The 287,300-nt window shown below is 45.6% G+C and overlaps 5 protein-coding genes, 2 long non-coding RNA genes and 2 pseudogenes across 8 annotated transcripts; 5 read left to right on the forward strand and 4 right to left on the reverse strand.

The window, feature by feature from the left end:
- Positions 1–29,216: 29,216 nt before the first annotated feature.
- LOC146202797 (short transient receptor potential channel 4-associated protein-like) lies at positions 29,217–206,432 on the reverse strand. Its single transcript, XM_084588342.1, has 23 exons — positions 206,229–206,432; positions 203,008–203,157; positions 195,236–195,358; positions 178,937–178,997; positions 178,765–178,832; positions 168,566–168,719; positions 166,116–166,226; positions 163,034–163,096; positions 154,438–154,500; positions 153,739–153,846; positions 153,422–153,555; positions 145,964–146,043; positions 145,460–145,520; positions 144,411–144,469; positions 141,004–141,056; positions 135,078–135,105; positions 132,503–132,595; positions 103,388–103,478; positions 100,160–100,300; positions 75,431–75,545; positions 63,366–63,475; positions 61,974–62,258; positions 29,217–33,546 (listed from the first exon to the last, which is right to left on the reverse strand). The coding sequence occupies exons 1-23, from the start codon at positions 206,340–206,342 to the stop codon at positions 33,424–33,426; spliced, it is 2,388 nt and encodes a 795-aa protein (XP_084444468.1). The 5' UTR covers positions 206,343–206,432; the 3' UTR covers positions 29,217–33,423.
- On the reverse strand, positions 35,253–37,714 carry LOC146202798 (uncharacterized; annotated as a pseudogene).
- LOC146202799 (uncharacterized) lies at positions 125,137–126,510 on the reverse strand. The gene has a single exon (XM_084588341.1). The coding sequence runs from the start codon at positions 126,486–126,488 to the stop codon at positions 125,193–125,195; it is 1,296 nt and encodes a 431-aa protein (XP_084444467.1). The 5' UTR covers positions 126,489–126,510; the 3' UTR covers positions 125,137–125,192.
- Positions 127,122–130,229, forward strand: LOC146202800 (uncharacterized; annotated as a pseudogene).
- Positions 206,433–211,582: 5,150 nt separating the features above from the next.
- LOC146202801 (uncharacterized) lies at positions 211,583–213,229 on the forward strand. The gene has a single exon (XM_084602099.1). The coding sequence runs from the start codon at positions 211,583–211,585 to the stop codon at positions 213,227–213,229; it is 1,647 nt and encodes a 548-aa protein (XP_084458225.1).
- Positions 213,230–213,748: 519 nt separating this feature from the next.
- On the forward strand, positions 213,749–215,632 carry LOC146202802 (uncharacterized). The gene is made up of 3 exons (XR_014703754.1): positions 213,749–214,404; positions 214,488–214,627; positions 215,443–215,632. It is a non-coding gene; the product is annotated as an uncharacterized LOC146202802 (long non-coding RNA).
- A 14,364-nt stretch (positions 215,633–229,996) lies between these two features.
- Positions 229,997–239,680, forward strand: LOC146202803 (uncharacterized). The gene is made up of 3 exons (XR_014703755.1): positions 229,997–230,157; positions 231,802–231,927; positions 238,814–239,680. It is a non-coding gene; the product is annotated as an uncharacterized LOC146202803 (long non-coding RNA).
- Positions 239,681–247,147: 7,467 nt separating this feature from the next.
- Positions 247,148–267,550, forward strand: LOC146202804 (uncharacterized). 2 transcript variants are annotated; one of them, XM_084588343.1, is made up of 4 exons: positions 247,148–247,574; positions 248,382–248,576; positions 255,693–255,827; positions 264,064–267,550. In XM_084588343.1, the coding sequence occupies exons 1-4, from the start codon at positions 247,266–247,268 to the stop codon at positions 264,199–264,201; spliced, it is 777 nt and encodes a 258-aa protein (XP_084444469.1). In that variant the 5' UTR covers positions 247,148–247,265; the 3' UTR covers positions 264,202–267,550. The 2 variants fall into 2 exon arrangements, with proteins under 2 accessions (XP_084444469.1, XP_084444470.1); XM_084588344.1 differs by having other exon boundaries at positions 248,448–248,576.
- Positions 266,900–267,610, reverse strand: LOC146202805 (uncharacterized). Its single transcript, XM_084588345.1, has one exon. It carries the CDS (start codon positions 267,608–267,610, stop codon positions 266,900–266,902), a length of 711 nt encoding a protein of 236 aa, XP_084444471.1.
- Between the last annotated feature and the right edge of the window lie 19,690 nt (positions 267,611–287,300).

Here is a 287,300-nt window from a genome sequence, read left to right on the forward strand (position 1 = left end):
ATGACTAGCAGCTTACCGGTATCGCTCAAGAGGAAAGTATACAACAGTTGCATCTTGCCTGTACTCACCTATGGGGCTGAAACGTGGAGGCTAACCAAGAGAGTTTTACTTAAGTTGAGGACAACCCAGAGGGCTATGGAACGAAAAATGGTAGGGGTAACATTAAGAGATAGAAAGCGTACAGAGTGGGTCAGAGAAATAACTCAAGTTACCGACATTCTAGTGGAAATTAAGAAGAAATGGACATGGGCAGGACATGTAGTGCGAAGAGAGGATAACCGATGGTCACTGATGGAAACAAACTGGATTCCAAGGGAAGGAAAGCGTAGCAGGGGGCGGCAGAAAGTAAGGTGGGCGGATGAGATTAAGAAGTTCGCAAGGGTGAAGTGGATGCAGCTAGCACAGAACCGGGTTAAGTGGAGAAATATGGGAGAGGCCTTCGCCCTGCAGTGGGTATAATCAGGCTGATGATGATGATGATATGCAATAGCTCTCAGCTCTCTCCACTCAGAGCAGTTCCTCCCACAATATCAATGGTGGCTCCTCCATCTGAAGATGCCTCAGCTCCCCTCATTGCCAGCTCGCAGGGACACGTAGCGCATTTGAAACCCTCCGCCCCTGTTGTCACCGGTTGGGTTCAGGTAACCCGCAAGGCACATCGCCTCCCACCTTCACCAGCTGCTACTAGAGCAGCCACTGTCCTCTCGCCCCGCGTCCCCTAAGCTCTCCTTCAAGAGCGCGGTGAAGGAGGACTACTCTGGCTTCCTATATTCCCAGCCCGGAGTCGTGGAAGTGAGGGTAAACAGGCAAAATATAATATCGGCCGACGTCACATCCAGGGCATCTATCTACGTAAGAAGAACTCTCCTTCACTGCGCAGTTCCTCTCGGTCATCACACCACAGCCCCTCTAGAGTGCTGTGCAGTGACGGTGCGTCTAGGCGGCCTGGACACCACGGTTGCTAGCATCTATGTTCGCCCTAGGAGGCCCTGGAATGCCTCCTCATTAGCTCCGCTTCGCAGTAGTCTCGGAAGGGATGCAGTCATATGTGGGGATTTTAATGCTCACCATAGGGACTGGGGCAGCCGCTGCTGCCCGAGCAGAGGCCGGCACCTGCTGGACACAATCCATACCTCTGCCCTGAAGATTCTGAACAGCGGTGCACCAACTTTCCTTCGCCCCAATACTATCCCCACAAGCATTGACCTCTCCCTGGCATCTGAGAGGTGCTCCTACAGTTGGGCGACCTCCCCGGACACCTGGGGCTCCGATCACCTCCCCATCTTCCTCACACCGGAATGCGGCCAAAAAGCAGCCAAAAAGATCCTACAAAATTACCATTTGGGCTAACTATCGAACCGCCATAAAGGGCATACCCACTGACCAGGACATCCTCCAAGTCGTTGTCTCCTGCGCGGAGAATTCTTCTAGAATATGCACCACCAGAATCACAGCCCCAGTACCTGACTTGAAGATACTCAACCTACGCGCTAAACGGCGACGGGCTGAGCGTCGCGTCATACGCACTTCGCGTTCCGAACACAAGATAGAACATAACAGCTGTGACGCGCAGTGCCGTCGGCACGCCAGCCGCCGATGCTCAGAGAGCTGGGGCAATTTATGCAGCAGCCTGGAGAGCTCCAGAAGTTCATCGCGCATCTGGCGCCTGCTTGACGCACTTCTCCATCCCATCCGCCTTCTTCGTCCCGTCTTTGCCGTAGCCATCACTCTCCAAATCGACAATGCAGCACTGGCGTAACTCTTTGCAGATCTCTTCGCTCCCACCAAGCCCCCTCAACTCGCTTCACTCACAGCCTCCTCCCCTCAAGCTCCACTCCTTCCATCGTTCCCTACACTCGCGGATCGCATCCTTGCAATCTGCGATAAAGACATCTCCCTCCATGAGCTCAATCTAGCCATCACCCCCAACCGCCGCAGAAGCGCCCCAGGGGAGGACGGTTCAGTTCAGTCGTTCAGTCGTGTCCGACTCTTCGTGACCCTATGGACCATGTCACACCACGCTTTCCGGTCTCGCACTATCTTCCTAATATCACATAACTTCATCTGCAGTGCCTCGAGGATGCCATCTAACCATCGCGTTCGCTGCCTACCCCTTCTCCGGTGACTCTCAACCTTTCCCAACATCAAATCTTTCTCCAGCGACTCCTCTCTTCTCATCAGATGACCAAAGTAGCTGAGCTTTAACTTTAGAATTTGACCCTCCAATGAGCAGTCAGGGTTTATGGTAGACAATATCGACTGATTTGATCTTCTGGCAGTCCAAGGAACTCTCAAGAGTCTTCGCCAGCACCACAATTCAAACGCGTCAATTCTTCGGCGGTCAGCCTTTTTCACAGTCCAACTCTCGCATCCATACATCACAACTGGAAAGACCATAGCACGAGTTATACGGATCTTGGTTGGCAGACTAATGTCTCTGCTCTTTACTAGGCGGTCAAGGCTAACCATTGCTCTCTTTAACAGAAGCAGGTGTCTCCTAATTTCATGGCTGCAGTCTCCTTCCGAGATAATCTTGGAGCCCAAGAACAGAAAATCTGTCACAGCTTCCACTTCTTGTCCCTTGATTCTCCAGGACTTGATAGGGCAAGACGCCATGATCTTTGTCTTTTTAATGTTCAGTTTAAGCCCAAACTTCACACTCTCTTCTTGTACGCGCATCAGAAGTCTCTTGAGTTCCACTTCACTCTCTGCCATTAAAGTGGTATCATCCGCATATCTAAGGTTGTTGATACGTTTTCCAGCAATCTTTACTCCAGCTGAAGACTCGTCCAGACCGGCCTTCCTCATGATGCACTGTGCATATAGGTTAAATAGGCAGGGCGACAGTATGCAGCCTTGCCTCACTCCTTTCTCGATCGGAAACCAATCAGTAAGACCATGCCCAGTTCTGGCTGTGGCCTCTTGTCCTTCATACAGGTTCCTGAGGAGACAGATGAGGTGAATTGGAACTCCCATCTCTTGGAGAGCTTGCCACAATCTGCTGTGATCTACGCAGTCAAACGCTTTCGCATAATCAATAAAGCAGAAGTACATGGGTTTCTGGAACTCTCTTGCTTTTTCCATGATCTAGCGAAGGTTGGCAATTTGGTCTCTAGTTCCTCTGCCCTTGCGAAACCCAGCTTGCACGTCCGGAAGCTCCCGATCCACATATTGCTGCAGCCTACTTTGGAGGATTTTCAACATCACCTTGCTAGCATGCGAAATAAGCGCGATCGTGTGGTAGTTGGAACAATCTTTGGCACTGCCTTTCTTTGGAATGGGGATGTAAACTGACCTCCTCCAATCCTGTGGCCACTGCAGGGTTGTCCAAATCTTCTGACATAATATATGCACAATGTTAACAGCGTCATGATTGAGGTTTTGAAGCAACTCAGCTGGAATGCCATCAATTCCGCTAGCTTTGTTCTTAGCAAGGCTGGCTAAGGCCCATTCAACTTCACTCTTCAGGATGCCCGACTAAAGATCAGTAATCACAACCGTCTTATGTTGGGTTTGCACATTCGAGTCCTTCTTGTACAGTTCTTCTGTGTATTCCTGCCACCTCTTCTTTATCTCTGAGGCTTCAGCGAGGTCCCTGCCTCGTTTGTCCTTTATCACGCCCAGCTTAGCATAGAAGTTTCCTTTGATATCTTTGATTGTCTTATACAAAGCTCTTGTGTTCCCTAATTGGCTGTTGTCACCAACTGCTTGGCACTGTATGTTCAGGAAGGCATTCTTATCTCTTCTTGCTATTTTCTGAAAATCCGCATTGAGAACCTTGTATCTTTCTCTTTCCCCCATAACTTTTGCCATCCTCCTTTCCTCAGCTATTTGCAAAGCGTCTTCAGATAACCAGTTTGCTTTCTTGCATTTCTTTTGCTTTGGAACTACCTTAGTAGCAACTTCTTGTATTATATCACGAACATCAGTCCACATCTCTTCGGGCTCTCTGTCTTCTAGATCTAATTCTTGAAATCGATTCCTCACTTCCACAGCATATTCTAATGGAATTTGATCCAGATCATATCTGAAAGGCCTTCTAGTTTTCTGCGTTTTCCTCAATCGAAGATTAATTTTGGCAACAAGAAGCTGATGATCGGTGCCACAATCGGCCCCAGGCCTTGTTTTTACTGCTATTATCGCGCTTCTCCATCTCTGCCGGCAAAGAATATAATTGATCTGATTCCTGTACAGACCGTCCGGCGAAGTCCATGTGTAGAGGCGCCTCTTGTGCAGTTGAAAATGAGTATTCGCTATGTTCAGGTTGTTTTCTTGACAAAACTCTACGAGCCTCTGCCCAGCTTTATTTGGCTCGCCAAGACCGAACTTGCCTATAATACCGGATATTTCTTCACTCCCGACCTTAGCATTCCAGTCTCCTATGAGAAAAACGACGTCTGATGATGGGGTGCGGTTTAAAAGGCATTGTAGGTCCGCATAAAATCTCTCAACGTCAGCTTCTTCAGCAGTAGTGGTCGGTGCATGGACTTGGATAACTGTTATGTTGAAAGGGTGACCTTGGATCCGAAGTGAAATCATTCGGTCGTTTTTGGGGTTGTACCCTAGCACTGTTTTGCCCATTCTTCTGTTTACTATGAGAGCGACCCCATTCCTTCTCTTGGATTCGTGCCCTCAATAAAAGACATAATGGTCGCCGGAGTTAAATTCTCCCATTCCGGTCCACATGAGCTCGCTGATACCCAAGATATCAATGTTCAATCTGTCCATTTCTCGCTTGACGACATCCAGGTTACCTTGCGTCATAGATCTTACATTCCATGTTGCTATGTGATATATCTCCTTGCAACATCGGACTTTCCGGTTGCTTCCCGACACATCCACAACTGAGCGTCCTTTTGGCTTTAGCCCAGCCGCTTCATTCGTCGTGGAGCTACTAGGAATCGCCCTTTGTTCATCCCCAGTTACATGTGGGACGCCTTCCAACCTGGGGGGCTCATCTTCCGGCGCCATATCATTTATGGGATTGTGACTGGCCATAGGTTTTTCTTGGCTGGAAATACTGGAGTGGGTTGCCATTACCTTCTCCAGTGAATCACATTTTGTCAGAACTCTCTGCCGTGACCTGTCTATCTTGGGTGGCCCTACACAGCAAAGCTCACGACTTCATCGAGTTTCGCAAGCCCCTCCGCCACGACAAGGCAGTGATCCATGAAGGGGCATAACCACCCAAATGCTCCGGAACCTTGATGCACCGAAGAAAGAACGCCTCCTTGATTCGTTCAACCGCATATGGCGCTCAGGCATCTTACCAGAGTCGCGGAAAAACGCACTCATTGTTCTTATACTGAAACCGCAGAAAACTGCAACTGCTCTCACCTCGTACCGGCCCATTTCCCTCACCTCAGCTGCGTGCAAGGCGATGGAATTCATTGCACTTAAGCACCTGAAGTGGATCCCTTCCATCCTAAAACTTCTCAAACCCACATAATCAGGCTTCCGCAGACACCGGGCCACAGCGGACTCCATATCGGATGTCGTCAGTTCACTCGAAGAGGCCCGCACCAAACGCCAAGCAGTCCTCCTACTTCTCGATGTGCAGAGCGCATTTGATCACATCCAGCATTAAGCCATATACGGAGTCCTCGATCACATCTCTATCACTGGAAAGCTTCGCCTCTTCATCACTTCCTTTCTACAAAACCGCACCTTCCAAGTCCGTATTGGCACATCCCTGAGCTCTCCCAGATCTCTCCCCACCGGTGTCCCTCAGGGATCTGTCCTTAGTCCTTTCCTCTTTAACCTATGCATGGCCGCAGCATATCCCACGCCTCATCATTATCCCTTCCTTTCCCCGTCTCTCTTGCCATCTATGCGGACGAATTTGCATTGTGGGTTACCGGTCCCACACGTAGAATGTCTGCTCTGCGCCACTCACTCCAGCTGACCCTGAATACCATCATCGCGGACTTAGCTTCCATGGGCCTCACTGCCTCGGCATCTAAAACTGTTGCACTTCTCTACCATCCCAGAGAAGCCGCCAGATGAACCACCATACCTCTTACCCTCAACGGCACTCCTCTGCCATGGCAATGGCAGGTTACCTACCTTGGTCTCACAATCGATCACCGCCTGACTTGGAGACCAGAGGTCATGTCCCGACTGACTCAGACAGCACAAATCGCGCGAACCATTCGCCTCCTCCTTGCACGCGGCAACGGATGCTTTCCAGCCTGGGCGGTGAGGCTCTTCGAGGCCGCAGCCATATCCCGACTCACATATGCTCTCCCGCTCCTAAAGCTTTCCATCGCAGCTCGCCAAAAACTTGACATTTCACATGGCAGGGCCATACGCACCTTTCTTGCCCTTCCTCGCTGTTCACCCATCGGACCCACCCTCGCAGAAGCCAAGCTTTGGCCCCTCTCCCTTCGCTTCCTTAGGACAGCTCTGTTCCACATCGTCCGGCTGCTCAAAGCCCCTGATGGTCACCCGCTCGTCGACAACCTTCGCTCTCGCCCCTCCTCCCGCATGGGATTCATAGCCCACCTGTATGAGGACACCATTGGAGTTCCGCCCTCCTATCAACTCCCTCCCCCTCCTTCTGACAGTCCTCCCCTGAACATCGCAGTTGGCCTAGACCGCATCTCAAAAAGAGCCTCACCTCATTGTGCCATCCCATCCATGCTCTCGTGAGCTCATATTTGAACGTCTGGGAACTCACCTGCTCCTCTACACTGACGGATCTGTTCTCCCTGATTCCGGTTCTTCCGCTGCGTCATGCGTCATCCCCTCCTTCGGCATCATGAAACAATGCCGCCTCCCATTCCCCGCCTCCTCAACCCTCGCAGAAATCTCAGGGCTACACCTAGCTGCCGACCTTATCCAGGACCTCCAACCCTCCCGTCCAATCTTTATCCTCACCGACTCCAAGGCAGCTCTCCTCCTTCTTAAGACCACAAAAGTTTCCACTGAGGGCATCACCTCCCTTGTATTTAGGTTCTATTCGCTTGTTGACATGGGGCACGGCATTCATTTCCAATGGATCCCATCTCATTGCGAAATCGAGGGCAATGAAGCTGCTTACTCCGTAGCTAAGGCAGCTCACTTCAATGCCCCTTCACTGCCTCTCTCACAAAATTTGATGCCTCCCGTCACATACTATCCAATAACATTCTCTCTCTCCATCCGGACTCCCGGGTTGCCTCTGGCAGACCCCCCAGACCTCTTCCCAACAAACTTAGTAGGGAAAACAGATCGACCCTTCTTTGCCTTCGGGTGGGAGCCTGCTGGCCTGCGGCCAGGAAGTACCGTCATGGCAGAATTTCCTCTCCATCTTGTATCCGACGCGGTCAACCAGAAACATTGGAGCATCTTCTCTGCACCTGCTCTTCTTTTTCCACGCAAAGAGCCTCTTTACATAGTACCTTCAGCGAGTTAGGCTTGCCTTGCTCCACGCAGCAACATCTCTTCCCCACGTCCCACCACCTCGCCGCCCTCCAGGGCCTCCTCACTTTCATCGAGGAAACCAGCCTAATGACCCTAGTCTAGATCCACGTCCTCTCCTCTCCACCTTGTCTTTCTGCTCTATCATACAAACTTTAATTCCCCCTATAATCCCCTCCCAGTACTTTCGGGCGCAGAGCAGTGCACTTCGTCAGGACTGCAAAAGAATGCGCTCTGCTTCCTCCTTCCTCCAGCAACAGAAGAAGAAAAAAACACTGATTGGTGCACACGCAGCGGCCTGGTGTGACGTTTTCCGCGTCGCGCTCGATGCTTAACCGGACGTGACGTAGTTCAAAACTGGGTTTGCTTGTTTTTTTTTTTTTTTGTCGTCCATAGACACTCCATGGACGCTCTAGAGAATCGCTAGCCCCCCCCCCCCCCCCCCCCCCCCCGCTCTGGCAGCGCGCGCAATTCCGCCATTGCGTTCATGGATTTTGCTGCGGCATGGCTGCAGCGCGTTCGGTCACCGAGGTGCTCGACGATGGCAAGACTGCGCGTTTACGTGGATGCGATTTCGGCACGCCGATCAGTGCTGTACGCGTTGAGCGGAATGACGTCGATAATGGTGACGAACTGTGGGAAATCGCTAGCACAAGGTAAGTATAAATTGCGCAGAAATGTCTCGCATTTTGCTTTATAAGGGCTGTGCCGCTTGTCTCGCCCCACGTGCTTCCAAGACCTCAATGGCTTCACCAGGGTATGTGACACCCAGTGCAGTGACGTGGGGCACCCCCCCCCCCCCACCTCAGACACACACCTGAGCGCAATACCACCACCTACTTCGTCATTAAGGCTTTCTTCAATGGGGAAAGTTCGTTTTTCGTATCGCACAACACGGTGCAAGCCGAGGCATTTTTTCCTTCATTTCTTTTTAGGACTTCACATAACAAGCATACCCCACAACCGATAATATTTACATATTTAAACAAGCTATATTACGAAGGGCATGTCATACTTTTTTTTCTTTACTAAATGTGCATTTGTGAAGAACAGATGTTTTTGACATGAATTTCTAGATTGGGACCACAAAAATAGAAGGGCACATAAAAACCATGAGAATTGCAAACTTTGAGCGTGTAGAAATACTTGATCTGATGCACGCACAGGAACTAAAAAGTGGCGGGTGCCACCATGATTACAACATGGCGCCATTGTGGACTATTTCATTTACATTAGGCATAGCAGTGCCAGCAAAAACCTCGAGAACTGGAAGATGTGCTGTATTGCAGTTCACGTTTTTTATGCTTCCACAAACTCTTCATAAGGACTTTTGAAAGCTTTGAACACGCACAAGACAACTGCAATCATATCGGCCACAGTCACAAAGAAAACTAATAGCGAACCAGCTAGAATATGTTAGACTTAGTGCTCACATGCAAAGATAGGCATAGAAATGCCATTTGAGGAGTAAGCATGCTAATAGCAAAAGGACAACCCAAACACACAGAAAAGAACTGAAGCTGCAAAAACAAACAAGCAGTCATACTTGAAGCTTTCAACGACTACGCTGTAAAAGAGAGTTTGCAAAGGGAGAAGTGCATAATTAAGTCTGCCGCCCATACAAAGTAAGCATACCCCTCGATCGATCCATTAAACAGTAAAGAAATGGCTTGTGTACAAAAAGTGGGAAACACTGAAGCCATCTTGCTTTGAGCACCTAATTCCAGATATTATAAGCCTTGTTTTGAAAGTGGGTATCAATCCAAAGAGCATAAAGCAAAAAAGAAACAACCCCAAATGCCAAAATTTTCATTTTCCGGTCTTAAAGGGACACTAAAGAGAGAAAGGAAGTGGGTTTGCATCGATAGAATGCCAGTTCCTGATTACAAAAAGACCACTCTTACTGAAAACATACCTGTTATAAGGTAGTAAAGAAGAATAACAGAAATACAGGTATCGCCACCACAGCCAAACGGCCGAGGCTCGCAACTACAAATCACGTGACGCGCTAGGGATCCCGGAGGCTGACAAATGCGAATTACGTTGCATGTTTGAATGCGGTAGTACGTTTTTTCTCAAAGATGATAACACGCTTTTATCATACGTAAACGACGGCGAAAAGACAACGTAAACGTTGCAAGGCAAATACAAAAATATACTTGGAGGCGCCACAGGCGCCCACTTCAGTTTTGGTTATGTTTCGGCTCAGGCATTTCGCGCGCACTCGGATAGTTTGTTCGAACCTGCAGCGCCTGAATTACGAGCTTGGAGCTGCAGATGCGCCTTGATGGTTCCCATTTGAGCATTCGGAGGCACGAGCGAGCGAAATCCGCTACCGCCGACACACTCCTTCGTTCACACTTCTGCGCCAACATATCGCCGCCGTTGCCGCTTCGACTGTGACCTGACCGCTTGACTGCAGCTACGTACGCCACGAAAAGCATACATATGCTAAGTACCGAAGGAAAAACGCATTATCATTCAATTGTTCACTAAATCATGGCACATCTGACCAACATATACTGCGTGAACAAGACCTTCAACGTGCAATTTGCAGGCGTCGTAAACAAAAGGGGCATACTTGCCGCTCATACCAAGGAGAGCGTCGATATATTGCGCTCGTCGCCCGGCGAAAAAAAGGGCCTCGGGTAAAAAGTAAAAACTAAAAATAACGAAGCACCAGAAATACATTACAAAAGGTGGTTAAAAAAATCGATTTCTAAAAAAAAAAAGAAAAAAAAAACCGCCAGAAGCGGTAAGACTCGAACTCGTAACCGCTCGGCTACGCCGCGCCACAAGAACCTTGGAAATATTTCTAGTTTTTATGTTATGACCCCATTTACAATAAAGTGTTTCTGCTGCCGGTCTAAAAATTACAACTTCTTGATCATCGGCGCATGCTGCCTGCTCTCACGTCTTGCAATGTTCTGGATGCCTATGCGCACTATATTGTGCACTGGATCCATTTTAACATGTGGAATTTCACAGCGCTGGCAAATGTAGTGGCGCCGGCACTTCGGTCATGTTCTGCTACCGTGGACGTAATTTTCGCTGAACACGGAGCTGTAGCACAAACCTTGAAGGAAAAAAGTGCGACGAAGCTTCAAAACTGACAAGCTCAGCAGCGAGGACACTATTTTGCTGGTAACTAAATCTTATTTGTATGTAAACATGTCAGGAAGCGTTGCAATGACCGAGGGCTCGGTTTGTTTATACACAGTGCAAGAAGGAGCGCTAAAGCTTGAGAAACATGTAAAGTATTGTGCATTACAAGCGCTCTATGTTTTTTTTTTTCGTCCTTTATGGGCCCATCGCTCGGTAAATTACTCTCTTCATCGTTTTATTTATTTCGAGTTGGCCCTTGAGGGATGCGACGCCGCGGGCCGCGCCGGCTCGCTAGCTATCACGGAGTCTCCGCTTACGTCATAGTGTGCGTCACTCAAGTCCAACTACGTAGTTGGAGGCTACAGTTTGAATTCGACCGGCGGGAACAGGAAAAAACCTCAACTTCTTATCGCAATATCTCAGCAATTATTCGATTTTTTGCTGTCGGATGTGCGGCGACAGTGTCACCAAATGTAGTTTATTAGATTTTCATACCATCTTTGGCTGTCTTTAGTGTCCCTTTAAGGCTTCAAATTAAAGTGATTTTCGGTGATTTTTACCAGCTCACCTTCAATAGATGATAACGCAAGATCTGAAAGCTTGCACAGACCCATCATAGGTCTAAAGCATTTTTTGATAAGCTTCAGTTTGGAAAACCTCCACTCACAGGATATAACAGACACTCTTATATTAGGAATCGCTGCAGGCAAGGGAGAGACTCTAAAAAATCACATCCCGGGGAAGTCCAATGCTGCCCAACTGTTGGCCTCGGGTCCAATGCCTGCCGCTTTGAGGTGTTTCCTCAGCCAGGGAATTTCAATGAAATAGGCTCGATCAGACAGCTTGTAGAATGGTGTGAGTTCGGAATATATACTTTGAGGCATGAGCAGTTCCTCAGTAGAATAAAAAAAATATTTCACTTCAAGAGGACCAGATATGTTCTGCGGTTTCTAAAATCGCTTTTGATTTAATGCAGAGCTCGGCATAAAATCTAACAGTGCAGTCAAGTATCACCCCTTTTATTTTCTGCCTGCAATGAAAACCCTGAACCTCAGACACATTCCCTTACCATAGGTACTCTTGTTTAACTTCTGGGGCCTGTCTACTGATATTTCGAGCTTATTTGATTTTACGAGTATCTGCTCAATAGCATTCCACACTGTAGCCACACTCATCTTTGAGAAAGAGCTTTAAAGCCTCCAACTTTGCCACCACTTTGTCAAGGTATAGCACTACACCTGGTGCGGTCCACATTTCCCTATAGGAACAACAGTGTTTCTAACCCCTACTTTATGCTGAAAAAGGCCTTTCTATATCCTGAAAAGCAATCCCACAACATCTGGACAGCCCGAAATTCAGCAAATACTCATTTACTCATCTCCACATCTTAGTTTAGTGTAAGAAAGTGTTTTTTTTCAGCTGTTGACATATTAGTCGCATAAAAGATGACATATGTGCCGAAAATTGATGTTAAAAGTTGGCTATAGTGCATGCTTTTTTTCTCTTTATTAAGTCTTTTGCAAACTGAAGTGGTGGACCACATTAAATTATTCTTCATTGCACTTTGCCATCATATGTGCAATTAAAAGGTGTCCACTTGGATATAGTATTCACAAGTGCTGTTGGATACATAATTAATTGTCTTTAAACTCTGAGGTTGTATGAAAGGGGTACCAAATGGAAGGAAAAATAGTGTAGCACATTTACTATATATATATGTTTGCAAGTGTAAGGTAGCCAAATAAGAATGTGAGGAATTTCTGGACTGCAAGCAATTAATACAACGAATGACAAACATTTACTCAAGGCAATGAAATTTATTAAAGCATTTCAAAGTTTTTATGACAAAAAATAAATGCACTTTGTTGAATATATAATAAACAAATTTGCAATGGCATTCAGCAGTCTGTTTCAGGCTGCAGGTCCAGTTAACAATCACTTGACACATATGGAGGCAAATCATGTTGACGTGAAAGAAATGCAGAAGACGTTAGGTGCTAGCTGTTTATTACATATTAGACATGCGACGGCATGACAAGCTGAAATGGACCATATGTTGCATTAGAACAAACACTAAGTCATTAAAAGATGCCTGCATCACATATAGATCTTAATTTGACAGCAAACATATGCTAACACTTACAAAGCATACAATTCCATTACTCTTCATGTGATTTACACTACAATATTTTTATGTTTTCTAAAGTACTCTCAGTTCTGTACTACTTAGAAAGTATGCATCTTATAATGCCCCTATATTTATTTATTTATTTATTTATTTATTTATTTATTTATTTATTTATTTATTTATTTATTTATTTATTTATTTATTTATTTATTTATTTATTTATTTATTTATTTATTTATTTATTTATTTATTTATTTATTTATTTATTTATTTATATACCCTAAAGGCCCTTTCAGGCATTACATAGGGGTATATAGTGACCTAAACATAACATGACAGCCTTGTAACAATCTACAGCATTTCATTTTGAAAAATTTGCAGTTGAATGACTTAGTATTCCATTCTCTTTGTCCTCAAGACTTTTTTAACCCCCTACAGACATCGACTATAGCTAGCTATTGCAGCTAGGATGCGCTTATAATCACCACGAAGCGCCGGCGCCGCGGTGTTGCCGGCTGGCATCATATGCATTCGCCGGCGCGCGTTACTTTGGAGTGAGAAAATTAGGCCGTTTTATCAATTAGGATGGTCACCAAGCGTATTTATGGTTAAAACAATTTATAATGAATTATTTCGCTTATTAGAAGACCGAATTATATCGGGACGCGTGTCAAAGGGGCGGGCGACCGGTGCCGAGAGCCCACGCGCCTGAAAGACGTCACACCGAGAAAGTTATTTCGCAATGGAAACATTTCGCAAATAGTGCGATTGCAAATACGAAATGTACAAAAGAGCGGAATCACCGCAAACATGGTATACAATTGTCACTGGAAAATTCTCCCAGCCGGCTTACTAAGGTCAAACCGCGTTGGCGAACCTCGATTGTTTTTGTCTCCGAAAGGTGTCACACAGATCTAGACAAAGAAAGAACAATTAAACTGTGATTTCCCGGCAATTCGTGCGGTGTGACAAGCTAGTTCGGAAACTTCTTCGCGGCTCGGGGCGTACATGTGTTATTTGACGCCGCTGCCGTTTCCGCAGTGTCCGCACCGCACGCAAGCTAGGCCTCGCGGCTCGCCGCCGGCAGCCATCGGCTGGTCAACTGCCGTCTGCTTGTGGTAGTTCATTACAAATTGTTTTAACCAGAAATATGCCCGGTGACCGCCGTAATTGACTAAACGGCCCAATTTCCTCACTCCAAAGTAACGCGCCGCCGAATGCATATGATGCCGGCCAGCAACACCGCTGCGCTGGCGATTCTTGGTGAGAGTCGATGACTGTGGGGGGCTAAAAAAAAGCCTTGAGGACAAAGGGAATAGAGATACGATACAAGGTTATTCAACGCTTCAAATTTTTCAGGTCAGAATTGTGATGCTAGAGTGATGTTGATTTGGAGAAAAAAAACTAAATAAGTGTTAAAGGCTGACCTCTCCCTGTTTTGGTTACCCTATTGCCAAAACCAATTAGGTGTCTGATGGATATCCTATTCTCATTTGGCCTATGATTATTATAATGTTATATGTAAGCCATTTCACAATGATCAGGGCTTGTTTTAGATTAAGCTTAATAAAGCAAATCCCCATCTTGCACTTACAGCATAATGCCTTCATACCTCAAATAAAGTTGGTGGAGCATATCATGAAGTCACAATACAACCAGATTTCGAGACATTCAGCCTCAGGATTTCAGTCCAACAAGAAGAAATGTAGTACCATGTTACTATAAGGCTGTCATGTTATATTTGGGTTAGGGACATTATAAGATATTGGATGCGCTGCGGTCTATCGGCGGCTTGCAGCGACGTGACGGCGTGGTGAACAGAACGCCCACACTCGTCAGTGACCCTTTGCCGTGGTCAACAGTGACGCACTACATCGTACACAGCGTCTGGTTCTGCTGCCTGGATGCTGTAGCGATGTTTCCACTGTAGACATGCATTTACAAGGGTTGCGACGATGATCTCGTAGAGCTGATCGATGCCGCGATCCCTCACCACATGGGCTGCTGCGTACAAAGAAAATCCTCGACCTCTTCGCAGGATACAGGAAACAGTGCTGTAAAAGAGTGTAGAAAAAAGTTGCATTCTGAACATAGTGATTTTATGAATGCGCAACATATGACAAAACTTTCGACAAAAAAACCTGCGTTCTTACCTCGATAAGGGTTGAGAATGCGCACGACATGCGCCTCAGCATGCGCTGTGTCCTGTCTTGTTTTCATTGTTCATGTTGTCCTGTCTTTCCGCACTTAGCATCCAGCAAAATCCATGCACCAACTAGCCTGCAAAAATGTTCTGGCCTCAGCATAGCAGTAAGGCGGCGGTTCACATGCCGACAACGGATGTTTTCGTGGAGGTCTTTCATAGCCATGGCCGTATTTCTTTTCTTTCGGTTTTCTTTCGGTTTTCTTTCGGTTTTTTTTTTTTGTTTTTTTGTTTTTTTGAGCACGAGGAACGTCCATGCCATGAGCTGCTGCTGCACGAGGTCCTGGAAGCACGTGGGGCGAGACAAACGGCACAATGCGAGACAATTTCGCGCAATTTATACTTACCTTGTACTAGCGATTTCCCACAGGTCGTCACTATTATCGACGTCATTCCGCCCAACGTACAGCACGGCTCGGCATGCCGAAAGCGCATCCACGTAAACGCACAGGCCCGCCAGCGTCGAGCACCTCCCCACACAACCAGCAATATCCATAGGATCTTCACAAAAAATGTCTCAATATCAAACATCATTTTTGTACACCCATGAGATGTCTATGCGTCCATTATTAAAAGATCATCTTTTAGTGGATATCCTCATGACCTTACCTTTGTTTGGTCGTGAAGATATCACACAGTGTACACAACTTCGATGTCATAATGTGACTTTCAGTGAACATGCATAGTTCAGCAGATTTTTACTTTAAATTTTGATTCGGACTAATGAAACATCTGTTTTGCTGGCACATCTAGATTGTGTTTCTAGAGGTTCGCCGCAATTTTAGGCAGCGCGCACTAGCCAAACGTGAATGTTACCGCGCCGGCCTACTAAACTTTTTTTTTTCTTTAGCTACCGAATTCCGCTGGTAAATACAATGTAGATTTGATTGGCATATTCAAACTGTCGAATACATGAATATATGCTATTGCAAAAATGTCACAAGGTGCTAAATTTAAATTGCCGTAAGAAATTAAATAGGTAATTGAAATATCCAGTAATTTAATTGCATTTTAATGCAGTTTATTTTTCGCGGCGTGGTGTTGGATCGTGTTTGCGTAGCGTACTGCGCGTGAGCACGTGCCCGTGAGTCGAGCTTCCTAAAAATTTGACCGATTTGACGTGGTTCATTGTCTCCGGGCTAGGGGAGAAAAACGTGGGGGTAGCTCGTTGTGTGGGCTGGATAGAGGTAAGTGGAAAGGCAGACAGTGTCTTCAAGTAAAGCCCCTCAATTTCATCTTCAAGACCCTGTTGTCCCTTCTCTGCCTCCTCTGCATAGCCCCCCCCCCTTCCCCTCCCCCTCCCCCCGCGAGCGAGAAGACGCAGTCCGCAGATGACTCATGCCGCATTGCATGATAAAAACGTGGGCAGCTCGTTGCTCGTGCCGGAGAGGTTGAGGAGGACGTTGGAGAGACTCGCTGCCTACATTCGCAATCAAGAAATAGTGCATTCTTTGTGGCGAGCGAAAAATATTAAATGTTTTGCCTGCAGGCTTGTTGTATGACACATTTGTTATGAACATGAATAATGCGTTTATTGGGCGACGCGCTGTCACTTTCATGAGATCTTCGCAACTCTACCACAAAATTAGCGCGGAGTAACACGCCTTTTTTTTTTCTTTCATGGCGTCCGCGGCGTTCGTCTCGTTCCCTTCCCTGCCTCCGCTGCGCAGCCACCAAATAACACAATGCACGCGTTGTCCCTGCGAGCGAGAAGACGCGGTCAATTTAAGTGCAACGCGGACGTGTGTCCACAGATAACTCATGCCGTAGTACATGCCTATTTCAATTCACTCAGCGGTCGAGTGGCGTCGTTGTATTTTGGGAACGTCTGCTAATCTTGGCGCTTCCGAGTATTGCAGCTCGCGCTTGGTGTAATAGTTCTTCACCCTACCAGTACATTCCTGTTTCCTGTACAACCGGAAGCGATCCCCGGAAGCCGGAAGTGTCATTGTGCCTGGCATGCATATGTTGCATAGCTGACACAAGCTCACATCGCCTCAACCGCTCCCCGAGTTGCTGGCAGCCGCATATCGTCGCACGCGCGTCACATGGCTACATCTTCGCTGACAAGTTGACAGCAGCAATCATTTCGAGTTGTTAATCGCCCTGTGCATTGCCTTGTTTGTGAAGTATGTTTCTTCAAAGGTACGTACGTTTCAGCATCACCTAAGAGCACGACTTTTTCTGCTATGCCTAAAGCAAGAGCGAAGACATGATGGGCAACACGCGCAGCATGCTGCTTATGTCTTCGGGCAGCAGCTTCGGACATGGGCAGCACGCTACTGCAGTGAAGCAATTGGTTATTTGAAGCTACATAATTTTTTTTAACAGCACTTTTTGCATGCCTTCATCGCAAAATGGGTTGCTTCTTTGCTATTTTTTGTTCAAGTTTTTTTGAGGAAAGCTAGGCTGGCTCTTATTAGCTCACTTCAGAGAATAAGATTGTTGTCTTGGCATGCGTGCGGTGCTAGCTTGTTCGCACTGTATATTTTTCTGGATATTATGAAGAGTGTATGAAACTCTCTTTTCCTTTCTTGCTGTCATTACGCTCTACTTGTCCTTGTTTTCCTCTCCCTGTTCCTTTATTTCCACTGGCTGCAGCTCAGTACTCAAGTGCTTAAGTTATTAAATAGCAATTGCAGCGGCTGGCAACAATTGTTTCTTCTTTTTGGTATTTTAATAATGAGCCACAGCTACTATACTGCTGTATTTGTTTCAGTGGCTGCAAGGTCAAACATGCGGTATGTTGCAACAGTGGATGATGTGCAAGCAGTTATAAGGAAATGGCTCCAACATGCTCCATGCCGTCATAAACAACCACAGGAAAGGCTTGCAAAACAAGGTATGAAAATTTAGCCACTATTTTGTACACAACTGTGTGTGTACATACCAGTTAGATGCCTGTTTAAGCATGGCTTGAACAAATTTTAATGAGCGAAAGCTCAAGCATGATTTTGCATAGTTTACCAAGGCTGTACAAGGTTTGAATTAGGGGGGTGCTCAAGCTTCTCATTAAAAGTAGATGCGAGAGTGCCTTAACACCACCTTTTCATTCCGCTATTTTTTAAATTTTTTTTAGTTGGTTTTTGGGGAAAGGAAGGCACAGTATGTCTCACTTTTTAGTGGACGCCTATGCTTAGTTAGGTTGAAGTCATTCAGTCTTAGCGAGGTGAAATCTGAAGTTGCAGCCTAATAGCGCAGCCTACACTTTAAAACAACTTCCAACCTTAACTGAAAAAGAAGAGAACACAAATTGTTAACTATCCTTGTTACAGAGACAACAGGTTGTGAAATTTTTACATTCTTTCAACTACAGGCATGTTATAGGCTTATTTTCTTCGCACGTAAAGGTTTTACATCCGTTTTTTTTTTTTTCAGTGTTATATAGCTGTAAGTTCTGTTGCCAACTTTCAGACAAGTTTGTTTTGTGCATGCGGCCTTTTTGTGACTATTTATTTTCTGTTACCTGTCAATTTCTTAATGCCTCACTTTATTGTTCACTTCATCTTTCATATTTTCCAGGAGGCACAAGCACGGACGCAAACTAAAACCCATGAAGAGGGGAAGGTGTTTGAAAGCTTGCAGTCTTTTTGTGAATAAAACTATAATTCACGCTATGTGTTTTGCTCTACAGCTATCCCGAGCTCTGCTAAAAGTGCATGCTTGTACATCTTGGCAATGTCCATGCAATGTCCAGAGACTGATTTGGCAATGTCCTCTAGACATCATAATGAATGTCCATGTGGACATCCACTGTGAGGCAATAGAGACATCTCTGGAATATCCACTGGACCAATTGTGGGTATTTATGAAGATCCTCTGAATATTAAATATTTTGAGGGGTGCATTTTATGGAAATCTCCTGGATCTGATATGGTTGTCTGGGTCGTTGACCGAACGCGCCGCGCCGCAGCCGCGCCGCAGCGAGATCCACGAATCGCACGCGCTGCCAGAGCGGGGGGAATGGGGGGGGGGGGGGCGCCAGCGATTTCCTAGAGCATGTAGGGACGAAAGAAATGAATGAATGAATGAAAACTTTATTTCCACCGAAAAGGAGCCCTTCATCTCCCGCCCCCGGCACGCAGGCCGGGGAGCGGGTCAGGAGGGCCCCGCAGGCTGAGGTCAGGTAAGGTTACAAGCACTCTTCACGGCCTCAGCCGCCAGGCGGGTCGCGTGCCGCTGAACGGTGGGATCTCCGCTCCGCAGCCAAACCTCACAGGCTTCTCTACTATCAATGTTAATGCGGGCGCCTGGGGAATCGGCGCATTGCCATATTATATGATCTAGCGTGCCTTTTTGTCCGCAATTTTTACATTTAGAACCTTCTTCCTCCCCGGTCTGTGTTAAGAAAACCCAGACAGGGCAGATGTAGTTATCGGCTCTTAATCGCCTCCAGATGCGTGCTTCATTGTTAGTGAGAGACCGATCTGGGGGAGGGTATACTTTTCGATCTAATTTGTAAGATTCTGTGATCTCATTGTATGTGATAGCGCAATCTTTAATTCCCTTGCATTCGGGCTGTTCTACCGCTGCCCGGTGGTGTAGAGATCTCGAGCCAGCAGGTGCGCAGCTTCGTTGCCAGGGACAGACTCGTGTGCTGATATGATGGATATGGTTCTAGTAATGGGATTTGTGAGAAGAATTTTTTTGGCCTCCTCTGAGATCCGTCCTTTTGCAAAATTCCAGACAGCCGTTTTGCTGTCGCTGATTATAGTTTTGGCCTGTGTACCAGTGCAAGAGAGGATAACCGATGGTCGCTGAGGGTAACAAACTGGATTCCAAGGGAAGGAAAGCGTAGCAGGGGGCGGCAGAAAGTTAGGTGGGCGGATGAGATTAAGAAGTTCGCAGGGGTCAAGTGGATGCAGCTAGCACAGAACCGGGTTAAAGGGCAACTCCGGTGGTTTTTTCATCATTTTGTGTTTTTAATTGAATTACATTCCTCGGCACGTCCTGACTCCAACACAAAAAACCGTTTTCCAAAATTCCAATTAGAAGTATTTTTAAAAAAGAGAAACAGCAAATCGAAACCGAAACTGATTTCACGGCCAGAAACGACGTCACATTTGACGAAATGGTGACGTCACACTCAGTATTAGAAAAACACTCGTACGTGCGTTGGATGGTGAAAATAAAGTATGGAAATCATGACGCACTGCATAAAATGTCTGAGGTAGTTAAATATAAACCTCACAATTTCATAATCACGCGGGAAGTAGACATTAACGCCTGTATACTGTTTGTGACGTCAGAAACTCAGTGTTGCCCGCAGAAATACTCTCAACTTAAGCCATGAAAACGGCATATTTTAAAGCCGTATTGCGCGTGAACGGATTATCGTACGGCACTCAAATTTTGTAGAATGCGTCAGGACGGAGAGAAGAACCTGTGGTAAAAGTTTCACTACAATATTCGAATGTCAAAAAACCCCCGGAGTTGCCCTTTAAGTGGAGAAATATGGGAGAGGCCTTCGCCCTGCAGTGGGTATAATCAGGCTGATGATGATGATGATGATGATGATGATGATGATGATGATGACCAGTGCATGCGAGCGCGACCTCTTCAGCTGTACTAATGTCACGGGTGCGTGTTGAGGCCGCAATTTTAGGTGCACCTTCTCCATTTACTACTGCCGAGACAGCTGCTCCGTGTCGTCCGCATGATGCGTCCACATAAGCAACTTCATCGACTGCTTTGCGTTTCATTCTTTTAGCGATGGCTTTGGCTCTGTGTTCTCTGCGTTCTTTGTTGTAGTCTGGGTGCATGTTTCGAGGTAAAGGTGGTACCAGTATGTGTTCCCTTCTGTTGGGTGGGATAGATGTTTTCGTCTGTGGGCCTCTGTCTGATTGGAGTCCGACCCAGTCTAGGATGGCTCTGCCTGTCTCCGTCTGACTTAGTTGGCTCTGCCTGTCTCCGTCTGACTTAGTCTTTCCAGTTGAGAGATTCTGACAGCTTCGGTGAGCTCTTGCCATGTATTATGAATCCCCATTTTCTCCAGCTTCTCTGTTGATGTGGAGACAGGGAGGCCTAGTGCGCGTTTGACGCATTTTCGAATTATGACGCCGATTTTTTCACGTTCTGTCTTTTTGAGATTGAGAAAAGGTGTGGCATAACATATGCGACTGATGATGTAGGTCTGCGTCATTTTGAGTAGACTACGTTCCTTGAGACCGTGTCCTCTAAGCGCTACTCTTCTGAATATGCCCGTAACTTGGGCTGCGTTATGGTGGCTATAAAGGTTAGGTGACGCGAGCTGGCCGCGAGCGCCGCTCCTACATTTCATGCCTCTCGTAGGTGGCGCTGCTCTCAGCACTTCGATGCATGCTCGGCTCGCGCTGGGGCACGGCCGGCGCGCGCTCCCCCTCGAGACGGGCCGTGGCTGGGGTAAACTTTGGTGCGATTGCAGCGCAGTCATACCAACAAAATGTTAAAATTATTGTTACCACTTGAAATATTTTAACCAGGTAAGCAAAATAGGCAAGTCAGGAGTGACGTCGACTGCTAATATGCTCTTTGGCACCGTGAAAGCGGGCGATGCGGCTGTGCCGGTTGTTTTGCTTGTCGTGCTACTAAATGCTGCTTAAATGGAGAAGTTTTGGTCTGAAGATGCATTACATCATTTCCCGATGGGCACGGTGGTCGAAGTTATAAAGCTAAATATTTTGGTTTGGTGTCGTGAGTTTTAAAAAAGCCAAAGCGACTCGGGCTGAAGGGCGTTGCAGTCGAAGATTACAGAGAATGCAGATGACAAGCGATTATTTAACGTGCGGTTACGTCGCACAGTACGCAGGCATCAGGCTAATTTCTATTCTTTGTTGTCTGCGAATTTCCGGTGCGGCTAAAGTGGGAAAGTGCAATTTTTAGCCAGATGATAGCCAGAACGTGCAACATGCGATGTGAAACGGTATTATAAGTACAGAAGGAACAAACTGCAGTTTTATTCACAAAAACCTCTCATGGATAAGCAAAGTTTTGTTTATTGCACTTAAGGGCAAGAATGCTAGAAAGAAAAGTGAAATATCACAATGTTGAGGTTGCTGTTGATGGCCTCAAATATAGATGTAATACAGGTAGAATAAACACAATTTCCAGACACAACTGCTCACAACCAAATAGCAAATTAAACAACCCACCTCAGTTTCAACAGTTTCATTCTCCCTTGCCTTTCTTTTGAAAATGAATTCTGCGTCTTCAGGTGTAGTCTGCTAAGAACATAGAACTTGATCACTTTGTCACAAATTTAATATGTCCGTGACAACCAACCAGCTGCAGTTTGGTCATTTGGAGAATGGATACCAAGTCAATAAGGCTGTCTCTTCGGATTTCACGCGCACTAAAACAGCGAGTAAAGGTGTTTTCATGGGATGTCACAGGGGCGTTTAGATTGGTTGATGGAAACATAAGACCGCCTATGTCAACTGCACTGGTAATTAACTAGAATAGCAGCTTGGGCATATGTTGGTTACGCATCTTGAGGTAACAGCGCGGAACGTGGACGGGAGCACAAGATTAGAAGACGACACAACGAGCGCTGACTTTCAACTGGTAATTAAGACACGCTCAGTTCCGTTCTTGAGACTGAGGAGTTGTCTGCATCAGTCTTCACATTTGGTGCCAGCGATGCATTTCTTCGCCACATATCCAGCGATATAAAATATCAGCCTTGAATAACTGGCCTGAGTGATGACAGATGTGTGTTCGATGCCACAGTCTTTGAGAACTTCATTTGCCTCACTCAGGTCTCGCACATATAAGAAGCTGGTCATGGATGATGCTGTCACTAATCTTTTTTTTTAGCAATTGACTGGCCTTTTGCCTGACATTAATGCTTCATTATTTTTTTTAGTTATTGATTGGCATTTTGCGTGACAACCGTGCTTTCATTATTATGTTTTAGCAATTGACTGGCCTTCTGCCTGACAACAATGCTTTCATTAATTTTTTTAGCAATTGACTGGCCTTTGCCTGACAACGATGCTTTCATTAATTTTTTTTTAACAATTGACTGGCCTTTTGCCTGACAACAATGCTTTCATTAATTTTTTTTTAGCAATTCACTGGCCTTTTGCCTGACAACGATGCTCTCATTATTTTTTTTAACAATTGACTGGCCTTTTGCCTGACAACAATGCTTTCATTAATTTTTTTAGCAATTCTCTGGCCTTTTGCCTGACAACGATGCTCTCATAAATTTTTTTTAACAATTGACTGGCCTTTTGCCTGACAACAATGCTCTCACTAATTTTTTTTTTAGCAATTGACTGGCCTTTAGCCTGACAACGATGCTTTCATTAATTTTTTTTAGCAATTGACTGGCCTTTTGCCTGACAACGATGCTTTCATTAATTTTTTTGTTTAGCAATTGAAGGTAATTTTGCCTGACAACGATTCTTTCATTTTTTTTTTAGCGGGGGGTTTCTAAACGCAAGAGAAACAGAAAAGTATGCACATGTACTACATACTCCCACTAGCACCTCGGCAAGAAAAACTACATAGGCACCAAACAAAACAGGATAACCTGAGCTAGGGCAAAGCCGATTGAAAAATAGCACCACAGCTCAAGCAGCATCTACAGGCAAACAAGAACGAACGAACCGGCGTGCGCCGGAGAGAATGCATCGAAGAGCTGACAGCAGCGCCACAGCGGCGACCAGTGACGGCGGCATGAACCGAAGGCGCGTTTTCTCCAAGCGGCGGAATGCGCGGTCGCGCCACCTCTCCCTTCTAGCCACCATAGCTGCGTAGTTCTCCAATTTTTTGAGGGACGAAAGAAAACAAGCAAACCCTGTTTTGAATACGTCACGTCCGGTTAAGCATCGAGGTCGACGCGAAAAACGTCATGCCAGGCCGCTGCGTGTGCACCAATCAGCGTTTCCAGCCGAGTTACACCGAAACACACTGTACCGAAACTATACCGAAACGCTTCTCCTCTCCAGGCCGCATCACACACGCGCTGTTATAATTGCGTACAGAAACTATTCTCGCTTCTTCATTGTTGTTTTGCCTCATGCTAAAACAGAATAATTTTATTAACCACTGTTAAGTAGCTAAAATGAACGAACCTCTGTGTCCTTTTTTCATGCATTACATTTTGTACCAACGAAATCGCTGGCGACAAGGCTACGTACTCTACCGGCAATTGCGTTCCCGAGAACCACGCTGAAAACGTACATACATCAATCAAATGGCGCATTCGGTTGGGGGGACGAGAGCAGAGGCGCCGAGTAGTACAGGAGCACGCCGAGCTAGGATGTAGCTGTCTTCCCACGGGGAGTGCTCTCTGAGTCTCGAGAGCAGCGCGCCACGACCATCTGACCGCACTTATCTCCCCAGCATTCTCCGCCTGCCGGCAGTGGCGGCAGTTGCAACCCGAGGAGAGGCCAACGCTCCGTGTATAACCGCTTATTTTGTATGCCTTTTGTTCTCACTGCACGGCGATCTGCCTCATTTGGCCCTTTCGACGTCAGCAGCGACTCTCAAACGTGCATACAGCACCCGAGCAATGCTTTCCGCTCGCCAAGCACGAACGCTTTGCAGCCACCATTTTACGCATCGCCGACTCAAGAAAAAAAAAAAAAAGATGGCATGGATATGACGCTTTATGCCATGTGACTTCGTCTTACACAATTAAGGAAGCAGCCGGGAGTGCACTCGGGTGTAGTAGGATACACAACTTAAATAAACAGTAGTTGCTAACTATGGGCAGTAGTACGCTGCGTGTGTATTACTCCGCTGAACACTAAACAGAACAGGTATATTTTTATATTTGACTGAAGCAAACAACCAAGAAGCATCGAAATTCTTGAGCTTATAATTTGGTCTGACGGTTAGTTTTTATTCAGGCAACCAAGAAATAGCCCTAACAACGACCTATTTTCAGTCGCGGAGAAATCGTGTGTTGCGGTTACTGCAGACTTATTATATCCGACTATAGTTGGTCCACGCGTTGTGCATTTGCAGATGCATTTACTTTAAATGCTGCGACCAAGCTGAAGTGTGCGATGACCGCGATTCTGTTCTGGACTGTCTTCGACATATTGTTGTAGTTAAGTTGTAGTGTTTCACAATCTTTTTCCGCTCCTGGCACTGTATTAAACTCTACCTTTTTCGCGCATGCGCATCTCAGCGGAGAAAAAGCCCTCCTCCACTACTAGTGGAATCCAGTGATTCTACTCCTGCTCTCCCACTGGAGTACAGTGGCTAGAATCTGGAGGGCGCCCGCTCGTCCGAGAGCACTTTCGAAATGCTCTCGATCGAGTGCGCCTGCTCTCCCACTCGGTGCACTTTCTAAAGGTGCGCTAAAGGTGCACTTTCCTGCGAGTGCATTCCACTTGAAGTGTTTAGATTGGGCAAAGTGCACTTATAGCGAGTGACACTCCCCGTAAGTGCACTTAACTTGCACGCTTGACAGATGTGTAACACCGCAAATGGGACGAAGATTGCAAAAGAAGGCTTACCTTCTATAGCGTGTTGCACAATTAGAGGCGCGCTGTAGCATGCTTCTCCCAACTAAACTGTGGAATACTCGCAGTTAACATTTTGCGCAGAAATGGCATTTTGTAGTTAGTATTCTTTAATACCAAATTTGTTTGGGGTACTTTCCTGTTTCAATCAAAAGAAGTCGAGTGTTCTTACCGTATGCGGCGGCGAAGCAAAAGAAACCATTGCAATCATAAAAATGCTACAGAATTTTTAATCGGAAACATCATTCATAATATAATAGCCGCAGAAACACAGGGGCATACAATTAAACTCTGTTGGGTACCAAGCCACGTTGGAATCAGCGGCAATGAGAGCTGATGCATGTGCTGCAGCAGCCCGTCATACTAAAATACAGCCAGTCAAAATGCCACATAAAGATGTTCTAAGACTTGTAAAGAGAAAACTGAAAATAAAATGACAGAGTTCATGTAACAACGAAATAAATAATAAATTGCACCTTGTCAAGTCGATCATTGAAGAATGGAAATTGTGCAGTCACCATAATCGCGTCATCGAAGTCCTTTATGTCGTCTTCGCATCGGACACACTCATCTGACACCTGGCTTCATTCTAAAGAAAGACGACAGACCTCTCTGTGAACGATGCGGAAGTGAACACTAAACCACGTCCTACTTTCGTGCACTGAACTAGAGAAGTTAAGAAAAAAAATTTTGCACCTTTTTATAAAGAACAGATCCCTCTCTATCCCAGCCTGCTGTTGGGAGAAGACCCACTTGTCGAAGTTGAAAATGTTATCCATTTTCTGAAGGATGCAAAACTCCTGAACAATATGTATATATATATATATATATATATATATATATATATATATATATATATATATATATATATATATATATATATATATATATATATCTTATGCACAAAATAAAAACAAACCTTGTTCCTGGCGCATGATAGCCTGAGTTGCTTATGCGCTAAAAAATCCAATACAATACAATACAATGCAGTATTGACGCAATTGATAAACACAGTGTTTGGTGCTTGCACTATTTTTTACAAGCCTCAAAGCAGCTGAACACTTCGCAGCTATCGCCGGAAGGACAAAGCAAAGCACAGGGGCATACAATTAAACTCTGTTGGGTACCAAGCCACGTTGGAATCAGCGGCAATGAGAGCTGATGCATGTGCTGCAGCAGCCCGTCATACTAAAATACAGCCAGTCAAAATGCCACATAAAGATGTTCTAAGACTTGTAAAGAGAAAACTGAAAATAAAATGACAGAGTTCATGTAACAACGAAATAAATAATAAATTGCACCTTGTCAAGTCGATCATTGAAGAATGGAAATTGTGCAGTCACCATAATCGCGTCATCGAAGTCATTTATGTCGTCTTCGCATCGGACACACTCATCTGACACCTGGCTTCATTCTAAAGAAAGACGACAGACCTCTCTGTGAACGATGCGGAAGTGAACACTAAACCACGTCCTACTTTCGTGCACTGAACTAGAGAAGTTAAGAAAAAAAATTTTGCACCTTTTTATAAAGAACAGATCCCTCTCTATCCCAGCCTGCTGTTGGGAGAAGACCCACTTGTCGAAGTTGAAAATGTTATCCATTTTCTGAAGGATGCAAAACTCCTGAACAATATGTATATATATATATATATATATATATATATATATATATATATATATATATATATATATATATATCTTATGCACAAAATAAAAACAAACCTTGTTCCTGGCGCATGATAGCCTGAGTTGCTTATGCGCTAAAAAATCCAATACAATACAATACAATGCAGTACTGACGCAATTGATAAACACAGTGTTTGGTGCTTGCACTATTTTTTACAAGCCTCAAAGCAGCTGAACACTTCGCAGCTATCGCCGGAAGGACAAAGCAAAGCTGGCACTTACCAGTTGGCGCAATGCTGTATTCCTGCAGTACCCGAAGGCAGATAAAAATATAACCATGACCTTGCATACTGCAAAACAGTGCACGAAACAGCGAGAAAGCGGCAGCGCGTGGCTATCTGGACCGCTTTGCAACACGGCGCACCCGGCACTCGCCTGGCGAGGGTTACTCTACGTCGCTGTCGCCATTTCTCGGCAGCCAGCGTCGTAACTTGTCAAGGAGGAGGAGCGGCGGCGGCGGCGGCCGCGGAGTTGACAGGCACCACAGAGTGTATAAAGGAGGCTATGGCTAGACGCCCCCCCCCCCCCCTTTCATCCTCCTCCAGCTCAAAGCCGCGCTTCGATGGCCAAGCGCCTGCTGTCATCTTTCCCGCGCATGGGACGTGAGACACACCTTGCAACATGTCTTGCAGCCACCATCTCACTTCCTCCAGTAAAATGAGAATAGAAAAAAAAAAAAAAAAAAACATTGACAGAATACGCAGGTAGAGCTGTCCTTCGAGCCCTTTAATGGAAAGAAGCTGAGCTCAGCCCCCCCCAGCTAAAACAGTATATGAGATCGGCAGTTTTAAATGAGAGAATATAGGAAGTTGTAGACAGCCAGACCAGAGCGAGAGACTGGACTAAGACTGAGATAGCATACCGCAGCAACCACTAAGAATGTCCAGCCAATATTTTAATGCCTCCAAACAAAGACTCCTACATCTTTGAGTGCAGCGTCGGTATGCGGTACTATATTGGTTTTCTTATAGTGAATCGCCTTTTCATAGTGTGTGGAGACACCTCTATTTCCCATTCCTCTGTACCACTAAACGATTCCAGTCTAGGACAACTTTCTGCACCTATGCAGCGTAGTTGACAAGCACCACCTCACTGCACAGCAAAATATAGTCCCTCCAGAAATTTTGCCGATGAGGCTCTGGAATACCATAACATATATGAGATGTAACACAAAAGAAACGAGACTAGTGTGTAGTCTAGTGGAATTTTAATGATTGAATGGGTTCTCAGTGGTCAGACTGTTAAATAACACTACTACAATGAAGCACTATAAGAAAACTGAAAAAATATTAGGAAAAAAAAGGTCACAGTTGTGGAGCAATGGATGGCTGTTGCACCAGGACCATGGCCCCGCTCACATGGCCCTGTCTGTCAGCAAAAACTTTACTGTGATGGAGCATCCTCCTTATTCACCTGATTTGGCTCCATGCAACTTTTATTTCCTAAAGTTAAATCTTGCTCAAACGGAACCCATTTTGCCTCGGTTGAAGAGGTTCAGACAAAAACTGACAATCTCCTGAAAGGCCTTCCAAAAACCTCGTTCCTGAACTGTTACCAGTGGTGGCAGCACCGAATGTAGAAGTGCGTGAATGCTGAAGGCAACTACTTTAAAGGTGATAATGTCACAAAACTGATTCTGTAACTACAATAGTTTATTGAATCAGTCTCATTTTTTTTGTCACACCTCGTATATATCACAAAGATTATACAATACTATCCAGTACAGCGATAGTATACAGCACTTTAATGACATGTGCAACATAACAACATGCATTGAGACAGGGCTGCATTGCCTGCAAGGAATCCTGCAAAGCACATGAAGGCCATGCCTGCAGTCCCCCCACTGGTTTCTGCACACTTTTGTAGTAAGCTTGTTTTGATGACATACGTCGCATATTCATTAACTGCTAATTTACATTCACAAAGGCAGTCAGCGGTGCAATGCAACACATTTCTGTGCAGTTGGCAGGTCAAAAACAAGCAATTCAATGCAAAGGCAGAACTGAAACCAAAGCCACAAGTATAGCAAACATGAGGAAAGCTCCAGCCCCGTAGCCTTGGCTGCATAGCCATAGAAAGCTGTCCAGAAGTTGTTTCTGTCCAGTATTACTGCAATTATATACATTATGCAAATTGGTTATTTGGTTATTTATATATATTTGGTTTTGGTTATATGTATATATATAAAATGCAGGTAATTACACAATGGTAATGACTCAAGCCACAAGACGTGTTCAAAAAGAAAATGTTTTATTAAACTGAAACGAAGCCAGCTCCACTGCACTGACAAAAAAACAGCAGTGTTCACATGAAACAATGCTACTTGTAGTAAACTGCTTCCTTTCATGTATTCTATTTGTATATACAGAAAAAAATATACAGCCAAACAGCACACACTGCGAAACCACACTCCAAAAAGAAAACATTCTCTGTACTGCTATGGTACTAAGAAACATCCACTGTACCATACTAACTCTTAAAAAATGTGTCTCACAACTTCAAAACTTGTCTCATGAACACAATATTGATGTAACCAATGCACAGTGTTAAAAAAAAAACTTCAACAAACCCGTTGAAAATGTCACAGTTGATCCCTAAATTCTTTACGATATAAAAGTACATTTCAGCACATGAAAGAGCAGGTCGCTGCTGCAGTGACACTCAAATTCAGCCAAGCAATGCCTTTGGCATAAAGAAAAAAAAGAAAAAAAAAAAAAAAACGCCCTCACTGCACATAATCCAGAAACATTCAAACACTATTCAAAATGCGACAGACAAAATAGATGTGTTCTACAATTATGCCTCTGAAGTGCACACCAACTGGGCACAGTATAACAGTGGCACATGGTATTACAGTATTACAGAATACTGCACACATACAATACTGTGACGTGCCCCAATACACCTGCCAGGGAGATATGTGCAAACTTAAATGTAGGCACTAAGAAAATTTAGTTAAGCTTGCCAATAACATTTCCTGATAAAACAGCACCACAAACTCTGACTGAAGAGTAAGAAAATAGTAGTGCAAGACTTAATAAATGGCAACCTGGCAACAAAAAAAACTGCTGCACATGAAAGGTGCAGAACCAACAAAAGGAAGGTCTCTCTAAATTTAGCTTCAAATTCACGTAAAAGGTGTGAGAAATGATGACATGTAGGTGTTTCAAAACCTTCATGTCCTCGGTACTCTTTTTTTTCCTCAGCAAACAGCTTATTTTGTTTGCCAGCAATAAAAAACTATGAGAAAAAAGTTATAACTGCTTGTTACTTTTCAAGCTCACCACACATTGCACGTCACTCCTGTCAAACCTTTCACAGCAAGAAAATATACAGTAGATGCCAAGCACTGACACATATCTTTACAACAATGTTGTACGATGAAGAAACTCTGTCGATATGTGGAACTGAAGTCTAGGCCAATGTACACGTCCAACATTTTTTGCTACTACTGTTCTCTTACGCATAGAGAGATTCGAACAAGGAAGGCACAAAGCCAGGTCACACTTCTGCCTTGTGCACTACTGCAAATGCTTCATTTGTAGCTCCACACACCTTACACAAAAGCAGAAAGAAGTCTCAACTATGTGGTTTCACTATTTTGGTAGTAACGATGAAAACAGTACTGTTTTCACAACCTTATGACTGAGTAAGGAGATTTTAGAGGACCACTATACAAGGCTCGTTCATCCTAAACACCCTTTTGGGTGATAGCCTTTGACCGTCAGTGTTGGGTGGCCAATAGGGTTTCTAAATGTGATAGCTTATCTTTTGAAATGTTCCCAAGTAAACCATAAGCCTCAAAAGCAGACACAGATAAGCAGTCTGTAGCAGGCCAGACTTGCACGGCAGAGAAAATGATCCAATCAAGCATCACAAATATGCAAAAGCAAAAATTGGCAACTGCACAAGACGCCAGCATTGTTTCACACAGAAGGCCTTGTAATACAGGCACGCCCAAACTCCTCGGAGTTCTGAAATTACATAGCAACAGACCAGCTTGATCTGGCCACTAAAAGAGAATAAAATGTACACTAAAAGGCAAGCCACAAACTTGTTAAACTTATGAAATTATGCAGATAGACCAGCTTTATCTAGCTTAAGACACATAAATAAAATACGTAGCAACAGACCAGCTTGATCTGGCAAATAAAACAAACTAAAAGGCAAGCCCCAAACTCCTTCAAGTTCTGAAATTATGCAGAGATAGACCAGCTTTATCTAGCTTAAGCCACAAAATAAAATGCGTAGCAACAGACCAGCTTGATCTGGCAAATAAAAGAAAACACAAACTAAAAGGCAAGCCCCAAGCTACTTCAACTTCTGAAATTATGCAGAGATAGACCAGCTTTATCTAGCTTAAGCCACAAAATAAAATGCGTAGCAACACCCCAGCTTGATCTGGCAAATAAAAGAAAACACAAACTAAAAGGCAAGCCCCAAACTCCTTCAAGTTCTGAAATTATGCAGAGATTTAAGCCACAAAATAAAATGCGTAGCAACAGACCAGCTTGATCTGGCAAATAAAGGAAAATAACATACTAAAAGGCAGCCCCAAAACTCCTTAAACTGAAATTATGCAGAGATAGACCAGCTTATCTAGCTTAAGCCACAAAAATAAAATATTTAAGACTAAAAGGCAGCTGCCAAATAAAAGCGTCACTGGTTAAAATGCGCCGCACCACAACTGAAAAACACTTTGGAATCAACAGCTGACCTCATTAAAGAAGCCACTAGATATCAGTCTCAATTGATCCTAAGTAGGCTGAAGAATGCAGGACAGGTAGATTTAAACCGCAGCGCAAACACAACAAACACATTTTAAAAGAACGCCATGGCACTAGGATGAAGGTAGGAGACTACTTCTGCAGGTTGAAATTGCTGAATGTTGAAAACAACTCATCCTGCCCCTTTTTGGAACCACTAGCTTGTCCCCTTGGCAGGGTGAAAACATGGTGAAATGTTCAGCTGATCTGCTCTGCCATCCAGAACCAAGAATATAGCTGACCTTACACGAGCACAGAAAACCTCACATCAACGCATTCAGAGCATAAGATCACATTTCTTTCAAGCTAAATTAAAACAATTACCTGTCAACGTCTCGAAAGTTGCACAGCAAACATCACAAATTGCCCATGTCAGCCAAAAACCTCTCACGGGCATCTACCATAAGCTACCTACATTATGTTAGCACACGTTCACGACATCTATGATCACAAAATGAGGAATTCAACTCTGCACAACGTACAGATTGGCAGTTTGATGTCCCCTAGCGGCTTACCATAAAAAGAAACTAGCTTTCTTGGCTGCTCTATTGCTTAATATAGGGCCCCTGACAGCAGAGATTCAGTGACAACTGCGGAAATCTCAACACCTATGGCCAGCTTACCATACAAGGTTTTAGAGCCAACTAGAGGTTCATCATTCATCTCAATGACACTAGCCAAGGTGAGTGCTCACCATGACATGTGATACTGAGAATGTGTGGACATTGGTCTTAAAAAAAAGATAACTGTAGACACAATTATGAAATCTTCGGGGGATACATATTTTTGTGTGCTGCTATAAATGGGCCTGCAGCAGATACCTATGGTGGACGTCAAATGGTGACGCACAAGTGACGGTGCTGCGCTGAATCCCGGGAGCACTGCAACAAATGCGTGCCAAGGACATGCAAATCATATCAACCCACGAGCACGCCGCCTCCCTATGTTGGCAACAGTGTAAATGTGCACGAGTAGACTTTTCCGGACTCTGTATGCACAGTCCCTGGCTTCGATCATCTAGGAACGACATGGGTTCCTTGAAGATAAAAGAGACATCAAGTGGTGTACAGTGCGCTCACTTTGCTCTTGCTCTGTTGTAAAGACGCATCGCTCTGCATCCACTCTTCCTGTATATATGTAAATTAAAGCCTCTTTTTGCTTTTACCCTGAGAAGTGTCCCTTTCACGCTGGAGCCTGGAACCTGCTAGACTCCTCGAGGTACAGCGCAACATAGCAGTGCCAATTCTAAATATGCCACCAATCGATTCCTTGATGTCCAGACAAACTAACAGCGCACATTTTAGCAAGTTCCCTTTGGCAAAAATTCTCAAAAGCCCTTCCCAATTAACTTACATAACACAAGTGCTCAACAAGAAATTACCTTAGATGGAATTAGATGGCATATTTAGAATCTGAGACGAAAATATATGTTCCTAGGAAGATTCCATAATTGCAACTATAAATATTTGACGACCAGTGCCCTCCTTTTTAAAGATGTTTGCAACAGAACACAGGTGAATGAATGACTGAACTGCCTCAATGAGCATCATTAATCTCAAGAAGATTGCAGCAACTGGTTTTCAACCAGCTATTCACTCAGTCGGCAGACGCAGTCTATGCCCTTCCACTTTCGGCCAGGGCTAGACTATGCAGGCATGCGACAGCCATCCCATCAGCTGTCTCGGGTGCTAGGCCCAGGGTGAACATGGTACACAAGAGAGACTGGATTGGTTATGTCCTCGGAGACCAGTGTGTTGACCATAGCCTTCCAGCGGTGGAAACCAATCCGGGAGCTCTGGAACAATACCAAAACAAATTTTGCCTGTCAAACCAATACAGCAACATAAACAAGCTCTACACAGTAGGCTTAGTCAATAAGAAATCACTAATGCTGAGGATAACTGCATCCAATTTTCAATCTGAGTAAAAGCAAATTGTCTGGCTCTTTTTGAACGAGGGAAGCTCATCAACAGAGCAAGCGAATGTGTCAAAATCCTGCCTACTGCAGAGTGTGTTGCAGCGCCAGAGTGCTGTGCAAATAAATAGAAAAGCTAGCCAAGCAGTTTCAGCTTCAGAGCTCATTTTAGAAGCAGTTTTACTGTTCCGACACCACGTGGGCAGAATATCTTATTTATTTTTCGGTGCCCGTCTCAACCTATGCTCCAACACCAATACGCATCTCTTTGCTGGTAGCTGTTTATGCGATGCAGTCCCCTCACAAGGCAAAGCGTTTTTGCATTTTCCGCAGATCTTTTTTTCTTTTCAGCGAGCATTTGACAACTTCAACCTTTGATAGCATGATTATTCCTGCAGGTGCTTTGAAGCATGAAGTAATAAGGTTTTACTATCAATCATTATTTCTGGTTGCCATCTATGCACAAATTAGTGAAATTCATTGTGTGCGCACTGGCATGGCCACATTACAGGTTTCATACAGCTGTGCAATCGAATCAAGCAATGTACATTTAAGGCAGTTCCATGAGAGAATTTACTCTTGCGCTGAGCAATTACAAAGCGTCGTCGGATGTGCCTTCGATGCGAAACAATTTAGGCCTAGCGACGACTAGGGAGTAGCGCTCGGCGAGAGTGCCGTATAGGATCCGCTGCGCCAGCGGGCGGCACCGCTTTCGTAAGCGCTGCTGTATGTGCTGCGAATTTGTCGTTTTCTTTCATGGTGCCGCTGAGAGCGCACGTTTTTCAACGTTTTGCTCAACACTACGTCGTGCAAACGATGCTGCTACGACGTACGGGACGGGGGTATATACGATGTTGTCTCGCCACAGGACAAACACCAAGGCTTTATAAAAACGCCGACGGATGGTACTTCAGACCCTAGTCTTGAACCGTAGTTTAACTTGAAAGTATACATTGTTGAAGCAGGAATGCTCGATCGTATATCGAAATGAGTAGCACTTCATGTTAAATCAATGCGGCGATAACTTGAAAGCATATCTTTCGCAGTATCTGCATTCAGAGTTCGGTAGCTGCCCATACGGTTCATTCGCTGGGTGTTTGTGTGTGCAGTTACCATCGCGATTATAAAATATAATTGAAAATACACGTATTGTGAAAGATATAAGATACATCCTCACTGCGGAAGTAGAGCGCAGTTCTTCGCAGCCACCCCGGCCGCTGTGCTGTTTCTAACAGCAGCTGCTATGTCAAACGGATGGTATACGGTTTCCTGGCGCGCTCAAACAAAGCACAAATAGCACCAAGGTGTCGGATAGCTTTCACGAGCACCGCGAAACAGCACTTTTACACTGCCGCACCGCAGCATCAACACGCACAGCACAGCCCAAGATGGCATCAAGAGGTGCCGGAGCGGACGCAGGGTTCGTACAGGTGGCAAAGAAAAAAATTCAAGGATATTCAAGGAATTTCAAGCCCCCATAGGAGGATTTTCAAGGCCCCCTTCAAGGGCTTAATTTTTTTTTTTTCCATGTCAAAGATCTTCAAACAGTGCTCTCAAAACATCTGAAATATTTATTCCACAAAGAAAAAAAACATCACTACGCAGATTTGCTTCTATTGCACAGAAAAAAATTAAATATAGCTTCATAAAATATCACAGTGAAAGTTTGGTCATATCCCGCAGAAAAGTAAAAAATTAGTTTTATAAAATTGGTTATTTCCTATACCCTCACAAAATATTGTCCACTGCTACAACTGCACAAAACAAAAAGATCCTTAGGAAGCAGCTCCTCAGGGCTACTTCAGGGGAGCTCCAGCAGCTTTTGTTGAATTTGGAGCTTGATGGAGTGTAGCTCCTCACTCTTGTCTTTGGCCGTCTTTCTGAGGCTATTGGACTTTACAATGTGTGTCACATTGTTTTCTGCCTCTGCTTTATCAGCACAGGCATTTGCAGATGCCATGAGATCATCAATTGTCAATTCCAGCTTCTTTTTCTTTCTTTTCATTGCATCAAACTCTTCCTCAATGCAGCGCTTTTTTCACTGCTTTGAAGCTTCAAGGTCCTGCTTTTTCTGGGCTTCCAAGTATGCTCCATACTTTTGCCTTGCAGCTGACACAGCGATCCTCAATTCCTTGGTGATTGGAATGTTTAGAACACCACCTGCTTTCTCAACCGCATCGCACACGATCCGTTGTGAAACATATGAAAGGTCCTTCAGATTCTCAACGCACGCCTGTCGGTTTACACCGAATCCACGCTCGACAGTTGCCTGCCCATGACTGAGGACAAGCAGAAGTTTCACAATGCTCCACAACTTCGAGTAGGTTGAACTGAACTTCAAGAGATCAGGGTAAAATTCAGTCTGTCAGCACACTTGTCAAATTGTCTAAGCTGATGTTTCTGCTCGTGCAGGAGCTCCGTGTACTCGGCCAGCACCGTGTCTCGAAGGTGATCAGCCATTCTACCTGCAGTGATGAGGGTGTCCAACACTTTTCTGAAACCTGCAAGGCATTCCTCTGGCTTCGAGCATATCTGTCGTGGGTCTAGTGAAGAAAGGCCCCTAACAAATGCAAACTTCAAGGGGCTTCTGTCTTTGTGGCACTGATCAAAAACTGTTTACATTCCATCCGGAATTGAAGCACGTCCTTTGAGCTCACTTTAGAATTCTTGAGAACTTGCTCTGCTTTGTAGCCTATATCCACCTTTTCAAGTGGAACATGGTTCTCGGCATTATCAATGTCGATCTTCAGCAGACCCACTATCCCTTTGGCAGACAGGATCGAACATTTCAAAAACTTCGTCAGCAGCTTTCCGAGAACAGTTTCTAAATCCCTTGCAAGGAAAAAAACCATTGATTTGTCTGTCTGGTACTCTACCAGAAAAGGGTTCAGTGCCATCGCCACACATAAGGCAAAATTCAACTTTGCTGGCAGCAAAGCATCACAGCAGAACTCCAACAAGTTATTGAACGATGCATATTTTGGCAGGTTGACTTCTTTTTTCTAGCAGCCTCAATGTACAAACGCTCTCTCAATTACAGGAACATTCTCCACCCACCGGTGGGCGACAAACTTAAGAGGAAAGGTATCTTGGCCTGTAACTACCGAAAAGTCCTGTCTCCGTGCTGGAGACTCAGACTAGACAACAAGCAGTCAAGTCCCCATTTAGTTGCTGAAACTCCAGCCCTATAAGCATTGTGCACTGTGTGTAGCCCACAAGTGCCTAAGTCCACACACAGAACTTGGTGGTTTTGTTGCAAGTGCTCTTGAAGACCTTTGAAGAACTTCAGATTGACACTGGGCCCATCCATCGATATCTGAAGAATCTTGGCAAGAGGCAAAGGCTCGAGGGCGCTTAGCAACTTTTCCTGAATGTCATCGGCTCTGGAATGCCCCATAAAAACGGAGGTGTAATACCTGGTCGTCACTTGGTGAGCAGAGTCCCAACACCTCACGTGCACATCCATTTGCTTACTTTGCAGAAAGTCATTTGCCGACTCGTCAAACAGTATGACATAGAATTCACACTGTTCTATTTCTCGCTGCAATGCTGAAAGAAAGAAAGGCCTGAGACCGTGACACGTCATATAGGCGCATTTCTTCTCACCACAAGAAAACGCCTTTGCCACTTCACTGTCCGGAAACATGCGCTGAAATAGCTCCCCTGCTTGGGATGACGACCGGTACGAAAAGTGGGATGTCACAACTTTCAGAGTCCAAAGAATTTCTGCGTCAGTGACAAGCTCGTGCGCTTTGCAAGCATCGTTTAGGCTTGGCGACTGCGAGGAACACGCGCTAGTAGACTGCTCTACCGCGACCGGCGTCAGGTACCTTTTCAACGCGCTCCCTTGCGCTACCTTCATTGCGTCAATATGCTTGCCGCTTTTCATGCGACTTTTTAAAGCGGATTCACCCATGGCAGTCACATCCACAGTTTTACCGCAAAGCTTGCACTTAGCCCGATGCGGACTCGTTGTATCAGGCGCAATCCACTGCTTTTATTCGTCATGGTGGAGCCACGTAGCCTGAAACTAGCTCTTTCCGGGCATTGTGTCACATATGAAAATATCACGTGCGCTGACAGGCAGAAGCCACGCTCATTCCAAAAATGCAAGCACTAGGGCAACGCCAGTGTAGACACGGCCGCACGGCTCGGTAAACCTATCTAAAAACGTTGGGCTCGGTGAGTGATGGCGATGCGATAGCGATGGGACGACGCAGGTATGGTGGCTAGAAGGGGTAGGTGGCGTCAACGCCGGCGCGCCGTCAATTCATGCCGCCACCGTGGCGCTGCGGTCAGCACTTCGATGCCTCCCGCGCTCCCCGCTCCCTGCTCATGCGTGCGCACGTGCGGTTGTCGTCTGCTCATCTCGACGGTGCTCCCACGTGTTTTTCGCTGTGTTTCTTTTGTGAAGGGGTACTTGCTGGCATGCATGCTTCAGGTCCGTGTCCTGGATCAGCAAATGAATCATCGTGCAAAGAAAGCGAGACAAACGCACTGCTTTGCGCCTAACTGTACGTGTGGCTACGTATCGTCAAGGAAGTCGGGTGAGCGTGTCTCTGTTTTCTGTGCCAAAGGACCCCGAACGCTTTGAAGCATGGCGACGAGCCGTGCCTCGGGCTGACAAAGCTCTCGACGAGAACTCAGCCCTCTGTGAACTTCACTTTGATGGACAGTATATCGTCCGGCACTTCACACACGTGATCAACGGAGCAACAGTGAAGATTCCCCGTGATCAACCCGTGCTTACAAGCGACGCGGCTCCAACGATTTATCCAAATGCTCCGTCGTACCTTTCCAAGAAAGCCCCTCAGAAGAGGCAATCAAAAACGTCGACATGTGGCCTCCCCTCGAAGCTCCAACGTTGTGAAATGGGTGCCTGTTCCCAAGGCGCAGAGACCGCAAATGATGAAGGGAGTGTTTCAGATCAGCAGGTTCTTGCATCTGAATTTTGCGTTCAAAGATGCGAGCTACCAAGCGTGTATTGGTCCAGACACCAGATCGCTGGTTCTGATAACGTCACGGCTTTCACTGTGTGTGCGTTAGAAGACCACAGTCTCTACTTTGAAAAGGTAGTCCTCGTGATGTCTGACAGCAGCGCGATTCAAGCAACGGTGTTCGTGCAAGCAACCCAAGTCAGAAGCGTCGAGATTACCGATGCTAAAATGATTGAAGATCTTCTTCTAGAGGTAGACTCCCTTATTCCATGCAAAGGCTTTGGAAAAAAGGGAGAGTTCGAAGCCAACTCCAAGCACCGAGAGAAGACCTGTGGGATGAAAAGTTTCAGTGCTTCCTGTCCCGGAATAGCCCAGGCGCCCGGAGCAGCGTGCCCACAGTGCAGGTATCTAAGGAAACTTCTAATTAATCAGGCATCATACAAAAGAAGGGCAGCAAAGCCCAGGGCTGGAACACTCTCATACAGACTCAAGCTACGGACAGAACAGCTGAAGCGAAGCAGGCTAGCCATGCTTCAGGTGAAGTCTAAGTTTGAGAATTTGAAAAAAGAAAATTCTAAAATTGAAGCGTCAGTGCTTGAAAGCGCAATCAAGGTCCTACCGGTAAAGCAGCAACAGCAAGTGAGGGCATGTTTCGCTGCTTCAAGACGTAAAAGCACACATGGAATGAAGTACGAAAGCGAATGGGCTCTAGAATGCTTGATTATGTGCATGAAAAGTCCTCGGCTTTATCAGCATATCAGGAAAAATAAAATTATGATATTGCCATCACGTACATCTCTGCGTCGATATGTGAAGAATTACAAGAGTGGGTTCCGCCTGAATGACAAAGTTTTTGCTGCTGTGGCTCAGAAGACCAAAACCATGGATCGCTTCCAGTGCCACGGAGGACTCCTCGTTGACGAGATGAAACTTGCCGAGAACCTTCACTTTTCGTCGAGCGGAAAAATTGAAGGATTTGTTGATCTGGGGAAATTCACTGCAGAAAGCCAACGCTCGCAAACCTGTGATCATGGCCTCGTTCTTTTGTTCCAACCATTCACAGGGAAGTGGCACCAGATAATTGGTGTATTTGCCTCGCACAGCAATGTGAAGGCGGATATCCTAGCCAAGATTGCCACGGAAGCCGTGATAATGTGCGAGAATGCAGGGCTGCATGTGGCACTTTTTTGGCATCTATGGAAGAAAAGGTTGCTTGCAGGACGCAGCACCCTACTGAATCGGGTCGCTTCCTCTATTTGTATCAGATTTTCCACATTTGATAAAATGCGCGAGGAACACGTTTGTTCAGACAGGCGTGAAAATCCCTGAAGGACATGCTACTATCGATCACATCGATATTGCTCGAAAGTGCGATGAAATGCATGACACCACTCTCAAGGCAATGCCCCACATAAATAAGTGAGTTGTTCGTCCTTCTGGCTTCGAAAAACAAAGAGTGAACTATGCATTTTGGCTCCTTAGTGAGGAGACGCTGAGAGGTCTTTTCCTCTACCGAGATAAAATCGAGACTCAGCTGGGCAGCGTTGCGGCGACCGTCAGTTTTATCGAAACGATGAGAAGCTTGATTAAAGCGATGACATCACGGTGCATCTCAGATGCCCTGAGACCTGGAGATCACCACGAAGAAGTCATTCGAAGTTTCTTGTCCTACATGAACTCCTGGGAAGATACAGCTGGATCGAAAGGCTTCCTTAGCAGTAGCACAGCTGAAGGTCTTCGCGTGACTCTGACCAGCACACTACATCTTCTCAAGTATTTGACAACTGAGGTGGGGTTCCGTTATCTCATGACAAGTCGTTTGTGCCAGGACCCCATCGAAAGACTTTTTGGCATCGTTCGACAAATGTCTGGTTGTAACGATCACCCGACTGCCAGCCAATTTTTGATATCTGTGAACACGCCAAGCTTTCAAAACTTAGCAAGATCACCAACAAAAAGCAATGTCTCTTCGGGACTTATAAGGAGCCTTCTTGATGCTTCTAGCGCAAAAGAGACGAGTTCTCAGAGGAGAATTGACAAACTTCTGGATATCGGGAACCTTACAGAAGCATATGAAGTCCTCAGTGCTTGTGACCTTGATCACCGGGCGATGTGTGTTTAAGCAAGTGATTCCAGGCTGATTTTTTACATGGCCGGTTTTGTCGCGCGGAAAAGCATTGCGACCACAAAGTGTGCTGAGTGCTGCCAGGAGCTTCTGCAGAATAAGGGTGGTAGTCCGCCAGCTGAAGCAGCCCTCACGGCAGCTGTTGACAGAGGAGGACTTTTATATCCATCTGACCAGCTGAATGCACTAGTGACGTCACTAGAAAACACATTCACCCACTGCTTCAGTGTGAAGCAAGTAAGAAGCGACAGCCTAATGGACTTGGCATCTTTTCTCCAGCTTACAAAGTTGAATCTTGTAGGCTGCCCAGAACACAAAACAGCACTCACAAACAGAATCATCAAGTTTTATGTGCTCACAAGGCTTCACTTCTACGTGAAATCTCAGAACGCAAAACGGGACGAAACGCGGGAGCGAATGAAGATGTTAAAACTTCGACGAGTGCTCTGAAGTGTGCCTTCTAAGCTTTCCACTTTTTATTTAACGACTTTTATAGTTTCAGTCATAATGTACATGTGCAGTATGTTTCTGTGATGCATGATGTTCCTGACGATGGTCTAAGCTATTTTTCAACGAGTCACTTTATTTTTTCTGTTACGTGCAGTAAGTCTATGTGATACATGATATCCTTACCCTCTAAGGTTTCTATTTTTTAACGATCGAGTCACTTTTATAGTTTCCCATTTGTGCAGGATGCCTCCGTGATAAGTTCCTGAACGTAGTGTGTAATAAAGTCATATTCACATGCTGGTTTGCTTGCGCAGGACTGCTTATTTCTGTGGCGCTCCTTTATTGAGAGTTGCGAGATCGTGTGAGACTCGCAAGATTACTCTCTATAGTGAGCGCTTTCACGAGCTAAGAGCGTACGCAGACTGATGATCACTGTAGGCTGTAAAGTCTTCACCTCAGTTTCAGACCAATCTGCGCGGGTGCATCCAGCGTGAACGCGAAAAAAAAAAACAGCTTTCTGCACGCGCGACGAACCCGGCGCAGCCAGCCTTTCCTGCGCGCAGCGCGCTCGCCGCATCGCATTACGGACAGCAGCGCCACCTACGCATGGCATGAAATGGAAGCGCGGCGCTCGCCTCCCGGTTGCGTCACCTACCCCTTCTAGCATCGCATTACGGACAGCAGCGCCACCTACGCATGGCATGAAATGGAAGCGCGGCGCTCGCTTCCCGGTCGCGTCACCTACCCCTTCTAGCCACCATAACGCAACCGCGCGCCCACTGCAGTGTTGCCAGCCGCCTAACGAGAATGAGCTAAATAGGCTAAAAATCTATACGTTTCCTTCCCCGCAGTTCATTCAGAACTCAGTCAAGAATAAAAGTTTAGCAACAAAAACGTTTTCATGACGAAAAACACCAGTTCAAATTTAGTATTCAAGGAATTCAAGAATCTTCAAGGACCGGTCATAAATTCAAGGTTTTTAAGGGCCTTGAAAACAGACTTCCGTAATTCAATGGTATTCAAGGTTTTCAAGCATCTGTGCGCACCCTGGGACGTTCCGCAGTTTGGCTCATACGGGGCGGCACCATCAAACTAAGATGGCTGCACACAGGCATCGAAACTAAAAAGGTCTATATTAGAGTTCTCTGCTTAACCAGGTGCAGGAACATCAAACATACACAATGTTGCCAAACTGTCACCTCTGCGCATACACTCAACTCATTTTGAAGCATTCATTTTCCTTGGCTCATTCCCAGTTTCGCGCACTCATCAGTGCACTCATCAGTGCCCACAGCACGGACCTTGCCAGCAGGTCAAGTTGTTGCATTCTGATAACACCATGGTGTGTAGCTCTCAATAGGAGCTCCGGAAATGGTGGTTTGCTCGGCCGAACAAAGCACCATGACAAAATGCATTGTGTGTCCTGGACAAGAGCATCAGCTCACCACAGGATCAGCAGTGCTGTCCGGCTCTGCCGCAGTGTGCTTAGAAAGCGTCCGCACACAAGATTGCCTTAATTCCAAACTAGCATCGTACTAAACTCAGAGTGTCTTCATAACGAACACTTTCATGTTTGCTGAAGTCAAGGTTGGCGCCTAGCTAACAAGATGTTTCAGACCCCTACGAGACCAATCAATATTGGCTCCAATTGATATCAATAATGTTATCGTATCAGTCCCCCGAATCTGCCGACGCCAGCCTCAATGGCTTTGCGCTTCGCTGCTTGTGGTTCCTGTGAGGCAGATAATACGAACAGTTACCATCACTTCCACAGCCTGCCATCATCCCGCTGCCAGCTGACGCATCCCCACACCGCCACAATACTCCCCCTCCCCCCCTTCATGCTTGGCAGCATGCAAGCGATGGGACCTACTAACGGCACTCATCTTTTCACCATGCAGTTCTTCTACCTGGCCGTTCTTTAATCTGTGGACATGTGCAGCAGGTTCACAAATCTTCGTTTTCCTGCCTCAAGCCATAGGCCTCCGGACGCAGCAATCTGCCCCCTCAACGAGCCTACTTTCATATGCCTTTCAGCACCTGACAGTCGTGCATATTGTTCCGCGCAGCCGTGTTATCATCCGCTGTATGAGCGTGTGTGTGACCTGTCCGGACTGCTCAGAGATCTAGCACCGCTCGTGGTCTATCTGCATTGCCATCCTGGGACGTAAGGCCACTACAACATCAGCGGCGTTTCAGTGGGCTTGGCAGCATGCAAGCGATGGGACCTACTAACGGCGCACATCTTTTCGCCATGCAGGTAACAAATTACCGTTGTCTTTACGCTAAACTATCTTGTTATCGTGCCCTTCTTGTGCTGTCGAGCCCTTGACGCACTTGGTGCATTGCTTGTGAGTGTGTTTGTATCTTGCACAAGTTACTGCTACAGTCGAACCCGGATATATCGAACTCGAAGGGGATCGCGAAATAGTTCGATATATCCATAATTCGATATGCAGAAATCGGCTTGGGACGGCACTTACGATGCGAAAAACTATACAGTATTTATCGCATAATCAACTCACTCGCATAATGAACCCACCCTCCACTTTTGCACTCGAGAATTTTGAAAAAAAATAAAAGCGTTAAGGGCAGCTCGCTCACATGCAAGCGATTAAGCGATCTCAGCGACGAGCGGCAGCGACAAAGCAAAAAATTTCTGAACTGCGTCTGTACGAGCCACCGCGGCAGCTCACAACAAGGTTTCTGTGTCGCCGCAGCAGAAATCGCTTGCTTGCATGTCGCACTCCGTTTCGATCGTCGCATCCGCAGCTCATTTCTTGGCAGCGTGCCAAGATGCTGCGCCAAGATGCTGCGCAGCGATAACAGCGATAACGTCGCTGAGTGTTTATCTTTTTATAGCTCCGGTGGCGGGGAGCGAACTTGGCAGAGTGCCCGTGATGGCTTGATTGCACAAGCCTGGTTCGATTTATCACGCCGCGCTTGGGGCGGGCGTAGTCTACTGTCACAAATTCATTGGGAAGCGTGATAAAGTGGCTGCAAATGCTGTTTGAAGCGAAAAACGCTAAAAGCCGGTGTCATGATCGCAGCTGACCACGTGGTTTCGTTGATTCATACATGCAAGAATAAACGGCTCCCGCAAAAAAAAAAAAAAAAAACACTTCGTAACGTTATAGTAAGCGCTACGCTGTGCGTACAGCACAACCAGCAAAACGATAAAAGCAAACGACTCTCGCAAAAAAAAAAAAGATAGAACTGCCGCTTCTTAACTTCCGCAGGCGCCATAGCCACATCAGCCGCGCCGCCGCGTGCAGAGGGTTCGCAACACACGCTGGAGAAAGTGTCCGACGTTCTGTCTGAAAACGGGCTGAGCTGGATTGGCGCATGCTTAACGCGTGCTACTGCGAACAAAGGCCGGGAAAGAGGAGAGAGAGAGATAGCTCGGCAAATGAATGGGCACACCCTTGCGCTTCGCTCTGTCGCGCTTTTCCCCTCTCGTTCCCACCGGTTCTCTCTGGTTCATTCACGCACATGGCTTGCAAATGTCACGTGCTGGCGCGCGGGAAACGATAACCGCAGATGTGCGCCTTTGGGGAATGGACGCGGCGCTGCCCTAGCCGAACTGTCCCCTCTCATTCCTTCCGCGCGTGGCTTGAAAACGTCACGCGGCAAACGGCCGAAGGTGATGCGATCGTCTTTGGGGAAGGCACACTTTCCAGTGCGTGGTGCGGAGTTCGATGTATCGAACGACCAGTGAAATTGAGTTCGATATATGACGCGGCTTTCCTATACTTTTACAACCAAAATTCGATATATCCAGGTTCGACTGTATTGGCCGGTGACATTGAAAGTAATCCTGGTCCTCCTATCGAGTGCGATGAACTGGTTACGCTCTGAAACAGCTGCAAAGCGGACAGTCGGAGATTCTTGGCCAATTGAAATCTATTCAGTCCACTCTGGCCAACCATGAAAAAAATTTCGTTGACTTAAAAACAAGGCTAGACAAGATTGAACAGGTATGTGCTTCTCTGGCTGAAATGGAACAGACATACAGCCGCGAGATATTGACCGTGAACATAGGCTGGGTACCTTTGCGGTAAACAAGACGGGTCCAATTATAGCCAGATTCACCTACTTTAAAGACAAAGACCAGATACTATCTGAGGCCAGGAAGCTTAAAGACACTGGCTATGCTATTGATGAGGACTCTTCGCCTGATGTTCGAGCAGTTCGCAAGCATTTAATTGAATTTGGAAAGGCTCACGGTCTAAAGTTCGAACTCCATTCATGATTAAACTGCGCTAAAAAAACACGGACAGAGACAGAAAACACGTACACACACAGAGCCCACACGTACGTGCAGTTTAATCATGAACGACAAGCACCAACTAGCCCGCCAGAGAACCCTTCTTCAAACTCCACTTTGACGAACTGGTCTCTGGCAAGAAAACTATGTATATGATGCCCATTCTGGCACAGTCGTTGAACGCACATCCTAGCAATCATTACTGCCTCCTGCAAAAATTACTTCATTGATAAGTATTTCTCTATCTTTTCTTTATATTATTATACACAGCGTTATTCCAAAAAAAAGACTGTAGTCTTGTTTCTTTGAGTTCATGCAATATCATCCTCTTAACTGAAACATGGCTCAATTCAACCTTCGTCGATTCCAAGATTCTTCCAGAGTTAACAAAGTTCGACATTTTTCGTAAAGACAGGAAGGATTACTCACGCGAAGGCGGTGTATTAATTGCCACGAATCGTCTTCTACACTGTACACTAGTGAACTTATCATCCCCATTAGAAATGATTTGGTTATCCTGTAACAAATCGCAACCGCACACCCTCATTGGAGTCTGTTATCGCCCACCGAATGCTGACGCATCCTTTGTATCTAACTTTCATGATGCTTTAAACACCCTTGCGAAGACATATCCAAATAATCCAGTCCTACATTTTGGTGGTTTCAATTTCCCTCCATCGACTGGACTGACATTGCTTCCACGTTATCGAAAAATAACTGCTTCCCAATTTGCCAACACGCGCCTCACCTTTGGATTAACACAACTTGTTAGTCAGCCAACGTGCACCACTGATCACTCTTCTAACATCCTTGATCTTATCTTAACGTCTGTGGGGATTCACAATCCCCTTCCTCCATTATAATGCCCGTGCGTAATTGACACGCGTGATTACGCGCGCTGGCAGAGAGGTTGGAGGAGAGGGCATGCTGGCCACCCCCCGCCGCCTCCCGGGTCTGCGGCGATGCTGCCGCGGGCTTCCCTCTTTCCTGCCGGCGTAACCGGGAAACCTCCTCTCCCGTTCCGCGTCGAGGAGCGCGACTGTAGCAACTCGCTCGGGGTTCTTCGGCGGTTGGGCGCGCACACGCGCGGTTCGTGATTTCCGCTGAGGAGACCACCGCCGTCACCGAGAATCGCCCATTGACCGTAGGCACTTACCGCAACGGGATGTGAGCGAGAAGCCGTGTCAGGAGAGAAGACTCTTCCTCTCACCTCCCTGACGCGCTTCCCCATTAGGTGGCTGTTATTTCAACCCCGTACGTGGTGTTCGCTCGCTACACGGTGGTTGTGCTTGATTGCTATTCCTTTGCCGTGTACTCGAGCACAATAAACTCTGTTCGAGTACGTAACTCGGTGTTTGTCCCCTCTGGCCCGAACCCGCCGCAGTGGCGATTTCTCGCACCACGGGTTGGGGGTCACAGCTCTGTCTGCTAGGGCTGGCACGTCGGGGCTAGAAGGCGACTGTAGCATCTAGCCCCCCCGTGGCGCATTCTTGCGAGAATGAACCCCCATATTATGGCGCCCAACGTGGGGCCAGAGGTGTGACAAATCGAGTGTCTGTGTGTGTACGACGCCGACACAGACTAGCCATGGCAGTGAGCAGGACTGACCTTTCAGTCTCTTCTAATACTGCAGTGGTGATTGCATAACCGCAAGCAAGCAAAACCACCTTAACTGTTATTGCGAGAGATCAGGAGCTGACGCTAGCCACTGTGATCTTGTAATTTTCTGCGAGAGCAGGATGTCACACGACTCCACCGCTCCGCAGCAGGGTGACGCGCAGGCTGGTGTGATGGGCATTCTCTCGTAGTGTTTTGACTTACCATGCTCTAGGAAGAACGGAAAACGTTGTAGCGTATGCATTTTTGCACGCGCACGTTGATGGCATGAGAAATGTTATTACTATCCTTTCTGCCGCGCCCGTCAGCCAGTTCGTCGCGATAGCTCGCAGCCTCAGAGAAGGGGCGGCCTACCCGATTCTCTGAGTGGTGACCATTTTAATTGCATCAGTGCAGTGGGGAGCCTAGTCAGCCTTAAGGGAGCTTTAGGAAAGCGGTAGGATCCTGTTTTTTTTTTCATTTTATTTTGTCGACCAGTGTTCGACGGGCTCTGGGAGCCGAGCGGCGTGGCCGCGGCGCACATAAGGGCCCGCTGGTAGTGACGTCTGTGCGGGCGCTACACAGCTTGTATTGCTGTGAGCACGTTGGATCCCTGCAGTCTGTACTCCTATAGCACCTTGCGCAATCCTTTCCCCACGCGAAGGATACACGTGAGTCCTTCGCGGTTGGTCACGCCACGCTGAGACGAGTTATATCGCACATGTGCATCGCTGAGCATGCGAGCGGCCCTAAGACTTTTCTTCAAGTTGTGTCATTTCGCTGGACAGTGATGTGCATGGTGGTGACGTCGAACCGGTAAACTTGCTCTATAAGCTCCCAACAACGCCACGGTTGCTGCGTTGGGCACACGCCGACGCGCGACAGAGCTGCAAGCAAAGATGGCGGAGCTAGACTTTACACAAAGCGCACCGCAATCCGAGCCCCGCTGCGTGGCCCGAAGAGGACGCACTCCCCCACCAGCAGGCAGCTGCAGCGAGAGGCAAGGCTTGGGAATTCGAGCATCGCGCCTCGTTATGACTTGCGCCCACGGCAGACGTAACTCTGACCAACGCGCAGGGAGTATTTTCTTGTGCTGAATATTGATGGAACGCTCTGTTAATATTCAGCGCATTTTACTTCCAGAGCAAGCACGCGCTTTCTCTTGGAAAAGATCGAGTGGGGGTAGATTTGAAAAAAAATAAATAAAATGTAACTAGGGAAAAGACAGCATTGCAGCCAGCAAGGAGGGGAGCCGGCGGAGGCCACGACGACCGTTACGGCACAGAGGGGCAAGCGTTCCAAGGAGTAGCCGCGTTCCTGCACCCAGGGCATGCTGTCACCGTCAACCAGGCCAAGACAAACGGTTTCCGGTCGGCTACGGAGCGAGCCAGCCGGAGTTCGGGGAACGGGCCCATGTGTCTAGCCCGACAAAAGCTGCAGCAAAGGGACCGCCTCGGCGCTGTTCGGTGCTCGCGGCCGTGACCTCACCAGCGGGAGCAGGTTGGCGCCCCGCTGCCCTCGCCATCGGCGGCGTCAACAACGGAGGGAAAAGAGGCCGGCCGGGAGCGAGCGGACGACCCACTGAGGGGGGCCTGCAGCACGCTACACAACGCGAAGACAGTTTCTAACCGTTCTCCGGCAGGCTGCCCTGGCTGACCAACGATGAATGCAGTAGCGGGCCTGCAGCCATCGACACTTCCAAGCCTGGGCGAGTGACGGTGAAGAAGCGGGACCTGCGGCCGCCACACGTGTGCCCCCAGCTCCAAGGTCGTCTCCTGTGGTCGTCGGCCTTGCCTCCCCCTCCGACACCCGTGGCTGTGAGCTGTCTGCAACTTTTTGTATATTGGCACTTTTCTTTGGGTTTAAACGGTTTTATCTTGGTTTAAAAGTTAAACGGCGTTTAGCCGGCCCCCTCGGTATATCCCTCGGTGAACGCAACTACTTTTAGCCGCATGGCGGTTTTAAGGAGGGGGGGGATGTGGGGATTCACAATCCCCTTCCTCCATTATAACGCCCGCGCGTAATTAACACGCGTGTTAATTACGCGCGCTGGCAGAGAGGTTGGCGGAGGAGAGGGCATGCTGGCCACCCCCCACCGCCTCCCGGGCCTGCAGCGACGCTGCCGCGGGCTTCCCTCTTTCCTGCCGGCGTAACCGGGAAACCTCCTCTCCCGTTCCGTGTCGAGGAGCGCGACTGTAGCAACTTACCCGGGGTTCTTCGGCGGTTGGGCGCGCACACGCGCGGTTCGTGATTTCCGCCGAGGAGACCACCGCCGTCACCGAGAATCGCCCATTGACCGTAGGCACTTACCGCAACGGGATGTGAGCGAGAAGCCATGTCAGGTGAGAAGACTCTTCCTCTCACCTCCCTGGCACGCTTCCCCATTAGGTGGTTATTTCACCCCCGTACGCGGCGTTTGCTCGCTACACGGTGGTTGTTCTTGATTGCTATTCCTTTGCCGTGTACTCGAGCACAATAAACTCTGTTCGAGTACGTAACTCTGTGTTTGTCCCCTCTGGCCTGAACCCGCCGCAGTGGCGATTTCTCGCACCACGGGTTAGGGGCCACAGCTTGTCTGCTAGGGCTGGCACGTCGGGGCTAGAAGGTGACTGTAGCATCTAGCCCCCCCGTGGCACATTCTTGCGAGAATGAACCCCCATACGTCTCACCCTGAAAGCTTTGCCGCAGTTACATACCTGCAAGGCCTAAGTGATCACACAGTAATCCTCACTTCATTCACCTGTAATCTGCTCGAAAGTAAAAAAAAGTCACAAAGAAACTTACACTTTACGATCATGGTGATTACTCCGGCATAACTAACGAATTATCCAACTTTTATGAGAGCTTCGCTTCCATTTATCAGTCTCGCTCAACCGAATCTAACTGGCTCCTTTTTAGATCAAAGATGCAAGGACTAATTAGGCTATAAATTCCAACTATTACAGTAACCAAACGAGTGCAGTCCCCCTGGTTTAGCACTAATCTAAAGCGTCTAAATAATAAGAAAAAACGTCTCTTTCGCCGTGCTAGAATCAATAACTCACAACTCGCATGGGACAAATATTACTCTGCTGCTAAGAACTACGATTCAGTACTCTTCTACCCCAAAAGCTTTTGGAAATGTATTTGTCCCAACGAGTCTAATACCATTTCCCTTTATGACCTCGATGGCTCACCTATTCCAGACTCTGAAGTAGCTAATGTATTAAACAACGCATTTCGCTCCATATTCACCCATGAACCTCATAAAAATCCTCCTGATGCACCTTCTTACAATTATCCTCAAAGGGCGGAAATAATCTTCAATCCTAGCGGTATCACTAAAATTATTGACTCGTTAAAAAATACATCTTCTGTTGGGGTTGATGGCATCAATACTAAGGTATTAAAGAACACTAAACACATTTGCAGTTTGTCTCTCCTGTCTTGTGTCTCCTGTTTTAGCAATCACTAACCACCGGTTATGTTCCAGAGGACTGGCGGATTGGTAATATAATTCCTGTATGAAAGGCCGCAGATCATCTCCAAATAATTATCGACACATTTCCATCACTTGAGTCTGCTACAAAATCATGGAACATGTTATTTATGTCATTTGTTAGTTTCCTCCATATTAAGGGGGGACACGGCTCTTTGAGACGAAAACAATCGCGAAAAAAATTTTTTGAAAGTGACATTTTCAGAATCTGTGGCTATTATTCCTTTATTTCGCCATGTTTTATATCTCGCAGTAATACGAAAAGTTGAGCTAATTGGTACATGATTGCAAATTACGAGCGCTGCGACGGAGAACAACAACGAGAGAGTAATGGTAAGGACAGGCGCTACTATCAACTGAAAGTTTATTCGAAGAACACAGATTAAATACTCACAGAAGACAACCAAAGGCACATGCGCTTCACAGATTTTTCCTAGGTATCCAGATATAAAATCTCACAATCTTGGATGCTTACAGATGGTGAGCTCACGCACGTGTCACTGTTCTTATAGATGTGATATGACTCTGACAGTTCTCTAGTCATTTGATCTTTGTGTCTGAACTTAATCTTGGTTTTGTTAAAAAGCGGTAGGCATTTTCCAATCCCTACATCCAATTTGGCCCTTCATTATAGAGACTGTCATTTGAATAAACCTAGTGGGTCAAATGTGCCCAGTAGAAAAAAATGCCTACCGCTTTTTAACAAAACCAAGATTAAGTTCAGACACAAAGATCAAATGACTAGAGAACTGTCAGAGTCATATCACATCCATAAGAACAGTGACACGTGCGCGAGCTCACCATCTGTAAGCATCCAAGACTGAGATTTTATACCTGAATACCTAGGAAAAATCTGTGAAGCGCATGTGCCTTTGGTTGTCTTCTGCGAGTATTTAATCTGTGTTCTTCGAATAAACTTTCAGTTGATAGTAGCGCCTGTCCTTGTCATTACTCTCTCGTTGTTCTCTGTCGCAGCGCTCGCAATTTGCAATGCAAGTTTTATATCTCGTGATGCAGTATTTGGGCCACAGAATCAATTTATAGCATCACTGTCAGCTGAAATCCGCGAAAAAACGTTTTTTTCCGAGGCGCGTAGGTTGTTTTCTACACGCGTGATCGCAGCCATCTTGGTCCCGTTGGAAAGAGCGGCTTATTTTCCCATTTCCTGCCACAAGTGCCTCCGCCAGCTTACTGGTGACGTTGAAATCCGAGCATAAAATAAAGTCCAAACGCGCGGTTCTACAGTAAAAGCTTGTTAATTCGACTCCCGTTAATTTGGAAAATTGGATAATTCGACCTTCGCGCCTGGTCCCCAGAATTATGTATAGGAGTCTATGGGACGAAACTCTCGTTAATTCGGACGGATTTGACCGCACAACGGATAATTCAGACAACTTCGAGCAGCTACCGAGGCTCGAAAACGAAAATAAGACGAACGCGGCGCAATAGCGATACCCAAAAGCAGCATCGCAGCATGGACATCAATTAATCAACCTGGCGCGAGTTGTGGCTGGATGAGCGCTTTTTCTTGTTTTTTCACGAGTCGATGTTGCTGGCGGTGCCATTTTGTCGTTTTGCTGCTGTCGGTGCGCTACGCTGTTGTATTGAAGGCTGCTTGCTTTAGTGCGGCTCATTGCTTCTCTGTTGTGCGCTGGTATCACCACACTCGCCCCCGATGGCAACACCGGCGAAACGGCCGAAGAGCTACAAGACCAAGGACTTGGCTACCAAAGTGGGAATTTTGCGGGCCCTCAAGAACGGGTTCTCCCGACAAGAAGCAATGAAAAAATATGACGTTAAAAGGAGTACTTTAGGCACATATGTAAAAAATGAAGAACAGATTCTTCAGGCGTTCGAAAGCGAGAAGTTCCAAGCGTCAAGAAAGCGTCTGTGAACAGCAGCTCATCCGGAGTTGGAAGAAGCCTTGCTTCGGTGGGTGGTCAACTCACGTGATGCAAACCTCCCATTGAGTGGACCCCTCATCATGGCGCAGGTCGAGAGGTTTGCACTGATGATGCATATCGATGAATTCAAAGCGTCAAAAGGGTGGTGTGCGCGCTTTAGAGACAGACATGGTCTCGTTTTCAAGACTGTGCGGCAAAAGAGGAGCCGTCAACGAAGATGTTGCCAACAACTGGAAGAACGCTCAGCTGCTGGAACGTATCACAGCATATGATCCAAATAACATTTTTAATGCTGATGAAACAGCACTTCTTTAAGGCATTGCCTCACAAGACTGTGACAATGAAAGGAGATCCCTGCATCGGAGGAAAAAGGAGTAAAGAACGAGTCACCGTTCTTTTAGCCGCAAACATGACAGGGACAGAGCGCTTGCCACTAGTCATCATTGGAAAGGCACAAAAGCCACGGTGCTTTAAGAACGTGCCTGCTCTTCCAGTGGAGTACCGGGTTAATAAAAAGGCCTGGATGACATCGGAAATTTTTCGCGGCTGGATACAAAAGTTAGACCGACAGTTTTCCGCGAAGAACCGCAAGGTGTTAATTGTCCTTGACAACTGTAGTGCACATAACAGTGCCACCGGACTGAACAACATTGAAGATTTTTTTGCCGCCCAATGCTACATCGGCCCTCCAACCGATCGACCACGGTATAATTCAGTATGTGAAGACTACATACCGCAGGCGCGTGCTGGAATGCATGCTATTGTGCAATGAAGTCGGTAAGCAGTACGACGTGGATCTTCTGAGCGCGGTCAACATTCTTGTCTACATTTGGAAGAACACGCCTGCGCACGTCATCGCTAACTGTTTTCGACACAGTGCCTTCGTTTTGCCTGAGCCCTGCAATGACACAGTGGCAGAAGTGTCGCCAGACGACAATGCAGATAACTTCCCGGATTTCGGAGGTGTGCTGCCGGATGCGGTGACACTCGCCGATTACATCAGCATTGAAGACGGCGTTGCTACAGCCGGCTCTGTGAGGAAGAAATTGTCCGGGACATACTGCACGGCAAAAATTCGGAGGAGGAAGAGGGGCTACGAGAGGAACAGCCTCGGCCCCCTCGCACTGTGAAGGAAGCAGCAGAGGCCCTCGTTGTGTTAGAGGAATTTTGTTGGGGCACTGCAGATGGCATGCGCACTGCTGAGCACCTGGAAGGACTGAGGAAAATAGTATCCACACGGGTTTCTGCGGGAAAGCAGACAAGCATAAAGGTACGTTGAGATAAAATCGTGCATGTTTTTTTTTTTGTTCTCTCGATAATTCGGACATTCGGTTAATTCGGACATATCTTACGGTCCCTAGAAGTCCGAATTAAGGGGGGATGCGGGCTTTGAAAGTCGAAAAATCGCGAAAAAGTCGGCTTTTCAAAAAGTACACATCTCGGCTGTATATGTTATAAACTACCTTTCCTATAATTATAAACGCCTAATTCATCGTGGAACTGCTTTAAATTAAATATACAACTGGGCGCGGCAGCCCCAGAGTCGCGAGCGAACGACAAAAGTAACCAAACTTCGCGCGCGCGCCATTTCTCTGCCGCTAAACCGAGCGCCACCATCTTGGTCTTGTTTTGTTTGTGAATGCTTGCCCTTTTCCTTATTGCCTTCGCCGGCGGCGTCCGCGGCGTAGCAGAAGCATGGCTCGCTTGTGATTGGGGGCCTCACAGGGATTGTTGAGCTTCCCGCGTCTCGAATTCGGGCTGGACAAAGCGGATTTGGATTGGACAAAGCGCGCGCTCCGTGAGAACGCGGGGGATCGCTCGACTGCTATTGGCTGCTGCGCGCGCTGACACGGTGGCCCCTCCCCGGCATGTCGTCTGCTCCGGCTGCCTACTGAGCTGGCGTTCTTTGTGCGCTCGCTGAATCGCTTCACGTTTCACCATTTTGAGATCGCCGTGATCATCGCTCGTTACGAATTCTGGTGGCGTGTTTTGAATGGTTATGTGCACTTTGTGGATTATTGCACGGTCGGCCACGATGCGCGCTAAGAAGTTCAAAACACTGCATACGTCGTCGTTCTGTGAATGCCGTCCGAATCGCGAAGTTAGCGAAAAGCGTTGTCAACGGGCGCAGAGACGCTTCTATTAGTGCTGCTTCTGCTACGCCACTACTAGACAGACTGCGCCGCCACTTCCAACTGCGTATCTTTCGCGTCAACGTAAGGAGCCGGCGTTTGAAGCGTGCCTGCTGTACCGACCATATCAACCTTGGCGATCTCGACCTCCCGTATTGCGTCTGTCATCGCAAGCGATAACGCGTCGTCAGCGTCGTCCGTTGTTCGCATGAAAATGCACTTTCCGAGGGAATCGGGGAGGTGGAGGCACAACGTGCTGCAGTGAAAAACAAACTTTAGACTTGAAAATGCCGTTTTAAACTTCAAGGGCCATTTTCTCAGAATGAATTTTTTTCATGGTATGGTTGCTTATTTCAGCAGTATTTGTGGAACCGCTAATCGGATTCCCACCTGTTTTTTTTTTTATTGTGTGCCTGAATAAATTTCCGAGGGCAAGACAAGCTCATTTTTTCAAATTGTTGGGTCTGGAATTTATAATAAACAATCAAAATTAGGCTAATGCGTCCAATTAGTGGCACTAACCTCAATGCACTGCTAAAGTTTTTCGGCAGGGAAATTAAAGGGCTTTGTCTTGCCCTGTGGTACCTATTCAGGAACCTTCATAATGAATTTCATAGTGCCAACACATTTTGCAAGTTCACCAGGCATGGACCAAGGAACCCATGTGAACCATTCTGATATACTTCTCTAAGCTGAGTACCAATGTGCGCAGCTCCATGAAACTTTGCAGTTATTCAAGTGGCTGTGCCATGAGTCTACCCTGAAAATTTCATTCAATTATCTCAAGAAACAACAAAGTTGGTATTCAAAGGTAGCCTCCCCCCTTACAAGCTTTTACTCTATTCATCGAGCTAGCATACATGATTGAAAAGCGCGCTGTGACTGGCCGCGCAAAGTTTCCGTCGTCTGCTCCTCCGCAGGCGACGCATCTCTCCTTGTTCAGTCGTAGGGTTGTGACGAGTGCGGCACGATGTTGGAAGCAACGCCTAAGTTTGCAACGAGTCACAAGTTTGGCAAAAAGAAGAAACGATCGGCCTACAACTTCAAGAAGCGCTCAGTTCCTTTGGCCGGCGTCGAGAATAGTCCGCTGCCAACAGCAAGTGACGCCGAAGCCGCGGACAGTACCGAAGTGGACTTAGGCCTAACCAGATCGCCGACGAGTGAATGCATTCCGGACATCAGCCACATTTGGCGCGACACCGAAATATTGCAGCGTACGGAGTTGTTGCAGAGAGAAATAGAAGCCCAAGAAAAGCTACAAGTTCTTTCTTCAACACAGGCCACCAAGCGAAAAATGGATTTTTTCACTCGCACTGACGATGTTGCGGCCGAGCCATTGGACATCGAGACGGGCTTCGTTGTCGTCTGTTTGGACTCAATGAACGCGTTTATGTCGTTAGTGAAGTGCTAGGTGTGCGGCAGCAGCGTCACGGTAGGGAAAAGTGAACGTCAATATGGCCTCACCATAAAGATTATTATCGAGTGCGCGTGCTGCGGCGATGTTGCGTCAGTGTGGAGCTTGCCCCGTGTGAACGTCCTCGCTGCGCACGCGATGCAAGCCACCAGGAATCGACAAACGACACTGTTGTGAGATTTAATGCTGGTTGCCAAAACTCCTCTGCAGCAATATTGAAAGAGCTGCACCTCAACCCTGGGACACCAAGCATGAAGCGCATGGCAGAGAAAGACCACCGCCGAGCAGTGGCATCTGCAAACAAGTGCAAGACCACTGCGGACATGCAGCACGCTTTCAAAAAATGCCATTTGGGTGGCCATAGTCTGACTACATCCCTGGTGCTTTCTAGTCACTTACATTGCAAAATATTGCAATACTTTCTCGGCATATTTGATTAAAAGAGAGCCATCTCTTTTTTCTCGTTTTCTCAAAACACCGATTCTTGACTTCTTGCTTATTTGCAGAAGCGATATCTCTGCCTCCAATGGAGGTAGAACCATATTTTTTGTTGTGGCATGTAGCTAAAAGTGCAAAGCACACAATGTTAGGTGCAGATTTTGCAATTTACGTTTTAAAAATTTTTAAATTTTGCTCTAGATCAGACAATAGATCACCCACATTTTAATGGTGGACTTTGAAATGCTATAACATCGCTAATATTTGTTTTATCAAAAAAGTGCTCCTAACATTGTATACATTATGCTTTCTAGTACCTAGCAAAGTATCAATATGAATTTTTTTTAGTGTGGCTACTTTTTCATTGTTTCTGCAAATTGTGAACAATTAATTTCGTCTATCATTTGAACTATTTGGCAAATTGTAAAAATAGTTACATATTTGAAATCAGCGCGAGGAACTTAATCAGACTACCTAGTTTTATCAAGTTTGGTCGAAAATTAAGAAAAATAGCTTTAAGAGCCATGTCCCCCATTAATCAACATGGTTTTCTCAAAGGACACTCATGTGACACTCAGCTTGCTCTTTTCGTTCATGACCTGCATTATTCCATTGACTAGAACATCCCTGTTGACACCTTGTTACTGGATTTTGAAAAGGCATTTGATAAGGTTCCCCATAAGCGCCTAATACGAAAACTTTCTAATCTTAAAGTCTATCCGCCCGTGGTGGAATGGATCAGAGGGTTCCTGGCTAATCGACAACAATTTGTGTACGCAAAGTTTCATTCTCCGATGTCTCCCGTCCTCTCTGGAGTACCCCAAGGATCTGTCATTGGGCCTCTTCTCTTTCTAATGTATATCAATGACCTAGCTTATAACATCTCGTCCGAAATTCGCCTATTCGCTGATGACTGTCATATACCGACCAATAAATAATCACGCAGATACCTCAGGCCTACAAGAAGATATTAACAAAGTGCTAGCATGGCGTGACCATTGGCTCATGACACTTAATGTAAGTAAGACTTTCCAGCTATCATTCCACCGCCGTCGTAACTATGCCGCTCCTACTTATTACATTAAAAACAACCCTGTTGCCCTTTCTGACTCCTGCAAATACTTAGGTGTCAATATCTCTAATGATTTAAAATGGGCATGTCATGCTAACAGCATCACTAACTCGGCTAACCAGTTGCTAAGCTATTTACGTCGCAATCTGGCCCTTGCACCTTCTTTTATTAAATTACTTGCTTACAAGACCCTAATTTGTCTGAAACTAGAATATGCTAGCGCTATTTTCGACCCTAATCACATGTAATCTAATAACAATCCTCAAATTCATTCAGAACCACGCCGCTAGATTTATTTTATCAGATTATTCTTACAGCAGCAGTATTGCAGCATAAAAGCACAGCTTAGCCTTACCCCCCTGTCATCTCATCTGATCTGCCCGTCCCATTGTTTTTCATAGGATGTATCACTCATTGTCTCCTATCAACGATGTAATCAGATCACCCTACTGCTATTCCCACAATACCCACCCCAACTCTGTGCATCTCCCGCGTACACGCACTGTCACATACCAAAACTCACTTTTCGTTCGCACTGCCAATGATTGGAATCACCTGCCTGACCATATTGCAACAATCAGTGACCTGCCACGCTTCAAGTCTTCAATCGAAGCCCATCTTTCAAGCCTTCCCTCATAAATCACCTTTGCCATGTTCGCCCACCCCTCATGTAATGTCCTGGCAAGGGACCTTTGAGATAAATAAATAAATAAATAAATAAATAAATAAATAAATAAATAAATAACATTATTGTACAGGAAAACTAAGCCACCATTTTGCCCTAACATAGACACTTCTCTGTAATAAAATTACAGGCTAATTATTGAAATCACTGTATAAAACTATAAAAGTACTAGACCAACACACTGCGCTCTTTAGGGCTCGCTTTTCATTTCCCAGTATACTCTCACCATTAGAACTAGCACAGTTTGCAGGAAACAGCTGAATGACAATTTCTTGGTCGACCAGTTTGGGAGCCCTCGTAAACGAAATTCAAACGACCCTATTGATGTGCAGAAACGCACAATTTTTAAATTCAAAGCTTGGTTTGAGCATGCCAAATCTCGCCCTTCATTCAGTGTTGGAAAGGGAAAATGATCACTCAAAAAAGGATGCTGGCCCCACGCACAGACTTCAGGGGGGACATGGCTCTTAAAGCTATTTTTCTTAATTTTCGACCAAACTTGATAAATCTGATTCAGTTTCTTGCGCCCATTTCAAATATGTAACTATTTTTCCAATTGGCCAATTAGCTCAAATGATAGATAGATGAATAATCGGTGTTTTGAGAAAACGAGAAAAAAAGAGATGGCTCTCTTTTAATCAAAAATGCCGAGAAAGTATTGCAATATTTTGCAATGTAAGTGACTAGAAAGCACCAGGGATGTAGTCAGACTGACTATGGCCCCCCAAATGGCCTTTTTTGAAAGCGTGCTGCATGTTCGCAGTGGTCTTGCACTTGTTTGCAGATGCCACTGCTCGGCGGTGGTCTTTCTCTGCCATGCGCTTCATGCTTTGTGTCCCAGGGTTGAGGTGCAGCTCTTTCAATATTGCTGCAGAGGAGTTTAGGCAACCAGCATTAAATCTCATAACAGCCTCAGCCACAGCAGCTTGCACCATGAACAGTGAGGCATGCTGTTCTTTTCGTGCCAGTGACCATATCAGGGAGTGGAGAGGTGTTTTGAATGCTGGCCCGTTGTCACCGCTCAAGAAGCCTTTCATCAGACAGGCACTCATAAACGGGCAACAAGGCCTCATATATGTGCTGAGGCAGGTTGTAGCGGCCTTTAGGGGCTGTCTCACCCTTAGCTCTTGCTGCATTTTGCCGGCACCATGAGCTCGGTCGGACCTGGTGGGCAATAGCTGTGGTCAGACACCAAATCATTTGATGTTATGTGGCGATAAGTGGCCATCACTGCCCTCTTCATTCCTTGCACATCAACCTTGTGAGTCTTCAGGGCCCAGCCATAGTAGCTTGTCAACTTTGCCATTAGGTCTGCGGTCAGTTTGCCTTTACCACCAAGGCTCTCCAAACCAGGGCCCTTATGTTTTGTGATGAGGTTTCGCAAGCTCGTGCCCATCCGTTTCTGTACATGGTTGATACAGTCTTTCTCAACTGAAATGTACCCATACACCCGGGCATCCTGCAGTGCAAGAAAAGCGCAGCTGTCACCATCTGAGAGTAGGGTGGTGTATCTCAGGTTGTGCCATTGCAGTGATCTCTGGAAGAGGGTGAGAGCAGCCTCAACTTCCATTTCACCAGCCTTCTTGGTGGTGTTTTTCTGGCATGCATGGGTCTCCTTCCAAGCCTTGTATGCCGGGTCATCTTCACTTGGGGCACGCTCACAACCAGCGTAAAAATGACTTAGGACCACATAATCGAGAACCAGTCCTGTAAACAGCTCGATGACCGTGCCGACGCCAATATGGGACGAGTGGCCGCGCGTCATTCAGGAACCGTCGTATGACACAGCAATTTTTCAGAGATTCGCAACCTGCAACTCATCATATAGATCCCGGACCGATTGCGCGCACAGAGACATTTGCTTCTCGGCAGCAAGAGCTGCCGCGGGCGCCAGCTTCTTCACATACCTTTGCAGAGTTTTGTTGTGGAGGCCACGGTGCGAAATGTTCATGGTCGCAAAAACGTCATTGAGTGCTGTTGGTCGATTCCCAGTGGCTTGCATCACGCGCGCAGCAAGAACGTTCACATCGAACGGGTTGCACTTCTCTGTTCCGTTCACACGGGAAGAGCTCCACGCCGACGCAACATAACCGCAGCACGCGCACTCGATAATAATCTTTATGGCGAGGCCATATTCACGTTCACCTTTCCCTACCGTGACGCTACCGCCGCACACCTTGCACTTCACTAACGAAATAAACGCGTTCATTGAGTCCAAACCGATGACAACGAAGCCCGTCTCGATGTCCGATGGCGCGGCCGCAAAATCGTCAGCGCGAGTGAAAAAATTCATCTTTCAATGGTGGCCGGCGTTGACGAAAGAACTTGTAGCTTTTCTTGGGCTTCCATTTCTCTCTGCAACAACTCCGTACGCTGCAATATTTCGGTGTCGCGCCGAATGCGGCTGCTGTCCGGAATGCATTCACTCGTCGGCGATCCGGTTAGGCCTAAGTCCACTTCGGTACTGTCTGCGGCAGACTATTCCCGACACCGGCCGAAGGAACTGAGCGCTTCTTGAAGTTGTAGGCCGATTGTTTCTTCTTTTTGCCAAACGTGTGACTCGTGGCAAACTTTGGCGTTGCTTCCGACATCGTGCCGCACTCGTCACAACCCTATGACTGAACAAGGGGAGACGTGTCGCCTGCGGAGGAGCAGACGACGGGAACTTTGCACAGCCAATCACAGCGCGCTTTTCAATCACGTGTGCTAGCTCGACGAATAGAACTGGGCATTTACACTTTTTTTTATGCTCGGATTTCAACGTGACCAGTAAGCCGGCGGAGGCACTTGTGGCGGGAAATGGGCAAAGAAAAGCCGCTCTTTCCAACGAGACCAAGATGGCTGCGATCGCGCGTGTAGAAAACGACCTACGCGCCTCGGAAAATCCGCACGTTTTTGTGCGGATTTCAGCTGACAGTGATGCTATAAATTGATTCTGTGGCCCAAATACTGCACCACAAGATATAAAACCAGGCGAATTAAAGGAATAATAGCTACAGATTCTGAATATGTCAGTTTCAAAAAATCGATTTTTTTCGTCTCAAAGAGCCGTGTCCCCCCTTAACAACAATTGCTTGGTCAGCCAGTAGGGGTGCCAGAGCCAGGTCATCATCAGCAAAGAATATGTACACAAACATAACATTCGGATGCACCAGTTTCTGTGGTCACAAGACTCACTTGCTTCCGATTGTGTCTTGTGTTCAAGATTGCCGATTGGAGTACTAGTCAACACTGAAATGAATGGCAGCATTCTTTTTCCATGCCGGCTGCCGACCACCCTAAAAACCTTAACTTTTGTCTCGGGCGAAACCACCTTGTGCTCCTACGTAGCTACTTTGTGCGATGGAGTTGACAGGATCAACAGAGTGACAGAATGCAGCGAGTGCATACGGGTTAGCAGAGAGGCGGCACCTCTTTGAGCGGTGACGAGGTGATGGTTCGATCATGTGCCTACAAGCTATATTTTGTCACTGCCATTAAATAGTGCAGCTTGTAACCAGAAAGCCGCATGAATACGGAAAAACTGATTTGTTCCGACTGAGTGCCAAATTTTGAAATTTTCGCCGCGTTATGAAGATGAAACTTCCATAAAAATTAAGCGTGGACCAGGTAACTTTGCTTTTACTTCGCTTTATCCAATAATTTGCTACATCAGTGTTAGTTAAAACGAGATTCAACTGTACTTTTGAGAATCTATGGTAATCCCAGCAAGACAACTCTCTGGCTGTTCAGTTCATAGGTGTCACCTTGCAACTACTCAGAAGCTCTATTGGTGGTGGTGCGAGCACAATTGGGTACAGGGTGCTGACCTTTTCAAGTGCAGAGCAATCCTTGTCCTTGTGAAGGTAGTGTTCTTGCCAGAAATGCAGCAGCTCGAGCAGATTCTGCAGCAAGCTGCCCGATGAAGCCGTGGCTGCAGCTGCTGCAGCTGCAGCCCCAGCTGTGGCGCCAGCAGCAGCGCCCACACTGCAGGCTGCCTTGGCGGCTCCTGATGGAGGTGGACCCCGCAGTGCATGAAGGTAGGTCACCAGCTGGCCCCGCTGCTGGGCAAAGATGAGTAGCACCAGGGCTGTGTTGACACAGCTCACGTTCTCCTGCACCATGAGGGTAAAATTGAAGAGCAAACATCCATGGTGTAGCAGAACCTCAAATGCACTAAGCTCACTCCGCAAGTTGGTTAACAGCACCAAGCCGATACCATTTTACTGTTTCAGGCTCAGGAGTAAAGCGGCAAACGTTTGTGGTCTATGCCACCAGCTGCTGGTTCTTGTTCATGCAGCCACTGCAGAGCTTTTTAACCGCACAAATAGCAAAAAGTTCTCCTGTTCAAAGAAGCAGCACATAAACTGAGCCAAAGTTATCCTTTGAGCAGTAAAACATTTGCCACAGTCTTCAAAAGATTAGTACCGACAATGTATAAAGTCACCAAGACATCAAGGCTGAGGACAACTCTCTCCAATTGCTGCGCACAACAAAATTTGATTCTTTGGCTCTTTATGGTCACATTCGTAACGTTTGTCCCGCAGTAAAAGATACATCTATTATAGAAAAAGTTGGATTTAAAAATTTTCCTTCCTGTGATTTGAATGTGCGGCATCTTAGCTGAAATTGGCTGGTTTATGGGGCGTAACTCAAATTAACAAGTTGCCACTGTTTTGAAGTAAGTGGTTGTGTACAACAGTTTTACTTGTGAAATCGACCATCAATGACAACACCAGTATCTCATATTTTGGTTTTCTTAGTGTGTTCTCTCTGTAATTGCAATGCAGTACCTTATCGACTCAGGCCAATCCAAGTTTGTCCTGGATATTCCTTCGACTGAACGCAATGACGGCATTTATTCTCAGTCATGCTCCTTGGAACAGGGAACCTTAGCACATACGTGCACCATCTCAAATGATGGGTTTCTCATAGCACTCCTGTAGCTCCAATACGAGGTAACACCACACACATGTTGGTAGCTCAAAGCCTTCATTTGCCTAGAGAAGGGGTTCTGAAGCCCTATGCCTGGTTCATTAAAACCCAGGAGGGTGTGGGTAGTTTTCAGGGAGCTTGCAGAACCCATAAAAGCAGCCTGCAGAAACCAGTCTGAGAACCCCTGACCTAGAGCACACATATGCCTAGCCATGCAGCCCTTAGAAGCAGAATTAAAAAATGGATATTTTCAGGAATATAGCAAAGTAGTAGCCCGGTAAACCCACCTGTGTGAGGTTGGAGATGGAAACAAGAGAAACAAGCTTCTTCAGGTAGCGAATGCGGTTCCGTTGATCACCAATATGACTCAGCACATAGCTACTTCTTTCGGCGTACTCTGGTAAAGAAGGGAGAAGAGCACAGCATTCAGCACATGCTACCAAAAGGACGAAACGACAAGCAGGTAAAGCCTACATTGTTCTACACTTCGTAATGCAGGCTGATAGAGTACACTGAAGAAAGAGTGCAATTCTAACCCTGTTAAGGAAAGATGGCGTTTGTTTTTTTTCCATGCCCCGAAAAACTATTCAGCCAATAACAGGCAAATCCAATAATGGACGTTAAACCTGCATACGGTGACTAGAAGTTGGGAGGTTCGCGGCTAGCTGCAGGCACAGCACAGGCAGCAGTGGTTCATGACAGCGCCAGCCGCCCAAGTTCAGTCAGATGCATGCTCTCTCGCGGCGTGAGCAGCGAAGGTGACGAAAGCGTGTAGCCCCATTGGTGAAAGCTGTCGTTCTGCGGCTTCTCATCTCATTCGTTAGACTGCAAATTGTGTTTGTTTCACCCACTTGGCTTGTGAATCGGCCACTACTGCTGTAATGACTGCAGATAACTGCAAATTCAAAGCACCAGACTCACTGCTTTGCTCCTGTGTGCACAACAGAGTATGTTTTGTCAAGAAAGAAAGGAAACAAAGCCTTCGTTCTTTCGGTGCCAGATGGCGAGGAGAAGTTTCGAGCGTGACAGTGAGTGGAGGTGTACACAGGCTCAGGCCGGGCACACCGATCCCGAGTATATGTAAACTTCTGCAAAAGCGCGAATATAGCAGCGGTGTGCTAGGCATGTCGAATGCACAGAATTAAGTGTTTTCCTGCATCCTTCCAATGCAAAAGCGTCTGACTGCAAGTCCTCTCGCGACGTCGACCTGCCTGCCCATGCACCCTTGCCATCAATGGGGACATTTTATTATCCATTTCGAGATTTCCACCATGCTGTCGCCTCTCACGAGTCTGCTGTAGCTTGCCCATGGCCTCGACATAACCTCGGCAGAAGTGGGGCATAACACCTATAAAGCATCTACACTGCGTCACTGCTCTGCCTAGATTAAGCAGAAGCGGCGCCACGCCTTACAGGCATCCTGAAAGCCACACACTAAGTGAGACGAGTTCATCGAATACTTAACCAAAGAATCTGACACTTGCTCAGAGCTTGACCCAGCACGCATTTGAAGAAGCAAGGGAGCCGTGTACACAAAAATTGCTCTTCTTGCCAAGAACATATTAGTCATCCCAGCCCCAAATTAGAGCAGTGAAAGCAACTTCAGCGTTGCCGGATTTGTGATTTAGGAACGCCACGGAGCCCTCAAATCTTCATCAATGCGCATATACGAGTGATAATTCCATGTACGTACTATGCCTCTACATGTTCTAAAAATTTGTCATTAAACATGACAGCCTAGCATTTCAAGGTCTTAAATATAAATTCATTGTCCTGAAAATTACTACTTGCTACATCGTCTCTTTAGCTGCAATTACAGTAGGTCCGGCCGGGCCAAGACCTTTTCAGTGTTACTCTGGGCTGAGCCCGGGCTCAGAATTTTGGCTCATGTGCACAAGCGATTCCTAGTGCGGACAAGCCCTTGGTGAAAACGTCGGAGATCTGCAAATTGCATTTTCATGAAAGGTTCATCGTACGGGCTCCATGTTGTGAATGGAAAGGTGCTAGATGATTCTCGGTGGCTGCCTTGCCTCAGCGATGATGCTGTAACCCCGTTGTTTACGAATACGCCAGCTCATTGGCGCAACAACGGTTCATGACATATGTTATCTACGGCCACTGGTGCACCTTAATTAGCGGTGACAAGCAACCAACCAAGTACTGGTCAAAGAACCTTACCAGTGGAGTGCTGGAAAAAGTCGCATTTAGAGTTCGCGTGCCAGAAACAACAGCTTCTGCTTGAGGAATCTTAAAATATACTAAGAAATCTTCAAATATAATGTTATTTTTCTGACTGTTTCTTGCACTACTGCAGTCTCCCAGGCATTATGCATCTATTTCAATTAACTACAAGCATCTTAATGAGTAGAAGACTCCATTATTTCATGACCAGCAACAGAAAAATGATAAGAAACAAACAAAAAGGATGCACGCAAGCTTTTAAGTTCACAATTAAGTGACTGTCATCAAGTTGTTCCCATTGCGTGAGCTCTGCGCTTATGCACCCGCGTAATATAAGCAATTTTTTTCTCACAGTACAGTTTGCACAGCAAACTAATGCCTCCAAAAAAGCTTATACTGCACGTAAAAATGATTACTGAGGTGGGGCCTATTTGTGCATATAAAACTCCGTGATGCAAAGTACAGCAGAATCCCGCTATAGTAAACTCGGATATAGCAAAGTAAATCTTAAGTCCCAGTTCATCCTCTGTAGAAGACTGTACATCTCCCCCTCTTTATAGTAAAGTAATTTCTGATAAAAATCGGTCATAGTAAAGTGTGTCGACCTCAAGCAACACACTACCCAGATCACGACCTACTGTATAATGGGCGACCTGCGCATCGCGCCACTCTCTACGGGAGCGCGCGGCCGAAGAAATACCACGTGACCGCTGAGTAGGGACCGAAACAGCCGGTAGATGCCGCCAAAGCTCACCCCCAGAGCAGCGTTTCACGCGCTCCGGCTGTGCCTGCAAGCGAGCGGCGCAGAGTTCCGCGGGAGGATTTGTGGAACCATTATTTCTCATGAGCGATAGCTGCGGTAAGATAAAGGCGTGGGCCAGTGAAATGAGAGTGGCAATATTGGGAGTAAGAGCCGCGGAAACATCTTCAAAGCAGCCGTCGTCGTCCTTTCGACGGACGCGGTTGCGTTGCTTCAGGTGGTGTGCGTAGTAGCCCAGTTGAAGCAGACTGCCAGTCTCCCTCCCGTGCACGTTCGTTCCTCCGTATTTGATATCTGCGCAGGCAGGCTGTGTCCAGTGCAATTAAATATTTGCCGAATATGCGTGCTCGGCGTTTCCCCCTTCCGTTTCTTGTCATGCGCATAATAAGCTTGTGAACATTAACTGTAGTGAAAATGAACGGCGGCGCGACACACTGGACAAGAAAGGGACACCATCCGCACACTACCAATAATTTATTGAACGGAAAAGTGGCATATACGTACAGCTCAAGCACGAGACTCGTCGCCTAATATAATCGCTGCAAACCCAACACGTGAAAGCCAGGCGGCAACGTCAGGATACCAAACAAGATATCTCTAACCCCAGCAGATAAACTAACAGAAAAGGCAAAAAATTCGAAACGGAAGGCAGGCCGACTCTTAGCAAAAGCAGTGTGGACCACTCGTAGCAACAGCAGAGTAAGACATGAGAAGCAAAGCAGTCCGGACCCTAAAAAACGAAAAAAAAAAAAAAAAAAACAACGAGAAAACAATCGTAGCAAAAGCAGAGTCAAAAAGGTGAAGCAAAAGCAGTCAGAAGCCTAAAAAACCCTAAACCGACAACAAAAGACGAACACAACAAAAGCAGAGTCAAACAAAGAGGCAAAAGCAGTCAGAAACCTAAACCCCCACCAACAATTAGAAGACGATTGTAGCAAAAGCAGAGTCAAACAAAAAAGACGCAAAAGCATGCAGACAAAAACTTAAACCAACAACAACGAAAAAAAAAAAGACGATCTATCGTAGCAAGTCAAACAAAAAGAAAGCAAAAGCAGTCAGAAACCTAAACCAACAAGAACACTCGAAGCCCAAGCACAGTCAAACAAATGAAGCAATGCAGTCAGAAAACCTTAAAAAAATAAACAATCGTAGCAAAAGCAACATAGTCAAAAAGGGAAGCAAAAGCAGTCAGAAACCTAAACACAACAACAAAAAGCAAAACCAGAGTCAAACAAAAGGAGCAAAATCAATCAAACCTAAACAATAACAAGACGCTCGTAGCAAAGGCAGAGTCAAACGAACGAAGAAATTAATTAACAGCACACCTAACCACATAACGTCACGTTATATACCGACCGACTTTTAAGCCCTGAATTTTTTAGCGACCTAGCTTCTGTTGTTTGGTTAGGTGTCGTTTGACTTTGCCTTTGCTACGAGCGTCTTTTGCTGTTGTTGTTTTAGGTTTGACCGATTTTGCGTCTTTTGTTTGATTCTGCTTTTGCTAAGATCATGTTTTGTTGTTGGTTTAGATTTCTGACTGCTTTTGCCTCTTTTGTTTGACTTTGCTTTTGCTACGTTCGTCTTTTGTTGTTGGTTAAGTTTTTTCTAGGTTTCTGACTGCTTTTGCTTCACCTTTTTTACTCTGCTTTTGCTAACTGTTTTCTCAGGGTGGATACAACAAGCAGACATCTCTGAAGACGTCCAAAAACCGCCAAATAATATAGGGCTAAATAAAGTTTTTCCTCCTCCTCCTGCTCGGGGGTTTCTTTTTTTTTTTTTTTTTTTCGTTTTTTAGGGTCTGGACTGGTTTGCTTCTCATGTCTTGCTTAGCTGTTGCTACGAATGGTCCACACTAATTTTGCTAAGAATTGGCCTGCCTTCTGTTTCGATTTTTTTTTTCCGTTTCTATTAGTTTATCTGCTTGGGTTAGAAATATCTTGTCTGGTATCCTGATGTTGCCGCCTGGCTTCCTCGTGTTGGGTTCTCAGCGGTTATTTGGCGATAAGTGTCATGCTTGAGCTGCACGTATAAATATGCCACTTTTCCGTTCGCAAAATTGTTGGTCCTCCTACTTAAAATGCAGGCTACACACCGTGCTCCTGTCGCTTGGAATCCAGGGCTGTTTCCCTGACACTGAAAAGCAAGTAGTGCCATAACAGAAATGTACTTTGCGGACATCACTGAATGCAACGGAAACTCTACTTTTACAGCATTAGCTGATGATCGCAACCCTTTCCTTCTAAAATGATCTCGCTATTACAACGGACGCCGTCGCCCGGAATATGCTCGAGTAAGGCGATCTTATAAGCATGTTTAAAAGCTGATGCAGCTTCATAGCTTAAGTTTGGCTTGCCGCGAGATGTTCTTGAGCCACTGATTTCGTACCTCTGCAAGGTTCCTGTCGATGTTCGCCCGCTCGACTTGCAGAGCGGCACGCAACAGTAGACCATAGTGCGCGTAATGATGCCGCAAACGCGTAAGCATCCGCCGCCACCCACAGGCACAGGGCACGTCAAAACTTCCTCCGGTTGAGTTATTTAGTGCCTATTTAAAATAAACTCGCCGGCATCGAGCTTTGCGACCGCTCCAGCCCGTATATCGACGGCCCACTAGTGTTCAATCTTCGCGCTCCGTAGCCGGTCGACGCGTCTCGTCGTGGGGGTGAGTTACAGCGCCACTCTCAACAGTGACGTTTTAGAGAACTAAAAAAAAGCAGCACAAGCAAAAACAAACCTCCGGCGCTGGGGAGGCGGCGCACGCGCAGGTCGCCCATTATACAGTAGGTCGTGACCCAGATAATGACACCATCGCAAGCACGTTACCATCGCGAGCGAATTTTTCCTTTCTAAAATTTTTTTTTCACCAAGAAGAAACTGATAAACGTGTTCAGTGTGTAGAACGAATCCTTTTGAGCATTAACCCAAAGTATAATTCCTTGAAACAAAGCCAGCAATTTATTATTAATTTTTAAAAACAGTGTTTTTTTTAAATTCGCGGGCAGAGAGGTTGTCGCTTGGCGGTGTCGCATGGAACTATTTCCTTAAACCGTGACGTCACGGGTGAGTTGACTGGCAAGGCTTGCTAGAAGCTGCCATTCGCTGTGGCCACTGCAGCCATGAAGTCACGGACACACTTCCGGTAGCTGCGAAAATCGTCTGCTCGCGTGCTCCGCAAGTTCCTCAGGCGCCTCCTCAGGCGGTCAAGCACTGCACGATGGCAGCTCCTTCTCGACCGCCGTAAACACCGCCGCTGTGGCCCCTCCTCCCGCATACCGTACGCGAACGCCACGGCGGATTGTTAGCGCCGATGTCCGAAATAAGGAGTGCTAAAAATTGTTGGCGTCTGGAATACTAAGCCGAATATTAAGTATGAAGCCCTCGTGAGGATCGCTGACCAGCAGCAAATTGCTGGTAAGAGCGATAGCCGTGATACAAGCAAGTTTTTGCTCAAGCCAGCTGCCGCTGGTGCATTTCGGCTCATCCGATCTGCTCCTACTAGCTCTGCGATTAATGCTTAACCAGAGTTAATCCTACGATTCTTTTACTACGGCAGGATAGGATTCACAATAAGGCAGTTTCATAACTAGACAATTTACGACAGCGTTGATCAGTTCTAAAGCGCCGACCGCCACGGCTTCGAAGCGAAACAATTTAGGCCTAGCGACGACTAAGGACGGTCATGCACGGCGCCGTCGTTAAACGCGCTCGCGCACCCCACCCCCACCTTCTTGCGGCATCCCGTGCTGCAAGCGTTGCAAACTCGTGTATTTTCATTACAGCTAAGGCCGCCCATTTGTTGACGTTCTGCTCAACAACAACAAGCCGTTCAAACAATACTGCAAGCAGGACAAGGCTTCAGTACGCAGTCGCTGCGCTGCCGGCTGTAATCGTAGACACCACATATTCTATACATCGATCTTTGAACGTGATACAGTGGGCAAATTAATAACTTTTTGAAGCAGACCCGCTCGTACGTTTCGAGCACTCGGGTGCTGACAAGTAGCCTCCGTCAACAGACGCCGCCATAACCTCGGCTAACGACGCAAACAGAGGTCACCAAGCTCGATTTGCGATAACCGAGGTTAGTGGTGTAACCATGGTTTGGTCCGCTGTGTAACATGGGCTAACCACGGTTTCAAGTAACCGCGAACTGGCAAACTCCTCAGTGTGCGAGCGAGGACGGGTTGACCCGAGTACGCCAGCGAGCGCGCGGCAACTGGAAGTTCGTCGAAGTGACGTATTTCTGGGCGGAGCTTTGAACTTGCTTGTATTCTTTATTTTTTTTTATGACTCCCTTCGTCGTACGAGTTGAGAGGGAAACTTGGAAGGGTCATTTTTAATCGCCGATATCTCTGGTGCTGCGGTATGAAAATTTTTGCGGGAGAATGATGGGTGGTTCAATATCAATCAATGTTATGGCGTTGTTTACCTTTCTTGGTGACCGTTTCTGTGGGCCTTTAAGGGGAGACGCAGGTCTTACAATGGTTGAAAATGGTCAAAAAATCGATTTCGAGAAACATCCATTTTTTGGAACACTGAAATAAAATCTGCACTTGAAGATTCCTCCCAAAATTTTCTGCAGAGTCGAAACTTCAACTGCGATTTTCTCAACTTCATATTTTTTGCCAACATGACCAGCCTTATGGAACTTTTCATTACGTTCTTGTGGTACAATTTTAACAAGTCTTACACCGTTGCATTCAGGAAGAACTGAACTGTGGAGCTATGCTATTTCTATATTGATAGGTTGAACATATCAAATTTGGGGGAGAGTAATGTCAGCTAATTATATTTGCAAATTATGGGGCATCGGCATAATTGGACATTTTTATACGGTAACGCACCTCAGTGATAATACAGTTGAACCTGGTAATATCGAGCCCGGATATATCGAATTTTGGTTATATCGAACTCACGAAATATCCCCTTGAAAATCCCATGTAAAAGTATAGGAAAGCCGCGTCATATATCGAACTCAATTTCACCGGTTGTTCGATATATCGAACTCCGCACCACGCACTGGAAAGTGTGCCTTCCCCAAAGCCGATCGCATCACCCTTGGCCGTTTGCCGCGAGACGTTTTCAAGCCACGCGCGGAAGGAATGAGAGGGGACAGTTCGGCAATGGCTGGTCTGGGCAGCGCCGCGCCCATTCCCCAAAGGCGCGCGCATCTGCAGTTCGTTTCCCGCGCGCCAACACATGACGTTTGCAAGCCATGTGCGTGGGTGTACCCATTCTTTTGCCGAGATATCTCTCTCCTTCAGCACGCATAACGCATGCGCCAAGCCAGCTCAGCCCGTTTTCAGACAGACGTCGGACGCTTTCTCCAGCGTGTGCTGCGAACCATCTGCGTGCGGCGGCGCGACGGCTGACGTGGCTATGGCGCCTGCGGATGTTAGAAGCGGCAGCTCTCTCTAGTTTTCTTTTTTTTTTCTGCGAGTCATCCTTTATCATAGTGCTGTACGCGTGGCGTAGGGTAAGATATGACGGCTGAGGACGTTAAAAAGCCGCAGGTTTTTTTTTTTTTTTTTTTTTTTTTTTTGCGGGGATGTTTATTTTTATTTTATCATTTGTCCTTGCATGTATGAATCAGCGAATGCACACGGTCAGCTGCTGCGATCATGACGCCCGCCCCAAGCGCGGCGTGATACATCGACCCAGGGTTGTGCAATCAAGCCATCACGGGCACTCTGCCAAGTTCGCTCCCCACCACCGCAGGAGCTATCAAAAGATAAACGTGCCCTGATGTTATCGCTGCGCAGCATCTTGGCACGCTGCCAATGAGCTGTGGATGAGACGACCGAAACGGACTGACGCGCCATCGACATGCAAGCGAAAATGCTGGCAATTTCTGCCGCCGCGGCGACACAGAAACCTTGTTTTGAGCTGCCGCGGTGGCTCGAGCAGCGAGAGGGACGCAGTTCCAACAAGTTTGAAAATTTTCGCTCTGTCGCTGCCGCTCGTCGCTGAGATCGCTCAGTTGCTTGCATGTGAGCGAGCTGGCCTTAACGCGTTTTTTTTTAATTCTCGGGTGCAAAAGTGGAGGGTGGGTTCATTATGCGAGTGGGTTGATTACGCGACAAATACGGTATCGTTCTTTCGCATCGTAAGTGCCGTCACAAGCCGATTTCTGTATATCGAATTATCGATATATCGAACTATTTCGCAATCCCCTACGAGTTCGATATATCCGGGTTTGACTGTATAAATAGCATAGCTCCACGTGGCAGGTCTTTGGCTACAGCTACATTTTAATCAGAGCCAAATACTATTGAGGGAAAGTGTCTTAATTACCCATAAGAAATGACCTAATTAGGCATCAGTTATGTTTCCACAGTACGAGAACTAATTGAGATATAGTAAAACAAATTATATTTTTGAAAACAGCAGGAACAAATACATATACACACACCAAATTTGTTTGTGATATCTCTAATAATCAAAAAATGTTTTAAGACCACACGGCTCTTTGAGACGAAAAAAACTGCGAAAAAAATCGATTTTTGAAAGTGACATTTTCAGAATCTGTAGCTATTATTCCTTTAATTCGCCAGGTTTTATATCTCGTGGTGCAGTATTTGGGCCACAGAACATATTTATAGCATCATTGTCAGCTGAAATCCGCGAAAAAACAACATTTTGGATTGGTCTCGTTGGAAAGAGCGGCTTTTCTTTTCCCATTTTCCGCCACAAGCGCCTCCGCCGGCTTACTGGTGACGTTGAAATCCGAGCATAAAAAAAGTCCAAACGCGCGGTTCTATTCGTCGAGCTAGCACATGTGATTGGCCAAGCGCGCTGTGATTGGCCACGCAAAGTTCCCGTCGTCTGCTTCTCCGCAGGCGACGCGTCTCTCCTTGTTCAGTCGTAGGGTTGTGACGAGTGCGGCACGATGTCGGAAGCAACGCCGAAGTTTGCCACGAGTCACAAGTTTGGCAAAAAGAAAAAACGATCGGCCTTCAACTTCAAGAAGCCCTCAGTTCCTTCGGCCGCCGTCGAGAATAGTCCGCCGCCAACAGCAAGTGATGCCGAAGCCGCGGACAGTACCGAAGTGGACTTAGGCCTAACCGGATAGCCGACGAGTGAATGCATGCCGGACAGCAGCCACATTCGGCGCGACACCAAAATATTGCAGCGTACGGAGTTGTTGCAGAGAGAAATGGAATCCCAAGAAAAGCTACAAGTTCTTTCTTCAACACCAGCCACCAAGCGAAAGATGGATTTTTTCACTCGCGCTGACGATGTTGCGGCCGCGCCATCAGACATCGAGACGGGCTTCGTTGTCGTCAGTTTGGACTCAATGAACGCGTTGATGTCGTTTGTGAAGTGCAAGGTGTGCGGCGGTAGCGTCACGGTAGGGAAAGGTGAACGTGTATATGGCGCTGTGTTCGTCCCTATAGTCTTCCTTCTTTCCTTTGGCCGCGTGCCTTTGCGCTGAAAACAATGTCCTTAAATCTAGAATACCAACTAGCCCAACAACTAACTCTAATGAATATGGCCTCGCCATAAAGATTATCGAGTACGTGTGCTGCGCTGATGTTGCGTCGGCGTGGAGCTCGCCCTGTGTGAACGGAAAAGAGAAGTGCAACCCGTTCGTTGTGAACGTCCTTGCTGCGCGCGATACAAGCCACCAGGAACCGACAAACGGCACTCAATGACGTTTTTGTGACCATGAACATTTTGCAACGTGGCCTCCACAACAAAATTTGGCAAAGGTATGTGAAGAAGCTGGCGCCCTAAGCACCGCTACAACCTGCCTCAGCACATATGTGACACCTTGTTGCCCATTTATGAGCGCCTGTCTGATGAGAGGCTTCTTGAGCGGTGCCAATGGGGCAGCACTCAAAACACCAATGAATGTCTCCATTCCCTGATATGGTCACTGGCACGAAAAGAACAGCATGCCTCACTGATCACGGTGCAAGCTGCTGTGGCTGAGGCTGTTATGAGATTTAATGCTGGTTGCCAAAACTCCTCTGCAGCAATATTGAAAGAGCTGCACCTCAACCCTGGGACACCAAGCATGAAGCACATGGGAGAGAAAGACCACCACCGAGCAGTGGCATCTGCAAACAAGTGCAAGACCACTGCGGACATGCAGCACGCTTTCAAAAAATGCCATTTGGGTGGCCATAGTCTGACTACATCCCTGGTGCTTTCTAGTCACTTGCATTGCAAAATATTGCAATATTTTCTCGGCATTTTTGATTAAAAGAAAGCCAATCTCTTTTTTCTCGTTTTCTCAAAACACCGATTCTTTATTTCTTGTGCAAAGCACACAATGTTAGAAGCAGATTTTGCAATTTACGTTTTAAAAATTTTTAAATTTTGCTCTAGATCAGACAGTAGGGCACCCACATTTGAATGGTGGACTTTGAAATGCTATAACATCACTAATATTTGTTTTATCAAAAAGTGCTCCTAACATCGCATACATTATGCTTTCTAGTACCTAGCAAAGTGTCAATATGAATTTTTTTTAGTGTGGTTACTTTTTCATTGTTTCTGCAAATTGTGAACAATTTTCTATCTTTTGAACTAATTGGCCAATTTCACCAGCAGCGACTGTTGCCAGATGCAAAAACATTTTTGGCCATTTTTCACAGCGGTCCTTTTCATCCAGCTCACAAAACAAGTTACACTATGCTGCTAACGTCGAAGTCTCTTGCGAAAGTTGTTTAGAAGACTTGACATGAAAAACTGAGCATGTTACATAGTTCAGCACGCAGTTTTCGGGCCAAAAGTTGATCTTAATCTCGTCCCAATATGCCACTTGCGCTGCTCCGAGTGGAGGAGGTATTCTCGAGGAGAACTTGCCGGAGGAAACGCCGAGGGGCGTTCATGAATACTAATCTGCCCTGGAGTGGAGTAGCGGCTGTATTCTCCGCTCCAAGGAGTGGAGGTGGAGCGTCGAGTCGAGGCGCGTTTGTGAATACGGGCGTGAGTGTGAGTGTGTACGGCGAGTTCCATGATGGGACCTAAATAAAATATAAAACCACTCATTTTGCTAATGTCAGTTCATAATACATAATAGGCAAGACCCACCACAAAGGCTAGAGAAAGAGAGAAAAAAAAGAAAGCTTTAACCCGAGGTACTCACTGTTGAGGCGCAACACACAGCTCCCAGCCACAGCAAGCTAGGCAAGGCAGCCCAATTTTAGTTGCATGATGAGACGAGATGTAATGCTAGCAAGACCCTTCAGAGGTGTGTCAAGAAGAGCAGATGCTTATCTCAGCAAACATAACATTTCTATAACCTCTTCGATGGGACTTAGGTTTCGAACCTCTTGCAATGTCTGGCTGCAACATACTACAAACTTGTCACTTTGCCATTGTGTTCTCTTGCCACAAACTGCATTCATAAATCCAACCTGCCAACCAAAAAACTGCAATGTTCAAGAAGTGAGAAGTTTACCTCTGGCTTCATAGTCATCTGACCTAGACAGGTGCTCCTGGGAGAGAACCAGGCTTCGGACAAACATGTTGGAGTCCACCAAGTAGCCATTGACCAGTTGCAGAAGCTTTCGTTTCTAGATACGAAAAAAAAAAAAAAAGCGAAAAAGAAACAGATTTAATTGACATCATATAACAAATAACGCTTTAAAAAAATACTTCGCACCCATTTTTCAGGAGGGGAGAGACTTTTGAAGCAACAAGGGTAAATATTCTGCAGCAATAGTATATGATTTAGCAGTAGATACATGACTGCCCAAAGGTCTACAGAACCATTTCTAGCAGATTTTCATTAATATTTTTTTTTTTTTTTTTTTTCACATTTGTATCACTTTCATCCAATAGGGCTGGAAGCAGGCTGGAGCATTTTGGAGCAGCTCAGAGAGCAGTAATAATGCCTCTTTAGAGCAACGAATTTGGAGAAATCTGGAAACCGAGTTAGATATCAGTTTTATTCCTGACACACAAAATCGCCTATTTTTTCATTCCTTTTGATACAACACTAATGGCTTTTTTAACCATGCATACGAACAAAGCAAGACAAATGGGCAAAACAGGTAAAGGTGTTTAAAATAACAAATGCTGACCTGAAGAACAATTAGAAATAAACTAGCACAAAACAGAATACTTGGTTGTGCTCTTCGTAGCTGAACATAATTTTGGCCTAAAGGTTTTGCCTGATTGATTCAAACGTGTAGTCTACCGCTTTTATATCCTTTTTGATCTTACGCCTCTGTTGATAAATTCCAAAGCGCTGGCCAGTAGTGCTTTCAGGAACGACAGACTGGTCTCAAGGGCAGTATTTTCATCCTTAAGCTATTTTACTTCGCTTCTCTAGTGATTGGCACCTTCAAATATCGTTACTACGAACACCACATTAACCAATTGAACACATTAACGAACTTTTTAAATATCGAAAAAAAATACAAATTTAAATATAGTGTATATTTCAGAATAATAAATTTTATTTTTTCTTCTATATCTAGGAACATCAGTATTACGAATATGGCTAAAATTAACAGCGCCGCAGCTCGCAACTCTCGAGTGAAACAGAAACCAACATTTCCGTGTGTATGTTGCATGGGCTGTAGCTATTATAATCAACATAGTACCTAGCGCCACCACAAAGCTGTTGTTTTATATGCAGTAGCCAGCAGGCCTAGCCGCTTGCCCTTTCTCTATTCATCAATCGTACCGTGCCTTTCATGCGTGCGGGAAGGTATTTTTTTGTCGCGGATTATCTTACTGCAAAGTTTGTGCAAGATCTACAATGGCTGCAGCCAGAGAAGGTGCCAAGAATATGAGAAACCGACGCAGGGAAAAAGCGAATCAACGTCTGCAGACCGCTAGCATTGCCCCATCGACAGCTACGATCATTTTGAAAGACAGAAAAGATTTTCAAACTTCAGGGAACACTGAAGATATATCGAACTGCCATGTTTTTTCTCTCTCTCTCTCTCTTTTTTTTTTTTTTTGCGCATGGACAAAGCCTGTACTTTTATCGCTCGGTGCAGTTGCGTACCCGATGAGGTGTCGCGTAAAGTGGAAGGTGAATGTGCTGTAGTGGTGTAATGTGTGTGGTCATGTGCGCTGCATGTGGGAGAAGAAAATAACAGATTTCTTCAAATAAATCAGCTTTGAAGTTTAGTGCGAATTTAATTTGAGATTTCACTTGTCTACACATGTGCCTACTGCCAAGGTACGTCATTTTTATACCTAGGTTTCACCACTGGCTTATAACGAGATTTTTCATTCCTACAGTAAAATTTCGGTGATACGAATCAGGTTGATATGAATATCGAGATGATACGAATTCGAGAAATTCCCCCGCCAGAGTGCATTAAGTACAATGTGCAAAATTTCGAATGGTCCGAACACTCTCCCGCGCCACTATGGACGATACGAACGCGTGAACTGCGACCACAACCTTGGGCACTACACACTGCCCGCACATCGTTGACTCCGCGATCGCCAGCAGTGCTGTATGTATGCATCACGGGCAGTTTGCGGTGATGCGTGGCTCGCACCTCGCAGACGTTGCAACTGTGTCGGGCTCACGCCGATAAAGGCTTTCAGCGGCACGTGGCCCATAAGCTGCAGACATCGCAACCGCAGCAGCTGGCGGCAGCGGGCACGCATGGATCGCATGTCGCTGGCTCTGCGATCGTGATCCGCAAGCAGTTTGCGGCGCCATGCGGCCTGCATGTCTCCATCTCCTGTTATGCTGTACAAACCGCGAGAAGTGGTGCGGACAACACATCGCTGGCATCACGATCATTATCCACGTTGCGAAAAGTTTGTAGAGGTGCGCGGCCGTGAGTAGTAGTCGGCGACGCAAGCAGCGGGCGCGCACAGGCTGCACATCGTAGACTTCGTGACCGCTAGTTGCGCTGTACGCATCGTGAGTAATGTGCAGCGCCGCACGGCCGGCATGTCGCCATCTCCTGTTGTGCTGTACGCGCCACGAAAAGTCAGCGGAGGCTCGCAGTACGCACGTCGCAGACGTCGTGAACGCCTGACGCGCTGCATGCACCGCGAGTGGCAAGCTGTGACCGCACTAAGGTAATAAAACTGATGTAAACAGACGCGCAAATGTCCTTCCCATAATTCCGCATACTTTTCTTTTGTTTTGATGATACAAATGTTTGGATGATACAAATTTTTTTGCGGCCCTATGAGATTCGTATCACCGAGGTTCTACTGTACAACAGTATTTCAAAAAAAAACAATTTCTTGCGGTCCCGCATGATTCATTACATCGTGATTTAACTGTACATGTATGCTTTTGTCTGACATCGTGTCATTGAAAAACTAGCTCAATAGGTACCAGCTTGTATTCACATCAAAAGCATCATTTTGCAGTAGTTTTCGCGTCTCTCCTCTGGCGATTCAATAGGCTGGAAGGAGGTGCTATGTCACATGCACAACATTTTTTCGCAATTCCCTCCAATCGCTTAAAGCCCATATTAAGTTTACTTCCGACCACATATTTATGCTCCATGCTCCCCATAGGCTTCAAAAATTTTATTTGTATTAAGCCCGGCACAAGATGTGTTACACCCCTGCCACCGATGCGCAGCGATCCCTTCAGTGTTCAGCTAAATTTGATAGAAAACAACACGGCAGCCGTTTGGAGCAGTTTTGGAGCAACACTATCTTGGAGCAGGGAAAGCTGCCTGGAGCAAAATAGAGTAGCGCTTCCACCCCCGATTCAAATAGCTCCGAACACAGTAAATTTTTTTCTTTTTCTTTTTACACTCTTGTACCACTTTTATTAAAATAGCTAACAAAGTGCTGTAGTTCACAATATAGAAATATTTCCCAGAAGATGAGCTAAAAGTCATCAAAAAGGAATGCTTTTTTTTTTTTTTTTTTTTTTTCAGTCAAACCGAAGACTTCAGATGTAAACAAGCTCAGTTCAGTTCAGTCGTGTTCGACTCTTCGTGACCCTATGGACCATATCACGCCACGCTTTCCGGTCTCTCACTATCTTCCTAACATCACATAACTTCATCTGCAGCGCCTCGAGGATGCCATCTACACGGCTGCATTTATTGGTGTGCCTCTGAGTTTTTCTCAACGTATTTTGCGACAACCAAGACGAGTTGTGCCCCACAAATGTTGAAGCAATAGCTGTGAACATTACCAGTGGAAAGTGATTGTGAAAAATACAGTTGGAATATATAGTTGGAAATATATACAAATCGAATATGGATATGGGAGGAAAAAAAATGCCTTCAAGTAGAAAAAAAAAAGGAAATTACAAAATGGCAAACATTTGCCTTCTTTACAGTCGACGACTGATTTCTTGGACACCCCAATTTTCGAACATGATTATTCGGACTTTTCCCGGACCAATGACATACCTTATAAAGTCAATGTATTATGCAGCTCAAAATTTCGGACACTTTAGGGAAGGCTATTTGATTTTTTTGGACATTCCGAGCGTCAGCCGGGCCAACTGCCACACATTTTGAGCGGTGTCGCCACTATCTTGTTTGTTTACTTTTTTCCTTTGCTAGCTTTGAAACCGGTGCCAGCCTTGCGTGCCGAACTGACTCTGGATCTAGGCTACATACTTTGCCTCGCAGCTTCCGCTTCTGCAACGTCACTGCTCGCTGCCGGAGTGCTTTTTTTCTTTCAGCTTGATCGTTTTGACTGCCTGTTTCTCTTTATGTTGGCCGTGCGTTTCACGTGCGTTGCAGAGCATAGCGAGTAGGCCTAGCTGTGGTCGTGCTGATGCAAGAACTACGTTCTGTTGCTACTGTGGCTCACATTCTGTCCACGGGAAAAAGGGTGGTGCCATTAATATTTGTTTTTCGTTAACAAACCTTGCTTAATACAGGAGTGTTCAGTATCAAATTGTAGAGGAGGAATTTCTCTTCCCAATGGTATTACTGAAAATCAGGATATTTATTGAATAAATAAAGAAAAAAGCTACCAGCAAAAAACTGTGGTAAAAAAACAAACACACAAATGCGTCAAAGTTTCTTGATACAAATAAAACAAAAAGATTTCAAAATATAAGTTTTTACAACAGAGACCAATGCAACAATACAGCAAATTCTAGCTTTCTATGTACAGTATTCGCTGAGTTAGGACAGAAAACAGTAGCCGAGGTCTATTACGTCGAGGTCACCCTGGCTGTCGTCTAGAAGAAAACATGACTCCCTGCGCTGCCGGCGGCTATTAATACTACCCAAAGCTGTAGCCTTGCAAATAAAAGTTGTAACCTTCAAAACCGTGATTTCTTTCGATCAGCGTGCAGAAAAAGCGGAAATTTTGGGGGGCGAACGCGAAACTTATCGAGGCATGTCTGTCGACGTTCTGGGTCGGTTATACATAGTTTCACTGTTAGTCCCATAGTCTGGAGAGCTCATATCGTCTTCCGAGTCATCACTGCTGCTTATCACATCTAAAAACGAGCTCTTTGATGCGTCAACTTCGCGGTACCGCATTGTTTCCGAGCAGCAGGAGGGTGCACGAAGTTGACGTCATGATGTAAATAAGGAGCATCGGTCACCTGACTCCGGAGACCATCTGGACGGGCACGGCACGGCAGAAAAAAAAAACAAAAAACAAAATAATAACCGAGAGATCTGTTTCCCACTGAATGACGCCACTTGCCAGTCAAGAAGCGCTTCAAAAGCGAAAAAAATTACACCATCGATAGTGGGCGACACTTATCGGGGCATGGATGTGGACGCTCCGGGTCGGTTCGACGTAGTTTCGCTGTCAGTCCTATAGTCTGAAGAGCTGAATTCGTCTTCCGAGTCATCACTGCTGCTGTTCGCATCCAAAAACGAGCTTCCCAATGAGTCAACTTCTGCGGAAACGTCAATTTCTGCGCAGCAGAAACGCGCGACGTCGACGCCATGATGTAAACAAGAGCGCCGATCCCCTGACTCCGGAGACCATCTAGACGGGCGCGCATGGTGTAAAAAAATTAACCAAAAGCAAGACTGAAAGAAGGGTTCTTCTATTTCCCACTAAATGACGCCACTTGCTAAGAAGTGCTTCGAAAGCGGGAAAATTCAACCATCGATAGCGGGCGACACTTATCGTGGCATGGCTGTCGATGTTCCGGGTCGGTTTGACGTAGTTTCGTGGCCAGTGCTAAAGTCTGAAGAGCTGAATTCGTCTTCCGAGTCATCACTGCTGCTGTTCGCATTCAATAACGAGCTCTCCAATGCGTCAATTTACACTAAAACACCCGCCTGAAGGGCTCTCCGATGCGTCAATTTACACTAAAACACCCGCCTGACGAGCTCTCCGATGTGTCAATTTACACTGAAATGCCCGCCGCCACGCAGCAGGAGCGCACGACGTCGACGCCATGTTGTAAACAATGAGCTCCGATCACCTCACTCCGGAGACCATCCGGACGGGCTCGGCCAGGAGGAAAAATTAAATCAAAAGCGAAACTGAAAAAAAAAAAAGTGTTCCTCTATTTCCCATTGGAGGACGCCACTTGTCAAGGAGCGCTTCGAAAGTGGGAAAATTCAAATCGTGAAACCATTGATAGAGGGCTATCGATGGAAGTAGTTAATTGAATCTGCTTCAGTTCTTCAAGAAGCTGTTTCCGAATTTTATATGGAAGGTTATTTTTTTATTATTACTTTTTTTTTGCATGCAAAGCGGCAGCGAGAAGGCACTCAATGAAGTCAGTGTTGCGATCCAGTGGTTGGTGGTGATGGTGGTGTGCCTCGACAGAGGAAAAACCTACTCTGTTGATCTGCTTGGAGCACTTGGTATGCTCACCGATGCGTGGAGCAACCACAACGCTGCGCAACTGCTTTTGCCACGTGGGATTTGTGCTGAATGACGAGTCGGCTGCCTTGGATGAGGACAGCGTCGTCAAGCAACTGTTAAGCAGTGAGCAGCTCATTGACGACCTTCGTAATGCAGGTGTCGAAATTCCATCGACCACCTCGTTTTCAGAGCTCACAGATACGAACCACGAGTTAGAACTGTGTGCTGGGCTCACAAATGCAGAAATTATTCGCCAAGCGCTTGCGGAGTCCGAGAGCGACGACGACTCATCTGCAGCAGCGCAGTCGACGCAAGCGGTTACGGCGACACGACTCTCGCCGAAATTCAGACGGACCTGATAGCACGGAAGCAGAGCGTGGTGCAGAAAAGCCTGCATTCATGACTTTTGTCGGCCTCAAAGTCAATGATAGGCAATAAATTGAGCTTTTTTGATTGCCCGATTTTTCAGACATTTTCACGCCCGAAAAATTGGTCATCAACTGTATATCAGAATTCGCAGTCGAACCCGGATATATCGAACTCGAAGGGGATCGCGAAGTAGTACGATATATCGATAATTCGATATGCAGAAATTGGCTTGGGACAGCACTTACGATGCGAAAAAACGATACTGCATTTGTCGCGTAATTAACTCACTCGCATAATGAACCCACTCTTCACTTTTGCACTCGAGAATTTTGAAAAAAAAAAAAAAAAGCGTTAAGGCCAGCTCGCTCACATGCAAGCGATTAAGCAATCTTAGCGACGAGCCGCAGCGACAGAGCAAAAAATTTCTACTTGTTGGAACTGCGTCCCTCTGCCGTTCAAGCCACCGAGCCAACGCGGCAGCTCGAAACAAGGTTTCTGTGTCGCCGCGGTAGAAATCGCCAGCGTTTTCACTTGCATGTCACACTCCGTTTCGGTCGTCTAATCCACAGCTCATTTCTTGGCAGCGTGCCAAGATGCTGCGGGAGCGAACTTGGCAGACTGCCCGTGATGGCTTGATTGCACAAACCTGGTTCGATTTATCACGCCGCGCTTGCGGCGAGCGTAGTCCACTGCCACAAAATATTGGAAAGCGTGATACAGTAGCTGCAAATGCTGTTTGAAGCGAAAAATGCTAAAAGCTGGTGTCATGATCGCAGCTGACCGCTTGCTTTCGTTAATTCATACATGCAAGAATAAACAGCTCCCGCAAAAAAAAAAAAAGAAAAGAAAAAAAAAACGCTTTGTAACGCCGTATCTTACGCTACGCCGCGCGTACAGCACAACGATAAAAATAGAAGACTCTCGGGGAAAAAAAAAATCTGCCACTTGTTAACTTCCGCAGGCGCCATAGCCACGTCAGCCGCTGCGCGCAGAGGGTTCGCAACACACGCTGGGGAAAGCGTTCGACGTTCTGTCTGAAAACGGGCTGAGCTGGCTTGGAGCATGCGTAGCGCGTGCTACTGCGAACGAAGGCCGGGAAAGAGAAAGGAGAGAGAGCTCGGCAGAAGAATGGGCACACCCTTGCGCTTCGCTCTGTCGCGCTTTTCCCCTCTCGTTCCCACCGGTTCTCTCTGGTTCATTCACGCACATGGCTTGTAAACGTCACGTGCTGGCGCACGGGAAACGATAACCGCAGATGTGCGCCTTTGGGGAATGGATGCGGCGCTGCCGTAGGCGAACTGTCCCCTCTCATTCCTTCCGCACGCGGCTTGAAAACGTCACGCGGCAAACGACCGAGGGTAATGCGATCGTCTTTGGGAAAGGCACACTTTCCAGTGCGTGGTGCGGAGTTCGATATATGACGCGGCTTTCCTATACTTTTACACAAGATTTTCAAGGGGATATTCTGAGAGTTCGATATAACCGAAATTCGATATATCCAGGTTCGACTGTATTTGCAAATAAATTTAAACTAGAATTGAACAGTAGTGTATACTTTACTGCAAAATCCAGCATAAATTTTATACAGAGTTCTGTAAATTGGTTTTCAGCATAGGAAGGACCTGCATGAAACTGGGTGAAGCTGCCATGTCACTGCTGAATACAATAAACTCGTTAATTCAGCCTTCAAGGAATCAGAAGAAAGGTCCATCAAATGAGCATAAAAAAAGGTGCTGAAAAGCAATTGCTGAAAAGGGCCTTTTCAGGGTGTTTAGCAAACCACAATTTTCAAAATCCCTAAAGGGGGGATGAGGGTCTTAAAAACATTTTTTTTATTTCTTAACCTATCTTGCTGAAAATTGCCATGGTGATATATCTTTGAATGGTGATTCCAAATATGTATTTAGATTTGAAATACCTCATTTAGACATGAAAATATGGCAAGATAATGTACCACACATAGTGTCTTTTCTTACGGGCCATTACGGCAATTTCTTAATTAAAAAAAAACTGGTTTTAAAAATATGCTGTCATTTCCAAGAGCCTACTGCACATCCTAAAGCTAAGGAAGTTTTTAAGGTCATTATATAGGTAATGCATGAATAACAAAGTTGGGAGAAAAAAAACAATGTGGGAGTAATTTACATCTGATCTAATTGCTAGTCTATCAGACTTTATCGAAAACGGAAAGCTTTAGGATGTAGCTGAGATTTTACTGAAAAAAATGATACCAAGTTCAATAAAATCCGTGCATGCAAACATTATGAAAAGTTCCGTAAGACAAGGCTTTTTACCAAATAAACAAAGCTGAGAAAACTGCATTCAAAGTTTTACTCACTGTGCCACTTTTGTTTTCCAATCACATGGAAAGATTTAATGCTTTAGCATGCAGCCTAGTTATTGGTGAACAAAATGAGACCAAATTTACATAAATCTGTTCATGTAATGGCTGTGAAAATCTATGTATGGCATTGGCACTTGACAAAAAAAAGATGCTCAGAAAGTCACTTGCTACAGTCTCTGAATCTTAAACCATTCACAAAGTCCTGGGCAGTAGTCTTGGGTTTTGTCAGGCCTGTGCCTCTTGGCCATCTTCTTCTTCACCTTTTCACTATCGGTTTGACCCTTATCGGACCTGCACAGCCTCTGTTTATCTTTTTCAAGGCTCCTACGAATGAGGCACCTGCCAGGGCTATAACCAAGCTACTCTGCAACAGCTCTGCTGGTTGCTGCCATCCCTTGATTGAAGCGAGAAACTGCTTCTGCAACAGCCCTTTGAACAGCCAGCAAAGAGTCATGCGTGTTTTTAGAGCATTGGCTCCAGATAACAGAGTGCAGGCACTCGATAGCATTCTGTGTCATGCCATCTTTGCAGCACTTCAAAAGGGCCTCGTCGCCCAGCCTGGCAAAAACTGGCTCAAGCGCAGTGCGAACATGCCCTGGCAGAAGGTTTTTGTGTGGTGGAGGCTCCACCTGGTTTGCCAAAGCACGATTGAAGGCACACCATGAATCAACTCCTTGAGGACAGCAACTGTGATCTGGGGCTTCATCTGCCGAGGTCAGGTGCAACAGCGTAGCTTGCACTGCCTTTTTCATGCCTGCGACGTCGTGGCTATGGCTCCGCAAGGCATACCCATAGTAATTGGTGATCTTTTTTATCTTTTCTTGGGTAAGGTTGCCCTTTCCACCAAGAGATTGCCCTTGTGCCTTCTTTTTCTCAACCAAGTTGCGAAGAGCCGTCCCCATCCGCTTGTGGACATGGTTGAGGCAGTCCTTCTTTTCGATGGATATATATCCATACACGCCTTCCTGGGTCAATGCATGAAATGTGCGGCTATCACCATCCGAAAGTATGGTTGAGTACCACAACCCATTTTTTTCCAAGGACCTATTGAATAAAATCATAGCTGCTTTGGTTTCCATTCGTCCGGCATTGCAGTCAATGTTCTTCATACACTTGTGGTTCACAGCCCAGTCACCGTAACCATCATCACTGGGATCAGGTGCCCCTTGGCACCCACGACAGTACCTCGAAAGCACAACATGGTCCAGTACAAGGCCAGTGTACAGTTCTATAATGCAGCCAACTGCAATATTTGAATTGTGGCCACGCGTTTTCCATGTGCCATCAAATATCACGTCTACATTTCCTGTTGGATTCAGGAAGTCTTTGTATAAGTCCTTCACCACTTTGACACTTGCTGCTTCTGTAGCAGTAGCAACTGCCTGGCAAGCTTTCACCATGGTGTTCATGTGCCCCCTGAAAGTTTTGTGGTGAAGTCCTCGGTGGGAGAGGTTCATTGTTGCACAAAAATCCACTAGAGCAGTCATTCCCTTCCCTATACTTTGTATGCCTTTCATCGCCCGCAGATTTACTTCAAAGGGTGTGATGCTAGATTTCCCGGGCACTCGTGGCGACGAAAAGTGCCGCTCGGCGAAATCGCAATTCGAACATGTGAACACTAACTTCACAGCTAAGCCATACTCTCTTCCGCTGCATTTCGCGAATTGAACACTGGCCATCCCACACTTGCTGCAGCTTGTGGATGCAAACAGCTTCTTCAGTATGCTCATATCAACAATTATATACTCAGTGCCGCGATCGTCGTCTACACTTACTGTGCTGACGTTCATCAGCTCGAACTTGCGGGAAGTCGCGGACTTCTTCGCCAATGACGTCTTGGCGTTATCTGCACATTTTTCGCGTCCCGCGCACTCCGCCTCCGTAAAAAACACTGTGTCCAAACGTTGAACACGCGAGCTCGGTTTAGCCGCGTCCGTCGGGGCTGAAGCGACGTGCGGAAACGCCGAAGTCGTCGTTAGGCTTAGCTCAGCCGGCTGGGCCGCTTCTGACGACACAGAATTTGAAGCGACTCGCAGAGCATCAAAAGTCGATATTTTCGACGGGCTAAGTCCAGGCGCATCCACTGGAACCGCAGACACTTGCGGTAACACCGAAGTTGACGCCGATCGGCACGGTCCAGCCGCGGCGTCCACCAACGAAGCTGACATCGACGATGTCGGTCCAGCCGCGTCCATCGGAAAAACTGTGGTCGACGAGTTCAATCCAGCCGCATCCGCCGACGGCCCTGCAGCTTGCGGCAACACCGAAGCTGTAGTTCTCGATGTGGCACTCTTCTTATTCCACGCGCGTCTCCTTTTGCCGACTGCTTTTCGCGTGCTTGTTTTCAAGCGCGCGTCCCGCGCCATCGAGACACGCGGAACAGACACCAGGCAGGCAAATACACACGAAAACAATAACTTTAAAGCTAAGAAGAGCGAGTTAATAGTCAAAATATTTACAGGAACGATGAGAAAAAATGCAGAACGAGAAATGCTAGGAAACAAAGAGGAGCGCAAAAAATCACGTGCCAGCGGGCAAAAGCAGACGACGAAGAGTCAGCAACGCGGTCGCGGGAGATGGGGCATGCGTCAGGGCCAATCAGAGGGCTGCGCCTCGGAGAGCGTGCGCTTTACCCAATCAGCGGCTGTCTCGCGACGATTCACCCCTTGCGGACGGATGGCGAAAGCTCCGCTGTGCGAAAACCTACAGCGTGTTGAGAGACGCCAGGAGAGAGAGCGGGAAATGAGCTTTCAAACGAGACCAAGATGGCGCCTATCGGTTCGCGCCGCGCGGAGCTACGGCAGCTTGAAAATGGTGCAAATTTTCGCGTTTGGCGTTCAATTTCGGCTCACCGACGTTTCTAAATTGCCGTTTTTTAAATACTTTGAGTAGGAATTGAGCTATAATATTTTGTAGAGGCATAGTCGGGACATTAAAGACTTCAAAACAGCAATTTTTGAAAATTGCCATTTTTGACCATTTTTCGCGATTTTAAGACCCGCGTCCCCCCTTAACTGTCCAGGTTTTCCCTGATTATTTCAGGTCAAATTACCGAACAAGTTAAGGGGCTAGAAAATGTAGCTGCTGATGATAATGAGCATAGACGAATAATTTCAACAAAAAGCTATTTATTAATCGTACTCTGCAGTTTGCAATGGTGAAAGGCTATCATTAGTGTTAATAGCGAGTAAAAACGTCGCTAGTTTACTGCAAATTAAAGTGCACTAATGCTAGCATCAGCAGAGCTCCTTGATACTACCAGTTGCGAAATTTCCTATAGGCCCATTTATAAAAAAACGGCGGTTTTGATTGTTCAAAATTCGGGTGGATATAAGGTGCCTCGCGTCGAGGACCCCTATACTCGGGGACAACTTTCTGTGGCAATGGAGCCAAAGCTACGGGGTCGGGGCTTTCCTAACTGTGTTACTACGCCCTGTAGTTTCGAGTACCTGGAGCAAATTAGTGTTCAGCTTTAACAGTTTCCTCGGCTCCCACTAAGCAGCAACATGTTCCTTTACGTCACTGATGGCTTATGAAGATAAAGTCGCGACTAATCAACACCGCACACGACACACACTGTCAAAAACAGACACGAGATACGAGCGCGTTACGAATGCGCGTCTGTCAAAAACAGACGCGCGTTACGGATGTGCGCAGAAATGGACAGAGAAAAGCGGCAGACGCATTCCACCTGACCCCGCGTACGCTGCTTGAGCTTTACGAGATTGTCGACAGGTCGCACAGCCATTGACATGAACGCTTCATATTAAACTCCCATTGTAAATAATAAGGTGAATAGTTCCGCAATGGTATAACATTCCAGAGCATCTCCTGCGAAATTTCTGGAGGTACTATATTCTTGTGCGGAGTGAGCTGGTGCATTTTGACTCCGTAGCTTCCACCACATTGCCACAGAAAGTTGTCCCCGAGTATAGACCTTTTCACGACCCTGGGAGAAACCGGTTTGACTGGGCTACAGTGAACTAGAATATTGGGTAGTGTGCTCACAGGCACCGCTCGAGGTGTCCCAACCGGTGTCGACGGGGAGCGGCGGCGCGCGGGCGCGCTGCGCGCATCTCCATGGTAGGTGCCTTGAAGCGCGCGTGCTCCACGGGCGGGTACAAGCCAGCGCCGCGCTCGGCCGGCGTCGCAGTAACCACGCCAACAAATTGAAATATTACCACGACACTTGCGTGGGTTTTGCTGAAATGGCATGGCTAAGCGGACTTTGACTTGAACTTTACATTTGCGCTGTGCATATGTTCAAACAACGTTAATCAATGCACTTGGCTTGTTGGGACGTTCACATAGTGTATATCACTCGTGCCTGCATTGTTTCCCTGGTAAGAAATTATAATGCTCTGCATATCAGGGGGTAATACATCTCTTTCCATTAATGCTTAACGTTAATAGTAATAGCATGGGATTTATGCCGGGGACAAACGAGGAGTAAAGAAGTGTCAGCCGCAACAACTATTCATTCACAAGCACCCAAGCTGCAGCACACAAAAACAAGAGGGGCATGGAGATGACAGGTAGAATGAATGCATGTAATTCTGACAAAGTAAAAGGGAAGATGCATTATTTACAATTCGCGTTTTTCGCAGAACAGGAGGCGCACCACAAGGTTTTCAAACAGCATTAACAGCTACTGCACACTTATTTGGAGAGACATATAAGTCACTGCTTTATGAAACATATGAACAGATTTGTCACCGCTGCATATATTTATGTTCACGCATTCTGCCGCTTATTTCCTTCATTTACTCCAGCACTTTACAGCAGCGTTATCAACGGCTTAGTTTGAGGTGTTTCGCCCGTTCCCGTTTTTCTGCCTTTTTTGAATTAACCCCTTTCACATAGAAGCGACTGCATAAAACCTTATTACTTCTTCAGATCGGCCTTCTGCGTGAACGGGGCAACCAACTTCTTTATGCAGTCTATTTCGCAACCATTTCCAAAATATTAAGAATACTTTCCGAATCTGTTCGTCTGGGGCCGATTTCTACTCTTCTGTTGTTACGGGTATATCAGGCAGACTTTAAAATTTTGTTTTCAAGGGCCCATGAGTTTCAACACCAATGGGTTTCCTTTTTCTTTGTCGTCTTTCTTTCGGTATCGTTTTTGAAAGACAGGCCGGCAGATTCGGCAATAGCGTCGGTACGGCATCGGAGGATAATGCTGGCTTCCCATGAGGGATGCAGACTTCTTCCCCGTTCACAATATGAACATAGTCCCGTAGAACGAAACGAGATTCGAAATGAAGCTCGTAAACAGCACAGCTGTCATCCAGTTGCTTGTCCGAATGATGGAGGTTGATCTCCCACTGCTTCCTTAGAGCGTCATCTTTGGGAACGCCGAACAGGGCTATTTTTGGGCCCCCTTTAGTATGCACATAGCCAGTCTTGCATCCAGGCTCATAGCAATGGTTTTGACGACGGGCCAGCATATTTTGGTTTGGGCCTATCTGCAGTGACGCGGCAAGTCTGTTGTGCGGTGTCCCTCAAGGGTCTATTTTATCTCCTTTCTTGTTCAACTTATATGTGAATGATATATGTGACCACGTGAAAGAATCCATCATATTCCTTTACGCCAATGACACTTTACTAGTATCAATTAAGGGGGGACACCGCTCTTTGCAGCCGAAAATCGGTCTAAAAATCGAGTTTTTTATTTCTTAATTTTCCCGGGCCCCGAGACGTTTCCTCAACTATCTGCAAAGTTAGGTTGAAAAATACCGCCTATTTCGCACGTTACAGCGCTTCAAAGTTGGGAATCTGAACGTTTGCCCCTTTAAATTGAGGTCAAATCGCGCCGAGTTTTGATCGGCGCGATTTTGGTCTCGTTAATAAGATCGCGATTCAGGCTATTCTCATGCCACGGTCGGCGTTTGCGAGCGAACACCCGAAGCAGAAAACAAAGGGACGAATTTGCGTGAAACGCGCGCTGCTATTGGGCTCCGAAAGCCCGTGACCCAAATGACCACTTTTGGTTGGCTGCCGGCGTCGGCTGCTTGCGGCTTGGCGCCATTTTGAAAAGGTCGCGTAGTTAGGCCTAGCTAAGTTAGCGACGTTTCGTCGTCACGACCACGGCGTAAACGGGGAAAATTTAGGTTTGAGCGTCATACTAGCCTAAAAACCGAAGGTAAAAAAAAGAGGCGCGGTGACGCGGCATCCTGTTAACAGCAATCAGCGACGAAGCACAGACTCTCCGCGATGGGCCGATAAGGGCGAAGCCAATGGAGCTCGGCCCGACAGATAGGACAGCAAACGATTTCCTCGAGGAGATGCCTGCAGCGTGCGAACATCGTAATCACGACGCAGATGAAAAAGTGATACCTAAGCAGTTTTCATGGGCGTGAAAGATAGAGCACTCGGAAAAGTTAGTGGCGCGGCAGCAGCGGCAATCGTGAAATGGCATCACGCGTCTGAGTTGCAGGGGCAATTATCTCGATAGAAAATAGTGCATTCACACCAAAAACCAGTCATAACTCATTTTATTGAGTTGCTGTTAGTCTTAGTAATTCAAAAATATGCCCAAAACGTTTTTCGCAGATTTCTCAAAATTGAATTTTGGACACAGTCAGCAGATCATTATTTCTGGTCCTGCTCTTGCTACAGTTTTCTTTTGCTAGAAAGCTAACCTCATGTATCTTTTGACACCAAGATAAATGTAATAACCGTAGGGGAAAATTTACTGAAAAGATTGTCTTGGCACCAAAATGGACAGCCTTTATGTTGAGTTTTTTTTTTATGGTGAACTTTGACTCAAATTGGGATAGAACATAAATTTTAGTTTTAATTTACTTTCCAACCATTTCTGATCATACACTGATATGTCAGACCTTGCCATAATTTAAATCTACATGTTCTGAAATGGTTTTCCTAGTGTTCTCAAAAACAGCATTTTTGAGGGTGCTGAAATTTTGGAGGAGATCAATATCTCTGGTCCTGTTCTTGCTATTGCTATAATCTTTTTTTAGAAAGAGAATCCTGCCACTCTCATGAAACCAAGGTAAATGCAGTGACCAGAAAGGAAAATTTACTGAGTAGGTTATCTTGTCTAGGGCACCCAAATGGACCTTTCCTTTCAAATTTTTCCTATTGCACAACTTTGGCTGAAATTGGCATAGGCCATTAATTTTTGCTTTAGATCACTTTCCACTTGTTTCTGATCTTGTTGTCATATCAATCATTGACATAATTTACACCTACATACTGTGAAATGTTTTTCCTCATTTTCTCAAAACTGCAATTTTGAGTGTGCTGCAATTTTGGAGGAAAGATATCTCTTGAACTATTTGTGCTGCAGCTCTCATTCTTGTCTTGTTAGAAAGAAAAACTCTTGGACAGTGCAATAGGACTAAAACATGAACAGTTATTATGCGGCAACATTTACAGAATTATCAATTTTAGGTGCCAACTTGGGCTTTTAGTCATAAAAGTTTGACCTTGTGTAACATTGGTTCAAATTCTTCTAGCACGTTAATTCATGGCTAGCGGCACTCTATGACCCTTCTAGATCACTCTGGCAGGTCTATTCTCATTATGCCATAAAGTGTTTAGTAATTAACTCACCTCCAAATGAAGAACATGAATTAGGTAATATTTTGAAAACTATTTCGTCTACAAGAAAACTAATCAGATATTTGAAATCCGCATGCAAAAATATATTAACCGTGCAAGTTTGAATTAGATACATCCATAAATAAGGAAAAACGTTTTAAGAGGGGTGTCCCCCCTTAAGCAACCCCGAGTTTTCATGTGCCCTGGTTAACCTTCAAGAGGATGCTATTAAAGTTAGTGATTGGTTTGTCTCAAACTTAATACAAATAAATAGCACCAAATTCCGACTTGTCTGTTTTCATAACCCACACAAAGATGTACCAAATGTAGGTTCCATATATTTACACCCCTCATATTGCTCTGTGTTCTTGTCAACCTATAGCTAGCGTCCCGTCGGTTAAGTATCTTGGTGTGCACATAGACAGTGATCTGACATGGAAAACTCAGTTGCCCCACATTTGTAAGAAACTTAGAAGTGTTGCATGTTTGTTGTTTAATTTGAAAATCATGATGCCTTTTTTATCAGAAAACTAATCGCCCATGGTCTAGGGTATAATATTTTTAAGATACGGTATGTGTTGTTTTATTTAACTGTTCTTTCACATGGAATTGTCTAGTTATTAGGAATTTGAAAAACATCGCTACAAACGCCCTCTACATGCCACAGGAGAATTTGCTCAGCAGTGTCTTTAGAACAGCCAGTTTGCCTTCTTTTAACAATCTTTTAAACAAATTGTAGTACTAAAATATTTTTGGAGCAGTGCATACAGGCACATAAACACGAAACCGGTACAGTTTTCGTTATCTTGTACCGAGAGTGCGCACTCATTACGGTAAAGTAAAGCAAGAAGACGCTATTATGTTCCAGCCACCTTAAACGAATTACCGGACGATGTATTTTCTATAGTGTTGTGCCAAATGTTTCTTTTTTTGCCTGTAATGGAGTTCTGATGAGGCGCAAAGATTGCCGCGGCTGCCGGTAGTCGCCGCACAATCCCACTGTGACTTCGTCAGATTATTATTATTATTATTACAGTCAAACCTCGATATAACGAATACGCATATAACGAATTATTGAATATAGCGAACTCTTCCGAAATATTTTTGTCAAACACATTTATTTTTAACTTCCCATAGCGAATGCGGTTCGGCATAAAACGGATATTACGAACTTCGCGACGCCAAGGACTACCTCACTTTAATAGCAGGAGGCAGGCTTCATTGCACTACAAGTGTGTTGCGCGGAGCAGCAGACGTTCAGGACCACCTCGCAGGCGCTGACAGCGCCACAGATGCCACAACGGCATTCAGAGTTGACAGCCAACAAAATCCATGGCCTCCGAGATCACCTCCACGCGCGTCTAAGAAATCGTTCGCATCTCACAATCGCTGACAGTGCCGCTTCAGCAGCGGCGCGATCGAATGTTGCTTTTGCATTTTTGGTTTTTGAGTCTTTCGCATTTTAGTGTTAGCAGCGGCGTCGTGCCGTGGCTGTCGTAGCGTTTGGTGGAGGCTGCTTCAGTCGTCGTGTGGAGTGTGGTGCGCGGGTGTGCATAGGGCTGTGATGGCGGTGAACGTGAAAAAAAGAGCAGCACTGATGTTAAAGACCAAGCTCTAGATAAAATCAGGGCCTTCAAGGCAGTTTACAAGAGGAGACTGATTGACACTCTTCTCGTGAAGCTTCGTATGAAGCAGAATTTGGAAGATCGACTTGCTGGGAGCAGCACAGGACATCGTCAAAGGCGAAATGATTGCAAACTGCTTTCGGCACGCAGGTTTTGTTCCAGCAGAGGCCCGTGCATCAAGTGACGATGGGGACGATCCCGATGAAGCAGAAGCAGAGCTCCACGAGCTCGATGAGGCCTGGAACGATTTTTCACGTTTTGTTGGTGACATGCCTGCAACAATGACTGTAGAGGACTTTGTAGGCACCGACGACATCGCGGCAACCACGGCTGAACTGACGGACGCCGAAATCACTATAGAAGTTTCTGAACATCCCGCAGACAAAGCTCAGGCTAACCCTGCAGACGATAAAAAAATTCCGACTTCACAAGAAGTGCTTGCTGCATTGGATTTACTGCGCCGCCACTGCAGTGCCATTGAGAGCAGTGGGTTCCCCCTTGTTGAGTGTTTGCAAACTGTGGAACAGGGCGTGATACGGAACGCTATCAACACAAAAAGCAGGCCGCGATAACACAGTTCTTTGCGCGTAAATAAATGGACGTGACCCAAGTAGGCACCCTCCGAGTTGCTGTGCCTTCTCCGATTGAATTTTGCTGCTCTTGCATGTATTTTCTACGAAATTTTATATTACGAATTATAGATAGAGCGAAATATTTTCTGATTTTTTAACTGTTCGTTATAATGAGGTTTCACTGTACTAGGCCGCGCGGTGCTCTAGCGTAGCCGCTATTGGCCGAGACCGATGCGCAACTGTGACGAAGCTTAACTTTCGCTACCGTCTGCTTTTGTATTGTGCACCATACTCATCGATCTCTCCAGCCTGTTTCTGTAATTTGTTAGAAATGAACAACGAACCGAAGCACCGTGATTTTCGAGCCTGGAAAGCTCAAACGAAGGAAGCGTACCGGGGATGTCGTCGCAAGCCTCAAAATGGCTTCACTTAAGCGGACTGGCTGCACGCGCCGGTTTTCCAAACACTGTTTATGACCTCTCATTAGCTCTCAGCGGCTTTTTCCAGCACGCCGTTCCGAGTCACTCATTGGCTGGCGTGATCGGAGAGTTTTTTTTTCTTGCTGTTTTATGTTCGCAGCCGCAGCTGCCACTTCATGCGCGTCTCCGTATGCGCCCGTATTTCTCAATGCACCGCTTTGTGCAGTTTTTCCTTGTGACCAAGATGCCGGAAAATAGTAGGTTGTAACTGTGCACGCAACCAGTCTTTGGAAGCCATAAGAAACGGGCGAGGAACAAAAGTCAGAAGACTTCAGCCACAAGAGTGCCGTCAGGACAGTTCAGTTACAGCCGGTGCCAGACTTGTTACATGTGCAGGGAACATCAAACACGCTGCCCATGACGACACCACAGGTTCAAATTACAGTGCGAATTGCACCCCGGATCAGGTACACTTCAAGTTAACGCTGCTGGCGCACTGAGTAGTCGGCGCAAAGTCCATTCCACGCTCGTGCTTTAACACGAGCGTGGAATGCAATGCCGGTGCAGAGTTAGTGATTGTGGGTATGAAAGTTTTAAGCAATTTTACCGCGTACGCAAAGTGTGGAACCTGCAGCGAGATTGCAAAACGTGAGCGGTCAACCGCTGGAGTGTCACAACAGACCTGAGCTGTAGCTCAGCTCACTAACCGCTTACGCGCTGGCCGCTGCGATTATTCCTGTTTTGTCGCATACTACTCCCACGCAGCGCTTCCGCATATTTTATCAAGTACCCAACTCATTGGTTCTTCTATTGTGGCAGCTCAGCCATGCGCTTGCATCAAAGTAATATATTGCGCGTCCAGCACAAACAAACAAAAAAAAAAACTGCATGAATAACATGGGCCAGCTTAAAATGAAAATACACTTCAGAATATATTGTGTTATTTTCCCTGCCTTGGCAAATTTTTGAATGGTTTCCCCGACATTTCCCAGTGCATAAAATTTCCCTGACAATTCCCGGTTTTCTCGATTGCTAGACACCCTGCTTTTGTGAAGAGAAACCTTCCCTCTTGTGAAGCGGGCCTTCTCGGCACTGCAAGGCCATGCGGTCAAGCGTTGCAGTCAAGCAGCAGCGCTAATAAAATGTGATAAATGCGAACATTTTCGGTACATTTGATAAATTTCAAATATTCGAAAAAACTGAACATCAGTTTTTTTTATTTCTCGAATGCAAATCGAACAAAGTTGTTTTGCTTAACGCTTTCTATCCACAATCATGAACTCGGTACCGGCATCAACGGTCTGACACACCATGCCAAAGAGGTGAAACTCGTGTTGGGTCGCCGACTTCCCTAAAAGAACAGATTTTGCACTACTCGCTCAACACAATGCACTGGCTTTGCCGTAGAGCAGCACACGACATCAATACGAAGTGTACCGTAATCTGGGATGCAGTTCGTGCTTTAATTTGGATCCGCTACATGGTCATTAGGCAGCGTGTTTGATGTTCCCTGCACATCCAAAAAGTCTAGCATCGGCTACAATGCAGGTCCTAACAGCACACTTCGGGGCCAACGCCGTCTTCTTTTTTCCACGTCCGTTTCTTATAGCTGCCAAAAATTTGTTGCGTGCACGGTAACACTCAGTTTCCCAGAATCTCTATCTTAAGAAAAACTTGGCACAAAGTGGTATGTCGAGAAACACGAGCAAAAATGCAGACGTGTATGAAGTGGGAGCTATGGTGACAAATGCAAGAAAAAAAAATTTAAAAATTCTACAGGGCACTTTGGGCTACTAAAGTGCGATGAGGCGAAAGCCATTATAGCGCGGTGGATCGTAGCCCTCCACTATGGCACCTCTATCTCCCTTTCTTCTTTCACTCCCATCTTCCACCCCTCCTTTACGGTGTGGTACATGTGCCCGCGGAGGATTGTGACAGATACTGCGCCTTTTCTATCCTGTAAATCAATTTGAAATGCCGCTGATGCCTGCTGTACTAACGCCTCCTAAACATGTGAGTCTGCTTCTGTTTGCTGTGTGATGCAGCTTCGAGGAAGCGTCAAATGAAAGGCGCCGCACAGAAGCAAGGATCGGATGCCCGGCAGGGTCAGCTTCGTTATATGCATGAATCGCTTGGTGACGTCATGACTGACCAGTCGTGATGGTACGTCGCGTGCCACTTGTCGAACACAGCCAACATTCCATTGAACGCATCAAAGTTCACCAGCGTTCTATTACAGGAAATTAAAGGCTCAGTATCTGTCACTCGTCGAATACCGCTATCATCCTCAAGGTAGACAAGGGGAATTACGACGAGCATTTCATGATCCGGGGCATGGCGCAGTCGGTTATAGCTCTTGGCTGGGATCCAAGGGATGGAGGTTTGATTCCCAGTGGATACAAGGTTTATTTACTTTTAACTTCACATCCGATCATGCTCAATGACGTCACCAGGTCATGACGTCCCAATCTCGCGGAATCTCTCGAAGAAGTGTGACACTTCTCGTGAACCGATCACAGTGTGAGAGATTAAAGTCTTTCGCCTTAAGGGGGGACATGGGTCTTGGAGCTACTTTTGTTATTTTTTGGCAGATTGTTTAAACATTTCCAACCGCACTTAATTTTCATGCTGATTTTAAATATGCAATCATTTTTCCTGTAGCCCAATTAGTCTGCAAGATAATTATTAATCAACTTCCATTGTTTAAGGCCTAAATTCTGAAATAATAGGTTAAAAACTTAAAAATAAGGCATGGTTAGGTAGCTAGAAGAGTAAAGAATGAAATGTTGGGAGCAGATTCCCGATACGTTAATTAGCACTCATTGTGCAACCTTATTAATTTCAGTATACAAAGCGTGTGTACGAAGTGGGAATAAACTCATCAAAATAATTAATTTTAACTTTCAAAAACAAAAAGTCTGCTTCCAGCATTTCACACAGCATACATTCAGCTTCCCATTGCAAAAAGAATTTCAGCTCTACATGCTTTGTGTGCAGAGATAATGAGGCCGCAAAACTGCAACTGGTTGACAATGCATGTTTTGAGAAAAGAGCAAAAAAAGAAACGGGGGATCATTTAACACACATTCCCTGGTGCAATGCACACATTAACAATTTAAAATGGCTAGAAATCTTCAGGGATGTAGTTTTTGCTTTCCAACGTCCAAATGTCCCTTCTTTCATTTTGATTTGCAGCACATTCAGTAGTCACTTTTTCGGCTGCGCGAGTCATATGCAGGCAGCAACATTTTTTTTCTCGCGCACTTCGTTTTGCCACGTTCTCGCATCAAAACCGCAGTGAGCAACATTCATTGCGGAAAAAAAAAGTCATTTGGAGCTGTTTGCTGCATCCCAGTGCTCTGCATTGCCCGGGAACCAAGCACATTCACTAATGACTATGAACGCGATCCGATCGGCGCAAACGCGCGGCAAGCTCTACGACGACGTGTCCCCGCAGTTTACGCACTGCAGAATAAGTTTGATGACAATTTCTTACTCATGATCACCTTTTTCAACACGAATACCGCCGCCGTATGCTTTACACTTCGCCAGTCTCGGCAAACGGTTTACATCTGACAATCTTGAGCTCCGGCTCACCAAGCGAACTGTCCGCCGCGCTGCCGTCGTCACGATAACAATCTGACTACCGCTTCGTTCCTGGAGTTGGCGCGAGTTCAAGCTTTTTCTGTTTTGAGCTTATCTTCCTTCTCATCTACGGCCTGCGATATCACTGTGTCGTGTTGCGGCGGGTGTGACTGCAGGCAGTAGCAGTCTCCCGTGCTGGGGAACACGCTAGGCCTACTTCAAGCTCGTACGCACGATCGTTCGGTGCATGATTTTCGTTGGCCTGAGCGCACACAGCCGGGACAGGGCATCATTTGAGATGATTAGTCAACAATTTTTTTTTCTCTTTTTGCAAAAATCTTGCCGTGAATGCACCTCGCAGTTCAGAACCAAGCATGACTGGCGTCACGTCTCCGCAGTCTCCCCGCGACGCGGGCGCGCCGAGCAGACACCAACCAGCCAGCTCCACCAATGCGGTGAAGCCCTGCCGTCACGTGCACACCGAAAGCCAATGGGATTGTGAATGCCACACTTTCTTTTTTGCTATTTTTATGCGACCAATGGGCGAATGGAAACAGCAGAGGCGGCATTTTGAAGACGAACGGCAGCTCTTTCGAATGAGACCAAGATTGCTCCGGTGCCACACACAAAATGGGAGCTATGCCTCGCGAAGAATGGTCGTTTCGGCGGCCATTTTTGGCCCAAATTCAGGCAAGATCGATTATATAAACTGGCAGTGACTGAAATACTGATCCTAGAGATGAAAAACTTATCAGTAGCTCTTTTTCTACCCATCTGCTTTCGAAAATCACATTTTCTAAAAAGTGCTTTTTTCGCGAATATTTGGTCGGAAAGACCCGTGTCCCAAGGGGGGGCCAAAAAGTCGCGAAAAAAATCACTTTTTAGAAAATGTGATTTGTGAAATCAGTAGCTCTTTATCTACCTATCTACTAAGTTTTTCATCTCTAGGGTCGGTATTTTAGTCACAATGCCAATTTATATAATCGATGTCGCCCAAATGTGGGCCGAAAACGACCCCCGAAACAACCATTTTCCGCGAGGCGTAGCTCCCATTTTGTGCGCGGCACCGTAGCCATCTTGGTCTCATTTGAAAGAGCCGCCTTTCATCTTCAAATTGCCGCCTCTGCTGTTTACATTCGCCCATTGATCGCATAAAAAATAGCAAAAAAGAAAACGTGGCATTTGCAATCCCATTGGCTTTCGGGGTGCACATGACGATAAGGCGTCCCCGCATTGGTGGAGCTGGCTGACAGCGTCTGCTCGGCGCGCCCGAGCCGCGGGGAGATGGCGGAGACGTGACGCCGGCCGCGCTTGGTTCCGAACCGCGAGGTGCGTTCACGGCAAGAATTTGTGAAAAAAGTGAAAAAAAAAAATAGTTGAATAATCATCTCAAGTGATGCCCTGCCCCGGCTGTGCGCGATCAGGCCGACGAAAATCGTGCGCCGAACGATCGTGTGTACGAGCCTGAAGTAGGCCTAGCGTGTTCCCCAGCACGGGGGACTACTACTGCCAGCGGTCGCACCCGCCGCGACAGTGATAACGCAGGCCGCAGATGAGCAGAAAGATAAGCTCAAAACAGGAAAAGCTTGAACTCGCGCCAACTCCAGCATCACTAAAAAAAATCTATTTTTTCGCGATTTTTTTCGTCTCAAAGAGCTGTGTCCCCTCTTAAGGTAAAGTTATGAGTTATGGCAGGCCACTCTATATATGTCAGCCCTGCAAGTGTACACTGCTGTAATATGTCCTAGACTACATGTGTGCCACGACCATCCCCGCACAAAGTAGGTCAGTAAGAAAAAAGACTTATAATTGTTCGTTCATAAACGTGTCCATTGAGATAAGGAAATTGCCTCCAGAAGTCCTCATGGTACTGCAGTTTCACTCTACCCACGAGTTCAATATGACAACATTTCTTCGCAACATGAATCTCACAGAAGCGAAACACATTGACCAAATTTACCTTTGCCTCCGTGCTGAGAATTTTGTCGAGCTGCCGGAATGCTCTTAGGTTGAACTTGACCAACTCGCCCAGAAGATCAAAACTGCTCTGAAGCACTTCCTTCTGGCGAACATTGCAGTTGACTAGGTTTCCAGCAACAAGCTACAGGGAGAGCACAGAAAAGAAAAGCAGGTTTTGGTAAACACTCAACAATGAAGGAAAGCACATCAAAAACATGCTGCACCTGAAGGCTGCACAGTAACGGTAATGATAGCAATGAGCCTCAAAAAGGGTTGTCAACTGGTTTTTATAGTTTAGTGGGAATCAAAAAATAGATTAAATTAGATTAGAAGATTAGATTAGAAAGATTAGATTAAATGGTCTAGTAAACTAATTGCTTACTAGACCAGCAACAGATTAAGAATGCTGCTGGTCCTAACGGCTTTACTACAGTAAAATCTCGTTAAAAGAGCCATGACTACAAGAAACACTCTGTTATAAGAGACGCTTGAAAATGATTTGCTTGGTTTTCCTGTTTGCCATGTTTACAACATTACATACAAGAGACATGGTTACAAGAGGCACTCTGTTACTAAGGGCAGCTTTTGCAGGTCCCTAAAGTAAATTCTTCACTATGTATAAGCCCCGCCGGGGTGGCGCAGTGGTTACGGCGCTCGACTACTGTTCCCAAGGACGCGGGATCGAATCCCGGCCTCGGCGGCCGCTTTTCGATAGAAGCGAAAAGCAAGGCGCCCGTGTGCTGTGCGATGTCAGTGCACGTTAAAGAACCTCAGGTGGTCGAAATTTCCAGAATCCTCTACTACGGAGTCTCTCATAGCCTGAGTCGCTTTGGGACATTAAACCCCCCAAACCAAACCATCACTATGTATAAGACATAATTAACCCAGGTACACTCATGTAGCACAGCTGACTCGTACCAACTCGTATGTGCGGCAGTTTAGATTCCCTTAACTAAATTCTGCTCCATATCAGTGTCCTGTTTTGTTGCACAAGAAGCAGTGCCTCCTCTTGACTGGGAAGTCAATGTCTCTGCTGCTTGTCACACAGGAATGTGATGACAGTGGCTGAAACAATAAGGGCATTTTGACACAAGGTTCCTTCACACATTTTGAAAGCTGCTTGGGGTTTCCCAAGCTTAAGGGGAGATGCGCGTCGAAAAAGCGAGTTTTCCGAGTAATTTTTCAGTTTTGAGTTTTTGCCTGTAAAATTATCTTTGAACATTTAGCTACAACTTTCTAAAAAATCAAGGCAAAATTCGATCGTGAAGTTAGTAAAAAGTCCATTTTATTCAACCACGGTGGCTCGAGAAAGTGCTATTTTCCGCGCAAATCGTCAATTTCCGTGCGCCTATACCTCGAGAACGCCGCGTCGCCCGCCATTGCCGTTTGCTGGGAGAGGTTGAGAAAGCCTTTCTCTTGTAGATAGCATCTCGCAGTTTCGTATCTCAGCTGCAAATAATAAAAAAAACGTTTTCCGCGCACGCTTCGAGCGTCCCTACTGGACCTTTTAAATCACGCGGTGCTCTAGAGAGGCCGCCATTGGCCTGGACTGATACGACGCTGTGGCGAAGCCTACCTCCTGCTTTCGTTTTGTGCAGCGTCTGGATCGCGCTACATCATACTCTGCTAGTTCTTTTCAGCGGCCTTTTAGCATTTGTTGAGTTCGCGATGAACGACTCGCAAAAGCGCAACTTCCGAGCTGGAAAGTCTCGGTCGAAGAACCCGTACCGAGGACGCCGTCGCGGACCTCACCGGAAAACTGCAGCGGGAGACGCGAGCTAGTAATAACCAGGCCAACGTGCACTCGGACGAGATCGATGCCGCGGTGAGCGCCTCGGAGGTGAAGATTGGACTCTTCAAGGAAGATAGGGCAGCATGCGGTCATCAATATTCTACGAGTGTTGCGATATGCGAGATTAGCACGCTTACGGTGCTGGTAAGCGGTGCTGCTTGCCCTACGTGCCGCACCTGTACCTCTGCGGTACGCGAACCGGTGGAAAAGCGAAATGGGCTTTCGGCTTTTCTTGAGCTGCACTGTGAAAGTAGCGAGTGCCTAGCATCAGTGCTTTCTGCTGTGCACACCTCGAGCCGCGTTGTGCCCGGTGGACTTGCCAGTGGAAATCGGGACTATCGGAGTGGAAGCTTTCGCGACAGCATCGCCGTCAACGTGAAGGTGGTGGTGGCTGCGCGCGCGATTGGCATCGGACACGAACAGCTGTCGCGATTTTGTGCAATTCTTGACCTGCCGAACCCACTACACCACACGAACTTTGCTGCGATCGGCAAGAAAGTTCATGGTGCGGCCATGAAAGTAGTGGCAAGAAGTTTCATGTGCTTTTGTTGTGTTTATGAAAAAAATACAAATGTTTGAAACTTTCAAATGCAATTTTCTCCATTCGTAGTTTTCAGCATTTTTTACATTTTGTGCAACAATTTTGAGTACTTTCAGTAGTCAGATTTGGATGAAATTTTGCGCACAGCCTCTTCAAAGTGTGTAGAATGTTGTTATCTACCTGGTTATAAAAAATTTCGAACTTTTTTTGAAAAAATTTCAGAATGTTGACACATAGTGCCCAAAATACACACATTGGTGTTCCTGAACTTTTTTTGCAATTATAGGATAAAATGAATAAATTTGAAGTAGCTTTCGACATACTATATTACCAAAGCAACATAATGAGCTATTGCAAGCTGGTCTAAACATGCATTTCATTATCAAAAAAGTGTGCACAAAAGGCCCTATATTGTGCTTTTGCAGACACTTCTACACAAAAACTAATAAAGATATGTGGAAAGTAAAAAGATATTCGGAATCAGCATTAAAAACTCTATAAATGGCCAATGTTTCATAACCATAGGTTCAATATTAAAGAAAAAGTGTTTCCGAGGAGCATCTCCCCTTAAAGGAGACATAACCCCTATACTATAGCACCAACGCTAAGGTGCAGAAGTCAAGTCTATTCCAGTCAATCCATCTGACTGAATCAATATTAATGGCAGCAATGCTAGAGTCTATGTTAGGTTAGTACAAAAAATCTGGCTTTGAACACCCCAGGGTCTGAAATAATGGTCGTGAATATTTACACATTCTTTTGGAAGTATGCTCAGTGAAGTAAGAATGACTGGAATAAAAGAATTGGCTCTCCAGTGTATTCAGGCATGGGTCACATGTTTATCACGTTTGGACACAAGGACTTGCCAAGTTCCCTCAAGTAATCGCATTGCGTACCTGCAGCAGCCCCCTAGAGAGGAGGAAGTCTTGATCAGCACTACTTGTACATCCACGCAGATAACTTTCAATGGCACGCGAAAGCCAGAACCTGCAAGGAAGAAAGCACACAAGCTCTAATTCATGACTGATAACCTGCAACAGGCGCAAGTAATTGTACCAAAATATAAGAATTGGGCACTGCGTACAACAGGTCGAAAGGCTTAAAACTGAGCAGTTAATATCTACATATAAGCGTAATTGATTATTGGTGTTGGTGTGTTGAAGTTTTTAGTGAAGTGCAACCTCCAAATGTGAGCTAATCATTTATTTCCCAAGCCTAATATTTCGTGTTTTGAAAATACAGTAAAACCTCGATAATTTGATTTTGGTAATCTGAACTCCCATAATTCTAAACCCCGGGACATTTGAAGAATTTCTGCGGTTCTGTAATTTCTAATGTAACTTTAACAGCACAATTCAAAGCGGCCGCCTGCACCAGCCCTGTTAATTCGAAGATGTTCGGTGTTTTGCGGGAATGCTCAATCCCAAACAGATAAAGAGCCAGCACTTCGGAGCCATGAAGCGGCACTGCAAAGCGATGCTTATGCTCAATTTGCTGCAGCGGCCCAACTCTAGAGCTCTCAGCCCAGAAATGGTATGGCTTGCTGACCGCCAAAGCATGCTCCTGCAGAGGCGGAGACGTGCTTCACTGCAATGCAGCCATGGATACCCTTGGCACTTCTTCAAGGCACAACGGGCAGGAGGCAGCAGTGCGCGCTAAGTTTGCCCTCCCCTCTCCAGTTCAGCCGTAGCCAAGGCCAGCGTATAGTGGAGGCACTGGCACCAAAACAACTACTGATAGCTGCAGAAGTGCATGTCCTGCGCCGCAACCACTCTTGCTCCGTGCCCCGAGAGCAAGCAGCATCAACCAACGCCATTTATTTTAATGGTGAGCCTTGGCTTAGAGGGTTCGGGCACGTCGATAACCATATTTACCCACGTAATGAACCCGCTTTCATAATGAAATCACCCTGCATTTATATGCAGCTGAGAATTTGGAAAACAAAAGGTTTGTTAGTGCCTCCCTTCTTTCGTGCCACCGTTGCTGTCGTCGTGGTCCACAGTGCATTTATTGGCAAGGCACCAAGTAGGTTTGGGGGCGACTGGGCGAATTTGGCAGACTGCCAGCTTCCCTGACATGAGTGTCAGTGGTGGCTTGCTCGGCTTGTCCGGTTGCGCGATCCTGATTTTCGGTACATTCGTTTTATCACGCATCGATTGGGGTGGGCGCTGTCCACTGCTACAAAATCACTGGAATGTGTGATAGCAGCAAACATTTTTAAAGCGAACAATGCTATAAAGTCTGTGTCATGATCGCGACTGACTAACATGCTTTTGTCGATCGATGGGAGGAAGGATGAAGAGAGAGAGGGAGGAGGGAAGTACGCTGAGAGTGTTTTTGCAATCCTGCAATGAAATTTTTTGCTTGGGCTAGATTTTTTGCGGTGTTCGGTTAAATTGAAGGCCCGGTTAATTCAAACATTTTTATTTGTCCCAATGACTTCGAATTAGCACTTTCCTGTCAGCGCATATTTCACGATTCGAATTTTCCCGCTTTCGAAGCGCTCCTTGACAAGTGGCATCCTCCAATGGGAAATAGAGGAACCCTTCTTTCAGTTTTGCTTTTAATTTTTCCACTGTGCCGAGCCCATTCCGCGGAGGTTAACGCATCGGAGAGCTTGTTTTTGGATACGAAAAGCAGCAGTGATGACTCGGAAGACGAAATGAGCTCTTCAGACTACAGGACTGACAGCGAAACTATGCAAAATCGACCAAGAATGTCAACAATCAGGCCTCGATAAGTTTCGCGTTCACTGCCTGAATATTCACACTTTTTCTATGCGCTGATCGAAAAAGATCACTGTTCTGAAGGTCGCAACTGTTACCTGCAATATGACAACATCTTTTGGGTAACATTACTAGCCGCTAGCAGCGCAGGGAGTGGTGTTTTCCAGCTAGAGGACAGTCCGGGGTCGACCTCGACTACTGTTTTCTTTCCGAACTCAGTGAATACTATACACAGAATGCTAAAATTTGCTGGAATGTTGCATTGGTCCCTGTTGTAAAAAACATATATTTTGAAATTTTTTAATGTTTCATTTGTATTAAGAAACTTTGATGCTTTTGTGTGTTTGTTGTGTTAACAGGAAAGTGTTAACGAGGTTTTATTGCATAGAAAGCTACGGTTGCACATGTTAAGGTTGCTCTTCATCTGTCGCGACTGTATCGTCGGCATGTAAAAATTCCTCAAGTACGACGTGTCGCCGTCACTACTGCTCACTGTGGACCAAAGTTCAGCCATCGCTGTGTCGGCAGCAGCTTTGCGATCTTCCCTGTCACCGGATCCCCAATCCAGACATGATTTTGACGTACAAAAAACCTTGATGAGCCAGTGAGAGGTATAGATTGTTAGTGCTATGCTAAAGATTGCCTAGAGAATTCGGCACTAATAGTCAAATAGGCCGACATATACCTGAGCAAGGGGACAGGCAGTGCTGTTCAGTGGCGAGGGCGCTCAACGACTGATGCTGAAATGCGGGTTCTTTCCCGATTGCCGACCACCAAAGCGTGCCCCTACAGAGGCGGAGATATGCTTCACTGCAATGCAGCCGTGGATACCCTTGGCACTTCAAGGCACAGTGGGAGGAGTTAGCGGTGCGCGCAAGCTTTGCCCTCCCCTCTCCAGCTCAACCGTGGCCAAGGCAAGCGTATAGTGGAACCACTGAATAACAACACCGACTCCGTTGAGTGCCTTCTCGCTCCCGCGTTGCACGCAAAAAAAGAAAAAAAGCTCCTTATAAAATCCGGAAACAGCTTCTTGAAGAACCGAAGCTGATTCAATTAAATGCGAGCCACAGTAGTGACTACACGGTTAAGGCTTACTAGCAAAACGCTCGCATACGCTGAGACTTCAGTGCACACAATTAAACTCAAGTGGTCGAGTTTTTCAGATCCCTTTACTACGGGATCCTTCGTAGCAGATACCAATTTGGGGCACAAGCCATGGAGAAAAAAAAAGAATGCCCTGGTGGCGGAGTTGTTGATCTGCTGACTGACAGCTTGATTAATCGATTTATTTATTTATTTACAGGCAGGGAAGTGGACGGTTCATGTTTGGACTATGTTTGGACTTCTAGCCTCTCCCGTAAACCTTAAAGGGACACTAAGGAGAGAAAGGAAGTGGGTTTGCATCGATAGAATGCCAGTTCCTGATTACAAAAAGACCACTCTTACTGAAAACAGAGCTGTTATAAGGTAGTAAAGAAGAATAACAGAAATACAGGTATCGCCACCACAGCCAAACGGCCGAGGCTCGCAACTACAAATCACGTGACGCGCTAGGGATCCCGGAGGCTGACAAATGCGAATTACGTTGCATGTTTGAATGCGGTAGTACGTTTTTTTCTCAAACATGATAACACGCTTTTATCATACGTAAACGACGGCGAAAAGACAACGTAAACGTTGCAAGGCAAATACAAAAATATACTTGGAGGCGCCACAGGCGGCACTTCAGTTTTGGTTATGTTTCGGCTCAGGCATTTCGTGCGCACTCGGATAGTTTGTTTGAACCTGCAGCGCCTGAATTACGAGCTTGGAGCAGCAGATGCGCCTTGATGGTTCCCATTTGAGCATTCGGAGGCACGAGCGAGCGAAATCCGCTACCGCCGACACAGTCCTTCGTTCACACTTCTGCGCCAACATATCGCCGCCGTTGCCGCTTCGACTGCGACCTGACTGCTTGACTGCAGCTACGTAAGCCACGAAAAGCATACATGTGCTAAGTACCGAAGGAAAAACGCATTATCATTCAATTGTTCACTAAATCATGGCACATCTGACCAACATATACTGCGTCAACAAGACCTTCAACGTGCTATTTGCAGGCGTCGTAAACAAAAGAGGCATACATGCCGCTCATACCAAGGAGAGCGTCGATATATTGCGCTCGTCGCCCGGCGAAAAAAAGGGCCTCGGGTAAAAAGTAAAAACTAAAAATAACGAAGCACCAGAAATACATTACAAAAGGTTAAAAAAAAATCGATTTGTAAAAAAAAAAAAAAGAAAAAAAAATGCCAGAAGCGGTAAGACTCGAACTCGCTACTGCTTGCTCCGAAACGTTCGGCGCTAACCGCTCGGCTACGCCGCAACACGGGAACCTCGGGAATATTTCTAGTTTTTATGTCATGGCCCCATTCACTATAATAAAGTGTTTCTGCTGCCGGTCTAAAAATTACAACTTCTTGATCATCGGCGCATGCTGCCTGCTCTCACGTCTTGCAACTAATGTTCTGGATGCCTATGCGCACTATATTGTGCACTGGATCCATTTTAACATGTGGAATTTCACAGCGCTGGCAAATGTAGTGGCGCCGGCACTTCGGTCGCTTCGGTCATGTTCTGCTACCGTGGACGTAATTTTCGCTGAACACGGAGCTGTAGCACAAACATTGAAGGAAAAAAGTGCGACGAAGCTTCAAAACTGACAAGCGCAGCAGCGAGGACACTATTGTGCTGGTAACTAAATCTTGATTTGTATGTAAACATGTCAGGAAGCGTTGCGATGACCGAGGGCTCGGTTTGTTTATACACAGTGCAAGAAGGAGCGCAAAAGCTTGAGAAACATGTAAAGTATTGTGCATTACAAGCGCTCTGTTTTTTTTTCTTCCTTTATGGGTCCATCGCTCGGTAAATTACTCTCTTCATCGTTTTATTTATTTCGGCTGAGGCCGTTATTGCGAGTACGCTGTTGCCAAGTTGGCCCTTGACGGATGCGACGCCGCGGGCCGCGCCGGCTCGCTAGCTATCACGGAGTCTCCGCTTACGTCATAGTGTGCGTCACTCAACTCCAACTACATAGTTGGAGGCCACAGTTTGAATTCGACCGGCGGGAACAAGAAAAAACCTCAACTTCTTATCGCAATATCTCAGCAATTATTCGATTTTTTGCTGCCGGATATGCGGCGACAGTGTCACCAAATGTAGTTTATTAGATTTTCATACCATCTTTGGCTGTCTTTAGTGTCCCTTTAATAACACACACAGTACATGCCCGCCCTTCAATCAGTACATGCCTCATTTGGCCTTAATTCCTCACTAAGCCCTATCACATCTCATTTCATACCCTCTAATTCCTTTAATAGTATTGCTAGGCTAGCCTGATTTGCTACGGTTCTAGCAATCAACGTTACCAGGGTCAGTTTCCAATAGCAGCCTGTCCGGAGCCAGAGATTCTTAGCACCCTTTGCTGCGATGCAGATCTGACCACCGCCATGGTTAGTCACTTTGCAGCCGCTGGGGGCTGAAGGCCGGGGGTTTGTTGATTATTCATAGGAGATTGATGTGGCCAATTACTACACCAAGGTAGCGAAATCCGGTTCTGGTGAGGAAGTGCGTTTTCCGGAAGTGTTCACCGGAGATGCTGCACCCCAATCCTGTTTCAATTCCGTCACCACACGGAATTTTTTTTTTTTTTAACCTGGTGGAAAATTGCGCGGCATCGGGATTCAAACCACGGTCGTCTTGCACGCGAGGCAGATGGTCTACCTCTGCTCCACCGGGGCCATCATCAAGAACAATACCCGGTTATAAAAAAATTGACGGCGGTTTAGCCCATGCTCCAAAAATGAACTGCACTGAAATGAAGCACGGTGCCAGTCGGTGTCCTCGAACAAAAATACAGTCGACGACCGATTTTTCGGACTCTCAACGAACCGCGAAAATGTCTGAAAAAACAAATATGCACCAAAGAAAGCTCAATTTATTGCCTATTATTGACTTTGAGGCCGGAAAAAGTCGTGAATGCTTTTCTGCACCACGCTCCGCTGTCGCCGTAAGCCGACAAAGTTGCGACAGCTTGCGTCGGCTGCGCTGCCGCAGGTGAGTCGTTGTTGTCGCTCTAAGACTCCGCAAGCACTTGGCAAATAATTTCTGCATCTGTGAGCCCAGCGCACAGTTCCAACTCTTGGTTCACATCTGTGAACTCTGAAAACGAGACGGTCGATGGAATTTTGACATCTGCAGTATGAAGATCGTCAATGAGCTGCTCACTGCCAGACAGCTGCTCGACGACACTCTTCTCATCCAAGGCAGCCGACTCGCTATTCAGCCCAAATCCCGCGTGGCGGAAGCACTTGAGCAGCATCAGACTTCCACGCACCGGCAAGCATACTAAGTGTTCTAAGCAAATCGACAAAGTAGGTTTTCCCACAGTCGAGGCACACCACCACACGCGAAAGCAAATGTGACCAATAGTTGACCTTGAGGTTGCAGGACGCTTATCGTGTTCGGTGGCAAAAAACTCCACGAGCATAGCCTTCACGTTGTGAATGTGCGCGTGGAGCGCAGTTGTCAACTAGTTTTTTTTCACATAGCTTTCAAAAAGCTGCTGCGTTATCCACGCCTTCTTGTTAGCCTCATACAAGACAGGCAGGGTCCTTACACCTTTGAAGAACCTTGGGGCTTTCGACTTGCCGATGACTAGCATCAGCATTTTTTCTCTCCCCAACGTGTTGCTGAAAACCAAAACTAATCCACTCTTTACTGTGTTTCCCACCTTGGCAGGGGTCACCAGCAAAGGCAAGTCTTCTCCGGCATAAGCTTAAATAAAAAAAGTCCAGTCTTGCCGCAGTTAGACGTGTTGTTCGGCTATGAACCATTGAATCACAACACAGACTCCGTTGAATGCCTTCTCGCTGTCGCATTGCACACAAAAAAGAAAAAAACTCCTTATAAAATCCGGAAACAGCTTCTTGAAGTACTGAAGCTGATTCAATTAAGTGCAAGCCACAGTAGTGACAGACATCAGCACGACCACGGCTAGACCAACTCGTTATGCTCGGCAACGCATGTGAAACACACAGCAAACACACAGAAGAAAAGGCAGTCGAAGCGATCAAGCTAATAGAAAAAAAAGAACACTCTGGCAGCGACGTGCTCCGGAAGCGGAAGCTGTTAGGCAAATACAGTCGACGACCAATTTTTCGGACTCCCAACGGACCACGAAAATGTCCGAAAAATCGGGCAGTCCGAAAAAACAAATGTGCACCAAAAAAGCTCAATTTATTGCCTATTATTCACTTTGAGGCCGGAAAAAGTCATGAATGCTTTTCTGTACCACGCTACACTTCCGTGCTAACAGGTCCACCTGAATTTCGCTTGCATCAGCTCAGCTTGCGTCGGCTGCGCTGCTGCAGGTGAATCATCATCGTCCTCGCTCTCTGACTCCACAAGCACTTGGCGAATAATTCCTGTATCTATGAGCCCAGAGCCCAGAGCCCAGTTCCAACTGGTGGTCCACGTCTGTGAACTTTGAATTTCGACACCAGCAGTGCGAAGGTCGTGAATGAACTGCTCACTGCCTGACAACTGCTCGACGACGCTCTCCTCGTCCAAGGCAGCCGACTCGTCATTCAGCACAAATCCCGCGTCGCGGAAGCAATTGCACAGCGTTGTGGGTGCTACAGACTTCCACGCATTGGCGAGGGTACTAAGTGCTCCAAGCAAATCGACAGAGTAGGTTTTCCCACTCTCGAGGCACACCACAACCACCAAACACTGAATCACAACACCGACTCCGTTGAGTGCCTTCTCGCTGTCGCGTTGCACGAAAAAAAAAATTCTTATAAATTCCGGAAACAGAAGTGAAGCCGATTCAATAAAATGCGAGCCACAGTAGTGACAGAACGTAGTTCTCGCATCAGCATGACCACGGCTAGGCCTACATGGCAAACACACAGAGGAACAGGCAGTAGAAGCGATCACGCTAAAAGAAATAAAAAAGAAAAAAGCACTCCGGCAGCGACGTTGCCCGGAAACGGAAGCTGCTAGGCAAATATTATAGCCTCGATCCAGCGCGTTTAGCTAAGGAGCGGCACGCAAGGCCGGCACCGGTTTCGAGGCTATCGAAGGAAAAAAGTAAACAAACAAGATGGTGGCGAAACCGCTCAAAATGTGTGGCAGGTGGCCCGGCTGACGCTTGGAATGTCCGAAAAATCGAATAGCCCTCCTTAGAGTGTCCGAAATTTTGAGCAGCGTAATACATTGACTTTATAAGGTATGTCCTGGGGCCGGGAAATAGTCCGAATAATCAAGCATGTCCGAAAAATTGGGTGTCCGAAAAATCAGTCGTCGACTTAATATAAAGTCGATCCAGCGTCAATTTAGCTGAGGAGTGGCACGCAAGGCCGGCACCGGTTTCGAGGCTATAGAAGGAAAAAGTAAACGAACTAGATGGCAGCGACACCGCTCAAAATGTGTGGCAGTTGGTCCGGCTGATGCTTGGAGTGTCCGAAAAATTGAATAGGCCTCCCTAGAGTGTCCGAAATTGAGCTGCGCAATACATTGACTTTATCAGGTATGTCCTGGGACCGGAGTCGTCAACTGTATCGAGGTTTAGCGCAAGCCTGCTCAAAACATGTCAGCGATACAGTGCCTTGAAACAAGCCATTGTGCCTACATCCATAGTATGCAAGCCTGTAGTGGTGTTAGGGGGGAAGAAAAAAAGACTTCCACATGCGAAACCTTCTGAGCTGTTTGATGCACAGTGCAAAGAAAGGATAACCGATGGTTGCTTAGGGTAACACACTAGATTTCAAGGGAAGAAAGCGTAGCAGGGGGCGGCAGAAAGTTAGGTGGGCGGATGAGGTTAAGAAGTTCGCAGGGGTCAAGTGGATGCAGCTAGCACAGGACCGGGTTAATTGGAGGAATATGGGAGAGGCCATTGCCCTGCATTGGGTATAGTCAGGCTGATGATGATGATGATGCAATTGTTGAGCACCGATGTCACCTTCCTGCTTTCGCACTGCATCCACTGATCAAACTAGACCAGCCAATCGCGGAAATTTTCACGCGTCATCCATGCTTTTCCACTATGATGGTAGCAAATCGGGATCCTCGCGGCACCGCGAAAACAGCAGGGATTCTTGATTGGATTTCCCTATGACGAAGGCGGGGCACTTATCGCTGCCGTCCATGTTGGCACACAAGAAATCGGTCACATGCAATTTGCTTTGCTTGCCACCTTGCTTTGCTTGCCACCCTTACAGCGATCGCCCTTGATAGCGTGCATCTATGACGGTAGCATCTGGAAAAATAGCCTAGTCTCGTCTCCACTGTACAAGTCCCGGTCTGCGTATGCTTCTGGGATGCAAGGCAGTGTTTCCTCAAGCCACTATCGCCTAGCATAGACATCCTGCGATCCTGCCTTGCCCACGCCTGCCTTGTAGGCGATTTCACGTCTCTCCTTGAACCGTTGAGTCCAACCACTACCAGGTTGGAAATAGGTGTTGTGCAGGAGGTATGCAAAGTGCTTTGCCTTCTCCGCTAAAATCGGGCAGGTTTGCTGCACAGGCGTTCAAGAACCACTGGTAGAGCGCCTGTTCTAAGTCTTTGTAGGCCCCATGTCGAACCCTTTTCTGGCCGTCGTTTATTGCATGGGCAGCACTGGCATTGCTTTCGTTCTCAATCTTAAGCACATTGCAGATGATTGTCGATACTGTCGGTTGCGTCAGGCCACACTTGCACACCAAGTTGCACCCTTTTACGTCGTCCTTGAGCTCGTGTGCAATTTTCCGCTTAACTTCTAGTGGTATTACCGTTCGCTTCCTCTTCGGTGCTGGTTGTGTCGCTCACAGAAAATCCAGGAACAGCAAGATCACGGCAACAATGATGGCAAACTAGGAGAACCACAATAGAAAAACATGCATAGACGCTACTGCACGCCTGCCACAGAACGTGCAAACACAAGTGGGGGCCTGGACAAAGCAAATAGGAGAAGACAGTGCAGTGCACCATGGTCAGCGCACCCTCAGAATGGACTGCTCCACCGTGGAAAGGAAGGGAGGAGAGTTACCTAGGCCACGGGTAGTCTCGAGGGGGAGCGCTCAAAGCTCACCCTCAAAAAGGCCATGTCTAGCAGTGCCTTACCCCTTCCCTCCTCCTCCACACGAGGAAGCGCTCCACCCTCCCCCACGTCCCCGCAAGCTTCCCCAGCACACCTGACCAACATTGGCTCAACGCGCTCTGTGCAGATTTTTTTTTATTGTTGCTGCATTGGCACTGCAAGCTCTTTTGTGATTGCTGCATTTCGGAGTTTTTGTTGACTTTCGATTTGATTTGTGATTTGATTTGTGGGGTTTAACGTTCCAAAACGACTCAGGCTATGAGAAAAGCCTAGTGGAGAACTCAGAAAATTTCAACCGCCTGGGGAATGCACTGACATCGCACAGCACAAGGGCGCCCTAACCACTGCGCCACACCGCCGGTGTTAATTGTTGACTTTCAGTGACCATATTTGATTGTTATAAGCGATAATATGACACTATTATATACAACACATGGCAAGCCTGACTGCAGCGGCTGCCCATTGTTATATCAAACATATTGTTAAAGCCGCCATTGTTATAAGTGGGTTTGATAGTAATAAATGCACAAAGAAGTGTCTAGGGCCAAAAACATTAAAGGGGTTAAGATCCCCCCCCCCCCCTCCCCCCCATTTTGATTGGCTCATTCTTTGCTTGAAACGTTTTGTAATGCTCTGGGGCGGGTGCATATATATATGCAGTAAATAATTTATTATTGCACTATTCATATCGAGCTATTCTGGCTTCGGTTTCTCAGCACCGAGCAATGTTGTGAAGTCGCAACCAAAAAAGACCCATTGATCAAGCAGGCCCGAGAAGTCAATGTCTCGTATGTTATGTTGTCTGCTCAAGTACACATGGTATACATGCCACCACCTTTCGAAAGCTGGCCAAGTGCATGGTCAGTGCAATATAATGCCCAGTGCAATATAACGCCGAGAAAAGCCAAGCAAGCCAGGGTAGCACAGTGTTTCAGTTCGATTGGGCCGTTCTAAGCCCTTGTATTTAGCTTTGTCACACATGACATCGATTCCGCAGCCGCGCTGAAGCTGCTCTGGATACCGAGGCTATTTGATTTTTGTTGTCTGCTGTCCGCATAATTGTAAATGAATGCTTCAAAATGATACCACAGGATTCAGCATTTACCATACAGCTGGATAACAGACACTTGACCAGCATTTGCATAGAGTGCGCTGGTCGCGCCTTCGAGAAATGCAAGATATCGAAAGCATTTTGAGGCACCGAAAATAGCTCATACAGAAAGATGTCTCTAACAAGCATCTCTCGGCAGACCATACAACCCAAATGATCATGAAAACCTCTAATCTGAGAACACCTCTGAACGCCACGTGCCTGCGTGGCACACAATGGCCAGTAGCTTGTGTGCTGCTGTTCCACATCCGAGCTGGAAGCGGCCAACTGGTTTTAGAACAACCAGAGGCCTCCGCGATTGCCAGGGCAAATGTGAGCTACTCTTCTCACGGTGCGTCAAGTTCAGCATTCTGCCGCAAGAACGGGAGCGAACCAGCACTGGTAAGTGAAGGTTCGTGGACTACTCGATGCATGGAGGCCTGGTGCAGGGTTGCGACGGAGCGCACAGAGCACATTCGATTCGCGAAGCAACGCGAAATGTACTAGTGCATTGTCGATCTTTCCTTGCTAGCATTATACGCAGATGAAAACGTTTTCTGTTCTTGCTATTCCAAAACTGCACCTCGTATTATGTATTATATGTGGATTTTTGCAGTATGTTTACATAGCTGTATGTGTACGCAGCAACTTCGCGTGGATCATTTGACCTGAAATGCAAGTTGTGTTCTGCTTGGGTTAAGGGGGGAGGCTACCCTTGAACACCAACTTTTTTATTTCTTGAGGTATTCGGATGAAATTTTCAGGGTATGCTCATAGTACACACATTTGAAGAACTACCAAGTTTCATGGAGCTGGGCTCATCGGTTCTCAAGTTAGAGGAGTATATCAAGATAGTTTACATAGGTCCCTAGGGGCGGGCCTGGAGAATTTGCAAAATGTGCTAGCAGTGTGAAATTTGTTATGGTCATTTCTGGATAGTTTCCCCAGGGCAAGACAATTCCCTTTTTCCAAATTTCCTCTCTAAAAAATTTTAGTACAGCCCCAAATTTAGTGTTCAAATTTACACCTGACTTAACGATATTTTAATTGACTGCCCCTCATTACACATGAAATATTTTGAAAAAAAAAAACAAATTGTCTTGCCCTCAGAATTTTGCATAGGTATATAACAAAAAAATACTCATGAAAATCCAATAAGCGGTTCTTGAGCTATGACTTTCCCTAGCAGCCACACCGTGCAAAAATTGATTCTAAGAAAACGGCTCTCAAAGGTTGAGAGAACAATAACTTTTTTGTTTCTCAAGTTATCATGATGAAATTTTCAAGACAGGCTCATGACATTAACAAATGAAAAACCACCAAGTTTCATAGAACTGTGCACGCTAGTTCTCAAGTTACAGAAGCATATCAAACTGGTTCGAATAGGTCCTTTATATCAAGCCTGGAGAAATTGTGAAAGGCACTGGCATTGTGCAATTTGTCATGCTGATTCCTAGATAGGTTCCTCAGGGCAAGACAACGCCCTTTTTCTAAATTTTCTTCCTGAAAAATAGCATAGAATTGGATTTTTTGTTATCAATTAGACCTATGTTGATTAACCAAATTAATTATGACAAATTCCAGACATAATATTTTGAATACATGGGCTTGCCTTGCCCTCAAAAATTTATTCAGGTATAGTCGAGCCCACTTATAACGGCCCCACTTACGACGAACACTCGCAATTATCACGAACAAGTCCGGTGCGACCGGAAAAATATACATTAGGGCTATGACGCTCCTTCGATCTTGGCTACAGCGAACATCTGTGCGACTAGCCGATCGGCTACAGCGAACGCCTTGGTGCCGCGGACCACTTTCCACATGCTGAGATCCGTCGATCCTGTGCTCTGCAAGCCGCGACAATCGGCATTCCCGATTCCCCCGCGGCATTTCGCCCAAGCATGATGGGCGGCGCAGACGCAGCAAGCGGTTTCCCGGTTTATCTATCGCGGCACCTCGCCGGAGGAACGAGGAGCGGCCCAAACGCGACAAGCGACTTCCCGGGTTATCTTCCGTGGCATAAGCGCCGAAACGAAAAAAAAAGAAAAAGAAAAAAAAAGCTTGCCAAGTCTGCACTGAATGTGTGTCGCACCTCAAGGCATCGTGAGCGACCACACAACGTTTAACATGTTGCACGAAACCGTTCAGAGGGCATGACGAGAGATCGTAAATCCGGCGATCGCAAAAATGGCGAAAGGCGAACAGAACGTACAAAGTATAGTGAACTAGTATAGTATAGTATAGTATAGTACGAACACAATCCGTCTACCGCTTCGTTGATGGAGTTTGCGCGAGTTCAAGCTTTTCCTGTTTTGAGCTTATCTTTCTGCTCATCTGCGGCCTGCGTTATCACTGTCGCGGCGGGTGCGACCGCTGGCAGTAGCAGTCTCCCGTGCTGGGGAACACGCTAGTATAGTATAGTATAGTACGAAGTACAAAGGCAGCCAACAACGACAGCAAGCAAAGAGCCGTAGCAAACGACGCGGGGAGGCGGAGACCGACGCGTCAGAGGCCGCAGCAGCCAATAGTAGTCGCCCGATCCACCGCGTTCTCGCGGAGCGCGCGCTTTGCCCAATCGCAGCCTTGAATTCGAGCGCGGGAAACTTGAAAGCCGCCACGAGGCTCTCAATCGGTAGCAAGCCACGCCTCAACCGTGCCGCCGTCGCCGCCGCCGAGGGTGGCAGAAGAAAGCGCAAGAATTCACAAACACAACAAGACCAAGATGGCGGCGCTCAGTTCGGCGGGAGAGGAATGGCGCGCACACGAAGTTTGGGAATTTTTGGCGCTTGCTCGCTGCTCCGCGGCTGCCGCTGCTTGTTAAATATTTAATTTCGAGTGTTTCTACGGCGAGTTGGGCATTGATAATTACAGAAATGGTAGTTTATAAGACATACTAAAGGAATACATAATCTTCCAAAAATCGACTGTTTCGCGACTTTTCGGTTTTCAAAGGTCGCGTCCCCCCTTAAGGGGGGACACGGGTCTTTCGGACCAAAAAATCACGAAAAAGTCACTTTTTAGAAAATGTGAATTGCGAAATCAGTAGCTCTTTATCTACCCATCTGCTAAGTTTTTCATCTCTAGGGTCGGTATTTTAGTCACAATGCCAATTTATATAATCGATGTCGCCCAAATTTGGGCCGAAAACGACCCCCTAAACGACCATTTTCCGCGAGGCGTAGCTCCCATTTTGTGCGCGGCACCGTAGCCATCTTGGTCTCATTCGAAAGAGCCGCCTTTCGTCTTCAAATTGCCGCCTCTGCTGTTTACATTCGCCCATTGGTCGCATAAAAAATAGCAAAAAAGAAAACGTGGCATTTGCAATCCCATTGGCTTTCGGGGTGCACGTGACGATAAGGCGTCCCCGCATTGGTGGAGCTGGCTGACGGCGTCTGCTCGGCGCGCCCGAGCCGCGGGGAGACGGCCGAGACGTGATGCCGACCGCGCTTGGTTCCGAACCGCGAGGTGCGTTCATGGCAAGAATTTGTGAAAAAAGTGAAAAAAATAGTTGAATAATCATCTCAAGTGATGCCCTGCCCCGGCTGTGCGCGCTCAGGCCGACGAAAATCGTGCGCCAAACGATCGTGTGTACGAGCCTGAAGTAGGCCTAGCGTGTTCCCCAGCACGGGAGACTGCTACTGCCAGCGGTCGCACCCGCCGCGACAGTGATAACGCAGGCCGCAGATGAGCAGAAAGATAAGCTCAAAACAGGAAAAGCTTGAACTCGCGCAAACTCCAGCAACGAAGCGGTAGACGGATTGTGTTCGTAACGATGACGGCAGCGCGGCGGACAGTCCGCTTGGCGATGCGGAGTTCACGATCGTCAGATCTAAACAGTTTGCCGAGAATGGCGAAGCGTAAAACATACGGCGGCGATATTGGCATTTAAAAAAGTGAACGGGGATAAGGAATCGCCGTCAAACTTATTCTCCAATGCGTAAACTGCGGGACACATCTTCTTCGTAGAGCTCGCCGCGCGTTTGCGCCGATCGAACCTCGTTCATAGTCCTTAGGGAATTCACTTGCTTCCAGTGCAATGCAGAGCACTGGGAAGCAGCAAACAGCTCCAAATTACATTTCTTTTCCGCAATAAACAATCCTCACCGCGGTCTTGATGCGAGGACGTAGCAAAACGATGTACGTAAAAAAAAAAAAAAAAAAAAAACAACGAAAAAGTGACAACTCAATGTGCTGCAACTGCAAATCAAAATGAAAGAGGCGACAATTGGACGTTGGAAAGCAAAGAGACTACATTCTTGAAGGTTTATAGCCATTTTAAATTGTAAATTAAATTGTAATTTAAATTGTGCTTCCTCTGCAGCTTTTCAGACTGCAGCAAAACGAAAGCAGAAGGGCAAACCCAATGCAGATTACTGTCCAGGAGCCTTCTAGGCCACAGTGGCCTGCATTTCTACAGTTTTTGTTTGATTAAATTAGTGTTTGACATAGCAATTCGTTTTTTCCATTTTTGTCAAAATGAAAATTTTGCCTACCCTTCTATTTTGCGGGTGGCATTGTGGCTCTCCTACTCGTTAGATTGTAATTTTTTTTTTTACTGGCTCATGAGTGTTAAAGGAACACAATAAAGCTATTATACAAGGTCTCAACTGCATGAAAAATGTTTAAACATAAGAAGATGTAGAAAGGGGGTGGTTGCACTTGTGAAGTTGAAGCTTAGAACTTCCATAACTTTAGCTTGTAGTAAGGCAGGAGCACAAAACTTGTTTTATTGTGTTCCTTAGACATTCAGGAACAGATCCATGTGCATTTTAGCAATTTCCCTTCAGTAGATATTTTTACAAGCTTCCCGCAAGTCTGGAACAGCAAAGTTGCTGTAACTACTCAGCAAATTTATGTAGAAGAAAACTAAAAACATATTTGAAACCAGCACAAGAATTTACATAAACCCTGCAAATTTCATACTGACAGGACAAATATTAAGAAAATTTTGCTCAAGACCCATGTCCCCCCTTAAACAACCTTTTATATTTTTGCACTGCACCAGCTGTATGCTTACTTGTTTACCCAGTGTGAAAACTGCAAAAAGCACCGACAAATGGAAGTGCTAGCCCAGGGAATGCTGCATTCAAAAGCTCTGCGCAAAACCTATAATTTACAAATAATTTTTAGACTGTACGCTCTTCCACTCTACTAATTAGGGCAACACTTCCCTGCTTGCCAGCTTGCCGTTCACGTTAACTGAGCTTTACGGGAGCGTCCATTCACTGGACGCTCTCAAGTAAAGCAGGCAGGATGGAGTGCAATGGGGCCCCTGTCACTTTTATTATTTTTTTTCTTCGAGTGCACCGGAATGCACTGATTAAAGGGGGGAGAGGAAGAGCTCGGTCATAGATATGCAAAGTGTTGTGAAGCTGGCGTAAATATTCCTGTGTAGCAGAGAGGACTGATGAAATACCTTTTCCACGAACGCATTTTTAAGTTTTAGTAAATAGCTTTACATGGCCCCTTTAAGGGGAAACGCGGGTCTTATACCCCAGTCACACGGTCATTTTCAAAGGCGATTGAGTTGATAGCCTTCGAGATTTTCAATCGCGATCGAACTCGAAGGAGTTGTGCCGCTGCTGCACGGCAAAACTCGAAGGCTATTGAAATAGTTCTGGTGTTTGGCGCCAAACTTTTATGACGCCACTATCGTTGCTTTCGGTTTTGCTTAAAGAACTAAAATATATCTATAAATGCAAAATAAAATATAACTGTTACCTATTTTTAGTAACTGCAGGTGTTAGTTGTTATTCAAGGACAACTTTTTTTTTTTAACGCGTTGGCGTTCATACGACTGCTTTTCATTGTGTTTTTCTCGGCGGCACTTGCTCAACATGCTACAATAGCCGAGATTACATAAATAATACGCCTAAAAAAAGAGCGATGCTATTTTAAAATTATTACGGGTATTTATATTTTACCGCGTAAATTAAAGATATAAAATAATAACGTTTGTTAACGTTTTTGTACCGTAAGAAGCACTGTGCAAGTGTGTGCGTGACGCTCCTCGAGTCAACGCTAGCAACCTTGCGCGATGTTCGAAGGCCTTCGAGATCTCGATAGAGTTCTGAGCTGTTCTGTCGACTCGATAGACTATCGACTCAATGACCGTTGAAAACGCCCGTGTGGCAGCTTTCGAAGGCCTTCGAGTCGATAGGAAGTCGGTTCGAGGGCCTTCGAAATGCCCGTGTGACAACGGTATTAGAACGGCCGAAAATGGTCAAAAAATCGATTTTGAGAAACACCCATTTTCTGAAGGTTTAATTTTTCGAGCACCTGCACTAAAATTATTAACCCTGAAGTCGGTCAGGAAATGCGATAAAATCGGTTTTCAAAACATCACGGCAGCCGCAAAAAAAAAAAAAGTAAACCCATAACTTCATGATTTTTTTTTTTTTTTACAATTTCGTCATGTACACATTTTCAAAATTTTTAGGACATGTTTCGTTAGATGGAATAAGACTCCTTGTTTTGTTTTGCAGGGATACAGATAGGGAACACTGAATAGAACACTGAAATAAAATCTGCACTTGAAGATTCATCCCAAAATTTTCTGCAGTCAGAGTCAAAACTTCATATGCGATTTTCTCAACTTCATATTTTTTGCTAACATGACTAGCCTTACGAAACTTGTCTTTACGTTCTTGTGGTACAATTTTAACAAGTCTTACACCGTTGCATTCAGGAAGAACTGAACTGTGGAGCTATGCTATTTTTATGTTGCTAGGTTGAACATATCAAATTTGGGGGAGAGTAATGTCAGCTAATTATATTTAAAAATTATGGGACATCGGCATAATTGGACATTTTTATATGGTAACGCATCTCAGTGGTAATACAGTAGAACCCCGCTGATACGTTTTTCATGGGACCGTAAAAAAAAAACGTAAGAGCCGGGAAACGTACAAGCCGGGAAGTAGGACAAATTGAAAAATGACAGTAGTGGGCAACTGAATGCATTTATTGCCATGTTATCACTTGAAGAAGTCATGCAGCGTTGTCAGTCGCATCTTTTCGCGTCCGGTGAGCACAACTCGCTTCTCCAAAAGTTGCAGTGCCATGTGGCTCTCGCGATCGTCGCGAACGTACCTTCTGAGAAGGTCCAATGCCGCCACAGCCGATGTAAACGTCGGTTCCGGCTGCGGCGCATCCTCCTCCTCCTCTTCCTCTTCGTCGCCACTGTTGTGCGCGTCTACACGCTCGGCCACAATCTGGTCGATAGTCATCATCTCGGAGGTGGCAACGGCATCCTCCACAGACACGTAATCGTTGTACACGTTCCCGTTCGCGCCAACCGCTTCCATGGCCGTGTCCAGTTCACAGTCCTCGGGGGTTCCGGGGTTGTCCACGGTTCCTGGTTCTGCTGCGCTGTCTGCGTCGCCGAAGCACTTCGCAAAGCAATTCCTGACCGTTGTGGCGGTGACAGCACTCCATGCCGTGGCCAGATAGTGCATGGCCAGTGATCGTAATCAGTTGGCTGTTGCCCGCGGTCCACAGAGGCCAGGGATCGCTTCACGATGCATTTCCTGTAAAAATGCTTCACGTTTTTGATGATGCCAGCATCTAAGGGTTGAAGGTGGCTGGTCGTGTTGGCCGGAAGGTAAACCACCTTGATGTTCCGCAGCGACGTAGTGTCCTTAGGATGCGCGGAGCAGTTATCTAAAAAAAGGGCGACTTTTCTGTCCTGACAGCCCATATTCGAGTCCATGTACGCGAGGAACTCGTCAAAAATTGCGCACGTCATCCAAGCCTTGCTGTTGTTCTTGTAGTGGCAGGGCAGGTAACGTATATTCTTTAGGCAACGTGGTTTTCGAAATTTGCTGATGACCCACGGCTTCATCATCTCGGAGCCATCCGAGTTGCAACACAACAAAACGGTGAGACGGTCTTTGCTGCATTTTCCGCCATGGCAAGCCTCGCCTTTCAAGCTAAGCGTCTTCGAGGGCTGTACTTTGAAAAAGAGGCCCGCTTCATCGGCATTGAAAATGTCCCTAGGTTCGTAGCCGTCAATAATGCGCGCCACGGTCTCTTTCCAGCTGCCTACAGTAGCCACGCCCACGCTTGCGGCCTCCCCATTCATGGTTCGGTAGCAAATTCCGTGCCTTCGTTTAAATCGGTCGATCCAGCCGTTTGACGCACTGAAATCGACGATCCCGAGCTTGTCTGCTATCTCCAGTGCTTTTTCGCGCAAAATGGTGCCATCAAAGTTAACACCTGCAGCTCTGGCTTGCTTGAACCATTTGTACACCGCCTCGTCAAGCTGCACGTGCTCCGCACCGCGGGCTTGCTTGCTTTTGATGTCAAAGGACCGGGCATTTGCTTCGATCTCGTTTCTTTTCGAAACAATAGAGTTGAGGGTGGATGGCGTAAGTCCCAGTTCCTTAGCGATGCACACCCGCTTCCGCGTTGGGTTTGCATCCACAGTGCGGAGAATATTCAGTTCATCCTCCAAGGATAGCGCTTTGCGCTTTCTTGATGCCATCTTGCTGCATTTACGTGCTGAACGGTTGGCACGCGCCAGGTGGGCGATTGAGTGCGCTGGACGCGTGTGCACACGACCGCGGAACGAATTCACAGCCGGAAAATACACGCGGAAAGAGTCCTAAGCTCGGCAATCGGGAAGTCAGTCGCACACACACCAACCGCACAAAGGATGGAGCAAGGAGTAATAAAAGACAGCAAGACGCAAAAAAAAAAAAAAAAAAGCGCAACTACTGCTGCTGATGACGCAGCCTGCCCAAGCGTCACTAGTGCCCTCTGTAGACACGCCAGCAACGCTAGGCCAAGCCAGGCCAAGTCAATTCGCCGAAAAAGTAAACATGGCCGTCGCTGCTTGTTTTTCGGGTTGGCTTGGGGTGCGAGTTCACAACGTATCATGCGGGAACGTGTCCTAAGCTACGACGTAACAGCGGGGTTTCTACAGTGAAATCTCGTTACTACGAACACCACATTAACGAACTTTCAAATTAACGAATTTTTTAAGAATCCCCGGCAGATTTGCCATGTTTTCAATGTAAAGCTATTTCAGAATTACGAATTTCAAAATAGCGTATATTTCAGAATAACGAACATATTTTATTTCTTGTTTTATAATTTTGGAACATCAGTATTACGAATTTGGCTAAAATTAACAGCACCGCAGCTTGCAACTCTCGCGTGAAACGAAACAGAAACCGCCGTTTCTGTGTGTATGGTCCGTGGGCTGTAGCTATCATCATCAGGACATCTAGGACCAGCTCCTAGCGCCACCATGAAGCTATGATTTATTACGCAGTAGCCAGCAGGCCTAGCTGCCTGCATTTTTTTTCTTCCTGTGTTGTGTGCCGTACGCGACTCGGTTGTTCGTGCGTTCGCGCATGCGGGACGGTATTTTTTTTTTTTTTGCCGCTGATTATCTTATTGCGAAGTTTGTGCGAGGTTGGCGATGATATTAGCCAGCGAAGTGCCAAGAAGATATGAACGCAGCTGCTTTCACTGCAAGAAATCGACGCAGGGAAAAAGCGATTCGGCCTCTACAGACAGCTAGCATTGCCCCATCGACTGCCGCGATCATTATAAAAGACCGAGACAAGATTTTCAAAGCTCAGGGAGCATTGAAGATGGAGTCATAAAAAAGTCCATTTTTTTTTTTTTCGCACATGGACAAAGTCCGTACTTTCATCGCTCGGTGCAATCACGCACGCGATGAGGTGTTCCGGAAAGCGGAAGGTGTATGTGCTGTAGTGGTGTAATGTAGTGCGCGGTCGTGTTTGCTGCACGCGGCAGAAGAAAATAATGGATTTCTTCAAATAAATCAGCTTTGGAGTTAGTGCAACCTTTTCACTTGAGGTTTTGCTTGTCTACACACGTGCCTACTGCCAAGGTACGTCATTTTCATGCCTAGGTTTGACCACTGGCTTATAATCGCAGATTTTTCATTATAACGATATTTCAAAATAACGAATAATTTTTCGCGATCCCGCGGGATTCGTTATATCGAGATTTGACTGTAATACATGTAAGTCTATGAGAGTCATGCTGGGACTCGACCACAAGGACGTAGCAGCCGGGAAAACGCAGCACCCGGGAACGCAACAGCGGGGTTCTACTGTATAAATAGCATAGCTCCACATGGCAGGTCTTTGGCTACAGCTACATTTTAAGGGGAGATGCTACTCGAAGACACTTTTTCTTAAATATACATCCTAGAACAATGAAACACAGGCTACTTATATAGTTTTTTATGCTTATTTCAAATATGTAATTAGTTTTAATGTATGTTGCAAAGTTTCTGTTTTGTATCATAACAATGTGTAAAATATAGGCTTTTTTGCCCTCACTTTTTCCATCACTAAACTTCCATAATTATAGACCAGTGATAGTTCATATTCCTCTACTTGAACAGTAGAATGCCAAAAACTAACTAGAAAGTGCATCTGAAATATGTTAAGCAGGTGAAAATTTTGAACCTGCAAAGTCCACATTTTTCATATCCCAGGAAGTGTTAATTGAAATTTGCGTAATGTATATATGCATTATCGAGATATAAAGGAGATAATGGCACTCCTCACACTTTAGAGGATATGTGGGCAAAATTTCATCCAAATCCGAGCTCTAGAAGTACCAAAAACAAGGCGGGCAACCTCAAAAAGTTGCCAAAAAGTACATTCTGAGAAAAACCAATTTGAAAGTCAAAATTGAATGTTTATTTACAAAAGAAAGCATAAAATGTAATCAAACTTGCACATAAAACAGGTAAACTGTCCCTCAAGCAGCCACTGCCACTAAAAGCTGCCCGCACAGTAGGTTTCTCCCTCACGGCCTTTCCGCGCAGACTGTTCGATGCGCGCTTTTTTTTTCAGCGTACGCCGATTTGCCCTTGCTTCGGCTGTCTGCTTGGCAGACATTTTTTTCTGCCGTGTGCTGTCCTGTGATGTACTGAGCTGAACCAGATCTTGAGGTGGAAGCACACCCAGCTCTTCAAGGACACGTTCGAAGCTGGAGTGCCCTCGATTGAACCACAAAACTGCCAGGGCAGTGGCCATCTCCACCACAAACCTTGAGGCAAACAGTGTCTTAGGACAAAGAAGCCATATTTTACTATTTAGCGACTCTGCTGCATTCTGAGTCTTTCCCTTAACACAACGGGTCAGCAGCTTCTCATCCGTTAGTCGCTTATATATAGGGAGTATTGCCATTCCCTGGGCTTTAGTGAGGAGGGGTGTGTGGGCAGGTGCTGGTTCACCCAAGGCTTCAGCACGCCGATGTTTACACCAGGATGCTGGTCCGTCTGGGCAGAATTTGTGGCTGCTCGCGCCATCCGAAGAGCAAGAATGGAAATAGGAGGCCCAAATCGCCCGATGCATGCCCTGAACACTGCCCCTGTTACTTGTGATGGCAACCTGATAGTAAGTTTGAAGTTTCTGAATTGTGGAATCTTTTAGTTTCTCCCCTCTTGGTAGCGGTTCTTTTAGCTTGCGAAGAGCAGTGCCAAGGCGCTTTGCCACATGATTTGTGCAGTCCTCTTTTTCTACTTTTGTAGCTCCACCATATACATCTCCTTCCACTACTGCAGTGTATGCCTTTGAATCCCCATCGCTGAGGAATTTTTGGAAGTACAGCGGTGTGTCGTAGGACCGACTCCTTTGCCATATCTGCACTGCAGCTTGTGCTTCCATCGCATGCGCCGAACAGTCGACATTCCTCTCGCATACAGGGCTGTGAAAAGCTTGCCAAGTTTCTTCCTCTTCATATGGCAGGGCCTTGTGTCGACTGCACGCTAAGCAGAAGTTGGACAGGACTTGGAAGTCTAAACAAAGTCCAGTGTCGAGGGACACTACCGTGCCGATGCCATTGTGGCTCTTATGGCCTCGTTTGTGCCACGTACCGTCAAACATGACGGCAATTTTGTCCCCGCCCGCTTCACTTTTGGTGAGCTGTCTCGATCTCTCGAGATTATCGTTGACTGCAGTCATTGCCGCATCGCGAACTTTCCGGCTGAGCGCCGCAAACGATTTGTGGTGCATTGGCTTTCGCAGCCCGAGAATTGCTGAAAACCTCACAAGCTGATCATACCCCATTCCTATGGAGCGCGCAGCCACAACTGCTTTTACATTGACAGCGAAGCTATCACGCGAGCTCCCGCTGTCGTAGGCTCGGCTCGAGCTCGGTCAGTCACCCGCTGCACTCGCGCTGACCTCGTCGCCTGATGATGCTCGACGTGAACTGTATGTTGCTGAAAGAACACTTTCGGGGCACTCAGGTTTCTCGCACTGTAGCTGCAGGAAGGATGCAAGTCCTTTGCATTTTTCAGCCGGTTCCCGGACGCGCATTTCCGAACAGTGACACGTCGGACATATCGCACCACTCACGAGGATGTTCAGCGCTGTGATGTCGATAATCACAACCAACTCCTCATCTCGAGCACTTTCCTCGTCACTGAAAAGTTCAATCTTCTTTTGCGAGGCACTGACGTACTCCACCGCAGCGTCGAACTCGCTGATGTGATCGGCGTCGCTGACGCTAGGCCTCGCGGCCGCGGGTGCCCTTACCGTTGGGCAAGCCTTCGGCCTTGATTTGCGCCGCCGTCCTCGAAATTTATGCACCGATCGATGCTTAACTGTCAGATGGCTGCGTTTGCTACGATTTACTTGATCCATAGCGAAGGTCAATATGAAAAAAGATCGTTGTTCAGATGCGTAGCTCGGCGAGACATGGACCCGGAAAGTAGGCTTCACCACACGTAAGCGGCAAGCGGCCAATGGCGATCCCCGATTCGTACCACGTGATTTGAAATCCAGCCGCATAGCTCCGAAACCGCGGCAAACAAATGCTTTTCTTTATTATTTCTTGTGCCGCAGCAGCCCAGGCAACGTTGTCAAGTGGGAGACTGAGGCTTGGCTGAACGCCTCATGCGATCTGCGATGGCGTGCCGCCGCGCATTGGCGGCAGTGGGAGGCGAGAAGTCGGAGCACTTTCGGGATTTTAAATGCCACCTTGGGCTCTTTAAATGCAATTTTCACCCAGTTCGAGTAGGAATTCAGCTCTGAATTTTACTTTCAAGAAAGTAGAGGGGCTAAACTTTACAAAACACGTGGAAACAAAAAGTGACCATTTCCGAAAAAAAAAAAAAAACGCGTTTTTCGACCCGCATCTCCCCTTAAGGGGGGACACGAGTCTTGAAGGCGGAAAAATCCCCCAAAAATCAATTTTTAGGAAACTGAAGTATTAGAATCTACAACTATTATTCTCTGATTCCACCAAGTTTCTCACCTCTTGTGTCAATATTTGAAGCGTAATATCAATTTATAACAAGTCGGCTGGCTCATTTCAAGCTGATATTTTCACTAAAATAGCGCATTTTTAAAAAAGTATAGCTTCCGTTCCACGGCCGCGCTCACGGCGATCTTGGTCTCTTTCGAAAGAGTGGCTTTTCGCCTTCAAATTTCGCGCTCCTGCGCGTCGTTTCGCTCATTGGTTCGATACAAACAAAGAAAAGAAAAAAGCCACAGCACACGTTCCTATTCGTTGCTTCGGTGCATGTGACAAAAAGGGACCCTGTGATTGGCCGTTCGCGTCAGGGCAGTCGGAGCCGTGCCCTTAGACGCCATCTTGCCTAGTGCTGTCAGCCTCGAACGCCTCGGAGATCTCGCAGCGATGTCTACGCCAACGAGAAAGTTTGCGATGTGTCATAAATACGGCAAAAAAAGGAAAAAGCCGTCGATCGGCAATGCTAAGAAAGGTGCTTTGGTGTTGCGAGACACCGAAAACGAGCAGATTCCTGCGTCCAGTGACCGTGTCGACGAACCTACGGATCAGCTAGGCCTAGCGGGACCGTCAAGCGAGCACACTTCAGACGTCGTCAGCCGCGTTCGTCACGATACAGCGCTTCTGACGACTTCAGACGTCGTCAGCCGCGTTCGTCACGATACAGCGCTTCTGACGCCTTCCGATCTGGCAAGTGAAAAGAGAAAAGCTGACGCCTAACTGCGGGAGTTGGATTCAACGCCAGCAACGAAACGTACGACAGACTTTGCCGCCAGCGATGCCGCGATCTGCCCGCTTGATAAGACGAGCTTCGCCGTGATTTGCATCGAGTCGATCAACAGCCTTCTTGACGATGCAAAGTGTAAAACGTGTGGAGGGAGTGTTAAAATCGGCCGAGGTGATCGCGAATACGGCCTCGCTGTCAAGCTTTTCTTGACATGTGTCAACTGCGGCGACAAGGCCTCGGCGTGGAGTTCGCCGCGTGTGGACGGAAAGCAAAGTGTAAATCCTTTCGCTGTGAACATTCTGGCTGCGCGCGCGATGCAAAGTACCGGCAACCGGCGGATTGCATTCAACGACATCTTTGCCGCGATGAATATTTCCCATCGTGGACTGCACACGAAAACGTGGCAGAGCTACGTAAAAGAAAAGCTGACGCCTGCCGCGATGCGTGCAGCCGAGAAAGTGACCGTTGAATGCGCGGAGTCAGTCCGGAAGCTGTACGATGAACTGAACGTTGACAATCCTGGCAACGTAGCCGTGTCCTACGACGGGACTTGGATGATTCGTGGGCATTCTTCCCACATCGGAGTCGGCACTGTCATCAAGCTTTTTACGGGGCTTGTCCTAGACTACGTTGTCCTGAGCAATTTTTGCGCAGGTTGTGGGCGGGGACCGAAAGTGGACGACCCCACGTACCAAGAATGGAGAGCAAGCCACGTCTGCCAGAAAAATACTGATAAAAAGGCCGGTGAGATGGAAGTAGAAGCAGCCCTAATCCTATTTAGAAGATAGCTCCAGAAGCACAACCTCAGATATACAACGGTGCTGTCAGACGGCGACAGCCGGTCCTTCCTCGCCCTGAAAGATGACCAAGTGTATGGCTACGTTGAGGTCACCAAAGAAGATTGCATTAACCATGTTCAAAAGCGGATGGGGACAGCTCTCCGCAATCTGCTGTCAAAACAAAAAGGGTCAGGCTCAGAACCACTTGGTGGTAAAGGCAGACTAACTGGTGATCTAGTCAACAAGCTAAGTTCTTACTATGGCTGGGCACTCAAGTCCCACAGTGGCAACATAGAAGAAATGGAAAAAGCGGTGATGGCTACCTATTATCACGTGACATCAAATGATCAGGAGTCGGATCACAGCCTTTGCCCAACAGGTTCAAGTTCCTGGTGCCGGCAAAATGCTGCCAGTGCCAAAGGAGAGCCAGCCCCAAGGCACCGCTACAGCCTTCCTAGTCATGTATGCAAGGCATTGCGACCAATTTATGAGCACCTCTCTGACAAGAAGCTCCTTGAGCGATGTGCAAGGGGAAAAACCCAAAATAATAACGAGAGCCTGCACTCTCTCATATGGGCACTGGCACCAAAAGAAAGGCACGCATCCCTCTTCAGTGTTGAGGCCGCAGTTGCAGAAGCAGTCTTGAAGTTTAATATAGGGTACCAAAGGACCTCGGTAGGAATTTTGAACGAGCTGTGTTTGAATCCTGGCCAGAGAAGTGTGCGGCGTATGGTAGAAAAGGACAAGCTTCGGTCCGTTGCATCTACAAGCAAGCGTGCATCGGCAGAAAATTTGCAGCGTGCTCTGAAAAAGCACCACAAAGGTGGTAGTGCTCAAAATGACTATGCCCCTGGGGCATATTAACAATGTCTGGTAGTTGACATGTACATATTTTTTACTTTTAGTGATTAAAAATGACTTCCGTTTGTTTTTCTCATTTTCTCAAGATGTGAATTTTGGTCTCCTGTCAAGTTGGTGAATGCGATATCTCAACACCCATTGCAGATACAGCAATGATTTTTGTTTCAGCATTAAGCCAAATATGTGGAGCACACAGAGTTGCAAGCAGATTTCTTAATTATTGCTTTAAAATTTTTTAAAATGGTGACCACTGTGTTTCCATGTTACGACTACTAAACTTCAATGTGCAATAAAATGAAAAATAATCATTAAATCAAAAATCTGCTTGCAACATTGTGTTCCTTATTCATTCTAGTATATAGCTATATGCTAATAAGAAGTTTTTGTGAAGTGGTTTTTTTTCCTATTGTTTTCACAGCAAGTGCACCATTGTTCTTAATTATCTCAATGCCTAATTGGTTCAGAGAAAAACTAATTATATTTTTGGAATCAGCACCAGGAACTGCACATGTGTGCCAAGTGTCATCACATTAGTTCAAAAATTAAAGAAAATGGCTTTAAGACCAGTGTCCCCCCTTAAGGGCGGACGCGGGCTTTGAAAGTCGAAAAATCGCAAAAAAGTCGGCTTTTTAAAAAGTACATATCTCGGCTGTATATGTTATAAACTACCTTTCCTGTAATTATAAACGCCTAATTCATCGTGGAACTGCTTTAAATTAAATATACAACTGGGCGTGGCAGCCCCAGAGTCGCGAGCGAACGGCAAAAGTACCCAAACTTCGCGCGCGCGCCATTTCTCTGCCGCTGAACCGAGCGCTGCCATCTTGGTCTTGTTTTGTTTGTAAATGCTTGCCCTTTTCCATATTGCCTTCGCCGGCGGCGTCCGCGGCGTAGCAGAAGCGTGGCTCGCTTGTGATTGGGGGCCTCACAGGGATTGTTGAGCTTCCCGCGTCTCGAATTCGGGCTGTGATTGGACAAAGCGCGCGCTCCGTGAGAACGCGGGGGATCGCGCGACTGATATTGGCTGCTGCGCGCGCTGACGCGATAGCCCCTCCCCGGCGCGTCGTCTGCTCCGGCTTGCTACTGAGCTGGCGTTCTTTGTACGCTCGCTGAATCGCTCCACGTTTCACCATTTTGAGATCGCCGTGATCATCGCTCGTTACAAATTCTGGTGGCGTGTTTTGAACGGTTATGTGCACTTTGTGGATTATTGCACGGTCGGCCACGATGCGCGCTAAGAAGTTCAAAACACTGCATACGTCGTCGTTCTGTGAATGCCGTCCGAATCGCGAAGTTAGCGAAAAGCGTTGTCAACAGGCGCAGAGACGCTTCTATTAGTGCTGCTTCTGCTACATCACTACTAGACAGACTGCGCCGCCACTTCCAACTGCGTATCTTTCGCGTCAACGTAAGGAGCCGGCGTTTGAAGCGTGCCTGCTGTACCGACCATATCAACCTCGGCGATCTCGGCCTCCCGTATCGCGTCTGTCATCGCAAGCGATAACGCGTCGTCAGCGTCGTCCGCTGTTCGCATGAAAATGCACTTTCCGAGGGAATCGGGGAGGTGGAGGCACAACGTGCTGCAGTGAAAAACAAACTGTAGACTTGAAAATGCTGTTTTAAACTTCAAGGGCCATTTTCTCAGAATGAATTTTTTTCATGGTATGGTTGCTTATTCCCGCAATATTTCTGGAACCGCTAATCGGATTCCCACCTGGATTTTTTTATTGTGTGCCTGAATAAATTTCAGAGAGCAAGACAAGCTCATTTTTTCAAATTATTGAGTCTGGAATTTATAATAAACAATCAAAATTAGGCTAATGCAAGTCCAATTAGTGGCACTAACTTCAATGCACTGCTAAAAGTTTTCGGCAGGGAAATTAAAAAAAAAAAGGGCTCTGTCTTGCTCTGTGGTACCTATTCAGGAACCTTCCTAATGAATTTCATAGTGCCAACACATTTTGCAAGTTCACCAGGCATGGAACAAGGAACCCATGTGAACCATTCTGATATACTTCTCTAATTTGAGTACCAATGTGCGCAGCTCCATGAAACTTTGCAGTTATTCAAATGGCTGTGTCATGAGTCTACCCTGAAAATTTCATTCAAATATCTCAAGAAACAACAAAGTTGGTATTCAAAGGTAGCCTCCCCCCTTAATCAGAGCCAAATAATATTGAGGGAAAGTGCCTTAATCACCCGTAAGAAATGACCTAATTAGGCATCAGTTATGTTTCCACAGTATGAGAACTAAATGAGACATAATAAAACAAATTATATTTTTGAAAACAGCAGAAAGAAATACATATACACAACGAATTTCATTGTGATATCACTAATAAAAAAATTTGTTTTAAGACCAGTGTCTCCCCTGAAGTAATATGTCTGCAAAATAGAATAGTAAAAATGAGGACGGTAGTGATGATACACACAAGAACTAGTGAACTCCAGAGGTGCCCACCTAAATGTGGAACTGCCGGCTTCTTTCTTGAGTACCTCGACTATTTTGGTGAGAAGACCCTTGCTGCCAGTGCACATCAAGTTGCGGTCCAGGCTGCAGAAAAAAAGATTAAATGATACTTCAGATTCATTTGACAGTTCTTTTTCTTTTAAGAGCCGTGAAAGATACCTCCGCAAATAGACTTCGTGCTTCGAGATATCAAACGAGAAAAAAAAAAAATGACCTTTTTGAGAGGTATACAAGCTGACTTTGCCGCGTTGCACATTGATAAAATGATGAGCATCTCTTGAATCAAATACAGACGCAGCTTGCGGTCTTTGGGACGTCAACCATTTCAAATGTGATTCCTGTGATAGCACCAGGCGCCGCGGCACCATATCATTAATTAATTAATTAACGGCTGCAAGCGGCTCAGACTACGCGAGGTGCCTCAGTGGAGGGCTAAGGGGTAATTTTGATCACCTGGAGTTATTTTTCCCAGCATGGCCCAAATGGCAAGAGAAACACACTAACCCTTTCTTGCCCAGCACTGCTCAGAAGCAACAGCTGTAACATTTTCCCTCACTGCCCAATTTTCTTTCTGGTTTACTTCATTGCGATGCAAAAGCATTTCAACACCATAAACAGATGTATGCTCATGCTTCTTTTCTTTAAAAGATGCACTGAATGAAGCAGGATGTACATTCTACAGGCTATACAAGATTGTACATTGACAAAAAAAGTTACAAACAACTGCTAGTGTCACAGATGAGACATTTTAAATCCTTTCGGAATTCTTAACAGCACAAAGAAGCTGAATATTATACTTTTTTTTCAGATCGATTCGAAAACTTCGCATGCACACAAAAAATATGTTGGTTCAATCAGCATTTTCAAAATCTAGTATTTTCCCAACACTCATATTACATGAAAAAGGAAAACTGCGCAATGAAGCTTTGCCACCGACTGAAGAATAGACCCTATGCAAAAATGTTTTATGGTTTATAGGGTCGAACATCCCAAAGCGACCCAGGCTATAAAAGATGCACATAGTGGAAGGCTCCTGAAATTGACCCCATGGGCTTCTTTGCTCTTTCAGAACCATGAAAAAACAAGAGATTCTGAGCAGTCTTGGAATTGCTTTTTTTTTTTTTATAAATTCAGTATTTAAACAACCCTGATCGTTTCGTTTACGTTTACGTGGTTTAAAATCTCAAGAGACTCCGGCTACGAGAGATGCTGTAGTAGAGGGCTTCAGAAATTTAGACCACCTGGTGTTCTTTAACGTCCACTGACATCGCACAATTCACGGTTGCCTTGCTTTTCCCCTCCATCGAAAAGCGGCCGCCGCGTTCAGGATTCGACCCCGCATTGTAAAAGTAAAAGTGACCCCGCATCTGTAAAAGTGATTTATCACAAGATTTTTTTTTTAAGTCTCGTTTTTTTTCGACTGTTTGGTTATTCGGACCATTTTCCAGGTCCCGCTGAGTCTGAAAAACCAGTTGGACGACTGTGTACAAATAATGATGCAATGCCTCTTTTTTGTTTTAAAAACATGCTAGATCTGTCAAATAGCATAAGTAAAAGAATTCAAAGACAGCAGTAGTATTCACCTAATGGGAGGGGGTTCAAAAAATAGTGGCCCCCTCATTTTTCATTATACACAGTAAAGCCCTACTGATACAAATCTTTAAAAATGCAGACAAAAATTTATTATCCGAGAGAAAAACTCTAAGCACCTGTGTAATGGGGCAAAAGTTTTTCGCATAACCCCACTCGACGGCACGGGAGCCACAGCAAGACGAGATCCAAGAGTCTAGTGGACACGGTAGCGACTGTTGTACAGACCTGAACTGCCTGGTTTTAAAAATGTTACTAATGAATGAATTAAAATGGCATTTACTGACACTTTCACTTCACAAAAAGGTATACTGCCATTTACTGGAGTAAGATGTGAACAGCTCATTTAATTCATACAGAATTCAGTCCACACTTGGGGCTAGTAGCACACTCGGTACGTTGATGGAAATGGCGAGCCACGATTACTTTTGCTATTTCCAGATGGTTCACCTCCTTACAATATTTCACTGTACAGATACCATTGCGGTGATTGTCGCGAAGTTCCTTCAACTTCCTAGACACGACCCACATGTATGTAACCATGCTTCACGCCCAATGTTCCTAGGCACCGCAAAAAAGCAGTGCTTCAGTTTTTCATGACGTGTCCTAGCAAAAACAGCCTTCTCACATAAGCCTGATGTAGTTTTCTTTTTGTTGCTTCACCTCTTTGCAGTGAAGCATTGCAAAGAAGCCACCTCAGTGGGTGAGTGCTGCTACTTTTCAACTCTCTATGTCCTGTGCCTCCTAGTTTAGCCTGCTGAAATATTAGCACATGTGCTTGGCCACTAAGCATATCACACAACCCAAAATTAAGAATAGTAGCAAAAAACTGCGGTACTAGAGAACATATTAACCAGGAGGAAATATCATAAGATCATTTTACGGAGATTTATACTGCATGCGATTTTGAGCGGCGCAAAAAATTAATCACAACTTCATGCAGTAGGAAAATGGCAATGTTGACAAGATCACTGACCTTGGACTTTCGACAGATCGAGCTAGCTCTGAAAGGAAGTCCATACACACAGTTAGTCAACTGGAGGTAAAATAATAACTAGAGGGAACAAAAATAAGCCAAAAATGTGCTTTTGTTACACTTGCCAAAGTGCATGCATGCCTCACCCAGTGCGCTATTTTCTACGCACTGCCATGAAACAATGCCCCAACTAATAGGTGAGGCCATAAGGCATAATTTCTGCCGCCTATACAGCACAATGAGTCAGCCAAAAGTGAAACATTAAAAAGTCCTGGTCTCCCACAAAAGCAGCCTGCATGAACAATTTCAGAGCAAAGCACCGTTGGCCCACCCATGGCTAAACCCTGACTCCAGAACCCACCATCCATTATGTCAAGTTAAAGCGGTTAATTTGTGTACTTTTCATGATTGTGAAAAAAATAAAAAAACATTCACAAACAGGACCCATTAGAGAACAATATTGTCCCTCCATACAAGATCTACTGGCAAAATCTTGTAGGGTTCAGCCCCCTTGAAGTGTTCAAAATGAACAACTGACTATTTCTAGAGTTGGGCCAGTATTATGCATCGATTACATCATGATTGCATCACAAGAACTGCCACAAACGGGTCCATTAGCCCCTCTTCTTTTGGTCATTTTGTCCACTGGTCAGAATCAACGAATACGAACAGGGCTAATTGATCGGTTTGTGCCAGATTTGTGACACGTCTGTGATGTGATCGTCGCACAATACAGCCCCTGGTGTACCCTGCTTACAACAGCAACAAGGTCAATCATACATCCAATTGCACTGCCCCAGCACTTCGAGTATAGGAAACAGAGTATAAAGTGGCTATGCCGGCACAAAATGAAAGACAAAGTTTTAGAATAGAAAAACACAGTGCTTGGAGGTCCACGGTGCGACCACTGTTATTACAGCTTACCCATGTGTGCCAGATTTGTATTCATCGTCAGCAGCACAGTTCAAGTTAAGGGGGGACACGGGTCTTGAAGGCGGAAAAATCGCCCAAAAATCAATTTTTAGAAAACTGAAGTATTAGAATCTACAACTATTATTCTCTGATTCCACCAAGTTTCTCACCTCTCGTGTCAATATTTGAGGCGTAATATCAATTTATAACAAGTCGGCTGGCTCATTTCAAGCTGATGTTTTCACTAAAATAGCGCATTTTCAAAAAAGTATAGCTTCCGTTCCACGGCCGCGCTCACGGCGATCTTGGTCTCTTTCGAAAGAGTGGCTTTTCGCCTTCAAATTTCGCGCTCCTGCGCGTCGTTTCGTTCATTGGTTCGATACAAACAAAGAAAAGAAAAAAAGCCACAGCACACGTTCCTATTCGTTGCTTCGGTGCATGTGACAAAAAGGGACCCTGTGAATGGCCGTTCGCGTCTCGCGTCGTCTGCTGCGCGCGTCAGGGCAGTCAGAGCCGTGCCCTTAGACGCCATCTTGCCTAGTGCTGTCAGCCTCGAACGCCTCGGAGATCTCGCAGCGATGTCTACGCCAACGAGAAAGTTTGTGATGCGTCATAAATACGGCAAAAAAAGGAAAAAATCGTCGATCGGCAATGCTAAGAAAAGTGCTTTGGTGTTGCGACACGCCGAAAACGAGCAGATTCCTGCGCCCAGTGACCGTGTCGACGAACCTACGGATCAGCTAGGCCTAGCGGGCCCGTCAAGCGAGCACACTTCAGACGTCGTCAGCCGCGTTCGTCGTGATACAGCGCTTCTGACACCTTCCGATCTGGCAAGTGAAAAGAGAAAAGCCGACGCCAAACTGCGGGAGTTGGATTCAACGCCAGCAACGAAACGTACGACAGACTTTGCCGCCAGCGATGCCGCGATCTGCCCGCTTGATGAGACGAGCTTCGCCGTGATTTGCATCGAGTCGATCAACAGCCTTCTTGACGGTGCAAAGTGTAAAACGCGTGGAGGGAGTGTTAAAATCGGCCGAGGTGATCGCGAATACGGCCTCGCTGTCAAGCTTTTCTTGACATGCGTCAACTGCGGCGACAAGGCATCGGCGTGGAGTTCGCCGCGTGTGGACGGAAAGCAAAGTGTAAATCCTTTCGCTGTGAAAATTCTGGCTGCGCGCGCGATGCAAAGTACCGGCAACCGGCGGACTGCATTCAACGACATCTTTGCCGCGATGAATATTTCCCATCGTGGACTGCACACGAAAACGTGGCAGAGCTACGTAAAAGAAAAGCTGACGCCTGCCGCGACGCGTGCAGCCGAGAAAGTGACCGTTGAATGCGCGGAGTCAGTCCGGAAGCTGTACGATGAACTGAACGTTGACAATCCTGGCAACGTAGCAGTGTCCTACGATGGGACTTGGATGACTCGTGGGCATTCTTCCCGCATCGGAGTCGGCACTGTCATCGAGCTTTTTACGGGGCTTGTCCTAGATTACGTTGTCCTGAGCAATATTTGCGCAGGTTGTGAGCGGGAACCGAAAGTGGACGACCCCACGTACCAAGAATGGAGAGCAAGCCACGTCTGCCAGAAAAATACTGATAAAAAGGCTGGTGAGATGGAAGCAGAAGCAGCCCTAATCCTATTTAGAAGATCGCTCCAAGAGCACAACCTCAGATATACAACGGTGCTGTCAGACGGCGACAGCCGGTCCTTCCTCGCCCTGAAAGATGACCAAGTGTATGGCTACGTTGAGGTCACCAAAGAAGATTGCATTAACCATGTTCAAAAGCGGATGGGGACAGCTCTCCGCAATCTGCTGTCAAAACAAAAAGGGTCAGGCTCGGAACCACTTGATGGTAAAGGCAGACTAACTGGTGATCTAGTCAACAAGCTAAGTTCTTACTATGGCTGGGCACTCAAGTCCCACAGTGGCAACATAGAAGAAATGGCAAAAGCGGTGATGGCTACCTATTATCATGTGACATCAAATGATCAGGAGTCGGATCACAGCCTTTGCCCAACAGGTTCAAGTTCCTGGTGCCGGCAAAATGCTGCCAGTGCCAAAGGAGAGCCAGCCCCAAGGCACCGCTACAGCCTTCCTAGTCATGTATGCAAGGCATTGCGACCAATTTATGAGCGCCTCTCTGACAAGAAGCTCCTTGAGCGATGTGCAAGGGGAAAAACCCAAAATAATAACGAGAGCCTGCACTCTGGGCACTGGCACCAAAAGAAAGGCACGCATCCCTCTTCAGTGTTGAGGCCGCAGTTGCAGAAGCAGTCTTGAAGTTTAATATAGGGTACCAAAGGACCTCGGTAGGAATTTTGAACGAGCTGTGTTTGAATCCTGGCCAGAGAAGTGTGCGGCGTATGGTAGAAAAGGACAAGCTTCGGTCCGTTGCATCTACAAGCAAGCGTGCATCGGCAGAAAATTTGCAGCGTGCTCTGAAAAAGCGCCACAAAGGTGGTAGTGCTCAAAATGACTATGCCCCTGGGGCATATTAACAATGTCTGGTAGTTGACATGTACATATTTTTTACTTTTAGTGATTAAAAATGACTTCCGTTTGTTTTTCTCATTTTCTCAAGATGTGAATTTTGGTCTCCTGTCAAGTTGGTGAATGCGATATCTCAACACCCATTGCAGATACAGCAATGATTTTTTTGTTTCAGCATTAAGCCAAATATGTGGAGCACACAAAGTTGCAAGCAGATTTCTTAATTATTGCTTTAAAACTTTTTAAAATGGCACTTTTTGTGACCACTGTGTTTCCATGTTATGACTACTAAACTTCAATGTGCAATAAAATGAAAAATAATCATTAAATCAAAAATCTGCTTGCAACATTGTGTTCCTTATTCATTCTAGTATATAGCTATATGCTAATAAGAAGTTTTTGTGAAGTGGTTTTTTTCCTATTGTTTTCACAGCAAGTGCACCATTGTTCTTAATTATCTCAACGCCTAATTGGTTCAGAGAAAAACTAATTATATTTTTGGAATCAGCACCAGGAACTGCACACGTGTGCCAAGTTTCATCACTTTAGTTCAAAAATTAAAGAAAATGGCTTTAAGACCAGTGTCCCCCCTTAATAAGAGAACCATAAACGTACCAAAAAAAAAAGTTTTTTTGATAGCACATAATATGCATTAGGTAATTTAGCCCGATCAAGTGCTGCTTCTTATCCAATTTCTTTTTGCCAAGAATGACTTCAACCCAGTTCTAGCAACAAATCGACCCAAACTCAAAGTACCGTATTTACTCGCATAATGATCGCACTCGCGTAATGATCGCACCCCTGAATTTTGAGGTCAAAATTCCATTTTTTAAATTCCCCGCGTAATGATCGCACCCCGAACATGGAGCCGCCTGGTGGTTGATCTGCAGTCATCCCGCAGCGAATGCATTCCGACGAGTTCCCAACCTAGTCTAGTAACGTTGGAGTTCCCATGATTCCATGCTTTGCGGCGTTCGCCATTTTGCAATTCGGCAGCGTCGTAGCGTGCTTTGTGTTTTTGTGCGAGTTTACGCCATTTTGGGGCGGTATGCCAGTTACACCGCCGCGTTCAAGCTCAAGGCTATCGACTATGCACTGGAGCATGGCAACCGCGCTGCTGGTAGGCATTTCGGCGTGGACGAAATGAGGATACGCTATTGGAAGCAGCGCGAGAAGCTGATGGCTACGAACAAGACACGGTGGGCTTTCCGTGGACCCAAGACGGGCAAGTTCCCTCGTGTTGAGGAGGCGGTCCTAGAATACGTGAGGGACCTGCGCAAGGATGGTTGTGCAGTGTCATTAGAAATGATACAGACGCAGGCGCGCACAACTGCCAGGAAGCTGGGAATCGCAAAGGATTTCCGCGCTAGCTCCGGTTGGACGACTCGCTTTATGCGACGGAATGGACTTTCCCTGAGCCTGACTTCGCTGCTGCAGCCTCTCGACGTGTCTTTGAACAAACCGTTCAAGGACAACGTTGGACGACTTTATGCTGAGTGGATTGCGATGGGCCAGCATGATTTGACGCCGAGCGGAAAGATTAGAAGGCCATCCGTGGAGATGCTGTGCTCGTGGATCACAGAAGCGTGGAGCAGTATCCCCGACGAGGTAGTGGCTAAGAGTTTTAAGAAGACAGGCATATCTAACGCTTTGGATGGAACGGAAGATGACTTCCTGTGGGATTGTGAAGATGCTTCCAGCAACCACACTGCCATTTCCGATGAGTCGTGCAGCAGTGAAAGCGAGGATGGCGAGGATTCAGACTTTGATTAGAGTACTGACGACAAAAAATAAATGGGCATTGTGCACTCCAAGTGATGCTTAATGTGCGTGTTTATTGCGAAGGTAAGCCTTACTCAGCTTTTATTTTTGGTTGTAATCGAGATATATGTTCTAAGACGTCTGACCTGCAACTTGTTTGCGTTTTCGGTGCTCAAAAATTTTTTGTAGAAAATTTACCCCGTGTAATGATCACACCCCGAAATTTGCGTCAGTATTTAAAAAAAAAAGTGCGATCATTATGCGAGTAAATACGGTAGTAGTGAAATTATATTGTGAAGCCTACCTCATGTTTTAATTTATGGGAATCATACCCCAATATCAAATTTCAAAATGAGCCGATAACAAAAGCAGCTTACGTCAAGCTGCAGGCTTCCCCTGTGAGCTAAAGAACTCAAGGTAACATTCAGCTTCTGGCATCCCATTTCCGCAGAAAATATGCCCAGTTAGGTTCAGGTGTCGCTTGAAAATACAGTCCACTTTAGAGTGAACTTGCATCAAAAAAAAATTTGCACTTCACCCTTGATGAAACTAGATCAAATCTGAAGATCATAGGCTCGACAGTTAAGCACCACATGCACTGAGCTACTGTGGAGAGTTCCACACATTTAAGAGTGTGCCGACCATTCAAAAAGTTTATGAAAAGAAACATGCACTAGCAATAAAGATCTGCTTTCTATTAGATACTATGAGAAGAACTTGGAAAAACACTGGCAACAAACTTAATGCTAGCAACTTACCGTTCCTTTTAAGCTCACTGTACTCACTCCATGACAGCATGACATGCTTATACCTGCAAGAAAATGAAATGAGTGAAATAGCATCATGCATCATGGTGAACGTTTTAGGAGCTACACAAGTGAAGACTGCTGAATGTTCCCATAGTCCATCAACATGCTAGGAAGCCAGAAAGAACTGTAATAAGAGAAATCCACGAAATTAAAATAGCAGCAATCATTTCTTTCCGGCGCAGCTTAGCAAAATAAAAATGCTGCAAACTCCCGTCATGAGAAATTCTCAATAATCCAACATGCTTATCAGATAGAAAAAGGAAAAAGTGCTTTTTGTTGGCACACTAAAAACAACAAATAACTAATCATGCAAATGATTACCAAAGGCACAGGCCCACTTCAAAGTGGCACAACTGCTTCCTGGCAGTTAAAACATATCAATAGCAATGATTGTTCACGAAGGTTCCGCGAAATATTGCCAGCATCGTAAGAAATAGCCACATGTTTAAAACTATGCACAATAAAGCAACACCAGGGGCCGCAGATATCAATGCGAATGAATTGCGAATGGACTATACTTTTAAAGAGCTGGATTACCACGGCCCCATAGAAACCTCAGATAAATTGGCCGATCTTCATGCTTGCTTTAATTTCGTTTGCATCCCTATGCAAATACAATCTGCGTGCAGCACTAAGCCTGAAGCTACATCTCGCACACACTCAGGGCTCTTATATGTATTGTTAGCCTCAATGAGTAGAAACAGCATAGGTTTGATTTGGTGTATATGGTTTTCCAGTAATTTTGACCCCGTGGGGTTGCATTGACCTCGCACAGCACACGGGCAACCCTGCTTCTCACCTCCACTGAAAATCGGTCGCCACGGTTGGGATTCGACCCCGCATCCTTGGATTGAGAAGTCTAGCACCCTAACCCCTGGGCCACAGCGGAGAGTTGAACCGGAATAAAAACTGTCCTTCCAGTTTCTGAATGGCGACTTCAATACCCTGTAACTATTTTACATGGGCAGGATGACAATATTACCTTTAATGCATTCCTTGATGCCATGAAAAATCAATGGGATGCATGTCAACAAGTTCACAGCAGCAAAGTTTTTAAAAGCTCATCCCAAAACTTACCTAATGTATAATGTACTTTTTGAAAGAATTGTTTTATGCAGAACTGAAAAACGTATACAGAATCGGCACACAAAAATATATGTTCTCCGCAGATTTCATAATAATGACTTCTTAATATAAACATACCTTTTTTATGGAGACCAATGTTTAAAAACACCAATTAAAGCTGCATACCACACAGAAAAAAATAATAAAATGATACTCATAAAAGTACAAAATTTACACAATTCACTAGTCACAATCACATTAAAGCAGTAAAATCTTGTTAATTTGACCTCTCTTAATTTAAACCTTTGGATAATTCGAATTAGAACCGTGGTCATAGACTACGCCTGTGCAAGTTAATGGCATCGGATGTTCATAAATTCTGATATGAAGGGTCTTGCACCGGTTAATTCGGACCAAAGGTCATGTCGAGGAACGACACTCGAAACCAGCAGCCTGCCGAACACACCTCCCCAAACCTGAACTTCATGAAAGAGTGCTGGCTGCGACTCTCAGGCGTGCGCACCATGGCAGGAACAACAATGATGGCAAGGCCCCCATGCAGAAATATAGGTTAGCACTTTAGTTACAGCTTTTGCTTCTTATGAATTCAAGTATTGGACACTGCTATGCATGTCGCTGGTCTATCAATTTTGTTTCGACATGACAGTGAGCTGTTTTAGCTGCCAAGTACATTTCTCTCTCTTGTGTCCTCATGCTTCCCCCCTCTCTTTAGAGTACGCTAAACCGCCCATTCGGTGAAGCATCCTCATGCCATAACAGGGGCCGTTTGTGAAGAGGCACCACTGTTACTGTGCCAAATTGCAAAAAGAGCTGTGGAGGCCCTTACAGTTCCCTGAAAGTGCAAAGCAGAGCACTCGATGAAACCACATAATACAGTCACTGCTGCCCATTTTTCAACTCACATATAGACAGCCACATACCAGGCATTCATTTCATAAAATTAGCGCGATTTCAACGCTCTTTGGCAGTTTTTTTTTTTTTTTTTTTTTTTTTGCATTTAAAATTCCAACTTCCATATTATGCGAACATTTTTTCCTGGTCTCTTGAAGACCAAATTAATAAGGTACTATTACGGTGCGGTCAAATCGCTTATAATGAAGTACTGGTAGCTTAACTAAGCAAGAGGTACTATTGGGGACGGAAGTTTCCAGGACGCATCATCATGAATCGTAGCCAATAGCTCTGTTAGCTGATGTCCGATCGCCAAAAAATCTGGTGCTTGCATGTCAAATTCGCTTTTCTCGTGTCATGGAAATGTTTGTCTCAATATACAATAAAAATTTCCCCGAAAGATAATAAAATATTTCAGCGACACAAGTTTGAAGTTTGCAGGTGTAATGGTACAATGCAACAGCGCTAATAACAGCTCCTCTTGCAGACCCTTGTTCCGAAACATGCACTTTGCTACTTGCTTAATTCATAATTCTTTAGTCTGCCATGACCACATCACTGTTTTGTTTTGAAGAAATTCTACCAAAATTATCTTTTTTTTTAACCAAAAACTAAAACAAAAAAAGCGCATGTACTACTCTTCTAGGCTTTCATCACCTTCTCGTAAGAACAGTTCATATTAGTGTCAACGCTGTCTTCTTCGCTTACCAAAACAAAGTACAGCTCGGTGCCTGAATCGACCCCTTCAGTCGACAAAGAAAAGCTTCTTTTCAGTGACAAAAGGTCAGCAATACATGCACAGCCTCCACCAACGCCATTTTTATAACACAGGTTTCCGTATAAAAATATGCGTTCAAGCGGTTGAACAAAAGCAGCTAAAGGGCAGGCACATGATCAAAAACACCAGACGAGTGCTGCTCACCCAAAATGCTAAAGGTACGAAACTACCTTTCAGAAGATTAGCTATGCTTGTCAAAAACTGTTTGGGAACAGCTCTAAAAAGATCACCTCTGCTCAACCAAAACGGTCAAGGGGTTAGCAAAGCTGCACAAACAAGCCTGTGTGCCCTACAGGGAAGGGAGGGAGGGCCTAACTCTGGACCCAAGGGTCCTGGAGAGTTCAATTCCTAACCCTCTTATCCTAAAAGAGCTGCTCTGTGTTGAAAGTTCCAGTCATGTCATGTAGTCTCGCGACATCGCACAACCCGATGACCAACCACTGACCAGCCATCCAACCTGGCAACTACCATCTGCCAGAGGCATGCTCCTCATTTGAAGCTCACAATGCCTACGACTGATTATCTGCAGAATGGGGCCTTCACTGGCACATACTACATTCCGCACATTTTGGCATACACTGTCACACATGCACGTACTCACTCTGCATGCTCACAAAAGCTGTGCACAAGCCTCAGCACCTGGATCTTGAGAGCAACCTCCTGCACACAACCAAAGCCACACTTGATAAGCAACAGTACAATAAAAAATATAAATTTATTACTACAAATAACCTAATACGTACCAGAAGCAACACATCATTTTTTTATTCTGAAGAAACTGCACAAACAGAAAACCTAGACGTTATATAAACTTTCAAACATTTTACTTTTAGATACTAAAATAAGCCTTCAATTTTTTCTTGTTCCTGTTAGTAAAGGCACTTTTATCAGCGTCTAAAATGTGGATAGCATGCTATTAGTTTCAAGCCCCATTCATAGTAAAGACTATACCAGAATGTTCAGGTGTGCAATTCAAAATACACATTTCATTAGTCTTAGTTTATGAACATTAATGAGACAAAGCTCAGTTTTATTCTAAGCACAGAGGCAATGTATAAACCACGTGCTATGGGCTCTTAAACAGCAGCTGAAGAGGTCTTAGGATTCAACGAGCTTAAAGAGGACGAAATACAACTTGTAGATAAGGAATGTGAAGTCCTTTTGTGATGGCATCACCCAAATTGCTGATGCAATCTCCATATCATATGAAATGATGTAGATGTTCAGACTTCGCAGGCTAGGGCTGTAACTATGATGTCATGTACAGGGGTGAGATGTATTAAGAAAAGAGAACAGTTACTTGAGCAAAGAAAACCAACACTAACGAATGCATAGCACAAGAAGCCTTGTTTAACAGTATCGGATGACCCCCAACGGTGTGTAGGCAAAGCAAGCGGAAATCTAAACAAGCAACAATGACGTCATCATGCATTTCTCTGCACTCCTCTAAGGCGTTCAAGAGCCTGAACGTTGTCCCGTTTTTAATATGCGCCATTTTAAATGCAAGTGCAAAACTACATTGTGTGCTTTCTCTACAAACTTCTTAAATTCAAATCGCTGAAACTAGTTCAAATGTAAAAAAAACAATTTCAGCTTCCCTTTAACAGCAAAGCTGCATAAACAAGGTTTTCTACAGCTGCTAGAACTCACAGGGCTGCACTCGCAGTTGATATTGTGACCTGGCAGACGACCACGATCTTGGCCTCTCATTCTGTAAAAATAAAATAAAAAAGAAACAAACATTAACAGCATACACAAAATGAAATGCTGAATCCTTGAAAGTATGAGAGGCACAATTTTGTTCAATACCATGACAGAAGATTTTATTTTGTATTTTAGAATTAATTCTATAGCATCCCCCCCCCCCCATTATTTTGTTACAAACTATTTATTAGCGTCGAAGTGCAGCTTTCCACTAAGAGTACATTTCTTGTACACCTGAAGAGCAACTAGAGCCGAAAAACAAGAAACTGCTTCCTGCACCCTCTCACCACTCGTACCTTTACCGGCCCCGGCACAGTCAATGCTGAGGTTACTAAATATTCAACAATGTCTAAATGATTGAGGTCTGTCCCATGAAAGCAAAGCATTTAAAACATACATGCAGGCTTCAAATGCTATAATAGGGACATGCAAAACCCATATATTGCTTACGTGTTGTACTTCCAGACGAAGTGGTCAAACAGGTCTGACAGCTGTGGGATCAGTCGCAGAGATGCCAGCGTCCTCTGCACCTGTTTAAGTAAAACCTATCAGTGAATAATGTGGGTGCACATAATAAATAGAACCCCCAAATTTCAGCCTTCCTGGGAAAGTAGTGTGTTCATGACCAACGTTTCTCTTGCAAATATTAGTTTAAAATAAGATATCAGTACTTCATACAGTTTGCACACACTTCCCCAGTGAAGTGGATTAAAAAAAAAGCATGCTAAATTTTGTTCTCTTCCAATACACAGTCTCAATTATTTTTTTCATTTTACCTGAAACAATTTAACACAATTTTCAAGTTGCAGGTAATTTTTGACCCTCCACAGCCTATTCTGGCACTAAAAAGATAAAATTATTCTTTTGGCAGTCTCCAAGAGCTGTTATACCCTCTTTACACGGCCGGCTTAACCACGGTTACGCTTAACCGAGGTAACCGAACTTAACCACGGTTAACTGCCAATCGCGGTTAGCTGTGCTTACACAGCTCGCCGCCGTTCCCGGTTACGGCCGCCATTGCCCATAAAATACAACCCAAGCGACGCGGTGATCTGCAGAACGAAGAAGCATTTACAAATATCTTATTTATAACGAAGTTTCCGGAGTGCCGTCCGACAAGGCGTCAACAGCGCAGTCAAGCCCCGCACGATGGCAGCATTTCATCGACCACCGTAAACACTGCCGCGTAGGCACCTCCTCCCGCACACCGTACGGGCAGCTCGCTATCGCCGATGTCAGAAATAAAGCATGTTAAATTTATTGCCATCTGAAATACTGAGCCGAATATCAGGATTGAATCACTCTTGAGGATCACTGACAAGCGGCAAATTGCTGGCAAGACCGATAACCGTGATACTATCATGTTTCTGCTCAAGCCAGCTGCCGCCGGTGCATTGCAGCTCACCGCTCTGCTTATACTAGCTCTGCGATTAATGTGCCGCCAAAGTTAATCATATCGCTATTTTATGGCGGCAGAATAGGATTCACAATGAGGAAATTTCATGAGTACATCATTTCGACAGCGTTGATCAATTCCAAAGCGCCGACAAGAGAAATAATTTAGGCCTATCGACGATTAGGGGGTTACGCACCCCGCCGTCATTCGCTGCGCTCGCACGCTAGCTTCACCGCCGCGGTAAGTGTAACATATCTCAGCCTGCTCGCAGCATACCGCGCTGCAAGCGTTGCGAACTTGCGCTCTTTATGATAAAGCTAAGACCGGGCATTTTTTGACGTTCCGCGCTCAGCACCAAGCCGCTCAAAAGATACTGCACAGGACGGGGCTTCAGTGCGCAGATGCTTGGCTGTATAGGCCGTAACCGAAAACTCTGGGCTACACAATAGACACCGCCTATTCAATACGGACAAACAAGTACACTGTTGAAGCAGACACGCTCGTAGGCTTCGCGCACTCGGGTGCCGAAGAGCAGCCTCCATCAACAGACGCCGCCATAACCTCAGTTAACGACGCAAACCGAGGTCGCCAAACTCTGTTTGCGATAACAGAGGTTAGGGGTGTAACCATGGTTTGGTCTGCCGTGTAAATGGGCTAACCACGGTTTCGCGTAACCGCAGTTACGCTAAACATGGTTAACTCTGCCCGTGTAAAGAGGGTATTAGCATCTCACTGATCTGAGACAAGGAACAAGACTTAGTGCAATCAGTGATGACCTCGCACTTCATAAAAAAAAAAAAAAAAACAAAAACTTCCAGGCATATAGCAGCAACACCATGAATGAATGAATGAAGTACGTATAAATTAACATATATACCAAGAGGAGGCTACCTAAAAGTAAATAAAAATAATATGCCTCTGTCCGTGCCGTAAAGTTGCACAAATATGCGAGAAAACTGTTTTGGTTTGCAGGGTTTAACATCCCAAAGTGACTCAGGGTATGAGAGACGCCGTAGTGGAGGGCTCCAGAAATTTAAACAGCATGGGATCCTTTAACATGCACTGACAACATACAGCACATGGGCGCTTTGATTTACGCCTCCATCGAAAAGCCGCCGTCGTGGCCGGGATTCGATCCCGCATCCTTCAGCACAGTGGTTGAGCGCCCTACCCACTGCACCACCACGGCAGGGCAAGTATGAGAGATGAGCACATAATCCAAGTCACAAGCAGTCAAATTTGTGCTTCTTTAAACTGAAATCTTGTTTACACACTGACAACAATGTCTTTCACGAGAAGCATTTAGGTTCTGCATATTTAATTTCTTTGAGAATCATAAGCCCACGGTTCTTGACTAAGTCAAACTCAAACTTCACTGTCGGCTGTTATGGTACTATGGGCCAAATTCTTAATTAAGAGGCACCCGTATATAGTTGCCGCTGTCGAGCTGTCAAGGTACTACAGTAAAAAAGCTCGTTAATTCGAATTTCATGGGACCACTAGGCCAGTTCAAATTAACCAAAAAATTCGAATTAACTAAAATTCGAATGAAGGAAAGTGAGCAAAAATGAACGTGCTTCAAACACTGAGGGCACAAAAAACATTTATTCCCAAAAAAAATTGGTTATCACTTTCTGCCTCTTTGCTCTGAGGGCAACAGTCGCCACTCTACCTTCCAGGATGCGAATGCGACGCAGGGAGTCTTCCTCCTCTTCAAAGTTGAAGAAAAGGCGCGCGACATTCAGCGTTTCCACTGCTTCCGCCACGGACATCCGCATGGGCGCCTCTTCCTCATCCTCATCTTCCGCATCTTCTGGGACAGACTGCTCACCTACAACTGCAGCAATAATGTCCTCATCAGATAGGGCACCGCACACTGCTGCATTGCAGTCCATTTCAATGTAGTCATCAAAACCTATGTCCTGAAGCGCAGCACGCATCGCCGCAGTCAGAGGTTCCCGACTCTCGTCGTCACCACTTTCTTCCATTCCAGAAATAAAGCCACAGTGGTGGAAGCAGTTCGCAATCGCAGACGGCGTTACCTGCTCCCATGCACGCACCAACATGTGATCCTGTGGCTTTTTTGGTTGCCCGTGCACAAAACCATGCGCTCGAGCATATGGCGCCTGTAGAAACACTTCGTGTTTCTAATAACGCCCTGATCCATCGGCTGCAGGGTTGCAGTCATGTTTGGTGGGCAGAAAAACCAACCTGGTAGCTTTCAGCTCGGCGTCGACCTTGTGCAACGAACAATTATCGACGATGAGAAAAACTTGTCTGTTGCTTAGCTCCATCTTCCAGTCAAACTTCAGCAGCCACTTTTTGAACAACTCACCCATCATCTATGCCTTGCAGGTGGCGGCGTATTCGGTGCTCGGATGTTTTTGAAACGGACACAAGCTCAAGGTAAGTGGCGTGCAAAACTATAGCTCACGACACCAATCTTCTCTCTCAATCACAATCTCAATCACCAATCACAAGAAGTGGAACCTTCTCCGTCTTGGTCATATTCGCGGCGACCAAAATGGTAATCCACTCTTAGCTGCACTTACCGCCAGCACAGTTGTCCCCTTTGAATTTTATAGTTCTGTCCGGTTGAAGCTTGTAGAACAAAGCTGTTACATTGGAATTAAATATGTCCTCTGCCAAGAAACTGTCCAAATACTGCCGCAGGGCACCACTTAGCCACATCGCACAAGTCTCCGCGTCCACTTCTTTACTTCACCGAACAGCACCCGGAAGACAAGATTATGTCAGTTTCTAAATTGGTGGAACCATTCTTCGGAGGCAACAAAATCTTGCACATTCATGCGCAGGGCGAAATCGGCCACCTTCGCCATGATGATTGGGCCACTCGGGGGTATATTATTGCTTCTCATTTCCTTCACTCATGTGACGACTGCGGTCTCAACCTCGGGGTACTTTGCTGATCATAGCCTTTTTCTGCTGTTGGATAAATCCGATTCGTATGCATTCTTGATGGTCTTTCTATTGCGTACATATGTCGACAACGTGCTTGGCGGAATACCATGCTTTTTCGTGATTTCCACTTTGGTGATCTTCCCCTGGTCCACTTCACGCAAAATATCCACTTTCTCCTGCACCGTTGTGGCGAAGTATTGTCCACGCGAACACATCTCACGGACACAAGCTCAAGGTAAGTGGCGTGCAAAACTATAGCTCACGACACCAATCTTCTCTCTGAGTCGCTTGCTGCAAAAAAGAAAAAAGGCCCAGCCTGGGCAGTCTCCCAACTACGGCAGCATGTCGACGGTTCTGACACCTGTCATTCAGCCGTGAAAGCTTCGTACGGTGGTTTTCAACAACGACGCTTGGCAGCGCGCAGTTCAAATTATCGGTGGCAGCGCCAATTTTCAAATGAATTAACGAGCTGTTATACACATTGACTTCTATGCAGTGCGGACCGGACCACGACGTCTAGTTCCAAGTTATCCAAAATTTTGAATAAAGGAGTTGTGAATTAACGAGCTTTTATTGTATATACACCTGTGGTGGCTGCTTTTCGATGGAGGCAAAGCTTTTATCGCAAAAATATTCAAAGTTTTAAATTATAAGCAAATCAACTTCAACAATGTAAAAAAAAAATATGAATGAGAAAAAGCAAGTATTTTAAAACTGCAAGTTTATTCTGCGTAGCTTTTGCAAAACAGCGAGCGGCAAAAGACCACAGTAAGTACAGTTAAAACTGGCTATAATAACATAATGAAATTGTAAGGAGTCCCCGATTTTTCGTTCTACATCAAAGCTTTTGCTACATGCAGTTTTTGTGTGAAAACACGAAAGGACAATGCAGAGTGGAAACCTAAGTGAGAATTAAATGTAGGGAAAATATACAGTAAACACCCATTACATGAAGTTATAGAAGCAATGAAACATTTTGGAATAAAGCCCAAGTGAGGATGACTTTTTTTTTTTACCAGTTTCGTCAAATGCTTTGCTTTGCACACTGCCAGAAATGTCAAAGAATTGCTCCAATATCCTAAAAGCTCTAGGCTACCCTTTCCGCAGTGCAACACAGCAGCACCTCTTAAAGGGCCACTGTCCAGGGAAGGACCTTCTAAGCAAAGGAGCCCAGTGTTTCGATCAGATACCGGAGATAGTCTGTGCGAAATGCTATAGTGAAACGCGCGCCGCAAAGCAATGAAAATACAAATCAAAGCTCCCTGCACTGACCCGTCCAGCCGTAGCTATGACATCTTAGTCGAAAACAACGTCCATTGGTCCGTCTCGCTGTCTGAGGGTGAAGGATGGGTGTCTACCACTCGCTGCGCGCTTTTCCCTCGCCACGGCCGGACTGAATCCAGCGGCACGCGCTCCCTCGCGTTTTTTTTTTGCACGCACGCGGAGTGCCACGCTCCACCTCCCGCCAAACACACAGCAGGAAGGGGAATTCGTCTTGCGGAGAATAGACGACCGGACAGAAGAGTGAAAAACCTTTGCGAGGGAACAGGAGGAGAGAAACACGACAGAATCGGGTAATTGCGGTGGCTGTAACTGCGTTATTAGTTACTCTTTTCAAAAATATTTTGCGGCCTTGCGTTCTGGGGGCGAAGTCTCACAGTCACCGGGAAAGGTTTAGAACTGGATGGTGGACAGTGGGCCTTTAACAACCGGTCCCGTCATGCTTTGAGCACGCACCGCAAAGACTAAGTCAAACCTCGATATAACGAACACGCATATAACGAATTATTGAATATAGCGAACTCTTCCGAAATATTTTCGTCAAACACATGTATTTTTAACTTCCCATAGCGAACGCGGTTCGGCGTAAAACTGATATTACGAACTTCACGACGTCAAGCACTACCTCACTTTAATAGCAGGAGGCAGGCTTCGTTGCACTACATGTGTGTTATGGGGCGCAGCAAACGTTCAGGATTACCTCGCAGGCGCTGACAATGCCACAGATGCCCCGACGGCATTGGGAGTTGACAGCCGAAGAAATTTATAGCCTCCGAGATTACCCCGCGCGCCTGTTTGTGCGCACGGAGGTGATCTCGGAGGCCATAAAAAATTGCATCTCACAATCGCCGACAGCGCCGCTTCAGCAGAGGCGGCAGCGGCACGATCGAATGTTTTTTGCCTTTTTTGCTTGGAGGAAGGAAACAGCTTGCTCTTTTGGTTTTTGCGCCATTCGCGTTTTTTGGTTTTAGTGTTAGCAGCGGCGTGGCCGTCGTAGCATTCGGCGGAGGCTGCGTCGGTCGTCGTGTCAAGTGTGGTGCGTGGGTGTGCGTAGTGCTGTGATGGCGGTGAACGTGAAAAAAAGGGCCGAACTGACATTAAAGACTAAGCTCAAGATAAAGGCAGTTTACAAGAGGAGACTGATTGACACTCTTCTCGTGAAGCTTCTTATGAAGCAGGACTTGAAGATCGACTTGCTGGGAGCATTAAAGCGGCATGGGACAGCGTGAAAGGAGAAACGATTGCCAACTGCTTTCGACACGCAGCTTTTGTTCCAGCAGAGGCCCGTGCATCTAGTGACGATGGGGACGAAGCAGAAGCAGAGCTCCGCGAGTTCGATGAGATGACATGCCCGCAACGATGACTGTAGAGGACTTTGTAGGCGGCGACGACATCGCGGCGACCACGGCTGTACTGACGGATGCCGAAATCGCTGTGGAAATTTCTTAACATCCCGCAGACGAAGCTCAGGCTGACCGTGCAAACGATGAGAACATTCAGACTTCACAAGATGCGCTTGCTGCATTGGATTTACTATGCCGCCACTACAGTGCTATTGAGAGCAGTGGGTTTGCCCTTGTTGAGCGTTTGCAAACTGTGGAACAGGGCGTGATACGGAACGCGATCAACACAAAAAAAGCAGGCCGCGATAACGCAGTTCTTTGCGCGTAAATAAACGAACGTGACCCAAGAAGGCACCCTCCGAGTTGCTGTGCCTTCTCTGATTGAATTTTACTGCTCTAGCATGGAGTTTCTACGAAATTTTATATTACGAATTATAGATAGAGCGAACTATTTTCTGATTTTTTAACTGTTCGTTATAACGAGGTTTCACTATCATGTGGCAAACGAGCAGCTTCAACATATTGAGAGAGAGAAAAAAAACGTGGATGTGCAACGATGCTGATATGGGCAATGGTACAGTCAACAAAGAGGCCACAGAGAGGTGCAACGAGCTCAAATGACTGCAAATTTGACAACAGGCTCATACGAAGGCAGAATGCTGTCACTCGGCCGCCTTCAACAGCAACCTCACTTACAGGCGCAAGCAACGAAAATATGCTTAAGCCGAACCTCGCTGCAAACCACCATCCGAATTACTTATGTGAGCATGCCCACATGCGAAGCTATAGACTTGCACGGCCGTTGACTGGAACCACACTCCTAGCTCGAATTATTTTAATGGGGGTTGAATTAACCAGACTTTAGTGTATATAGAAATAAATAAAGGAGGGGGAGAGCAGAATGATTGATTTCTGACGCTGAAATAAACGAAAATCCATGCCAGGAAAACATGAATGGCAACACACCTCCTTCCTGCGTTTTCCAACAAGCAGAAGGCCCAGTATATAGACAGCTTCGGCACGAAATGTCATTTCAGCAGAGATCTTCAGCGCTGGTTCATGGCGGAAGCCGGTATTGTCCCTACTCCACTGAGAGATACCTGGGGAAAAGATGAGGGAAATAACAGCTCAAACAGCTTTGTAGTGGTGAACACCCACAGCCATCTTTCAACCAGAATATTTAACATGCTACAGAAAAGCAATCACTCCACTCTACACTGAAAGAAGTTGCTTTTGCATTGCTGTTCAGTACAGCAGCCTGAAAAACTAGTTCTACCACTCACCTCCGACAAAGTCCCGTATAGAGCCAGAGCCCACAGAGCTGACCTGATTTTCAATCCACTGCATCCAGTGATTCATTTCCCCAGCAATGGCTGGAAACCTTGGTGTGTCTGTCATAAAAGGTAAAAGTTGCAAGTCATTCAGGCAGAACACAATGAAGCCTAAGCAAGGACGCAGCTTTGTGATAAATATTTAACTGCTCTTTAATCCTAAAAAATGGCAAAGTTATTAAAATAGGCTGTTAAATTTTACGCTACACTGTGGCCAAAGCGTCCCCGTTAATGAAACAAACTGGAAAGTTTCGACCACAAATTGTACAATGGCATGCAAAGCTTCAAGCTCAGGTGCTAGCTCTTTACATACGGCAAGCACAATTCAACTCTGGTTGCAAATCTCAACAACTTCACTTTATTTAAAATGGAACTATCATGCAGACAGCCAAATCTGATGTAGAACATACATAATTTCCAGCAACCTTCAGACAACCCATAAAAATTTACTGAACATGCAGATTATTATCGGAGCATTCCCCAAGAGTTCTAAGGCAGTTTCAAGGATCGACCTCTGAATGCAATAATGCATCAAAAGGAATTTGAAGGCAGTATATAAATAAAGATAACAGAAAAGTGAGAGATTCCGTGAAAGGCAAAGACATCACAAAAAAGACCCCCCCCCCAAAAGAAAGAGGTGATACTACTTACAAGGTTTCGCACAAGCAATCCTCACTAGGCGGCCGAGGATACCAGGAACGTTCAAAATGACCTCTATAAGAGAAGGGATCAAAGAGGTAACATTAGGCCAGCTATGGGCTTTACAGAACAATCTTGTGTACAACTGCACTCTTGTACCCATTTACATGGCTGCCCTAGTGCTCTTGTATATGCTCCCGCAGAGAGCAGAGTTGCATGAAAGTCCGCAATTGTGTTCCAAGCTCTGCGGGAAAACCGCTCCTTATGTGCAAGGAGTCACAGTTAGAGCACTGCTAGTGGTGTTCGATACTTCGCTCACAGCAGCCTGCGAGTTTACACTGATCTAACCAAGGTGCAAGGCACCAGCTGTTACAGTGTGCCTTGGTACCGTCGTGGCCTCCGGTAAATCTCCTACATATGTAGTTGTGGCCCCTGCAGTTCACACTATGCTAAATTTAAAGTTAGCAAGGCTGTCGACTGGGCGAGTTGGTATCTGTTCATAATAGAAACCAGCCAAAAGATGATAAACAGAAACAAGGATGTACACAGGACAAAGGCTGGACTAGCAACTGATATTTTATTGAAGGAAAGAAAAACTCACACAAAGGTGCGCGCGCACATGACCCCCAAGCAGTGAGATGACGGACATCAAACATTGTTCCCCGTTGTTCTAACACATTATCTAACAATGCAACTTCTCTCTTGTAAAGATTAACTGACGGCTTCGCTACACACGCGAGTGTGTGTACCACAACTAGCAACGATGCACCAGTGACAGCGTCACACGGTGCCTCTGGAAAATCTGCACATGCAAAGCAGTGCCACTACATTTGTGAAGTCGGCTATGCGCCCTCAAAATGAAACATTTGACAAGAACCATGGATACACCTCTACTCCCTACGGGGGCGTATCTTGGAACATAACACTACCCACAAGCAGACACTATAGAGGTAATGCATTTTCATGCAGCTACGGGATCATATTTCCACGACAGTCTGAATAATGCGATCGCGAAAATGTATGAAAAGCTTGTGTGGGACTTATATTTTGCAGCAAAAAAAGCACTGATGCGAAGTGGTAGTAGTTGCAGTAATGGCAATGCTACGGCTGATTATCGATTATCGATAAATATCGCACTTACTCACATAATTACCTCCGTTCCCCACTTTTTGTTCTTGAGAATTTACTTTTTTTTTCACAGCACGCCTCTCATTTTCATGCCATCATTGTCGCAGTTTGCAGCGCTGACCTTGGTAGCATGCCAAGATGCTGTGAATTGATAACAACTCCACTAATTTATCTTTTGACGAGACCTCCTGCAGTGTCACACTCGCCAAGAAATTAGTAGAGCATCAAGTTTTAAGGCGCCCTTCACGGCTGTGTTGTTGATGGTGACCCAGGCAATGTGCAACTCATTTTTAGTAGTTTCAGAAAAGCTGGCGACACCGAGAAACAAGAAGTCCAATGCAAAGTGACTAATTATTTTAAAATGCAGTTAACTGCAATGCCCACGAGAACGGTACATCAATGAGATTCTACTGTACGATGCCATGCATAGTCATTAGCATGGAGCCTTAAGCTACCATACTGTGTAGAAGCCCATTTGATATAGACATGAAACCCAACTAAGCTAAGCCGTGCGAACGTGCCTGCGTGGCCTAGGTGTAACATGTCTTGAGTCAGGATTGCCGGGTAATGGTGAGTTCGACTGCCACCTCACTCTCCCATCTTAAAGGAGCTGCCAGAGTTGGCAGCTCCTACCATGGCATGTGGTCCGTGACGATACGCAACCAGCCACCAAACAATCAGTGCCCAGCCATGTCACCTGCCAAGTACCACCTGCCAGAGGCATGCCCGTGATTCTCACTCATCAAGCCATGCCTCTTCTCAAGTCTGCTTATGTGATACCGAGCACCAAAATCACAGACATGCCTCTGGTAGGAGATACTTGACAGGTGACAGGGTGATGGGTTAAGTGACCTTACGCAGTCATGTGACATGGCCGATTTGGCAGCAGCTGCCTTGTCGTGGCGGAGGGGCTTGCGAAACTCGAAGTCGTGAGCTCTGCTGTGTAGGGCCACCCAAGATAGACAGGTCACGGCAGAGAGTTCTGACAAAATGTGATTCAATGGAGAAGGTAATGGCAACCCACTCCAGTATTTCCTGCCAAGAAAACCCTATGGCCAGTCACAATACCATTAATGATATGGCGCCGGAAGATGAGCCCCCCAGGTTGGAAGGCGTCCCACATGTTACTGGGGATGAACAAAGGGCGATTCCTAGTAGCTCCAGGACGAATGAAGCGGCTGGGCTAAAGCCAAAAGGACGCTCAGTTGTGGATGTGTCGGGAAGCGACCGGAAAGTCCGATGTTGCAAGGAGATGTATCACATAGCAACATGGAATGTAAGATCTATGACGCAAGGTAAACTGGATATCGTCAAGCGAGAAATGGACAGATTGAACATTGATATCTTGGGTATCAGCGAGCTCAAGTGGACCGGAATGGGAGAATTTAACTCCGGCGACCATTATGTCTTTTATTGTGGGCACGAATCCAAAAGAAGGAATGGGGTCGCTCTCATAGTAAACAGTAGAATGGGCAAAGCAGTGCTAGGGTACAACCCCAAAAACGACCGAATGATTTCACTTCGGATCCAAGGTCACCCTTTCAACATAACAGTTATCTAAGTCTATGCACCGACCACTACTGCTGAAGAAGCTGACGTTGAGAGATTTTATGCGGACCTACAATGCCTTTTAGACCGCACCCCATCATCAGACGTCGTTTTTCTCATAGGAGACTGGAATGCTAAGGTCGGGAGTGAAGAAATATCCGGAATTACAGGCAAGTTCGGTCTTGGTGAGCCAAATGAAGCTGGGCAGAGGTTAGTAGAGTTTTGTCAAGAAAACAACCTGACCATAGCGAATACTCATTTTCAACAGCACAAGAGGCGCCTGTACACATGGACTTCACCAAACGGTCTGTACAGGAATCAGATCGATTATATTATTTGCCGGCAGAGATGGAGAAGCGCTATACAAGCAGTAAAAACAAGGCCTGGGGCCGATTGTGGCACCGATCATCAGCTTCTTGTTGCCAAGATTAAGCTTCGATTGAGGAAAACGCAGAAAACTAGAAGGCCTTTCAGGCATAATCTGGATCAAGTTCCATTAGAATATGCTGTGGAAGTGAGGAATCGATTTCAAGAATTAGATCTAGAAGACAAAGAGCCCGAAGAGATGTGGACTGATGTTCGCGATATAATACAAGAAGTTGCTACTAAGGTAGTTCCAAAGCAAAAGAAGTGCAAGAAAGCAATCTGGTTATCTGAAGAGGCTTTGCAAATAGCTGAGAAAGGAGGATGGCAAAAGTTATGGGGGAAAGAGAAAGATACAAGGTTCTCAATGCGGATTTTCAGAAAAATGCGGATTTTCAGAAAATAGCAAGGAGAGATAAGAATGCCTTCCTGAACATACAGTGCCAAGCAGTTGAGGACAACAGACAATTAAGGAACACAAGAGCTCTGTATAAGACAATCAAAGATATCAAAGGAAGCTTCTGTGCTAAGCTGGGCGTGATAAAGGACAAACAAGGCAAGGACCTCACTGAAGCCGCAGAGATAAAGAAGAGGTGGCAGGAATACACAGAAGAACTGTACAAGAAGGACCCGAATGTGCAAACCCAACATAAGACGGTTGTGATCACTGATCTCGAGCCGGGCATCCTGAAGAGTGAAGTTGAATGGGCCTTAGCCAGCCTTGCTAAGAACAAAGCTAGCGGAATTGATGGCATTCCAGCTAAGTTGCTTCAAAACCTCAACCATGACGCTGTTAACATTCTGCATACATTATGTCAGAAGATTTGGACAACCCTGCAGTGGCCACAGGATTGGAGGAGGTCAGTTTACATACCCATTCCAAAGAAAGGCAGTGCCAAAGATTGTTCCAACTACCTGCTAGCATGCGCTTATTTCGCATGCTAGCAAGGTGATGTTGAAAACCCTCCAAGGTAGGCTGCAGCAGTATGTGGATCGGGAGCTTCCGGACGTGCAAGCTGGGTTTCGCAAGGGCAGAGGAACTAGAGACGAAGTTGCCAACCTTCGCTGGATCATGGAAAAAGCAAGAGAGTTCCAGAAACCCATCTACTTCTGCTTTATTGATTATGCGAAAGCGTTTGACTGCGTAGATCACAGCAGACTGTGGCAAGCTCTCCAAGAGATGGGAGTTCCAATTCACCTCATCTGTCTCCTCAGGAACCTGTATGAAGGGCAAGAGGCCACAGTCAGAACTGGGCATGGTCTTACTGATTGGTTTCCGATTGAGAAAGCAGTGAGGCAAGGCTGCATACTGTCGCCCTGCCTATTTAACCTATATGCAGAGTGCATCATGAGGAAAGCCGGTCTGGACGAGTCTTCAGCTGGAGTGAAGATTGCTGGAAAATGTATCAACAACCTTAGATATGTGGATGATACCACTTTAATGGCAGAAAGTGAAGCGGAACTCGAGACTTGTGATGCGCGTACAAGAAGAGAGTGAGAAGCTTGGGCTTAAACTGAACATTAAAAAGACAAAGATCATGGCGTCTTGCCCTATCAAGTCCTGGAGCATCAAGGGACAAGAAGTGGAAGCTGTGACAGATTTTCTTTTCTTGGGCTCCAAGATTACCTCGGAAGGAGACTGCAGCCATGAAATTAGGAGACGCCTGCTTCTGGGAAAGAGAGCAATGGTTAGCCTTGACCGCCTAGTAAAGAGCAGAGACATTAGTCTGCCAACCAAGATCCGTATAACTCGTGCTATGGTCTTTCCAGTTGTGATGTATGGATGCGAGAGTTGGACTGTTAAAAAGGCTGACCGCCAAAGAATTGACGCGTTTGAATTGTGGTGCTGGCGAAGACTCTTGAGAGTTCCTTGGACTGCCAGAAGATCAAATCAGTCAATATTGTCGACCATAAACCCTGACTGCTCACTGGAGGGTCAAATTCTAAAGTTAAAGCTCAGCTACTTTGGTCATCTGATGAGAAGAGAGGAGTCGCTGGAGAAAGATTTGATGTTGGGAAAGGTTGAGGGTCGCCGGAGAAGGGGTAGGCAGCGAACGCGATGGTTAGATGGCATCCTCGAGGCACTGCAGATGAAGTTATGTGATGTTAGGAAGATAGTGAGAGACCGGAAAGCGTGGCGTGACATGGTCAATAGGGTCACGAAGAGTCAGACACGACTGAACGACTGAACTGAACTGAACTGCCAACTTGAACTTCTCAATTCAGATCGGAAGGCGAGGTCAGAATGAAGCCTTCCAGTATTTACTTTTATTACATGCATGCTACTTTTAGGCCACACAGGCACGTTCGTACAAGGCTTTATATCTAGGGATGATCTTTCCCATAATATGGTGGCTTACGACTGCACACTTTAGAGTATCAAAGCTAAAGCACTCATCCAACCATGTATGCATTAAGAAGCTATGGCTGCTGAAATGCCAAAACAGAAGCTACACTTGTGGTTCAGAAGAAGCAAACCCAAGCTAGGAGGCAATTACAAAAAGGGCTGCTATGGCCATTGACATTCGAGCTAGTGGGTAGCTAGTTGTCCCTGTCTAGTGTGTGCTGTTAGTTCTCCAAGATGTGGCAGCACTTCGTGCATGGATGCTTGCCTGGTGACTGCAATGGCTACCTCTCTCCATACTCAACTTGTTTCGCTCTCGTCAACAATTCTGCGCTGGATTTTATAGGGAATGAGGTATTTAACACTACCAAATTAATAGCACAGATAGCTTAAAATGATAAACAACAGCCGGTTAGCACATAAGAACAAATTCCGCTAAATCTGCACTGAAAATTACTCATGGGCAATGTTTGTAGAGCAAAAAATTATCCAGAACGAAGAAAAAAGCGTTTTTTTTACTCATAGCTGTGGGCTAACCATTGGCTGAGAGCAGACACAGTCGAACTCGGATAATGAACTCAAGGAATATTCCATTGAAAATCCCATGTAAAAGTATAGGAAAGCTGCGTCGTATATCGAACTCAATTTCACCGGTCATTCGATATATCGAACTCCGCACCACGCATTGGACGGTGCGCCTTCCCAAAGATGATCGCATCACCTCGGCCGTTTGCTGCGTGACGTTTTCAAGCCACGCGCGGAAGTAATGCGAGGGCACAGTTCGGCGACGGGTGGTCTAGGGCAGTGCCGCGCCCTTCCCCTAAAGGCGCGCGCATCTGTGGTGATCGCTGCCCCGCTAGCATGTGACGTTTGCAAGTCGTGTGTGAAGGAACGAGAGGGAGCCAATGCAGCCGTGGTGTTCGGGAGAGGGGACAAACGCAACAGAGCGAAGCGCAAGGGTGTGCCCACTCTTCTGAATTTTACCTCTCCCCTTCCTCTCTCTTCCTCGGTCTTCGTTCGCAGCAGCATGCACTACGCATGCGCGGATAAGTCAGCTCAGCCCGTGGCAGACGCCTCTCCAGTGTGTGTTGTGAACGCTCTGCGCAGCGACTGACCTGCGATGCGCGTCTCGTGTCGTCGTGCTGAACACTCGTAATCTACGGCGGCCGCGGACACTAAGATGCGGCAGATATTTTTTTTTTTGAGAGTCGTTTATTCTTGCCGTCGTGCTGAACATATGCTATGGCGGCTGCAGAGGTTAAGAAGCAGCAATTTTTTTCTTTAGCGAGAGTCATTCATTCTTGCATCTATGAATCAACGAAAGCATGTGGTCAGCTGCGATCATGACACCGGCTTTTAGCATTATTCACTTTTTGCAGTTATCATGCTAGCCAATGATTTTATAGCAGTAGACTACGCCAGCCCCGCCCCTGTTTGGCTGTTCTTGTTTGGCTGTACTTGCGGCGCAGCGTAAGCTATGGCGGCTGCGAAAGTTAAGAAGCGGCAGTTTTTTTTTCTTTTTGAGAGAGTCGTACATTTTTGCATTTATGAATCAACGAAAGCATGCGGTCAGCTGCGGTAATGCCACCGGCTTTTAGCATTGTTCGCTCCAAACGGCATTTGCAGCTATCCCACTTGCCAATGATTTTGTAACAGTGGACTAAGTCCTCCCCACCCCAAGCGTGGCACGATAAATCCAACCAGGCTTGTGCAATCAAGACATCACGGGCACTCTGCCAAGTTCGCTCCCTGCCACTGCAGGATCTATGAAAAGTATAGCCAAAAAATAAACACGCCGTGACGTTTTTGCTGCGCACAATCTTGGCGCGCTGCCAATAAATGAGCTGTGGATGCGACGGTCGAAACAAAAACGCGCCACTGAACGCATATTTTTTTTTTAATTCTAGGGGCCAAAAATGGGGAGTGGGTTCATTATTCGAGTGGGTTGACTATGCGACAAATACCGTATCATTTTTTATGATCGCAAGTGGCGTCTCGAGCCGATTTCTGTATATCGAATTATCGATATATCTAACTATTTCGCGATCCCCTTCGAGTTCGATATATCCGGGTTCGACTGTAATGTGTTCCCTTAAAGATCTCAATTCAACCCCTGTAAGTTTGTAAATGCAGATAACGCGAACTAAGAACATGGTCCCAGCCGATGTCCATATTAAGCCTATGGCATTTGACGCTCGTTAACCCTAATTTGGGTGGGCTCGCACCAGCTAATTCAGACAGAGGTTTGAGTCTAGATATGGCCCGCACGACGAGGTATCGGAGACCTCCTGAATCCGAACTGCATAGAACAGTGGCGCCCGCGAACTTTGTGCATGCTATGGCAGGAATGACGACAATCGTAACTCCCCCACTTCCAAAATAAAGTGAAGTCGCATAGTTTGTTTCACTTTACTCAACTTCGCATCATACCGCGGATTGCAATTGGATGCACGCATCAGCCAGTCGCGCCATTTTGGACGCTATTTGGATGTCACTGGTCTTTTATTTTTGTACAGTAAACTGAAACAAAGCGCTGGTTATGCACAGTACACAGTCCGTGCGATGGCGCATTCTGAAAATGCAATGGTGTCATTTGTAAAGGGGCACCACTGCTATACCGTCCCATAGCAAAAAGCCTTTTTACGGCAGTCTAAGATTCTGGAGAAATTCTTTGATGACAGAATGAGCTAAGCACTTGCCAAAACCAGGAATAACTGCTGTTCTCTCTTAGATATAGTCTTAAAAGCAGACAATCGCTACACAGGAGCTCATTACATAGAATTACTGCGACAAAAAATATTTTTTGCAGTAGTAATTTTAAGGCCACTCAGCAATTTTTTTAACCTTGGGTGACAATTTTTTTTTTGCTATTTTTTGCTCCCTCAATGACCGGATTAACCAGAAAAACCAAGGTTCTTTTGCTCCCGTGAGAGAAAGCCATGCAAGCCTAACAGTTGCACACGGTATCTAGAAAAGGAGCCGTGCAGAACCATGGAAGGAACAAAAAAAAAAAAAAAAAAGGTAAGCTGCTCAATTGGCCTGAGCACACAACTAAATTGAAAGTGCATTAATTAGGACACAGTAAAAATCTGCAACATAATAGATGTGAGCAGCTACGTTAATCCCACTGTTTCATTTCTAGGAGTCAGGAATAAAGGCTACTAGTACTATTGTTGCACACACACTGGCAGCACGCAGGTCATTAGCAGAAATGACATTCTGTACCTTGGTTAATGTCCCGAACACAGGAGAAATTGTTGCGATTCTTCTCCTTGCATTGTGCATACACTGTCCAAAAGAAAAGAACACAGAGAGAGGAGTTTAAGCTTGTACACCGGAGTGCTATCAATAGTCACAACAAAATGACTAGCATCGCAAACCTCAGGCCTGCAGACGCACTTTTTGCCCAAGTGCCTAAAATAATGCCTGGCATTTCTCAGCAACATTTGAGCACTTGTTTCTGTATTCAGGTTTTTAGAGCCAGAACCATATCCATTAACTGCTGTGTAACGCTATAAGGAGAAACTTTAAACCCAGAAAGTTCAAAGCAGCCATTTAAGAACACAATCAAGCCCATTGTAACGAACCTAACGTTAGTGCAGAATACAGTCCAATGATTTGGACTTGCACAATAATTTGTACTTAGTTGATGAACAGTCATGCACCTCAGAAGGCCGTGTATATATTGACCGCAGATTTTTTGGACTCCTTGCAGTCCAACACAGTCCTGAGGAAAGCATGACTTTGGCTCAAATACAATTGAATTTGTAGCTTGCAAACAGAACGTGACAAGCAGCCAATCTTTCGACTTTTGTGACCAATATGGGGCCACCTTTTTTCTAGCAAGGTAATTTTGTTGAAGTTCACTGATTTTTCCGATTGCTCGATTATTCAGACGATTTCCCAAGTCTCGCTGAGTCCAAAAAATTGATCAGCAACAGTGCATTGCAATGGACATTCTATATTAAACCCCAAAATTCGAAGTCCGTCAGAAGTGGCACTTATTCTGAAAAAGCCCGCTAATGCAAGTCTCCTTATTCAAAGCAGGGCAAGTCGCGGTCCTTTCCAAGCTCTCTAGCGCAGTCATACACTCCTCAGCGAGACCCCTACATGCCAACAATCTACTTCAAGGACTAAAGTCAGATGCAACTCAAGAAGGCAGCTGCAAATACTCCTCAAAGAAGGCCCTTCAGCCAATGGCATCAATCCGTTCTTATGGAGCTGTGGCTAGTCCCATACTATGGATGCACCTGCCAATCACCTGTGATTTCACGCCAAAGGACTAAGTGCAACATCATGAGAACTGGTTGATTCCACTGGCATTCGCTGCTGCATTCCAGAGTTTCATCCAACTATAATCCCATTTCAAGCATTCACGGCAGATAGTGAAAGGTCAGCCTCCTCGTCAGTCACCCAACTCAGATCCCTGGAAGTTGGCAAGTACTTAATTGCCATGTGGGCAGCTGGCCTTGCAATGCATACCACATGACGTATCAAAACTTCAAGCTGCTGCTGCTGGTTAATACTTACCGCGCACCTTTGTTTTGCGCTGAGTGTTGCCCGAGTCTCACTCAAAAGATCGCCATGCTTCTCCCATATATGGCACTTGGCCTAGCAGGCATGAATTAAGCTTCTAAGCCTAGTAGCCAGCTGGCACACACTTTCCCTGCAGTTGCCTACACTTGAAATGCCACCATTTTAATTACTTTTTTTTTTTTTTTTTTTTTGCCCACCCAAGTTCTCTCCTGGACGATATAAATTGGGGCTGGAAGACACTCTTCTGACTGTACTTATGGCAGGTGCGTTTTTCAACTGTGGAGGCCTGTTTATGATGACCCCACATTTACTCTGAGTAGTGCAGCCACAGTTCATTATTTCTGAGAGACAGCGCAGCTGACCCAACTGGTTATTATAAGTGACCTCATCCGCATAGCTTTGCAAAAATAGCTTAACAGAGGTAAGCATAGCAGAGCTGAGATCTCGCTAATCTGTTAAAAACGATGAAGTGGCATCATGACCTCTGATGCTGCACATATAATGTTGCCACTAGACATGAAAGGCATCCTGCTTCACACAATGCTCAGTTTCCACTGCTTCAACAATTGACAAGAGGGCGAACTAGCCAAGAGAAAAGCTCCAATGCAGCAAGGTAGCGCAAATTAAAGTCACTATGCTTCACAGCATCAAACTTAAAACCAGTACTAAAATAAATAAATAAATGACAAACCAATGAACACACTGAGTATTCTGCAACTTTTTCTGATCTTCAAAGTGAAAAAACAGAATCCGAACATCAGGAACAAACTGAACAAAGAACACCCATTACAAAAAAGGGGGGGAAAAGGTTTGTTAGACCACAATTACTCCTACATTTTAGATTCTCCCTGAAGTGCTGCTGGGAAAATAACACCTCACCCAACCTACATCTCTCATGAACTTAACCCCTTAAATGTTTCATTGTTTTTTTTTTTTAATTTTTCGGACCAAAAGTGCTTATTCTTTTTATTACTGATTTCAAATGATATTGTAGTAAAAATCAACTACTCGATGTCGCCAGAACAACTGCACCACATACTAAGTCAAATTAGCACAATGAAGTTTACTTTAGTAAAGCTGTTTCTTGGGCTAGTTGGTAGATTTTGCACATTTTTGGCAAAGCCTGAAGCGCAAAAAAGGAAGACAGGGACGTGAGACTTTGCGCTTCAGGCTTCACCAAAAATGTGCAGAAGCTTACTTGACAATGCTGCATACAAAACCAGCTGCTTGCCAGTAATAAACAATAAAAAACACTTAATAAATGCAAAATAAGCATCAGTATCTGAACCTTCTTTGCTAGAAGATAACAAAGAAAAACTTTTTTGGGCTGACGGACCAGCAGAGTATGCATCGCTGCCACCGGATGCCATGTTTTCATTCAAAAACCACACTCCTCGCAAAGAAAACAAAATCATCGAGTGCTTCCACCTGGCATAAAAAAAACAACAAAATATCAAGCAGGTGCTTCCATTTGGTGGCAGAAACCAAAAAGAAGCTGCGAACACTTCTTGCCCTGGACACTCAAGAGGAGAAACTGTTCAGAGAGGACGAGCTGGGCTCGTCTAAAACACTTTGGGGATGGCTTTGCTTGGATGAGCTGAGCTTGACCCAAAACATTTAAGGGGTTAATGCAGAGCTCCCCGTACAATCTATTGTCTTTGTAACTTATGCATAAAGAAAACTCTTCATGCACAGAAAAACAAAAAAGCAACGAAGGACAAGAAAACCACAACCAGTAATGTATCAATGCACTGTCATTAAAAAAACTTACGCGATGTCTTGTGCTCGTAGACATCCAAGTCTGATAAGCTTATAGCCAGAACTTTGCAGAAATTGGCCAATTGAATGTCCTTCATATTGCCAATTAGGCTGGTAATGTTGGCTAGAAAGTAAGAGAAACAGCAGCGTCAGAATTTACAACAACCAAAGAAGGTCTTGACCCATGAGAAGTTTATTTATTGAGATATAGTATAGTTTAAAGGGGCACTGAAACGGCACTTGGGGTAGTAAAGTCGAACCAGGATATATCGAACCCGGATATTTCGAATTTTGGTTATATCGAACTCGCGGAATATCCCCTTGAAAATCCCATGTCAAAATATAGGAAAGCTGCGTCGTATATCGAACTCAATTTCACCGGTCGTTCGATATATCGAACTCCGCACCACGCATTGGATGGTGCGCCTCCCCCAAAAACGATCGCATCACCTCGGCCATTTGCCGCGTGACGTTTTCAAGCCACGCGCAGAGAGAATGAGAGGACACAGCTCGGTGACAGCTGGTCTAGGGCAGCGTTGCTCCCTTCCCCCAAAGGCGTGCGCATCTGCGGTGATCGCTGCCGCACTAGCACGTGACGTTTGCAAGTCGTGTGTGAAGGAACGAGAGGGAACCAATGCAGCCGTCATGTTCGGGAGAGGGGAAAAACGCGATAGAGCGAAGCGCAAGGGTGTGCCCACTCTTCTGCTAAGTTTTATCTCTCCCCTTCCTCTCTTTCCCGGTCTCGTTCGCAGCAGTACGCACTACGCATGCACGGACAAGCCAGCTCAGCCCGTGGCAGACGCTTCTCCGGTGCGTGTTGTGAATGCTCTGCGCGCGGCGGCGGCTGGCGTGCGAGGAGCGTCTCGTGTCGTCGTGCTGAACGCACGTAAGCTATGGCGGCCGCGGCCGCTAAAAAACGGTGGGTCTATTTTCTTGCCATCAGGCTGAACGTATGCTATGGCGGCTGCGGAGGTTAAGAAGCGGTAATTTTTCTTTTCTTTTGCGAGAGTTGTTCTTGTCGGTCTGAACATGCGGCGCAGCGTAAGCTATGGCGGCTGCGGACGTTTAAAAGCGGCAGTTTTTTTTTTTTTTTTTTTTTGCGAGAATAGTTTATTCTTGCATCTATGAATCAATGAAAGCATGCGGTCGGCTGCGGTCATGCCACCGGCTTTTAGCATTGTTCGCTCCAAACGGCATTTGCAGCTGTCACGCTTGGCAATGATTTTGTAGCAGTGGACTACGCCCGCCCCACCCCAGGTGCGGCACGATAAATTGAACCATGGCTTGTGCAATCAAGCCATCACGCGGGCACTCTGCCGAGTTCACTCCCTGCCACCACAGGATCTACGAAAAGTGTAGTTAAATGATAAACACGCCGTAGCATTATCGCTGCGCAGCATCTGGCACGCTGCCAATAAATGAGCTCTGGATGCGAAGGTCGAAACGGAGGAACGCTCCACCGAATGCTTTTTTTTTTTTTTTTTCGAATTCTCGGGGGCAAAAATGGGGAGTGGGTTCATTATGCGAGTGGGTTGACTACGCGACAAATACCGTATCATTTTTCATGATCACAAGTAGCTTCTCAAGCCGATTTCTGTATATCGAATTATCGATATATCGAACTATTTCGCGGTCCCGTTCGAGTTCAATTTATCCGGGTTCGACTGTATTCTAATGCAAAAAATCCATAGAGGTGGCCTGTGTTCGTATTCGAGCCAAGTTTAAAAGGTGTGCGTGGAGCCTATAATTCAGACATTTTTCAAAAGTGGTCATGCCGACCGCTCACAGCTGATTAGGGCAGCGCATCGCCGCGTGCAAACCTCCCAAACGACGTAACTGGGGGCTTGCTGAGTGCACCTGCTCATTGCAAGCTCCCAAGAGGCACGGGCGAAACGGGGCACGGTGGGGCGGATTTACGACTTGTTCTCTTCATGTTTTCTTGCACAACAGCGTGAGCCAAGTTGAGGAGGAAAGCAGAGGAGCACCATTTTCGATCGCCGATATGATCGGTGCCAATGAAGGTAGCTTAAAATTGTGAATCGTGGAAAGGACTGACGGGATACCTATTGCTTGCATGCGTTTTCTGGTTTTAAAAGCACAATATGAATATTGCAGACAAATGCAACCTTGCTGGTGTCAAGAAATACGCACTCATCGATTGATCGACATCACTTTACTCAGAATTCTGATTGCACCTCAGAAATACCGTTAGCAAATACTACCTTACAGCAAGTAAGATGCGCATTCAGCTTGGAAGTTTGTATCATTTCAAACCCCACCCTGTTACAATCCCTGATCGGAATTATGGCATAAAAAAAAAATCCCCCTCACTACAAGGGATCGCTTTGCGATAACTAATAAAAGCCATTTATGTCATCCTACAAATGCAGTCATTGATGTCATTCATGTCATCCTACTAACGCAAAACTAAGAAGATCAGTCCCTAGGGATAAACATGCTTACGTATTGCGCTGAGGTTGAGAACATCCCGGCGAGAGAGCAAGAGGCATTCTATCAGGTCACAAGCAACTAGGCAAGTTTCATTGAACTGCAGCAAGGACAGCAATCCTAGGAAAAGGCCTTCTTTATAACAAAGCTCCTGTGCCACGTTTGCATCCTGAAAAAAAAAAATAAAAATTTGTATATATATTGTTAAACAGAAAATTTTGACTGTATCCATAGCACTACTTAGAGAAACCACAACTTCAATTTTATATGCACTTTCTTCAAAAGAAGTAAAGCATTTTTTTTTTCTTCTCTTGAATGATGCTTTCAATTACGAATTGCAACCCCCTGCAAATGGCAATCTTTACAAAAAACAAAATCGCACATACTGCAGGCAGCGTCATGTGGAGAAACAATGGAGAATGTGCGCGACGTAAAACAGATGTGACACCGAAAGCAAAACTTTCAAGAATGTGGCTAAAGTAGATGCAGCGGCACATGCTACATGCCGCTATCACATCCAGCTCGGTATCAGCAAGATTGTGGTTTTATCTGAAAGATCAAATTTTAACTCAATCGAGTATTGTAGCGAAAGCTACATTAGCCACGAACTTGCGATTTCACTGTGGCAGTGCTTTGAGGAAGCACAGAGACCGGCTTTGAGCCGTTGCCTAGACACCACCGCAGCTGGCGGACACCGCGCGCTCGCCGCGCCATTTAGCATAACGTCACACCGTCCACTTAGCCACCGCTGCAGTTCGATATGATGTCACACCGCTTGCCTCGTCGTTGCATTCGCCCCCCTTGCTTCGCCAGCTAGGGGTAACATGGTAAAATGGTAGGGGTAACATTAAGAGATAGGAAGCGTGCAGAGTGGATCAGAAAAATCACTCAAGTTAAGAGTGGATCAGAAAAATCACTCAAGTTACCGACATTCTAGAGGAAATTAACAAGAAGAAATGGACATGGGCAGGACATGTAGTGCGAAGAGAGGATAACCGATGGTCGCTTAGGGTAACAAACTGGATTCCAAGGGAAGGAAAGCGTAGCAGGGGCCGGCAGAAAGTTAGGTGGGCGGATGAGGTTAAGAAGTTCGCAGGGGTCAAGTGGATGCAGCTAGCACAGAACCGGGTTAATTGGAGAAATATGGGAGAGGCCTTCGCCCTGCAGTGGGTATAGTCAGGCTGACGATGATGATGATGACACAACCTCAGTCGAGCAAAAAAAGGGCACAGGTAGGGATTGGCACGCAATTTGAAAGTACCAAAGACTAATGTAGTTAATTAAGGCAGTTAATTAGGATGACGTCATGGATGTGACATCGCGCAAACAGAAGTAGAGCCGAAGAAGAGCATAGGAAGGAATTGACGTGCAATTTGAAAGTACCAAAGACTAAAATGGGTAAACAAGAAGTGAATTAAGCAACTAGAAGCAACTAGAAGCAACCAACAGCAGCATCCGTGCTTTCGCACTACTCCCATGCAGATTCTGGATGAGAGCAGATATCAACTTTTTTGTTGAAGCCTCTAAATATTGTGGGAATTGTGTTCCCGGAGCAACGCGAAACATGCAGCCGGTGCTGCTGTTTTGCTAGCAGACTCCCTGTGGGGTCACCGCGAGAGAGAAGTATGGCAGCCGAGCTGCTGACCCCTCCTGAAGGGAGCTCTTCCGAGAACTGTTACCGCAACACCCGTTCCATTCTTCCCGTACCGGTCTCGCATCCCGATTGGGCCACCTCCTGGTGACGTAATAAGCTCAACGTGAGGCAGCACACGGGAAGCAAACGTGGCGACCGCCATACACTCAGGCAGGAGCAGGTGTGTACGTTTTTCCCTCCAGGTTTCACGTTCACAACCTTCAGAAGGTTGTGAATGTGCGCACACCTTGTATGTGAGACCAGGCCCGAAAGGAGCCCAGCGCTCGCCTGTGCGGTGCCGAGGCTTCAGAGTCAGGAGGGCCTGGTTATGCATTGTTCTCCGTCAACGCCGGCCAGTGCCGGTGGCGGCGCGTGTTGAGCCATCGACCTGCGACCCGAGTCAACGAAATGTGCTCCGCGCATCCCTCATCCTTCCTTGTCATGTGTTGCACACGCTTTGACCCTCTGGTTAGCTGTGCGGCCTGCAAGCGCTCTTAGCTCCGCCGTGGACGCGCGAGTTGCCTTTGCATCGGGCGCACGGCACTGTGGCCCCGCTCTCGGGTGTTGTCGCTGGGCTATTGGGTTGTATCGAGGTCTGGGGGATCAATGCAATGTTTAGATACAGATTTCTGTGCATTAAACATTTGTGCTTATAACTTGTGCTCTTGCTTCCTTCGAAGCAGAAGCACCGGCGCAGTACATGCTGCCTATGCCCTCGGCTCGGCTTGCTCTGGCCCGGAACCTGCGGTATGTGGGTGAGGTTGCGCTTACCATCTAGCAGCAGCACACCTTTGAAAAGTAAACCCACAATATAAGGGGTGCTTGTTATACACTGGAAGATATGGCAGTTACTGGGCATGGCAAAAGGTAGTGGAAGTGGGGGGCACATCCACCTTTTGCAGTATAAGAGTTGAAACTTTGCATAATGTGAATTATATAAAGAAAAACTTTTGTAGCAATTGCTTATTTCATTCAAGAAAGCAGCATTAGTCTGCACCAAGGGGCAAAACTATGTTTACATACCATCCCTACCGCATGGGTTTTGTATAAAAAAAGAGTATGATCATGGATGACAGTTGGGCTAGTTGGTGTGTATTCGTTAATGACTGCGACATTGCAACTAGCGTGGAAAAACACAAAGGATAGCGACCCATCAGTACCTTTTGTCGCTGTCCTTTGTGTTTTCCACGCTAGTTGCAATGTTGCAGTCATTATAGGCATAAAAAAAAGTTACCAAGAGCAATTTAAATTCTACCAAAATATATATTTTTACAATACCTGGCATGGTATCGATTCTGCACAGTGCCTCTGTGCCCTCCAAGCTCATTGATGTGTTGATGGATTTCATATTTGCTCATATACATCCAATATTACGTCAGCTTACCTTGCCCATGCTCAAACGCCTGTTGCACTAAGTGTGGCATTCCAGCATGAAACTGTCTCATTGAAAATGGAGAACTAGGGGGATCTGCCATTTCTCCTTTCATCGAATTTAAGAGGCAGCGAAATATTTCTCAATGCAACTTTAGCTGCATATACAGTTGGCTGCAAAATTTGTGTAATACAATAGCTGGCCAATGTTTCAGACTAATTATTTGGTTTTCCTGATATTCCTGACTTCACTGACGAACTGTCAAGAACCTCATAGAAACATGTACATATTCACGATTGATATTTCAGTCTTTGAAGCCCAGAACTTCCGTATCTTTTTTTTTTTTTTTTTTTGTAGGGTTTAAAGTCTCAAAGTGACTCGGGCTATGAAGGACACGCAGTGGAGAGGTCCGGAAATTTCGACCACCTGTGGTTCTTTAATGTGCAATGACATCTAACAGTATGTGGGCACCTTGCTTTTCGCATCTATCGAAAAGCTACCGCCACGGCCAGGATTCGATCCCATGTCCATGGGTTTACCAGCCGAGTGCTATAACCAACGTGTCGAACTAAAATTCTTTCGGGTTCGGTTTCGGCTCTGGAAGCACATTCCGTTCCGGTTCGAACCAAACTAACAGGGACAGTTTCAGGAACCCTGCGTTTTGCAAGTGGTCTCGGCCACACGAGTAGCATTAGAATGAAGACTCCATTTACCCCCCCCCCCCCCCCCTTTTTTTTTTACTTCCTGTATTGCTTCTTCACACTAGCCTCCTCCAGCCGCCTCACCGGCTTTTCTTTCAGTTTCTTATGCTGCAGTTCAATTGCACAATTAAGGTGGATTCACACGATGGACCAAATCGCAAAGCGCTTTCCGCCATGACGTGAAGCTATGTCGCTGAATTCCGCTGCTCCGCTTGAGTCCACGAGCAGCGATTCGTGATAAGGCCGCGAGTCCTTTTCACAGTTTGAATCCTTCACGAACGTGACATTTTTTTTTAATTTATTCCTCTCACAGAACGCTTTCCAGCTATGCTCCCGGTGCCTAAGCATGCACAATGTAACATACATTGCAGTAAAACGCTGGAGGAAAGAGAGAAGCGGCTTCAACCGAGTGACTTGTACAGTCGCGAAGCAAGCACAAACGGTCGTCATACTGTATCCCAATCATCTTAACCCGATGCTTGTATTGCGCAAAGCGATTTCTGTTACCCACAATCGCGTAAAAAGATAGCAGGAGCTCATTAGCACCACGCAGAAGTCATTTCTATTTTGGAGTCGAACTAGTCTAATTTAGAGCCATGCTTTTGCCTTCATTCACAGTACATAGTTTTCACATAAATTACAGTGGCAGGCTCTTGCAATGCGCGATACCGAATGCGCGAGTTTTGTGGCTGCACAGAGCAGTCGCTTGAATGTATTCATCGCTTTCCTCAAGCGTTTTGGCGCACTTACAGTTACGCTGTATAAGCTTTGGCATTTGGCATGTACAGTGGACGTGCGCTAAACGAAACCCACATAAACAAAAACACCTCTTAAATGAAACAATTTCAAAAAAAATAATTGGTTTCATATACAATCTGTGCAGAGTTGCGCTCGACAATCGAAACCCCATTTTGCTTGCAACTCGGATAAACGAAACCGAAACTGTGCATGAGTAGTCTTTGTTGATGTCGATATGTAGAATCCAATCCAATCCAGTACCTTGCACGCCTTGTTTTTTGTTGTGTGGGCGCCATTTTGCTCTGTTCCGTGACTGTGTTTAGTGATTTCTTTCCGGCGTGTAGTATGGAAGAAGCTGCTAGAAACCGTCTCCATAATGCGTTGTCTTTAAAAGCCAAAAATGAAAATTCTTGATGATGTGAAGTGTGCCAAGGAGTCGAAAACTGCTATCGCATCCCAAAGTGCACGCTTTCAAGGATTGTGAAGGATCGTGACAAGATTGAAAAAGCGGCGCTTTCGCCCCCGATAGGAAAAGGATGCGTCTGGCCGAGCATGAGGACCTCGAGAAGGCACTTTTCCTGTGGTTTAAGCGTGCTCGAAGTTCCAATCTTCCAGTGACCGGGCCTATTTTGGAGAAGGCAAGAGACACTGCACTGCAGCTGGAAATTGAAGACTTCAAATTCAGCGATGGCTGGTTAAGCAGTTTCAAGAAACGCCACGGCCTTGTTTTCCGCACAATAGCAGGTGAGAGTGCCATGGTAGATAACAATGTTTGCTCTGACTGGCAGCAGCAAAAGCTTCAAGGCCTACTTGCAATTTACGAGCCGAGCGACGTCTTCAACGTGGACGAAATCGCGCTTTTTTATAAGCTTCTGCCTAACAAGACTCTCAGCTTTAAAGGTGAGAGGTGTATGGGGAGTAAGCACAATAAGGACAGTGTCACTGTTCCTGTGGGAGCGAACATGGACGGGTCCGAGAAGTTGAAGCTTCTTGTTATCGGGAAAGCAAAAAAAACGCGAGTTTTTAAGGGTGTCAAAAACCTGCCGGTTTTATATGAAGCGAATACCAAGGCCTGGATGACGCAGGCCATTTTTGAAACCTGGCTGCGGCAGAGGGACGCAGAGTTTACTAGAAAAGGCAGAAAGGTCGTGTTTTTTGTTGACAATTGCCCCGCGCATGGTGAAGTGCGAGACCAGACTTCAATTCACCTGGAATTCCTTCCCGCAACACGACAGCCGTACTCCAGCCTATGGACCAGGGCGTGATTCGCAATGTTAGAGTGTTCTTCCGTCGCCACGTCCTGAAAAGGATGATGCTGTGTATGGACAGCGGCGAAGAGTACACCGTAGACCTCCTCTCTGCCATCCACATTTTAGCTCACTCGTGGGATGAAGTTACGGCAACAACAATTCAACGTTGCTTTCATCATGCGGGCTTTTCCAAAGCAGTGGCCGCTGACCAAGAAGAACCTGATGAAGTTGCTGAAGCACAAGCTGTTTTTAGTGTACTGGCTCCCAAGTGTAGCACTGTGACCATGGATGATTATGAAGCTATCGATGATGCTGTCACCTGCCGTGAGGACACCTTGACTGACATACTGAAGGAAGTCGACGAAGCCAACGATAATGACAGTGAAGAGGAGACCGAACACCATTAACGATCAAAGCTCTCCAGTGTCGACTAATGAGGCTAGCCAAGCAGTTCAAGTACTCCAACAGTACTTTGAGCGAGAGGGCTGCTTGGAGCACACGTGCAGCCTAGCTAAGATGAATGCCTATTTAGTGAAGCAGCGGCATGCCAACCTGAAACAAACTACGTTGCACAGTTTCTTTGGGGGTCACAACCCTTAAACGAAACTGCCAATAAATGAAACAGATTTCCTTGTCCCCGTCGAGTTTTGATTAAAGGGAGTCCACTGTACCAGGAGCATAGGGGCAACAGTTCGAATGGTCGTCTTCCAAGGGTTGAAAGCAGTATGTTCATGCAGCTCTCAGAGTAAGCGCAATCGCTTGCACTGCAGAGAACTGCCTGCGTAGTATACCACATCGAGTGGAACAGTCATCACATCAAAACTTTGGCAAAGCGGCGCAGCAGCAGTAGTTGCAGGCCGCCGCATCTGCGCATTCACTCATTGGTCATAGTAGGCTACCCTCAACAACAGCACGCCAGCACGAGGCTCTCCTCTCGCATCTCGCGCAATGCTCAGGGAAAAAAAGTAAGTCCATTTCGTCATCTGCTATTCTCTCCCGCCGTGTGAATGTTCGCCGCGGATGGGCGGACCGCGAATCTGAGATCATACGACCGATCACTTCGTGATTCGGTCCGTCGTGTGAATACATCTTTACTGTCATTCCCTCCCGTATTTTTATTTTTTTTTCTTCTTCAGGTTCCTTTGGTCCCTTGACCTCGTCCCTCTCCCTACGTGCAATCCGTAGACCAGGTTACTCACCAGTTAGTTTCCTCACAATAGTGCACTTCTAGCTTTCAGTGCCACCTTTCTAGACCGTCTTAGGCATTCGCATCAGTGACGGCTGATAAAGTGATGAAAAACATTCTTTTTTTTGACACCATAGTTGTGCAGGCCGAAACGACAGCCTACCAAATAGAGCTTGGGAATTTATACTCCTACCAGTAATTCCACTCAGTTCCTTGTTCTACCCAGTCTTTCCATTTGAACATATGAGCTTCACTCATTGCATAGCTTAACTTGCCAAGGGAAATAAAGCAAACAGACTTCACTAGAAACAAAAGGGGAAATCGACTTTGGGATCACCTCTATGCTAAGTTCAGATACAACTCAAGACCAGACAGGTAATTTGCTGCCCAAGGCGGCCTTCCCACAATGAGTGTCGGCTTATCATTCTGAAGTCTCGGTCAACCAAATTGCATCTGCTGGTGCCGCATCGCATAAGGCTGCTGTGCACGTGCCATGTGACTGATTGCGACGTCGTTGAACGAGAATAAGTTAGTTATATGGGGTTTTATGACGCATAAGCAACTACAGCTATCATGCATCAAACACAGGGTTAGATGTCTGGATGTACTATAGTTGCCATAAAAAAGGATTTCTTGAGAATTGTTAAAACTGAAAAATGAATAAGCGCATTTCTCCTAAAATCAGTGTTGGGAGAAATGGGATGTAATGACAGTAAAATACAGGGATAGATGTCTAGGTTACCATAGTTGGTGTAAAAAGTTGCATTTCCTGAGAAACGTTAATACTTGTGAAAAATGAACAAGTACATGTTTTCCTAAAAGCAGTGCTGGATGAAATGGGATGCGTTGCGTATAAAATAAGGTAAAACATTTTTTTCGCACATCTTCGAGTTGCGTATATGCAATTAAAAAGTGATTTACAGTGAGCTCCTCACCACAGAATTCACATAATGGTTTGTCTTTTTGTTAGAAAAAATAGTGTGTTAGATGTGCGTGCACTATTCATAGACATAAGACTACTTCGATGAAGCGTTCTTGATGCTGACACGATTTCCATTCTCCTAGTATTTGTTTGATAGAGTGCAGCTTATTCTTTTCATTTCTCCAAGCAGCCTGCCACAAGGCTCTTTGTTTGCTGTGCACTAATTTCGAGAGGCAAATAAAATTATTTGTGTGGCATTTTTTTAAGATTCATTATCTTTTTGAGTTGTACACGGTTATTATTTACCTAAATATGCAACTAAACCTACAAATTACATGCTATTATTTCACTATCTAGGAAGCTAGGCTCTCGAATGGGGCAACTTTCTCCATGAGCGGCGCCATTGCGCAGTGCAGCTGCCACCCTTGGATGAAACGATAGGTCGAGACCAAAGATTGCTGCTATGCATGTGACAATATATTTTCCTTTGTTCTTGTAATAGTTTTGCAAAGACGATTATTAAAGCAAAAGCCTTTCTAGGCTATGTCGGCAGGGTCCTAGGTACAGAACGAGTCCACAGCCGTTGTGTTGTTCTGAGAAGAGTTAGGATCAAACGTTTAGTTGTGATCGATAGAGGATGATGTGAGCATGCTGCAGAAAAAATTAGCTGCTGTTTAGCTTGTGGTTAAGCCTGTAGTTACACGAAAGCAATCTGCTCGGCTAAGCTTAGGTTCGGCTTGAAAGTAAAGACATGGCTTTTGCACATGATAGTTTACTCCATGGTTTCAGCTTTATTTATGCTAACGGGGAATCACTTCACGTATGAGCACCTCTCGTCCTTGACCATTCTCATTCGGGTGTAGAAAACTTCTAGTGGTATGACATCGTCTCTACGTCAAACTCCGGGGCACACCGCCGTCAGAGTTCAAATGAACCTTCTGTCCTAGCAGCTTGCCGTTACCATTCGCCTCAACCAACTACCGAGTTGTCTGTCTTCTTTTTTTCTTCTTTCTTTGGACAGGCACGGTGAAATGGCGAGACTGGCCAATGTAGCTCTCGCTACAAAAAATTATGTCAATAGCATGAATAAGTAATTAAAGCTAAAATGTAAAAGTAAAATCAACTAGACTTTGAAATAGCCACATGACAAATGTCGACATCCAAGTGATGTGACGTCACTCACGACAACCGGACATGGATGCATTTCAGACTTAATGGGCCAAATAAATGCGTGATAGTGATCAGAAGTGTGTAATGAGTGTCAAAATCTCTTGTCAGTGAGATTTTTCTGTGAGTGACAGATACTGCAGCTTTTCTTGCCTGTAAGCCAATTATAGAATCCCAGTGAACTTTATTGCGTTCAAATGGAACGCTGGTTGTGTCAGACAAGGGGCATGCAATGTACCGTGTGCAGCAGCAGCAATACTCAAGCCTCCACATTTCTCCACTGCAGTGCTCTCGGAACTTTTCGATATGGTTTTTATGTTTGCAGTGTGCAGTGGCGTTATGGAAATAAGCGAGAAAAGCGCTTTACAGGCAGCGATAAAAGAAAAAATGATGAAGTAAGTTACCAGCAAAAGTGGGTTGGAACCGTACCCCAAAGCGGTTTGGAACGGTTTGCCCAATTTGTTCCGGTTCAGGCTCAGTTCCAAGATAGTAAAAAAAAAAAAATTTGGGTTTGGCTCAGTTTCAGTTCAGAATGAAAATTTAGGTTCGATTCCGGTTTTCATTTCGGTTCAAAACCCTGGCTCTAACCACTGAGCCATGATGACTGAAATAAACACCACCAATACTGCAGAGATCACTTTTCACGACTAAAGATTTTTCTTTCAACTCAAAATAGATGTAAATAAGCATCGCAGTCACAAGTAACCAGACTTAAGAAGTGGCAGCTCGGGTTTAAACGCTCGGCTTTTGCCTCTTATCAAAAAGCAGCTGCCACGGCCAGGATTTGATCTGCATCCTTGGGGGCCCCAGTCAAGCGCCCTAACCACAGCACAATCGTAGCGGGGCAGGGGGTGAAGGCGCTTGCTTCTGTAGGCTTTTTTTAGCGAGGCACACATTGAGACATGACCTGCATCGTCGTCACGAATTCTGGTATTGGCAACGAGAGGTGGTGCGGATAAGTGTTACTGTGGCACGCATACTATGTAATGTCGCTTTCAAACTGCTCGTGAGAAATAGCGAAGTCTGACTTTTTGAGGCCATATTTATGCAGCAGAGTGATTGTTTTTTAAATGGGCACCAAATTAAGCCTCTTGCAGCTCCCGTGTCCACAGGACTTTGGAAAATATTTTCATAATGGTTCCTAAATGGACGAAGGCTCTAGATCAGAACTCTGGACGAAGTAAAGGTGGATTCTCCTAAAAGCATGCCTCAATGCAGACAAAGAACTGACCAATGCACACTTACATCTACGCACATCCGGTGTAGAACTTCAATGCAGAGGCTCTGAACAATAAGGTACTCGGAAGTCCTTGCTGACGGAAAAAAAAAGGAGAGAGGAATATGAACCACCACATTTAATCAGTTTTTTCAACACTGAACTGTAGCAGGCACCCAAAGTTTACACTGAAATACTCACCATGAATGCAGGCAGTCTCCCAAGGCAGTAAACTGAACTGCATCAAAATCCGCACCAAGATCTGAAAAATTATAAAGGTATAAGAATACAGCATTTTACATCCTTTTTCACCAGGATCTGCGAACTTCCCAGGACCAGAATGTTGAGCAATCCAACCTACTTCATTTACTCATAAAATGAACCCACCCCTCACTTTTTTTTTCAGCACTAGCTTTTTTTACTGCGTTTCTCAGTTATGCAACAGTTGTGGGTGCCAATAGCAACATGCCGGTAATATCACAGCATGTTTACCTTTTGAAGAGAGCTCTTGCAGGCAAGCTTGCCAAACTTGGCAGAGTGCTGCAAAACTTTGCGCCTTTGAAACGAATGCTAGCGGAGGTCGCTCACTCAGTGCACTACAGTGTGCCTAGTTTTGCCCGTGGGCTTTGATTATCAGTGTCTGGCTGCCCGCGGGTCACCCGAGCGCATAGCCAGCCTTTCGTTTTTTTTTTTCTCGTGTCACTTTGGCCATTTTCGGTTGCTGCCAGACTCTCCACGAGGATTCTGCGCTGGCAGCGCTGGGCTGCACTCAGGCAGCTAGCAGATGACGGCTAGGTGATACGGAAGTGGGTAGGGCGAGTTTCTAATTTTCCATGAACAGAAGGACAGCGGTGCTTCATGAACACTTTGTCCAATCTTGAGGGCAGCGCAGGTGCTCTTGGCTGATCCGCGGTGCACATCATATCCGATGTCTTTTTAACTGTTGCGGTTTACTTATTTTGTGTGTGTATGGCAACATACCTCTTCTCGTCGTTTACAGGTGCAGTACAGCACGCTCATTGCATTTGCATTCACATAATATATTTCATCTGCCAAGTCTGTAGTCTCAGCTTGTTTTATGATGCTGTTTGAGGACCTTCTCAAGCATGGCTGTGGATTCCAGCCCCCCCCAGTACGTGCACGCGCACTAAAGCATGCACATCGTCAGCGTGTCGAGCAGCAGCGTGCGAAGTGGAAAGGTGGACATGCTTTGGAACACTGTCAAAAATTTTTGAGAAGTACCACGTGTGCACTATCACCTCTGCCTTGATTAATTAGAGGATGTAAGGATCAGTGCAGGTGGCGCCATAAGGGACACAGAGGGGTGGCTGGAGAAAGAGAGGAATGCTGGCAACACTGACTGGAGGAGAGACGGCATTAGGGGACCGACATGTCGGGCATGCGTGCATGTGGTAGTGCGCGAGTGTGATCTGCATTGGCGTGGTCGTGGTGAGCTCGAGTGTAAGCTCGGTGCACGAACTGCGGAGAACTAAATGGGGACATTGTTGTAAGGCTGTGTGCGTGAATAAATCATTCCCTTGACAAAAAAATCTTCCCAGTGCAAGCCCATGCATGTATGCTGACACGCAAGGCCAGATTGTCATGCTTTTCATGCGAGCGCTTGTTCTCCACAGCGAAGGCGTAGCAGGCAGACACGCTGCTTTTGTGCCAGCCCCATTATGCAACGAATTCAAATCAGCAAAACGCAGTTAAATTTTTATTACTAACGGTTCAGACGCTTCCACGAGAAAAACATTCAATGAGCTGATGTACAGTAGACACCCGTTAAGACGAACTCGCTTAAGATGAACCCTTGGTTAAGATGAACAGTGGAGGTCGTTTGTTTGGTTCTTCATAGAGTCAATGCAAAAAAAATCCGCTTAATTAAGATGAACACTTTGCAATCGCTAATCGGTTAAGATGAATTTTCAACGCCGGCCGCACCCTACCCGCGCAGCTTACTCGACCGTCCGAGCAGCGCTTCAGCGGAAAGAAAAAAAAAAAACTTTTCAGTGCCATGACCATCGACCATCCATGCCGCCGACGCACGCAGTCCCAAGCACGTCGGTGTCGGAAATGGAGTGCCGCTGCTTGTCCTCTCCCACCGTTCCCCCGCTCACTCCTTTTGTCCCCGCAGTAGGAGTAGGTTCGCGTTTCGCGTCGCCGGCTGTCTTGGTACGACCTCGGGCAAGGACGAAACAGAGCGCAGAGAGAAAGAGAGAGAGATAGAAAAAAAAGAGCATGCGCGGCCCGGCCAGCAAAACTAGAGAAAAGCGGGAAAGAAAACAGTGCGAAGAAAAAGCAGCCAATGACGTTTCCCAATGGTGATCACATGATAGTGTCATCATGCCAGTGCTACCGAGCTCCGCGCCTTTGCTGACCGCCAACGACGCCTACTACGCAGTGCACAGATCCATTGTTCGTGGCAGGTGTGCGCGTCGTGTCCCGCAATTTTCTACCAGACTGTACGCTGTCACCCCGTGGTGTGCGCTGTTTGTTTTCGTGCACACCGTGTTCGCCATGTTGCTACTATGGCTAGTCGGCCAACAACTCGAAAAAAGCCGCTTGAGCTTCGTGAGAAGGCAGACGTTTTGACCGAAGTTCGCGCCGGCCGGCTTTCAAAGACTGAAATAGCGTGCAAGTTCGGCATCGCGAAAAGTACCGTGAGCGGTATCGTGAAGGACGAAGTGCGGATTACCAGTGCTTTGGAAGATGGTGAGTTTGCCCCGAAGCGGAAGAGGATGCGCACAGCTATGCACAAAGACCTTGAAGACGTTCTGCTTGCCTGGGTGAAGAGAGCGCGCAGTGCGAATTTGCCAGTGAATGGAGTGCTACTGAAAGCTAAGGAGGAAGAAATTGCCCTGAGACTGAATGTCGAGTTTGCGTGCAGCGATGGGTGGCTCGAACGTTTTCGGAAAAGGCATGGACTGGCCTTTCGCTGTGTTGTCGACGAGGCTGCTGCAGTGGATGAAGCGGTCTGCAGTGATTGGAGGCAGAACAAGATGAATGAACTCATGGACGAATATGACCCTCAAGACATATACAATGTGGATGAAACTGCGCTTTTCTACCAGCTACCCCCAAATAAAACGCTCGCATTTGCTGGTGATGACTGCGTGGCGGGCAAACGGAGCAAGCTTCGAGTAACGGTCCTCGTGGGCGCAAATATGACTGACTGACAAACTAAAGTTGCTGGTGATTGGAAAATCTAAAGCACCATGCTGCTTTAAAAACATAAAAACGCTGCTGGTCACGTACATGGCTAATTCAAAAGCGTGGATGACGCAGGCACTTTTCGAGCAGTGGCTTGAAGAGATGGATCGCCACTTCCAGAGACAGAAGAGAAAAGTTCTCGTTGTTGACAACTGTCCCGGACACGGCCACGTCGCCGGACTTCATGCCATCCGACTGGAGTTTCTACCAGCGAATACAACGGCGAAGCTGCAGCCTATGGACCAGGCAGTAATAAGTAGCTTGAAGAGGCACTATCGTCGCTCTCTGCTGCAAAGGATGCTGATTTGCATGGAGAGCAGTAAAGAGTACACAGTTAACCTGTTAAGTGCTGTCCACTTACTGACGAGCGCCTGGTAGCAGTCACTCAAGCCACTATTGCCAACGCCTTCCGCCATGCAGGATTTGTGGCGCTTAGTGATTGCTCAGTGCAGAATGACTGCGATACTATGAATGAGGACCACACTGCGAACTTGGAGGATAGAAGCATTGTTTCTGCGCTGAGCAGTAAGGGTGTGTTCATTGACATCAGTGCGTATGTCAGCATTGACGAAAGTGTGGAAACGTGTAGGGCTGACACACTGGACGCTCCGATTGAAGAAGTGCTTGACCTACCATCGGAAACTGCTGCTGAAGATGACAGCTTGAGTGCTATGCCTGAATCTGCACTAGTTACCTGTGATGCAGCTGATGCCTGCCTAGACACTTTAGTGCAGTTTTTTGAACAGTGTGAGGGCACTGAAGGGTATCTTCAAAAGTTAAGCGAGATGTCTGCTTTTGTAGCAGGCCGTCGATTTTCACGACAGACACAAAAAAAAATAACAGACTGGGTAACAGTCAACAATGCCCGATGCCTTACTACTGCAAAGTGTAGCAGACAATCATTAGTCCAATAAATGCTTGTATTACAGTTTATTTTCCTAAAAGGCCATTTTATTCATTTGTTCTCATATACGAGGTATTTGGACACACTCTGCATGCTCAAACATCATTTTTGGAAGCACTCCTGATTAGACGAACAATTTTCATGGTCCCTTGGAGTTCGTCTTAAAGGGAGTCTACTGTATTCATATATCGACATTATGCATTCATTATGGTGGGTGACAGATGTACTACGCTTGGGTGCTGGCACAACCTCACAGGATCCCCTTTTTGCCGGACATGGCAAAACGTGGATGCTAGGGGCTCGTGGTGTTGAGCAGTACACCAAATATCTGCTTTAATAGCCGAGTCACAGTCCTGCAATCATACTGCGTGCAGTCGACTGACGCACCAATCTTGAGAGCACAGGATGTTGTTTAATGAACAATGCTAGCGAAATTCCTCACACACGGAGCCAAATGAAAAATACTGAAGTGTACGCATAGTTTTGAAGGCCTCTTGAAGCTCACGTAAGTGCTTCACAACTCCCCGAAGTCAACACGTTTGTGTCGTCCCGAAACACGAACAGCTATTTGTTCTGCAGTCTCTGGCCACCCCTAATAACTTGGTGTAGTTTCTCTCACATCCAAGGAGCCTATTCCAGACGTCAACGCGCAATGCAGTGACCTGCTGCCACACGCAAAGCATCGGCGAACAGTAACCGATGTAACATGGGCGGAGAGCAGTCCGAGGCAGCTCCCCCATATTGCACCTTGCTGCCATAATTATGTCCCTGTCCATCGTGAACAGAAAGTGAACTTTATGACAGCCAGTTGGGCTGCCCTTGCATAATCCAAGGAGCCCAGCAGATGCTTAGAAAGCTGGCGAGCACTCAAGCATTTCAGAGAGCACAGTAGTTTAGCCCCAAACCCTGTAAAACATCCCCTACACTGAAATGCCATGGAAAAAGCAGTGGCCTTCAGACCCCACAAGTGAATTGGTGAGCTTGAAATTAGGAGCGAGAATACCAAATCAGTTCCTCTCACACTACACCTAACGCTTAAAAATTCGAGTTACACACTAGCAATTACGGTGTGAATTTATTAACCTAACGTTTAAAACAGAAAGATACAAATTTTTGGCCAATGTTCTAATATTGTACGAAAGCAGCGTTGCATAGGTTTTGCTCTGCCGTTGCCTAGATTTGCATAGTTGGCCAGAAGACACATTTGTCATTAATTAAATCCCATTTTACAATGAGCTATGCCTTGTGTTCTGCGATGGGAACATATACCCATAGGTCGGCACACTCACTCATGAGTGCACTCATATCGCCTCACTCACACTCACACTCACGCCGTGAGTGTGAGTGTGAGTGAGTGGACACGTATGAGAGTGGTCGTGAGTGTGAGTGGGAGTGAGTGGCTATGAATGGCAGCTGCCATGAGTGTGAGTGCGAGTGAGTGACCGCGAATGGGAGCGGCCATGAGTGTGAGTGGGAGTGAGTGGATGTGGGCGGTAGTGGACGTGAGTGTGAGTGCGAGTGAGTGGCCACAAATTGGAGCGGCGATGAGTGTGAGTGGTAGTGAGTGGATGTGGGCGGTAGCGGACGTGAGTGTGAGTGCGAGTGAGTGGTTGCGAGTGGGAGTGGACGTGAGTGTGAGTGCGAGTGAGTGGATGCAAACGGGAGTGGACGTGAATGCGAGTGAGTGGTTGTGAGCGAAAGTGGACGTGAGTGCGAGTGAGTGGTTGTGAGCGAGAGTAGATGTGAGTGCGAGTGAGTGGACATCAGTGGATAAGTGTCAGAATAGAAATAAGACTATCAATATGATCGGGTCGGAATGCTTCTCTTCCCAGACATCCAGATACAAAAAGATCATCAACCCGGATTCCTTTATTTTTCCTCGGCAGGCATTTTTATCAAATTACCACGCAGATAGTAAATTCTCAGTACTGTACAGCCACAAGGATCAGCAAATTTTTATTACCAAACAGCCAAACTGATCGGGATGAAAGGAAAGCCTCAGTCCATTAACCAACAGTTCAATGAAAAAACTTCTTTGTCATCCCAAGTACGTCCATCATTAGCTGATGCCATGTGCTGCGCTCCTCACTTCCGGAGCAGGGACCAGCGTTAAAATAAAAATGAACACTTAGACTTGAAAGAAATATCCGAATGCACAGGCTGTGACTGCTGATCCAAAAAGCAAGGTTACTGGTCGTGATAACCTGAAAAGAGTCTTTTAGAAACAATACAAGCAAAGCAATCATGAAGGTGAAAAGTAAATGGCACCAAGAAAAGCAAAAAATAAAAATAGCACAAACAAAGATGAAAAGTAAGACAAATCCATTTGCGCTAGCACTGCCGACATTCCAGACGTGGTCAGGGAATAGGTAATAGTTTTAATGGGTAGTGTGCTCTGCGTTTCAAGCATTCGTCTGCTGAGGATGAATTGTAGCCATTTAGAGAAGCTAGATATTTTCGAAGTGCAACGACAGTGCGCGCTATGAAGAGCCACCTAGTGCGCAGTCAAATTAGCATTCTTTTTACTGCAAAAGTTTTAATCGAAAAAGAGCGTGTTCAGAAATCCACATTTCGCCTATTTTCTTCAAACATGGGTGAGTTTCGTCTTTTCGGGCGTCAAATAAATACCACGATGTACAAAATATGCAAATGTGACTATATTTTCGTGTCATGTTTTGACCTTCAAACTTCCCATAACTTAGGAGATCGTTAACGAAACCAAGGAAAGCAGGCCACCGGTTATATTGATGGCCTGACCGTTTTGTTAGGATCAAGGTAGGGCAAAAGCTTGCGACCACACCGCCGCCCCTTCGCACTACAGAATAGATTACCGCTGTCCAAATTGCGCGTATGTTTTACTGTCATGATTTTATAGCAAAATTAGATGCCTGCGCTGATATCCGAACCAATAGTGTGACCTCTTTATTCACTGTGCAACCTTATGCCACTGGTTAAATTAACGCTGCAACTCAGGAGCGCTCAGCCTCTTCCAGATTTTAAATCTTGCGGGCCGGATTAATCGTTAAGAAGGAACACGTGAAAGTTAGTAAAGAGTATAATTATCGCTAAGTAGTCAGTGAAATGGCCCCAAAAATAAAACAGACTTCCTGGCTTGGTCAAAGCGACTGCTTACAAGCCTGTACTTGTTAACGCATTGTCAACCATGTATCACAGCGCCATTTAAATATGTAACTTTGTGCCTATAAAATCAAACAAAATGTGATGAACCCGCTTACCTAAAGGTGGCGTCAAATAAGTCCGCTTGAATTCTTGCATATCACTTGTCTCCTCAACGCCGGCATCCGAAGAAGTTGCTTCTGATGCGCCAATCAACTTTCAGGCCAGCCGTCAGCAGGACTTCGATGTCCCGGGCCTGAAATGGCCTTTCCAACTGGACTGTGTGCACCTGTGGCAGGATCTTCCTTGAAGATGGCTGAATTGAGTTTCCCCTTCATGTGGCGACGTGAGGAGCACTTGATGATGATGAAATCGGGTTTCTTGAAGGATTGATGGTTCGGACTCGCAAACATTCACATTACTCAGCGGCAGGAAAAAAAGGGTAACTATTTATTTACACATAAATAAAACAAGCAGCAAGGAGAAAACTATTTACATGACTGACCCGTTGATCAGACAAAATCAGCCCTGGTTTCACCCAGAGCGCTTACTTTTAAGCCCTCTGTCTCCGCCCTTGGCGGAGACGGCAATCAAAAAGACAACACTTCTCACCAATCGACGATTAGGGAAAGGAAGATATAGTTTTCGTCAGCTAATCAGACCGGGGAAAGGATGTTAATCAAAAACTTGGGAAAGGAGTGGTCCCAAGCACACATACGAACAGCATTGACGTCACTGCATTCCGGACCTCTGCTTTCTCCTACGTTTTCTTTTCCGCACACGTGCATAAGGAACCAACGTATGCCGCAGGAGCAAAAAGAAAAAAAGAAAAAAAAGTTGTCGCTGAGGGGTGAAATGCTTGCACCTGCAGCCCAAACGACCATTGGTGCCTCATCCCACACTGTTCAGCCACTGTACACCTGCTTCCGCACAATAGCCCTGAAAAAAAAAAAAAAATGTCCACTGGCCACTGAAATGGCATTCAACACTGTGAATGCTGCCTGAAGTTGGGCGCTGAAAAGACATCTCTGGTAGGAATGCAAGACGAGGGGGGAACGGGTGCTCTGCAGCACAACCGAGCACATCGGTGGTCCCAGCACATCGGTAAATGGTACAATTTGGCAATCTCCGTGATCGGGGACAGGTGCACACTGATTACTACCTCGCGCCAACCATTCTGCGCGGGAGACCAAATACCGCATCCGAAAGTTCAGCGAACTTCACAGATATAAAACAATTCCACCAAGCAGTTATGTGTGGAAGAAGGAACCCAACTTAGAGTGCAGAAATGCATAATGCCTCTCTGTTAACTTGCGGTTTTCTGTTTTCCAGCCGCTGAAATTTGTTGAACAGAATATATATTTTTTTGGCCATACTGACGTTCATACAACCGAAAAAGATGCAATTATCAGAGTGAAAATATGTCAAAAACAGAACATTGTTTCTCCCAACACTAGATTATAGCACCTGACGGAAAAACAAATGAGTTCTATGATCACCCGTTGTAAGGTAGTCCGTTGCCGGTTGCCTCGCTATAATTCCTCACGCCTTGATATTACTTAAATTATCATGTATCTGCTGCCTATGTTGCTGGACCAGATAGTATTTCCCAGTCATTAAGAAGCCGAGACATTGTTAAATGAAATCGAACTTCGCCGAATGCAAGAGATCAAGCAAAAAACTAGCCTTTAATTCTGACGTTCATCTCGTTCCACATTCTAATAACGACTGTACAGAGATCGAGAGTTATAATATTTTGTGCTCGTCACCGTCTATTTAGATTTTATCGACGCATGGACAAACCAGCCTAACGAATGCATGAATGTACAGTAAGGCGTATCGATCACCCGTTGTTTCATATGCGCCATTGGGAGTCGTATATTTTAAATCTTTTTCTTAGCCGCAAAGAATACGTCGGGGACAGGCCACTGGTGTCAGCAAAAGACTGCAGAAGCATATTCACAAAGAGAGAAAAAATATTTGGTGACTTGACCATTCACTGTCCTAAAAGTATACACTGCGCGCTGCTGCCCTCCGACATTTACAAACACAAGTATGACGGCAAATAGAAAACCAGCTTATTCGCGAAATACTTGATGCAGCCATCACCTGTAATCAATAAGCAATCTGAATTGTAGCACACCATTGTATTCCTTTGGAAAGAAGAAATTTCGTCCATCTCTGGATCAATATATATTCCACCTGACTTAAGCCCAATGCTGTACCTGCCACCATCAACGATCCCTTTGAAAGTTTCAATTTCTTTTGTTCCCTCATCCTATCAGCGTTGTGCCTTGTCAATTATTGCCTCAGATATATATGACTCCTTTTTAATTTTACGTTTTGTGCACCATCACTTTTGCAATGCAATCATCATAGCCACTTTGGTTGTTGACATTTGTTTACTCGGCGTTGGCTGAGTTTTCTTTTAAATTGGTGTGTTGTTGTCTTTTCCTCTTTTGTTTGTTTTCTTGAGGATTTAGCCTTCGCGACAAGTCATTTCATGAGTGCCTGCTATGGAAAATTTGTACTGGTACCTTTGACCGTAGGTCACAGAAATGTGCGTGTGCACGTCACTTCCTTTTGTAACAATGTAAAGTATGCATTGAATGCTTCAGAAATAAAATGAATAGTTCGGGTACCATAGTGAATATATTTGCTCAGTTCAGAAATCATTCGTCTCTGAGCGCTGCATGCTTTGTTCAAAAGAGTTAAACCAACTTATGTTCTTTCAGGAGTCCAGACTTCCTAAGGGTCTGTTTTGGTCTCGGTATTTGTTTTTTTTTAATCTATATAAATAATGTCGTAGTCTTTGAGTACAAATTTAGTTATATTGCATGACTCTGTCATTTATCATGCTGTGCAAAATGATCACTATACATGTTAAGAGTGTACTCAGCAACTTATGTTTCTTAAAGTGGGGCATGCCGATTAATGGTAAATGTCAACATGTTAATCACCCGTGCGCGTCTGCCGACGTCTCGGAAGGGTTTACACCATAAATATCTTGGGGTCGAGTTTTCAGTAAGCATGACACGGAGTAGATATATTCAACACCTAATGCGTATCCTCAAATTCTTAGCCGCATTCGACGTCACTTGCATAAGGTCACCCTCCCCCCCCCCCCCCAAAAAAAAAAAAAAAGAAAAAAAGAAAAGCAAAAGAACAGCTTTTCATTACAAATCTGAACGCCATACGCTATTCGCTTGTATCCCCGAGAAAAACTTGAACACATCCAAACTCGTGTTACCAAGTTTATTTCTGAGCATAATACTCCCGCAGCAATGGTTCAATGATTAAAGTAAACCTTGACTGGAAACAGATAGCTACACCTCCAACTAGCCGCGAAATTAGGGAAATTTCCAAATTTATTCCGCTTTTTGTGAAAAACAAACAAAACAAGAATTCGCGCATTTTACCACCATACTTCATTTATAAGCGATAAGCGATCATGTGTTGAAAGTTCTTGGAAAGGGCTGCCAAGTAGGCAGCACGTGGTTGATATGATTTTGCTTGTGAATACAGCCGATTATAGTGATATATCTGGTAAATATTTTGCCTTCCCTGTAATAGTAATACAGTAGCAGTAAGTGGTTTTATTCACGTAAACAAAAACGGAAGTAAAAAGATGGTCGCCAGCACCGATATCTGCTATCTGATCACCAGAAGCCCCTGTACTGGAGCGGCGGAAATAAAGGGATAGTAAGGAAGACGGATAAGAAAAGAGTTGAGCGACAGGAAGAAAGGACAAGTAGTTTTGCCTTTCCTCCCTTACAATATCCCCGTTTTGGTCTGATTATGATATGGTATATATAACTTTAATGAAATGCTGGCAAACGACAGTTCTATCTTTGTTAGTTAACACATCAATAAAAGCCAACGTCAGTCTATGTCCCTTAAAAGCAGGGCGTTATAAACGCAGAAGACAACAATTAGGCATGGCGAGAATTAAAAAAAAACATGACAACATCCGACTAATGCACTGCAACGACCGGGGCACACCGGAAAGCCGAGCTCAGCCTGTTCCACATCTGTTGAAACCTTTCGGCTGTCGGGCGTGAGCCAAGATCGACAGCCATTTTTATAGGACCTTTCAAGCAGTCGTACTACGTCAATCCGTGGTCTGTGCTGTACTGGTTGCAAGAATGATCAATTACTTGTATACTTTGTCCCTATTATGCTATACAATTCGATTTATTGCTGCTCTAGACTGCTATCCATAGTGTTTCCTTTAACTGACAAAATAAATGGTCTTTTCTACGAAAAGTAAAAAGGCTGCAGGCCAAATATCAGGGCATTTATTACGATGTTGCAGTGCTTGAAAGGCAAACTGGAAATAATGTACAAAGCTCCACGTGTCCTTTCTTGCTGTCGTTCCCCTCTGCACATCCCCTCGCTATCCGCTCCCTATCCCTTTGTTTTCCCGCTGGTAGCAGCTCGCTTGCTCCAGATTTTAGACAGGAGATGCCGCGGCAGGCAGCACTCTTTTCCTTCCTGTCGTTTGATTATTCAATAAATACGCACTACCACCACCAGTCGTCAAATCTAAAGGCTTGCGACTGTTAGTGAAAGCCGCGTTCAAAGTAAACGCTGTTAAGGGCGCCTTTATAATACATCGAAAGGAAAGAATAAAACAAAGAAAGGCCAACTTTGAACGATTAGAGAACCTTATATGAGGGCCATAACTCTGAGAATTCCAGCTCTGGCTTTCTCAAATAAAATGTCTGAATGAAACAGGAAATTTGAGCACTGGCAGTTTTATAATTACGATTATTGTATGTCCTTTTAATTTTTTTCTGCATTGTTTTGTGTGTTCCTATTGTCTTTCATTCGTTCGTATAAAAAGGAGGCAATCTTCAAAGCATAATTTTCTTTTTATTTCAGTTTAGAATGTTGCATACCTTTTTTGGTTGGCGCTTTGCAGTGCCCTCACGCCCCTGCCATGCGAATGCTCAGCAACACGAGCGATCTATGAAGCCTTAAATGAAGGCTTCAGGCATATGAAGTAATTTTTTGAACCGTATTTCTTTTTCCGCCGGCTGCAGCTCAGGTGCTTAAGATGTACCAATGGACATTTTTCAAGTAACACTACTGCGCACGCGCGATGTCTTCTCGGCCGCCACTTTCGCCTGGATTTGAACGAGAACATCTTCAGCGGAAATCTGCCTGGCTGGGTTCTTGAAACAAAAGTTTCAGAAACACTATCACCAACCAAAATTTTTATTAGAACCCGACGTTCCAGGACCAACTCGGTCCCTTCCTCAGGAACGACTGAAATGCAGGGCCAGCAGTAGCAAGCAGCGGCCTTTGCTTCCCCTTTCCCAGCACTTCGCGGAGTCCAATTGTGTACGCGGAGGGTGGCGTCCCCAAATTCCTATTTACAGCTGCTGCTGTCATTCGGATGAACCAAGACTCGACGTGTCGTCTTTTGAAAAGATTGGTTGGCAAGGACGCTCACCTCTTCAAAGGCGATTTTGTGGTCAGCGCAGTGCTCGGCGAAGGGGTTGCTTTCATGCCATGCGAAAATGATCGGAGGTGTTCGCTGCCCGTGGCTTTCCGCGAAACGACGTCCTTTGCTTCATCGACGCAACAAACTGTTGCACAATAATTGTGTACAGTGCTAGCATCTTCTAGGCCTTCGGAATGTACGCATTGCATTGTCCCTGTCTCCCCTAGCTCGCCTCAAGCGAGGAGACATGGCTAGGTTCGTCACCGTCCTGTTGTCAAGGGTTAAAAGGGTAGAGCGGAAGAAGGTTCGGAGGGAGGAGTGAGTCACGGTGGGTCCACAGTTGACTCGCAGCTCTGCCCAGGTTAGGCGAAACAGCTCTGCACACAACTACTGCTTGGAATATAAGCCCACCTCACCATTGTGAAATAATTTCTGCACAATTTTACAGCAAGGCAGGAAATGAGCTTTTGTCCCCGTGCAGTGTGTGTGTGTGTGGGGGGGGGATAGAGGAGACGAACAATCACTAAAGGGATGAATAAGCCCGAAGCTAATGTTAACCATATGATCAGTGAGCAGCAGTAGGGCCGCGTCTTTCACCTCCCCTCTTTAGTTAGCTGGTGGGCGGAAGGGAACTAGCGAGCTAGCGTTCCCGGTAATCTGCTTGCAGTCGCCCTTGTGAGCTGGGTGTGATACAACTTGAGGGCAGTATGTTTCACAGCTCACTTTCTCGAAGGTGATCTTATGGCCAGGGAACTCGCCGTGCTCGGCGACGGGTCGCGTTCGGTGTTCCTTGACCGTTATTTATGTGTTGCTGAATTATCAAATATAGGACTTTAATGCAATACATATGAGAAGTGCTGTGGCGAAAAACGAGCTTTTAGTAAGTTGGATGGAGGAATGGGCAAGAACGAAAGAAGCCAGGACGAGAAGTATAGATATAACCGAAAAGTTGAGTGAGATGAAATATACGGGTCGACCCGACCCGGCAAACTTCACCTTTCATCCGCTCCAGGAGTGCGGTATTGTCAAAAATGTTCATTAACTGAAAAAAAAAAAGGCCTATACTATGCAGAGCTCTAGAACCCAATCTTCTAGAGAACCACAGCTATACTCGATCTCTGTACTTCTTGGCAGCGCTACCAAAGCTGCGATGAATATGTTCAAACGCTGCAGGATAAAATCGCCATGGGGATAACTGAGATAGCGTACTTTAAATTAATTTAGTGCGCTTGCGCCAAACGAAAATGTTGATGTTGATGTTGCAGTGTGATTTTTAATTAGTGCTTTCGCATGCCACGCTTATGCAGTGAGTACGATTCGACCGACACACAAGGACAGCATGCAGGGTTGCTTGATGTTTGCATAGGGAATCCGGGATTTCTCGCTGTAATGTTAACAATACGGAATGCGCTGATATTACAATCAGTGCGCTTTCAGATTCAGTGAAAGATTCAATTTAACTAGAACAAATAGTTTCACCTCTGCCGCGGCAATTCCTCTCACGTGACCGTACATCAGAAGACGTCCCGGTGTTCGTTAGTGTTCGGACGCAGAGCGAGCACAGTGACGCTGCTCAGACCGTTTGAGGCTAGACATACACTGTTCTGTCACAGGCTGATGATGATCGCAATGTCCGCGGGTGAAACCACTCTACATAAAACGGACGTTTAGCATGCGCGAATCTTGTTCGTGCTTATCGTTTCCAAAATCACGGCTCACTTTGACGCCGGACCCATCGCTTAGAACAAATCTCGTAGCTCTAATTTTAGTTTATTTTTATTTTTATACGGAGTGATGATTTTGCCGAAGAAATGGGACCTAACAAGTGTTGTTTTTTTTTTATAAAAACGGCTACTGTTTTAACAACAAGATGAGGCCAGTAGACTGAATTAACGGCTGAGCCAAAAGCGCAGAAGCAACAAATAGCGTAATGTCCTGCATAATGCATTTTTAGCGTGCGTAAACCTATCTGCTCTATTCTAATACTTTCTTGCATCGGTCGGCACACTCCCTGATGAGTGCACTCATATCGCCTCACTCACACTCACGCAGTGGTCGTGAGTGTGAGTGTGAGTGAGTGGCCGGGAATGGGAGCCGTCATGATTGTGAGTGTGAGTGAGTGGCCATGAGTGTGAGTGTGAGTGAGTGGCCGTGAGCAGGACCGGGCATGAGTGTGAGTGTGAGTGAGTGGCCGCGAAAGGGAGCAGTCATGAGTGTGAGTGCAAGTGAGTGGATGCGAGTGTGGACGGACATGAGTGTGAGTGTGAGTGAGTGGCCGTGAGTGGGATCGGGCATGAGTGGGAGTAGGAGTGAGTGGACGTGTATGAGAGTCGCCGTGAGTGCGAGTGTGAGTGAGTGGCTGTGAATGAGAGAGGGTGTGAGTGTGAGCGTGAGTGAGTGGATGGGTACCAGAGTGACCGTGAGTGCGAGTGTGAGTGAATGGCCGCAAACAGGAGTGGCCATGAGTGTGAGTGTGAGTGAGTGGCGGTGAATGGCAGCGGGCATGAGTGTGAGTGCGAGTGAGTGGGGTTGAAAGTCACTGGTCGCGAGTGTGAGTGTGAGTGAGCCCCTTCTCATGGTGCCGACCTATGCATATACCTCATGTCTACGTCCTTGTCTTCCTCACTGTGCTGCAGCAATGGAAACGTCACAGTGTTGCTATGCAGCTGCTCCACAAGCAAGCAAGACAAGATTCTGATCGGGGTAGTAACCTCCAGACTAGTTTTAGTTTTTAGTTTTTATGGGGCTTAACGTCCCAATGCAACCCAGGCTATGAGAGACGCCGTAGTAGAGGGCTCCTGAAATTTCGACCACCTGGGGTTCTGTGCTGACATAGCACAGCACACAGGCACATTGCTTTGCGCCTCCATCGAAAAGCGGCCACCACACTAGGATTCGATCCCGCGTCCTTGGGCACAGCAGTCGAGCGCCCTATCCATTGCACCACCGTGGCCGGTACTCTGGACACTAGTGCTTTCGTACTAAAATATGCGCCTTGCCTTTAGGGCCCGTGCTTAGTGTATATGTTTGCTTTATCTCACCACAGTTGGCTGCCATCACCCATTATCACTAAATAGTGCTGCGTTAGCAGCTAGCCCGCCCCCATAGCCGACAAAATCCAGGCTAAAACTTTGCTTTTGTTGTTGATGATGATGATGAATTTTAATGGCGCAAGGGCGTTTCAGGCCAAAGAGCACCAAACACAAGGTGAACGATGTACTCAGGTTGGTGTAATGTGCTGGTTGCGATTTTTCATGAAGGGATAAAAAACAGTGGTGTATAGGGCCTGAAAATTAATTAGCTCTGTAAAATCACTAAGAACAGTGGTGTATAGGGCCTAAAATTCATTTGCGAAGTATAATGAGCTGTGCAAAAATTAAAGAATATGTAGATGCTTTAAAGGGTTTCATTTATCTTCTCAAGGAGAAATGGGCCGAGACCCACATCGATGAGAAATTTCTTGTAAAAAACCTACTTTCGATAGGAATTTGAAGACATGCTTTAAAGGAAACATTGGGTTGTCACCAAGAAAAATGGATGGGCGGGCAGGTATTTGGTTAGTGTACAATGAGGGAAAATGACGCCTCCTTTCTGGATCAAGTTGTGCACATATAATTAAAAAATGAATGACTAAGCCGATCGCCACATCTCGAACAGTGTGGTGCACCCTCCTCCCTCCGAACTGATGTCAACTTTTTATGAAAAAAGAAAACGTGGGTTTATTATGTGAGTAAATGCGGCCCTTTGCATTACCCGTTGAATGCACCTTCGCAAGATAAGAAGAGTTTTTCAAGCATAATAGTGAGAACCTTGTCACCTCAATGCCATTGAATTGTCCAAGCATCTTTATGATGGCTTCTGGGTGGCTGGAGTCTGAGCCATCATTGATGTCAGCTGATGAGTTCAGGTGGGACTGGTACTGGAGTTTTTGCTGCAAACCCTGTGAAAAGAATTAATTCAATTCACACGTCTTTGCACCTAACAGGGACGAAAATGACAATGTCTGCCCTCAGTTTCAAAACTTTTTCACAGAGGAGTAGAAATCACTCGTGCAAGACTAACAGGTATGGCATGATATATGTGGTTCAATGTCTCTGTAGGCTATGAAGGCAGCCACAGTGGAGGGCTCCAGATTAATTTGGCCATTTGGGGTTCTGTAATGTGCACTGACATAGTACAGTTGGTACCCTGCATGCCGCGTGCCAAACCAACATTTTCTAGCTCAGCTGCTAAGGACCCCAACAAATGAACCACAATGGCGGGTTCATTCACAACATCTGATGAAATTGTGCCAGTCACCATGACGCACTCGCTCAGTGATAGACACTCTGCATCCTCTCTAGTTGACACCACAGCGGGATGGAAATAGGCATTTTGAAGCAGCTCAAGAACCAGTAATAAAGCCTTCTGGATCAGCTTTGGAGCAATAAAACAAGCTTTGGAGCAATTGAGTTATACAATAGAGCATGTTTCAGCGTCAAACACATTTAATAATTGCAACTTTCGCTTCCTAACATGCAAAAAATTCAATTTGGTTAACTTTTTATTCAATGATTAATGCTTTTCAGGCTACGCACCCATTGGTGACAAGACCTCCGCTAATTTAATTGGTCTTTTCTGAAAAGCACACAATGCTGTGTTTTTTGCCAGTGGTCTTTTTGTGATCAGAATGTGGTACCTTAACATAGGCCAACTTATTTTGTCCTCAGTGTCAGTTTAAGCTATGCAGGTCAAGATCAAAGGATTGCATCAACGTGAATTCAGAAGAGTGCTGACACCACCTTCCACAGGCCACCAAATCACAGTGACATTGTGAGTAAATGACAATGCTAAAACAGCTGCTCAACTGAGCACATGCACGAGCATGACATGTCGGCATTCCAATGTCACGAGTTTGAGCTTTGCGTGCTTGCCTCCAACATATTGATTACGTGGAATGCTATGACCGGCTTTCCTTGCGACTCCAGGTACTGTCTGGCCTCCCACAAGTTGTGGAAAATGCGTCTTATGCCACCTGTGGTTGGTATTCCCTTTACACATACTGAGATCAGTCATTTTCCAGCCATGACCACTGGAACCGCAAGGAAGCTTTGACACTGTAATGACTTTGCCGAAAGTAACCCGAGCAGCCACACCGGCCAGCGGAGAAGAGGCAGGGCCGAGCCACGGTACTATGGTCGCCGTTGCTGGCAGCTGCTCGCTAGTGTAAGATTGGTGACGCAAGCAAGCTCCCTCACTCTTTTTCGTGGGATAAGAAGTAAGCGGGTAGCATGTCTGGCATCGCACTTCCTGCCTTCAGAGCACTGTGCCACTGAGGAAGGGCGCTGTGCACAGCAAAACTCGCTCAACGCTCTTTTTTTTGCTGGCACCATGAAGCTGCAACCTTCATTATAAAATTTGCACATTTCATACTAGTAGACAGCTCAAGTACTGGCATTTGCACAAACAGTTGCTTTTCTGCTTGTCTGGAGTGTTGGCAAAGTATGACGGCGAATGGATCTCAAATTCAACGTGGTTCTCGCGATTCCTAGTCTTCTGTTGTGACAATTTATTCATCTTGAGAAGAGGAAAAAGGAAGCAACATATCCACCTGTTTCAAGTGTGCGTGTAATGCTTTTTGTAATGGTAAAATAGTAATTACCTTCTTGCACTGGCATGTGGGCAGTCTTTTCGTTTCATGAACAAACTGCGTGAAACAATGTCACTCTCACACCTAAAACATACAAGACTCATTCTTAAAATAAATACGGCAGTTTCTTTACAGGAACACATATGTTGTGGAAATAAAAAAGATGGACACACAGAAACAGGACTGTGGGCTAGTTTTGTTGTTCTCGCTATTAGCTGGTCACCTGAATGGTAGTTTAGTGCCCGCTGGCAAAATGGTACCATCAATAACTCCAAGTGAAACACAAGATGGCATTTGCAACCTAAGACTTCCCGCCCTTCACTGAAGTCCCTGAATGCAACATGATGAGCTTTCTGTGGAAGACTGAATGCAACTAGAAAGTGACTTCTTTGCAGGCACCCTGCGTAAGAGGTTTTCTGGGGGATTTTAAGTGTTCGTCATCTCCAGATATTTTTAAAATAGTTGCACTAACACTCAAGTTTCCAACATACGCATTGGCATTACCATCGTGAAAAGCTTTATGCACTATTTGTGTGCTGCCACAAGACAAAAAATGCAATATTGGCTCATTCGCCTTATTACATATATGGCAATAGGAGCACATGAAACAGCTGAAAGTCATGCCTCATTTTTTTTTTCTCTCCTCCAGCTCAAAGAAGCGCCACAACAGAAGACTATGAAGTGCCAAAAAAACCACCTCAAGTTTTCAAGATCTGTTCCCCGACTTGCTTCTCCAATACTCCAAATTTGTCCAAATTGCTGAAGCTACGGGATCTACGTACTTGTACTAATGTGCAAGATAATTTAACGATGAGCGTAGCTTCAAGACACCAGCCAAAAACTAGCGCGGAGCAAGCTCTGCTGTGCGCAGCTCCCTCCTCCAGTAGCACAGAGCTCCGAAGATGCAAAATGCGATATCGCATATACTACCCACTTACATTACATCACCCGAAGAAAGAGAACAAGGCAGCAGGCTTATGTCAGCCAGCTCACACTTACAGTTGGACAGCAGTGGCCAGTGATATTGACCATGCCGCTCAGTCCTGCACCCACTATGCCGGCTGACACAGCTCCTCGGTTGCTTTTGGCAAAGACCTAGGTTGTCTGAAATTCAGCGAGTGCCTCTTGAAGCAGCATAGTATCAAATGGATCTCTGTCTGCTTACAGAAACTTAAATTCTAAGACAGTGGCCTAACTCATCCACAAAGAAGGCCAAAAAGGTACTGTTTGGGCATTTAAAAACCACAGGCTTGAGCGGCTGTCTTTAGACAAAGTGAAAGCGGGCTGTGCATCACCCATAGAACACATCAACTTGCCCAAAATGGTAAACAGAATTCTCGCAACATAATAAAGGCATACTAATACTAATTTAATTTAACTTAATTACAGGAGTGCACAGCTGAAATAGTATTTGGAGCAATTTTTGGAGCAGCAAAATCCACATCAGGAGCAAGTCTCAGAAAAAAAAAAAGGCCCTTGGCATCATGAATTCAAATTTTGGAGCTGTTAAACAGAGAGGAAACTTCACTTTCAGCACAAAAAAAAATTAAGAGATGTGAATATCGGACCATATGAATGTGATCCAAAGGAAGTCTAGCAAGGGCAACTCATCATCAGCGCTTAGTATAGTTCCTTTAGAAATCCAGCGTGTGCCTATTTTTGTAAATAAGCATACTGCACTGCAAGACCCCCCATGCTATCACTCTCAAAAAAAAAAAAAATTTAAACTTCAGGGACTCAATAAAAACGAAAAAGATAGAGAATATGCATTCTTTTCTTGCATTTAGAGCGGTTTGACAATCTTAATCACGAGATCTTACCTTGCTCACAAGACTCATAAAACAATGTTTTGCTGCCTATACGAAATCGACAGCTGGTGTTGTGTGAGGGAAATTCCAGAAGAGCCTAATTCAAAAGGCATGACTGCTATCAGCATGTGCCCAAAAGCGAACGCAGTAAAAAAAACAATTGATTCAAAAAAAAAAACACAAAAAAAAAAGACAAAATAAAAACCGCGACCAAAAGGCAAAAGGGCAGATGCCGAAAACAGACAAGAAAGCAAGTCATAAGCAAAGAAAACTGACGAGCGAGCGCATCTTCAGCCCGCAACTGACGCTTTTTAGGGGCTGGCAATGACTTGGTGGTTTTTACTGGATATTTTCATTAAGTGGAAGTGGCGATGACATATTTCATGCACAGAGCAGACTTTATAGTATTTCGATCATCCGTAATGTTATTTTTGGCAGACTTGGGCTCCACTACGGCGTTAGGGAATTTAATATCTAAGGCTGCTGCGCGTTTCCCGACCAGCTGATACCAGAAATAAATTTCACATGTGCCACCTCAAACTATAATAGCACAAGCACAAAAGCCATAACTGATGCACTTCCTACATTATCCTACAATGGGAAGTCCGCTGATCGACAAGACACCATAAAAACAACCTTGCTGTGCATGAATGGCCCAACAAAATACCAAAAACTTCAAAGAGCTGCAAAAAGAAAAAAAAAATATCTCCATTAAAAACGTGCTGTGCAATAAAAAAAAAACTGCTGAAGTATTGCACCAAAATCACAAGTACCACCACGGCCCTTTTCGAAGTGTGACGCAGTAGCGGTGGTGCCTCATTACAAACAGCCCCTTTGCGTTATGGGGATGCTGCACCGCACATACTGTTACCCGTGCGGTGAAGCATCCTCAAACCACAACGGTTCAGTGTACTCGAAAGCGGCGGAAGCACGTGGATGCAAAAGAAAAATAGAAGTAGGCATTAGAATGGCGTGACGCCATTTCAAAATAAGACTAAAAGGCCAGTGCCGCATGCTGCAGTGTCTAAAACGTCGTGAGTGGCTATATCACAGCTGTAGAAATTTGTCTCCGAGTATGGAAAACTTTTGTGGCTAGTCGGGGCAATTTGGCGCAACTGGTGCAGCTGTAGCACCCCTGTAATTAAAAATTTTGGTTTGTTTGATATGATCTTTCCACCTCATCAGCATCAGGTATATAAAAGCCCCCTTAATAAAATTTCATATAATTCAAAGAAATTTTCAGTTCCTCACTGGTTCCAGTTATCAAGAGTTGACTGTAATTGAACGGGCTTATATATGCATAGATAAGTTTACTGAAGGCCTCCTTTCAGCCTGCCAAGTGAAGCAGCTTTTTTGCATGTAAGCATAACTGACGTCCTACTTTTTAAGCAACACACTTGTGAGCAATGAAGAGCAAACATTGGGCTAACAACTTAACGAACAGCAGTTGTTGCAAAAAGGCTATAATACAATAAGAATGTCGATATCAAACGCTATGTGGGACATTTAAGAATATGTTCACATTACTGGTTTAGTTTATAGGGTTAAATGACCCAAAACAGCTCAGGCTAGGAGTAACAGCATAGTAAAGAGCTCTGGAAATTTTGACCACCAGGGTTTCGTTAACCCTTACAAGCCCATATTGTTTCTTGTAGTATTAAATGAACTAAATATTTCAAGAAATGCTCTTTATTAACACTTTGATACATATTCAAACCAGATTTTGCAAGAACTTAAATGAAACAGAAATTACAGCCACGGGATTATTCTTTCCTGTGGGCTCAGAAGAGTTGTCCTACCTCTGGTGAAAGTTTGCGAAGCAGGGAACAGCACAGAGGTGAACGTCGCAATGAACCCGCGATGTTTCACCTGTTGCCGCCCTTTGCAATCAAATAATATCTGCAGTGCTTCAATAAGTACCGCTTTGATGAACACAGGGTTTTTTCCGGTTTTTTTTTTATGGAGGGTTGTCATGCTGAAATGGCATCTGAACATTTCCTTCTAGTACTGCCGTACACGAGCTGCTTCATAGCTTCATCAGAAGCTATGAGCTTTATAGCTTCATCAGAAAGCGAATAAGTAGGTACCGCAAATAGTTCTTTACACAAGTTTTGCTGAGAATGAAGCAAAGCAGGCGCATCAACCACTTTCAAGACTTTCAAGACTCCACACACCTAAAGAAAGTTATATTTAGTTTGGCCTCCAATAAACCGTAAGAACTATTCAAATTAGCCTGCAGCTCAAATTATCAAATGAAATAAAAAAAAATGCCAAAAACAGTATTTTTATCTGCACGACAGCTGTCTGCATTTGAGATGAAACGCAAGTAAAAATGACAGCTATTGCCGGTTCTGTCAAGTGCTTTGCTTTGCATACGTAACTGCTGGGAAGGTTCAAGGATTGCTTCAAAATCGTAAAAGCCTCCCTACCCTTTCGCAGTGCTACTTGGTTGTATTGATGCCTCTGCACAAAGCGGCTCCTTCGCGTTTTAAGGATGCTTCATCACAGAGTCGCATGGTGAAGCAGTGAGCCGAAGCGCACAGTGCAGTGAAACTGCATGTGATCAGCTGTAAGCGGAATGTGGAAGCACGCGTGAAACGTATCCGTATGCGTTAGAACAGTCACGCCATCCTAAAACAAATATAAGAGAACAGTGATGCCCGGAGCAGCTTTCGATGCGCGTGCCCAGTGGCAGCCGCGGGATGGCATGAAGTCAAAGCAAATCCAAACTATACAACTGAGCTTTATTTCGGAAATGGCAAACTTCCGATCGTCGTCATACCTACCATGGCGCATACAATGTGCATAGGCACAACAGTTACATGCTATTCAGGTTCGGGGAGGGTGATAGCTGGCAGAGCTCAGCTCAACGTGTCGCTGGACATTGGTGCGTTTGCCGCGCGCCACCCGTCATGTCTCGGCTAACTCCACTCGCTTTCAGCACGTGTCCCCTTTAAATGGGCATCAGCTGTGATCGCACTCCTGTTTCAAATTATTAGAATTTCCGAATTAACGAAGGTCTAAACAAAAAAAATTTAGTCCAAAGACTGCATGAAAATTTACTCTGTATTCCATTTAGAATTATTTAGGAGTGCAATGATTTCAAGGATTTTTGCTCCAGTTCATGAAAAAAATCGACAAATGACAGCTACTACAAACAACAGTGAAATCGATTAGCTGGTATTATTCTCAGTCCAGAAAACTCGTGCCAACTGCCTTTCGTGAAAGCCGCAGCGATAAAAGCTTTATGGCAAACAACTCGAGTGTACCAACCATCATGGATGCAGTGCGCCTGCGTGCTTTTGTATAGCGAGCACCCAAAATTGTTTAACCGATGATAATAATCGCTTAAATTTGACGTTGCATACTTGAGACTGTCCATTATCGCGTAAACTGCAGTTTTAGCACAGCTTGGCACAACAGTTCAGATTAGCACAGAATGGCGCAATCGGCACAGCACTTCCACCCTCGTATCATACATTAGAAGAAGCTTCAAAGTGTCAACTGTATATAATTTATTTACGTTTCTGATACAACATGGCCCAGTATTTGTAAATTACTTTCCTGGGGGCGAAAGACATGTAAAAGAACACTCAAAAGAGAAAAATGACGCATGTTCCAGAAAAACCAAGATGTAACAAGTAAGTTAGAGAAAATGTTTACGGTGTTTTTTCGTGATTATAAGGCACAAAACTATGTACCGCCAATATACTATGAGCAAACATGCCATTTCTCTGGGCTGTACAGTCATTTAAATCAGGTGGGAAATATATTCTCTATGTGCACTGACATTGCACATTACATGAACATCTTTCTTTTTGCCTTCAATAAGAAGCACCATCTGCAACGAAGATTGAACCTGCATCCTTAGGATCAGCAGTCAAACGTCCAAACTAATGAGCGACTTTGTAGGGGCCTCACTTCATTACTTCAGTGATAACGTCCATACGCTTTTACACAGCCCCAACATTTATGACACCTGTGTTTCTGACACACTGAGCTTTTGATACGGCGGCCAGATTTACAAGGTCCTACCATGCACTGAGGAAAGTTTATTGAACTTATACATTGTAAATGGCAAGGCCGCTTAAAAGAATGGGCACGTTAACAGCCGCAGCCAAGAAGAAATGAAAGGAATGAAGTGCAACTGACCAGAAGGATGGTCAAGGACTCCTCGTAGAGTTCCCTACTGGGATGAAAAGAAACTGACAGACGATCAAGAACCTGCAACCGTGCATGAAGAGAACCATGCTCTGGTACCGCCAACTCTGCCTGCAGAGCTAGCAGTAGCTGCTGGGGTGGCTGAAAACAAGAGAAACACACAGTTAATGCTTGCCATGCAAGTGAAAAAATAAGTGGTGAAAAGCAGAAACCCTGAATTGCAATAGATGCAACTAGCATTTTAAATTTTCCTTCAAAAAAAGGAAAAGAAAACAACACAACATTACTTTTTCTTAATATGCTGGTATAATGTCCAAGTATAAGACATTAACCAAAGAAGGAAAAATAATAAGGTGACAGCACTATCAACCATAGCTTGTCAGCATAAAACTCTTCGAAGTTCCATAATGCAACAAAAAGCATTTAAAAACAAAGGTTAACCTGATTTCAAATGTAGCTAATAAATAGGACAAAACCACTGCATATGATAAAACTGACTAAGAAAAGAAAAGGTTGTCCTGCCTCAGTAGATTCAGGTACCATACTACAAATATTCAATCTGCACGAAAGCTCTGGAGGACTAGACGATGTAAATGTCTAAGGTCAAACGCTGTCAAATATGTATACTAAGTAACCAAAAATCAGTACGTGTGATTAAGCTAGAGTTAAATCCACTGCTTTTTGTAAAATATATATGAAGCGGAAATGAGGGGCTCATTATGATACATGAATTATATGAAACTAACAGCTGGCAAGGCCAAGGAAAGAGTAGAGGATTTCTTTTTTCCTTTCTGCTATGGACCCGAATTAGTACTGTATAGAGAGAAAGATAATTTAGTACAAAAGTAGAAGAAAGAAAAATGTGCTGCGGGTGGGATCTGAATCCACAAACTTCGAATAGTGCGTTCAGTGCTCTTACTAACTGAACTATAGCAACGGCTGTCCAACTGTCTACTTTTTTGGGGTATTAATGTTAACTATGAACCTTCAGAGTGTGCACCAGCACCACCTTCATCCACAGTGGCGGATGTAGAATGTCCTGTGTTACCGTGACTGTCTACACGACACTCGCGGTAGCACGTAGACACTCACAGAGACGCATACAGACTAGCTCAGTTTGTCAAGAAGGTTTTCATTACAGTGACCAGTTTTCTGAAACGAGCAAGAAGTTAAAAACGATCAGTGAAAGAAAAAAAAACTTAAATGACACAACCTAGAAGGTGACGAGCATCACGAACATGCACTGTTATAGCTGTCAACTGGCTGTATGTCAAGCCCAATGGCCACATGGCTCGAGAAGCGTGAGCAGTTGAAAACGACCACTCGTACCTAAGTGCAGAATAAGCAGTGCTTCACACAAAGCGAGCGATCAAAAAGGCACGCAGACATAGCCTCAACGCACACACACCACACTGCTTAGTGTCCCAGAGGCAGCTTTGGAAAGACGCTCCAGATCCGGAAAGGATCCGGCATCAATGAATGAAACAATAATGCAAGCACTTGACTTAATGTTAAGCCCTCTGACTCACTACTAGTTTTACCCTGCAGACTTAAAGCAAACAAGCCATACTGAGAAAAACTGTTGAGTACAAAGAGCACATTGCAATAGGGAAGTCCTCTAAGAACGTGTGTAGCCACAATAATTGACACTTGCTCCCATGTGGGAGCAGATCTTTTAAACAGAAGCTTTAGTTAGTTTATTGGGTTTGATGTCCTAAACAGACTCTGGCTATGAGAGACACTTTAGTCAAAGGCTCTGGACAATTTCAGCCACCCCGGGTTCTTTTAAGGTGCCCTGACATCCTACAGCCCACGGGTGCCTTGCTTTTCACCGCCACTGAAATGTAGCCAACAGGGCAGAGATCGAACCAAAGTTGCCACTGAAGTGGTCACAAGCCAACAAGCCAATGGCCAATCATGCACTAGAGAAGAAAAAAAATACATTGTGGCAACCCCAACATATTACAAAATGTGATCTATTTATACGTCTTATAAACGAATCTAGGCACTACAGTTTGAAACACAATGCCTACTGTAGACCAACTAGCCCCAGATGCCCTTAATTAACATGTGGCTAAGAAATGCCTTTTTGCCTGGCGCTCTGACAGAAAATGGTTGGCAGTTATTTTTAAACATTGTTTTCAGAAAACTTTCCACAGCAGACACTCAGTCTCAGTTACAGAAATAAGGCTCACAAACACACCCGTTGCATAATTTTCCAGTAAGAAGTGTGCCTTAATCTTTTCAAGGCAGGCTTCCAAGGATGGCGCTTATGATCACTCGCTATCTGGTATGGGCGAAGCCAAGACAAAGCTTATATTTTATCGCAGAAATAGCAAGGTAAGAAATCAAATAAATTGAGCATATGACAATCATTTTCTGGTTCCGGCTACATTCTAATTTGAAGCAGTGAATGCTTACAATGTGGCAGAGCCCATTAAATGAAAGCTCGACTAGTAGGTTTACAAAACCAATGAAACCATTAAATGATGGCATCATGCACGCAATGTGTTGCAAATATCGCGTTTACTCTTTAATCAGTGCGCCCGCGTCATTAGTCAGCATTAAAGCTTAGAAAGAATTGTGGTTGACCGTTGCGGTCCACCACAACTACTGGTCCACTGTTTTGCATAATATCGTATCACAACGGTCCCCACTACCACTAGTCCGCGGTACCTCTCCACAATATCATGTACACCATTTTCCACAATATCTTATCACCACAGTCCACCACCACCAGTATCGCACCATTCGGCACTGCATAGTTTTGAAAACGCAAAAGCGCGGAATGGCCATCGTATGCATGCAGTGGTAATGAAACGAAATACTACCCCACAAATAAAAATCGGCTGCTTTTTTACGATGACAGGGCTCGCTCAAAACAAGAGATTATCAGTCAAATAAGCTACTCTACATGCATGGCAAGTCGGTCGAGACTTTCCCATCAGCCTCGACAGCAGCAATGCAAGCGCGCTTGTGACAATCGCTTCGTCTAAAACAGTAGTGACAATGCCCAAACCATTCAAATGATTATCTGATATCCCTTTATTCAGTGGGTATCTCCCTGAGCTCCCTTCAGAATTACAAAGGTATTATGCAGTAAAATAGACTCCAGTAAACGTTCGAATGAAGTACAGCCCAACGGTACAGCCACCATTGAAGGAGTATGCTTAGGCTTAAAGCCATGCTTTCCCCTCTACAACTTTCATTACCTTGCTCGAAGTGATGAGGACCTGCTCGCATATTTCCCTGTGTATGGTGAAGTAGGCTGTAGCTTTCAGGTCCTTGGCACGGGCCCGTCGCTCGAAGTACCTGAAGCAGGCCATTGCAACCGCCTACATTCTCTGCCGCGACACGCGATTCAGCGAGCTCGAGCCACTCGAGCGCACGAGCCGACCGTTCTGACTACGACACGACTACGACGAAGCAGAAAACAATGAAGTTGGCTTCGGCTACATCACAAACTTGCAACGTAGTTTCTAGTTTCGGTTTCATTTCAATGAATGTAAGAAAACGGTATTTTATTGAACTTGTTGGGCGAAAAATTTACACTGAGTTGACTTCTTAAAATATAAAAATACTAAGATTCTTATGAAGTGATTACACCATACACGGTGGCTGACATTGGGTCGCTTTGTTTTGTTACGTGAACATGACATTTTGACTTTTGGGTCGTTTTGGTGGTTTGTTTCATCGTGGTTTGGTTTGTGCAGAGGCCGAATTACGGACTCCGCTCACAAGTTTGTGAGCGTGACGTCAAAATTACGAAGCTGTGGCTGTGACGCAGCCTTGAGACGTCAATCGTGACGTGAATGCGAAATCCTCCAATTACCAGCGACTTTTAGCGTAGCTCCGCCCCGGTAGTCCCGAATTCTCGGCAAACGTTGATGCCACAGTGTGGCACAAAATTGAGCAGGGACCGTCTCCTAACTTTTTCTAACACGACGCAACTAATACGCAATAAATAAAACAAACAAAGGTTTATTTTGGCAAGATACTATTTTTAGTATTGATTAACATTGAGCTCAAGTTGAAGCGTTCTTAGTTGTGTAGTTATACTTGCTATTAGGTAACTTTTGTTGCCGCGAGGGTGCGCCGGTGGCGTCATGGCGTGCACATGGCGGCCTGCAAGCAAACAGCTGATTCCCCGAGAAGGTGCTGCTTTTTTTTAGTGTCGTCGGTAATCGAAGTACCGTGCAAGTGCCGTGAGCATGCTGAAAATCTAATAGAATGCAGTCGAAGTCCAGGGCCTGCAGCGATAAAATTTCATGGAGCGCTTGACACGGAAATGGACAAAGACAACTTGCGAAGGTGTTTTCGGTCGGCGCCTACTAGTATCGATGAGAAAAGTGCTTAAAGTGCAACGTGCAGGCTCCGTGGTTCTATTTGTTTCTCTTTAGGAAATGCAAGACGACTGTGAAGCATGTAGTGTAGGCCAAAATGAAGCTCTGTCCTTGCATTATCATCTGTTTGTATGTAGCTGGATAGTTTAGGAAAGAACATGATCATGGGAATGCTTCCACCCCTGCCGTGACTGAACCCGAAGCCTTCATTCACTGCAGTGCCACCGTGACAGGGCTTTCGATGTAGCTTTCGTTGTAGTGTGCTCTGTATTTTTTTTTCTTTGTTCTCATGACTGAGTTGCTTTGTTTTTGAGCGATACCTTCTACCCACACACCATTTGCTTGATGCATATGTGATGTTTTTCTGCGTACGCTACAATCACTGTGAGCACTAAAACTCGCAATATTATGCATTCAATTTGTCAGCTTTACTCTGTTTAGCATTAAGCAAATGCTTTCTATGCGTCCTAACAGTATATGCAGGCCTGTAGTCCTGGAAGGTTCACTAATGGAGACTACCTTATGCAAACATTGTACATAGCACTACTTGTGTCATGTTTCTGCACTGTTAAGAGCCATACTTTGTTTCCTGCTTCTGAAATGTGCCAAACCTATGACAACTACTATGCAAGCCTGTAATCATTAAGCAACTATTATTTTGTGTCATGCCTCTGAGTCGCAGTTTTATGCACAATACTTTCATTTCTTGTTTCTGAAGTGTGTCAGACCTGCGATGAGTACAGTGCCAGCTTACAGGCTCTAAAAAATTATTCGTGTATGTCTTCTCTGTGTAGCACAATCGTGCAGCACGTGCAAATAACTGCCTGTGCTATTGCAGGCAGTTGGTTTCGCTGCTGCATATTCAAGCGTGTGAAACGCTGCAGGAAAATAAAGGGGCACAGTTGATACACGTGCTTCTAAAAAACTTCTGTGAGACTTTCCCATTCCGATAGGCATCACAATTGCTGCCTCGTTGTGAAACACTTTAATTATGTACTCAAACACAGGCACACACACACAAACACCAACATGCACGGTTACAAGCAACAGTGAATGGGGGGGGGGTACGAAGACAAATTTGACTTGACAGATGAGGTTCGAGAAGATTCATCATTATCACAAAGGTTTCTGGCACAGGCATGAAACGAGAAGGCGCTGCACTTGGCTGCCTGCGATGAGTTGGTCAGCTACGTGTGGTATATCATAGCCGATTGTTGTGCTGGCATTGACGCCGCAGCTGTTGCCGCACCATGGGCAGCTGTGCCAGCCAGCTCTGGTGGCAGGTTCTGTGGAACAGGCTAACATGATTCTGTATGGCTTTTCCCTAGAGGTATGCATGGCAATAGTGATCCCACTTCCAAGTAGCCGGTACACAGATGTGACCCTTTCTTGTCCAAGCCAGCAGCACCCTCCTCGTCTGCAGGCAGGAAGACATCCAAAGAAGTTATGCAACACGGCACATGTTACACGCTCTGGCTGGTAGAGGAGCGTGTAGTATTTATGCAAGCACTGGAAGCGGCTCTTCAGCACGCCTACGCAGTTACCCACCATTAACCTTGTGGAGGTGTATGCCTTGTTCTATAGCCGTTATGGAGAGTCCGGACCAGGATGCCATGACACTGGCAGCCATGTCTCCAACAGGTGCCCCTTTCACCAGCATAACCGAAAATGGCACGCTGTTAAGCACATTCTTCGTCGTTGTCGACCTCAACAACCTCATAAACTTTAACAGCCTTGCTGACACAATGGAAGAGTCGCATCAAGTAGCTCATTGCCAGGTCTTGCTGACGATGACATTCATGGGAGTGCAGACAATGAATGATTGAAAGTTTCAGCAACACTGCTGTAAGGACAGCCTTGCACTTCATATCGGTATAAATGGTGCCCCATTCCTACTCAATACAGGCATCAAACACACGCATTCCCATATTCGTTTCTTACGTAGGCATTTCAAAAATGTACGACGTGTCTTACGTTTCAGCTTTTATAAAAGCCCAAGAACGGCAATACATGTGAGGCGTGTGGAGCCTACCGTAACTTATCTTGCAAAGAGCAGCACGGCTCACTGTCGTGAATTCGACGCCTCGCAGAAGGCCTTCCTCGGCCTGTGTCATGCCTGTGTGCAGCCGAGAAGGCCGCCAGAAGAAAGCATCATGCCAAGATACCACGTAGGGAGGTTCATGGCCCAAATCATGTCGCCATCTCATATCTGAAAACAGGGACATCACAAGGCTACTCGTAGACGCCCGATGGGCCGTCGACAAACCCGACGACGCCCGGTATGCTGCCGTGACGAAGGAAGCCTTTCTTCGCCGCCGCCTTGCTGCATGCCGCAAACGCTTTCGAAGTGTCGGCTGCGCGAGGCCGATGTTCGCCTCGTTGCCAGTAGGGGTTTGGAAGCCACTAGGAGCTCGGAAAAAGCGCAGTGCACACATTATCTGCCGCCACACAGACAGCGCACTCGGCCGCACACACCTATCTCAGTTCGTCGCGTGGCACAGTCACTGTCCTATATCCTTCTCGAGTAGCAACATGCGTCGAAACATCTCGCCCGGCACGTCAAACAGTCTTCGTACACCGTCCTTTGCCGATGATCGCGTCGGGGCGCCGCCGCTACCGCCTCACGAGAACGCCGGCCGCCGCATAGACCCCCGCCATTTTTCCTTTGTGAGCGCGCTCACAAACGAGTTGTGAGCGGCTCGCGTCGCTCACATCCCCCGCTCACAATTGGCCCGTAGTCGACGTCAACACTTCAAGTGTGTTCATGACGTAAACAGCAGACGTCGATGATGTAAAGGACGGCCACTCCCACCGTTTTGCCGCTGGCCAATAGGAAGATTGTGAGTGTGAGTGTGATTGTGAGTGTGAGTGTGATTGTGAGTGTGAGTGTGATTGTGAGTGTGAGCCGTCTGTAATACGGCCCCAGTTCCCCGAGAAGGTGCTGCTTTTTTTAGTGTCGTCGGTAATCGAAGTACCGTGCAAGTGCCGTGAGCATGCTGAAAATCTAATAGAATGCACTCGAAGTCCAGGGCCTGCAGCGATAAAATTTCATGGAGCGCTTGACACGGAAATGGACAAAGACAACTTGCGAAGGTGTTTTCGGTCGGCGCCTACTAGTATCGATGAGAAAAGTGCTTAAAGTGCAACGTGCAGGCTCCGTGGTTCTATTTGTTTCTCTTTAGGAAATGCAAGACGACTGTGAAGCATGTAGTTTAGGCCAAAATGAAGCTCTGTCCTTGCATTATCATCTGTTTGTATGTAGCTGGATAGTTTAGGAAAGAACATGATCATGGGAATGCTTCCACCCCTGCCGTGACTGAACCCGAAGCCTTCATTCACTGCAGTGCCACCGTGACAGGGCTTTCGATGTAGCTTTCGTTGTAGTGTGCTCTGTATTTTTTTCTTCTTTGTTCTCATGACTGAGTTGCTTTGTTTTTGAGCGATACCTTCTGCCCACACACCATTTGCTTGATGCATATGTGATGTTTTTCTGCGTACGCTACAATCACTGTGAGCACTAAAACTCGCAATATTATGCATTCAATTTGTCAGCTTTACACTGTTTAGCATTAAGCAAATGCTTTTTATGCGTCCTAACAGTATATGCAGGCCTGTAGTCCTGGAAGGTTCACTAATGGAGACTACCTTATGCAAACATTGTACATAGCACTACTTGTGTCATGTTTCTGCACTGTTAAGAGCCATACTTTGTTTCCTGCTTCTGAAATGTGCCAAACCTATGACAACTACTATGCAAGCCTGTAATCATTAAGCAACTATTATTTTGTGTCATGCCTCTGAGTCGCAGTTTTATGCACAATACTTTCATTTCTTGTTTCTGAAGTGTGTCAGACCTGCGATGAGTACAGTGCCAGCTTACAGGCTCTAAAAAATTATTCGTGTATGTCTTCTCTGTGTAGCACAATCGTGCAGCACGTGCAAATAACTGCCTGTGCTATTGCAGGCAGTTGGTTTCGCTGCTGCATATTCAAGCGTGTGAAATGCTGCAGGAAAATAAAGGGGCACAGTTGATACACGTGCTTCTAAAAAACTTCTGTGAGACTTTCCCATTCTCCAAAAGAGCTGAAAGCGATGCAGCGAGCACAGCAGAAGGCAAGGCGGCGTTGTTCATAGCTGAACATTGCAGCATCATCACTGCTGACCATCTCGCAGAATTCATCAAGCAATCATTCCCAGACAGTGCGGCTGCCCAAGGCTACCGAATGAAGAGAACTAAATGTGCTGCAGTGCTCAAAAATGTTCTCTACCCCCACTTTAAAGAAGACCTTGCATGTGATATTGGCAACAGCAAGTACAGCATCATTGTTGATGAATCAACCGATATTTCGGTGACAAAGTATTTGTCAGTTTGTGTGATTTACCACAGTGAAGAAACGTCATCAATAGTGACAACGTTTCTGTCCCTTTGCGTGCTAGAAACATGCGATGCGCGCGGCATTGTTGAGGCCATAAAATGTGCTCTGAAGGACCACAATATGAAACTAGAAAATTTGGTTGGAATCGGAACAGACAACGCAAGTGTGATGACAGGTGTGAACAACGGCGTTCATCAGCTGCTGAAAGCTGATGTGCCACACCTAGTTTTGATTCGCTGCGTCTGCCATTCGCTTCAACTGGCGACATCAGCCGCCGTGGCAGAAGGGCTCCCAAGAAGCTTAGACTACCTTGTTAGTGATACTTACAATTGGTTTGCTAGGTCTTCGTCCCGGCAGCAAGCTTACAAGAAACTTTACGGCCTGCTAAATAGCGGGGAAGCGCCTTTAAAGATCGTGCAAGCTTGTTCGACCAGATGGCTTTCGATCGCGACAGCAGTGGAGCGAGTGTTGGACCAATGGGATGAGCTGAAGGTGCACTTCCAAACTGTTAGGCTGACGGAAAAATGCTACAACGCGGAAGTGCTGCACTCTATGTACTCTGACAACGCCAACAAAGCTTATTTGCTCTTCCTGAAGCCAATACTTCAGGATATCCAAAGAGTGAACAAGTCCTTTGAAGCTAAGAATGCAGACCAGACAAAGCTTCTGGACGACCTCGTACGACTTCTGTCTGCCCTCATCAAAAAAGTGGTGCTTCCAACTGTAAACATCGACATAATCACGACCAAAGTAGAGGACCATCTTGATCCAAAGCCGTACTTGGGCTATTTGTTCGAAAAACACATGCAGGAAATGAAGGAAGCGGGGTTTAATTCCGAAGATGAAGACATATTGCGAAAGCGATGCATCAAATTCCTGGTTTCTCTCATCGAGCAGATACGCCAGAGGCTTCCTAAGAACATTGAAACGTTAAAAAACGTGGGACAGTTGGCGGTTGAGAAAGCCTTGTCTGTGTTGAAGCCTTCACTAGTACCACTCATGGAAGCAGTAGGTGTACCGCCAGCCAAGATAGATGCGGCCGAAAGCCAATGGAAGAGCATCACAACTGTCCCTTGGACGAATACATCATCGACTGAGAACTTCTGGTGTGAAGTAAAAAATTATAGAGACTCTTCTGGCGAAAACCCGTTCAGTCAATTAGCGGACTTCGCTATATCAATGCTGGTGCTACCCTACTCCAACGCGGAAGTGGAAAGATCATTCAGCCAATTGAGCTTGCTGAAAACAAAACTACGAAACAGGCTCGCGCCAGCTACTGTGAACGCCATTATGGTGATCAGAGCGGGGCTGAAGAGGAAGAACAAAGGATGTTTTGATTATCAGCTGCCAGAAAGGGTTACCCGACTCATTGGGACTGATACCACTTACAGCGGACTGAGCGAGCCGTCTACATCAGGAAGTGCTGTGTGTCAGCCAGTTCTCCAGGTGGATGACGAGGATTCCGATGATGATACCGATTCGTTTGTGTTTTGACTGGTTTTGACTCTGCTTCAAGGCTTGCATAGCGTTGCTTTTGGCTAATGTTCTCTGGACACACCCTCATGTTCTGTTTGTAATTACGAGCAGTGTGATATGATATACGTACCCGTCTGGTGTAATCCTCATTTATATTTCAAGATGTTCATAATAAACCGGTGAAAAAATGCACATCTCCCTTCTAGCAATTTACTGCGCACTACGCTTAAAAACGGTACAATTGCCGGCCTATTTAGTTTCTCTTGCATATGAGAAAAAAAATTGAGGAAAGAACGCTCGCTGAAAGGCATGAACAGTACTGTGTAGTGAGCTGCATTGGACGCTGGCCGGGAACTATATGCGCTACAATTAGTCCAAATATACGCTCGAAAAAAACCTTTTTTTCTTTATTAGCCACATTTATGCGATACAATTTGCCAGCTCTTCGGCTCGGGGCTGCTTGTAATGCACGCACAAGCAGACGCTACTTCCGACGGCGCTGCGTATTCTGGGGGGGAATTCTGTAACGCTCTCAATACAAAACCAGTCTCAAACCGCTCAACTTGCCCTGCTCCTATTGGTCGGCGGCCATACTGAAATTTTGCGTCATCACTGATCTCACCGGTGACTGCGCTTACGTCATCAACAAGACTAAAGTGGTGACGTTGCCCATGAGCTGAATATTGACTGAAATTGTGAGCGAAACGAGGTAACCCCAAAACCAGTCAACTGAGTAGAGCGAAAATGGCGGCTGTGTTCCTTGCGTTGCTATAGCGTTGCGCTGGCTGTGTGACAGTTGTGTCGGCGCGATCCACGGCGTAGAAGGGAGGACGAAGACGCGTTTGACGTACCGGTCTAGTTGTTCCGACTCTGTTCAACTCGGAAACCAGCAGAAAGTGGAGTGACTGTGCGGCGATTGCCGACGAACATCGATGAACGGGGGCTCACGCAGCTCACGGACGAGTGCGCAGCCACTGCGGCTGCATGCGCACCGCGTTTTTTTGCTATCGGGGGCTACCAGCTTGCGTCGGGAACGTAACATCGTTTGCATCGCATAGGCATCGATCAGCAGGTGCGTGCACTGATAGCGGAAGCCATCGGGCGGAACGCTGATTGTCGTCAAGGCGCCGCGGTGCGATATGGAAAGCAGTCGCTAGGCAAGGGGTTCTACGTTGTGAACATCACAGTAGTGAGTAAGTGTTGGTTTTGACTGTGTGTGTTTGGCTACGACTTCGAAGCGTCATTGTAAACTTGTATTGTGCCTATTTTATTACAGATCTGCGACGCGAACATACGCACTTTTGACCCTCGTTGCCCCGTGGGACCAAGGACTCCAAACAACGCGTTCGTCTAGCGGTACTCCTGCACGCCGAAAGGTGAACGAAGGCCTGCTAAACGCCTGCGACTTTTTCTTGGGTAAGCTGTAAAAAACCCGCGTCGGTTATCGAACTATATTCATTAATATGTGCAATCGACCACTTGCTGTAAGTTGGCTTCTCTGCAAGTCTTGTTTTCTAACCAAAAGGACTCGTTTCCCCTCGCATTGTTAAAAAACGAACAGAGGAAAGATCTCTTTTCTTTCCAGCTGTTGTCTTCGAGATTACCCAGCGACACCTGACGAAAGTTCAGTACCTGTATATACCTCAAAATACAGGACGAAGGGACTAGGGATTGTAGTGCCTTGCCCCCATTCGTTACGCTCCCTCCCTACGACACGTTCGCTACTCGAAAGTGTGAGTACGCTGCAAAAAGCGCCTGCTTCTTTTCGTTTCAGCAAGAACTAGAAGAGTGTTGTGTGATAACGAGACCTTTTGGTTGGATTACGAGCCTTACAGAGAAGCTGACTTGTATTTCGGCGAGTGATCGATTGTCTGAATTCGCTGAAGCTGCATGCATAAGACGGACTAGTTATGCATATGAATGCTTGTTAATGTACAAATTTAGTGTTATGGCACCAGGAACCAAATATTCAATGTTTGAAATCTCTTTACTGCCTAAGAAATCGTAGCGCTTGTGTTGTGCAGGTAACCTTAACACATTTTTGTTTATATCACTGTGAAGCTACAAGGCTATCCTTACAATGATGCTTGCTTGGACAGCCCTGTGACACGTTGCCAACATTCCTGTGAATGTTTACCACCTCACTGTGGGCTAGTTGGTATGGATCTTTGATTGTATACTAGAACATGCAAAAGGCAGACTTAAGTGGATGTCATTGTTTGGTTATGCAGGAGACTGTGACTACCCGCTGGAGTCATGGCTGCTTACACCAATGCCAAGTCATCCCAGACCCAACTTGCTGTCCCTTCTCTGCTATCACCTTGCAGCCTGGCACAGTTGGCTGTGGTCACTAGCTGTGTGGTAAACATGCTTAAACCGAAAAGCGTAGCGTTACAGCAAGGTAATAAATATCCATGACGCTTATTGTGAATCAGAAAATGGCACCAAAGATTTTTTACTGCCACATATACTCAGTAGAAGCACTTATTTCTTGGCCGCTGTATTTCACTCGAGTGTTTTTATTGAGAAAGAGACATCATACATACCAGCACACTTACCTTGATGTACAATGACCATACAACATTGACATGTATATTGCAGAATAATTATCGGGCTCAAAGAAGCCGCTCCCTTTCAACATATTGAAGCTACCTATACAAATAGGTACTGTATGCATGGTGCAGTGTGCACAACGCTTACATATCAGAGGTAAAAATGCCAGCTGGATGGTATACTACTAGAGATCTTGCTCGCAGTGCTAAATGCTGTAACAGCTGTTAGGAGAATGGTGTACAAATACTAGGCTGTAGTGCCCACAATGATTGCTGAATGATTACAAAATTCTGGTGAAAATAAAATAAGCATCACACATACATCGTTAAGGCAATGTGTGAGCAGATGTTATGTACACTAATAAAACGTGTAAAACTGCAAGGGGACTGCTGAGCAGCTTTAAGACAGTAGAGGCAGCTAAGACATGAGCGTTCAAAAATATTTTACACCATAAACATGGTAGAACGAGGGAAATAAGATGGCTACTCAATACAAAACAGCACTAAACAAGGGTTGAGGAGGAACCTTGGTTTGCTAGCCAAAATGCCTCGGCGGCAGCTTTTCGATGGAGGCGAAAAGCAAGACGCCCGTGTGCTGTGCGATGTCAGTGCACGTTAAAGAACCCCAGGTGGTCGAAATTTCCGGAGTCCTCACTACGGCGTCTCTCATAGCCTGAGTTGCTTTGGGACGTTAAACCCCACAAACCAACCAACCAAGCAAACAAAATCGAAATGTGGGCTCGGCTTTCAAACTGAGGCTCCCCTCAACCCGTGTTCAGCGCTCTTTCATACACCATAACCATGTGATAAGCACCTCTTTACTTAATTGTCACCTACTTTTGACCTTGGAATTTATTTTCAAAGTTGTTTTCACCAAATAATCAAAAAAAGCATCTTTTGTGCAAACTGGCTTTTCAATTGAAATGGTTTGTACATAATGCACACAACATGGAAAGGTAATAGAATGAGGAATGTGTGTAAAATGAACATCTTTTTGAAACACTGCACAGACTCCATGATGACACTTCAAAACTAGCACACATTCTTCGCCTTCGAGGTAATCTGCACACCTCACTGGTGGGCCCCTTGTTTATAAGGCTAGGGAAATTTAGCAGATTCACCAGCTCGCCTCCGGCATCGCGCACCAAGTTTGCGTGATGTGTTTGCCTTTCCCGTCGAAAGGGGGGGGGATACCGTTCAACATGAACAGACACTGACAACGTTTCAACAATGTGCCACTAACAAACACAGCCTGCTGCGCGAAATACAACATACTGCACATCCCTGTCCAGACCTGGCTGAACAAGCTCGTCCTCTCCTCGGTCACTATATCAAATTTCTGAATAAAGTATTTTCTTTCTCTGAACACACCATAGGAAGCATTAACATCACAGTTTGTGTACCTTATAGAGACTAAACAATCAACATCAAAGCATCAACGGAATATCGGGAACGGAGCCCGATGTGGCCGAAGTCAACTGGCTGCGAAGCACAGGAGTGACTGTCACCGTGGCTTGCATGAGGAGTCCGTGGTGGAGGGTCGTGTGTCGGATCTAGCTGCCACCTGCCTTACTGCAAGTGCAAACGTTCCTCTGTCGGCAAACACAGTAATGTAGCCTTCATGATCTTCTTGTATTTTCTTTTAAACAAACAGAACAGCAGACCACATACCTCCCACTCGTCGCTCTTGACATCGATAGTAAACACTGTTTGACAACGCTGACACTCTTCAGTAAGCTGATGACTTAGTCGATTTTCATGCCCAACGCTTTCACCACGCTGATCACTGCAGGTTCGTAGCCTTCATTGTATTCAATCGGATTTTTCCAGCTGCTCACGACATCCGCACAGGACCTCGATTTCAGGCGACGCACGGAAAATAGCAACTAGCCGAGGAATCAGCTGTTTTCTGGCAAGCCGCCATGTGCACTCTTTGACACCGTCAGCGTGCCCTCGCGGAGACAAAAAGTTACTAAAGAGCAAATTTAATTGCGAAGCATAAAACGTATCTCCTTATGCTTCATGTTAATTAGTTGTAAATACAGTTCCTCAGCAGAATAAATATTTATTAATTTTATTTACTGCGTATTAACTGCGCCGTTTCATAAAAACTTAGGAGACGGTCCCTCGTCGGCCTCGGCTAGCGTTGCGACAAATGTGTAGCAGTAGGCACGACCGCGGAACGGAGATCTCAGGGGCGGAGTCATGCTACGAGTCACTGGCAATTGGTCGATTCCGTAATCCGTCACGATCGACGTCTTAAGGTCACGTGAAAGCCGCGTCAATTTGACGTCACGCTCTACAACTTGAGAGCGAAATTGAGAGCGTTATAGAATTCCCCCCCTGGTTTCGCTTTTGCTTAGCGTGTTCTGCTGAAGGCTGTGGCACCGAATCATTACATTTCCTTCCATTTGTAAGCCATGCAGGAGGTCCAGTGCAAGTATTTTTACATCCAGCACCGCAGTACATATTAGCGGTTATTTTGGTGGTTTTTCGAAAATATTTAGCGGGTTTTTAGCGAATTTTTGGGTCCTTTTGGCGGAATGCTGGCCACCAGAGGTGGCAACACTGCTTGTGACCTCTATTCTCTTGATATTTGCGACCGATTTGCTGGGAATGAGGTGTTGTGCTCGGCTTCCAACAGCAACTGAACTAGAACGCGATACAAGATGTTCCGAGTGCCGTCGAGTTGTGAACGGCGAAAACAGTTGGCCGTTGCGATCCGCTGGCTGACCGTCGATGGCGAGTTGCATGTGGAACACGAGGCTTTATTTCGAGTAATTTGCCATGGCAAGTGTTGTATAACGCTGTGAAAGCTAGGAAAGTTTGTGAAGTAGGTTGTTTTCTCTCGCTCAGGAGCACAAAGTTATCGCTCGGGCGACTTCGGCTATGCGCTACAGCTGTTTTCGCATGATGACGTTAGCAGCGAGCGGTCGTTCCACGTCTTTAAAAGGTTTGCAAATTGTGTTGTTTGGCCTCCGTCGGTACAGCGTGATATAAGTACTGAGCAATTTTCTCTCCGCCATTTCTGCCAAATGCAAGTTTCTACAATAACGGCCAGTGCAGTCAACTGTCGGTAGTTGACATCCATTGTTAATTTAAACAGCGCGAACAGGAAGACACAGGACAAGATAAAAGGAAGCCACAGTACAAGCGCTGTTTAAATTAGCAATGGAAGCTTACCAATTCGCCCAACAAAGTATCTTGGTATGTCGATAGTTGGTCTCGTTGCCTGACTAGGCCAGCGTGTCACCGTTAGCAGTTGTAAGATTGTGTAAGCAATGATTTGCTGATTTAACTCCAGACAACGAAACATGATTTCACTAGCCAAGCAATCAGGGTGAGCACGCACAAAATTGCGGAGAAATACGAGCAAGATGGATGGTTTCCTGCTTATGCAGACCTACTACATAGTGCTACGGTGTAAATTATTGTCCTGTGTGGAAAGAGAGACAGTTGACTGTTTCAGGGGTAAAAATTAACAGTATTTTCATACGCTCTGGGTCAGAGTCATGAAAATGTTCACTTCAGGTCAGCACTAATGCTGTCCAGCTATATATTTCATTGTATGGCACGTAGAAAAGATGACAGCTGAGATACATGGTATAAATCCAAATTTTGCTCTATAGCAAAGCAGTTTTATAACCTGCTTGTGAAAATTAAATGAATATCTACATATGCTACTTATGATGCAATTCAGGGTGCTGCATATTTGAAGTTTGTGTTATTTTCATTTGCTGCGTGGCCTTCGGATGGAAAACAAAGCACTGGGGGTCATTGGCTATCTCAAAAAGTGCAAAATTCTGCAAGGTAGGCAGGGGCTGGGCTAGCTAGCAGCTTTTATGTCTGTAAGGATAAGAAGTATAAATCTTGCTGGGGCAAGATTTCTGTGCTCTATACTATGCATTTTCTTACAGCTTTCTGTTACTTGCCTGCAGGTCTATCGAAGCTCGTTTCTACAGCCTGTACTAAGCATTTTGTCACAATTTACTATTCCTTACTCTGCATGAGCCTTGCTTGGAGGTCGATTAATCACATATGCTGTAAAAAATGTGCTGCAAAAGTTCTGCTGGAGGAAGTAATATAAGGTGTAATTACAGTATGAGAATAGTTTCCTATTTCCAAGAATCTTTGCTCTTTCATGGCTGTATAATAAAGACTAGTCACTTTTATCTTTGGCTATTTTCTTGTGCCTGACTGTTTCTCTTGGTGCTCGTAGCAAAGCTGTGCTAAGTGTTGATACCTTGCTTTCAATTGATGTTTTCATTATGAAGCAACACAAGATAAGTTGGCTTTATGCCTGGCTTTCCGTACTTGACTCCTTTACCTTGAACATGTTGCATATAGTGCAGAAGTTATACATTTCCACATTTCAGTATGTATGCATTAACAGCTATGTGCCTACTGGAAACATCTGAATGTACACAATCTAGTTTTTTTGTCCAATCAGACCCAAAGCACAAAGTGCTGAACAGCAAAATAGTTACAGGCTCTTCCCAGCTTTGATTGGAAGAAATGATGGTTTCGCATTCTGAAGTTTCTGGAGGTTTCAAGAGATGCCATTAAAACAAAGCTTTTGTTTTAGTGCTTCCCTTTTTTTGACCGACATAATGCAGCAATCAGTATTTGGCAATCAAGCATGGGAATTTCAAACATGGAGAGCTTCCACAGTTGTATGTGAATGGTGTAAAATGTCCCACACGCTATGCTTTGTTAGTTTTGTTTATCAGTGGGGTTTTCTCGCATGCACTGCAGTCTCGGCAAGTGGATATGTCTCTCCGACTGCCAGAATAGCTACGTTACTAGCCGACCCAGGCCTTCAACAAGCATTAGTAGAGGTTTTTGGCCATATAGTCTTGGCTACATACATGTTGGGGTGTGATATGCATGCAGAATTAATATAGCAGTGCTAAAAATGGAACTCGAGCATCATGCAGTTGCACCTTCGTAATAAAACTCAAGTAAAAATCAAATGCTTGAGAGATTATTTCATGATCCTCCTAATTTTTTTATTTTGATTGTATGATGTTAACCATAATACAGTTCTTTGGCATTCTACCTCCTACAGTTCTCAGGAAAAAAAGAAAAAAAAACAACTAGCACATATGTAAACAAAATAAGTTGAGCTGTCAAGAGCATGTAGTTTAAAATAGCATCGTGCACCCTTTTAAGGTTTCGAAGCACTGGTAAGTAAATCTAGATCTTTTGGAGAGATACCACTACACACTGTTATGGGCCTGGTGCGCTGCAGCTTTAGCCGTACATGTGGCGCCATCTGGGAGGCGCCGTCGAGAAAGGCGGCAGTCTGGATCCGCAGCCGTGGGTAGCGCTTACGCTGTGTTCCGATTTGTTCCTGGTTCCCCGTAAGAATAAATAAATAAACGCCGACTGAAATAAGAGCCTCTACTTACTGTTGTATTTATGGTCATTTCCAACCTGATATCTCACCCCTTGCTTTTCGTTTCGGCTGCGCATTTCCCATGTGTTTTTTTTTTTTGTTTGTTTTTTTTTCAGGACTGCACGCTAGGTTTCTTTCAAGCATGCGCACGACCGATCGCTTGGTTGTATCGAGCGCGCGGCATGCGAAAAACAAAAAAAACGGGGTAGTATTTTTTTTTTCTTCTTCTGGACTCAGCTGAAGCCCTAAGAGTTGTACTATGCGTGCATGCTTGGAACCATGTGCTCGGCACGTCTTCGGGCACGGCCTGTGTGTTAATGTAGAGAGCTCCCAGTCAATTCCTGCCCTGCGGGATGTTTTTTTTTTTTTTTTATGACTTCGTAATGATAGTTTCCAGCTGTTATCGGCGCTCGTTTTTGGGAAGACTAGCCTGAAGAAGTACGACATCGAGAGCGAAGCACATTGCAGGAGTGCGCGCTCTTGCCACGCGTTCACGGTTCTCCGCAAAGAGAAAACCTCCTTTAAGACTTACAGCTCGATTTACTGCTGTGTTTATGGGTGCCTTAAAAGTTGTCAAAAAACCGCAGGGAAGCAACCGAAAATCAGTGTTTTCGGTTTCCCTGGAAATCATACGAGAGCGATGCGACTCATAGTGGACCCCGACCTTGCAGATGCAACTGGCCTCAGTGATATTGCGTGGGTTAATTTGCCAAAAACTACATAAAAAAAAAAGAATTACACATGTGGTGAAGAGACGCCGAAAGGGCCGAATAAAACTAACCTCCTAGCTGATGTCGTAGAAGGCGCGCATTTTCCGAAGATATCCGAGGGCCCCTCTGCACTGTGAAGTTCCTCGCGTATACACGTGCTGGCTTCGTCCAGTTTCTGACCGCGCACCAAGCAGTTATTCTTAAAATAAGTCTCAACTTTCTAGGATCGCTATACCGAACAGCACGCGCTGCGGAGCTTGCTCAGCTATGTCTGTTTTTCTGCGCACTGCACTGTCCCAAGTCACCTCTCGTTTCGACGCACCGAGTAGAAAATAAAAACTACGGCAGAACTGCAGTGGCGAAAGAGCACGTGCACACATGGCCCGGCGCCTTAGGGCGTCTCCAGATACAACCTGGGCTCGTCCTGTCCTGCGAAAGAGCTTTTTTTTTTTTTTTTTTTTTTTTTTTTGAAGAGCGATTTCATTCACTGACGGTGCCCAGCTGTACTCGGCTCTCGGTTCTGGGGGGTCGAACATATGCCGTCTACACATGCACTGCCACCGATCGAGGGGAAAAGCCAGTGGTGCGCATTGCACACTGGCATAGTTTTTGTTTTATTTATCTACTTACTTTCAAACTGCCAAACTGCGCGGATTCCAAATTCCTACTTCAAAAAGAAAGAAAAAAAAAAAAACGAAGAGCCTCCGGCAGAAGCGCTCGCGCGCCGACGATGCGCTGCGCCCCAAGCGCCGGCGGCCTTCTACCAGACGACATGAGCGAGTAGCGGCTTTCTTTGCTTTGCTTTTGATTTATTTTTCAACACAAGCGCATGGTACGCATGTCTCTAACGTGCGCATGTGGCACGAGGCAGGAAATGGTCGAAGAAAGTTTCGTTCTAACAAGTTGCTGTCGAGAAGCGTAGACTTCGCGTTCACTCCGCCGCCTCTCTCCGACGAGCAGACGTACCACATACGGGTGCGCCGGCGGGAGGTGGCGCCACTTGTTCCGGAGCAGTGGCGCCTCCATACCAGCGCACTAGGCCCATAAGTATATAGCGGGCAATACAGATGAATTCTATAGTATTAATGAGAGGGTGGCAGGCATCGTAACTGGGCTTAATATGCGGTATAAACTGAAGGTTGTACAGGCCTATGCACCTACATGTAGTTATTATGACCAGACATGCTATGCAGTTGAAAGCTTCTACGAAGATGTAGAATCGGCAATGCGAAAAGTAAAGACGCAGTATACTGTACTAATGGGCGACTTCAATTCTAAGGTAGGGAAAAAGCAGGCAGGAGACCAGACAGTAGGTGACTATGGCATTGGTTCTAGGAATAGCAGTGGGAGTTACTAGTTGAGTTTGCAGAGCATAATAAGTTAAGAATCATGAATACCTTCTTCAGCAAACGGAAGAACCGGAAATGGACATGGAAAAGTCCTAACGGGGAGACTAAAAATGAAATTGACTTCATACTGTGTTCAACCCCCGCCATTATGCAAGACGTAGAGGTAATCGGGAAAGTGTGATGCATTGACCACAGGATGGTGAGGTCCCGACTTAGCCTAAATCTGAAGAAGGAACGCTACAGATTAGTGAGAAATAAACCCATCAACGAATTAGCGGGGAGTGGGAGGGCAGAAGAGTTCAGGATCTCGCTACAGAAAAGATATTCAGCTCTAACCGAGGATGGCGACATTACCCTAGAAGCAATGAACAATAATTTCAGAGATATCATTACTGAGTGCGCTGCAGAAGTAGGCGGTAGGATAGTTAGAGAGGATGCCGGTAAGCTGTCTAAGGAGACGAAAGATTTTATTAAGAAACGCCAGTGTATGAAAGCTTCTAATCGAACAGACCAGATAGAATTGGCCGAAATATCAAAACTAATCAATAAGCGCAAGGTGGCCGATATAAGGAAGTATAATATGAAGAAAATTGAGCATGCTGTAAAGAAAGGGGGAAGCCTTAAAGTGGTAAAGAAGGAATTGGGCATAGGCAAAAACCAGATGTATGCGCTAAGGGACAAGGCGGGCAACGTCATCACGAATATGGAGAAGACAGTCAAAGTAGCCGAGGAGTTCTATACAGATCTCTACAGTAGCCAAAGTAGTCAGTCAGGACCGTATTGAGATTGGTGGTAGGGAAAAGCAGTCAGACGTTCCACCAGTGACGAAGGACGAGGTCAAGAAAGCATTAGCACGGCCGCTCGATGGAAGCGCACGTGCGCTTCCATCGAGCGGCCGTGGCATTAGAAACTATGAAACGGGGGAAAGCAGCTGGAGAGGATCAGATAAATATAGATTTGTTGAAGGACGGGGGGATATAGTGCTAAAAAAGCTGGCCACCCTGTATACGCAGTGCCTGGTGTCATCGACGGTACCGGAACAATGGAAGAATGCAAACATTATCCTCATTCATAAGAAAGGGGACACTAAGGACCTTAAACACTACAGACAAATCAGCTTACTGTCTGTTGCGTATAAGGTATTTACTAAGGTAATCGCTAATAGAATCAGGACAACCTCAGACTGCAATCAAGCAAAGAATCAACCAGGTTTTCGGAAATGGTACTCAACTATCGATCATATGTGATAGAAAAATGTTCGGAATATAACCAGCCCTTATACGCATTCATTGTTTACGAAAAAGCATTTGACTCAGTAGAAACCTCGGCAGTGATGCAGGCATTGCGAAATCAGGGGGTAGACGAGCCGTACGTGAAAGTGCTGGAAGATATATATAGTGGCTGCACAGCAACCATAGTTCTGCATAAAGAAAGTAACAAAATTCCCATAAAGAAAGGTGTTAGGCAATGAGACACGATCTCCCCAGTACTATTCACAGCTTGTTTAGAGGAAGTATTCAGAGACTTGGAACGGGAGCAGTTAGGGATAAGGGCAGAGCGAGAATACCTCAGTAATCTGCGATTTGCTGATGACATTGCCTTGCTAAGTAACTCGGGGGATGAACTGCAAATAATTATTGATGACCTAAACAGGAAAAGTAGAAAGGTAAGTTTGAAAATCAATATGCAGAAGACTAAGGTAATGTTCAACAGCCTCGGGAAGGAACAGCAGTTTACGTTAGGTAGCGAAGCACTGGAAGTATAGTAGGCAAATATGTCTACTTAGGACAGGTAGTAACTGCAGATCCGGACCATGAAAAGGAAATAACAAGAAGAATAAGATTGAGATGGAGCGCATTTGGCAAGCACTCGCAGATTATGACTAGCAGCTTACCGGTATCGCTCAAGAGGAAAGTATACAACAGTTGCATCTTAGCTGCATGTACGCACCTATGGGGCTGAAACGTGGAGGCTAACCAAGAGGGTTCTACTTAAGTTGAGGACAACGAAAAATGGTAGGGGTAACATTAAGAGATAGGAAGCGTGCAGATTGGGTCAGAGAAATAACTCAAGTTACTGGCATTCTAGTGGAAATCAAGAAGAAATGGGCATAGGGGGGACACGTAGGGCGAAGAGAAGATAACCGATGGTCGCTTAGGGTAGCAAACTGGATTCCAAGGGAAGGAAAGCGTAGCAGGGGGCGGCAGAAAGTTAGGTGGGCGGATGAGGTTAAGAAGTCCGCAGGGGTCAAGTGGATGCAGCTAGCACAGAACCGGGTTAATTGGAGAAATATGGGAGAGGGATTCGCCCTGCAGTGGGTATAGTCAGACTGATGATGATGATGATGACGACGACGACCCCTCTTCTGAACAATGGATCAGGGCGGCGGGACGAACCAGGAGCCGCGGCACGCCGTCGTGTTGTGACCGAGCAGCGGGAGATGGCTCCTTAGCTGTTTTTAGGGAAGCGACTGTTGACTCAAAGACACTGCTTGTGCCACCCCATGATTATTAAGGCATACTGGCTTGGGCCAGGATGTGGTTCTTGGACGGCGGGGAGATGGGCGCCCTATCACCTGGCCGGCGCCGTTGCAGCAAGACTACGTTTTGTGACTGGAAACATCTATGGACCAGGTCGTCGGGGCGAAATGGAGCAGCTGCACTCGTCATATTGTGACTTCACTGCGGAAGCTTGCTTCCTTAATTGCTCTCACGGCCGGAGGCGGCGGTGAATTCAAAGGAGCTGCTGCACGTGCCGCTTGATGGCCATTAAGACCAGACATTGTGCTGCTGAGGATGTGTGCACCATCGCCTGACCGGCGCCATTGAAGATGGCTGAAACCAGATGGGACATCGCCGCTTCATAGAGAACAACGGGGACGGCCTGGCTGTTTTGCAGTGGTATACAGTATTCCCTGTACAAGTGCGAGGAGGTGTGTGTATGTGTGCGCGTTTGTGCGTGAGGTCCTGGTAGAACAGTTGGGCAGAGCCAAAGAAGCCATGGGCGGACCCAAAAGAAGCGGCTCAGCGCCCATTGGACATTTGGGAAGCTGCGGGTTCCACAGTTGGATTGAAAAGTGGTTGGGCTGCTTCACTGTGAATCGCCTGTGCTCTCAGTTAAGAGCTACCTGGCTCCCTTTGACGTGCTTCCACGTTTGCATTGTTGTAAATATGTAAAATAAATATTCAGTTTACTCTTCTCCTAACAACTACCGTCGTCTGCCTTCCTCAACGCCTTGCCGTGAAGTCATATAGGCCCCGGTCCTCCGATCATATCACCCTCCAACGAGAGACCCAAGTTGGCAGCTCCTGCCAGCCCGCACCCTAGTGGGGTATGACGTCACAGCATCACGTGGGTAAGACGTACGTGGCTACCGCCGCGCTACGCTGAAGGCTCGAAACCTAGAGTAGTATTGCTTTCGCAATAAAAAAAAAGCACTGCTTTGGTTGAGCGCCCCTCTCATACCGCCCGTCAGGATGTTCGAAGCAGCGCTGGTGGCAGAGTGTACCGGAACAGCACCCTTAGCAGCAGCTGCGGCGGCTGTGATGACCACCCCATTGCCTTAGACTGCATTCGGGCGCTGATCGTTTGCTGCCGTACGCTCCTTGTGCGATGTCATCCGCCAGTCTGGCTGCTGCAGTGAACGTTTCTTCGACAGCGCGCTCCGCAGCATATGAAGCGTTTCGTCTCCCTGTTGCGGCTCATGTCAAGCAGCCGTGGGAGTCCAGTATATATAATGCATCGGCATTCATTGACAAACTCAGTGCTGTTGTGCAACAATATCGGCGATGTCCACGACTGAATGTCACTACACGCGGCCTTTTTCGTCCCCGCCTCGGCAAGAGCTATTTGATGGAAGTCGCTGTGCGCACTCAGCAGGCGTGTGATTGCGCGAGAAACGACCAAAACGAGAACACAAAAAGAGTACGAAGACTGTGAGGCCGAGATTTATCGCGGCCGCGTAACGAGTGTTGCAACGCTTATGCAAACCGTAAAATGCTTGTATCAATTACATTGCTCGCTTAAGTCTTCGCGCTTAATTTGTGCACATAGAAATGATTCAATCATCTACTGCTTTCAATACCCGTTTAGATTATATAGTTGCCTGATTCGATCAGAATTTATTCGAAATCCGCGTCGGCTGCAGGATCACCGACCCAAATAATAATAATTAAAAAAAAATAGGTGGTCTCATATCTCTTAAGAGGAGAATGGCGAAAGCCTACATCCTTCCTCCCCCATCATTTGACTCTCATCGTTTGCCTTTTATCGGCCTTCGTTGCAGTGCTACATATAATTATAATTGGTTTACAGGAAAGGAAAGGAGCAGTATATCTGTCACACCTCCTCCTGCGAGTGCTAATTATGCCGGCACAGCTGCTTCGAAGCTTGGTAAATATGGGCGCCTCCGTAAGCGGTGTCGTCGCTCCGCAGATCTTTCAAGTTCGCCCATCAAGCGATGTAACATAGCTATGCTCTTGCTCAAAGCTCAGTTCGAGATGTCGTGGTTGAAGGAGCGGCCGAGGATACACACGCTCCTCACGGTGGAGGCTGCGAGCACCCGTGCAGGAGCTCACGATCGGTTCTCAAGCGCCACTGGAGGACTGACCTGCGCCTCCGCCTCGGATTGTGCGCTGTTTTTACGATGCCAGCCAGCGAAGATGCACTGCGACGCCATGACACTGCTTAAAAGTGTGGCTACGCCACCAGCTGCAGCCCCCGCCGCACAGGGGCCTCATTCTCACAGCCGGTGCTCCTCTCCGTCGCGGCGGCACCGGCGGGGGACACCGCACGACGGATGGAACGGCGCGATGTTCAAACATAAAGGGCCGCCGGACGCCGTCAAACCTGTTCGGGCGGGGCTTCGCCGCTCCCACGTGACTCCACGCCAGAGCGCTTTTTTTTTCTCCTGCAAGAAAAAAAAAAATACGGAGGGCGGCTGCCCTCTCTGCAGCGATGGAAGTCGTGTTCTCCGCGTCTGTACGGGGGAAAAAAAAAAAGAAGCGTGCTGCCTCACGTGCTCTAGCAGCAGTTTGGAGCTAGAAAGCGTTTTCATCTCAGCTTTGCTAACGGTACAAGCGCCACGCGTACTGCGCCAAAACAAATGAGTATAATTATAGCAAGCATGTATTAAACCGCAGAAAGTTATGCTCACTCCAATAAAATTATTCTTCGTAATCAGCGAAATTATTCTTCTCAATCAGCACAATCACAGAAAGTATAATGAACTATTCTATCAAAAAAAGGATTGTTCGCGACAGCATGGCAATATGGTTTTGATACAAGCATTAAAAATCAAGTTAGAATGGCACGGACTGAAATAATATTTCACGCAAATCTGTCTCAAGTCGAGCTGTGCCGTCCTGCATATTGCAAAATTAAATAAAATCGGCATTTTTTATTAGCCTCTTGTGCTTTGGGGCTGGAAGGCATTGCCATCTTAGCTTCAGTAGCTGTACGCAACTCCACAGTTTACTGCAAAGCGCCGCGCGTACAGCACGGAAGCAAATGGGTACGAATATAAGCAGCGAGTACTAAAACGTAGTGTAAATGCGCACTCTAGTTATATTACTCTTGATAAGCAGTTTCGTCACAACTTTCATAAAAGGGATTCTCTGTCTGGCAGGTAGGCTGCGGCTTTTTGATTTTTTTTCCCCATTGGTATGGTTTTTCTTTATTTCTTTCCTTAGACCTCCTCCCATTCATGATGTTTTCTTGCCGCGCCATTCACCCACTGTTTGCTTTTTTTTGTCTCTTTTCTTTGTTCCGTTTTCTCCTCTGCTTCTTTCCTCACCTCACCCATTACCTCTTCCTTTTCCTTCACCTGTGCGGCAGTCATTTTGAGTTCTTCGCCTGCCTAGCCAATAGATTTTCCGCCCGTCCGAATCTTTACTGTCCCGAACCTTGTTTGCTACGCCGTACGTTTTTTTGTTTCTGGTTGTGTCTATATAATGAATCTTAGCTCAAATTATGAGCCACATGCTTTATATGATTTAAGTTTGCCAAGCACCTGTTCTGCGTTTGGATCGGCTTAGGTTTGCGAGAAAAACTACCCGCTTAACTGTTTGCAACGAGGTATCGTTTGCGTAGCTCCGGAATGGAAGTGAGTGAAATTCCAAATCTACTACTTGAGAATAGTACTGTTACTTCAGCACCCCTGATAAAAAAAAAAAAAAAAATCCCCGTCTCTTATATTCCACATTTAGTGTCGCGACTTCTCGCAGCAGTTCGGAGTTGGAACGCCTTCTTATCTCAGCCTCAGTACAAACACCGCGCGTACTACGAAACAACCCAGACGGCCACTGACGTCCGACGGACAACCGAACTCGGCCGCAACTCGGCGGCCGATTTCGGACGTCCGCCGGAATTCCGGCGTACGTACGAAAGCGGATGGTCGAATCCGTTCGCCCAGCGGACAGCCGCCGTACGTCCGCCACTGGATTTGCTTTTACACAGCTATGATATAGTTTGTAGTCGTCGAGCTCGTCTGAACTGCGTATAAATCAGTAATGCCGTCAAGTCTGCATTATATGATACCAGAGCGAATCGATGCGATAGAAAGCGTTTCCATTAAACAGATTTTTTTTATTTTCCGCATGTTTCACCGTTGAATTCTTCCATCAAAAATTTTTGATGAAAAGTTAAATGACCATTAAACATTTTTCTATCGTGATGCTTCGGTGAAATTTTAATCAGTGGCTGAATAGACGCAGCAAGCAGCAAGCTCAAAAAGAACGAAACCGAACCTATCTTCAAAAAAATCTGAAATGAGCCAATCCAATCCACCTGACAAGTTAGTCATGGAAGATGGCTTCACGTTTCCGTGTTCTGCATTTTCTGCGCAGTTACAAATACCTACGGCTGTAATGCACTGCTAGCATTGTTTTTGCTGTGGCTTGGTGCGGCTGGCACACTTTGTTCACCCGCCGATTCCAAAGTAAGTATTTCAACGAACTTTTGTTTCTTTAGTGGAACTTTTCGATGCACCGATGGTGCTGAGCTTTTGGGTAAGGAAACAGCTCTGTACAGCAGCCGAACGGTCGAGTGTTTTAGGCGAGACTGACAGGATGGCTCCGCGCCGACTAACTAAAGTGCAGCCTCAAGTCTGAGGGCGATCTTTCTCGGCATTACTGGACGCTGCGCCAGTAAGCCGCGCAACTTCTCTGTCTCTGATAAAGGAGTGCCTGCCCGAGCTTTAAAGGAGTTAATTTGTTAACCATGCGCAACGTGCTGAGTTGTAAAAACTATACGAGAAAACTTATGCACTCGAGCCTATCGTGCGACATGCCTACACTTGTGAAAACGTCGCGAGGTTTTTATTTCATTGTGTAGAACAGCGCGAAAAACACGACAGGGACGAACGAAGACAACAAGACGAGCGCTGCCCAAGCATGCCCAAGCTTCTGTTTTAACGTTTTTATTTCATTTTTTAATGGACAGCCGCTGATCTTTCTCTCTTGAGCTTTACGGCAACTACAGTTTCTAGAAGGAACGGCTGTAGCTACTAAATAACTAAAGGTTTAATACTCTCCTTCAGCTTTGACAAACCAGGACAGCACCTTGCGCATTCTAAAACAGCGCAAAAGAACAGGGACGAGAGAACGAAACGTACTACAACACGAGCGCTTTCTCAAAACGTACAACACGTTTCGTTCTCTCGTCCCTGTTCTTTTGCGCTGTTTTAGAATGTATACATACCAACTCGCCCAGGCTTCTATTTTGGCACCTTGCGCATGTTGGTTATGCTTGTGGGACCGAACCGCGCAGAACAACCGGACAAGGAGATGAGAGAAAAAAAAAAAAAAAAGTCAGCACTTGCCTTTTTCTTGACCCGTTGTTCTGCGCTGTTCTGGCACGAATTTGACATACCGCCGCCGCGATACAGTTGGGCTGTGAGCTCTGGTGCCTGCAACGCCTTCTTTTACGCAAAACGGGTATACTGGGAGGCCATGCAAGCCGCGGGCTCAAAAAAAAAAAAAAAAAAAAAAAAAACGAGCTGAGCAAAAGTGAGATGAAAACAAAATTGCTGTTGCTTTGTCCTTATAGATATTCAAAGGCTCCTAAGAACTTCACTGCATTATTGACAGCGAGATAATGCCACAGCTACACTAGAGCCATGCAGCACCTTATAGTGCATGATACTGAGCTTATGTCTTGCACTGAAAGCTCTTACCATGTTCTTAGATTATCATATTAAAGTAGCTTTAAACCCATGCTTGTTAATGCAGTGATAGCCATAAATTGAATCTAGGGCATCATGCTCACATACAAGGCTTCTGATAACCGCCGGTCACATGATGTGGGCTATAGCAGAAACCTGTACCTGGTCATCTTACAAACATTTGTGCAATTGATGCTTTTAATGTGTTGTAAAAGTTTTTGTGTTCTGTTTCTGTATGGGAATTCTTTCCTTATTGAAGGCTAACATTTGGCTTGCTACAGCAAAACCTGTACCTAGTCATCCTAAAAACAGCACCGCAGTTGGTGCTTTTAGTGTGTTGTAAAAATATTTGTGTTCTGCTTCTGTATGGCAATGCTTTTCTCGTTGAAGACTAGCATAAGGCTTCCAAAAATTTTTCAGATGCCATTTGCTGTAGCCGATTTCATAGGCCAACAGGAAGCAGCACTTTGAGCATGGAAAACTGTCATCCACGGGGGAAAAACAGCAACATCCCTTTGCATTCTCATTTCTTTGGTATGGCTAAAAGTGAGTATTGTATCATTATCTATATTATTAATATTGAATCATGATTGTCAGTGTTGAAGTTGTTTGAGCGTGATGATTTTAAACACACAGGACATCCCTTCGACAGGTTTTAGCTTGTTTACATGTAGGATGTAGAACTGGTTTCAACAAACTTTATGCAGCAAATTCTTTTTACATTGTCCACCATGTTACTTTTTGTCATTGTCCATTGAAGTAAATAACCATTATTTTACGTTTACACAGTCGTCCACTCCTAGCTTGAATGGGAAGGTGTGGCATGCAGTTTGCAAAATAGCAATGCATCCGTCACAGCCATGCATCAAGGATAAGTGGCTTGTGCGTAGAGGGACCAGTCGCTCCAGCTTCACGTCATCTGCCTCTTTGCTCCGGTGTGCAGACGTGCATTGAGGCAAAGTGGTTTATGTGTAGAAAAACCAGGAGCTTCTTTGTCACATCTGGCTGTTTGTTACGGTGTGCAGATGCGCATCGAGGCAAAATGGCTGATGTGTAGAGGGACAAGGAGCTGCTGCTTAACGTCCTTCGCCTCTTTACTACAGTGCACAACCGTGCATTGATGCTAAGTGGCTTGTGCATGGAGGGCACAGGAGCTGCAGCTTCACGTCAGCCTCTTCGCTCAGGTACGCAGGTGCGTATTGAGGCAAAATGGCTTATGCATAGAGGGACCAGGAGCTGCTGTGTGGCGTAGTCTGTATATTTGCTATAGTGCGTATCGAAGTACAGTGGGGGGGGCTCATGTGTAAAGGTACCATGAGCTGCTGCGTCATGTCGTCTGCCTCTTTACTATGGTGCGCAGGCATGCATCAAGGCAAAGTGGCTTATGCGTAGAAGGACCAGGAGCTGTTGCTTCACATCTGCTATGATGCGCAGCTGCGTATTGTGGGTGGTGGTGGAAAACATTTCCATCAGATACAAATACAGGAGGTTACGCACTAGCTGACCCTGGGGGGGCCTGTCCTGACAAAAACAAGGGGTCCCTAGTTTGGAACCCCAGTGGCGGTAGAGGGACTAGAGGCTGGTACTTCACGCTGTCTGCCTCTTCGCTACGGTGTGCGGCTGCGATGGATGCAGTGGCATCTCGAAAAGTGCATGCCACGCACTCGCATGTTCAGCCTAAGAGTGGGCGACTGTGTACCTGCTATAGCTTTGTTATTCATAGAATAAAGCTAGGCCAAGTTGGATAAATTATAGCTCACCTCATATGTGGTCAGCAAAGAAAAGCCACTCCAGATAATCTGGTGCATTTACTGCCATAGGATTGTTATTCATATACATGCTACTGACAAGTCAGATTCTTCACCATCAGAAATGCCAGAAAAACAACCAAGGGTGCGTCTGTAATAGTCTAGATTGCTCTTTCTCTGCAGACTTGAGTCAGATGTGTGTTCCATTGCTGTGGGTGGGGCAGGTGTGAATCTGATTTTAAGCTTGCAACAAGTATGTTATTGTAGTTTAAAGGCAAAACGGTACTAATAATCGTAGCCCCCCGTGGCCTTTATCCCCTTTTAATAGTGTTGCCAGACACTGAGTTATTAGTTTACTCTGCACTGTTTCTGTCTAGTTAATGTGCAGAGATGTACAATATATTTATATAATACTTGTAGTTGTCGACTTTGCACTTAGAAACATTGTAGCGTTATCTGATGTGTTGCTTTCATTCTTTTAATGATTTCTGTAAGGGATCGGTGGGTATGCTAGGCATCATTATTACAGTCTACTCTTTTTGGGTCACTTGGTCAATGCCCAGCTGCGGCCGTCTCCCACTTGCCCTCGGGCAGGAGGCGGGGAGATGCGCACAGAGAGGCAGCTACAGTAGCTACAGTGCTTAATGGAAACGTAGGCAGAGATGGAAAGAAGTCCCTTCTTCTGAGGACTTTGCTGTCGCACTCGAAGACGCGGGGACAGGCAGTTCTCGTTGCTGCGTCATGTAGGGGGCTCATTTTTATTTAAGGAGCTTTACGAACAGTATACACCAACTAAGGGGTCCTTAGTACGCTGACTGGACCCATCACCCGGAGGCAGCACAACTTTGAAACGCGCACCTCTTTTGGAAGAACTGCTTATCGTTCAAAGAAAAAACACTCAATTTGAAGGGTGTAAGGCCCTCTTCCTTGTTGGGGAGCCCACAAAAGTGACAATTATTCAGTGCAGGCGCGCTGAGGGGGGTCTCGTTGAGGATTCCAACCCTGGATGTCAACAATGGTGGGAGATGGCGGCGTTGAGAAAGGGCAAGTGTGTAACAGTGACGGTATGATGCGGAGCGGGAGGATGTGGGTTGGCTCTTCTGATGTGGTCTGCAATGGTGCTGACTCGGACGCCAATAATTGCAATAATTGCCCTGTAAAAAGAGCCGCCAAGGATGCAAGCTTTGGGCAATGGTTGCGCACGTGGAACACCGTTTTAATGGGTTCTAATTTTTTTTTTCTTTTTTTTTTTCCTAGGGGAGAGAGTTTGGCATGTGACCTAGTGAGCCAATCATTTCGAGGTCCATTCTCTAAATTCCGTTTGTTGTCAAACGAATTTGTTGTCCTTTTTGCATTGCTTGTATTAGGGAGAGGGTGAAGAACCTTATGTAAGTGGAAAGACATGCCAAAATGTTTGTTAGCCAGTCATGTGTGAGTTCGTTGTCATTGGGGATGAGAAGTCTGGGCGGAGTCCCGAAGTTAATGAAACGGCCCCGCGGCCTGTAGAACTCGTTCTGAGCTTGATTTGGATCTCATTCCTCTTCAGCATAGATCATGGTCATTGTTTCACCTGTTGTAAATACGTACATTCATGTATAAAATTTTCAGTTCATCTTCCTCTCCGTGTGCAAGTTGTTGTGGCCAGATGCAGTAAATTCACTATTTTCATTTCTATATAACATGCCTTTCTGAAGATGGTGAGCTCTTTTGTCCAATCCTGTAAGAAAGCAGCAAAGCACTCCCAAATCTTTCACAAAACTGTGTGATATCTTTAATGCTAACTGCGGCTTGGTGTCACTCAAAACATGTAGTTGAGGTAGATTTCTTCCCCACCCCCCCTCTTTTTGTTCGTTCAAATGAGGACCAGCGGACACTAACTCTTGCTTTTGTAATGCCCTAGGCCCCGCCTTAAAGGGCAGCTGCATCACTTTTTAGAAAAAAAGAGTTCGGAATACAGATATATTGTTTACGACCCCCTGAACACGAATACGACGTTAAATTTAGCCATAAGTGACCGCAAACTACTTTTTAATCAGAAAAACGTGCACCAACGCCGTGGAGCGTTTTGAAAGTGGCGCTCTTGCCTCTGATTGGTCAAGCGCGCCGTGACGTCAATGACGGCGTGCCATTGAGTGGTAGCGGCGGTCCGAGCGATTGTACATGCACGCACATGCTTTTCTGTGGATGTATGCCACTAAACATGCAACGATCACGCTGCTCAGGGGAATATGATATTGAGCCATACTTGTTCGAACCAGCGGCGGCTTCGGAACAAGGTGACACTGGCGGCAGCGGCGACATGATGAGCGAGGAGACAGCGCTAACCATTTCCCGCATGGGAAATTCACACTGGTACGCATCGCTGCGCTGCACTGCTGTATGCGACTGTGATCCGCTCTCAATTGAACATATCTGCGTTACTCGTGCCCTAAATCTCCTGCCTGACTCGAACGAAGCAGTGTCACATCAATGCGCTTGATGTGCCGATTGTAAACAAATGAACTCATCCAGACGAGCCGTCACCCCAGTTTTGTTGCGTGAATTTAGTCATTTATATGTCAGCAAGAGCAGCCAAAGTCATGCTCTCAGCTCCCGCAACCTCGAGTACGCATACATTTTATTCTGGCGGGATTTAGCAAATTAACGCGGGAGCGCGGTATCGACGAGAAGCCAGGCCGCTGCCTTGCCTTGCTGCGCGCGCGTAATCCCATTTAGAGCTCCGGTAAAAATACCGAAACGCTAGGACAGCTATCGGCAGTCACGCGCTGCCATGTCGCGAGTTTAGCGCACTTCATTTAGCTGCGCTTAACATCGCGACTTCGACCACAGACATCAAGCTGCCCCGATTTCTTTTCTTAATTGGGATAGTTGTTGAAATGAGTCTGACAGTGGGTAGCTCAAAAGAAAGATGAACACAGAAAGCAGGGGGACGAGACACACACTAGACTTGCGACTGAATTTTACTCCTGAAAGAACGAGTTTATACGCATTTTTTTTATCTTTATCCAGGTGCAACCAAGGAAGATAAAAAAATGCATAAACGCATCCTCTTCGGAGTAAAATTCAGTTGCAAGTCTAGCGTGTGTCCTTGTTCTACTGACAGAGATATATAACGCGCCCCAGTCCGACGCGCGCGGCTAGCGCGGTCGTTCGCGTTCTCCCGGTTCAAGTTACGAAGCACGGCGCGCACTTCGTGCACTGGGTGCGGCGTTGAGGTTCCTGGCTATGCATGAGCGCGTGGAGAAGGTATGGCACTCCTCACATTCCACTAATTGCCCACTCCCTCCTCTTTAAAAAAAAAAAGAAAAAAAAAAAAACGTTCTACTCTCTGACATTACTTCTCACAGTTTTGCAGCCGCGTCAGCGTGCGCCAATGCTGAATCGTTTTACTTTCACCTGTGCCTTCATCTGCCCAGACACCCCTCTGCCCCACAGAACAAAAACGTAAACAGAACAGAAGAGCAATATGATGTATTGGGCCTCTTACTTCGAGTTTTCTTCTTTTTGCGAAAGCAGCTCTTGGCGGCGGAGAGGTGCTCTTGTGTGCGAAGACAGAAGGCACAGCACCGATTTTCAATCGCGCAGATTTGATCGGTATCCCAAAAGATCGCATCAACGACAAGCTTTGGTGATAGTCACTGTCGCGAAAATGATCTGAGCAGATCACCGACGATTTTGTAAGCTTGAAATCCTTCCTTTTGATCGCGGCAACCCACTGCGCCGATAGCTTGCGTTCCTTTGGGAATTTATGAAACGCGACATCCTCACATCCTCTCGGCCGCCAGTGTTCGTGCAACCATAGGCTGCGCAGAACCACGGCATGGTCGTTCTTTTCGTGAAGAATGGTGCAAGATGCACTGAAAAAGCTTGCGGTAACGTTCGCAAGAAGAAAACAAGCGCGAGACAAGAAAACGGTTGCACTGCGTAGCCTACAAGCGACAGGTGATGCACGGCCTGCTCGGGCAATAGAAGCGGAAGAGAGGTAGACGCCGTCCTTGACGTCACTACCGCCTGTCGTACTCCTGTCGTCTGCTACTGACATCCCCCCCTCCAGCGCTGTGCACTGCGGAGAAGCCTGAACGCGGTAGCAACTTTAATCGATGATTACGTCATTATTTCAAAAGCTAAAGCCAAAATATTTCGTATACTTAACATACAAACCCTGGAGATTCGACCCTCTGAAACGCATCAAATTCTAAAACCGGTGCAGCTTCCCTTTAAGGCAGTACTCCAATGTCAATACCATTTTTATAGCTAGGCTGTCCAGCAGCACTAATGTCTTTTATACACTTCTTTTACTAATCTCTTACCCAAGTGGTGGCTTATACTGCGGGGGCGAAAGTCTCTGGACAGTATGTCTGGAGATTTTGGACTAGAATCGTGATGTAAACGAATTGTGACCTTATTTCTCTTGCACACATGAAAGAACTAACGTTCAACTTTCACATTGACAAGTGTGGTCCGAGTTTCCTGGTCGATGTGAAAGTTATGTGCTTTGATAGCAGTTTGTGTAGTCCACGCACTTTTGTCCCCGATATTACATAGGGGCAAATTAGGCGCCTTTACAGGGGCAGTTTCTTTGGCGCCCACTACCTTGCCCATAAAAAAGCTAGTGTTTCTTGTGAACAGCTGGCTGCATATATAAAGACCATTATTTTTTTTTGTAATTTGTTGTGCGTAGTTGAGAAATCCATGACATACATGCACAGCTGGTTGCCAGAATTATGCAACCATATTTCAGTAACTAACATCCATGCTGCATGCTGCCGGTAATACATCAGGAGCTCGTGGTTGTCAGCTTTTTGTGTTTTGTGTAACTATAAGCCTTGCTATTGTAATGTCACATATTGCGATGTGGGTAAACAAATAACTTTACTTTTACTTTTAACTCTTGTAGAAGCATGAACACTGCGCAATCACTGCAGAGGGCTATGCTTCCACATTGGGCTTTAGCCACATGTCAAATGTCTGTCTTTATTCTGCTGCAGCAGCTTGCATGTTATCAGATAAGTTACTTCGTCGCAGCTGCTCTAAGGAGACGCTTTCTAGACGCTTGTAGCCTAGATGTTGATGTCGATATACCCCTGACACGCCCAGGGAATGTCTTCGGTAGAGGGTACATGGAAACCAGCGAAATGTGCAGTTTACAGAACAAAAAGGTAACAATTTTAAATGATGTTATTATTGATCACTTCTTTTCAAAGCAGGAACAATGACTTTAGAAATCCACCTGTTAAACCGCTCAAAATGCAGGTTTCTGCCGCCAATGCGTACCTGTGTAATACTGCAATGCTCTGGCTGTGCTTTATGTTCATATACAGCATCCTTTATGCTTAGTTTCTCTGCATGTGCACTCCATGTCTTGGGCATTGCTGAGGGCGCATAGCAGCAAGCATAACATGCTATGTTTGGTCAGAGTGGCATGTTCAAAGAGACGACATAAAAACATTAAAATACTGAATGCCAGGTTCTGGTCAAACTACATTTGTATCTTTTGTTATTCTGCATGGGTTTTGCTGCAGTTATATGACCTTTCTATATAGTATGTGACAGTTCTGAATGGAGATGCATGCGTACAGTGCCATCTGGAAAAAGCAATTGAGAGAAACTGGCAGTTGCCCTTGGAGATGTGTAATCAAAGTTCAGCACAGATAACTTGAATTTCATTTTCCCTTCTATTGCAGGAGGAGCCCAACCTGCTCTTTCCATCTTAAGCCTGAAAGGCCAGCAACAGCTGATCGAGCAAATGCACAGGATAGTAACTGCTCCTGGAATCCCGGCCTGCGGAGGCCGCCCACAGAGAACTCGATCATCTCCTCGCTAATTCCGAAATATTAGGTTTCAATGAATACCTTTTCCTCCACCACCTCCCCAAGGGAAGAGCTGTCACGGCCAAGGATAATTAAAAAAAATTATTCAAGTAGATTCTTAATACTCCAGTTGGCCTGCATTTTACCGTGCCATTCCTTAACATCGATATTTTTTTAGTGTAGACTATTTATGCATGCAGTTTTTGCAATAAAGCCAAAAAAAATGCTTTTTTACAACCTCGCATTCTGGTATGCCTATGCACTTCGCATGTTTTCAGGAATGGTGCATTTGTGTAAAGCTCAGCTAGCATATGTGCCTCTGATGGAAGTTTTAATTGCACACTGCTGTTCAGTGCTTTGTGTGTGAAAGTAAAGCAGACAACAGGAAACTTGAACCTGTTGCATATTCTATTGTCTGCTTTACTCTCACGACAAAGGCATTGAGCACTAGTATGTGACTGAAATTTCCATGGCACATGCTTGCTGAGCTTTACACGAATGTTATTGGTAAGTTTTTACACCAATAGTGGGCCCTGCAGGCAAGTTCCGGGAAACGTCCGAATGTCCGCCTCCGGCTGCCCGTCGGACGTCCGTGGGACGCGATCCGGATCCACGAACGATAGTCCGACGGACGTCCGCTGTACGTATATCGAACATAACCGGACTTCCGTCGGATGTCCGAAGGTCCGAAAACGGACGTCCGTCGGTCGACCGTCGGACGTCTATGGCCGTCTGGGAACAAATGGGTACGAATATATATCAAGGCAGTATCCAAGCTCAGCATAAATACGCACTGCTATAATATTTATAATATTATTCATGGCAGTCAGCGAAATCGAAGAAGTCTATAGGAACGTAATAATAACTCTGTCATCAATAAAGGAATGGGTCGCCAGAACTTGCAAGATTTCTTTTGATAACCCCATTCAAATGTACAACTGAAACATCGTAAGGTTTTGCAGGAGGTCATTAGCTGCGACACCCGGTGCATTGAGAAATGAAAAAAAAAAAAAAAAAAGCACAGCATTTGTTGTCTCTTGTCAGCGCGCGCTTCGCGGGGCACCAGAGAGGAGGGCAACCCCCGCTTTTTTTTTCTCTCTCTGTGCTCGCGCACGGCCGTCTGCATGCAAGCCCGCGATGGCCGCGCGGCCGCTCCGCCGGCGCTCGCTTGGTCGCGACACGCAAGCCGTGACGTAGAGTCACGTGAGAGAAGCGAGCGCGCTCACTGGTCCGTCTTTCGTGGGGCGGAGTCCGCCGCTCGCCGGACCGGCGGCGCCTTGGAGCGAAACCCCACGGCGCCGGCCACCCGATTTCGGGGAGTACTGGCACCATTAACTCCTCTTCTCGGGCGAGCGCCGGCGCGACGGAGGCGACGGAGGAGAGAAAAACCGGCTGTGAGAATGAGGCTATTTAGGCCTCATTCTCACAGCGCCGCCGGTCCGGCGAGCGGCGGACTCCGCCCCACGAAAGACGGACCAGTGAGTGCGCTCGCTTCTCTCACGTGACTTTACGTCACGGCTTGGGTGTCGCGACCGACCGAGCGCTGGCGGAGCGGCCGCGCGACCATCGCGCGCAAGGTCAATGTACAACTGGTCGCGCAGCTTGGAAGAAAACGCGTGCAGCTGCCTACTGCCAGCGGCATCAACTCGATGATGAGGGCTCCTGCGAACTGTGAGGCAAATTACTAGCTTACAGAAAATAAGATCTGCCAGAACTCCAAAGAACTAGAAAGTAAACGTAATATTCGCGCTCAAGAATGAATACAGTTTTTGTTTCTTGCGTAAGAAAAAACGTGTCACATTTTTAATAATATTTTAACTTGTTTCTAACGGCCTCTCTCGGCCACTTATTATCCGCTGCGTAGTTGCCCAAAGCTCAGATATGGCTCGGACCAAAGCGTTTTTCATCCGCGGAATGGCTGCGTCGTCGGCCCCGGTTCAACGTTCATCGTTGCGTGCTGCGTACAGAGTGGGTTATCTGTAACAAACAGTCAGTATTTCATTCTGCTAGTTGTGGTAGAGCTTTACAGCAAGGCGAAGACTGTCTGTGCTCGATGAGAAACTGGTTGCCGCTGCATGTGCACATTTCCGGACGATGGGACAATGCTGCGTCACAGCTCGGCGGCTCGGCTCGGCCTCCCAGGCACGTCGCAAAAGTGGTGGCTTGTTTTACGGATACACGTCTGAATGAGCGGCGTATCGCTGCATGTTTTAATTGAACGGTGAAGGTGAGATTTTATTGCCCCCAAGACGCGTGCCGCATTGATCTAAGCCTTCCGTTCCGCTCCCTTTGCTGCGTGTTTTGCTTACTGCGTCGTATTACCGCACCAACGTTCGCTGAACGTGCTTTAGCTGTTATTACAGTGATGTTCCTATTGTCAATGGGATGCTTAGCGTGTTAAATGCTTAAGTTGTAAATTTGTAACCTCACATTGACTCCTTTTAGTGCCAAATGAAGCGCGAGTAAAATATGGGAATCATGAACAGGGCGAGATTTATTGGAGCGAAGCTATATCTAGATATTTTCACTTCTCAGACGCATTAACTTCTAAATACTAGCAATCCCAATTTGAATTGCTTACCTAAGCTCTTACAGGTTGGCGTTCTAGCGCTAGCGTTAGTTATTCCGTTCGTTAGTTTTTGTTGTTCTTTGACGCTGATATGTACTTTGTTTGTTAGCAAGATCTTTCACCCTTTTATAATCTCACCGCGTCTCGTTTGGAGACCTACGCTCAGGAAATTTTATCACGAGGATTTCATGAAGACCGTGACGAATGAGCGGTGGTCGCTCTCCTACACTTAAAGATTTCATTGTCGTGAAGCGTCTATGTAAGTAATCGTGAATTAATAAAGCCTGGCTTTCTATGCAGCACAGCTTCACTCATTTATGCCCTTAGTGAAATGCCTCAAGCCATGTGGTTCTATCCATGTGCTTGCCGAATTCACTTGAAGGCCCTTGTTCACAAACGTGCCCGAAGAAATAAGCCCCAGAATGCGTTTACATGACGCGCGACGAAAGACTAGGCTAACGACGACGGAGGCAGAACGATGCTATGATAAGGTGATTAAAGATGCCGTAACATTTCAGTTAACGTAAAACTTGACAGTAGAAATCCATGTCAAGTAAAGTTGGCTGAACAGTTACGGTGTCCATTTTTCTGCCTTATCCGAGCATCGTTCTGCCTCTGTAGTTGTTGGCCTTGTTTTTCGTTCATAAGTAAAAAGACAATCAAATTCCCCGCCAAAAGTACGTCACTGTGACGTCACAAGCAACGTCACGTGTTTGTTGTGCCTCACAGTTCGCAGGGGGCACTGGGAAACTAAAGCCTCGCTCAGAGTCGACACGCAGGCTTCTATGGGAGTTACGCTACCATTTGTTCTTATGTCGCGGGCTCGCATGCAGACGGCGGTGCGCGAGCACAGAGAAAAAAAAAAAAGCGGGGGTTGCCCTCCTGTATGGCGCCCCGCGAAGCGCGCGCTGACAAGAAGACAACAGCTGCCGTTTCTTTTTTCTTTTTTTAATGCACCGGGTGTCGCAGCTGCAAAACTTAACGATATTTCAGTTGTATGTTTGAATGGGTGTATCAAAATAAATTTTGCAAGTTCTGGCGACTCATATATGTTCCACTAGATTTCTTCGATTTCGCTGACTGCCATGAATAATAATAATATAGATGTGCGCATTTATGCTGAGCTTGGACACTGGCTTGATATATATCGGTACCTATTTGTTGTTCCGTAGTACGTGCGGTGTTTGTACTGAGGCTGACATAAGAAGGCGTTCCAACTCTGAACTGCTGCGAGAAGTCGCGACACTAAAAGCGGAATATAAGAGACGGGTAATTTTTTTTTTATCTGAGATGCTGAGGTAACACTATTTTCAAGTAGCATAATTGGAATTTCACTCCCTTTCATTTTGGAGCTACGCAAACGGTACCTGGTTGCAAATAGTTAATCTGGTAGTTTTTCTCACCAACCTAAGTCAATACAAACGCAGAACAGGTTCTTGACAAATTGAAATCATGTAAAGCATGCGGCTCACAAGTTAAGCTAAGAGCCATTATATAGACACAGCCAGAACCAAAAACAAGTACGGAGTGGCAAACAAGGTTCGAGGCAGTAAAGAAGAAGTCAAAACGACTGCCACACAGGTGGAGAAGGGAAAGGAAGAGGTAATGGGCGAGGTGAGGAAAGGAGCAGAGGACAAAACTGAACAAAGAAAAGAGAGAGAGAGAAAAAAATGCAAACAGCGGGTAAATGGCGCGGCAAGAAAACTTCGTCAAGGGGAGGAGGTCTAAGAAAGCAAGTAAAGAAAAAGCATATCAATGGGGAAAAGAAATGCAAGAAAAGGTCGCAATCTCCCCGCAAGACAGAGAACCCTTAAAAAAAAAAGGCTGTGACGAAACTGCGTTTCAAGAGGAAGCCACCGCTTTTGAAGCCGCGCATTGCTTGCACTTGCAGGTGATAGCGAAATATTAAGCGCTACCTTGATATCACGAATGGTGGTATCGACAGGAACGTTTCATGGCTGGTGAACAATGCTTATATTGATAGCATTCTTGAGTTGCGTGGAGTTTCGTACAGCTACTGAAGCACCAAAGCACAAGAGGCTAACAAAAAATGCCGATTTTATTTAATTTTGCAATATGCAGGACGTCATAGCTAACCTCGACTTCCGACAGATTTGCGTGAAATATTTCAGTCGGCGCCATTCTAACTTGTTTTAATACTTGTATCAAAACCATCTTGCCATGTTGTCGCGAACAATTCTTTTATTGATAGAATAGTTCATTACGTTTTCCGTGATTGTACTGATTGCGAAGAATAATTTTATTGGAGTGAGCATAACTTTCTGCGGTTTAATACATGCTTGCTATAATTATACTCATTTGTTTTGGCGCAGTACGCGTGGTGTTTGTACCGTTACCAAAGCTGAGATGAAAACGCTTTCTAGCTCCAAACTGCTGCTAGAGCACGTGAGACAGCACGCTTCTTTTTTTTTTTTTTTTTTTTTTTTTCCCGTACAGACGCGGAGTACACGACTTCCACCGCTGAAGGGAGGGCAGCCGCCCTTCGTATTTTTTTTTTCTTGCAGGAGAAAAAAAAAAAGCGCTCTGACGTAGAGTCACGTGGGAGCGGCGAAGCCCCGCCCGAACAGGTTTGACTTCGTCCGGCGGCCCTTTCTGTTTGAACATCGCGCCGCTCCATCCGTCGTGCGGTGTCCCCCGCCGGTGCCGCCGCGACGGAGAGAAGCACCAGCTGTGAGAATGAGGCCTTAGAATGCCGCGTCAGCATTCCAGGTCCACGGTGGTTCGGCGATGCGCGTGCTCTCTCCGTCGGTTTCAGCGTCCTCATCGTCGCTTCTCTGTAGCTTAACAATTTAGACTTGCAAATGTTCCGCACAATTAAGCACTCACGAGCGCCTAAACGCTAAATTCTAAATTATTTTGTGGAAGAATATAGAACCTTAGAGGAGGGAATGATAGTCTTCTTTAAATAAGGGGGGGGGGGGGGTCATTTTTTAAAAATTTTTTCTTGAAGAGGCCATATAGTTATTCACCGAGAAAACAAGCAACAGCGTCAATCTTTTTTCTCTTGCCTAATTTTGTCACTGTTCTGGCGACACTTTATCCAGCGCAACCTCAATGAAATCAACGTGACGCTTATGGAAGCTGGAAGAAGCATAGCGAAGATACAATTTCTTTCTCTGTGAAAGGAATTCATGGTACAAGGCACTATCTGGGGTGAATGTCATCCAAGTACGAATTGCGAGGAGAATGAGAGGTGTTGCCTTTGAGAAATGGTTCGAGGAATGAAGTTCTTTCTGCGCGCTCTTGAAGATACTAAATTCTCAGAATAAATGACAAGACGCGCTATTCGTGTTGGCAGGCTTACAGCTATGCAGGAGTAATTATCCATGAATGTCATAGTCGTCTGCCCCTACTACAAGCCTTGATTGCGTCATGTCAATCATATTGTAAATTCTCTTTGAATTAAGAGGCTCCTGATAATTTGCTGGAAGATGGCCAACCGCTTTGCTAAAACCTTCTGACCAGAGGCTCGCCAGGAAAATTTCGTGTCCAGATAACCAAGGCAGAGGCTATACTCTGGATAATATTCACTATTTCCCTAGCGTCTAAAGCGACTAAATTCTTTAAAAGGCTTTCTCAGGCATGAAGGGCCGGTGAATCTGAATAGAGTACCTAAATGAACCCATTCCTTATCAAACTGGTTTCTGGCCAAGAAACTCGATATGGGTGTCTGTCATGACGTGACAAACTTGACTGACCTTGCACGGTGTCTGATGCAGCATGCTGACCCGATCACTCTCGGCAGCTTTGACGCATGCGACAGGCCGGTCACGTTATCCTTTTGCAGCGTTGAAGGTTTGACCGTCAGAAGATATTATGAAGCGTGGATCTCTGCATTTTTTAATAACAGGGGATCGTTCTGAGACGGTTAAGGCACCTATTCGAGAAGGTACTGACAGATGGAAAGCATTTTACAAGGTGGTAGTTAATTTTCCTGCCCAACTCCGTTTCTTACATTCGCACCTACGTTATGGTATGGTATGGCATATGGTAAATTATATAGAGCGTAAAGATCAACTCTATAGGTACGTCTTTTTCAGCCCAACGAAAGCTGGCTTCCTAGCGCAATGCTGCAGTTGCCATCGAGCCTTGCACCTTATGCACCGCGTATCTGCGCGTTGCTGGCGAATCAGAGAAGTGAGGCTCCTTCAGATAGCGTTATCCCTAATAACTTCAGAAATCCTATAGGTACGCTTATTTTTGCATGCGACTTAACGCGACCCAACGCCTACAGCTTGAGCACATCAACCGCAAGGTGACGCGACTGTGTACTGGTCTACCGCAGTAATGCCTTGTAGCTGAGTTGCATTTGTACATCAAAATCAGGATGTGGCAGAGCAGCAATTGGAGCAATTGCAAGTCAATCCAAGTGTGCCCGCTGGCCGTCAAATCCTGCATACATTAGGTCACAATGTCGAAAGTATAGAGCTTCTCGTCTCCGTCTGGGCTTTGCAACAATTTGATTTCGGGCTCCATCTTTGCAGGCCTTCGACATCAGCTGATCAGCACGCTCAATAACCTGGAGGACCAGCGGCAGCGGGCTCTCGCCAAGAGGTCCGCAAGCATGCTGCAGTAGAGCGCTGGAATAAGGGCACCGCCCATACGCTCAATTAGGTAAATTTGTTTAATAAAGTTTCTCCTCCTCTTCCTCCGTGCGTAAGCACAGTTGAGGAAGCTATGAAAACTGGCCTGATGAGGACTCATCATATGGCTGATGGGACCCAACCAGATCTGCTCCTTCACCCTCGATCCAAGGGATGGTGGTGGTGGTGGTGAAAACGTTTATTTCATAATGGGAGGTTTGACGCGGAGCCTTAAGGGCTTCGGCTTTATAATACTGGGTGGAGACCCTAGTCAGGGACCCCATTGGCGGTTGCCGCCGCCCGCGCACGCCGCGTTAAGGCCCTTTGGGCCTGTAGGTCGCAGCAGCCGAGCAGGGTCGCCTCCCAGTCCTCCCGGGAAGGGTTAGGGATGAGGGGAAGGGATGGGTTTTATTGGCAGGCCCATACCATGTGGTAGGTGTCAGCCACCTCCCCACAGTACTGGCACTGTCCAGTGAATTGTGAGACAAAATGTTTAAGTACTGCCGGGCACAGCATTGTGTTAGTGAAGAGGCGCAGGAGCAGCCTCTCGTTCGCTTTTCCTAACCCTTTGCAAGGGTTAGGGTATTTGCGATGCGCGTTTTGATAAAAAATTACAATATCTTTGAATGTGTAGGCCGGATTGGAATCGATGTCCTCAGCCGATTCGAGTCCCGAGGAAACTGCCCGGAGAGAAAGCGCGCGGGCGGCTGCGTCAGCTGCATCGTTCCCTGCAAGACCCTGGCCTTGCTCGATCCACACCTTTCGTCTTTCGCGCGCGCGCGTTGCTCGATCCACACCTTTCGCCTTTCGCGCGCGCGCGCGCGCGCGCCAACATCCAAGATCAATTAGTTTTGCTCTGTCTTTTTCTCCCTCTCTGAAGCCGAATGACGCTTTGCAACGGGTGAAGGGACAGGCCGTATGCTTTGACATTAGGAGGTAGGCGGTTATTTATTCATCAAGAGAGAAAATAAACTCTTTTCATTCGATATTTGGGACGCTGCTCGTCCCCATCGCTATCTTCACGACTCCCGTCGAAATAGTCCCCGTCTAAGCAACTTGGGCGTTGTGGGCGTGTGGTTGGTGTGGTGCTCAGCGTAGTAACGCGGTTGCGGCACATGTGGTTTCAAAATTGGCGTCGCGCACTTGATGTAGCATGAGCGATTCCGATGATGCAGCGTTAGGGATTAAGTCGGCGGCATCATCAAGCCGAGTGGACGCAAGTGCCGTGTCAACTTCATCTCCGCACGGCCGCTTGTCGCATTTCGTCGATGACGCCTGTCTGAAAAACGTTGCGCTTGAGGACGATGCTAGCACAGCTGAGGAAACAAAGGCCCTTCGTGGCCACTCGCCAGCTACCGTGGACACAAATACACAAGATGAGACGCTTCAGACGAACGTCGTTCTCTTCTATGACAAGTCGTACCCATTCACCATCGTTGGAGCGCTAAGGATCGCCATTCTGGTCAGATTCTTGTGCTGCGCCTTTGACACATATGTTGCTCTCGTTGACACACCACTACCCGCTGAACAAAACATGCTATTATTTTTATATTTTTCTCTCAACTTTTTTTTTATTTTGACGTAGTTGCATGCTGTGGCGTTCCTTTAATTGGGTCAAGCATCGTGCAACGAGTGCGCCCAATACCTACTGTGCACTTTCTTCGCTCAGTGGGATGTACCATTTTTATCACTGTTGTGGTGGTGTTTTGGTAGGCTTTGAGCAAATTCGAAAGTTGTAGGGGAAAAGTCAATTTTTCTTTTTCGTTTGTATCGCCCAAGTGCACTGCGATCGACTGGGCAGGCGAATTTTGTGCGCCGAATTGCGAATTAGGGAAAGAAAATTCTTGCATGAAGAGAACTGGCTCGGCCTTTTGAAAAAAAAAAGAATGCTTTAAAGGCCGGTGATCAAGGGCAGCAAATAAATGTTGACATTGTAATAGTATATTTCAAGTTCTAAGGTGAAATATTGGCAGTGTGCGAACTGGGATGGCTAACTAGTTTTGTTGCTAGTGGGAAAATGTGAGCTACAAGTAAGTATTGAAAATGAAAATGTGCAGTAGATATTTGTTTCTAAATTCTGTGTTTTTTTTTTTTTTTTTGCATATATGGTGGACAACAGCAGGTTTAAGAAGGGTGGAGATTATGTTAAACTAGAGGCCAAACTTGCAGTTGTTGGTGTCCATGTGGCTTTTGGTCTCAATCATTCCTTATTTAACAGCCATATGCTTCATAGTCAGTAACCAACATTCAGTAACCGCTCTGTGTGCAGTTGCTGTCCCTGCTGAGCCTCATCTGTATAGCAAGTGCAGGGACCAAGGAGTATGATGTCCTGCAGCTGCCGCGGTCGGAACGTGTTCGTCTGCACCTGTTTGTCTCTATTCTGGCCTTCCTGCTGGCAACAGTTTTGATGATAGTGGACAACTCATCTATTGTCCACCTGCTGCCTTTGAATTGGGCTCTCATTGTGAGTGCTGGTCATCCTTGCAGCTGTGCCATGAGTCCTGCAAGCCTTTAACAGCATGTGTATCTAGGATTATGGTCTGCATGCACCTATACCTATAAGTGCGTGCACAAGTAGCATTTATATGTGTATGCCCACACTGTGTGCAAGCCTATTAATGAAATAGGTAGATCCAACTATGCAACTTTCTGTGCCTCTACAGCGAAGGCTAGGGCAGGAAAAGGAAGGAGGCAGGCTTTTGTTATATCCCGTGGTCAGTGTGGACTACCTCAGGCCTACTGAGTACGCATCCCGTCTGTCCATCTCCCCACTTCACACTGCCGCACCCTTACTCCGAACAATACATGCCTGTCTCCTTCCCTTTCCTACCTATTCTTGGCTGCGGAGCCATAGAAAACTGTCTGTGGATATTGGGGCTGAATTATTTGAAGATTGGAATCAATTTATTTGCATGTATGCAGAAGGTTGAGAACTGTAGTGAAAGGAAGGCTGCAGTGATGCAAATACAAAAATCAGTGTTCATTGCAGCATGTCCGCTTTCCATTGAAATAGTGTTTGGAAACTCTTGCTGTTCATTTCAGAACCCATTAGATTAATAGCAAGCATTACAGAGGCTTAATTTAGTTCTCAATATTTAATAAAGTCACTTTATTTGAGCAAGAGCTGAATATTTGACTTCTGGCAAGTTGTGCTCCTGATAGTTTCATTCTAGAAGTGAGGAGTGTCTACTGCATAATACAGCAAAGCTTATAAATTAGAATGAGTAGGGCTACCAACATCTCAAGCAATATTTGGAGGTGGAAAGCAGTGCCACTGCATGAAGCTGTCAAAATGATGCAGATAGAGTAAAATATATAGATACAGGTGCCTACAGAAGGTTTCAGAACACAAGATCCACTGCCTTTGTCAGTCTTGGCATACTATTGCAAACTAAAGGGTGTGCTCTGTAACCAGCACAGTTCACTGCTTATTGTTGGGCATGATAACATTCAGCATCTTGGCGTCTGTGCTCCAGAAACCTCTTTGGGCACTGTATATATTGCAGCAAGTTAGGGTAGGATGGATAGAAGGATATTACCAGGGACAAAAAGCCAGACAGGCAGGCTAGTCATGTACAGTCTTTGCCATAAGAAGCCAGGCTGCATGGATTCCTTTCCACTCATATAGTGGAGCCCTTACATATTCTCTAAGGATTGAGGCCCGAGGACCAGAAACTTTCTCACCTTACAAATGTTTAAAACTTGAGAGTTGGCATGTCATAAGTGTTTCACTATAAGACTGAGAGGCTGACGATGTGGCCTGGTTACTTTTGGCAAAGACAGTTTATAATTAATGTGAACCATAAAACCTGAAATTTCTCATAGCAACAGAGTGCAGCCTAGAATTAGGGCAGCATGCTACCTGAGCATTGCTGTAAAATATTGTAGTGTGCCTATCAGGTGTTGCCTTATACACATAGACTTGGAGGGAATATTGTTTTTCATGACTTGAATGGACCATAAACCTTTGATGCCACTAATGAACTGATGAATTGGTGAAAAGCTTTGCTTGCAATGCCTTTTGTGTTATGGTTGCGCTTTGTCACAATTTAACTTGTTCGTTACTGCACATCACAAAGATTATAATCTCATTGGTATCCCAATAACTGGAATTGAGAAACAACATACTTGCACAAATACTTTGGAAATGTTTTCTGTGGTGTTACACAGACTCTTCAACCTAATATCTAATGAAGAACATGTAGTAATACTCATTTTGCACTCCTGAAGCATTGTGGTAAAAGTGCAAAGACGCCAAACTTTTGGTTGTATATTTTATTTTGGAATGGATTGTAAGCCATTCATCGTGTCATGGATCAGCATGAACCTTCACCTGCTAAATGATTTATAATTAGTTTTTTTTCTCTCTCTTTTAGCTGTAAAATGTTACCTCCAGGCTATGTTAGGCATAAAAAAATGAATATATAACCATTGCCTTCCATTTTAATTCACTCCAACTCGTTTTATCCTGCTTCAAAGTTCCAGCTGACGACAAATGAAAAAGCAGCAACGTTAGCTCAGTTTTTTTTATTTCTCAGATAACCTGAAGTCAACTTTAATGTAGCCACCATTTGGTTGTTAAAACAAAGTGATATCAAAACAACATGAGAAAGTAAATTCGATTTAGGTTTATTTACTGGGCATAGGTGAATTCCACGTAGCAATTTATATTGACTAATTATTGAGGAATGTTTCTCACATTATTGCCAAGATTGCTCAATCTAATACTCGTCTGGCGCTGCATCATCCTGTTACAGCCGCGATTCATCGGCTGTCTGACTGTGCTTAATCGAAGGCTGCCGTCGGGTTATTTTACTTGTTGGCATAGAGGTTTTACTTCTATTTGGTTTGTGTTGCATGAACTGCTGTTTGTAGCTCGCTGAGAAGTTTGTTCGAGCTCTGGTGCCCAATATTTTGGACAGGATCTCAATTCTTTCTGGAAACACATTTGAGAGCAAGACTTTTCCTTCGAGTTCTAGGATACTGTGGTTATTTTTTCTTCGCGATGAAATTAGTTGCTGTTTGTGTTTAACAAGAGTTAGAGTGGAGCCTTTTGATCACTGCGCACAAATTTGCTCTTAATATGCCACCCAGTTTAAATGACAACTGAATATAAGTATCGGAACGGTAAACGTAGAGAGGTTTTGAAAGAACATTTATTGCTAAGTTATGTATCTCAAGGCCGACCACACAGAAACAGTCACTCAGAAACAGTGCATATCATTCCTCAGAGTACGTGTTCGAGCTGACTTCCTTGCACTGCAATACATGCCATCAAGCGATCTTTCACGGAATTCACCGCTCGCATGATCATTGCTTGAGGAACATTTTCTAGTGACGTTTTGATCCTTTGTTTTAGGTCGTCAAGGCTCGCCGGTTCGGTTTCATACACCCTGCTCTTTAAGTAACCCCACAAAAAAAAATTGAGTGGGGTCAAGTCTGGCAAACGCGGTGGCCACGCAATTGGTCCGCCGCGCCCAGTCCACTGTTCGGGGAAGGAGCTGTTCAGAAACTGCACAGCCTGTGTCGCCGAATGTGGAGGTGCTCCATCATGCTGAAACCACATTGACCTAAGAGCATTTAGTGGCAACTCGCAAACAAAAGTAGAGACACAGTTATTTAAAATCTCAGCAACATAACCCTTGCCAGTAAGATTCCCATCAATAAAATAAGGCCCAACAATGCGACCTCGGAAAATCCCGCACCATACATTTGCTGACCACCGAACCTGATGGTGATGTGGGCGCACCGAATGTGGGTTCGTCTGGAACCAGTAGTGGGCATTATGCACATTGATCACCCCGTTCCGGCTGAATTGGGCCTCGTCAGTCCACAAGATATTCTGCAAGAAGTCAGGGTTCTGATCACATTGGATTAGACACCAGTTGCAAAAGTCCAGCCTTTTTTGGTAGCCATTCGCCATCAATTCCTGATGCAGACACATATGGTAAGGATGGTATTTGTGCGCTGACAGCAGCCGCCAAACAGTGGAAATACTGGCACCGGTCGCTTGGGCGATTTCTCGCACGCTGGCTTCTGGCTTCGCGGCGACGTACGACATCACAGCAGTCTCATGTGATTCGGCTGCTGGTGCTTTCCGCTTCCTTCTTTGAGGCTGCACAGATCCAGTCGTACGGAATCGGTTGAAGATGGTCTTGAAAGTTGGTTGCGCAGGCACACGAGAATCTGGATGCTTGGCCTTCTACATCTGTGCTGCCAACTTGCTGTTTTCATTTGCACTGATGTAGGCAATAACAATGTCTACCTTTTCAGTGGTCGAAAAGTTGCACTGCACTGCCGAAGCCATTCTGCAATTGATGTTGTGGCGGCAACAGAAGACTCATCCAAAAACATGAGCGAAAGAGCAGAATTGAAAGGTCAAAAGTGCAACTCGTTACCGAGTAAAAAAAGAAAATTTGAAACATCCAGTGGTGCGATATCTGTGCATGTACTGCTTTTCTTTTTATTTCACCCTCTGGGAGCCAAAGCTTGTAGTCAAGAGGGAGGGCTGACTTGCCCATACCATCAGCGCTACGCCCGCACCATGACAAGCTTCGCCCGCAATGCGTTGGTGATATCTCAAGATCCTACCAGATCATGACGCAGCTCCAGGCGCGTATTTCGCGGGTGGCAGCGGCCGCCTCCAGACGGCTGGTTTCTCTCGGTGATGTCACGGCTGCGTCATTCATGGGCGTGCATAAGTGCGCGCCTCGACTGCTAGGTTTCGTTTTCGTGTGTCGAAAGCGGCCAGAATTGCCAGCGCTGCAGTCCTTAAGAAATGCGCGTTTCTTGTCGTTTAAAATACTATTTGGCATTCTCACACCGGTAGCTCACTGTTGCAATTTGAAAGCAGCTCCTAGCTGGTATGAATAAAAAGTTAATTAGGTAATCTTAGTTAATTATTAAGCTAATTAGTACCCTTTAAGGCTTCTGATTTTTTTCTCTACTCTTAATACAACAGCTAAAAGAAGAACCGACACTAAAACTTAAATTTCCTAAAATCTGAGATGGAACACCATGTATTTATGCCTGTAACCCTTAAGGCGAGGTATGAGTTTGTATTGTCAAAAAAAAAAGTTTTGAAAGCTTGTTTAGTTTTCTATAAATATACAGGTTGCCTCATGTAACTTGAGCTGAGATTTATAAAATGAAAGGCATTCTGGACGGGAATCAAAGTAGATGCACTAGCCCAGAGTAAGTCAGGCTCTTCTTTTTTTCCGTCCTAAGTGATTAAGTGTGTTTAATTGCTTAAACTTTTAACTATTGAAAGAATACACAAAGTACATGGCCCACCAATGGTGAAAAGAAAACATGTGACAGGGCACTTGAACACTGATAATATGCTACTCTCAAGCATGCGATAGATATACAAAATTGGGTGCAGTGTGATTGTGTCCATGGGGAAGCAACAGGGCATTAGGACAGTCCTGGTGTTTGGGCCTCCGGCTCTTATCACATGGCGGTGAAAAGGCATGCTGTGGCTGAGCATTGCCTAAGAGGTACATAAACCATCCAAGGCTATTAAAGGAAAGAAGAAAACAGCTTTTTGATTTTGCTTCAGAGAAGGAATGCTTGGCCAGCAGCATGCATTTGCACCGTCATGCGACAAAAGCCAGAGGCCCAGAGACCTGATATAAGCATGACACCCTGTCACTTCTCCATAGCCACGGTCTCACTGCAGCCGACTTTGTTAATGCAGTGCATGCTTGAGAGCAGCACAATAGTAGTGCAAGTGCCTCACCGCGTGGCTTTTTCACAAATTTCATACGCTTTCTCTGGAACATGGAAAAAGGGCAGCATGAGACATACGAAAAATCATGTCAAAGAAGGTTTTTGATGGTGTTCTACAACTTTGCATAGCACACTTTGAGGACTGCAGCCATTATTTAAGAAGTTAAATAATTAAACATAAATAATCAGTTAGCTAAGCCTCTGAGTGCCACACCCAAGTATACTTGGGCAAATCCCTACGCGTGCACCTTGCCAAGCCAGAGGATACTTGTGTTGCATCTTGTACGCACTCCTTGCAACTCTCAATTTTACTGCGGTTCAAAAAGGAAGTTTCGGACTTATTTTTTGAGAATTTGTTAAAACACAAGCTTATGCATACTTTCTTACATTGAAGGGCAGGTGTTGTGTTTACTACGATGGTTTGCTGCAGTTAGTATTTGAAAACCCGGCATATAGGAAACGGGTCCTCCCAAAATACATGGCACTTGGAGGGTTAAGTGGGAAATAGCTTGACTTACTCCTGTCTAGCATCTACATCATGCATCCAGTTCAATTATTGTTTGTAGCGCCTTGTTTTTTTTTTAATTTTTGGCTCAAGTTATGTGGAACAGCCTGATTTACACCTTTGTATCTGCAGTTTCAAATATGATTTCTTGTTCGTTTTTTGGGATGATGTTCAGAGGAACGATGAAAGGCTTTAGTCACACTTTTTCTTATTTTGCAAAAAAGTGTAGTTTTTAGGTCTGGGCCCGTATTCAGAGTCTGCGTTGTTATCGAAGTGTCGCTATCACACGTGGCCTCGAGTCATCTGATTGGGCGAAACGCCAGAACTGGGTGTTGCCACTACGGAACCGGGAAAGGTGGCAACATCATGTTCGCCATTTCCACCAATCTGATGAATCGAGGACACGTGAGACAGCGACACTTCGATAATGACGCAAACTCAGAAAACGGGCCCTGGTGAATTTTTGATGAAGCATTTCTTCAGTGCATTGCAAATTCTACTTCACGGGGGATTCCCCTAAGCAATGTACCAATCGTTGTCATCTTTAAAACATGGGATTTTGGGGGTACCAACGTTGCATGGTAGAACTTCTGAATGCCTTTTTCTCGTACCATGCACCCCTTCTCAGTGGTGAAATGTTTCATGCATGCTTCGGGTGATGCGCTGTGGCTCATTTAATTAAATACAGACAACAAAACAGAATTAGTTTGTAGAAACTTGCAGAGAGATCTGTGCTTAACCCTTCAAAACAGCTGTAAGAAAGATGGGTCGATATGTTCATCTTCTCTACTGATATTTATTTGTCCTGAATGCTTAGAATACTAACGTCTGAGTGGATTGTGGGGGAGGGGTATGGCATCACTGCCATTTTTTTGGCCTAGCAAAAGCTGGGAAAGCTGCAAGTTTTTTGTGGTGTCTGTATTCTGATAAAATATTAGAAACTGTGTCATTGTGAATGTAGGCACTTAGTAACAGAGCATAAGCACAAGTGTCATATCAAAGCAATGAAGGCAAGTTGATTGCACAAACATAGCAGCGTAAGGAATCCGCAGTGGTAGTGAAAGTTGCATGCATGACTCACAGCTGTAATTTTAGCACATGTGAGATTGTGTTAGATATGAGTGCTTGTGTAAAGAAAGTTTTACAATAAGCACCTTAGATTCAAACCACGAGCACACACTAATAAATGGGTGCGTTGGTATGCAGTGAATTTGCAAGCTTGACTTTCAGTACTTTCCAGTGAGGCTAGAGGAAACAAGGTCATTTTCGGTACTCTAAGGATTTGCTATGCATGTGAATTTGTACTGGTTGATGTTTGCAAATGCATGTTGCATCATTTTTCAGGACACTGTGCTGTGGGGAGTGTTGTCCCTGCTGTTTCTGGTCTCATCCTCTTTGCTGTTGCACAGCAAGGCGCTTTATCGGCGGACTTATTTCACCATTGTTGACTGGACCTGCAGCCTTTTTGTTGTATCTGGGGTTAGTAGAACATTTGTTCTTTATGCATTGCAATGTTACCTCTTTTGTAAAGCTGTGAATGATGATTGAGGATATGAATACAGGCAGAGGCTAAACAACATTCGTGCTCTGCGTGCATTCACATTTGTCTTTCATATTACAGCATTGACTGTTTTCTCTGTATCGAGGTTTTGGTCTTTTGTGACTGCCATTGTTTTGTAGGCCTTTTTTCACATGAATAATAGTGTAGCCTTTCAAGTTTAAACCTTAATGCAACAAACCAAGCTCCACATAGTGATTTCCTCAATGTCGAGAAATAAGCTGTCCTCATTGTAGCCCCGCTGCGGTGGTGCAAGGGTTCAGATGCCTGACTACTGTGCTAGAGTATGCAGGTTCGATCCCGATTGCCGCCAGCTGCATTTCACTGGCGGCAAAATGGAGTGCTGTCTGTGTGCTGTACGATGTCAGTGCATGTTACAGAACCCTAGGTGACCGAAATTTTTGGAGGCCCACTGCGACGCTGTGTCTCATAGACTGAGTCGCTTTGGGACGTTAAACCCTACAAACCAAGCCAAACCATCATTGTAGCACACCTATTTAAGAACTCCATCTAATGAAAGTGTTGTGACGGATGAGCCTGATACAGCGAACTCGCTACGCCAACTCTCTGTTAGTTGGCGCTGAGTTACTAGAAATATGGCAGAACCACGCGAAAGTGCCACAGCAGTAAAACACGAACTCACAATGCACCATCCTACAGTGTCGTCAGTGCATCTGTGTGGTAATGCTGCAGTCTCCGGTGCTTTTGCTTTTATAACGTCACACCATGTGGCACTGAACAGTTCATGCTCAAGCGAAACGAAACATAATGCAGCATAGAAAAGAAGTCACTTACAGCTGCCTCTGCCATGCGGTTGCTTGGGAGGTTCCGATACCAATAATAGCACGTGCACATTGGGATTCGGGGTGGCGAAGAGCACCAACTATTTGAGCTGACCAGTCCGTTTCTTGAGGCAACTGTACCAGGCAGGTCTAGAGTGGGAACGTGCATGAAAAAGCTGGCACCTCCACAACCAGTCAGGCTCTAGCGACAGCAGTGTAGCCACATGCACTTTCCTTTAGCCTGTTGTCTCGGGCTCCCCTGCCTCCTCCACTCTCCCTGCCCCACTTGTAACCGCATTGTGGGAGGTGCAGTGGAGGTGATGGCGGTTGTTGCCGTAGTCGCACTATCAACACATTCGGGAAACGTTTCTCTGCATTTGTGTTTCCCTGCTACAACTTCAGTGATGGGAGTTTATTGTAAACATTTTTAGGTGACTTCACTTACTTGTATTCCTTACTTTAGTTCCTGTTCTCCATTGCCCTTTGGAGTGTTCGTGCAAAAACTGCATATAATGAAAACCTAGTTGTTGTGAGAAATGGCAGACTTCTCTCAGTTTCATTTTACCAAGGTTTAAGTACATTGCATTTTTGTATCCTGAATGATTTTTCAGGGCAGTAAGATGGTAATAATGTTTGCATTAGTGCGATGAAGTACATTTTATGAAAGCGAGAAAATCTATGAAGTCTTATCAAGGGCTGCAGTTGCGAAAGATGTTCAATAAGTTTTGCTTCCTAGGCTGCAACTTTTTGTGATTTAATGAAATTGAAAGATTCTGAATGCAAGTGAAAGTTCATAAGGCCCTTTTTCCCCGATTTCCGGAGTCCTCCACTACGGCGTCTCTCATAGCCTGAGTCGCTTTGGGACGTTGAACCCCATAGACCAAGACCAAAAGACCTTTTTGCCCAATGGTGGAGCACTGTTCGCTGCATGCTGTATTAGAATCTTGTGTTTTTTGTTTGTTTGTTTGTTTTTTCATTGTATTTATGGCTGTTTCCCAAAATGAAGAAGGACCTGAAGGCTGTTTTATTTGTTTCCGACTGAGGGGTCACCAGTGTAGTGTTCTAGTAGTATTGTGAACATCTGCCCACATTCTTCTATGACAGCATTTAGAGACTAATGGAATAGTGGCAAAAATGCATTGCCATTGGTGATGACTGCATAGTGATGTGCTGCTGGGGAGGAGGGCATTCCAAAGTTTAGTTTGCAAAATATTTTGTTCTAGTTTTTTTCATTTAATAAACGCTTATACCAGGAAGCAATGCTTATTTAACATCTTTCATAAATTTATGTAATTTTAATAGTCATGCCTCGTCAGTACGATTCCTTCTAATATATTATGAAAGAGGACTGAACAAAGGTTGAGGGGAGCCTCAGTTTGCAAACCAAGTCAATATTTCAACAAGTGGACTTTTCTTCGTCTTGGCAGTGTGGTCATCACTGGTAGGGTTTAATATCCCAAAGTGACACTGGCTTTGAGGGATTGTGTAGTGGAAAGCTCCAGGAATTTTTATTGCCTGCTGTGGCCGGATTTGTACATCTGACCTCAGAGTCAGCAGTCGAATATCGTAACCACTGAGCCAACAAAACACGGTTGGCATGCATTACTTTTGGCCATGTTGTGGAAATTTATGTGATGAAAATGCTGTCTGCAACTTATATTAACCCTCTTTACATGGACCCAACTGCGCGGGTCGAGTTGAGAGGTTGAGTTGAGTGGATTTGGCCCTACCGGGTTTAGATAAACCTGACCCAATGATGGTGCCTTGCATCAAGATGAAGAACTAACAGATGGCATCTAATTCTGGCTTTTCCCCCAGCGCATCCTCATGTTTTTCATACTGTTCTCTTCTTTCACTGTTCCCTGACTCAACTCGACTGCATTTACACTCTTCCTGCAGCGGGGTCGAACCAGTCAGCCCACCCTTTGCAGCGGAGTTGACTGGACTCGACCCCTCCACTCGTTGACCCGATGGCGTCTACATAAACCCAGTAACCAATTTTTCGACTCGATAACTCAACTCAACTTGCCCCTGTCGGGTCCATGTAAATGGTGCTATTGTACTGTAAACCACATTACAGCTGACTGAGTACATATATGCAGCAGTAGCAGTTCATGGGATGTGAATTGTCATAATAGGAGGTACATCATCACCGTCACACCATGAAACACCACCACTCGTCTGATGGACCACAAGGTGCTTCAGATTACACCACATTATTTAAAAGATAATCAAGATCACAACAATACGTTTGGAGCTCCCAAAGAACACCTCCAACCAGTTGAGACTCCACCACTCAGGGATCTCCTACCATCGAGATTACGCCTACCCTTCAGTGTAGCCGACGGCTTCGAGGTTTTGAGATGGAATTCGTGTCTCTGCAAGTTCACCGTACTGCGAGGATACCACCATCTTCTCCAGCACCACCTTCGGTGACCACACAACCACCCATAAATGATACAGGTTGATACCACTGCGCCATCCTTCGTGTTGCAGCAGCCGCGAGAGATACCATCTTCCAAGGCTCTCGAGGTGATGACCCGGAAAACTGGCTAGATAAATTTGAGCTGGTAGCCCAGTACAGTCGCTGAAGTGATGACCAGAAACTGCAGTATGTATTTTTTTCTCTGGACGGTGCAGCTCACACTTGGTTTGAGAATCATGAGACCACTATCACAACGTGGAGTTCTTTCAAGAACTAGTTCCTCTGCGAGCTTTCACCACCGTTCTCCTCAAGGAACGTGCTGAGCTGCTCCTGCAGGCGAGAGTTCAGCTCGCTAATGAGAGCGTCCGCGTTTACTTTGAGGACTTACCGAGGTTATTTCGTCGGGATGATCCAAACATGTCCGAGGAGAAAAAGCTTAGTTATCTCATGAGGGGAATTACGGAACAGATCTTTATTGGTGTAGTGCGATGTCCCCCCCTTCCCCCAAACTATCGGAGAATTTTTTGTATCCGAGGCCACTACCATGGAGAAGGCGCTAGAGATGCCATCCAAGCACTATGAACAGCCGTCCATCTCGATGGCTGCCACCATCGTCGACACTAGTAGCACTGACGTGCTCCGCAAGACCACATGGGCCGTCAAACGTGAGGAGCTGCAAAAACTAATTTCGACGGCAGCACCACCACAAATATCCTGCCTTTCGCAGATGACTCGAGAAGAGGTCAACCAGACGCATACTCCATTCGAGCTACTCCATACAATACCACCACAGGCCATGACCTACGCTGTAGCCGCTCGTCTTGCCTGTTCACTTCCCAGTCAGCACCAAGAATCCCCTGCATACATTCGTCCAGCACCTCCTGCTCGACCTCCTCTGATGCGTGTGTGCAAAAGCGACGTCTGGCGCACTTACGATCATCATCCGCTGTGCTGCCACTGCGATGAGGCTGGTCACTTGTACCGCAATTGCTTTTACCAACAAGTTGGTCTGCAGAGAGGTAATGCCAACGCGCAAAAGCCGCAGTGTGGTGAACGGCCCCCTGCCATCGGTTCTGTACTTAGCTGAAACATCCAAAATGCCCTATGACTATTCCTGGTTGCCTTCACCATGCTATTACTCGCAGACACGTCCAAATGCTAGCCTGACGCGGGTCCTCTCGCCTAACCCCCGTCGAGAAAACTAGCAGCGGCAACTTTTGGGGGGAAGGTTGTTCATCGGTGAAATTCTCAAGCTCCTCCACCGCTGCAACCGGATGGCCACACTGTTTTATGACGACATGACGTGCACCACCTTGATCCGCTGCCTTGGCTCTCCAATTCTCCAATAACACTGAACAGCTAGTGCCATACTGCAGCCGTGACTGGCCACCACCATAGCTCTAACCGCCAACCTAAACATTTCAGTGGACGGAAACGCCGTGACAGCGCTCGTGGATACTGGCGCCGATTATTGTGTACTAAGTTGGCCATTCGCCGCCACTCTAAAAAGGTTACTACACCCTGGACAGGCCCACAAATTTGTACTGCCGGAGGCCACTTAATCATGCCGACTGGTACCTGCACTTCTAGGGTAACATTTCAAGAGAAAAACTTACCTAGCAACCTTCGTCGTACTTGCCCAGTGTTTCCGCGATATCATCCTTGGCATGGATTTCTTATCGCAAAATGGAGCAGTTATCGACCTGCAGTCTACGTCAGTGACCTTATCGACAGAGAGGGCAATAGACCTTATGCGAAATTGCCGCCATCTAATGGAGCTTCAGCGAACCATGCCACGCGACGCCATATTGAAGGGTTGAGTGAGCCGGCCGCACTGCTGTGGCTGCTGCCGTCACACTTGCTGCGTCTGTTTAGTGATGTGGTTTTTGTGCTATTTGCTTTCATTCAGAGCAAAAAATGACTGAAGAATGGACGATGGAGTTGCACGCTATGCCTACATTCCTATTTTACTTCTGAAAGGGGTACTCCACTGCCAAAACTTCTTGCGAACGGCAACATCAGCGTAGCTGCAGAGGGCAAAACCTGCGTTGCCGCTTTTAATTTTCCTTTCTGTTCCTGTGGATTCTTTAATACACTGCTCAAATAGGCGTACATGAATGAGTTCGATATTGCTTCCGTGTGTAAAACATGTCTGCAATGTGATTCCAGAGTGGACCGGGTTGAACATGTTACTGCGCCCGGCGCTCGGCCTCGATCGTTGGCGTTCACAGTACGTTCTGTGAATACGCATTCACGAAGGAGCTTGACGTTGTTTTTTTTCTTTAAATATCGTACTGGTGCCTAATAAATACTGCGATAGACCTGAAAGCATTCACAATACAATGCGCGCACTGCTGTTCCCATGCCCCCTCTGAACCTTTAGCGGCAGATGTATCTCGTTAGCGTGTAAACAACCTAAACAGTGAAACAACGGCTGCCAACAACGTGAATTTGCTGGCGAAACGCAACTGGTTAACAGCATGATTCCGCACGTACTGATACTCCTCAGATAGCTCCTGTCGCATCACATCATGGCTCCACTTCGTGAAAATCGATACGTTAGCAGTTAATTTATTGATACAAAATCAATACCTTAGTCTGCGTACCCAGATGCATTGTCAAGCTTGGATGCATATTCGAGCAATTTGTTATGGATTTAAAATTTTGTGTTCGTATTAAAGAGAACATTCTGGTGCCTTTGAAGTGCAGCAACTTTTTTCTATCTGAATACCTAGGTGCATATTCATTCATATGTAGAAGATCTCTGAACAACTTGTATGCAGGTTGACTCAATAAAAAAATCAAGAGCAGCACTCTTGCAGATATTTTACGTGAAAATGCTGTGAGTAAATCTTCCATGGAAAAATGTAACACACTGTGGGCGATATATTTCATCTGCCTTGAAACCGAATATGAATTTAAAATCTTTAAAAGCAGGCTAAATAAGATACCGGTTCATAATTTAGGTGCACCATTGAACGAGAGTGTCCCTACAGCGCGAGAAATATGGGGAGCAGATTAACACAAGACCACAAGAAAAAAAGAAAAAAAAATCCCAATTGATAAAACTTGCTCCTTCTTTTGTTCGACAACCTTATTTTAGCTTTGCATGCAACAAGGCATACAACAGTATGCCGGCATTATCGGAGACAGTGAGCATTAACCCAATGGCCACGCAACCCTTTATACACTTCCGCTTGTCGTTTCTCGGTTCAGCTACCCTCAAACATGGCGGAATCGCACGCGCCGGTCGCTAGATGGCAGCACTTTCGCATAAGGTCTATACACAGTGCTTCAGAGTGACTGATAGCACTGTACATTCTTGATGATCAGTTCATCATTCCGCCCCATTCCAGTGTGATGACGTCTGTCGCCGTGAAGACATTGCGAAACTTTGAAGGTGTCATGGAGAGCAAACAGATCTTGCTTTTCGAATGCAGTCTTGCTGTTGCCAGATGAGTCATTCGCCTCGAAAATGGCAAAGCAGATGTCCTAATCACGAATTTTGGCGGTGAGCACCAGCATTTAAGCATTGAAACTATAGTCGCTCACAATTGCGGTATCACACATGTTCGAAGCGCTCCTGGTCTTGCGATGGTGTCATTGACCTAGCTGGAGAGGCCCACCATCGATTTACATTTCGACATCAACCCTGCGCTTTCTCAACTGTAGCATTGTGAAGTGAACGAGCTCCTCCAGCGCTATTTGGCAACCTTCTCTAATTCTTCACGTGTTGACAGAACTGATCTAGCCAAGCACCACATTATTATGGACGACACCGTGCCGCCTCTCAGACAGTCACCTTACCAAGTGTCTCCTACTGAACGCGCCGCTATCACCCGCCAGGTGAAAGAGATGCTTCACGACGATGTTTCCCAGCACCTCCACCATATTTCACAGAGTAGTCTCACCAGAAGTTGCCAGGACATATAAGTCACAGAAGTCACAGTGCACAGAGCAGCAGCAAACTAGGCAGGGCTAGCACTTCAATGGGAGAATTTCGGTTTTTTCGCCCGAGGAGGCACACACTCGCGATCAGCGCAGAGTGAAAGCAAAGACTGCACCATGCCAATATTATCTAATATTTACTGCTTACCACTATGCTCTAAGGAGGACCTTAACTACAAAGTGCTTTTTTCTTTAATTTTTTTTCATGATTCATTATTACAAAAAACTCACAATATGGGCATATTTGCCCATTAAGCTCTTTGTGTCTATTTAATGAGGCTTGATTGTACCATTTATTAGTGCAACACAAGGAGCGAAAATAATGTTATTTTGCTGCCTGATTACACTGCAAATTCTTCAGTATGAAGTAGTCATATTTTTGTTTCTTTTTGTACTCATTATACCAGAAAGAGTGCTTCCTTGTCCATCACCTCTTGGTACCTTACAGCCTTGATGACTTGTGTTATGCCACTTTGATTTCTGACATCAGTTATATATCTGTGGTCTGCCTTATTGGTAGCACCAGCAACACCTTTGATATGCTGTAGCCAGCCACTCGGTCACATTAGAAATCATACTAAAAGCTTACCTGTAATCAATTAGCCCAGGGTCTTTGTTACTAAACACCTATAGCGCGTCTTCCAAGAGATCTTGTGACATATTGAACAGCAAAGGATTTTTCTTCGGCTTTTCGTCATTGGCAAAAGGACTTCTGAGAAGATTTTGCTGAACTTTAAAGTCTTGTGCTCGAGCACTAGTAGTTACATTCTGTGTGGCTGTACTTTCATTTGTGCATTTTTCTGCTATGAGTTGGAATAGTCTCAAGTGTTCTGGTTGAACATCAGGGGTTTAAACTATAATGGCAAGTTGTTGGCTGTACCAATATTTTGAGATAAATGTTTCAAGTTTGGTGTCAAAGAGTCAACAGATCGATGAAATAGCATAGCAGAGATGGGTGTGTCAATATTATCTTGACCATACAGATTGTCTGTCTCCCCGCAGATATTTGGCCTGGGCTGCATGTGCTCCTGCCTGGCACTGGGAATTGTGCGCTTCCTTCGTCCAAAGTCACCTCTGCAATGCTTGTCCCCAGCAGCTGCCAGCCAGGATATTATGATGTCACCCATAACAGCCAGTTGATGGCACAGCAGCACTGAGTTCATTGCACATATTCACATTGTTGTTTTGGATGTCTGCTTCATACTTGCATTTACCCACCCACCAGGCTTAGCGCACAAATCTGGCCTTTTTGTTCAAGTTGTGTCTTTTAATCAAGAAAAAGTTTATGGTCAAAGTGAAAACTATCATTGCAATTTTTAAGTTATATATATTATATATATTGAGGCTGAGGTGTGACGTTATTCAGTCATGAAGGACAGCTGCAAACGATCTAGGCCGTGCGAAAGCCTACAAGTCTGAGAACAAATTTCAGATGTGCCCTCTCACCTACCTTAGCTGCATATGCTACTGTTTGCTCTTTGTGGTTGCGATTCTTTAGACGTGTATAGATTGTATACATTTGCATGGTTTTCACTGTATGCAGTGTATACAGTGAAATCTTATTAATTCGGCCTTCAAAGGACCAGAAAAAATGTTCAAAATATCAGAGGTGTCACTGAACAAGTGCTGAAAACCATTTGCATCAGAGTAATTTTGTTTAATAAATGCCCAGACTATGATTGTCTATACATATGAGATGAAAACAGTTATAGTAGTTACAATATTTCACAGTTTCTTCGAGTGCTTTTCTTTGCGCCCAAGGTCAGGAATGTCGAAGAATTGCTCCAGAGTTGTAAGTGTCTCTGTGGCATTTTTCACAGTGCTGCCTCTTCACACACAGCCCTGTCATGTCTCAAGGATGCTTCACTACAAAGACTGTGCGGTGAAGCATGCTCAAGGTACAACAGTTCGGCGTGCGTGAAGGGCAGAGAAAGCATGTGGATGCAAGAGAGGGGGATATGCATATCCATTAAGGCAGTATAACGCCATCCCAAAATAAAGCTAAAAGACAGTGCAATGTGCAAGTCAGTGTCCAAGCTGCGCACTGAAAGCAGCTAAATGATTACCTTGAACCTCGATGGAGATGGCAGACACACGTCAGGATGATGAATCAAACTGTTTTCTAGAAAAAACCGCACTTCTTTCCTTGTGTCCCCGAACTTTCCAGCGCATGCTAGCGCATGTCTTGCGACGGCTACGGCTGCGGCTGGTGCGCAACTAGATGATGAAATATGCCCGATGGCCATAGTGCATCTGATGGCAGTGGCGGGATGGCGTGAATATAAGAGAAGTGAAACTGAAACTATGTTGCTGGGCTATATTTCGGCAATGTGGGAATTCCATTTGTCATCACACTGGCCATTGTATGCACACCTAAGATGACATTCAGGTTCAAAAAGGTCTATTTAGACAATCGCTGGCTTTGTGGGTCATACTTTGACGTGATCCACATTGGCCGGTGGAGAGCTCGCCCACATTCGAATTAATGAGTGTCTGACGCCACAGGCTTACATGGGAGTTGGCCAGGACCGCGCTTCTGCTCCAAAGAATTATCCGAGTTAACAGAGGTCGAATAAAAAGATCTCACTGTATTTCAATATATTTATCAGTACATTTGACCACTCTTGCTTCTGAGATATGGCTGTAGTCGTGTGGCAGCTTGTTAGCTAAGGGAATGTGCACTGCACTGTAAAGACTAAGGTCTAAACTCATCATCAGATTTTACTTGGAAAATTTGTCTTATTAACAGGAAATGCCAAAAAAGTCTTATTCTATTAGGAATAAGAAAGTATTGCTTGCTCTTGCATAGCTATCACTGAAACATGGTTGTTCAGTGATGACTCAAAACTTGTTGATGTTGTGGTACTACTCTCATGTGATAAACTGCACTCAAATGGGAAGCACTGATGTTTCATATTTCAGCACTTCTCACTGGTAGTATTCAGTTGTGCAATTTGTATCTTAAGGGGAGACACTGGTCTTAAAATGAAAATTTTTATTTTTAGAGATATAATAACGAAATTGGGTGTGTATATGTATTTCTTCCTCCTGTTTTCAAAAATGTAATTAGTTTTACTCTATCTCAATTAGTTCTAATGTTATCGGGAAATAACCAAAGCCTAATTTGGTAATTTCTTAAGGGTCGTTACGACAGTTTCCCTCAATATTTTTTCGTTCCGATTAAAATGTAGTTGTAGCCAAAGACCTGCCATGTGGAGCTATGCTATTTATATTATCATTGATGTACATCACAGTATAAAAATATTCAATTATGTAGATGCCCCACAATTCGAAAATATAATTAGCTGACATTATTGTTCAATAAATTTGATATGTTCAACTTAGCAATATAAAAATAGCATAGCTCCACAGTTCAAACCTTTCTGAATTCAACGGTATAAGATTTATTAAAATTGCACCGCAAAAACCCAATGAAAAGTTCCGTAAGGCTAGTCATGTCACCAAAAAACATGAAGCTGAGAAAAACTCATTTGAAGTTTTGACACTGAGTGCAGAAAATATTGGGAAGAATCTTCGACAACGGATGTTACTCAGATGTTCCCTATCAGTTTCCCTACAAAACAAAACAAAAAGTGTCTTATTCCATCCAAGGAAACATTTAAAAAAAAAAAAGTCGAATGTGTAAGTTGATGAAATTATAGAGGTTACTTTCGAGAAGTTAGGGGTTGACTTTTCTTTTTTTTTTTTTTTTTTTTTTTTTTTTGAGGTGAAAGTGAGGATCGGAGCCAAGGAGACGAGAGCTCCACTAGGCAAACAGTTGGGTGGCCCTGAAAAGGACCGTTGGGTGTGATGCTCGAGCGGTTGGCCGCTAACGTCTTCAAAGGAGTCCCGGGCTGTAGTCTCCAGTTGCTCCCGTTTTGTGCCGCCTTGCAAGAGCCTCTTTTGTGTTGGTGCTCTTCTGATGAGCTTCATTTGCCTTGCGCAAACGTAGTGCATCTTTTTCGATGCTTCGGCGAACAAGGCAATCACCAGCTTCATAGCCTAGACTTGTAGCGATGGCTACGTTGGTTGCCCTTCTCCCTTGATTGTAAACAGCAACCGCCTCAGCAGCAGCTCGTTTCACACTTTTCAGTGAAGCATTCCCATTCTTTGAAGTTTGGGTCCAGATAACAGAGTGTAGGCTCTCACTCGCATTCTGCGTCTTTCCCTCACTGCAGCGTGCCAGCAGGTGCTCATCGCTGAGCCTGGCAAACACTGGCTCCAGAGCGGCCCTAACCGAAGCCGGGAGGGCACTCTTGTGCGGAGGTGGAACGTCACCATTAGTCAAGGCTCTATTATACTTGCACCAAGAGTCAGCACCCTCGGGGCACTTCGAGTGGTTTGGGGCATCGTCTGTGGATGTCATGTGCAGGAGTGTAGCTTCCACTGCCTTCTTCATGGCTGGAACGTCATTCCTGTTGCTCCTCAGGGCATAGCCGTAGTAGTTCGTGATTTTCTTCATTTTGTCCTGCGTCAGTTTGCCTTTTCCCCCAAGAGACTCACCCAGAGCCTTCTTCTTCTCGACAAGATTCTGGAGTGCAGTCCCCATTCCCTTGTGGACATAGTTGATGCAGTCCTTCTTTTCAATTGGAATGAAGCCGTACACTTCTGCTTCAGACAAGGCATGAAATGTCCGGCTGTCTCCATCGGATAGCACGGTCGTGTAGCGCAGCCCGTGCTTGGCCAGCGACCTCCGAAACATAGTCAGTGCTGCCTCCACTTCCATGCGGCCAGAATTGCAGTCTATGTTTCGTTGGCACTCGTGGGTGGCGAGCCAGGCACTGTACCCTTCATCTTGTGGCTGTGGCCCCAAGGCACATCCAAGGCAGAAATTCGAGTATACAACGTGGTCAATTACGAGACCAGTGTACAGCTCAACAATGCAGCCCACACTGATGTGAGAGGTACGACCACGGGTCATCCAGGAACCATCAAATATCACATCAATGTTCCCGACAGGATTCAAAAAGTCTTCATACAAACTCTTGACGACTGCCGCACTTGCAGCTTCACTTGCGGTCGCTGTACTCTCACAGGCTTCCACAAAAGTTTTCAGGTGTCCCTGAAAGGTCTTGTGGTGCAGGCCTCGGTGTGAGAGGTTCATACAAGCACAGAAGTCCGCAAGGGCAGTCACGCCTTTGCCAATCGTCTGTATGCCCTTCATTGCCCTCATGTTGACTTCGAAGGGAGTGATGGTGGCAGCTCCGCTTATTCTTGGGGAGGAGAACTGCTTCTGTTCGAAATCGCAGTTTTCGCAGACAAGCAGAAGCTTTACAGCAAGGCCGTACTCCTTATCTGTTGCCTTGCTCAAACGCAGACTTCCTGCGCCGCAGGTTCCGCACTTCGCTTGCGCGAAAAAATTGTTCAAAACCTTCAAGTCCACAATCACGAACTGGGTACCGGCATCAGCTGTCTGGTAATCCGCACTGACGTCAAGAAGGTCAAACTTGCGCTGGGTTGCAGACTTTTCCGACAGAACGGACTTTGCTTGCGCCGATCGCTCAACACGCTGCGCCTGCTCGGTCGACGAATAGTACACAGCATCAACACGAAGTGTACCACGATCCGAGATACGATTCGTGCTGCAACTTGGTCCCGCGGTGTCGTCATCGGGCAGCGTGCTTGATGTACCCGGCGGATCCAACGAGTCCGGCACTGCAGGCCCCGGCGACGCACTGGTGGCCGCTGCCTGCTGTTTTTTGTTCCACGGACGTTTCTTCCGGCTTCCAAAAGCTCGTTGCATGCTCGGTTTCAATCGACTGTCTCCCGGCATCTCGATCGCAAAGAGAAACTCCCGGCACAAGGCGGAAACACGGCGTGTAGAGAAACACGAGCGCAAAAACAGACGCGCACGAAGCGACAGCCACAGCGGCGAACGCAAGAGAAAGAAAAAAAAATGACGTAGACGGTCACACCAGCCAATGGGAGGCGCGGAACAGCGCGCGTCGCGCGCGCGCCGCGTGGGAGACAATCAGCGACCCGAAAACGGCCTTCGGGAAACCGGCCCGAACCGCCGCTCTGCTTGAGCGACGCCATTTTGAGATAGCTCAAATTGCGCACAAAGAAACCAGCTTCAAAACAAGCCCAAGATGGCGGCGATCGGCCGGCTGCAACGCCGGCGGCGCGCGTGGGAAGTTCGAACAAAGTCTCTCTTTTCGGGGCCATTTCGTCGCTGCCGTGGTGTTTTGAAAGCCGATTTTATCGCATTTCCCGACCGAATTCACCGTTAATAATTTTACTGTAGATGCTCGAAAGGTTAAACCTTCCGAAAATGACTTTTTCCCAAAATCGACTTTTTGACCATTTTCGACCGTTTTAAGACCCGCGTCTCCCCTTAATGCTACATCCATTTTATCTAGCAGCTTAGCTTTACTGGGCTCAGCCATGCATTATTTGCTATTAGCTGCAGATTGTTTCCCCAGTAATATGACATTCCCCATTGTGGCAATGTAACGAATTGGTGCTCTTGCTGCCATGCATGGTTTTATGACCTTTGCAGGGCTAACAGATACACTGGAGAAGGGCAGCGTGTATTCTGTAGACATAACATTGGCTCATTGCCTCTTGCGTTTTTCACCAACTGCATTGGAACCGATGCCTCAGTCACTAGGTGGCAAAATATATGTTCATGTCTCGTTTAAAAGACGAGCGAACTCAACTCGTTAGAAAGTACCAACTTAAGTTGGCGCCAGAAACAATTTCATGTATATTTGGCATTTGCCTCAGTAACCTGAAATTCGGTACCTTTAATCATTCTTTATTAATCTGCCTTTCTTTCTTTCCAAAATAAAGTGGTTTAAAATAGATTATTTTTGTTTCCCGTGATCTTTTACCTGATGCTACTTGAGAAAAGTGATGCTGCAACTTGTTTTTCATAATAAAAAACATTTCTTTAAGGTATATATGGAAATGTTATGAGACAGTTCTTGAGATAAGCTATTTTGAAAAGCAGTTGTGTTGATTTTAGATGGAGTGAATAAAAAGTGTCAGTTTGTTAGCTAATAACGTGTTAGTATGGCAGTTCACGCAGTCTGGCTTGCATCACTTGCATTTATCTAATTTCTTCATTTCGGCATTTGATGAGCTTTTTGGAAAGGCAAATATAGTTATCTGTGGAGGTGATTGTGCAATATGCAGCAGTGAGTGAAGTCCTCTTTAGCTTGCTTTTAATGCCTGTTCCTATACATTATGTTGTGCTAACTTTATTGTTATACATATTGATGCTTCTTGTTTATGGCGATTTCGTAACATATTGTACAAAAATGAAGCAGAGTCCCTAAATGACACTTGCGAACTTCACAGTGTCTGAAAGTAGGTATTCAACAATGATACATTAGAAGTCTAACAGTGCAATTGAAAAAAAACTGTAATATAATTAAGACCAAAAGGTATTTCATTTTGTGTTTTAAAAATGGAGAAAAATGTTTCCCTTAACACTGGAGCTGCATGAATATGTGAGCCTTTCAGGTGGCAGTAAGGTATAATTGACACACGCTTGCAGTTTAAAAAGAATGTTTTCAACTCTAACTGTGTTCAGAGATTCCAAAGTTTGAATACTGAATGCCGCATGTTTGCCTATGAAACGAGGTGTAAAACTCCATTGAAACTGTGGCATGCAAGTTCGTAACAAGGACCGTGCCTTAATTTAGGGGATCCTTCTCGTACTCACCCCCATTTATTTTATACGCCTAGAATGGAATCCCTGTAGGCATCATTTTCCCGCGTGAAAACTCGCAGCATTTGCTTTCTTTGGTCCCGTATGAAATTAAAGCATAAAAGCGCACAATAGCACTGATACCAGTCAGTGGTGATGATTTTTCAAATATCTAAAAAAAAATATGCAGTGGTGATGATCTTTCAAATATCTAAAAAAAAAATATTATGCAGTTTATTCTTGAAGCAACTGTTAATTGCAATATAAAATAGATATTGTTTGACAGGTATCCTGTAAAGGATATCAGATATGTAAATTTCACCAAAATTTTGAATGAGAAAACAGTTTAAATGTCTTAAGGTAATAATGCCTTATGTAGAAGTTCTTTTGGCAAGTAGCCGTGTACTTTTCATCCTGGGAGCGATAATTTTGAAAAGAGCAAGTTATTGGCCATGCCTTGCAAGTTGTATCTGATGGATAACACTCAAAGCACTGTCAAAAGGGATAGTTTGTGTCTTGAAGTGCTTTATATTTTTAATGGTGTGTGAATAATAGAGGCAGAAGCACAAAAAGACCAAAACAGAAAAGAAAAACTCTACAATGGTGTCGCTGCTTGTGGCTTGCCCAATTAGAGTCCACAATTTCCCGACATACATCCAATATCATATGCCCAACTTTTGCGGCAGAGAAACCAGTTTTTGCTCTGAATGAATGAGGAAGTAACGATTAAACTAAAAAGGCATGTTTGCCATGTTTTGAAATGCTCCCAGTTCTGACATAAGCACGTTCGAGATTAGCTGCGAGTCATGAGCTGAGCTTTCCATCCAGAGCAGCTTGATCTGTTTTTGTCCAGATTTTTGCTCTTCTATATCGGCAGTTTAAACATGGGACCTGGTTCAGGGAGCAAAATTATTCCGCATTTGAAAGACTCTTAGACTAGAATAATATTTACTTTGGTGTGAAAATTTACTGTCTGCGTGTCCTTAATCAGCACACTTCATGGGCAGTGACATTACTTCTATTGTGAACTAGTCTTCGTTTTTAGCGACTGATTTCTTCGTTGCATGTTGCGATTGTACGCAGGCAAGATTGCCTGCTTCTGTGAAGTAAGGAAGTATTTGTTTTGTATGTAAACTTGCTCTGCCAGATATGCATTTCCTACTTTGCACACGACTGCCCGAGGCCAAGGCAGTAAGGGCATTGTATGTGGCCATAAATTTTGGCGTATGAATTTCTTAACATGCGGAGTTAGTTTCAGGCATTCGGGTGGTGGCTTGCCGCTCTACCATCGGCAAAGTGATCTTGTGACTATAGTGTGGCTTGTTGCTTCGATGACAAGCTCTCTAGAGAGAGAGAAATAACATTTATTTGTGCACGTCAAAAGGTGGGCTCTCTGAGCCATAGATATGTAGCAGTTCTATCAAAATTATTTTTGCATCGCACCCAAAAAACACTAATAGATTAGTTTGAGTGTCTTCACTCAAGAATTTTTCATTGGCCACCGCAAAGTGATGAGGTTGAGTTTCACAAAAGCAAAGGTGCCGGCATGTCTTTATTGCCATGGGCTTAATTTATGACGATGTTCTCTACAAGTAAAACCATTTATTCACAGAAACCTAGGATACAAAATAAAAGTGAAAACAAAATTTTGTGAAACCTTCCTTAGTGCACCTTTAATTTTTATAGCTCCTTGCATATGTTTGTTTGGCCACCCCTCGTATAATTTATACCATCTCTTTTCCTTAGGTTTTCATCACAACTATACTCCCGGACAAGTTTTTGTGGCTGTTCAGCCAAAGCTACAGAGCCAAAATATGCATCAGCTGACTGCACAGCATAATTTAGTCCCTTGATAAATTACGCGAATCGTGGTCTGGAGTATTATATCATTACAGATATGCCTATGCTGTTATTACATCAAGATTGTACTACAATATGGTCCATGAAAATGTTAGTGTAGCGCATTTTAAAATCAGTACACGACACCGTGCAAACGGGATGGTCGCGTCATCTGCCGGGAATCTTTCAAAGCATACGTCTGCTGCTGCGTCTATCCATGGGTTTTCGTGCGTTTGCGTAATGCGCTTGTTTCAGCAATGTATGTAGTGCGTGATATTCATTAATCGTGAATATACGTTCACTTAGACTCTAAGTAGTCTAAAGAAAGACATTTCTGCGTCGTTGGATGTTCGGGAGCCATTATTTCAAGCAAAGGCGGAACTGAAACCAAAACCGTACCTGAGACCAGATATGCCAGAATACCACGACGAAAGCTCCGCCCCCATAGCCTTGGCTCCATAGCCAGAAAAACTTGTCCGCGAGTATACTGACAATGAACAGATTCACTGTACAGGTAAACCTCAATAAAATTAATTTTAAGCCTAATCACTGCTTTCAAACAAGTTCAAAAGGTATTTTATGCACTGTGTTGTTTGTTTTCGGCCAGAAGTGTATTGTGTTTACTCGCTTGAGACCAACAATTCTAGTAGATTGTATTCTATTTCACTCAATGTATGCATGTTGCTTGCTGTAGACATTTTTAATTTATAGCACTCAATTTCTTAGTTCACTGTTGCAGCACGTAAAAGAATCTGCACAGCAATTAAATTTAAATTTCCTTCTCCCATACTGCCATATGGTGCTGCCTCCATATTTACAAAGGGCAGTGGCCACAAGTGTGGATGCAAGAAAAAGTGCTGAAATCGGAAAAAAAAAAAAATAATAATTTGTATAGAAACATATCAAGACTGGCACGCTAAGTAAGCACTATAAAATTATTTTTGAATTTGACTTTTTCATGTTTTATACCAACACTAGTATGCTTCCAGTGAGTGTGTATTTTTATTTGTTTTACGATTACTTCTTTAAGGTGTCTTAAATGTGCCAATTTAAAAGAACCATGATTCATACCTTGAAAACAGTGTTAAGTCGTGGCATGGACATATGACGACACAGAAAATTGCTCAGTCATTGATCGGAGAAAGTGGGAAATTTTTCTGTTCATCTTCTCGTGCATTTTACTGTGATCTGGAAATATCAAAATTTCTCTCCGCTTGGTAATAAGTAGCACATTCAAGGGATATTGAACTATGCTTACGCTTGCACCTCAAGTGACAGTTTTGATATTTTTTTATGCTGTTTAAGATATAATTTGACACCTCTTTTTTTCTCGCAAGTAGCAATGTTCCAACTTTATTATTTTGAGTTCAAATAAGGTTGCAAATTTCTTTGCTTTTGGTGTCAGGTTTGCAAATGGTACAGTGTTTCATGTCAAACGAAAAGCTACTCTCATGTGTTGTTTTGGCAATTTTTTGTCTGTGTGTCATATTTCTTCGCATACAGTTAAGCACTAACCGCATGAGGCGACAATTCGCGGTGACATGCTGCGTGACGGGCTGAGAGCCGCCAAAGCATTGCCGCTCGTCGCTGTCGCTCGGTTTCTGGGTTTTTAGAAAATTTCGCGTGTCGCCCGAAAGCAGCTCGCGAGGCAACCAATCGCAGAGGGCTTTGGGGTGCTCAGCTTCCGTCCTGGCCTTTTTTTTTTTTTATTATTGCATGTGAAGTTCGTTTTTTTAGTCCGGTTTGGGGATATAATTCAGTAAAAGCTTGCAAGGGTAATAAAAGAAGAAAAAAAAAAAGGTTAGCGTGGCTAGATATTGTTAATTTTCAAAATGAGCAGGAGAAAGTCGCTGCTTGCATGAAATTTCATCAGTGTTTTATCATACTTCATGCTGTTTAGTGCTAGAAACGGGATATAGCGTGATTGCACTCCCCTTGACCGAATGACGAGGCGGCGGTAACAGAGCAACGCTGAAAACGCGCCTCTCTGTCGCTGAGCCCCGTCGCTTCATGCGGTATGCACCAGCGACAACGACAGGCGTTGGCGACGCCGTCGCACGACGGATCGCTAGGGGTTGTTGCCTCATGCGGTTACCGCTTTATTGGTCATGAAGCTTTTGCACAACGGTAGTGAAGTGTTGCATCAGTAGCTGACAAGAGAGTATGGTTAAATCTGGCAAAATTTTAGTTTGTGGTGTAATCGTACGTCTCATACTACAACTAGGGAAGAGGTAATGTGCAAACGGAAACTTTGATCACACTTTGTGGCTGTATAAGCGTGTACTGCTGGTGCCAAATTTTCACAGTGTGATGCCTAGGAGAAAAGTCTGAATTTCTATTCTGCTTGGACACTGCCTAGAGGTAAGAGGTGCATTATGTTTGGTTACACGCACAAGTGGAGACCAGTAGCTTCCTTGGTGTGGGTAAATATAAATTTCCTTAGGGCTTCATGCTTTTGTAAACCCCAGGTGTGCTGTTTTTGTAGAATAATGATTGCAGTTGAAGCACTGCTGCTTTCTCATTAGTTTTTCCTCTAACGAGGCTTTTTTTATGCCTTAGTAGTGGATTCTGCAAACTTTGTTTTGAATAAGAACAAGCCACTGCACCTGCTGTGCTTTTTTCACATTTGAAAAATTAGTTTGCACTGAATGCCTTTTTGATATAGTTTTTGTGCGTAGGTCTAGCAAAAAAAAACTGCCACTTTAAGAAAAGTGAAATATATATGTGTCGTTTTTTTCCAAGCCAACAATTTACTTGCATTGAGAGGCCTGCTTTCTCAGTGGTCTTTTTGTTTTGGTAACTCTAGTTTGTTGCTGCTGAATGCAATGTCATCAGTACATGTTTTATAGTAATGTACCAAAGATATGTGCTCTCTAGATTGTGTGTGTTTCTGATAAAACTTCCAGTCTGCATTATGCGCAGTACTATTGTCTTTGACAATGTTCTGAATACTTCTGGGACTCCTGTTATCATTGTGATGTTGTCCCCCATTCTTTGTGATTGGCCATTGAGGTAACGGCTAGCAGTTGTGTGAAAAGGTAACATAATGCATAAGAAAACTGCATTTCATCTGTTTTCATCATGTTAGTTCAAAAAAGGGTTTCAGAAGTTTTGCTGATTATTGCAATGTTTTAAGTGGCAGGGATCGCAACCATGGTGCTTGGTTAATATGCTAGAGAGCAACCTAAGGGAAACATTTTACCTTCCCACTAACTAGACTTTTCAGGAGATGACTTTTTTATAGCCCCAATATGCTGAGGTATGCAATGGAGGTAAGCATTTAACCTAGTCAAAACAAGGTATTACCATGGTCTGCATGCTCTGAGAAAATGTGCTGTGTTGGCCTGTCCATGGCTGTGGCATTGTTTATCGTGGTTAAATAGTATAAAAACATCTGTAGCCCCCGTTACAACATGACTAAGCTCATAGTGTCATTCTGGAAGGTAAAAGTAATCCATTAGCCTAATAACTTTGAATTATTACAGCTAATATTGCAGTATATAGTTCTACGTTATTTTATCATTGTTGCAGCAGTTGTATCTTTTTGGACATATGCTGCAACAAGTAATCCTGCAAGTCTGCTAGCACCTTTTTAAAATGGAAGTATAACCATGTTGGGAATGGTAAAAGTGGCAGCTCATCTATATTTTGTGTTGCTTTTTTGGTATGTATTTTTTTTTTTCAGAAATGTAAAAAATAGTATCCAGTTGGTCTTCTTTAATTTTTGCACTGAAGGTTTTTTGGCTGCATATTGTATGAAATAGGCATTGTCACATTTATAATCCTGCTTAACTGCTTACATTTATCATTCTCGAGTGCAGCCGTGTCTGACACTGCAAAACAATTTTTCATTTTAATTGTGCAAACGATTGCATAATATAACTACTGGAGCACACTACGATTGAGAATGGTATTAAGTGAATAGTATTACATGAACTCTTGTGTTTCTGAGAAACCTTTTTTTTTCAGGGGCATTGGTTAAAATTAGCCATTGGTGCAACACTCGATACTTGAACTGTTTGGTATGTAATGTACAGACAAATAGCATACAGTGGCACTGTGTCTGTTAATGGTTGGCACTCTGCATATCAGCGATGTTTCATATATCACTAAACATTTTCTTATGGGCTGCACTTTCGTTGTTGTCAGCCTTTGGTTTGACATCGGAAGTGTTCATAAACTTACCTGCAGGTCCTGTATGCTACCAGGGCAGTAATGATGTCTCTGATATTTCACAGCAGGATTCCCGAGTTGTCAGCAGCATATGTTGTATATTATTGCTGTGATCAGCCAATGGTGCAACACTGGGAGTGTTCATGAACTTGCCTGTACGTTCTATAACGCTGTTAGGCAATTCACAGCGGGATTCCCACGAGTTGTCAATAGCATGTCAGTGTACATACATTTCTGAAAATACTCAAAATTAAACTGCTATGGCTTGTGTGTCTGCAAAATCATGTTGTTTTCTAGTCATAAGAAGTGCAATGATTTTTTTTTTTCTTTTACATGCGAATTGTAAACTGCTGTGATTTGTTCTGGCATTCAAGTTAAGCAAGCCTGTGCATGCTGATAGTATATGCTGTTACGGTTGTCAAGGGTTTTGCTTCGTAGTATTTTCAGTGTAGATGACCATTATGGCTCACAAACCAACAAAGTATATGTGTTCTTACATCATTTATCCCACTCTTTCATTATGGCCACAACTGTAAAAGCCATTTAATAGGTGTAGTGTGCAAAACAAATGTGTATAGTAGTTTTTCAAATGTGTGCAAAATGCCTGCAGTTCAGATGAAGCTATAGCATATTAGCCGTCTATTGTGTATGGGTTCAGAATATTTATTCAAATGGCTCGCTGACGAAGCAAAGTTTTTTGCTCTCATGAGTCTCTGAATGTGTTCTTGTCATTGTCAATGAATGGCTGGAATGAGCAGCCTTGCATACACATTTCTGAAATGTTTTGTTCATGTAATCTGTGCTTTCTAGTACACAGGTGGCAGACATAAAGTGAAAAATCTAACCAAAGCCCTTTGCAAGCTGAACAAATTGTTAAGAATTTGACTATGATGTTTGGCTTGTTGTGCAGTGGCATTTCTTGAACAGTTGAAGTGGGCGTTTTATGTGTACTAGACATGGTGGTTTTCCAAATAAAATTGTTTACAAAATGTCTTGCTTCTGAATATTGAATGTGAATTCACATTCCATCATAGGAATTAATAGGGGCTTCGCTTTCACATACTGCATTTCAGCTACTTGGATTTGTTTACGCTCCTGTACGTGATATATTTCAGTGCACCACATATCTGGCAATACACACACAGACACACACACACACACACGCATATATATATATATATATATATATATATATATATATATATATATTACATTCCAGCAACTTATATTGATTTTGGTATTTTGATCATTTTGATATTGGCAATGGTCTGTTAATTTCTTGTGGTATGCACCTCTTCACTTATAATAAATTTGCTGTGGTGCCCATTGAAGTTGTTACAGCATGCCTAAAAGACCTATACACATAGCTTATGGGCAGATTCGATTTATTTTGAAATTGTTTAGCATAACACCAAAATTTATTATCTCTATAGGTGGTGTCCAATCTGAACAAGCCGCAAAGCACGTCGGGTAATTCCGAAATTTCGGATCTTTCTGTGAGACGGGTGTCTGCTGTGCTGTGCTTGAAACTCGGCATCAACAAGCTTAAATTCAACTCTGCAAGTATTTTATATGCGCGAATGAAGTCGTATAATAGGTCATAATGATCTGCACATATGTTATGACCCCATTTAATGTTTCGTATTTGAAGAAGACTGGTGAAAAATCGTTGCAAGTGCAACCAATACAACGTGTGTTGTCTGTTCGTGCTGAAGTTTAGCATGCATCATTCATTCGGCCAAAGTTCGTTTTTCGTTGATGTTATCATGCAGTTGCTACATACATTTCTAAAATATACTAGAGTAAACATTCCTGGAGGTATTTCGTTAGCAGAAGCCAGATAATTAAACTGCCGGCAACCGCAGTATAGACCTTATGCAAAATTGCTGCCATCTATCGGACCTTCAGCAAACCGCGCTACGCGATGCCATGTTCAAGGGTTGAGTGCGCTGGCTGCGCTTACAGCTGCTGCCGTCGCGTTAGCTGCGTCTGCTTTGTGCTGTGATGTCCGTGTATTTGTTCGCATTCAAAGCGAAAATTGACTGAACATTCCAATTTTACTTCGTGAAGCGGTACTGCACTGCTGAAACTTCTTGCGAACAGCGGTAACAGCATAACTACAAATGGCAAACCTTCGTTGTTGCTCTGGGGCATTCCTTGATACGCTACTCAAATATGCGTCCATGAAAGTGCAAAACATATCGATATTGCTTCCGGGTGTTAAACATATCTGCGATGTCATTACGCGTACACGAAGAAGCTTAATGTTCTTTCTAGCTTTTTTTTTTTTTTTTTTTTTTTTTTTTAGTATATAGGACTGATGCTTAATAAACATTGCACTTTGATGGACCTTCACAGTTCCCAGTGAAGCGCGCGCACTACTGTTCCCATCCTCTGACTGAACGTTTAGCAGCTAATGTATCTCGTTCATCCATAAAGCAGATCCGATATTCTATATGTTAGTGGCTAAAACCCCCAACCCCGTGAATTTGCCGGCGAAACGCGACAGGTCAACGGCGTGATTCCGTGCGCGCTGATCCTCTTCAGATATGCAGCTCCTGTTGCCGTCACGTGAAAATCAGTATAATTAATACTGCTGCCTGCGAAGTCGCATAGCAGAGGTCTCCCTTATACCCAGACGCAATGTCAAGCTCCTTCGTGGATGCGTATTCGAGCAATGCTTAGTGCAATGCGCAGTTTTTGCAGCAAAGTCTTTTTCCTCTCCAGTACTGCATTTTTTTTTTCTTTCTGTAATTCTTGACGGAATTGAAATATTTCAATTTTTTTCGTTGTCTGTGTCAGGGATGAGCTCAGTAGTGAGACGGGGGGGAGGGAGGCGAACGAGGTTTAATGGCTTTCTTTGCTTGTGAAGATATTGAATTAAAAAACTAATCGCACTGCGTTCTCATGCAATATTTTACACTAGCAACATTCTTCACGAAATCATTCTGCGAAAAAGTAGCGAACGTATACGGGCTGTCTAATGTTAAATGGCGGAAGGAAACCTACTCCTAGTTCTCGCCTCTCCGGTATTAACCTCGATAAAACAGCACATGCCCATCCTTCAGTACAGTGTATGTCTCATTCGGCCTCATAACCTCACTAAGCCCTATGACATCCCATTTCATACCCTCTAGTTCCTCTAACAGCACTGCTAAACTAGCTTCACTAGTTAGGGTTGTGGTGTTAAACGTTGCCAGGGTCAGTTTCCAATTGCGGCCTGTCCAGCGGAGCTATGGTGGCTAGAAGCATAGCGGAGCCAGGAATTGTTACCACCCGCTGCTGCGTCACAGGTCTGACCTCCACCTTGGTCAGTTTTTCCGCAGCCGCTGGTGACTGAGGGCCGGGATTTTATGGAACTAATCATGAGAAGTTGCGGCCAATTGCTGCACCTGGGTGGCCAACTCCTGTTCTGATGAGGGAGTGCGTTGCCAGAGGTGTTCACCGGCATCAGGTCGCTCCCCAAACCTATTTATGCAATTCCATCGACACGCGGATTTTTTTTTTTTTTAATCCGGTGGAGAATTGCGCGACACCGGGATTTGAACCCCAGTCCTATTGCATGCGAGGCGGATGTTCTACCGTTATGCCACCGCTACATCCCCAGAAGAGGGGTGCCGGAGATCAAAGGACGCCCGTTTCGGTTGCCGACAAAAGCGCTTGACTTCAATTACCTTTTACAAGACGCGCCTCTCCATGTCGGGAAGATAAGGATCCGTGCGCCTTTATCCTGATGTCCCCCGTCAACACGCCTCGGTCCGCTGCCGCATTCTCGAAAAACCACAGCCGGCTCTCCAGCGGCCCTCTCCGAAAGCGCGTACTCTCTGGGACGATTTATGCTCGATTGCTCAGGTATAACAATTGGTTATGTCAAAATCAGCCTGCTAGGACCCTGGCATTCACGTTACTCCTATAGGCCACTAAAGCACGTTCATACGGTTTGGCTAAAGTGGGCTTTATATGTGGACTGAGGAAAAAGAAAAAGAGAAAAAGAAGAACGCTTAGTCACCCTCAGCTAAGGATTTCGCTCAATATTTGGTTCAGCAGCGTTGAACCCTTGTAATTTTTTTTTATTTGAGGGACAACAAAGTGAGGGGCCGAGGAGAGTGTTGGATTGCGACAAACGATGAACACTCACAGAAATCCTGCTCTGCATTGGACACTGTTCAAAGGGTTGATGAAGAGCTGGAAGGACAACGCAATAGAGTTAGAGAAACCGTGGTAGGCGTGGTTGGTGGGACTGGCAAAAGAGGCATCCATAATTGCACTTGTACATAGAATGCATTTTCAGTGCCGCGTTTTTTTTGTATATATTTATTTCGCTTTTTGTCTTTCTCGTAACTGCTGTGCTAAGTTGTAATCTTCGCTTCTCTTTGGTAACGTTTGCTCTGCTCTTTGCCAAGTGCTTTCTAAGTTCTTTTGCGTGCTTAACTAATGTGTGTATTTGCATTCTGTACCAATAAAATATACAAAAATTGCTTGGCAACGCTTTGAAGCAATGCTAAGGTTAGCCAAAATAGCTTTATAGGAGCAGACTGTCAATGAAGCTGACATCAGTAATGTGGAAAATAGTGCTATTTAGCTATCTAAAAGGTAAACATTTATTTAGTTCAGGGCGGGGGTCAGAGCCAACGGAATGTTCGTAGCTGCAACGAATACCATGTTATAGCAGTTTCAAAGGTAAAAAATAAATTCTTGAACCCCTCGAGCGCGAGGAAATGTAGTGTTCTCCGCACAAAACCGAAAGAGAGAGTACCAAATGTACTGTGCAATATTTGTAGGTGCCGAATTTGAATAGCCTGCATTACTGCACCGCGGCATGCACATTTTTTTTTCACTTCGTATATTAAGGATTTTCTTGTTTTTAATTTAATCAAATGATACTCATCGAGGATGCTGCGGCCAGAGCTCTTTGAATTTATTAGTTGTGAAACTTGTCACGATGGAGGAGAGGAACATCCATTGAGGGTTGAAGGGATGGTTGGGGAAGCAGGTGGAGTTCTCAGTCCAAGACATAGGTCGGCAAAATCACGTGTGCTCACTCAGGCTCACTCAGAAACATTTGGTCCATCTGCGGGCTCACTCTCACTCAGACTCACAAGGCCCGGACTCACTTGGCGACTCATTCGATCGGGCTCACTCAGACTCATGTACTCAAACTCAATCATGATGACGACTCACACCGTGCTCACTCAGACTCATAACTAATCTGGGCTCACTCACTCATTTCAACTCACGACTCATTTGAACTCACTCATCTCGGCTCACTCATTTTTGACTCTCGACTCATCTGAACTCACTCATCTCGACTCACTCATTTTTGACTCACGACTCATCTGTACTCATTGACTTCAACTCACGACTCATCTGAACTCACTCATTTCAACTCACGACCCATTTGAGATCACTCATTTCGACTCATCGGGCTCATTTCCACTCTCGACAAGTAGCGAATGACGGTCCTAAAGCTTGTATAGGTAGGCGGAAGGCAATAGAGAGAAAAACGCGGCAAAAAAAAAAATAGAAAAAAAATCTGTAACGTTACATGATTACACTGTTTTCTTCAGTAATGAACGAGTTGAAAAGTTACAGGAAAAAGAAAAATATGGTAAGGATTATCTCTTTTAAACTGATTATAGTACGAAAGCACTGTCATTTTAGCTTTTACGAAAGCACGGGCTAAATTTGGAAATGGCTATGGCCGATTTGGTGGTTGCCGTCTTGTCGGGCACAGTCAATAATGGTTGGACACCAATTGCAAAGGTGAAACTTCGAAGGTGGACTGGGCCAAATTCCGGAAATGGTCATGCCCAACTTTATAGGTAACCATAGTGTCGAGGATGGTCAATACGATTAGGAACTGACTGCTTTTGATGCAAATTGGCCACAATCAAATTTTGAGGCTTGCTAAACAGTGTGTGACCCGAACCAAAATTTGGAGGTCACCATCGTGTTCACCGTAATCGAATTATGTTATACGTTCAGTTTGGTCCGAAATCGGCCGAGGTCAATCTACTGGAGTGAGTGGAACAAATTTAAGGATATGCCCCGTCAAATTTGGAGGTCACCATCTTATTCGCCGTAGTCATACTAACTTGGACAGATTTTTGCCCAAGTCAGTTGAGGTCAAATTTCGGCGGTGGGTGGGCAAAATTTAAGGCGTCAATTCTTCTGCGGTCAGCCTTTTTCACAGTCCAACTCTCGCATCCATACATCACAACTGGAAAGGCCATAGCACGAGTTATACGGATCTTGGTTGGCAGACTATGTCTCTGCTCTTTACTAGGCGGTCAAGGCTAACCATTGCTCTCTTTCCCAAAAGCAGGCGTCTCCTAATTTCATGGCTGCAGTCTCCTTCTGAGGTAATCTTGGAGCCCAAGAAGAGAAAATCTGTCACAGCTTCCACTTCTTGTCCATTGATGCTCCAGGACTTGATAGGGCAAGACGATATGATCTTTGTCTTTTTAATGTTCAGTTTAAGCCCAAGCTTCTCACTCTCTTCTTGTACTCGCATCAGAATTCTCTTGAGTTCCACTTCACTTTCTGCCATTAAAGTGGTATCATCTGCGTATCTAAGGTTGTTGATACGTTTTCCAGCAATCTTCACTCCAGCTGAAGACTCGTCCAGACCGGCCTTCCTCATGATGCACTCTGCATATAGGTTAAATAGGCAGGGCGACAGTATGCAGCCTTGCCTCACTCCTTTCTCGATCGGAAACCAATCAGTAAGACCATGCCCAGTTCTTACTGTGGCCTCTTGCCCTTCATACAGGTTCCTGAGGAGACAGATGAGGTGAATTGGAACTCCCATCTCTTGGAGAGCTTGCCACAGTCTGCTGTGATCTACGCAGTCAAACGCTTTCGCATAATCAATAAAGCAGAAGTAGATGGGTTTCTGGAACTCTCTTGCTTTTTCCATGATCCAGCGAAGGTTGGCAACTTGGTCTCTAGTTCCTCTGCCCTTGCGAAACCCAGCTTGCACGTCCGGAAGCTCCCGATCCACATACTGCTGCAGCCTACCTTGGAGGATTTTCAACATCACCTTGCTAGCATGCGAAATAAGCGCGATCGTGCGGTAGTTGGAACAATCTTTGGCACTGCCTTTCTTTAGAATGGGGATGTAAACCGACCTCCTCCAATCCTGTGGCCACTGCAGGGTTGTCCAAATCTTCTGACATAATGTATGCAGAATGTTAACAGTGTCATGGTTGAGGTTTTGAAGCAACTCATCTGGAATGCCATCAATTCCGCTAGCTTTGTTCTTGGCAAGGCTGGCTAAGGCCCATTCAACTTCACTCTTCAGGATGCCCGGCTCGAGATCAGTAATCACAACCGTCTTATGTTGGGTTTGAACATTCGGGTCCTTCTTGTACAGTTCTTCTGTGTTTTCCTGCCACCTCTTCTTTATCTCTGAGGCTTCAGTGAGGTCCTTGCCTCGTTTGTCCTTTATCACGCCCAGCTTAGCATAGAAGCTTCCTTTGATATATTTGATTGTCTTATACAGAGCTCTTGTGTTCCTTAACTGGCTCTTGTCCTCAACTGCTTGGCACTGTATGTTCAGGAAGGCATTCTTATCTCTCCTTGCTATTTTCTGAAAATCCGCATTGAGAACCTTGTATCTTTCTCTTTCCCCCATAACTTTTGCCATCCTCCTTTCCTCAGCTATTTGCAAAGCCTCTTCAGATAACCAGTTTGCTTTCTTGCATTTCTTTTGCTTTGGAACTACCTTAGTAGCAACTTCTTGTATTATATCACGAACATCAGTCCACGTCTCTTCGGGCTCTTTGTCTTCTAGATCTAATTCTTGAAATCGATTCCTCACTTCCACAGCATATTCTAATGGAATTTGATCCAGATCATACCTGAAAGGCCTTCTAGTTTTCTGTGTTTTCCTCAATCGAAGCTTAATTTTGGCAACAAGAAGCTGATGATCGGTGCCACAGTCGGCCCCAGGCCTTATTTTTACTGCTTGCATAGCGCTTCTCCATCTCTGCCGGCAAAGAATATAATCGATCTGATTCCTGTACAGACCGTCGGGTGAAGTCCATGTGTACAGGCGCCTCTTGTGCTGTTGAAAATGAGTATTCGCTATGGACAGGTTGTTTTCTTGACAAAACTCTACTAGCCTCTGCCCAGCTTCATTTGGCTCGTCAAGACCGAACTTGCCTATAATTCCGGATATTTCTTCACTCCCGACCTTAGCATTCCAGTCTCCTATGAGAAAAACGACGTCTGATGATGGGGTGCGGTCTAAAAGGCATTGTAGGTCCGCATAAAATCTCTCAGCGTCAGCTTCTTCAGCAGTAGTGGTCGGTGCATAGACTTGGATAACTGTTATGTTGAAAGGGTGACCTTGGATCCGAAGTGAAATCATTCGGTCGTTTTTGGGGTTGTGCCCTAGCACTGCTTTGCCCATTCTTCTGTTTACTATTAGAGCGACCCCATTCCTTCTCTTGGATTCATGCCCACAATAGAAAACATAATTTTCGCCGGAGTTAAATTCTCCTATTCCGGTCCACTTGAGCTCGCTGATACCCAAGATATCAATGTTCAATCTGTCCATTTCAATCTCAGTGCGCAAAAATATATAACGAAAAATTGACCTCCGCCAAGGAAAAGTTTTTTTATTCCGATTTACATTCAATCCTCTTAACAAACCCCAATAAATCCCTTCCAAATTACTTGAACATGTTATATCATCCAGCCTAATGAGCCACCTTGATTCCATAAACTTCTTTTATCCCCATCAACACGGACTTCGAAAACACTACTCCTGCGAAACTCAACTGGCTGAATTCACTCATGACATCCTTCACTTTATGGATGAAAACTTTCAAATTGACGCCATATTTTTAGATTTCTCCAAGGCCTTCGACCGTGTTCCGCACTCATAATTGCTCGCAAAGCTTTCCTCTCTAGGTATCCATGATAACATAGTAACCTGGATCAATCAGTTTCTTCTTGGACGCAGACAATTCACATCAAGCAATGGCTACCGCTCATCCCTTTCTGACGTTACATCGGGTGTCCCCCAGGGCGCCGGCTTATCCCCGCTACTCTTTCTCATTTACATCAATGATCTCCCAGCTAATATAGATAATAAACTAAGACTATTTGCGGACGACTGTGTCATCTACAGTCCCATTCGTCACCTCACCGATAGCCACCTACTACAAAAAGACATTGATGCAATAGCCACATGGTGTGACACTTGGCTCATGCCTTTGAACCTGGACAAATGCCAACTCATGTCGTTCTCTCGCAAACGAACAGTAATTCAGCATTCATACACCATCAACGCTACCCTGGTTGCCGAAACCTCATCCTACAAGTACCTTGGATTACATCTTTCATCTTCGTTAACTTGGGTCAATCACGTCCAAACAATATGCTCTGATGCCTCACGTGTTCTAGGTTATTTACGGCGAAACCTCAAATCAGCATCCCCGGAAGTGAAAAAACTGGCTTATCAAACTTTCGTCCGTCCCAAACTAGAATTTGCATCATCAGTCTGGCACCCATCTCAAGCCTACCTCACCGCCGAACTCGAAGCCATCCAAAATCGTGCGACCGCTTCATCACTTCTGAATACTGCAAAGAAATCAGCATTACTGCACTTAAACGCTCTATCTCCCTGCCCACTCTAAAGTCGCGCCGCATCATCTCCCGTCTTTGCCTACTGCACAGCTTCTTTTACCACCCTGCTTCCAGACACCCTTTGCTGCAACCACCGCTCAGAACATCCAATCGCCTAAGCCACAACCTCCCCATAGCAGATATCAGGAGCGGCACTTCAGCTATGAAGAGTTCTTTTTTTCCCAACGCGATTACTCTCTGGAATGCCCTACCTAACGACATAGTTACATGCGACGATCGCAAATCATTTCGCACAAAACTCGCTAGTCATTTCCAAGATGTGTAAGGATTTCATCTGTGTTACCATCAATCATTCATTGGCTTTCAACTTTACTTGCCGCCGCACGTGCATTTGCTGCTTTTCTGCATGATCCCACGGATACCTTGATGCACTTTATTTATTTTATTTTTCCTGCCTTTTACAATTTGTAGTGTTTATGTTAACTGTGCCTGCCTTCATCAAGATTGTATTTACCCCAACTGTAGCCCCTCCTTATGTAATGCCCTCGGGCCCTTAAGGATGAAATAAATGAAATGAAATGATTTTTCGCTTGACGACGTCCAGTTTACCTTGCGTCATAGATCTTACATTCCATGTTGCTATGTGATATATCTTCTTGCAACATCGGACTTTCCGGTCGCTTCCCGACACATCCACAACTGAGCGTCCTTTTGGCTTTAGCCCAGCCGCTTCATTCGTCCTGGAGCTACTAGGAATCGCCCTTTGTTCATCCCCAGTAGCATGTGGGACGCCTTCCAACCTGGGGAGCTCATCTTCCGGCGCCATATCATTAATGGTATTGTGACTGGCCATAGGGTTTTCTTGGCAGGAAATAATGGAGTGGGTTGCCATTACCTTCTCCAGCGAGTCATATATATATATATATATATATAGAATTTTAAGGAGCGAACAGTCTACGAGTGCAAGGCAAACGTT

This window comes from Amblyomma maculatum, chromosome 1 (assembly GCF_055883805.1).
Source record: "Amblyomma maculatum isolate TAMU_Amacu chromosome 1, ASM5588380v1, whole genome shotgun sequence".
Taxonomy (NCBI): Eukaryota; Metazoa; Arthropoda; class Arachnida; order Ixodida; family Ixodidae; genus Amblyomma; species Amblyomma maculatum.

Bases quoted from the DNA above. Each gene is read 5' to 3' on its own strand.
- LOC146202799 (XM_084588341.1), bottom strand. From the start codon at position 126,488: ATGGGGTATGATCAGCTTGTGAGGTTTTCAGCAATTCTCGGGCTGCGA.
- LOC146202797 (XM_084588342.1), bottom strand. From the start codon at position 206,342: ATGGCCTGCTTCAGGTACTTCGAGCGACGGGCCCGTGCCAAGGACCTG. The intron at 178,998-195,235 runs GTGACAAGGTTC...ATAATTTTTCAG, and splicing joins GACAATTCAATGGCATTGAG to ATCTTGGTGCGGATTTTGAT. The intron at 168,720-178,764 runs GTAAGTGTGCAT...TTTTTTTTTCAG, and splicing joins TACACCGGATGTGCGTAGAT to GATGCAAACGTGGCACAGGA.
- LOC146202801 (XM_084602099.1), top strand. From the start codon at position 211,583: ATGAAGAGAACTAAATGTGCTGCAGTGCTCAAAAATGTTCTCTACCCC.
- LOC146202804 (XM_084588343.1), top strand. From the start codon at position 247,266: ATGAGCGATTCCGATGATGCAGCGTTAGGGATTAAGTCGGCGGCATCA. The intron at 247,575-248,381 runs GTCAGATTCTTG...CTCTGTGTGCAG, and splicing joins CGCTAAGGATCGCCATTCTG to TTGCTGTCCCTGCTGAGCCT. The intron at 248,577-255,692 runs GTGAGTGCTGGT...ATCATTTTTCAG, and splicing joins CTTTGAATTGGGCTCTCATT to GACACTGTGCTGTGGGGAGT.
- LOC146202805 (XM_084588345.1), bottom strand. From the start codon at position 267,610: ATGGGGACTGCACTCCAGAATCTTGTCGAGAAGAAGAAGGCTCTGGGT.